Raw genomic sequence first — 287111 nt, 5'->3', positions numbered from 1 at the left:
TTCTGACCAGTCGAAGAATAAAAGTTCAATATTTGCTGTTTCTTTTGGTCTCCACCTCCTTTAGTTGCTCCATGCTTCACTACTATCCCCAGCTAGCAGTTATATCTGTCTGCTTTTAAATGCAGAGCAGATAGAGCACTTTTAAATCTGAACAGTGAATGTAAACCAATACAGTAAAGTTGTGCTGCTAATAACGAAACAAGGACCTAAAATTCACTATAAAGTTCTAGAAAATCTCAGGGCAAGCAAAAACAAATAAATAAATAAATACCATCACATTTGTTGAATATGAATTTGTGACTTTTCAAGGCCATTGTTTGTCGTTAACATTTCAGTTCATTGTTAACACTCGCATTTGCACAAGGATATTTGCACTTGTCATTTTATATTTTGTATTATATGTATCTTTGTATATTCTACTTCTTAAATTTGATATTGTTAGGTATTTGGGTGGATGGCAAAAGAAGAATATTTTCATTGGGAAGCATGTTTCTACACTGTGCACGCAACAATAAACTCTTTGAAACTTTGAATCTTAAGGCTTGAATCGAATGATGATTATTAATCTGACCAACCAACGTGTCAGCTGAGGTTGCCTCCAACACAAAAGAAGTCAAGAAAAGTTTACTAGAATTCATATTTAGCTTTCAGGTTTTAGCTTTTTAGCTTTTAATTTAACAGATTTCTCTTACACCTTGTTTTTTTTTTTCTTTTACATTTTGTTCGTTGCAGGTTTTTTTTATGCAGGTTATGTTGTCAGTAAAGGAAACTTGCAAAGTCAGAGACTGCTGTTTTTACTGTGCATATGACAACACAATCTTGAATCTTTGGACCAGTGTATTCTGGGTATATTAATTGTTTGACTGTAAACTGCAACTCGAGTCAAAAAGTCTCTTTAAAGTCTTTTTTAAGTTTATTGACGCTCACACATCTTGGGTTGTGTAAAGAGTCCCCGCCGGCTTACTTTGTCTGCCATCAGTGCCGCCATAGCACGGCCAGTCTCATGGTAGTCAATGTCCGTCTTGCTCGGCCCGACCAGAACAAAGACGAAGCGGACCGGGGCCTCCAAGGCTGAGTCAAACGGCGCCGCTTCCTTCAGACGCACGAACGCGACCGTGGGCCTCTCCAGAAAGTCCAAGACTCCTGGGTCACGGTGAAGCAGAACGATCAGAGTCTTCAAGAATCATCTCCACACAAACAATAAAACATGCACATACATATACTCAAACAGCTCACATTAAAAAAAGGGACTTACCTACTAAAACCATGGAGGCCTCAACACGGTCAGATTCATCTCTCTGATGGAGCAAAGAATTATAAATCAGAATTATGATTTGCACAAACTCTGAGCATTACAGCTGTCTGCAAGTACTTACTTAAGCATGATGTTTGCAAAAATATCTGAGTTCCAGTCCTTAAAAACTGAATAAGCTAATCAAAAACATAAAAAACAAACATAAAAAAAAATAACTTGCAGAAATTAAAAGGGACAAAAAAGAGTTTTAAAAAAAGTGATGCGTCAGAATAGCGACTGAAAAGAAGCTGACTTCTCTAAAGGCGCTCTGGTCTGAAGCCAGGAGCAGATGTCACCTTCACTGCCATGGTGTCGTCATTGTCATTGTTATCAGTGTTTAGGGGGAATGATTTCATCAGTGGGACAACTTACTCGTTCCTTGACTGAAAACTTCTGAAGGTCCGTCCTGTCGGTCAGGGCCTGGCTCTCTGGGTCAGATGATTGGCTGGACGCAGAAAAAAAATCAAACTAAAAACTGAACGCTGGCCAGTTGCAATCAGATTGCCCAGATGGGATTTTAATGCAAAGTCTGAACAGGCCTAATAAAACATCAGGCGTTCTGCACTTTGGGAGACGAGAGACAATTAAAAAAATTCCAGAAGTCCTGAAGTCGTATGCACGAAACATCAAAATCCATTCAACACTTTCTTTTAAAGCAATAGTTTGGTATTTTGGGAAATACTCTTGTTTTCTTTAAGCATTAGAAGAGAATCTCAGCTTATCACTGTTAGCATGGTAAATATAAAGCTACTAGCTAGTCATCTAATCTTATCCTATAAACTAGAAAGTCTGTCCAAAGGTGACAAAACTAAAGGACACTGGGTCTGCTGGTGACGTGTCTCTGTCACCTTAAGATAGTCAGTAGGTGTTTTATTCTGTTTCCAGTGTTTATGCTAATCTAAGCTAACCAATCACTGTGCTAGCTGTATATTTACACAATATCAGTCCCATCTTGACCATTGAAAGAGGAAAGGAAAGGAAAGGAAAGGAAAGGAAAGGAAAGGAAAGGAAAGGAAAGAAGGAAGGGAAGGGAGGAAGGAAGAGAAGGCAAAGAAAGGAAATGAAAGGAAAGGAAAGGAAAGAAGGAAGGGAAGGAAAGGAAAGGGAGAGAATGAAGAGAAGGAAGAGAAAGCAAGAAGGAAGGAAGGACAGAAAAAAGGAAGGAAGGAAAAGAAGGCAAGAAGGAAAGGAAAGAAAGAAGGAAGGAAGGAGGGAAAGAAAGGAAATGAAGCAAGAAAAAGGAAGGAAGAGAAGATAAATATACTGAATTGCAGTGACCAGTGTATATCTATGCATAATCAATATAGACATATGTACACTGGTCATCCAGAGTGACCTGTCCCAGAGGAAGGTAACTACATGTTAGACTGGTGGACCTGAGGTTTGTTGGTTAGAGAGGCTGTTAGATAATAACAGGCTTTCTCTCCACGCTGGCCACGTTTCTCTGAGCGAGACGCTGAGATCTTCTCCTCTCCATCAGAGATTTGGATAATAGCCTCGGTCTGAACGCATTAACGTGGGTCCACCAGAGCTTTGAGTCAGCAGTTACCTGTGGCTCTGGAGCAGAGACTTCAACACCTCTTCACGGTCTCCTGGACGGATCTCCTTCTTGTTCACCATCTCACTGACCATCTTCTCTGCCACGCCGGCCAGGGTCTGCTCCTCACAGTCGAAGATGGTCACGCCTTGTGGAAAGAAAAGTGGGTAAAGTGTTCAGAGTAACTTTCAGTATAAGTACCCTAAATACTTGAGTAACTATACTTCTCATCATTGAAAATCTTTAGAAAATAAAAAGCAAATTGTGTGAACCTGTGTTTATGGTGCGTCTGAGCTGGATGAGGCTCTTGAAGGTGAGGTAGGAGATGTGCGAGGACGCCCACACCCCGGCCTGAGGGTCGAAGCTCTCCTCGTAACCCGTCCATCGTCCCGTCTCCTGCCAGTAGGCCTGTTGCTTCTGGTCCTTCATCAGCTCCTTCAGCGCCACGGTCCTCTGAGGGCACAGGCAGAAACAGACACCGGCTCAGACGCTGGACGCCAGGCACCAACATGCTCGTGTGTTTGTGGGACAGCGACTGAAAGGCTGGACGGGGGCAGGTGGATGAATTAAGCTGCACCGCCCACAAGCCTGAGCGTGTGGTGTACACCGTGGTTTCACTGGCCACTTCCTAGTTGTCAGTGTACGTCATAGTATTTCTCTGAGATGAGTTTGAGGTGGCAGGTTTTTTTTTATGCTGGCTTCACATTGTTTTCAAACAGTGCTTAATGTGTAAAAGTTTTTCGGTTAAGTCCTTTTAGTACCTCCTTCTATCACTGCCTTACACTTGGAACAAGGTTCATTTTCTGTGAATTTTATTTCCAGTCATTTACACTGAAGTGGATTTGTTTGCATGGGACAAGTATGGAAAGATATTAATAGTTTCAGGGGGAGTCTGTAGTCTGTCAGTCGTCTGTCTGTAGTGTGCAGTCTGTCTGTATTCTGTCTGTAGTCTGTCTGTTGGTTGTCTGTCCATAGTCTCTGTAGTACATGGGTAGTACGTTGGTCTGACGTCTGTTGGTGGTCTGTTGGCCGTCTGTCTGCTGGTAGTCTGTTTGTAGTCTTTCTGTAGTCAATAGTCTGTCGTCTGTCGGTAGTCTATCAGTCCTCTGTCTGTCTGTCTGTCTGTAGTCTCTGTAGTCATCAGTCAGTAGTACATTGGTCTGACGTCTGTCAGTGGTCTGTTGGCCATCTGGTAATCGTCCGTCAGTAGACTGTCTGTAGCCTGTCTGGAGTCTGTAGTCAGTCTGTAGTCTGTAGTCTGTCAGTCTGTGGTATGGTCTGTAGTCTGTGGTCTATGGTCTATGGTCTGTAGTCTGTGGTCTATGGTCTATGGTCTGTAGTCTGTACTCTGTAGTCTGTCAGTCTGTGGTCTATGGTCTGTAGTCTGTAGTCTGTGGTCTATGGTCTATGGTCTATGGTCTGTAGTCTGTAGTCTGTGGTCTATGGTCTATGGTCTATGGTCTGTAGTCTGTAGTCTGTAGTCTGTCAGTCTGTGGTCTATGGTCTATGGTCTGTAGTCTGTAGTCTGTGGTCTATGGTCTATGGTCTATGGTCTACCGTCTGTAGTCTGTAGTCTGTGGTCTATGGTCTATGGTCTACCGTCTGTAGTCTGTAGTCTGTAGTCTATTGGTCTCATGTCCATCAGGTGGTCTGTCGCTAGTCTCTTAATAGTCTGTCAGTTGTCTGTCTGTAGTCTCTCTGTCAGTCATCTGTCAGTCATCTGTCAGTCGTCTATCGGTAGTATATAAGTCTTATGCCTGTCAGGTGGTCTGCTAGTCTGACGCTAGTCTGTCTGTCTGTAGTATTTTGGGTGTCAGTGGCCTTTGAGTTATGAAAATGTTAAAAATGAGCCAGACACTCAAATGTCAGCACATGAAACGGAACACTAAATAAAACCTTTTAGGACATTTTAAGCAGGTGTTTAAAAAAAAACAATGGATTAGTAAAAATGTTATTCAAAGTAATGTGTTTCTATACACGTACTGATGTTCTTGATGAGATCTGAGATACAATAAACAGTAAATAAAAAGTGACTTCTCTCTATGGAATGTGTGGATCACTGAAACATCCTGATCTTGTTTCCTTTTAATAATCTTGTCGGCTGCAGTGAAGTGGACACGGATCATGCTAATGGTGAGAGGGTGAAGTGCAGCTGAAACTTTGTGTCTACACGGTAAACACGGCGGCTGTCGTGCCTCAACAATCAGCTGGCCTCAGCGTCGCCCCTGGTTTCCGGTGCGGACAGGTCGGCTCGCCCTGGACGTGTTTGGACTGTCAATACGTGACGTGTGTCTGGAGTCGGGATGAGGTGTGTGTCCCTTACCTGACACTCTGCACTGGGGTTAGCGTTGGTGTTAATGTTCCAGGCAGCTGAAAAAACACACACAATGAAGCACAATTAAAAAAATATTGAGTTTTAATAAATGCGCTCGGATGAAAATAATCCTCATAATTTTCCTTGCTCAAAAATTTAAATTACAGTCAATTTTTTTCTAAAGCACATTTAAAATGTGCTGTACAGAGTAATAAAGACATGTAACGACATATAAAATGTATAAACACACAGTCAACACAAAATAAAACAAAGACAATGAAGAGGAAGAGGTGAAAAGAAATAAAAATACTACATTAAAACACAATAAAAAGAGCAGATCTCAAACTGAATAAATGTCAGAGAATAAAAACGAGTTTTAAGCAGGATTTTTAATTTTTCGGGACGGCCTTATGTGCAGAGATGAACCACTCTACAGTTTGGGGGCTGCAGCAGAAGACAGTGGTCAGCAGACCTGAGTGACCTTACAGGAGATCACAGAGATATGTCAGATCTTTCTGTGAATCTTTCTGTGAAGAGGTATGCAAAACCTCTAAAATCTTAGAAATCAATCCTGTAACGTACTGGGAGCCAGTGAAGGGAGTTAAAAGACGAGCTGCGGTGTTCCGCACCGCCTGCAAGCGTGACAGGGAGTCCTGGCTAACACCAGCTTTTAGAGGACGTTACACTAGTCCAGACGAGATGAAATAAAAACACGGATGACCCCTTAGAAATCTTTAAAAGACATTAAAGAATTTAGACAAAAGGCTCAGCTGGAAAACAAATGCTCTTAACCTCAGAATTGATCTGTTTCTACAATTTCAAATCACTGTCCATAATCCCACCCTGAGGATTTCACATATGAAATATGCTAGGTCCAAACATCATGAGTTCAGTTCTAATTTTATTGAAATATAATATAAGAAATTTCAGTCCAGGAGTGGTTTCTGGGAGATGGAGGCATTTCGTCTCATCGGCACGTACAGCCGTGCATCGTCTGCGTAAAAATAAAACTGGATGCAGCACTTCCTAAGAACGTGGCCTGCGGGGAGCACGTACAGGGAAAACATTAACTGGTGCATGACTTCAGTCCCTTTCAGCGGGTAAGGGATCTCCAGAGTGACCATTTGATCTCAGATCGGAACGGAGCGCTCAAGTTTTCTGTGACAACAAAATGATTTATTTCCAAAACACAGCTGAGGCAAAGGGGTGGAAGATTCAGATTAGTCTGACCAGACGCCGTCTGAAGTGTGTGTGTGTTTACATGTATATTACTCATGTTGTGGGGACATAAATGTGTGTACATATTCACTTTGTGGGGACTCTAGTCCTTTTGGGGACTTCAGCGCCCCATTCTGTAAGTCGTTAAATTTCAGCATGAAGATGCTGCTGTTATTGGTGGATAGGGGTTTAATTAGAATTAGGGTTAGACTGCAGGAAATGTAATGTTTCATATTTGACCATAAATGTGTGAACATATTCACTTTGTGGGGACTCTAGTCCCTTTGGAGACGAAACGCAGCTCCCCATTTTGTAAGTCGTTAAATTTCAGCATGAAGATGCTGCTGTTATTGGTGGATAGGGGTTTAATTAGAATTAGGGTTAGGCTGCAGGAATGTAATGTTTCATATTTGACCATAAATGTGTGCACATCTTCACTTTGTGGGGACTCTACTCCCTTTTGGGGACAAAATGCAGCTCCCCATTTTCTTAGTTGTTAAATTTTAGTGTGAAGATGTCATTCACGGTTCCGCTGACACTGGTAGATGGGGGTTAAGTCAGAATTAGGGTTAGGCTGCAGGAAATACATGCACATTCAATGCAGTGTTTTATATTTTACCATAAATATGTGCACACGTGAATCATTTAGTGCAAATTCCTACATTTTCATAATAAATACTGGGTGTGCATGACTGTGTGTGTTACTTATGCTGCTAATGTTGTTATATGTTTTTTTTTATTCATTCTTTTTTTATATCTTCATTCAATGATGGACTGATAGGAGAGCACTTTTAATTTTGTTGTACTTGTGACAATGACAATAAAGACCTATTCTATTCTATTCTATTCTAAATGACTGCACATATTTGCATGTGTCTGCAAATATGTCTCTGCAGGTTCCTGTGAATTGTCTCAAGTTGAATTAAAATAAAAAATATATATTTTAATTATTATTCCTCAAACACATATATGCATGCACAAAAATTATATATTAGATCATATTTTATGATTATAAAAAGGCAGAAATTTGTCATTGTGCACATGGTAAGATTTTTTTTTTTTCACAGTGGAGATGATTTAATCTGCTGGGAACTATATATAGATAACATATAGATATTAAACTAAATCTGTCATTTAAAAATAGAGAAATTTACAATGTTTTCTCTGTGAATTGTAGTGAAGAAGCTCATATTGAAGTATCTGCAGATAAAAATGATTTCAGGACAAGTTAACCTCATATTTTTCATCATGTTTGCAAAGGAGAATTTAATTTACTCCAGAACTGCACAATTAAAAAAGGTGCATTTTAATTTTTCTGCAAGCATTTTTTTTAATTCTTTCTTGAAAAAAAAAATAAAGTTTGGTTTATTAAAATTGGAGCAGCTCACTCACGTACACTTGCAGAATAAATTATAGTAAATCAAATGAGACCTGCTGCGTAGTCTTGACGATCGGTCTAATGGCCTGGCGTCATCCTCCACGTACTGCTGAAGCATCTTTTAGAGACACGTTAAACTTCTCTCCCACGTCACAAAAGCAGAAAATCTGTTTTCTCAAATGCATCCTGGGTATTATTTTCTTATGAACCAAAACAGACAGTCCTGCACCAGGCTCCCAGAAGACTGTCCCACTGCAGCACACGCTCCCACGACAATAACAGTAAGTGTGCAGTTTCCTAGAAGTGCTCTGTTCCCATATTATTCATGCCACAAAGTTACAGCTTTAATTCTATTATGGCACAAATACCATTCATACCTGTAGCAGAAAAGGTGACACTTACCTCCTGCAGGCACTCGCCAACACGACAGCAGTGACAAGTGACCCCAGAATGGCAGAAAGGCGTGACTTTATAAACACCACCTCTTTAAAGCTGCCTCTGCTTGTATGTGCGGGTGCACGGCGCCTGATAATGGGCGGGACTGACACGCACACTCTTAATTCTCTGCCGACATCCCGACAGAGCAACATGTTCTGGTCTCACCCAAAATATTGACAGTGAATACAGCGGCTCGGTATGCAAGAAAACCCTGTCGCACTGTGTCATTATGCAACCTGCATCTTATCACATTTGAGTGTTTAGAGCACAACAGCGGCTTGGATTACACGGAGTGCTCACCTTCAAACTCGCCGGGGTGGAGAGTGCAACTTTGTCCAGAGTTTTCTCCCTCTCCCGTTAAGATCTCGTATCGGTCCAGCGCCTCAAGTCGAGGCCTGAGATGTGACAAAAGAAACAAAAAGTCATCGTGTTTTACAATTTTTAAAACACACCTTTGGTATAGGATGGAAATTCTTGCAAGAGGAAGTGACTTACCCTCTGAAACAGATGTGAACGGAGGCTTCAGGATCATTTTTGTTCTAGAAATGGATGAAAACAAATGACTCTTGGTTTTTGTGTTCATTAAAGAACAATCTCAGCCTCAAACCTAGAACCAAGATATCATCATTTTGATTTAATCTTAACTCTTTTTTTATATTCAATGGTCGTCAGACATTGGGCCCCGTGTAAAAGCCCCCCCCCACACACACACACAGGAAGAGCTGGGGCCTGTTTTGTGTCTCTACCTTTAAAGGTCAGTACACCTTAAGGCTAGAAACATGTGTACCTCTTCCAGCTTCCCCTATACATCCAGGAGCCGGTTCTCTGCTTGAAAGAAAGATGCCGCTCCTCGTCCCGGGACAGAAGTTTGATGGTTTGGGGTCAAAGCAATGGTAGCAGCGTACGATGTGTTGGTCATCATATCATTATATGGGATGTGTCTAACCCTAACCCTAACCCCTCCTCCACGATGACCCTCCAGAGGACGAGCAGTTACAGAAAACGAATGAATGAATGAATGAATGAATGAATGAATGAATGAAATTTCCAGCAGTTTCCTTGAGCATACCTTAAGCAGGTACGTGGGACATACAGTATTTATATGTAAATAGCATGCATGCATTAAACGTTTCCGTCTGTTCTTTGATTTCTGTGCAGGCTGATGTTTCTGCAGATTGTTTTCATTTATAGAACCATTAAAAAATGATTTCATGTGAAATGTTTGTCTCTCTTTTCCCTCCAGCTCAGGATGCAGGAGTAAATGGAGCTTTTCTTGGAACATTTGAGTGTAGTTTTCATGCAAATTTATAAATAAAGAAATGTGAGTGGACCACCCTAGTTCTGCCCCAGGCAGACGACTACCCTCAGCATATCTCTGAGGCCCTGCAGAGAGCATCTGCTTTGATATTGTTTAATAAGAAAAATCCATAATTAAATAAAATGTATAAATCTAAACCAGTATTTTGTGATTATCAGTTTAGAATTCAAAGTAATAAATGTCAATTTTAAATCCTAATAAAACCCAAATAAAACATGCAACCACCTTCTGTTAGTCGTGGGAACCTGTCACCCTAACCCTAACCCTCGACCTAACCCCAGCCCTAGTCCTAGCCCTAGCCCTAACCCTAGCCCTAACCCTAACCCTAGCCCTGCCCTCTAACTGGTCTGTATCTCATGCATTTTATAACATCCAGATGATCAGAGATGTTTGCATCCCTTCAAACGTGGTCATATTTTACATTTATTATCATCTTCAGTAATAACATATTCAGCTTGAAGACCCATTTGCTACATGATGCACCGTGCACGTCTTGTGAGGTAGAACTTCTAGGGCCGGCCTTCACACTTTTTGGCAAATCGGACGTCAGAAAATGAAAAATGTCATGCTCAATATTTTATGCATGCCCTCATTTATTCTCATCTCTCATACTGGTTGAAGAACACCAAGGCTACTCTACAGGAAGTGTCAGAGTGGACTCTGATTTCTGAAGAGACTGAGGTCTTTCAACATCTAGACCAGACAATGTTGAGGATGTTCTATGAGTCTGTGGTGGCCGTTGCATGCTGGGGCATCAGATTGAGAGTGGGGGACGCTAACAGATTCAACTCTTTGAACACAGTGTCAGAGAGGAGGATTTTGTCTAGAGTAAAGACCATCATGGACAACTCATCCCACCCACTCCACAACAACACTGGCCAGTCTAAGGAGAACCTTCAGTTATAGACTCATCCAACTCAAATGCACCACAGAACACCACAGGAGGTCATTCCTGCCTGTGGCCAGCAAACTTTAGAACTCGTAACACTCTCAACACTTCAGACTCTGTCATAATTTATCTGTCACTGTTTTACCTCCGTTATATTGTGGATACTTGTGCAATATTTGGCTTTTATGCATCTTACATCTTATTTTTATATTACTTTTTCTTCTATTTGTATTTGACTCGGCCTCCTTGCAATGGTCTGGGAGCAAAAAAAACAATTTCCTTGAAGGATTAATAAAGTATTCTGATTCTGATTCCGATTCTCTGAGCTATCTATAACACCATCAATCAGAGATGATATAGGCTACCTGAGATGACAAATTGGGGGGGGGGGGGTGTACATGGGGACATTTGGAGAGACTTGGATGTGACCCACTTGCAAGCCTACATTAGGTAGATCATTTTGGCAGGAATGTATGAGTCAAAACACAAAGCTACAGCAAGGCTTTGGCCTCCTGACACTGGCCCAGGACATAATATATGACATTATTCTTGATAATAGAAATAGTTTTTCAAACCAAATGTTTTAGAGAACAAGAACATGCGCTTAACACGTATTCTGGAAGAGCTATTGAGGTAGTCAAAAATAAAATCAATAAACTTGGGGAACAATTTTAATTCTAATCATTTTCTGGAGGTCAACTGGCCGTCAGGGGACGAATGTAGAAATTTTTGATTTTCCCTGATCTGGATCTGAGGTTGGCCTTTAATCAGTTGGAACACCGGAGGAAATATCAACCGTCCCGTCTTCGTCCGGTGACATCCTCAACCCGGAGCGTGTTCATTTTTCACTCACAGTCCTGAGCCGCAGGTCAGAGGCCATCGTATCCTGAACTCTTCACTGTATCTCCTGTTAGTCAGCAGAAAAGGCAATTACCTGTAACACATAGCAGCAAGTCATTCATCCCTGAGAACAGTCAACAGATGACAACGTCTCCCTGTCCCATGCCTGTCCCCTGGTCTCAATGCGCCGGGATTATTACAGTAACCTTCAAACTGTACGACGCCTCTGTTTTTTTATCACGTATACAATGTATGTATATAATCCATGTACCCAGGCATGTGTCCTGATAATAAATGACATCTACAGATATCATATAAAAACTCTTTGGGACATTAGAGATTGTTCAGGAATCAGTTGAGAGTCACCTCTGATTACAACAATAACAAATAATTGGTCTTGTTTGAGATGTCGTGAAACTCTCTGTAAATATTTTCCCTGTGAATATTTCCACCATGTTTGAATAAATATGGATATGAAACGCTGGTTTCACTTTATAGCAGAAACAGTGGAGCAGAAAATACACATAGAGGCTGTAACAGTCTGATTTTTTAACATTTATCTACTCAGTGCTGTTATATACTGTAATTCATTACTGTCTGGCTCCAAATACTCTTTAAAAAGCCTCTGATTGATTCAAAATGCTTCGGCAAGAGCATTGACAGGAATTAACCAGAGATCATATTACTCCAGTTTTAGCTTCTCTTCATTGGCTCCCTTTAAAATCTAGAATAGAATTTAAAATCCTCCTCCTTCCATCCAAGGCCCTTAAAGGCCTAGCTCCATCATATCTGAAAGACCTCATTGTACCAGATCATCCCAACAGATCACTTCAGTCTGAAAGTGCAGGTCTACTTGTGGTTCCTAGAATTTCTAAAAGTAGAATGGGAGGTAGAGCCTTCAGCTATCAGGCTCCTCTCCTGTGGAACCAGCTCCCAGTTTGTGATTTGCACATGGTAGTTTTGGGTGTACTGCATTTTCATTTAATTTCAATATGGAATAATTTTATTATTCTTTCAAATATCGTGTATATGTAGATTTCTCTATCGTTATAGATAACGTGTGGTATCTGTCTAACAGTGTAGCACATACAGTAAATATCTGTAGATAAATGTTTGCATAGGGGAAATTTAACTTACCCCGGAAGAGGAGTATAATTAAGAAGCAAATATGCATGTGGAAACTGTACGTAAATTTATCCAGCTGGAGAACAACTCACCTTTCTGTAAAAGATAACTCCAGGTTATTGATGTTATTGCACATTATTAATCCTTCCTGTGTATATAATATATATTTACTTTTGTCTCTATTTCTTGTATTTGTATTTGGTCACATGCAAATTTTGTACATTTCTATTTGCTTATACTATTTTATTTTATTTTATTTTATATTACTAGATTTTTACTTATATTTTATTTTTAAATTTATTTTATTTTATTTTTTAATTGTTTTTATTTTCTAAATTGTTATTATTATTTTTTTAAACTATTTTCACCTATTTTTTATTTTTACTTGTGATTCTCAAGAGTGCAACTGAGCTGCTGTGACCAAGCAATGTCCCTTATGGATGATTAAAGTCTGTCTAAGTCTAAGACTAGGGAAGCGTAACCCACTAATAAATAAAATTAGTTTAAAAATAGAAATGAATAAATTCAGTCTTACCTGTCCAGAGGTTTTTGTCCACACTGCTGAGACACTTTGACACACAGCAGCGGTTGCCCCACCGTCCTGAGGGGCCTCTTATCAAACCCCAGGGTGACCCTGGTCAGTGTGTTCAGGTCTCATTTCAAAGGGACGGTCTCTCTGAGCCGACCTCAGAACGGTGTTTTTTCAAGAAAGAGGCCAAGACTCTGAGGTTACAGCTCCAGTCACTACCCCTCTCTTCGCTCGGACAGGAACAAGATAAAGGACGTCCAGGGGCCTGAGGATGCTATCAGACGTCCACATCTGGCTCGAACAAGGGGGCCTTAGCCTGCTGGAGATGACCCCCTCCCTGAAACCCCGCCACCACACCCACCCAGCCGGGGGCCCACAGGTAGACGGTCACAAAAAAACAAAGACGTGGCTGCTTTCATGGTATTTGTGCCATTTGAACTATTTTAACTATGAAAATGTCAGAACATGAGTAAAAGCTAAATCTCTATTTACAGTTTACTGCATGTTAGATAACGCATGGGTAAACTTGGTATCCAGCAGCATCATCACTCAGAGACAGGAGGAATTACAGTCCATGAGCGTCCACGGTGCTGGCTGCCCTTTACCAGTATATATAAAATATACAAATACATATATAAAACATAATATAGATATACAGTATACTTGAATATTCATTCATTCATTTATTCATTTTCTATACCCAGTTATTCCTGTTAAGGGTCGCAGGGGTCTGCTGGAGCCTGTCCCAGCTGTCATTGGGCGAGAGGGAGGGGTCCACCCTGGACAGGTCTCCAGTCCATCTCAGGGCTAACACAGAGAGACACTCACACCTACGGCCAATCTAGAATCACCAATTAACCTAACCAGGATGTCTTTGGACGGTGGGAGGAAGCTGGAGAACCTGGAGAGAACCCACGCAGACACAGGGAGAACATGCAAACTACACACAGAAAGGCCAGCCGGCTCATGGATTCGAAGCGGTGACCTAGTATACTTGAATATATATACATAAATGCAAAAATATGAATAAGAAGATATGTGGTAATATAAAATGTATAATATCGTGTCCAATAAATCAGCTTAAAGACAATATACACATGAAAGTATACAAGAAATATTAATACAGTATAAGATAGATATTTAAGATATGTAATTTATAAAATACATACTTTATTAAACATATAATACTATAGTCTATAAGAGTGTAGAAACGGTTTCAGAACAAAAAACACTACAAGTGTACATGAATGACAGATTTTACATGTTAAAGTTGAAATTTGAAAGGTTTGAAGCTATTTACAATAAAACTTGTGATTTGTTTAAGATAAAAAAAAAATACATATAATACACCTGACGACGTGAGACAAGCTTGTTTCTGTCTGTTTGACCGTTTATAAAATGTATTCTCCGTCAACTAAATGTGATCTAGAAACATTAGAGACGGGTCAACTTTGACTTTCAGCTTCGAGGTGACCGCCCTGTGAGCACATGAGTAGCCGCTCAAAATAAATAAATGAATCATAAAATAAATAGAGGTTTAATGTTGGACTCTGACTGGTTGTGGTCATACCTCGCTGTAACACTTTATTTATCAAGTGATTAATGGAGGAGATAATCTTTAGCTGCTGTCAAGTTCCCAAAACAGTGAAATACAGTGAACTACTGATTTTAAATGAATGTGTAAGTGATAATAACATAAAGCTTTGACACCATTTTCCTGACTGTACTAATGTGAAGTTCTTTTATCTGTAACTGAGAACATTTACAGTGTGGTATCTTTTAATTAAGTAAGGGACGTGAATATTCCACCATCTGTGGAAATACAGCAACGTGCTTCTTAATTATCAGTCGTGTTTCTACCACAGGAGAGAAAACTAATTACTGTCACAGATCGAAAGGTTTACTTTTATGCTTAATATAATATTGTAATGTTAACTCGATGCATTTTGCCAGTGAGTACAGTTCAAATAGAAATGGTTCACTTAAGATGTTCACACACGGAGGAGAAATGGAAGAGAACCAATAACCTAAAAGATATCACATTAGTCACAGTCAGTGGTCGTGGTCGAGGTGTATCACATGGTGGATCTACACACGCACAGATAATAAATCAAGGAAAACACATGAGCTGATTCATCCTTTCTCAGTGTTCCAACCCAAACAGAGACACAGCATCAAGGGTTAAAAGGAGTTTTACTTGGTTTGGATCAGGACATCACCGTATCACTTCATCCTGTGTAATCCTATCTTTGTTTTTGTTTTTTCTCCAGCTGCAGTATCCACACTCAAGTCATTTTGGTGCAATACTTGGATTTTGAGAACAATTCCTCCTCTTGGAGTTTGACTTCATTCATGATACTCATGAATGTCATTATGTACATCAGCCACAGCTGGTCAGGAAGGAGGCAGACAGGAAATGACCGCTCTCTGCTGTTCATGCCCTGAAGCCTGAACGCTGAGCTGCAGCAGCCGTGCAGGAAGGATCCCTAGTGGACAGGTGAGGTATGAGCGGCTGACAAAGGCATCACATTTAAAGGTTTTTATTGTCCTTCCAAGACATGAGGTACATGAGAGGACAGCAGGAAACAAGAGGATAAATAATAAATCTGACAAGACTGATAAACTAAATGAGCTTTTTCAAAACATGCAAGTGGCATGATATTGCACATAAGAAGAATCTGTTCCTGAAGCTGCACCCTTTGTCCTGAGGGGAGGGCAGGGGAGGGGGGAGGTGGACAGTCCATGGGCATCCACGTTTGCCCTTTACCTGCACCTTCTGCTGCTGTAGAGGTCCTCGTGTGCAGGAAAGCTGCAGCCGGTGAAACTCTGTGCAGACTTCACTACTCATTGTGAAGCCTTTATTATCTGCAGCCGAGAAGTTTCTAAACTAGACAGTAGCTGTGAGGATGCTCTCCACCCCACACTGAGGACACCAAGGACTATCTGAGGAGGCCAGCTGGCTTGATCGTCCTCAGATAATAGAGGGGTCAGTACATCCATGAAATGCTGCATCTATTCTAGGGATGAAATAGCGACCGACAGCTCTTCCTACAGTCATACATGCAACCAAACAGTAGAATGATTAATAGTTTTGATGTCACTGATTAATCTAGGATAAAGTTTGCTGCTCAGGGCAGATCATTCAACCAGCAGCTGTCTGTCCTCTGAGCAGGAGGGAGGACTTCAGCTCAGCAGGGGGCAGCGTTGTCTTAGTTTGAGTTTCTCTTTGACTCTTTGGGTTCATTTAATAGAGCAGGGGCGTCAAACATAACCTGCCCTCCCCAGAAGCTCTAATGTGGATTTGCAAAGACCTCAACTGCAATTTTTTTTAATAAAAGTAACTGCTATTCCTAATTATCTCTCTGTTTTAGTTGCAGACAGAAAACAACACCCACAACTGAACAGCAGATGGCAGCAAAGAGCTGAAATTGCACTTTTTCATAACGTTCTTCTCTGCACTACAACAAAGGGAAACATTTATAGTTGATGTTATTTATATGTTACAGTTTTTCTCAATTGCTAAAACACAGTTTCTGAAACCTTGCTCCATTTTCTCAAAACCTTAAACACAAAACCTCAGCTTCAAGCACGATTTACAAAACCTCTGACTCCTCTTGCAAAATCAAACTTTCGCCTCAAAACAGTTTTACCTGTGCTCAAAATCAAACACTGCTCTCAAATAATAAACAAATTGCTCAAAATTACATACACTATCAAGCAGTCAGTAAACAATACACCAAAAAATAGAAAACACATTGTTCAAAACATATAGTTCTCAGGGAGAAGTACATTTTTAATCTCAAAACAAATTTCATATGTTTCTGTCATTATACAAAAAGCTCAAAATTGATCAGAAATTACTGTTTTGCTCTTTGCATTTTTTTTTGTTCTTCCTCCTTCTTGTACCCTTATTTTTACAGTGCTGTACCCTGCATCTCAAAAACTTTATCTCTGTGATACTGTAATTCTTGTTCTTTGATGATATGAACCTGTAACCAGACGAAATCTATTGAGCAGTCAGTACTGAAAACAAATGGAAAGCACAATGTTCAGGGCCATACAATTTGTTTATTGTACCATATATACAGCCAACAACATGGTCTATGATTGTTGCTCGAATTTCATCGGATATTTCCACTCTTTGTCTTCCTCTTCCTCTTCGTCCTCCTCTTTCTCTTTCTTGCCCTCCTCCTCTTTCTCCTCGTCCTCCACCTCGCATATGCACTCGTCCTCGTCCTCTCACATAAATTCTTCTGTCCATTCTCACACTTTCTCATTCCCACCTTCAACAACCTGTTTGCTCTCTGAACTGGCTTATATCGGTTGTCACATCATTTGAAACAAGTGAAATCAGTTTTGACTGATTGTGTTCAATCAATGACATTTCTGCTCTCTTTATATGTAATTGTTGCCACTTGTGTTTACCAGTATGGATGACATGTGCATTAGAGTGCAGAATGTGTTTTAAGAATGAGAATGTGTTTAGAGTTTTGCTAAACCATGTGAAATGGTTTAAGGTATTGACAACAGACTGAACAGTTAGCTTAATGAGTTCAAGCAACTGAGAACTTTCTTCAGCAAATGGATTTTAGTGTTTTAGCAACTGAGAAAAACTGTAATATGCTGTTATATGTTACTGCTCCGGCCTCCTTCAGATCAAACTGGAGCTGCATGTGGCCCCTGGACTAAAATGAGTTTGACACCACCTGCAAAGAGAGAGTTTTTAGGTTTTAGTCTTTTAGTCATAAATAAAACAAGTTGAGCCTTTTAACCAACTTCTCCTGCAGAGCCTTCAAACCACATTAATGTCTGGACTAAAAACTCTGGTATTGTCCTGAAATGAGAAAAGTTGTATAGTTTATTTTATCTTCACGTTCAAGATATGAATTATATATTTCTTCACGTGTTTAGCTACAAACTCACTGGCTAGAGATGTGACAATAAAAGCCTCGGAGCCTAAAGAAGTCAAACTTTGATTCATATTTTTTCTGCGTGTGACTGAGTGTGTACGACAGGTCTGTGGACAGATGTTCTGCCGTTCTTCACAGATGATTCACATTTGTCGATCTCTGCCTGAGGGGCTTCGTTGCCCCACCCTCCACTTCAGAATAATCCATGGGTGCTCTAGTGGATTCATGTCAGGAGACCTACTTTGCCAGATCAAACTTTTTGTCAACGGAGCAAAACCTTCAGCTTAAGAAAAAAAAGAAATCTTGACTTACCAAGATTTAATAAAAAGTAAAAAGCAAATCTATCTAGCCTCAAAGAACCCAGAGATATAAACTAAAAACAAACATATTTTTCTTTAATTTATGATTCTTCATCTTGATTAGATTCCAGTTTTGCTGCAGGAGTAAGACGATCCCTCTCCTGCCAAGCTTCTTGATGCCGGTAGCTGCCTTTTCATTCTGTAAATGGACATGTTTCACTGTCAGCACATGGGACAGGCCCAAACTAAACTACTGCGCCCTATCTGATTGTAACTAAGTGATTTTGGTTTCACCCGACCCGAGATAGAGAATGTTTATTCTTGGGAGGAGGAACGCTGAATTATAAATATGAAGCCTGGATCATTTGTCTACTTTAATAACATCAAGACGATATCACTGAAATGTTCTTGCGTTCAAATGAATCGATCAGGCATAAGATTATGACCATCAGAGAATGGACATGGGCCTTCTGAGGGTGTCCTGTGGTGTCTGGCAACAGAATGCTGTTAGGGAAGGGCCTCTGTGGATCATCCCACAGCCCATCCAGCACGTCCATGTGGGCCCCACAAGGGTTTAATATGGGCTATGCGGGTACTGAGTGGGCATGGGCTTGAAATGGGCAAATTTTGCAGGTTCCATGTGGTTTCAGTTACATGGACCCCACATGTGGGCTGGCTGTATGAGCCCCATAAGGGATATAAATGGGCAGGGGCACAAACAGGACAATTCTTAAGGGCCCCATATTTTTTCAGAGACCCCACATGGGGAGCCCATGTCAAAACCAACTTGGAACCCAACTGGGACCCTTATCAGCAGCGCATATTTAACCCTTATGGGCCCCACATGGACATGCTGGCTGGGAGATACTTGATCAGTTTGGGATGTAGTGAATTTGGAGGCCAGGCCTACTTGTTGTTCCTAGAGTTAAAAAAAAAAAGTAGAATGGGAGGTAGAGCTTTCAGCTATCAGGCTCCTCTTCTGTGGAACCAGCTCCCAGTTTGGGTTCAGGAGGCAGACACACTCTCTACTTTTAAGGTCAGGACTAGACTTTCCTTTTAGATCAAGCTGATAGTTGGAGCTGGACTGAACCATCCCTTAGTTATGCTGCTATAGGCCTAGGCTGCTGGGGGACGATGCTCTGATCACATGTCCTCTACTCTCTTCTCTCTGGCACTGAGCTCCTATCCTCTGATTTCTCATCTATTACAGATTCTACATGTACACATGGACATGCTGGCTGGGAGATACTTGATCAGTTTGGGATCTAGTGAATGTGGAGGCCAGGTCAACACCTTGTGCTGTTCTTCACGTTTGTTTGAGTGTGTGCCTGTGTCAGGAGACCTCATTGTGTCTGGACTCAGCCCATAACCGTTGTCTCTCTGAGTACATCATCACTGTATTGACGGTCATCGGGCCCCGAGGCTTAAAACTGAACCATGCCTGCTCCGAGTCTGATCAATACAAAGGCCAGTCTGCACTCAGCAGAGACACAGATGAAGCCCCAACGCTGGTTCAGCGGGGGATGAGCAAACATGTTTTACATAAATCTAATCCCACGGACATTGTGCTACAAATAGAACCACAAAACCGTACCTGTAACACGCTTTACCTTTCCTCCTGTAACAAATCCTTCTACTGAAGCCATTCATTAGTTTTTAAATCATCAAACTTCTGGTGAAGGAAACGTTAAAGCATCCTGTAGATATAGAAAGAGAAAAACAAAGAGTCTACACGTATGTTTTTAGTTTTAAATGCAACTAAAATGGCAGTAAATTTGTCAAAACTCTAACATGCGTCACTAAGAGAACAGAAGACGAAGGGAGGACGTACAGTAAGAGAGAGAGAGAGGAGGGGATGGACAGATCAGATCGATACTGTGCAGATGAGGAAGTCCCACGGGAAGACGCTGGGTTTGTTTCCATCCGGCCTCTCCGAGGTTTACACAAGTTTAATCCTTTCATCCCAGCAGCGGGGCAGAAATGAAATTAAGAATATCTGCAGCAGCTCAACAGCTCCAGCCCTTTATTGCTCGCAATGACGAGCTTGTTTCAAACTTTAGATTCTGCGTAACCGAGATGGGCCGACGGCAAAACAAGAAAGGTTTCTCTCCAAACAAAACATGATATCGCTCTCATGCCAGTTATCGGTGCGAGTGCTCTCAGAGTAATTCAAGGGCTTCCTCGTCCCGTCATACGATGCCTCTGCAGCTATTACAGTACATTAGAAGGAGAGCTCAGAAGGATACACAGACCCAGGGATGTTTGTGCTCCAACTGCTGCTGATGTGGGAGTGACAGGTGGTGGTCGTCCCGGGTCGGTGTTGGTTATCAACACCAACACCACCATAGCAATGGGGTGGGGGTGCCTGGTCTGGTCTAGGTGGCAAAAACGCTGTAGGAACAACTCAAAAAAAACGTGAAGAACAGCACAAGGTGTTGACCTGGCCTCCAAATTCACTAGATCCCAAACTGATCAAGTATCTGTGGGATGATCCACAGAGGCCCCTCCCCTCAAAGGCCCCCCACTAACAACATTCTGTTACCAGACACCACAGGACACCCTCAGAAGGCCCATATCCATTCTCTGATGAGTCACCACAAGGGAGACCTGCACAATATTAGCAAGGTGGTCATAATGTTATGGTTGATCAGTGTATATAAGATGTATACATGTGGATAAGTTGATGTTGGAAAGACTACCAACACACACACAGTGACAGACAGGGACCATCTGTCACCAGTAAACAGAGTGAGGATGGGTGGTCCAGGATGCATTCACTGTCCCATCTCAAGTTCCGAGAAAAGGATTCTGTTCCAGGTGGCCGGTCCTGCAGAAAAACGGTGTGTGTGTGTGTTCTTGTTCAGCTACCTTTCTGAGGACCGGTATCAGTTTTACGTCAAAGTGAGGACATATTGGCCGGTCCTCACTTCTTTACGAGGCAGTTTCAGGGTTAAGACTTGGTTTCAAACATACAGCCCGTGGACCAATAACCGTCCCGCCAGAGGTCAAATCTGGCCCACGGGATGAAAGAAGACACGAACTAAGTCACTGCTATTCGTAATGTGTCCACTAGGGGTCACACTGTTTTAGTCTGAGACCCAGAACTAAACAGTAGATGGCAGCAATGAGCTGAAATTGGACGTTATATATTAATAAATTCAGATCGTTCATAAAATGTTTTCTAAATTAAATACAAACATGTTTGTAATGTTCTTTTTTGCACTGAAACAAAGGGAAACATCTGGAGTTGTCTTTATTTGTAAGTTATTGTGGTATTGTGTTACTGGTCCGGGCCCCTTGAGATCAAACTGAGGCTGGTTGTGGCCCCCTGAACTAAAATGAGTTTGACACCCCTGTTTTAGGGTAAAGGGTACAATTAGGTTATGGCTAGGGTTAGCAGCTAGGGAATGCATTATGTAAATGAATGTCCTTATAAGGATAGAAATAAAAACATGTGTGTGTGCACCATGCACATCTGTGTGTCCATACAGATGTGACAAAATTAAATTCAGTTTTGTTCTCTCATGAAGTTTCCAGTGAACAGAAACAGATGAATGCCCGAAACGCTTCCTCCAAAAATAACTGATCCTTAAAAAGTATTTGTAACGCTGCCGGGTGCAGGTGGGTGAGGCTGTTAGCATCGACTCCGGAGCAGCTGGTCAGAGCGTCAGCAGACAACAAAGAAAGGTTTCCAGATTGATGCTTTACTACCTGTTGATGTCAACGTCCACCATCAAATAGAGGCGCTGCCTTGTAACACAAAATTATCATAAACTGACCCTCTACTGTCTCTTCTTTTGTCTGTTTCCTTCACTGGACACGTCCTATAAAACTGTATTTTAATATCAATTCCAAAAAAGTTAAATTTCACTGACTAGACAAAAAAACTCTGTCTCTATTCTCTACTTAGAGTCTCCTACTGAATGGGGCATTATAATAATCTCCCACTAATCTGTCTAATCTGTGTTTGTGTTCAAGTGATTTCTTGCGTCTTCATCTCATTTCAATTAGCGGTTTTTGAGTTGAATAAGATGATTGTCTTTAACGAATCGCCGGGGGACACTGAAAATTAGATTTATCTATTTTTCCTCCACATTAGAGACAGTGGAATGGATTCTCTTTGTCAATCTCTCTCTCTCTCTCTCTCCCTCTCTCTTTGCGTTCATGCATTATTTATCCCCCCGTAGAAATCCGGCGTCCTCCCTCTCCTCCTCAGCTGCCCTTATATCCCCCGCTGCCCTCGGTCCTCACATGCTTTACAAAAAGATAAAATATAAACCACAGACCGATCGATACGATGAATGCTGCAGAGCTGCCATTTTTTAAATTTATTACTAACCTGGTTCAAGTCTTTAAAACACTTGTTAGAGTTGCATGCACCTGTAGTGTAACTATACGGTAACTGACAGGTTTCTGCTCCTTATGACGGTAACTTGATGAGCACATTAAGCTTTTCACCTCTTCATCCCGTGTATAGAGCATCTCTTAGTGTCATGTCCTACTGACGTCACTGACGACAGCTCTCCTCTGTCTCTTCTTATTCTTATTTATACACATCAGTCGTTTAGAAGAGATCGATCAATAAAGTTTTGAGGAGATGAACACGTTATCTATCAGGAATAAATCACATCGTCACAATCATTTCATGATTCAACGTCTGACTGTACATCTTATCTTGTATTTATTCATTTGCTTATATGTTCTATATATCCATCATCCATCTATCCATCTATCTGTGCATCTAGTTATCCATCCTTCTATCATCCATCCGTCTATCCATCCATCCATTCATCTATCCATCATCCATCCATCCATCTATCCATCCATCCATCCATCCATCTAGTCATCCATCCATCCATCCCTCCATGCCTCTATCTCTCCCCCTTTTTTTCACTTTTTTATTTCTGAGTTCTTTTGAGAGTTTAAACTGTTATTAATTGAATATTAATCAAGATTTGAATGAGTTCAATTATTTTCCAGTTGTGGAGTGTGAACAGATTTATTACGTCGTCAGGGATGATTTTATGTGATCACCAACTGGTCCAGTGCCTGGTTTAATATCCAGTGTTGTTACACTTGGAACATGGTTTGTTTTGCTCCAGGGATGTTCAGTCTGAGAAGCAGCGCAGATCATGACACAACAACACTATCAGCTTCTTCTCTTCAGCCCAACGTATCGAACAGCGTGACATGTTTAGTCATGAGCTGAACACAAACATGATTCGTGGTTTCTCTAAAGATCAGCCTCTCTGGTTAGCGTGAGGGTTTTGATCAGAACTGTGGGACGATCAGGAAAGACAAAAGTCGTTCAGGAAGTCAGCTTTCTGCAAACGTCAGTGGACCTGTACCTGTGTGCAGCTCAGGTTTCTGGGTTAAAGGTGCATTCAGGCGGCCGGGCCTCGGGGGGAAGCTGGTGTGGTTTGTTGATGTGGCTTCTGTCCTCAGACAGGTCAGTGCTTCAGGAAGCATTAGACTAAACCAGATGGAAGTCTCATATATCTTTTTTTTCTATATATCTAATTTTAGATCAAATCAGCTGGAAGCAAAGAGGATGTCATGGAATCAAGAGTTTTGGTTTCAGTGAGTGTTTAATTCATATTTGATCTATTTTTTTTAAAAACTGGTTTGTCCCACTGAGCAACAACATCCTAGACCATAATTTACGCAGTTAAAGAGAGAGGAAACTCGTGTGTGTGTGTGTGTGTGTGTGTGTTGTGGGCGTGGAGAAGCTCCTACCCTGAAGCCTTTGAGCTGAGCGCTGCTGCCACATGAGCCCAGTTGGAGCGGAGCGCACTCACTCGCAGCCACAATCCAGCGGGTCAATCTCAGCGGCTCTCGCACTGACTGGATTGTGTCTGCCCATAGTTTGAGTTCGTGTGTGTTGTGGTTTTTTTTTTTTTTTTTTTTTTTTTGCTCGGTGGACTGAGCCGACTACCTGCCGTGACACACACTCTCACACACACCTGACAGCGCGGAGGGCAGCTACCCGGACGGTTGTGTTTTTCTCCAAGAAAACACGCAACGATGAGAGCCGGGTTGGTTTTTTCACATCGAAGTTAGTGAGATCCGCATCCTCTTGACCCCCCAACCCCCCCACTCTGTGGAAGGATGCAAAGGAGATACAGGATGAACTCCGTTTTCGTTGCAGTGTTACTCGGATTGGTGAGTAGTCTCTTGCATAATCAGCTTGTTTGTTAAATGTCTTGTGCAAACTGCACGCAATTACACATCAACATGAGAGGAGATGCTGTTCAGTTAGTTCAGTAGGGAAGTTTTAGTCTTATTCTCTTACTTTTATTTTTTTTTCCAGTCTGCAAGTTTTGCAGATTCCCCCCCACATCCTGAGAGACTTCACGTCGCTTCACATTTAACAGATTTCATCCGGGCTAAAAGCAAAAACATCTTTTATAAATCTTTTAGGTCTAGAAAGTAAAGAGCCCGCGCCCGTCCACCTGTCCCGTCCTGAGTGCACTGCCTTGACAGCGCATGTATGGCAGAGCTGATGTATGCAGCAGCAGCAGCAGCAGCAGCCATTCAGCTTGATACTCTATAGCTCCAGTTGCTGGATCTGTAGTTCCACCCTTCTCAGTTACATGTGGCCCTGCAGACAGCGGGACAATAACAATGTGGCAGTGGGTTCTGTGGAGGAGTTTTTTTTTGGGTGAATCCACTGAGCACAAGTTTGTCCCGAGGAGCTGTGCAGTGGAGAGGACAGGTGTCCTTAAAGACGACTTAAGATCTTAAAACCGGTAAAAGAGTTTCAGCTTGGAGGTGACGAATTTGTTATTCGCTCCCCAAAAGTCTCTGATTCCTCGTCTGGGATGGACAGACAATAGATGTGTGCACAGAAAAGCCACGTGGTAGATGTTCAGTTTAAAAGATGTCAAACCTTGAAAAAGCACACGACTAACGTGGTACAGGCAAATGTCAGGGACGTTTAGATGATAGGACGTGAGCCACAGGACCTCCGTCACCACCGTGACGAAACTACAAGATGGAAAGTACGCACATCACAGATATATAGGAGAGGAAAATGAACGCAGAGGGAGGACGACTTGAAATCGTCATCAGAAATGTTAAAAGAGGCCGTGGGTTTGTGGAGCAGGCTGCATCATTGATACATGACAGCTGCTCCCACCGATGGCTATGCATCCTCTGCTGGCTCAGCACATGCAATATTGATAGAGACTGAACCACCCCCAACCTCACTCTTCCTCTCCTCCTCCTCCTCCTCCTCTTACCACCAACTCGCATCCCCTCTCTTCTCCTTCTCCTCCTCCTCCTCCATCCGTCTGTGCCCTCGTCTCGTTTCGTGATGATTCAGCGTCGTTTAAGAGGGTCATTCGTTTTGATGCCTGACGCCCCGCCGCAGTTCCGGATCCGTGGCTGGATTAAAATTAGGCCCAGCTTATTGGAAGGCTGGTTTAGTGGAACCCTTAATGGCTTAACAAGCGCTGACAGCCGAGGTCCAGGGGTTAAGTGCCTCTAACAGAGAATTGACCGGAGCATTAGTGAGATTGGTCGTAGCGTTCTTGTTGATGCTTCTGCTCGTTACACAATCATCGTGCTCCTCTCTTTAGCTTCAGGTGACTTGGCTGGCAGAAGAGTGCAACCCCTAAGACTCAACGAGCACAGGTCGAGCAACAACTTGCTAAACGCGGCTCGTCCTTCTCTTTTCATTACCACGAGTTTTTCGCTCAAACCAGATTCGCCTTAAAAACTGTCAGGCGTTTGCACATTTAGCCGACTGATGCAACTTCTCTTTTGGTCTTTGGAACATTTTCGGCGTTGCACCCACACCCGGAGCGAGAACAGGGTCAGAGAAATGACAAGCAGGAGCCGAGCGCTGGAACTTGGAGCCGTTTCAAAAGTGTCAGTCACTGGCGTCTTTCGAACAGGTTTGGTCGCATGTGAGGCTGTTAATGCAAATGCACGGACGGCGATGGGCGTGTGCAGCGTATCAGGGGGCACTTCGGGGTAGAGGAGGGGTTTGATGCATCCTTAAATAAAAAGAAAGAAATAAAGAAAGAAAGAAAGAAAAGGGTGTTTTTAGCTTTTAAAATCACTGCGCAGGTGAAAGCGTCACAGCTGCAGAGAAAGCTGAATATGAAAACTGCTTTGTGCATGATCAGTGTCAGTTTGACGAGACCAGAGATCCTTAAACAACAACAACAGAGAACAGTGGGCAAAAGCACATGTTAATACATTTAATGCATTTAAGAAAGCTGCAGAGATTCCTTTAGAAATGACTGAGTGAAACAGGTAAAGTCGACACACAAAGCCCCCGGGCTCTTAAACATGGACTGCACAGAAAATTAAATACCAAGGACTTGAAGGTGAATGAGCCATGACACTGTCAAGGGGGCAAGATAAAGCGCTCACACACACACACACACACACACACACACTAATACACACTCGCCCATGCTGACGCTGACTCAGAGGTGCCTGAGGGGACACTTGATGTTTTTGTAGAGCTCCTCTCTCTCCTGTCGGCAGCATTCCACACACACCTGACGCCTGACAGTTCAGTCGTCGGAGTCGTCCGGATCGGTCAACGTAGCCGCGTGGCTGACTCACATGCTGCTCATGTGATGAGATACGCTTTAAAAATCTCACTCCCGGCAGTTTTTTTTTTTTTTTTATGAGACCGTGTGATCAAAACAAGTAGAAGTAGAAGATATACACTGATCAGGCATAACATTATGACCACTAATGACTCCTAATGTTCTGTAGGACTCATCAGAGGATGGACATGGGCCTCCTGAGGGTGGAATCATCCCACAGATACTTGATCAGTTTGGGATCTAGTGAGTTTGGAGGCCAGGTCAACACCTTGTGCTGTTCTTCATGTTTTTTTGAGTTGTTCCTAAAGCATTTTTGCCACCTAGACCAGACCAGGCACCCCCACCCAATAGCAATGGGGTGGGGGTGCCTGGTAGCAATGGGGTGGGGGTGCCTGGTCTGGTCTAGGTGGGTGCTACATGTCTAAGTAACATCCACACCAATGAATGCCAGGTCCAGAAGTTTCCCAGCAGAACACTGAACTGTCTCAAGATGGTTTAAATGTTATTCACTTCTCCTGTCAGTGGTCATAATGTTGCGGCTGATCGGCCCAACAGACGAACATCCCAAAACGAGCCCCTCCTCTTTTATCTGGAGAGAATGAAAGACAGACCTGGGGTCAGAGGTCGTTCTCTGCTCCAACCTCGCTTTGGAGATCAAGGTGTAGTTATAAAAACAACGACCTGCTGCGAGAAGAACTAGATTTAGTTTGATTTAATGTTAAAGGGCCACTTCTGAGGTCTCACGTCAACACTGACTGACTGACTTACAGAAAGGTCCCGCCTCAGGCATGATTGCACAAGCTCGTACGCTGACATTCTCATGCATTATGCATAAACAGAGGCACGCACAAACATCTTCATCTGTCAACAGCCGAGCGCTCAACAGGTTACTGTTTGAAGAATGCACAGGAGACTGGCGCTACTCGGCCCGGGTGTGTGGTTTGGCTTTTATTGAAGCATCGCGGACCGGTGCCTCATAAATGCTCATTACAGCGTTCGCCTGACGGTTTCGACACCACGTGAGTCAAAGTTGTGGTTTAAAGAAACAGAGCCGCGCCTCGCTGCGACCTCATGCTACAGATCCCGTGTGTCTACAGGTCGTAAGCTCTGCAGCCAGAGATCGTTTTCACTGATTGTTTCATTTGAATTCCTCCAGAAGTCAGATAAGGAAAAAGAAAAAAAGAACTCGTGTTTCACAGAAAACAGAGAGCGAATCCAGAAAAAGGAGAAATCTGTGTAGCTGTCTCATTAATCATCTCACAGATATTGAGATTTATTCAGCCGGCTTCTTGCACGGCTCCCAAAGTGCTCTTAAACCTCTGGTGAAGTGGTTCCTAATAAATCTGAAAGGACGCAAGGAAACATAAAACACAAGAAAGAAAAAACTGATTTCTACTTCTACTTAGATTTCTGTTTGTTTTTAGTCATTTTTGAGAAATACTGGTTGTTTCCTCCACCTCTCAGCCTCTTTAATGTCACATAAACACACGATTTATTTGAACGCTGCTTCGACTGAGACACATGCATAAAGTCTGCTCTCTTTGACGTTAAGGAAAGTCAACTGGACTTGTAGAGTTTCCTGAAGACGTTTCATCCAAGTCTTCATCTCTAAAGGACTAGAGTCTACTAGCCTCTGATGACGTTACTAATAAAAACAGAATAGAAAGTAATGAAATCTACATTATTCACCTGCAGCAACAGTTCATGTGCTACATACTGTGAGCTGTATACTGTATAAAAACATGCAGCACCTCAGCACCATTAATAGCATTTAATAGTACTTTAATAGATGGGATAGTGTAGCAGCTAAAGGTCTAATAACTTTATCAAATAGTTGATGTGCAGCCTCCTTCTCTCTGTTACCACAGGACGTTTGGTGAACTTGTTAACTGACTGCTAGTGTTAGCATTAGCCTTTTCGGATGCATTGCAGTAGTACTTTAGTTGTATTTCAGGACTGACATGTCACGGTAGTATGGGCTTCATCTTTAACTAGTTTTCTGCAACGACCCACTTTGCTCCTCACCTGTCTTCTAGGAGGCGGCCATGTTGTTATCGTCATGTGATCAGCGACTAATCGACGCGATGCTCAAAGCGTCACTAGTGACTACTAATAAAGTCATTTTCTGAGTTTCTTTCTATCGACTGAATGTGAATGCTGCTGTGCTTGCAGGCCGGGGCCCTGGCCGATAAGGAGCCGTGTTTTTCCAACCAGTACACGACCAGCGGAGAATGCTGCAAGCAGTGTCAACCCGGCGAGGGCGTCGTCACACCCTGCGGAGCCGCGCAGACGGTCTGCGAGCAGTGCCTCGACAGTGAGTATCACTCAAAGAACGCCGCACGGACATGTGTTCTCTGTCCGCCACAAACCGCCGCTGTGCACATACGGTCGGAGGAGAATTTACGGCGATGTACATGAAACGAAGCATGTGTGCTAAGAGCATGAATGGACGTCCTGTGCTGTCCACACGTCTTAAAGCCCAGCCGTCATGTGGGGACGTATTCAGCGCCCCGTCTCTGATGACCACTGATAGTGATTTACTAGTTTCATCTGTCCAACAGATAAATGTTAAATCGCCACCCCTCTGACATTCTCCCTGTAAGTGATGTCCTCCTCAGACAGATCCTCCGCTGTGCTCGCCGTCGCTGGAGGAGACACATGGATCGTAAATCACTGCGACGCTTGCGCAAATTTTGATTTAGCGCCCCTACATCGCATTAATTCTGGTCACACTATGAACCTTCTGTAGTTTCTTTCTTTTTTTGGAAAGCCCTCTTGTGATAGCCTGACATTAACAACTTTGTTAAGTTGTCATACAGTTCACTCCCAGGGACAACATTAAATATGCGTGTTAGTAGATGCTTATTGGAGCAAAAGACGCAGTAGAGGTAGTTTGTTGATGCCGCTACCATCCAGGGTCTCATTGCAGTCCATGCAACAAATAAACGTTTGGTTCTGAACCGTCACAGGAGCACAAACAAGTAAATTTAAGCTCATTAATGCTGAAATACTGAGCCGATCCACTCAGAAGACATTGGTTTTTCTTTGATTGGACAACCTGACCCGTCGGTGGCATTAGAGTCGTGTACTGAAGCTAAACAGAGACGTCATCATCCAATTGTACGAGGGAAGTGCTGTCAAATAACTGTTCAATCAGCAGGATATCTGAATCGGTTTAATACAATTATCATTATTATAAAACTACTGCGTGACATGAGCCAGACGCTGAGAGACCTTTCTCCTTTTTTAAAAGTGAGCAGCTTTGAGTCTCCATGTGAAGCCGTTTCAGCTGCATGTGGTTTGCGAGTAAACTAGAAGCCAGACGTTCTCCGGCAACGCTGCCCCTCTCTCTTTGACCTTTACCATGTAGGGAAACAAGCTGAGCTGGCCTGAAAGACTTTACAAAGACAGTGGTTTCGGGAGGATGCACCAGAGGGACCGGCTCCAAAAAGAAAAAAGAAGCTGTAGTGGAAACATTCAGAGCATCAGATGAGCTGCTGCGGTGTGACTGTAATTAGGTGCAGATTTAGGCTGAGAACTAGAGTCTCCTCTCTTCATGTTGTTTTTTGTAAATCACACGAGGTCAAAGGTCAGGTTAACCCTATAGAGCTGCACTTGTCCTGTTTCATCTCCACTCATCTGCTCACTCACGCAGGGAAAACTCTGGGAACTGCGCAGTTCCCAGAGTTTTCCCTGCACGAATTCCTCGATCAGCTTGCGTCCAGGCCTGGAAGTAGCTGTAAACCTCCCCGGGTCAGTGAAGGATGGAAAACCATTAGCCAAGGAGCACCCCCCCACACACACACATGAGCAGAGAGCTCCTCAGACTTCAGGTCATGAGAGAAGTCACAAAGAATGTGGACACGGAGACGTTATTTATTTGCGTTTGTGGTGCTTCTTGGAACGATGGATGCTTTTATAAGTGGATCTTACTTCCATTTATAAAACCTCTGCACCACTTCTCATAAGTTACCACCTCTTTTATTAAAAACACTTCAAATGATGAGTGTGTTGAACTTTTGCTGCTTTCTGTTACACAACACAGAGGAGGCCGAGGGTCTTGTTTTACTCAGATATGAACAAACACACAGTGACTCCAGGTCAGACACAGAGAAAGCTGCTATTAGAGAAAGTGAAACAGTTTCTTGAAGCCGAGACGTTGCGCTTTACATCCAATATGGTGTCATAACGGCAACTTCTACCTGACAGATATTAAAACTTCCAGGTATTCTGGAAAATTAGGCAAAAGATCTGAGTCTTTTTATATTATAAGTTTTTATAATTTAAATAAGTTAAAATAAAACACATTACGAGGGGTAGGTGTTAAAAGGTTATTACACTATTTTATACAGTTCTTGTTTTTATGCAAAATAATCTGGATATCTGAGTTTTCCACCAACTGACCAGAGATTAGCTGTTAGCATTAACTTACGCTACCTACATATGAGAAAATAGGTCGTCCACCACCCCCAGCTTTAATTTTGCACGTAGAGTCAAAAAAATAAACATTATCAGAGTTTGTTGGTTAATATTTATTGATTATTAATTAATTAATTAATATGATTAATTAATTGTACAAGTATTATTTTATTTTTTATTTATTTTATTTTATTTTATTTTATTGGGATTCTAGGGAAGCGTATTGCATTCACTTGGCAAAACAAAAAATATTTATTAAATTTTGTTTTTATGAAATAAAAACAAAAGGGAGAACAGAATTTATTTTTTCTCAGAGCTTTATCTCGTAAAATATTTTTTATTTTTTATTATTTTTTATTTCTCTTAAAACTAAAAACATGCTTCCGTAGGACTCATATTTTTTTTATTTTTTATTTTATTATATACATGTTTAATATCTATCATTATCATCTAAATGTGTCTGCTCTCTGTCATATTCTCATTTTTATTCCTGACAGCACCGTCCTAATTCTCCTCCAACTTCCACTCAGCACATGTCTTTACTCTGTGTTGTTTCTGGCCTGCTGCCCACAGCTGATGGCCGCTCTGATGGCTGTGATTTCCACACAGAGTCCAAAGAGCGATGGGGGGGGGGGGGGGGGGGGGGGGCGTCCTGGCAGAGGTGCTAAAAACCTCGGCCAGCTTAAACACTCGGAGGAGTTTGGACGAATGAGCAGATAAGTGGAGATGAAACGGGACGAGTGCAGTCAGGGCCAACTTCTCAGCCAGCAGCTAATGGTCCAGGAACACACTCACGCACACACACACACACACACACACACAGGGGTGAGTAGGGTGTGGGGGGGGGGGGGGGGCTCATGCACCGCTGCAGAGTCAGGACTCCTTTTATGGATGCTGAAAACAAAGCGAGGGATTGAATGTTAGACCAGAGTCTAGAAGGTCCTGTTATGATGTGATATGTCGAGCCAGGAACAGACCGTCTGTGCCCTCCCCCACCCCCCCCTTTCCCTACAGCCCCTCCCTCCATTGCTGCAGGCCAGTGTTATTAATGTATTGACTTGCATTATTGATGCATGGCATTATGATAATGGCTCTGAGAGCACTCCTGGGGAGGGAGGGAGGGAGGGAGGGAAGGGGAGGGCGCTCTGAATTTTAGCTTCTGTTTGAGGAGATGGAGGGTGTTGCAGAACATAATGGTCTGAGTGGGAGGTGGGTGGTGGGGTAAACAGCACAACAGGCCCACACACAGAGAGAGAGAGGGAGGGGGGAAGGTATTGGGTCCAGTTCTGAAGATATAATTAAACAAAAATGCGAAGGACTGACATCCAACACAGCTTCATGTGTTCTCAGATAACCGCCTCTCTCTCCTCCTTCTGTCTCTCCTCATCTCTGTTTTTAATCTCTGCATCATCAGGGCGTTCGTCGTGGTTGGTGGGCCAGTGACGCACGCCCAAAACTCGATACGCTATGAGGGGGTGGGTGGGGTGGGGGGGGGTCTACGCCACCAGCCCCCACACACACAGGTTTATTTTAGTTCAGAGGTGAAATAGGAACTGGACAATGAAACTGCAGTTATCTGGAAGAATCTAGATGAACGACCATTTTAAGTCAAAGTCCTGAACGTCTGAAACGCGTACACCGATCAGCCACAACATTATGACAGGTGAATAACATTGCTTCTGGACCTGGCATTCATTGGTGTGGATGTTACTTAGACATGTAGGACCCACCTAGACCAGACCAGGCACCCCCACCCCATAGCAATGACACTCCTTGGTGGCAGCAGCAACAAAAACGCTTTAGGAACAACTTCATTCATTCATCTTCTGTAACCTCTTGTCCTCTGGAGGGTCGAGGTGGGGAGCCTGGAGCCTTTAGAATCACCAATGAACCTAATGAGCATGTCTTTGGACAGTGGGAAGAAGCTGGAGAACCTGGAGAGAACCCACGCAGACACAGGGAGAACATGCAAACCACCCCATGACTGTACCGCCCAGGAACAACTCAAAAAACATGAAGAACAGCACAAGGTGTTGACCTGGCCTCCAAATTCACTAGATCCCAAACTGATCAAGTGTCTGTGGGATGATCCACAGAGGCCCCTCCCCTCAAAGGCCCCCCCACTAACAATATTCTGTTACCAGACCCCCCAGGACACCCTCAGAAGGCCCATATCCATTCTCTGATGAGTCACCACAAGGGAGACCTGCACAATATTAGGCGTCAGCGTATATTTGCTGCTTTTGGACCGTTCGTTGAAACATCTGGATTATTTAACAGTCAGTTGGGAAACTTCATCAGCAGCTTAACGACTAAATAAAACAGTTTTTGCAGCGGTAGTTTGGTTCTGTTGAGGAATCTGTGTGGATCAGCCAACTTCACGCCCACCGCCGCTGTGTGCCGAGTGGTTTAGTCTCATTACATCCAACATTTGCCTTTTTCTTACTCAATCAGTTCATCGTTTGGTCTTTATTTTCTAAGAAAACCAGAATCACCATCACAAGTTCTAAATTTAACATTGTGGCAGCAGATTATTGATGTTATTGGGTCCAAAACTGAAAGACTCAACGTGTTTTTCTTCAAAAATGATTAAAGCTGTATGATAAAGATTTTGAGATTGCACTTTCCACCCCCCCACCTCCCATCTCTCTCTCTCTCTCTCTCTCTCTCTCACCCTCCCTCTCTCTCTCTCACGTACCCAAGCTGCTCTTACAAATGGGTCTGTTGCATAATTTAGTGTGTTTCCCAGTTCTCTATCCAGCCGAAATACAATTCCATAAAACATGCAATATTGATCGCGTCCTTTCAGGAGATATGTCTGTACTATAAATCTTGCAGGTATGCAAACCATTTGCAAAAAAAACAAAAAACAAAACACATGTGATGTCTTAAGGATGCTCATCGTCCGTAAGAATTTTGATTTTGCATCCGTACATAGGACCAGCCATGGATGGAACATGACCCCTAAATTGTGAACTTCAGAAATAACATGGCTGAAAATTCCCCTTCTTATGTTAACGTGTTTGAAGAGATGAAGAAATATTTATTCAGCGAAGACATTTTTCTAAACTCTAAAACTAAAGACTGGTCGTTAAAATAAATTCCAGTTGGAGTGAAATTGCTCATTCTTAGACCAGACTATACAAAACACACAATCAGTCCGCTCTGACTGCAAGTGTGTGTCTTCTGTTTAAAGAGAGAGGTCTCTGGGTAGATTCAATCAGCCGAGATGAGAGTCATGCATGCAAAATTAGTTCCAGGTTTATGCTAAAATAAGTATAATTTTTTTTTTTGGACAAATTACTTTAAGAATGCACATTTTGTCATAATTTTAAAAAAGAGGTTTTCAGCTTGGTCTTTATTTTCTAAGTTTTGCCTACACTGCAAACACCTTTAAAGGCATTCTCAAAAAACGGATATGTTTAGTGGACACGAAGGGAGGCAGGAGCAGGGTAAGCCAGGTATAAAAAAATAAATAAAGAAGCAAGACAAAACCTTGGAAAACACTAGGAAACATCAACAGGGTTTAATCGACAGTCAACTCAGTGAAGGACAAAGAGAACGGCAGGACTATATATACACACTGAGAGGTTGACGAGACACAGGTGAAACTAATGACGGCGGAGGAACCAAGGAGGAACCAATTAAACAATTAAACAGGACAGAAAACGCAGGAAGTAAAGCAAGAAACAAAAACACCAAGGAAGAAACTTTCAGAACAGAAACAGGAAACGGGAGCGTACGTCGGCAGAAACTGTGGTTATCTTTACGCCAAATAAAAAATGCTCAACGTCCTTTTTCTTTTTACTTTCAGGTGAAACTTTCTCCGAGAACTTCAGCCACACGGAGAAATGTCAGCCCTGCACGGAGTGCAAAGGTCTGCTCCGCATGGACACGCCCTGCACCGACGCCAATGACGCCATCTGTGTGTGCAAGTACGGCTACTACCAGAACAGCATCACGCAGCTCTGCGAACCCTGCACCAAGTGTCCCGAAGGCCAGGGCATGCTGTTCGCCTGCGAGGCGGACCACGACACGGTGTGCGAGGAGTGCATCGGGGACACGTACTCGGACCAGGAGAGCTCTCTGGAGCCCTGCATCCCCTGCACCACCTGTGACGAAGATGTGGTGCTGAACCCCTGCACCCCGTTCAGTGACACCGTTTGTGAAGGTAAGTCCAGAGTACGTCACGTTCACGGTGCAGCTGCCAAGTTAAGGCCCAGCTACGTGAGTGTGCGCTCAGCTGACATGTTCTCACACGTGTAGTCAGGTTGTTCGACTCATTTGAGGCCGTGTGCTTTATGTCGTGTGAACGCTTGCAGCAAAATGGAAATGCAAAGCTTATTTGCTTAAGAGTTAGACATGAAGATCAGCCCACTCTCAATGCTGATGGTAAACACGAATCTGTGGCTAGTTAGCTAGTTAGCTTAGCATATTAATCCTTTAAAACTGAATGTGGTGAAAGTGGATTACCGTAATTACGCCGTGGTTTGCGGTATTGGAAAAATTCCAAGTGTTTCCAAAAGCTGAGACAGCCAATATGATGCCATTACGGTTAATTCACTTGCTCCTCTACCACAAGGTTATTACACTTATAATATGCAGTAAATTGTAAAAAACTGTCAAATACTGAAGGGTCCAGGTAATCTCTAAAAAGCTCCTACTCACAGGATAGTCAAAATAAGCAAAAAAGTCCAGGTGGACATTTTGGAGATTAGGTGTTTCTCAAAATGTCACACTCTCACATGCACTGACCTCCGTTTTACACCTGAACATGGTGCAGACGGTAGCATGTTGTTAAAGGTTTCCGACCTTAAACATGCTCTCCCTGTGTCTGGGTCCGACTTTCTCCCACCGTCCAAACACATGCCCCCCTCCAGAGGACAAGCAGTTACAGAAAATGAAAACAGCAATGTCTGCTCGTCGCTTTCTAGCAGACAGTCCGTCGATGGTGGATGATCCAGATTCTGGTTGTCAGTGAAAGAAAAAGAACACAAATTAAAAGCTAGTTCATAAACGGAGCTAGCTCTTCTTGCCTAGCTTGCCATTCCAAGTGTTCCACAATCTGCTTCCATTAAATTAATTTGTGTTTAAATAGCATCAATAAGCATACAAATTGTCTCAAGATGCTTTCACAGAACCTCAGAACCTGGTCTGAGACCCTCAGAGCAAGCACTAAGGCGACAGTGGCAAGAATAAGAATCCCTATTAACAGGAAGAAACCTTAAGCAGAACCTTAAGCTCATATGTGGGGAAACATCTGGTTGAGGCCGAAAAAGAGAGACGAGAACATACATTCATTCATTTTCTGTAACCACTTGTCCTCTGGAGGCTCACGGGGGGCTGGATCCGAACCCAGCTGTCATTGGTCTGGAGGTGGGGTCCACCCTGGACAGGTCTCCAGTCTATCACAGGGCCAACACAGAGAGACACTCACACCTACGGCCAATTTAGAATCACCAATGAACCTAACCAGCATGTCTTTGGACGGTGGGAGGAAGCTGGAGAAGCTGGAGAGGACCCACACAGACACAGGGAGCGGTGTTTCCTTGCAGTAAACACTTGCATCATATGGTTGGTTGGCGCCCAACTCTACCGTCGCCACAACTCAATGCATTTCACACGCTTCCACAGTCTCCCTTGTCTCCACATCGCTTCTTGGTTTGAAAATCCATCAGAAAATGTTCCTTTCACTTGCTGGGCCATTTATTTTCCCACTGTCTAACTGCTGGCTGTCAGATGACCCTATCTAAACACGGGCCAAGTTTATCATGAACTTCCGCACAGAGTAAATTTGAGTGATGGGCTGCAATGCCAAGGGTCAAGATGATGCTGAATAGAATCGGCTCGAGTTCATTGTTCGGCACTGAGCGGACAGTGGACATCCACTCCATCAAACCATCTCCAGCTCCACACTCTAGACATTGTTGGCCCGTCGACCCAAATGCCAGACGGAAGCTTTGCCTCATTGTCTTCGTCGACTCATCCCATCCAGAGACACAAAGGCCACTTCTCTCTCTTTGTTGAGGGTTTACAAGGAGGTCACATCTCTGAACAGGGCTCCGAATTATATATATTTTTTTTATATCACTGCACTCGCTGCACTATCACACTTCAAATCAGGAATTCCTTATGACTGGAGTCACTGCTCATTCCAATGATCTGATGCCTCACAGATTAAATCAACGCTTTTGTGAGATGACAATGAAAGGAGTCTGTTGATCGGCCATGCAGCCCGCCGGGGCCGCGGTCTGAAGGATGTTGTTATCACAGGGGCGAACACAGAGCGGACTCTCAGGCTAAAGGGAGTCTTTTGTACCTCTCCCATGATCTTGTTTGGCCTGTGACGGCTTGTGGTTTACTCCGTGGCGCTGTTTCAAGAATCTAATGAGTAAAAGAGAAACTGATAGAGAGTACGCTTCGGACTTTCCTGAACTTTTCTTCCTGCATCTTGTTAAAATTAAATGATAATTTGTCCTGTATAGTTGCACAATTTAAAGCTTTTAAATCTTTTAGATATCAGTTGCAGATGACTGCCTACGCTGGGCAGACGCTAGGGGTTGTATGAGTTCAGATTTTTTTTTGTTAAGTCAACGCCAACTAGAAAGTGATGAAATCTATATCGTTGATCTGAATAAATATGCTGAGGACAGACAGCTCATGTGCTACAAACTGTGAGCTGCAGGTATGTATAGCCTGTATAGAAACATGCAGCACCTCAGCACCACTAGTAGCATTTAATAGCATTAATAGCAACTATTTGATAATAACTTCCTAGCCTCCTTCTCTCTATTACCACAGGACGTTTGGTGAAGTTGTTACCTGACTGCTGTCCAGGTGAGGACCCACTGGGCTCCTCACCTGTCTTCTAGAAGGCGTCCCAAGGCGTTATTAGACGAGTTGACATGATGCTTAAAGTGTCACGGCAGTCTACTAGTCTATACTAACCCTTTAATCGTACCATGTTGTTCAGTGCACGTCCCTGGAGGATACTCACACTGCCTGATCTTCCCACAAACCCCCACCACATACGAGCCTACCGTGACCTCCAACCTCTGGCCTTGCCGTGCCGGCCTTGCAGAAGAGTGGAAGTCATATCACACTTCGTCAGATAAACATCTTTCCTTTAAACCGTCAACTCCAATTCGGGTCTGGCCCGAATAAGTCTGGTCAGTATTAGTGCGCTTTACCATCAGAGTAAAAACATTACATTAGTCCCTCTGGAAGAGTTGGAGGAAATTAGATTTGCACCCCACATGTCGGATGAGCTCGTATCCACATAAGGAACTGCTAAGAGAAAATTCGAGTCGATAACCTACACTACCCTTCAGTTAAACGGCGTCTCAAGTTACGACTGGTCTTTTCATGGTCAGCGATCTTCCTCCCAGTCCCTCCACCTTCTTCCTGGCTGTGTTTAGCCTTCAGGGCCTGCGTCGCCCGACTCCCCAGCATTAATGGACGTGGGCGTCTGGCAAGCGCAACAGATTTGCGAGCCTTGATAACGCTTGTGCTTTTGGTAAAAAGATTACATTAGAAATAAAAGGCGCATAATCGGGTTAGAGTGAAGAATAACATATGACAATGAAGACCATACGCGGCGGGCTGTAAGTCATCATGCCTGGAATCGCAGCGAGCTCCCATTCATCATGAGGTAGACTTTGTTAGTTCTAATCTAAATGAGGTTTTACTATCAGAGCTCTGGCTCCTTATATCTCGATCTCGCATGAATCATCTCTCTGAACGCCACGCCTCCCTCTCAGAGCTGATTCAAGCTGCCTCAGAGCGTCATCATCAATGGAAGATGTGTTTCTTTGTTTTTACAGCAGCAGGGCTCTTGGAGTAGAGAACACTGCGTCCACTTCTGTTCATCAAATGACCTTTTCTGTCTCGGCTACAGTTTCCCGGGTTCTTGTTTTGGAAGCTGAGCAAACGCTGCACAATTTATTAGTCGCATCGACCCACATTATACATGTTGATGTTGACGGTGTGCAGTTTCAGTTTAATTTGCAAGTTAAATACATTCTATTTTACTACTTGTAAATTGTTTATTTTGCAACTAGTCAAACGTATGAGTTTAACAAGTGACAAGTTTAACCTGTAGTTTCTGCTAGAGGTTGTGCAGACTTTAAATCGACTGATCATGTGACAATAACAACATGGACGCCTCCTAGGAGACAAGTCATTGCAGCAAACTAGCAGTGGTTCATCAAGTATGTGGAAATACTTCACTAAAGATGAAGCCCATACTACCGTGACATGTCAGTCCTGAAATACAACTAAAGTACTATTGCAGTGCATCTGAAAAGGCTAACGCTAACGCTAGCAGAGGAACGGTCCAAATCCTCTGGACAGCAGTCAGTTAACAACTTCACCAAACGTCCTGTGGTCACAGAGAGAAGGAGGCTGCACATCAACTATTTGATAAAGTTATTAGACTTTTATCTGCAGAGAAATACCTGCTACACTATCCCAGTACTATTAAATGCTACTGATGGTGCTGAGGTGCTGCATGTTTTTATACAGGCTATACATATCTGCTGCTCACAGTATGTATTCAGATCAAGAATATAGATTTCATTACTTTCTACTGTCTTTATATTAGTGACGTCATCAGAGACTAGTTAAAGAAGTCTCCCCAATAATACGTTTGCAAAACAGTCCTCCTCTCCTCCACTAACATTTAACCAAACCTGACCACGTGCACACGCAGGACGTAAATAAAGTTCACCGGTGTCAAAGTCCAAAACTTTTTTCACACCCACCCTCCATGTTCTGTGATTCATTAATCCAGCCAGCGTGTGTTTGCCTCAACAAGTTTTCTTTATTCCACTTCCTAACGAAGGTAATGAGTTTGTTCTGCAGAGCACAGGGATGGTTCGGGTATTAGAAAGGCTTAGAAAGTGGCATGTAACGAGGCTGCCAGGATCGGTTACTGCCCGTCAAGTTTATTTTTAACATGCATTATCAATAGGAGTGGCCGCGCCGGCGAACAAACCGTGACAAGCCTCTTTTTATACCAGAGCTGCATGCTTCAGTTTGAACCTATCACCCGAAGCCTGGGGTTCTGGTTGTGCAGCAACAAAAGGCAACAGGTTGTGTTATTGTTGCTGCACACATGCAATTAAGTTATTCATGCGCATACATGCATGGAAAGGGAGATCAAAAGATTACTTGAACTTGCAAAACACACGCTGAGCCGCTGAGTCAAAGCTCAGGAGCACAGATACTGCCTCTGGAGTCAGCGAGATGAGTGATTGGACATTACTGTTCTGAGATGGAGGGATGAGGGTTAGGTGGAAAGCAAGAAATGGGTGAGGGGAGAGGGATCGGGGGTCAAGTGCATTTGGTTATTGAGTGGATAGGTGAGTAGGAGGAGGAGGAGGAGGAGGAGGAGGAGGAGGAGGCTGTTTCCTTCCTGAGTTTGGTTGACCTTAGCAATCGACAGGCTGCCCTCGAGAAATCAGAAAACACGATCGGCTAACCAGCACCATGCGCTGCACTCATGATCAAAGCAGGAGCGACCGATGAGGGAAAATGGGACGACGGGAGGCTTCTCCTGAAAAACCACAACTGTTTCTGGCACATTTAATCATCTGCAGCTAGCTCTGCGGTCGCCTCTGTAAAGTGGACGATGACGCCGCGTATTTTAAACCGGAATCTTTTAAGCGGATGTTCAAGTATTTGGCGGCTACCGTGGCAAAAAGGTTGATGCTTGATCCAGTAAAAGCCAGGGCACAGCTGCTAGCGTTGAACCAGCATTCAGGTTGTTTGGCTTTGAAAGTAAACCCTCCTAACTCTTGCTAAAGCTTGAGCCGCGTGCACATTGCTTCACTTTCATTTTGGAGACGTCCAGAGATTGACAGGCCCGCCGCGGCAAGCTATTGCTCCCGGGGCTATGACTGTCAAACGCTAACATCTAATGGGAGGGGCTTCATTGGACGGTCAGTTTCCAGCAGATATTTGACAGACAGATAAATGAGGAAAATGATAAAGGGCAAAAAGCCATCGACATTCCCGATTTGCTGTGTCCGAAGCGCTGCCACATCAGTAGCTGTGACGAATCCCAACCCCCGGTCTGACGAAACAATTCCCCGTCTTTGTCCTGCACAGTCACTCATTGTGCAGCTACAACCCGGTCCCCTCACATCTACTGACTTATATCGTAAGTCGGGCTGTTACGGCCGCGGCTGACCTTCTCTCCTCAACCCCCTTTTGCTCCCCGCTGCACACACTACGTAGCATTGTGACCACGAAGGGAGTTTTAAAGTCGACCGTGTCTCTTTCTCAACAAGAATCGACCGCTTGTTTGTTGGCGTTTGTCTCCGTCTCCTGGAGAATCCGCACCCCCCTTTCCCTCCTCGAAATTCCAGGGGAACATTTTTCGGAGGTGATTTGGCATGTGTGAGCGACTCCGGTGGCAAGGGTGACCACAACACTTGTGCTTCCACTCGTGCCGTCTATTCATTGCCAGAATCCGCTGCATGGGGAGTCGGGGCTTCGTCGTGAATCCTCGTGAGGATTTTTGCAGCATCTGTCGAGCAGAGCCGAGCCGAGCCTCTCTCACAGTGATGTTATCTGTTAATCTGCCACACAGTCGATGGCAGGGGCTGAATTGCTGCTTTGTGGCGTCGGCTCATTTGTCGCCTCGTCGCTGTCAAAGGAAAAGTCATCGTTGTAGTTTTCTACAATTTTATGTTCTGCAGAATTCTTAAATGGAGATTCCAGCAAATTAGGGTTTCATAGTAGACGACACACAGAGCTGCATGTTCATTTCATGCATTTTAATTCACATATCTACTTGTGTTTATTTGTTTTAATCAAAAGAAAAAAGAAGAAAGGTTTAGTGGCTAACTATTAACTTCCCAAGATAAGAAGTCCCGATTAAGGATTCATATAATGAGCCAGTGTTTATTCAGCGGTTACTTACTTTAAAGACAAACAGATGCAGAACAGAAAATATAAATGACAATAAGAACGGTGCGCAGTAAGGGGAATAAAGAGCTGCATAAAAGAAAAGAAAGCCTGCGAGAGGGAGCAGATGCTGAGAATGTGGCCCGGTCGATAAAAGCGATGGAGTTACTCCTCTGCACTCTCGGGTTTCTCTGGTTGACCTCTACGAGTGCTGATCACATTCTGCCGCAGAACAGGCGCAAGCGTGCACGCGAGCGAAGGCGTCGGTGCAAGTTCACGTGCACTCGCGCACAGATTTAGGGGTGTGTCCGGAGCACGTGTGCACGGTGAAACGAGACCGGGTCACGTAAGGTAGGAAACGACGCAGCGGCAGCAGCCTCCAGGAGAAAAATGAGAAATGTAAATCACAAACGCCAGAAGCAGATCAGCTAAACGGGCGACGGAAGGTTTTATTGTTTTCAGAGATCAAGTGGGACAAAGAGAAAGTGCGGAGGAGAAAGGCTCGACAAGAGGGCGTGGTTAAAACAAAGGCATTAGTAGAACAAGTTCTTTTCTAAAACCAAAATCTCAAAAGGAAACCACGACTCCTTAACCACATCCAGAAACACACCAATAAAACAACACCCTGTTCTTAAATGTTTTTATTCACGCTTGTTTCCTACTGATCTATCTGCTCTTTTAAGCTTCAGATGTGGAATATGTAATCTCTATATTGCAGTATATAAGGATGTGGTTCCTAATGCACAAACTGAACTGGTAAAGAGCTTTAAGGTTTTCAGCTCCTGTCTATAAACTACACTCACAAGTGGAAAATGTGTCAATGCTCGGCTCGGCTCTCAGGCCATAAAACAAGTGCTTGCAGGTCACAGAGTCATAAACAATCACTTCACAAACGATGAACATGATCACATATCACAACATATTCACGCAGAGCTCAGCGACTGTTCACTCTAAACCACCACTGGTGATGAGTCCTGAACGAATCGTTCAGTCGCTCGTGAGTCCTGATTCCTCGTCTCTAACTTGTTCGCTGTCCCTTCTACTACTGGCTAGCCAGCTGCAAAGACGAGACCGGGCAATATGTCACTATTGTGCAACACCTATTCTAACTGCATTTGCACAAATATATGAAATTAAACTGTGTATTTAGCCCTGGGAGAAAAGCAACAGCTCTGGTTTCTTGTTTCGTCTCAACTCCCACTTTCCGTCCCTGATGTGTGCGAACAAATCGCTCAGTTGTTGCAAAAAAGGCTTAAATTTGCACAACAACATTCTGTGCATTTTATTCTAATGTTGCACTGTTGAAACTTAACTGTAATTTTGCACAGTTTGCATTTATTTTGCATGGCTGGCTCGTTTTATTATGTGCGAGTTAGACAGAGTGAGATTAATGTTTCCCCTTTGAGAATTCTTGATCTTTTACTCTTGTTTTCACAATGAAATGATTGTTTTCCTGTTTTAAATCAGTGGTTTTAGAGGTTCACCGACCGCTGACAGGAGAAATAAATAACATTTAAACCATCTTGTGACGCTTCATTGTTCTGCTGGGAAACTTTTGGGCCTGGCATTCATTGGAGTGGACACAAAAACGCTTTAGTGTTGACCTGGCCTCCAAATTCACTAGATCCCAAACTGATCAAGTATCTGTGGGATGATCCACAGAGGCCCCTCCCCTCAAAGACCCCCCCACTAGCAACATTCTGTTGATCAGACACCACAGGACACCCTCAGAAGGCCCATGTCCATTCTCTTATGAGTCACCACAAGGAAGACCTACACATGGTGGTCACAATGTTATGCCTGATTGGGGTATGAATGAGTGGGTGGAGCTTGAGTGACTCATATAAACTCTAGTCAGTAGAAATAATTGAGTTTCCCGTCACTAGTCTCCACAGAATGACTTCAGCTTGACATTTAAATGCCTGATGAAGACGCTGCCTCTGACTGGATAGAGGCACCGATCAGGACCAATTACAGGTGAAGAGGCGTGAAGAGCCTCAGCCAGTCAACGATAAAGGGGCTGCACGTGGGTACCTGCATACAGAGACCCACCAACACAAAACACGAGAACGGCTGCAGGGCCCAAACAGATGTAGAGAACAGTATAAGAACTGTCCCTGGCTGCTGAAGGCGTTTCAGTTTCTCGGTGGTGCGGGGATCGGCAGCGCTTCCGCCTCCGCTCAGATATAACCGCATGCAACATAAAAGCAAAGCCCCTCCTTCCCTTTGTGCCTAAATCCAGAGTCAGCCTTTTTTAAGTATATGGTGTCGAAACAGCAGCAACACCTGTTTGAGAAAAGAGCCTGCAAGAGGCTGGAATGACAAGTTCAGCCCAGGTGTGGCTGCTGCAGACACACACACTGTATACACATGCAGTGGTGAGAGGGGCACGAGGCAACAAGTCCTTTCTATATAATTACTCACTCTGCATTAGTTTGAATTTCCCGTCTCAAGTTAATCATTACCAGACAAAGGCACGGGGGAAAATTCCAGTAATTTCACCAACAACCTGATACACTGCCCAACGACAAATAATAGAAATGTTTTCTTTTTACACGCGGGGGTTACTGTTGACTGAACCTGCTATTTTAAAAAGCTCAGCGTCTTTATGATTTTAATGACAGGCTTGTTGTAATGTGACCAGAGGAAAACATGTTGCCTCCAGGTTGTGTGTGTGTGTGTGTTCTGTTTGGGTGGTGGAATCAAGGAGGACTTGGGAAAATGATAAACTTATAATATGAATAAAAAGGTGGGGCAGGCTTTTTATTTTAGCAGCTACTTGTGGCTCTGGGCCGGTACTGTTGCCCCCCTTTGAGGGCTGACGAACCTTAAACTACAGCAGTGGTAATGTGCCACATAGTTTTAAATGACAGTAGAAACCTCATGTGACAAACACCTCTGCAGACTCTCTCGTTACATGCCATGTGCATGACTCTTAAAAGTGTTTAAGCGATGACAAATGGTAAATGGAAAATGCCATAAGGCCATAAAACAAGTGGTTGCATGGTCACAGAGTTAGAAACAAGAGCAACAAGATCACAGATCACAAAATATTCGCACAGAGCTCAGCCCTCGGCCACGAGGGTCGCAAGGAGGGGGTGGAGCCTGTCCCAGCTGCTCATTGGGGTGAGAGGCGGGGTCCAGCCTGGACAGGGTTTCTATGTGGAATCAATACAGAGATGAGTGAATTCAAGACCTTTATTGTTTTACTGCTCGTCTGCTTTAAGAATTTAGCAAATTCACATTACGTATAGAATAGTATATGCATTAGTATACAAGGTACATTCACTGTTCCTCAGAGCTGTACAATTCAGTGGTGCACTGTCAGTCTAGTCACTATGAGCTACGTTACCAGGGCTTATTATTAATATTATAACTATCATTATTATTAAATCTCTCCCATTTGCACGATCGCTTTGTACTTTGTCTCTCAAGTGCAGTATCAAATCACGTTCACCTTCATCAGTTCAACGTCTGGTTGATCAACTAACTAAACAAATACTGTCAGGTTGCAGCTTCTGACTGGACGATGAACCTATAAAGACAAACAGTTTACTGGTAGGGAACATCGTTCTATGGGGTGATGGATGGATCTTACTGAACAATATCTATTAAACCAAAGACTTGCAGCATTCATTCATTCATTCATTCATTTTCTGTAACTGCTTGTCCTCTGGAGGGTAGAGGAGGGGCCGGAGCCTATTCCAGCTGCCATTGGTCTAGAGGTGGGGTCCAGGGCTAACCCTAACCCTAACCCTAACTCACACCTACGGCCAATTTAGAATCACCAATGAACCTAACCAGCATGTCTTTGGACGGTGGGAGGAAGCTGGAGAACCTGGAGAGAACCCACGCAGACACAGGGAGAACATGCAAACTCCAGAAAGCAGATAATGATGATTAATCTAACCGTAACGGAACAGAATAACTTCCACCTGCATCTTATTATTTAGTTTGTTCTTTCTCAGTTTCACATTCTGCCATGTGTTTAAACTTACGTGTGTCTAAACCTCAAAAAGCAAAATCCACCGCATAATTGAATTATTGTGCACAGACGTTATGTTTAAGCACTTTTTTTTTTGCAATGAATATGTTGTTTGTGGCAGAAAATTGGATTATTAATACTTATCCTTTGTTTATTTATTTATTTATTGCTTCTAAAATTGCAGTAGAGCCTGTCCCATGGGTTCAGAATAAGTAGCTTGTTGCTGCATTGATCATGAGTCTGAGAGCCCTGGTCCAGTAACCGCCGAGCACTCTGTGCACTGGAAACAAGCTGAGCTCAGCAGGAGGAGGAGGAGGAGGAGGAGGAGGAGGAGGAGGTGGTCACTCCCCTCTGAAGCCAGACCGTCCTACATACAAGGCCGTGTTAGTGGTTCAGTAGAGGCACTCAGGGCTTTGTTTTAATTGCTGACCATCGGCGAAGGGAGGGAAAGAGAGCGCTGGGATGATGTGGAGTTAAGGGAACGATAGATTGATAACAAATAAAAACCATTAGAGGTTAGACTGCATGTGGGGCTCGAGAGGCGGTGAAAGTCAAGTCTCTTTATTTATAAAGCACATTTAAGAACAGCAGAAGTTGACCCAAAGTGCTTTCCAGTCAGGGCGGATAAAAACATCTGCCTCCATATGAGTAAAAACCCAATAACTCAGATGAACAGTAATGTACAGTATAATACAATAACAATGAAGCACCAAACCAAAATAAAAGTACAGTAAGAGAGTGGGTAAGATACAATAAGAGAACAATAAAAATCAAAATGGACCAGACAGAATTAGCCATGGAGCAACCTCAGACCGAACTAAAAGCAAGAGCAAAGAGGTAGCGCTTTAAATGAGATTTAAAACAGTCGATAGTGGAGCAGGACTTAATGTGGGATGGAAGACTATCCCAGGGCTTTAGAGTGGCGACTGAAAAAGCTTGGACACCTTTAGATTTAAGGCGAGAGTTAAGGACTGAGAGGAGTTGTTATGAGGACGACCTTAGCGTGTCGGAGATGTATTGTGGAGCTAAACCATTTAGGGCTTTAAAAACAAATGGTAAGATTTTAAAATCGACTCACAGGGAGCCGATGTACTTGGGCCAAAACAGGAGTGATGTTTCTTTGTGCCATTTAACAGTCTCACAGCTGTATTTTGCACTAGTTGCAGCCCAGAATGGGTGGAATGGGACGGTCCTGTATACAAGGAGTCGCAGTAGTCAAGCCGGGAGGTTGTAAGTGCATGGACAACTGTTTCCAGGTCCTTCCGAGATAAAAAGGGCTTCAATTTGGTGAAAGCAAGTTGTTGAAGAGACAGAGTAAAGTCCCGATAGGGCTGAGTGAAAGAGCCAGAGGTAAATTGGGGAGAGGGGCTTGAAGGACGAAGAGAAAGGATGGGGAGGGGGCATCTGTGTTGGACAAAGAAGATCTCTGTCAATGAATGGTGTCTGATTTCTTCTGTGTGTGTTGGAGGGTAAAAGATAAACTACGGCGGTGGTGGTGGATGTATGTAGCTTAAAGAGGACAGAAAGCAACTGGATATGTGTGTAGCCTGTTTGCATTTGTTTAAGATAAATATAATAGTTATAGTATCCACTAGTTCAGCTGTAAGACCTGGTGCTTTGTTCATTTTCTCCAGTGGATATTTAAAAAAAAAACAATATAAGCTACAGAGCTGAAAGCTGTTGTGATATGTACAGGACATCTGGGCCTTTTGATTGGTAGGGGTGTGACATGTGCATCAGTAGCCCTACATCACTGGACACATGAAGGTAAGTAACTGGACTTGTTAACATCTGAATACTGTGGATGCTTTGGACAAGGATGGTTGGCAGGGCAGGAAGAAGCTGAAGGACATCAGAGAGATAGATGTTCTGTCATTCTGCTTCTACATCTGCTTTTCTCTAATGTAAAGATAGAAAGTTAACAGCTGTGTGGTGTAGGTGGAGTCTCTCGTCACTCCAATCGACTTCATCTTCAAACTGCAGCACAACTGTGTTTCCAGAGATGCCAGCGTTGTTGAACGCTGCCTCTTTATCCAGGAACATTAATCCTGTGACTTTAGTGAGTCACTCTTCTATGAGGTCAACATCTGAGAAAGGTTTCCCACGTCAGGTGATTCAATTCAAGTAGACACAGGGACACGCAGTGGTTAACGTGGTATATGAAGTAATTAGAGGATAGGAGCTCGGTGCAAGAGAGAAGAGAGTAGAGGACATGTGCTCAGAGCATCGTCCCCCAGCTTACTAGGCCTACAGCAGCAAAACTAAGGGATGGTTCAGTCCAGCTCTAGCAATGAGTTGAGGACCTCAGAACTGACTTTGTTAGCATGGATCTATGAATAAATAGAGCTTCAGACTAGCTGCCACTAGCTGAACTTTCTGCTCTCGTTCTGCACCAGAGTAGGTCCGACCTTTGGTTCCACACTGACACACAAGAAATATTCATATCCTTCACTCACTTGCTGTCTTTGCATTTTTTTTATGGTTCTGCAGTTATAGTCACCTGTGGCTAAAGCTAAACAGTACAATACAATCAAGTGCAAATTCCATGTGTGGAAACGAAGTGACTGATCGTATTCAGAGCCATAAAAGACTTTCAGTCAAATTTATATTTGATGACTTTAAAGTTTATTTTTCTGTCTCTACTTGGCCGGCCTCAAGCAGTTAGGTCCCACCATATGAGCTTAAGGTTCTGCTCAAGGTTTCCTCCTCTTATAAGAGCTTAGTTCTTTCTATCGTCGCCTTCAGGTTTGCTCTGGAGGTTTCAGGTCTGGTTCTGCAAAGCGCCTTGAGACTATTTGTATGGTTATTGACACTAAATAAACTGAATTGAATTGCCAGTACATGCAAAGACCTGAAGGTTTAACCATGTGACTTACTGTCTTGGTTCTCAGGAAAATAAAGTATCTGTGCCAGCAAAGTAGCAGGAAGACGCTGCGCTCCAGACCAATTTATTTGCAGAGCGTCACGTGTCTGTTGAAGCTGGCACAGTGAATTAGAAAACCCTGCAGGACAACTTGTTTCCTTCAGAGTATCATGATACCAGCATCCTCCTTAAGGTAGTAAAAATAAATCAGTGGCCTAGCAGGTTAAGAATGATAGACGTAACACAATGAGGTGACTCAGTGAACTGGCATCGCTGTAAAGCACTTATCCTCAAAGTTCCTTCAGGTTAAAACCCCCACAGCAGCCCCGTGCATCCGTCTCAATCAGCTCTCATTAAAAAGAAAAAATGTCTTCACCTCATTAGTGAAAAATGGCCGCCGTGCACTCCGGCAGCCCTCCTGAGGTATTTGGATCCCGTGGAAGCCAGCGGGGTTATTTCCTGTCAGCGATGTGAGTAACTGTAAGTGAGTGACAGACGAGGATTGGTTTCCACATCCGCGGTGAGGAGCGCTCACGTCTGCTAATGGTCGCAGGGAATGTGGGCAGAATTGGATGGACAAACTCCCTCTTAGACTCATTAATGGCTCCCCGGGGGAGGGGGGAGGAGGGGGAGGAGGGTGACCAAGCAATGTGGGATGTAATGAGTGTGTACATGCATGGAAGAGATGTATAAGCTCTTATTTGTCGCCATAGTTCCCCTTGGAGACCATTTTCTAATCGTACACTGATCAGACATAACATTATGACATTAGGACAGTGGGGGCCTTTGGGTCCTATGGGTTGAGGGGAGGGGCCTCTGTGGATCACCCCACAGATACTTGGTCAGTTTGGGATCTAGTGAATTTGGAGGCCAGGTCAACACCTTGTGCTGTTCTTCAACAACTCATTCATACCCTAATCAGGCATAACATTATAACCACCTTCCTAATATTGTGCAGGTCTCCCTTGTGGTGACTCATCAGAGAATGGACATGGGCCTTCTGAGGGTGTCCTGTGGTGTCTGGTAACAGAATATTGTTAGTGGGGGGGGGGGGGGGGGGGGTCTTTGAGGGGAGGGGCCTCTGTGGATCATCCCACAGATACTTGATCAGTTTGGGATCTAGTGAATTTGGAGGCCAGGTCAACACCTTGTGCTGTTCTTCATGTTTTTTTGAGTTGTTCCTAAAGCGTTTTTGCCACCTAGACCAGACCAGGCACCCCCAGCCCATTGCTATGGGGGTGGGGGTGCCTGGTCTGGTCTAGGTGGGTGCTACATGTCTAAGTAACATCCACACCAATGAATGCCAGGTCCAGAAGGTTCCCAGCAGAACACTGAATTGTCACAAGATGGTTTAAATGTTATTCACTTTTCCCGTCAGTGGTCATAATGTTGTGGCTGATCGATGTATGTTGTTGCTTTATCTGTTGCTACTTCCTTTGATTTGGAGGAAATATTTGGAACATATTTTTTTGGATTTGGAAAAATATGTGAAGCTACGTCTTTAGATCCTGTTGCTAAAGTGAGTTCATAGTTAATAATCACCCAGAATGACTCTGTGCATATCTCCACTCATCAGTGTTTTTGTTTTGCTCGACAAAAACACAAAGAATTATCATCAAACTCTCACAGCTGACATCTGCTCTGTCTCTAACAATCAAGCAGCTGTTTTCAGCCTCCACATGAACCAAATACGGAGCTACACAGAGGGCGTATGTTGACTCTCAGAAGCAGCCAGAACGCCTCATGTCTGCTGGGTGTGGGGATCGTCTTTTATTTGCTTAAACGTCTGAAATAAATCCAAATGATCTGACCCCCCTCTAGGAGCAAACGCCTCTTATTGTTTTCGGGAAGCGTTTAACGAGCTCTCCCTCCCCCATGTGTCTCATTCCCCACAGTGACTCCCACGACTTTCACTTTCCTCTCCTCCACGACACCCTACGACGACCTGCTGCCGGACGACACCCCGCCAGAGGACCCGCCGGAGAGCACCCCCACCACCGACAACGGCGACTCCCAGGAGCGGCTGTACCAGGGCCTGAACGACAAGCTCATCCCCATCTACTGCTCCATCCTGGCAGCCGTCGTCGTCGGGCTCGTGGCCTTCATCATCTTTAAGAAGTAAGAACAGAAAGGAGGACGCAGTTTGTTTGTTTTTTTACTTTAAATTAAGTATTTAAACTGAAATGAAAGTTTTTTGATTTTAGTGCAAATCCATTAAGCCACTATTCTTCTTCTTATTCCTATATATTCAGCCAAAATGATTTTATTTAGCAAAGCTCCTAGAGATAAGACAAATTTTGGCTCGTGATACATTAAATCAGGGGTGTCAAACATAGGGACCGCGGGCCAAAGTTGGCCCACCAGATGGTCCAATTTGCAAAGTGCAAAAAGCACATTAAAATTTTTCAGTAAAAGCAGCTGTTATTCCTAACAGCAGACTATATAACTAGAATCCATTTTTATTTTTAAAAGAAGAAGATACTGAACCTGGTTTCAGGATATCATTTATGATTCTCTTGTGTTTTCGTCTTTCATGATGATAAACCAATCACAGCTTTGTCATTTCATAAAAATACATCTAATGGATTCACCTAGAAACATCTGTACATTCATAAAAAAGCTTCTAGTACAACTCCTGTGGCCTACAGCAAGCTGTACATTCCACTGAAAACGTATATTTTATGATAGAACGTCATTTCTTAATCTTACAATGTGTAATCCCTTTAAAAAACCACTAAAATAATCCGTTAAACCGACTCATTTCTTTGTGGCTGTGTTCAAACATCACTTTATGGCAGGGGTGTCAAACATACGGCCCGGGGGCCAAAACTGCCCAAAACCAATCTGGTGCGAAAGTGCAAATATTACACTGAAGACATTAACCACAATTTTTCACTAAAAGTAGCTGCTATTTCTAATTTGTCCAATTTCCCGCACTGTTTAAGTCAGAGTTGCAGAAATAACGCAACACAGATGGCAGCAATGAGATGAAATTGCACTTTTTCTTAAAGATTTTTAGGTTGTTTTTAAAATGTTTTGTAAAAGGATGGTTCATTAAATGTCGTTGGCGTTGTCGTTAGTTTTAGGTTATTAATCTATTATGTAGAGATCAAATAGGGCTGTATTTGGCCCCCTGAATTAAAATAAGTTTTACATCCCTGCATTAAAACAAAGCAATGTGAGTAATTTGTCCTGTGGCAGATTATCCCGTTGGATGAATCAGCAAATACACTTATGTTGCATATGGAAGAAGAAGCCGTAAATTAATACAGTAATTTATGTGATTGAAAAAAATATATTTTAGTTTTTTAATCATCTTGTAAAGCCTTAGACTTTATCTTCAGACCCCTAGACTTACAACCATTGTTTTAAATCACAAAACATGCATCAAACATAATTTCTTCCATTTCATATTTAATGAAGTCGTCTGTTGCTTTCTGGAGAACGGCACGCCGTTGTCCTGTGGGTCACAATATGGTCGACTATCCCTCCCTCCACAACCCCTGCTAAATGTTTAATGCACAATATGTTCCACTGTGAATGTGTCTGAAAAGGCAAAGGGTTTTTAAGTTTATATTTTCACTTTAACACGATGAAGACGAAGGCTTCAAGATAAATCTGAGCGCAGGAGGACAGACACCGCGGCTGGTTAAAGCTGCCTCTTCTGACCAGAGATGTTATCGTTTTGTATTTATTCCACTTCTGTTTGGTTCATGTAGTCTCCAGAGTAGGTGGTAAAATAAGATTATTTGTAGTTTTAGGTTTAGCTCTTATTTTCCTCAAGTCCTCCTCACCTCAGCCATTACATATGTCTATTATATCACTATATTTATCATCTAGTGCTCTTTTGAAGCTGTCATCAGGGCTCAGCATTGTGGGTTACTCAGCTGTTCTTGGCAGAGCATCCAAACCACAATTCTTTTCAAAGTTACACACCTACTTAGCGTTTCTAACAATGCGGAATAATCCCATGGGTGTTTTTTAATTGATGTGGGTGTGTTAGACTCTTAAAGCATTTGAGCACGTAGGTTTGTTTGTTCTCTTATTAATATTCAAATTATGGCTGCTCTGCGTGCACATGTCTTGGTGAGAACTGAACCTTTTTTTGTAGATTTAAATCCAAGGTTTCAAGAAGAAAATGGCCGCTACGAAAGATTTAGGTTTAGTTGTAAGATTTAGATTTAGTTGTAATTCAACGCTGCCTTTGCAAACTACAAATATTTGGTTATGCATTCACAAGCCACAGAGTAAAATTCTGGTAAAAGTGAAGTCAGTATTAGAAACACAGTAGAATGTACTGAAATCATCTCGTGCACTACATACTGTGCACTGCAGATACGTATAGCCTGTATAAAAACAGGCAGCACCTCAGCACCATCAGTAGCACCAATAGCCTTCTATATGTGTCCACAACGTAGCTTGACTGCCCCACAAGTCGAGTTTTCCCGTTTTTCACGATCCATTCTCACCCAGGTGGAATAGCTGTAAGCAGAACAAGCAAGGGGCCAACAACTGCACAGCCAACCAGAACCAGACGCCGTCCCCCGAGGGGGAGAAGCTCCACAGTGACAGCGGCATTTCCGTGGACAGCCAAAGTCTGCAGGAACAGCAGGGCCAAACCCAGGCGCAGACAGGTAACGCACAAAGCCCACAGCATACCTCCACACAGGCTCCTTACTGGGATACCAAGAAATACAACAGGCTTCATTTATCAAGCTTTTGTGCTTAAATTGGGTGTAAGCACAAAAGTCGTGTTTATCCAGTGCTAAATCCCGCTAGCGATGAATTTGTTTTAAATCATGAATAGACGTGATGGACAGAATGAATATCAGTGAATGTGCATAAACTAAACACTGCACCCCTGAGCTGTACCACCATGTTAGTCAAAAGAACATGATGGCACAGCATTCCTTCTCAGGAATGAGCCGCCTGCTGGATTGGTTGACTCCATGACGCCCCGACTGTGACCTTTTCAGACTTACTGTAGCAAATCAGCAAACAAGGATTCCAGCAGTGACAGTGCCTACAGTGTTTATTTGTTTATGCTGCACATCCTCCTGTTACTTGCCAGTCGTGTCCTGACAAACCAGTTTCAGAGAATGTAGGACCTTGTGTAAAGGAGATGAAACAAAGTAGATACCAATCTTTTCATATTCACTATCGGCGGATCTTAATAAATAAACTTCCTCTCTTGTAGCTTCCTAAAGTCTTTTCTTGTCTTCTCTTACAGCCGACTGGATTCATTCCAATAAATCTTTCTGTCAAAGTTAATGTAGTGTGGAGAGGGTAGCTGGTACCTTGTGTTCTCTACTCCAGAAATGTTCTGGTCATCCAACGCTGCCATAAACTCCCTAACCCTCTCTGGAAGATGTGTCTCCTTGACGCTGTCTCCAGGAAACTTTTCTCTTCTTTTAAACGGAGGAGTCATTTGATCAATTTTTCCTGTTGCGGTGCAAAACGTTTAAAGTTTCATTATCAACCAGGCTCTGGGTCATTTTTGGAGAAATTAACAGGCTACTTAAGCACATGTCAAAGTGATAAGTCCTACATGTAACGTCATACTCTTTAGTCCAGTTAAGGTCTGGTGGTGGCCAATCCGTGTGTGAAAATGATGTCTCATGCTCCCTGAACCACTCTTTCACAATCTGAGCCCCATGAATCCTGACATTGTCATCTTGGAATATGATCCATTGATGGAATAACCTGGTCATTCAGTATATTCAGGTAGTCAGCTGACCTCATTCTTTGGACACATAATGTTGCTGAACCTAGACCTGAGCAACTGCAGCAACCCCAGATCATAGCACTGCCCCCACAGGCTTGTACAGTAGACACTAGGCATGATGGGTGCATCACTTCATCTGCCTCTCTTCTTACCCTGATGCCCCCATCACTCTGGAACAGGGTAAATCTGGACTCATCAGACCACATGACCTCCTTCCATTGCTACAGAGTCCAATCTTTATGCTCCCTAGCAAACTGAAGCCTTGTTAGCCTCACTGATTAGTGGTTTTCTTAAGGCTACTCAGCTGTTCAGTCCCAATCCCTTGAGTTCCCTTCACATTGTACACGTGGAAATGTTCTTACTTTCACTATTAAACATAGCCCTGAGTTCTACTGTTGTTTTTCTTCCATTTGATTTCACCAAACCTTTAAGTGATCACCGATCACCATCAATCTGGATTATTTTCCGACCACATTTCTTCCTGGAAGACGATGGTTCTCCACTATCCTTCCAGTTTTTAATAATGCCTTGGACAGTTCTTAACCCAGTTTTAGTAGTTTCTTGAATCTCCTTAGATGTTTTCTCTGCTTGATGCATGCCAATGATTTGACCCTTCTCAAACAGACGACCACAGGATGTGTCTTTAGACATGGTTGTTGAAGAAATGAGAAGCTACTCATTGCATCAGTTGGGGTTAAATAACTCGTTGCCAGCTGAAAGATAATCACCCATGCAGTAATTATCCAATAGGAGGCTCCTACATATTTGCTTAGTTAAATCCAGATGGAGACTTTTTTTATTGGCCAGGCAGTGGATATTAGAGATAGATCACTGCTCACCCTATGACCTGGAGGTTTACTATTACCAAAGGCTTTTTAGGAAACGCCTGAATATAAGGCTGAATCATCTGCATAGAATGTGATATTTTCAATGTTTTGTATTTGTTTTTAACTCGATTTTTCCAGAATCTTAACCGTTAAGAATTTGTAGTCTGAGTTAGATTGAACCTATGACTTGCCAGATGTTAGATGAGGCAGTCAGCTTTGTAAGTAGTGCAGGTTGATTTGTTCCAGAACATTTAATTTCACTGCTGCTCTACAGTTTAAATTTAGTTAGTTTACGTTAAATAAGTTCTCGATGCCGATAACATGCCCAGTGAGTTGCATATTTCTGTTTCTCTTCTGCAGTTGTCACCATGGACGAAGAGCCTTGCCTGCTGCTTCCTCTCCACACCAGAGAGAAGGTGGAGAAGTTGCTGTTCCAGGGCGGCGAAGGGGACGACTGCGACCACATGCACGACAGCGACTGGTGCAACCTGGCGGGCCTCCTGGGATACGAGGAGGAGCGGATCGCGACCTTCCGGCAGGAGGAGCACCCCGTCCGGGCGCTGCTGTCCGACTGGGCGAGCAAAGACTGCGCCAGCATCGACACGCTGTGCACGGCCCTACGTAAGATAAACCGCGAGGACGTCGCCCAGAGTCTGGTGCTCAGCCCAACCAAGCCCACCGCCACGTCTGTAGTGTAGCTTAAAGCTCAGCTGCGTGCAAAACCGTAAACACCTGAACCTTAATCTTACAATATTCTTCCATGGATTCCCTTTACTTCACATAATTAATGCTAAAACCTGCTTGATGACACCAGTCGGAGTGACGATCCAGTCCTAATAAATCATTTAATCAATGGGTAAAGTCAGATCAATGTAAGGGAACCTCTTATTGTCACATTTCAGCCTACGTGAAGCGAAAATGTCTCAGTGTCTACTGTATAATCATTCCGTTGTGAGCCTGGATATCTGCCTTTCCTTTCCGCACGGTGGAGCAGCAGTGGGCTTTGACCTGTGGACACTTGGCGCCTGCATTCCTTCATTCTTAAACACGCATAGTCAGCGTGGGCCTTATAGCATTCGATAAGCCTGTGTTGTACCTTCGAAGTGTTCTCAAATCCACGTTACCAAAGAGGGGTAAAGGTTTTAGGGCCATACCTGTCAGGCGACATTATTTACACGCCACGTTGGAATTTTTTTTGTTTTGTTTTTTCATTTGAGTTGACAAATGGCTCGTGTCTGTTACTGCTACTGGATGAGTCCTGCATACCTCAGAGTATCTGGATTTTTGCAAACATGACAAGAGAGAAAAGTTGCATTTCAAGTGAAGCTGTTGTGTTTCAAGCCAAAGGTTATTTCTTATGTTTTGCATTAGATTTAAGACACAGAGCAGCAGCAGCACGTGGAACTTAACTTCTTCAACTTCAGCTTCTTCTCCCTGAGTGATTTCTGCAGACTCTTCCTTTTCCAACAAGTGCTATAAGAACTGCTGGCTGGACTTTGCCGCCTAGGTGGTCTTCGGCGGGCCATGCCACTGACCCAGAGCAACATGACTCCAGTCTCTGCAGTCTCAGGCCTATCTGCATAACAGACTCCTTCACGTTGACCCAGAAAAGGGAAGGAAGGTGGAAGTCAAAACTCAAGTTACCCGACAACAACCGTGTATACTGTATGTACATAGGCCGACAAGTGCACCCACCAAACGTAGACATACTTGACATACATGTACACATACAGTAGTGTAGCCATGCATGCATGTACTGTACTATACAAACACACACATGTGCAAACACGCCTTCAAAAGTATGCATTTACGTTTTTGCTCAGTGTGGAGGATGCAGGTAACGTTTGTAGCTCTGTCATGAGGGGACCGTATACTGTCATTATTATACAATATAAGATGTCTAATGTGTGTGTAGTAGGTGCCCGTGCAAAAACTAGTAACTCACGGCCAACCGGTGCACAATTTCCAAGGAAAGATAGAACATTTGATCAGGATGCAAAATAAAAATCATTTTCTCTTGCTTGAATTTCTCAGGGTATCACAGATGTCGGCGTTGCCACACAGATTTTACGCTTAGAAACCATCTGAACGATCTATACTCGTTCATAAATGACGCTGTGTTTAAATCCGAAGCAGTGATTCTTGCGGCTGACAATCTTTCAAACAGACAGAGACAAAAAAAAGAAAAGAAAGAAAAGAAATCGGTTGTCTTGTTTCCTCTTTGTTTTGGAACAATGATCTCTGGATGAAAAGAAAAAAAAAAGGATGTGGGATGAATTCAGACGAGGGGAAACGTTTTGAATCTGCATTGACATTAATGGGCCTGTTTAAGCGTTTAAGCATGCATTCCTCTCCTCATGACAGAATATGCTTTTTAACCCGTGTTATTATTATTATTATGCTGCCAGCCTAGCGACACTAGCACCCACATTCTTTTTTGTTTTGTTGAAGGAGCAAGTAGTTTACTATGTTAAACCTATATCACCGACTTCAGCTATCACTAACCCCTAGCATACCGAGCTTTACCCCGTAGTGTTACTTTAAATGAAGGTATTCCTAACTCTCTATAAGCATTGTTTTTATTTTAATACCCAAATAATAATTGTATTATTATATTTCTGTCCTAGATTTTAGCACTTAAACATGTCCTTACTTTGTGTTTGTGCTTTTTAATTTTTTTTGCATCACAAGTGCCTGGGAACTATTTCAGGTGTCTGACTGATGTTGTACATTTTAGTTTTTTTCTCATTTTTTTTTCTTAAAAAAACTTGTAAATAATTTGTCTTTTTTTTCCTAAAGTTTTATTTTAGTCCAAGCCTTGACGGCGCCACTGTACAGTATGTATGTAAACAGGATTTTGTTATGCTATCAGTGCTGCGCTAGAGTTTGTGAAAGGGAAAGAAGGGCAAAGGGAAGGGGGGATGCTGAGGGAGGCTGGGGGTTGGGGGGGTTGCCTCATCGTGGTACTGGGTGCAGTTCATCATCAGACGTATTTAAATTATCTTTAGGATTAATCAGAGTTGCAAAGGCTCAAATTGTTAAACTACTGGCCATTAAACTAAATGCAAGATTATAATCGGCTACGTGATGATTTGAATGAGTTGTGACACAAAACATATAGAGAAATATATTTAGACGCTTTCTCGCTAAGAAATAACAAATGAAGCTACAGACAAAACTCAAAACAGGGGAAACAGCTGCGGTGTTAATTTAGACATCGCCAGTCTCACTACTTCCTCTTCTTCATGCTAAGCTAACTAGCCTAATCACATTATTCTTTTGAACTGAATGTGACATTTGTTCACTTGAAGGACATTTGCAGCAGCTGATAGTTACACCAGTTAGTATTCTTACATACTCATACATAGTATATATATAGACATACTAGTCCATAGAACGTATGTGGCTCAGGTTTTGGGAAACAAGGTGAACTGTAGATCCATGTTCTCAGCTTGAAAGTGTGAAAACTTTGCACCAGCATGACGTTAAGTTGCTAATAAAGAAAATAATAGTGTTACTCTGGTTTATTAATAGGTCATTTTATTATTTTGTAGCTGCTGTAAGAAGGGCCTCACAGCTAGAAGGTTATAGGTTTGAATCATAGACTGTATATAGATATGGACAATACGTCTTCACTTCCTCTCATTGGCCAAAGTGACGCTATTCTCCTGCGGATACGGGCGGCGCCATCTTGCAAGTTTGGAACCACAGTACGGTCCGAGAGTGGAGCCATGTGATATCAATGCCCCGCCCACACTTCCTCCGTTTAATTAACACTACGCTCTACTCTACCTCCACTAGCCGCTGAGAGGTTGGCATGGCAACGGGTAATCACCATTATGTCACATCCTGCTTTAATAACTAACTAAAACGATCAACATTATACTACCAAATTACCAAAAATGACAGAAATCATCCCTGAAATTTGACATGTATTTTAGTGTTTTAGTTTGGCCCAAGCCCCGCCCACTAACATGGAGGGGGTGGAGCTTATGACCTATGCTGCAGCCAGACACCAGGGGGAGCTCTACTTGATTTGGCTTCACTTTAGAAGAGCAGTTCAGCCGTCCATCTTTATACAGTCTATGGTTCTATCTTCCTCCCACCGTCCATCCCTGTGATAGACTGGAGACCTGTCCAGGGTGTACCCCGCCTCTCACCTATTGACAGCTGGGATAGCCATGTAGACATGTTCAGTAAGATCCATCCATCACCCCATAGAACAATCTTCCCTGCCAGTAAACGGTTTGTCTTTATAGGTTCGTCGTCCAGTCAGAAGCTGCAACCTGACAGTATTTGTTTAGTTAGTTGATCAACCAGACGTTGAATTGGTGAAGGTGAACGTGATGTGAATATTGCACTTGAGAGACAAAGTACAAAGCGATAATGCAAATGGGGGGGTTAATAATAATAATAATAATAATATTAATAATAAGCCCTGGTAACGTAGCTCATAGTGACTAGACTGACAGTGCACCACTGAATTGTACAGCTCTGAGGAACAGTGAATGTACCTTGTATACTAATGCATATACTATTCTATACGTAATGTGAATTTGCTAAATTCTTAAAGCAGACGAGCAGTAAAACAATAAAGGTCTTGAATTCACTCAATTCTGTATTGATTCCACATAGAAACCTGGAGTGCTCAACAACATATGAATACATGTGAATAAAAAGTCAAACTGCAACGGTCCAAACGTGTCATGAAATGTTATTTGATCTCTATTAGTTTTAGTCATTTAATCAGATAAATATAAATTTTAATGATTTTATTCATGTGCATCATATTAAATGCTTTAATTTATATTTTTTTCATATTTCATATTTTTGTTTTATTTTTTATTTTTTAAGTTCAAAAAACAGCATTTCATATTATGTAGAGTTTTCATCATATATTAAATTATTTAGAATTTATTTGTTTATGCACACATTATTTGTTGGAGTTTTTTTTATTAATTATATTAGACTATTAGAGCTCCATAAGCACGCTCACAGTGGCTTTGAATCCTTGATATATTTTATTGTTTCACCCTCAGGACTGAGAAGGCCTGTGCATATGTTTCCCTTCCAGAGCCACTAAAGTCCTTCTGACATGTAACTCAAGCCAAACGAGACAGACTGGTGACTGCAGGCTTTGACAGTTTTTAGCACAGAGAGCGATAAAAATGAGAAGCAGGAAGGACCAGTTCCTCCTCAGCTGGCTGCATGACTCAAGGCGTTGAGTGTGGTCACTGTAGCACATGCTAACACGCTGCTATGATAACAGACACCTTCTCACCCGTCAACGCCATTCGACTTCTGGTGAGTGATACGACGATATTAATGGCGCGTGAAACGACTTGTGCTAGCACGCAGCTTCACACCGGTGTCATGTTTTTATGTCACTGAGGGCTCAGCCGGGTGGTAGCGGCATAGCTTATGGTCAGATTAATGCAATGAAACTGAAGATCTAAGATGGACATCTGGAGAGCAAACCAAGAATCAGAAACATGGCAAAATAAAGAGCTGCATACAGCCACAACATTATGACCACTGACAGGAGAAGTGAATAACATTTAAACCATCTTGTGACAGTTCAGTGTTCTGCTGGGAATCTTCTGGACCTGGCATTCATTGGTGTGGATGTTACCTAGACATGTAGCACCCACCTAGACCAGACCAGGCAACCTCACCCCATAGCAATGGGGCAACCTGGTCTGGTCTAGGTGGCAAAAACGCTTTAGGAACAACTCAAAAAAACATGAAGAACAGCATAAGGTGTTGACCTGGCCTCCAAATTCACTAGATCCCAAACTGATCAACCCACAGGACCCAGGGGCCCCCACTAATAGGTGGTTTAGGCTTCTGCCCAGACCCTACCGCCATAGTCCGACATGCACCTCCCCAGAAATGTAACCACGCATCGCAGTGACGCAGACCACAAGAGCTGTGATTGGTCTGCTTGGTAGTAGCGTGTTTCCGGCTGCTTCTCCATCTACACAATTTTCGAATTGATTGTTTTATATCAATAAAGATGGAACTCATTGAGAAACGGTTAACTGAGGAGTATCCAACAAGGTTCAAAAAAGGCAACTGGACTTGTAGAGTTTTTTGAGAGTTCTCAAAAAACTCTACAAGTCCAGTTGCCTTTTTTGAACCTTGTTGGATATACCATGACCTGGATGACTGAGAACCTTCACAGACTTAACTGAGCAGGTTCAGAGGTACAAACATTTGTACGACTCGACTTCGGCGAGATTTCAGCGAAAGTTTTAGTTGCCATTGGCACTGGCACTGACTAGTACAGAGCGACCTAGACTGACGAGTACACAGGTATAAATGGCTTGCACCGGCGTAGGCTACGTACGAAGGTTACGGCATCTATGTCCTGCAGTACCTTAAATGAGCCTTAACAACATCCTGTTGATCAGACACCACAGGACACCCTCAGAAGGCCCATGTCCATTCTTTGATGAGTCACCACAAGGGAGACCTACACATAATATTAAACCTGATCAGTGTATGTATATATGCATGTTTCTCTCAGATCAGAAATGGCACTGACAGACTCTCAGACAGCCTCGGTGCCCGGTATCAGTTTCTAAGCGAACCGTGGCTCAAATGGAAAACACATTGCCGGGGCTAACTGCCGTCTAACCTCCAGTGAGTCGTCAGCGAGGAATGCTCCATGTGTGAAGAGAACCATGTGTGCAGGAGTGACATGTGGTGGTGAAAGAGGATAAGTTAAATCTGCTGAGCTTTGGCTCCACGGTGAAGAGAGTGGAGAAGGGTTCCTCTTAAGGGAACTAGTTCATACCAAAAAACATGCAGGTGTTAAAAGCAAAAAATTACATGAAACACATTGGAATAAATTAAACAGACAACAATATTCTAGCAGATTCAGTTGAAGGAGAAGGGGACGTGGGACAGTGGGGATTTTAGTGTAATATCTCAGCTCCCTTGAGGTGCGGTCATCGTGGATAATTTACAACATGTTGTGGTCAGTTTTATGTGTGAGCCTCAGTGTGGTCTCAGAATGATGAGATTATTTACTCAACAAATCACTTCTGGGATAAAGAAGGAAACAGGATGATCCCTCAGGACGATAAAGAAACGTGAGGGTGTTAAACCTTAGCTGTGAAAAAAAAAACCCAAAAAACATGTTCTCAGGTTTAGAATTAAATTAAAAAAAAAATATATATCTATCAAATTAAAATAATAAACAAATAAAATAGCATAAAGATTAGAATATAAATAAAATAAAATATAAAATAGAAGGTAGTTAGCTTAGCAAATAAAATAAAATAAAATAAAATAAAATTAATACAGTATGGATAAAAATAATAAAAGATAAGGAAACAAAAATAATTAAAAAATATAAAACAAAACATAAAAATAAAATAAAATAAATGAGATTAAATGATTCTCATGTCTGTTTGGTAAGCTACAATCAGAAAGTAGTTAGCTTATTAAATTAAATTAAATTAAATTAAATTAAAAATAAATAAAGTAACATAAAACAAAAAAATGAATTTAAATAAAATAAAATACTCTTCTTGCTGAGCATTACACAAGGAGATTAAATCATCATTAAAGTCTGTTTTGGTGGGTATGAAGCTACCATCAGCAGCTAGTTAGCTTAGCATAGCACAGAGACTAGAAGAAGAGATCATCTGCTAGTCTTGCTCTGTCTGAAGGCAATATATTTTGCCCTACAGCATATCCGTCAACCTTACTACTTAAAAGGATTTTACAATACTTCTCAGTGCTGGTGGGACCCAAATCTAAACTAAAGAAAAGCAAGATAGTATAATTTTAAATGCCATTTAAAAACCTTTTCAAAATAATTTAATTCTTACAGCGAATACTGAAATCTAACTTCACTGAAATATGAAAAGAACATCAAAAGCATCACTACCTCCCCCATACGGCCTGGAAAATGTCTCTGAAACCAGTCACCAAGAGAACTGTCTAAAATATTTAACCCCTATCCTGTAACCTCCGGGCCTTTCTCTGCCTCATACCATACAAGTTAGCACAGCGTCCTTTGCAAAGGCCATCGCTGAGACAAGGTCAAAGGTCAGCATCTTCCTCATCTTTATGACCGAACGGAGAACATCTCTGCAGACGCTCACGATGATGAACGGCCGCCGACTGTAGCAACTGTGCCGATCCTTCCAGACGAGGTCACACGTGTTCTCTTTGGACACGGTGGACGGTAACAGGAGATCAAACACGCGGGGCGCGGCCTTTTCAAAGTAGCAAAGCGACGTTCCTGGGTGGGACAGCGGGGCAGGAGTGACTGATCCCGCCCCCCCCGGAGGTCGAAGGTCGGCGCCTGACGAGGTAATAGAGGTGGAGCATGGGCTTTTGTCTCTCTCAGACTCAAACAGGTGTGAAAACATTTCAATTTGTTTCCTGTTGTGTAAGAAGCACATGAAAGGAAGGAAGGTCAGGACTCTGAGTGACGCTTCATTAGACCGAGGTGTTTTAGGATCGAGCAAAGACAACCAATTATGTACATTCACACATACATACACCGATCACGCATAACATTATGACCACCTTCCTAATATTGTACAGGTCTCCCTTCTGATGTCTCATCAGAGAATGGACATGGGCCTTCTGAGGGTGTCCTGTGGTGTCTGGAAACAGGATGTTGTTAGTGGGGGGTCCTTTGAGGGGAGGGGCCTCTGTGGATCATCCCACTATACTTGATCAGTTCGGGATCTAGTGAATTTGGAGGCCAGGTCAACACCTTGTGATGTTTTTTTTTTTTGAGTTCCTGCTTCACTGCTTCAATTTTGCCAAAGACGAGTCATACAAATGTTTGTATCTCAAAACCTCCTCAGTTAACCTTTCCTCCATGTGTCTGTGAAGGTTCTCAGTCATCCAGGTCATGGTATATCCAACAAAGGTTAAAAGAGGCAACTGGACTTGTAGAGTTTTTTTGAGAAGACGTTTCACCACTCATCCGAGTAGCTTCTTCTGAAGAAGCTACTCGGATGAGTGGTGCCTTTTTTTAACCTTTATTGGACTTTCCTCCATGTGTTCCATCTTTATTGATCCAAAACAAACATTGTGGAGATGGAGAAGCGGTCGGAAATACTAAAGCGGAAACACGCTACTACCGAGCGGACCAATCACAGCTCTCGTGGTCTGCATCGCATAGTTACATTTCTAGGGAGGTGCACATCAGGCTACAGCATTAGGGTCTGCATAGAGTCTGGGCTAAACCGCCTGTAAGTAACATCCACACCAATGAATGCCAAGTTTCCCAGCAGAACATTGAATTGTCCCAAGATGGTCAATTTCATTCACTTCTCCTGTCAGTGGTCATAATATTGTGGCTGATCGGTGTGCAAGCCAAGGGTGGCAAACTCATTTTCGTTCAGGGGCCATGTCTGACCACTGTGCCGCCAGATCCCAACCATTTTACTGGTCACATTAATAAACCGTACGTTATCTGTACTCCATCCTCCAGCGTATCCTGCAGGATGCACTGATTCTCAGGGATCCCTCCTCTGCGTTCTTCTTCTGTGTTTACACTTGACTGCTCAGAGGGGAGCGTGTAACCCATCGCCTTTACGAGCCGTCCATCTATAAAAATGAAGTGCTGTGGTTTCCCCACTCTGTCCCATTATCCCGCTCTCCTTCCTCCTCTCCCACCTGCCCGCGGCCGGCTGGAACCGGGGAGTCGGGGGATCTGGCTGCGCGATTAAGTGGAGAGTGATGAAATTATATCTCTGTTCGGAGCAAATGGAGGCAGGACGAGGGGGATGGAGATGCAAAGTGGGAAGGAGGGAGAGTCCATTCTGTTTTCCACCGGGACCAAGGGAAATTCTATTAGGCCGATAATAGAGCCATTTTTCACCTCCTTCCATATCAGTCTATTATACAATTCCTCCTCCGGTCCGTCCCTCTCTCCTCTTTCCTCATTAAAGACAGTGCAGCATCATTTAGTGTCTCCTCTCTTGTTTCTCCCAGGAAAACCTTTCTCTTTTCTCTGAACTCTGGTCGTGTTTCACCTTATCTGTCTCCAGGATTATTATCTTAAACGGTCACGTAATCGTACACTAATGATTTTTATACAAATCAGATAGATCAGAGGTTTGTTTCCATAAAAGAAACACCTTTTAAACTGAAGGCTGATAAATCGTCTGCAGCTTTAAAGCGGTTGGAAATGTGCTTCTGCTTTAATCCCCCACAGTTATTCCATCTTTAGGCCGTAAACGAGGAAGTGACAAAAAGACCGAGCATTGACGCAGTCCACAGCGGCGTCTTTCAGAAGCTCGTAAACCGATCGGGCATTCCTTTCAGCGGCTTTGCGGTGAAACGGAAAAAGGGATTTATTTGAGAGATTTGGAGGAAATGCCATTAAAACATTACCAGGGTTTAACTGCTCATTTCTCGTCAAGCCACACTCTAAGTGTTTCTATTTGTGTCTCGCTTCTGTTCACCAGGTGCCGTTGGAAAGCCGCCATACGGGAAATCAGTGTGTCTGAGCTGTTCGGAAAGTTGAAATTAAATATAGGAATATATTTCCTCATTTGGTTAGTCACTGGAGAGACGGACGCAACATGAAAAATGTGCATTAATGATTGCACCAAGGCCTATAAATAATGACAGCTCCAGATGTTTCTCTTTGTTTTAGTGCAAATAAGAACATTGTGAAAATATTAACACTGACATTTTGAACATCTGATTTTTTTTTAAGAAAGAAAAGTGTAGTTTCTGCTCATTGCTGCCATCCACTGCTTAGTATTGGATCTAAGTGTCCTGTTATGTCCCCTACTTTGACTAAAACATCGCGTCCTAGTGGACAAATTAGGAATATCGGTTATTTAAATGAAAAATTGCAGTTAATGTTTGTATACAGCCGCAAAGAAATCCTGTCTGAGCAGACTAATTAGAAGTAGGTGCCAGTTTTATTGAAAAATTGATTGCAGTTAAGACTTGGACTTAGATTTTATTGATCCACAAGGAAAATTGCTTGGTCACAGTAGCTTAGTTGTACATAAATAAAATACTCTTGAAAACCACCAGTAAAAAGTTAAATAGATGAAGAATCTAGTAAAATAAGCAAAAAATGTACAAAATGAATGTCTTCACTTTGCAAATCCGTCCCGTGGTCCAGATTGGGCCCTCTGCTGGGCTGATTATGGCCCACGGGCCGTATGTTTGGCACTCTTCACTTTTTCACACCACACATAGTCCAGCATGATGCTTTTTTTAAGTTTATAGGGTCATTTTTTCTTTCTTTCCGTAGCCTCGTCTGGGTATTTCACAGTGAAACCCAACGATGGAGCCATGTAAGAATGCAGTGACTTGGTGTCTGTGGTTGTCTGATCCCAAGGATGTGAAACAGCTTCTCTTCTATCTTTAGGAAAGAAAACCTTGCATGATCTGAATTCCTTCTGCCTCCTAAAACCTAAAGGGAGAGCTACCGTGTTAGTCTAATAGACTATCACAAACACTGAACTGTACGCTAATGAATCCTAAGTGTTAAATACTGAGCTCTAAACGTGTCCCATGGCAGATTTTGCTGCTCATAAATAGAGTCAGGCCAGCTCTATTTTCAGCATCTGTGTTGAGCTACATTAGAGTGGTATCAGTCTCTCAACAGGAAAGCAAAACGATGCATTTCCTAAAACCTGACATGTGTTGTACCTCTTTGACTAAAACACGCTAACCCGCAGGACGATCTGCGCTTTGTGTTTTCTGCACACAACGCACAGGAAACTGGAACCGCGTCCCCAGATTCCGCTCCGTGAAATCCGATTTGTTTTCAGAGCAGCCAAGGACGATCGCTGATGTTCTGCGTCTCACATAATACGCAGGGCTTGAGTTTCAGTCCCAGCCACCCGTCTCTCTCTCTCTCTCTCTCTCTCTCTCTCTCTCTCTCAGCGGTGAATGCAGGTATAGAGTGATGGTCATGATGTCACATTGATATGGTCTCTAAATAAAGGACTGATGTAATGTTGCACGGTGGATGTAAGGGAAAGGACAAAATAAAAAAGATAATACAGCTCTCTGGTTTGACATGAACAGTTCCCACATTTATCTAGATGTTGAAGACAGAGAAAGAGCCTGTGGGGTTTCCATACTCTCCAGTGAAGATATTGATAACATGGTAGGGCAGTGATACAAAGCATCATGTAAATAAAGAAGACTATTGTCTCTGACAGGTCATGGTACATCCAAAAAACCTTAAAGAAAGGCAACTGGACTTGTAGAGTTTCTTGAAGACGTTTCATCCAAGTCTTCAGTTCTAAAGGACTGATGGTGGAGGAATATCTGTGGGTGTTACCCATCAGAAACTCACATGACTAGTGTTTGTTAATGACCATATTACCTGTCACTGTCCCTGTCCTCTTTCTCCAATGAATGGTTCTCTAATGACCCATTATCAGTCAGAGGCTCAAGGTGTGAATGAAACTTCTTGGTGGCAGATGTTCAGACTGTGTTGTAGATTGATGTCAGATTATATCTCAGTCCACCTCCCCCTGTTCAGAGAAGGATCTTCCTTTACTCCTCTTTCAAACCTTTTGTCTTCTCTGGCTAAAATGTGGACGTTGTCTTCAAAGGCGTGTCCTTTGTCCTTCAGGTATAGGTGGATTCAGCTGGACTGTTTCCTGTGTTAGGCCATGCGCCACTTGGACGAGTCGACAGTCCACTGGCCTTCCTTTAACGTTTTTCTGGATAAAATTCAATGAAAATTTTGTGGAGACTTGGATACGAAAATTAGAGGATAGGTGCTCGATGAGAAGAAAGTAGAGGACGGGTGCTCAGTGCGTCACCCCCCAGCAGACTAAGCCTATAGCAGCATAACTAAGGGATGGTATAAGCTAACTATAAGCTTTATCAAAAAGGAAAAGCCTTAAAAGCAGAGAGGGTGTCTGCCGCCCAAAACCAACCAATGGGAGAGGGGTCCGGTAGTTGAAGGCTCTATCTACCATTCTACTTTTAGAACCTCTAGGAACCACAAGTAAACCTGCACTTTGAGCTTAAAGTGATCTGTTGGGATGAAATAGTACAATGAGGTCTTTAAGATGTAATGGAGCTAGGTCTTTAAGGGCCTTGTATGTAAGGAGGAGGATTTACGATCGATTCTTTCGCTGCAGCATTTTGAATCAATTGGAGGCTTTTGTAAAAGACACTGTAACCAGCACAAATGATGTCAATCTACTGTAACTGCACCTAATGGATTTTAAATGCACCTCTACAAAGGACTATGCAACTTTTCTTTTCATGAAGAATCCCACTAATGTACATTCCTGGCTTCTTTCCACGCTATTGTTCAGGTATGTTCGTGGTCTGTGATGACAGACGGGCCCGTTCGGTCAACACTCAACAGTTTTAGTGCTGACCTGAGGCAGAATGCGTTGCAGCTTGTCGGTTTGAGATGTTTTCTTAACTGCACTGAGGATCTTGTCTCGAGAGTGAAAGGCCTCACTTTGAGTAATTTCTAAGAACGCCGAAAACCACCAACACCTCTGTGACATTGGATAATCTCCGTTAAGCTTATACACACAGACACTTGGTGTGTGATTGGTTGATTGAAGGATAACTGATCAATTCCGAAAAATACACACCAAAGTAATGTCTCTGAACATCCCACAGGAATAATCCTGAGGGATATGTGGGACGGCTGCTTTTCTCTCACTTTAATGCAGAGAGGCTCAGATTGCTGATGTGCTCCAGCTTTTCAGGTTATCCTGGTGGGCCCCGTCTGCAGCACCTGTGGAAGGACGGCTTGCCCCACAAAGACTTCAAACTCATTCTGAAACGTCCCTTCAGGAAAAATACAGCTGTCAAGAAAGTTCATGTCAGAATAAGGTTCAGTAAATAAAAACATCACTTGAACTTAACCGCAATCAAATATTTTAGCCCATTTATTTATAGTTTTTATCATTTTTTTTCGCTCTTCCACATTTAAATTCATAATTAAGGAACATTCATAATCAAAAGCAGTGTTTCAGGATGCAGGATCAAATAATTGTGAATCCTTGTATGAATGTTAATTTAGTGGTGATCTAATTGATGCATGTTCTGGTGTGAGGCTGAAGCAGCCACATGCCGGCTTTAATTAGTTTACACTAGGTTTGCACAGCACTGACGAGTCTCTGATGATATCCCAGTAGAAAGTAATGAAATCTATATTGTTGACCTGAATCCATCTGCTGAGAACAGACAGCTCATGTGCTACATATTGTGAGCTGCAGATATGTATAGCCTGTATAAAAACATGCAGCACCTCAGCACCATCAGTAGTATTTTATTGTACTCCACAGTGTGTTGTTAGATGGTATAGTGTAGCAGCTAAAGGTCTAATAACTTTATCAAATAGTTGATGTGCAGCCTCCTTCTCTCTGTGACCACAGGACGTTTGGTGAAGTTGTTAACTGACTGCTGTCCAGAGGATTTGGACCGTTCCTCAGCTAGCGTTAGTGTTAGCCTTTTCAGATCCATTGCAGTAGTACTTTAGTTGTATTTCAGGACTGACATGTCACGGTAGTATGGGCTTCATCTTTAGTGACGTATTTCCAAACACTTGATGAACCGCTACTAGTTTGCTGCAACGACCCACTGGACTCCTCACCTGTCTTCTAGGAGGCATCCATGTTGTGCAGAAAAATAAATAAGCCGCTCACTGTCAGTATGTCTGTCCATCACATATAAGTCCTTGACTAGGTGTTGAAAAATCTTCTTGATCTTTTTAAAATTGTTCTGATTTGTTAATTGTTTGGTGATAAAAACTTCAAGAGCCATTTGTTTACCCTCAGGACTTTCCTCCTTTTCAGTGTGGGCCGTGACCTTTGGGGCTGAGTTTTAACCATGAGGGTCATCGCGTCTATCTGGCACACAAAACAACAGATACGTTGGCATTCAGCCCTCCTCTCAATGATCTTCTCAGTCCCATTCTCCTCTTCCCAATTCCAGATTTCTACAGAGGCAGCGCCGAGTGTCAGGTTCAGCTACAGTATCGGCTGTCGGGGATTGGAGTCAGATCAAAGTAGGATAGTGAAAAGAGTGAGATCCACACCCCAACCCCAAACCGTACAAAGAAGCTAAGGAGCAAAACCCCTCTCCCGTGGGAGTTGTAACGGGAGCGGGCGATTACCCCTGTGTACCGCAGTCATTTGGGCCAACCCAAGGGAGCGACAGCGGAGGACACTGCACGGCTCGGGATGAGGCCCGGACCGCAGGTAGCTGATCCCAAACCCTGACAAAACCGTCAATATTCTTTTATTCCATGAGCGGCTGAGATTACAAATATGAATATCAATTACAGCAAAGCTATCTGGACTTCAGCATGCAGCCGCCGTGCCGCCTTGTCTTAAAGAGTTTTTCATTATTTGAACTTAACTGCAAAGATGACGCCAAAAAACATTCGTCAACGACTACTTTTTACGTGATTGGTGCACTAAAGTTAATATCTGATGATTAAAAACTGTGAGGAAATGTGAACGGGACGAGACTAGAATGTTATTTAATTTGATAATATGATTATCAGACATTCAAATACAAGATCTCTTCATATGGGCTGACTGTCGGAAGCAGATGATAGTCTACCAAAGCTAGCTAGCTAGCAGCTACAAGCCCTGTTTCTACTAATTAGGTGGAAGAATCATCACCTTGTTATTTCTGCAGGCTCCGTCTAAGCTAACTATGAAGTTAAATTAGTATCATCTAAGCACTTTAAATGTCGCAGTATTGCTCTACATGAAGTTATTGCCTTCTGACTTTTCACTGACACATGTTTAAACAGTGGACAGTAGAGTGGAGAATGGATTAGCATTTAGCATTTAGCTAAAACTGTCCATAAATGTAGCTCCTGGAATGAATCCTTCTTGTGTACAAGTCCAAATACAGTAAACCATTCAAGCTGCAAGCCTGAAGTTTAAGATTTGCAATGTTTTCAGTCTTGTCTAAAGGCGACATATAAACTAGCTGCAGTTTGACTAAGGCTGCGTTCAGACTGCAGACGGATCTGATTCAAATCTGATTCCTTCTCATATCCGATTTTTAGGGCTGACTGTTCACACTGCCTTTAGCAAGTGTCCAAATCGGATATGGTTCTGTTCAGACTGGGCCACATTCTTCACCGGGCTGATAGGTTGCTGTAGCAACGAGCGGAAGCGTCATTCAGCACGTGTATTTGTCAGACGTCATATAATTGCGACAGCGACAAGCAAAACAACAACAAACAACACGATGGATGTACGTCACGTCAGTGTAAAGATTTATAAGGCATGCAGTTTCTTCCTCTGTCCAAGGCGAATTGTTTTCAAAGTCCTCCTCCATTGTGATAGTTGTAATATCACTGTCCGTGGCCGTAACGTGGCTCCTCCACAACGGAAATAGGCACGCGGTCTGGCGCATTGGTTCTGGCCTGGCGTCGCGTAAGTGACGTCACGGACAGTCAAAACCCATCTGAGTGTTGGGAGCTGTTCAGACTGAGACGCATCTGTCCATATCCGATACGAACGCGATATGAAACTACCTCTGGATGTGGTTTGCAACCGTTTGGCAAAAATCGGATTTCATGTGATCTGTCACTGTTCAGACTTCAAAATCGAGATCCGATTCAAATCTGAATGGACTAAAAATCGGATTTTGGCTGGCAGTCTGAACGCAGCCCATATGTAATAATTAAAAGTTGATGTTTCGTCGACTAAAACTATGAAAGACAAAAAAAAATAAAGACTAATTATCATCTGAAGACTAAATCAAATCTTTTCTGTAAATATTAACACTGATTGCATCACATCTTTGTCTGCGTCAGCCTGGTGTTGTTCCTATCTGCTGCATCATGAAGAGCTAAAAACCCACACCCCACCCCAACCCCCACCAGAAACCGGGATCAAATTGAGTTAAGACCGATCCGCTGCCCAATTTATCTCAAATCCTCGCCGATGCAGATCTAATTTCAGCCTCTTAGTACCACAAACAGGAAGAAGAAGCCAGTCGATAAACAGCCCATGGTCACTGCTGGAGGGTGGTGGAGGAGCAGAGTGGGGCGGGGCTGGGCCGGGGGGGTGTGCAAATATGGTGACACAGTGGAAAAAGGAAAGCAGGAGGGTTGTCATTATCCTTCATCCACTCCATCACTCACTCCATCAGCCTCTGACCTTCTCATTCCTGGAGCAAACTCAATTAGAGTATCCAGGCAAATTAGCTAACAGCATTTCAAGTAAATTGAAAATACTCGGAAAATGAGACCAAGTAATGCAAAAACTGGGAAGGAGATTTTAACTTTTCTCACTTTTCATGTGTTGTTGTAATAAAAAGATAGCCATGGCACATTTAATGGAACACAATTTAGGAGATACGCTGTCATGAGAAGCTGCTTTCATGCTCCTAGGACGGTTTCTTTTGCATCTTGTTTCCACATTCCAATTCAAATTGACATCATATGTTCGGAAAGCAACTTTTTTTGTTTGTTTGTTTTTTTGCTTCAAACTTTCAATTAAGACACTGATTATATGTGGAGTACTGTTAAATGCTACTGATGGCGGTGAGGTACTGCCTGTTTTATACAGGCTATACATATCTGCAGCTAACAGCATGTAGCACATGAGCTGTCTGTTCTCAGCATATGTATTAAGGTCAAGAATATAGATTTCATTACTTTTTTATCAGTGACGTCATCAGAGACTAATCTGTGTCCACTTTCAAAACTTGTGCAACCCCCTACGAGCAACTGTAAACATTCAAGCCCTTGAGGCAAATGCTAGCTAGCGTAACCGCTGTTGACAGATATTAAAGCCGCCGCTTGCAACCAACTGGTTTCCTCATGCACACGAGTTACACCACACTGTTTTTGTTGTTCTTCTTTTGGTTTGATTGGCGCCACCTACCAGACTAGAGGGTGCTGTGGTTCGGTGGATTCGCAGCAAGTTGTTGCACCGCCCTTTTGTTTAATTTAGCTTCAAATCTGTTTGAGATCAGGAGGATTAATGTCATTCTTTAATGGATTTTAATATTATGTAGGATTTTAAAACTCCTGTAGTCTGAGCCCAGGTTTAAGTCAGCCACATTTCTGCATGAGAAGAGGTAGTTATCTCAGATCTGTTCAATTTAGTTTTCGTAAGAATTAAGCAAACCATTTTAATCATTGTTCTTCATGAGAGCCTGGCTAGTTGTTTCCCCATGATTTCAGTCTTTTCACTAGGATATCCCACTGGCACAAGCATCATTATTACAGTTTTTCTCAATTGCTAAAACACAGTTTCTGAAACCTTGCTCCATTTTCTCAAAACCTTAAACACAAAACCTCAGCTTCAAGCACGATTTACAAAACCTCTGACTCCTCTTGCAAAATCAAACTTTCGCCTCAAAACAGTTTTACGTGTGCCCAAAATCAAACTTTCGCCTCAAAACAGTTTTACCTGTGCTCAAAATCAAACACTGCTCTCAAATAATTAACAAATTGCTCAAAATTACATACACTATCAAGCAGTCAGTAAACAATACACCAAAAAATAGAAAACACATTGTTCAAAACATATAGTTCTCAGGGAGAAGTACATTTTTAATCTCAAAACAAATTTCATATGTTTCTGTCATTATACAAAAAGCTCAAAATTGATCAGAAATTACTGTTTTGCTCTTTGCATTTTTTTTGTTCTTCCTCCTTCTTGTACCCTTATTTTTACAGTGCTGTACCCTGCATCTCAAAAACTTTATCTCTGTGATACTGTAATTCTTGTTCTTTGATGATTTGAACCTGTAACCAGTCGAAATCTATTGAGCAGTCAGTACTGAAAACAAATGGAAAGCACAATGTTCAGGGCCATACAATTTGTTTATTGTACCATATACAGCCTACAATGCACTGTGCTACAGTATACAATGAAAGTGACAAAAATCAAAGGACTAAACATTTGATCAATGGGCTTCTTCTTGTCTTTGGGCTGGGTCAGGCCAGAGCACTTCATTGACATCACATGCAATATTTTCCCACCTTCAACAACCTGTTTGCTCTCTGAACTGGCTTATATTGGTTGTCACATCATTTGAAACAAGTGAAATCAATTTTGACTGATTGTGTTCAATCAATGACATTTCTGCTCTCTTTATATGTAATAGTTGCCACTTGTGTTTACCAGTATGGATGACATGTGCATTAGAGTGCAGAATGTGTTTTAAGAATGAGAATGTGTTTAGAGTTTTGCTAAACCATGTGAAATGGTTTAAGGTATTGACAACAGACTGAACAGTTAGCTTAATGAGTTCAAGCAACTGAGAACGTTCTTCAGCCAATGGATTTTAGTGTTTTAGCAACTGAGAAAAACTGTAACATGCAGATGCAGCACTGATCATTTCATTTCACTCCAGATGTGAAATTATTCCTTTAAAAGAAAAAACAAACCAGTGAAGACATAGACGTTGCATGAACCCTGAATCTTAAATGTTATCAGGGTGTAAGAACTGAAGTTGTACCGTGAAGCTGAAAATCAATAACAATTAATGATTTACTTCTGGTGGTGAGAATGTTGTATTTCTGAGTGGAAACGGAAACAAACAGAAATAGTTCAAATCTTTACCAATGCACAAATCTGAATGGGTCTGAGGACTAAAGGAAGCAATCACGGGTTGACGGCAAAACCAGATGGCAGGAGGAAGCCCTCTGGTAACCTCTGATCTAATATTTCAAATGGACGTCTGATGGAAACAGCATGTCGTAGACAACATAAGTCATAATTACAGCATTTTTATTACAATGGATTTTTTTATGGAATTGATTAATGGATAAGAATGACCACATTAAACAAACACAACTTCATGGATTTAAGTTTTTGCCGTATTTGAAATTAGAGAGGGAGACGATAAAGATTTAAAGAAACACACTGGGGACACTTTAATATAAATATTAACACACTCTTGTGGCGTGTAATTTTCAGGACAGTAAAAAGTGTCATAATAAATCCACAGTGAACTCAGCATGGAGGGAAGTCACAGTGCACACACGTCGCCTTACAGACTGTTGATTTTTCACACGTGGCTCGCCGAGTGAATTTCATGACTTCTAGGATTGCAGTTTCAGTCGTCCCATGACTGATGCCCGGCCTTCTCAGGAGTATAGAATTCACCAGGGAAATCTAATTACTCCCCACAGAAACAAGAAGGAGACGGAGATGGAGGTTTCATCAAAACAAAAGGCCCCGAGAACAACAAGACGACGTTTCCCACAAAATTTCTGTGCACGTAATATAAAAGCGCAGGTGGGCTAAATTAAACAAGTTGGTCACAGGGACTAAATGCATTAGCTCAGGGGTGTCAAACCTAAGGCCTGAGGTCCAAATTCGGCCTGCCTGAGGGTCCAGTTGGGTCCAATCGGTGTGAAAATAACTCAGAAGACATTAACTGTAATTTGTCAATAAAGGTAACTGCTATTTCTAATTTGTCCACTAGGGGGTCGCACTCAGCAGCAATGAGCTGATAAAAACTTAAAAGCTAGGAACAAAAGGGGGCTGAAGGAAAGGCAGGGTATCCAAAAAAAAACAAAAAAAAAAAACAAGACAAGAACAGGTGGAAGCACAAGTGTAGGATAAACAGTTGTAACATCATAGATGACTAGACAGAGAACAAAGAGAAAGGCAGGAATATATAAACTGCACGGCTAAATAAAGAGGTCACACACTGTTGGACCTCCTTTATCTTTGATTAGAGCGCACATTCTCTGTATCATTGTTTCTATAATCTTCTCCCATGTCACCAGATTAATTTCCATCCAGTGTTGCATTAATTGTTCACCAAGATCTTGTATTGATGATGGGAGAGTCTGACCACTGCACAAAGCCTTCTCCAGCAAATCCCAAAAATTCTCAATGGGGTTCAGGTCTGGACTCTGTGGTGGCCAATCCATGTGTGGAAATGACATCTCATGCTCCCTGAACCACTCTTTCACAATCTGAGCCCCATGAATCCTGGCATTGTCATCTTGGAATATGATCCATTGATGGAATAACCTGGTCATTCAGTATATTCAGGTAGTCAGCTGACCTCATTCTTTGGACACATAATGTTGCTGAACCTAGACCTGAGCAACTGCAGCAACCCCAGGTCATAGCACTGCCCCCACAGGCTTGTACAGTAGACACTAGGCATGATGGGTGCATCACTTCATCTGCCTCTCTTCTTACCCTGATGGTTCTCCACTATCCTTCCAGTTTTTAATAATGCCTTGGACAGTTCTTAACCCAGTTTTAGTAGTTTCTACAATCTCCTTAGATGTTTTCTCTGCTTGATCCATGCCAATGATTTGACCCTTCTCAAACAGACTAACATCTTCTCCACGACCACAGGATGTGTCTTTAGACATGGTTGCTTAAGAAACGAGAAGCTACTCATTGCATCAGTTGGGCTTAAATAACTTGTTGCCAGCTGAAAGATAATCATCCATGCAGTAATTATCCAATAGAAGGCTCCTACCTATTTGATTAGTTAAATCCAGGTGGAGACTTTTTTTTTTTTGGCCAGGCAGTGTATACGTTAACGAGACACAGGTGAAACTGATGAGGGCAGAGCACACAAGGAGAACCCAGAAACACCAAGGAAGAACAAAAACAAAAAATAAAAACAGGAAACACAAGGGTCACAGAGTCACAAATACTTAAAATTCTAAACCATGACACAAAGTGCAGGGGAAGGGTATAATTATGCTGTGACTTGCAGAGCATAAGTGGTCAGCAGCGGTGGGGACATGAGGAGGGGGTTATGGAGCAGGTCAAACGTCAGATGGGACCCTTGCTGACCCATCCGACACACCACACAGGGGACTTTATAAGACGGGGTCTGGTTCAGCCTGGTGGGCCCTCAGCAACTTGTAAAAGTCAACAAGCCATCACTTATATTTCCCTTCTTCCCTCATCCACCACAGTCTCCTCTCTCCATCTCCCTCATTACCTCATTCCTGGGAATACAACCCCAGTCAAAGCACCCCCTGCCCCCCTCTCTGTAAAAACAGCTCGGGTCCATGACGGGTTGATGGTCCAGAAGTAAAAGGCACTGTCTGTCGTTCCAAAGATATTTTAGTGTACTTTATTGTTTCTTGGAGCGACACAGCCGTCCTCTCGGTAGCTCTCTAGAACGAGGAGCAGCAGGATGCGGAAATGGAATTCGCACGACAGCAAATCAGAGATAAGGTTTGACTAGGCACATGTGGATGTTGTTAAGTTTGATGTGATGTGAGTGGAGTCAAATCTGTGAAGCTTCAGGAGCCACATTTACTTAATTCAATAAGACGAGAGAATAAAATGGAGTGAAAAGAAGATATCAGATTAAAGAAATACTGCTGCTACTGTTCCCATTGTTAGCCTTTACTGTGCCAGCCGAGCTAGCAGCACGGATACGCATGACCTCAATTTACCCCAAGATCTCCTCTTAAGAACTTTAACTCTATTGCCCAAACATGAGGATTATAATAGTAAAAGTTAATATCTTGCCTCATCATCCCACATGGATCTCAGGTGCATGCTCCCCTGAAAAACCAAGGATTACATTAGATCAGGGGTTTCCAAATTTTGTTTTTACTGAAGGCCTGGGCCACTCAGGTGAGCTATATAAGCTAATAATTGTAGGTAAAGGATGCTTGATATATGATAATGTTGTGCAAACAAGTAACTGGACTTATTAACACCTGAAGACTGTGGAATATACAGTTGAAACCAGATGTTTACATACACTGTGTTAAAAGACACATAAACATTTTTTCCTCACTGTCTAAAGTTAAATCAGACTAAACCTCTCCTGTTTTAGGTCAGTTAGGATTACTAAAATTATTTCTATTTGCTAAATGCCACAATAATGAGAGAGAGAATTTCTTAGAGAATTTTTTATAACTTTCTCTAAAGTCAGAAGTTTACATACACAAAGATTACTATGTCTTTAAACAATGAAGGAAAGCCCTGATGATGATGTCATGGCTTTGGAAGCTTCTGATAGGTTAACAGACAACATCTGAGTTAATTGGAGGCACACCTGTGGATGTATTTTAAGGCTACACCTCAAACACACTGCTTCCTTGTTTGACATCATGGGGAAATTAAAAGAAATCAGCCAAGATATCAGGAAGAGAGTTATGGAGCTCCACAAGTCTGGTTCATCCTTTGGTACAATTTCCAGATGCTTGAAGGTGCCATGTTCATCTGTTCAAACAATTATACACAGGTATAGACACCATGGGAATGTCCAGCCATCATACGGCTCAGGAAGGAGACGTGCGAATCAACCCCAGAACAAAAGCTAAAGACCTTGTCAAAATGATGGCTGAAGCTGGTAAGAGAGTGTCATTCTCCACAGTGAAACGAGTCCTGTAACGACATGGGCTGAAAGGCCACTCAGCGAGGGAGAAGCCATTACTCCAAAAGCAACATAAAAAAGCCAGATTACAGTTTGCAAATGCACACAGGGACAAAGACCTTAATTTTTGGAGACATGTCCTGTGATCTGATGAAACTAAAGTGGAACTGTTTGGCTATAATGACCATCGTTACATTTGGAGGAAAAAGGGGGAAGCTTGTAAGCCTGAGAACACCATCCCAACTGTGAAGTATGGGGGTGGTAGCATCATGTTGTGGGGCTGTTTTGCCGCAGGAGGAAATGCAGAGGAACATTTTGTGGAAATATTGAAGCAACATCTCAAGACATCAGCCAGGAAGTTAAAGCTTGGGTCCAAATGGGTCTTCCAAATGGACAATGACCCTAAGCATACTGCCAAAGTAGTAACAAAGTGGCTTAAGGACAACAAAATCAATGTTTTGGAGTGGCCATCACAAAGCCCTGATCTCAATCCCATAGCAAATTTGTGGGCAGATCTGAAAAGGTGTGTGCGAGCGAGGCGGCCTACAACCCTGACTCAGTTACACAAGTTCTGTCAGGAGGAATGGACCAGAATTCCAGCAGACTATTGCGAGAAGCTTGTGGAAGGATACCCAAAACGTTTGACCCAAGTCATACAGTTTAAAGGCAATGCTACCAAATACTAAGGAAATGTAAACTTCTGACTTTGAAGAAAGTTATAAAAAATTCGCTAAGAAATTCTCTCTCTCATTATTGTGGCATTTAGCAAATAGAAATAATTTTAGTAATCCTATATGACCTAAAACAGGAGAGGTTTAGTCTGATTTAACTTCAGACAGTGAGGAAAAAAGGTTTATGTGTCTTTTAACACAGTGTATGTAAACATCTGGTTTCAACTGTGTTTGTTGCCCTCAGTGTGAACAGTGATGCTTTGGACCGAAGGATGGTTGGAGGAGGAAGTTGAAGGACGTCAGAGATAAATGTTGACATCTGCCTTTCTCGTCAACTTCTAACGTTGTTTTGAAAGTTTTTTTTTTTTTTTTTCCCCAAGCCATGCAACTTTGACGAGACACTCTTTTTATGAAGTCACCATCTGAGGAAGGGTTCCATGTCAGGCAATGAGTTGAGGACCTAGAAACAGACTTTGTTAGCGTGGATAAAATCAGCTGTAGAGCTTCAGACAAGCTGCCATTGACTTTCTGCTCTCATTCTGAACCGGTGTAGGTCTGATGTTTGGTTTCACCATAATTTCACCAAAGATGAGTCATACAAATGTTTGTATCTCTGATCCTCCTATAACCTCCTAGAACTTTTGTTTTCCGTGTCTGAAATGTTCTGCACTCACCTGCTTTCATGCTTTTCTTTGGTTCTAGTTTGGTTTTGGTTTTCTTTGATTCATCTTGGTTTGTGGAAAAGCTGCAGCGCTCAAGACGCTAGCGCCACCAACTGTTAAGGCTAAACAATACAATACAGTGCAAGTTCCATGTGTGGGCCGTAGTCTGGACACCCCTGTACTAGATTTATTAGAGAGGATATCAGCCCCATTTTATCAACTCATTCATGTTCACACATTAGTTTTTAAAATCCTTGAAATGCCACCTCTCAGTCTCAGGATTAGCTCCCCAACAGCTGGAGGGTGAACAAATGGATGTGTTCTGGATTCATACGTTTGAACACTGATGATCTTCATTCTACTTTAGTGTTTAGCCAAAGGAGATGAAACATGATGAGTGTAGCCTCTACATAACTCACCTGAATATGTCAGACGCAGCCAGTGTCTTGAACACACGGCCCCTCTTTGAAGGTTTTGTTCGGCACCAGAACACCAGAGACAAATTACAAGTTGTGTGTGCTGGCGTGCTAAGTGTTGTTGTGTCTACTACAGGTGTCGTCCCGTAACGCTGAGGGGAACACTGACAGATGAAGATGGATTTCACCCCAAAAAGAGAAGACACCAGGGGGTGGAGAGAGGGGGGTGGTCTCCACATTAGGGACAACAAAGGAGGCTCAGAACAAAAGAGAGAAACATAACCTCCGTCATCTCATTCAGCTTCTTTCATGTCAAACAGGAACCATCTTGTAGTCATGCTTTGGATTTGATTTTACTTCAGTGTAATTTCTATTTGACTAAACACTATATTTACTATTTCATGCACAAATTCCTTCACTTGTTATTTTACATTTTCACTATTAATAATTATCACAAATAAAATATTGATTTCACTCAAAAGACCAGCTGAACATTACTGAGTAGTCCCAGATATCTTATACAGTATTTATCTTGTTTAGTTTTCATACATATACTGTTATACTCTCTTTACACTGATTTATTGAGCAGGATATTTAATATTACCACATATCTTCTTGTCCATATTTATTGCATAATATATATATATATATATATATAATATATATATAATATATAATATATATATAGTGATTGTAGAATTTTATATATCATTGTAGAATTTTATATATCATTGTACTTTTCATGTATTTTTGTATATTTATATTGCACTTTTTGTATATTTTTTATAAATGTTTCATATAATATATATAGTATGTATTTTTATTATATATATATTATATTTTTTAAGGTTTTTATATTTTTTGTATTTTTTGTGTATTTTATATATACCTTTATACATTCTACCTCATTATAATTTATTTTTTACCCAGGTTTCTGACTGTAATTCCTCCAGTCTCTGTGTAGTGATGGTACTATCTATCTATCTATCTATCTATCTATCTATCTATCTATCTGTAAAGCTGATCTATAAAACACAGTTATGCTTTTTAATCTCATGCTGCCCTCTGCTGTTACAAAAGTAAACTACCATGATTGAAGAAACCTAAAGGTGAGATATGTTAAAAATTATATACTTACAGTTTTTCTCAGTTGCTAAAACACTAAAATCCATTGGCTGAAGAAAGTTCCCAGTTGCTTGAACTCATTAAGCTAACTGTTCAGTCTGTTGTCCATACCTTAAACCATTTCACATGGTTGAGCAAAACTCTAAACACATTCTCATTCTTAAAACACATTCTGCACTCTAATGCACATGTCATCCATACTGGTAAACACAAGTGGCAACAATTACATATAAAGAGAGCAGAAATGTCATTGATTGAACACAATCAGTCAAAATTGATTTCACTTCTTTCAAATGATGTGACAACCAATATAAGCCAGTTCAGAGAGCAAACAGGTTGTTGAAGGTGGGAATGAGAAAGTGTGAGAATGGACAGAAGAATTTATGTGAGAGGACGAGGACGAGTGCGTATGCGAGGTGGGGGACGAGGAGAAAGAGGAGGAGGGCAAGAGAGAGAAAGAGGAGGACGAAGAGGAAGAGGAAGAGGAAGACAAAGAGTGGAAATATCTGATGAAATTCGAGCAACAATCATAGACCATGTTGTTGGCTGTATATATGGTACAATAAACAAATTGTATGGCCCTGAACATTGTGCTTTCCATTTGTTTTCAGTACTGCCTGCTCAATAGATTTCGACTGGTTACAGGTTCATATCATCAAAGAACAAGAATTACAGTATCACAGAGATGAAGTTTTTGAGATGCAGGGTACAGCACTGTAAAAATAAGGGTACAAGAAGGAGGAAGAACAAAAAAAATGCAAAGAGCAAAACAGTAATTTCTGATCAATTTTGAGCTTTTTGTATAATGACAGAAACATATGAAATTTGTTTTGAGATTAAAAATGAACTTCTCCCTGAGAACTATATGTTTTGAACAATGTGTTTTCTATTTTTTGGTGTATTGTTTACTGACTGCTTGATAGTGTATGTCATTTTGAGCAATTTGTTTATTATTTGAGAGCAGTTTTTGATTTTGAGCACAGGTAAAACTGTTTTGAGGCCAAAGTTTCATTTTGGGCACACGTAAAACTGTTTTGAGGCGAAAGTTTCATTTTGCAAGAGGAGTCAGAGGTTTTGTAAATCGTGCTTGGAGCTGAGGTTTTGTGTTTAAGGTTTTGAGAAAATGGAGCAAGGTTTCAGAAATTGTGTTTTAGCAATTGAGAAAAACTGTAAGTCTGCAAAACAAAAGTTCACCTGCTGGACACGAGGATCTGTTTCAACTCTTGAAGCTCAGTTAAGACTAAAGATCATTCCTTCTTTCAACTAAATAACTAGATTCAGATCAATTGTCATTTGAAGTTAAGAGAGTCAAGTTTGTGGTGAGGACACAGAGAGAGGCCAGAATCATGAAAGCAAAATTAGTTTAATACAAACTCAAAACCCAGAACTTAAAGGTGCTGCAGGGAAGACAAAAACTCAACTCCAAAACCAAAAAAACGTACAAAAAAACAAAAAAGTGTAACATCACAGAGAACTTGACAGAGGGCAAAAACAAAGGCAGGGTTTTATATATATATGTGGGCTGATGAAATAATGAGAGACAGGTGAGACTAATGAGGGGCGGAGCATGTAGACAAAAGGCACAAGGTAAAACAGGTGAGGCATGAACAAAAACAGGAAGTAAAACTTAAAACAAATTTTTAATTTACTGTGAGAATATCTGGCAGTTGCATTTCAATTAACATACTTGTATTATTATCATTACTTATATTTATGTGATTCGATCTAGTGTTTGATTGCAGTTATAATTTAATTTGTAGTTAGTGAAGGAATATTCAGACAAAGATGGTAACAGACAAGTTCACAGATTTATCTAACGTTTAGATCACCGACACCTTTGATTGTTGATTTATTTTAACCTTATTTTTGTATAACTGGACCACGTCTGGTCTCTAGATCAGAGTCTTAGCTGTCAGCAAACTGATGAGCAGAGTCACCATCGCTGTCAGACGGCAGGAAGCAGAGCTTGACATTCGGATTTCTGAAAGAACAAGAACCAAAGTTTACTGTGTCAGTCAGAGCTCCAGGTCAGGGGTCAAACATGTCAAAACCTTCCAGACGAGGGTCCAAGCTGGCCCCACAGGATGAATTTGCAAAGGAAGATGAGGAGAAGAAGAAAGAGGAAGGAGGAAGAGATACAAAAAGGATGAGGAAAAGTAGATGGGGAAGAAGGAGAAAGAGCAGGAGGAGAAGAAGGAGGAAAAACAAGAGGGGGAGGAGGAAGACCAGGAAGAGGGGGAGAATGAGGAAGAGGAGGAGATGAGAAGGAAAAGTAGAATCAGGAGAATAAGGAAGAGGAGAAGAAGGAGGATGTAGGAAGAGATAAAAAAGGATAAGGACACGTAGATGGGGAAGGAAGAGAAGAAGAAGGAGGAAGAAGAAGAAGAAGTGGGAGGAGGAAGAGCAGGAGGAGGGTGAGAATATGAGAAGGAAGAGAAGAAGAAGGAAGAAGATGAAAATGAGAAAGAAAGAAGAGGAGGAAGAGGAGGTGAGAAGGAAGAGTGGAAGGAAAAGAAGGAAGACGAGAAGAAGGAGGAACAGATAAAAAGGATGAGGAAAAGTAGATGGGAAAGGAGGAGAAAGAGCAGGAGGAGGGGGAGAATACGGAAGAGGAGGACGAGGAGAAGATGAAGGAGAAGGAGGAAGATGAAAATGATAGAAGAAAGAAGAAGAAGAGGGGAAAGGAGGAGGAAGAACAGGAGGAGAAGAAGAAGGAGGAAGAGGAGGAGGAGGGGGAGAATGAGGAAGAGAAGGAGATGAGAAGGCAGTGTGGAAGAAGGAGAAGAAGGAAGAGGAGAAGAAGAAAGAGATGGAGGAAAATTAAAATGAGAAAGAAAGAAAGAAAGAAGAAGGGGGAAGAGGAAGGAGAAGAAGAAGAGAGAAAGGAAAAAGGAAGAGAGGGCGAGGGGGATGATGAGGAGAAGTAGGAGGGAGAAGACAGGAAGGAGGAAGAGAGAAAAGAGGATGAAGATAAGTAGATGGAGAAGGAGGAGAAGAGGAAGGAGGAGGAGAAGGAAGAAGAAAGTGCAAAAATGACACAGAAGATATCAACTGCATCCTCTACTGCGTAAATTTGTCTCCCGTTCCTAAGTAGTCCTCCAAGAGTTGAGGACATAACACCAACATGAGAAACCAGAACTAAACACTAGATGGCAGCACTGAGCTGGACGTCCCTGCTCTGTGTCCTAAACTAGAATCTGTTGTAAAAACCAGAGACAGCTTTACCTCTCCCGGTCCTGCTGTGTGGACTCATGACCAGCGGTCCCAGTGAGAGGGCTGCAGTGTTTTCAGGCTTCACGTCCCTCTTGACTCGCCTATGGTAACCAGGGTAACAGTGCTGCAGGAAAAAGAAATCAACATTAAAGGATGTCTCTCACTACAACCACCGACTCAATCATATCTGAACGTACAGCCGCGCAGTCGTTGTTGCTCAGGAGACACAGGTGGACTCGACAGTGCAGGTAGATGGTTGTGAAGTTGGTGAAGGTGAATATCCTGAAGGAGAAGCGGGCCGCGGTGGAGACGCCATTCTGGATCAGCTCTACTGTCCCGTCTGCTGGGTTAGGACACCTGGAAGACAGAGACGTCCGGGTTACAACTAATGCCCAGAGAGAGCAGGCTGGGTCGTTTAGATGAGGTGGAAGGAGCTCTTTTACTCTGCAGTGATGAGATCCCAGCGGACAGGGTAGCCTGCGATGTTGACCGGTGTGGCCCAGCAGGAGTCCAGGACGGTGGAGATCTGTTGCGGATCGACGCCGTCCGTCCGTACCTCCACATACAACCTCTGGTCCACCTCCATTTCGATGTTACTGTTATTGCTACTTGCCAGAGAGAAGCGGAAGCCAGCGTCCTCGTAGGGGATCATTCTGATGTTATAGCGTCCCTGGCCGGAGGGAAGCTTCTTACTCACAACGCTGCAAGAAAACAACACGTACAGGAATCAGGTTTGTGGAGCTTTAATTTGCCAAAGATTGGACTCTGGAGCAATGGAAGAAGGTCATGAGGACTGATGGGTCCAGATTTACCCTGTTCCAGAGTGATGGGGGCATCAGGGTAAGAAGAGAGGCAGATGAAGTGATGCACCCATCATGCCTAGTGTCTACTGTACAAGCCTGTGGGGGCAGTGCTATGATCTGGGGTTGCTGCAGTTGCTCAGGTCTAGGTTCAGCAACATTATGTGTCCAAAGAATGAGGTCAGCTGACTACCTATTCCATCAATGGATCATATTCCAAGATGACAATGTCAGGATTCATGGGGCTCAGATTGTGAAAGAGTGGTTCAGGGAGCATGAGACATCATTTTCACACATGGATTGGCCACCACAGAGTCCAGACCTTGACCCCATTGAGAATCTTTGGGATGTGCTGGAGAAGGCTTTGTGCAGTGGTCAGACTCTCCCATCATCAATACAAGATCTTGGTGGGAAATGAATGCAACACTGGATGGAAATAAATCTGGTGACACTTAAGAAGATTACTGAAACAACGCCACAGAGAATGTGTGCTGGAATCGAAGATAAAGGAGGTCCAACGAAATATTAGAGTGTGTGACCTTTTTTTTTTTGGCCAGGTAGTGTTTTTGATGCATTCAAGTTTCTTCCAATGATTGTGTTAAACAGGACAAAATCAGCCCCTTTCACAGCGGGCTCCTGTAACCCCGCCCCTCTAGTAGTGTTGCCTTGGCAACCATTCAGCGTATTGGTAGATTATGGCACTCTTAAGCCACATCAGTCCATCTAATTGTACCGGAGTTGAACCCACAGCAACAGGAGACACTTGAAGAAGTTCGGCAATAAAGGTTTGAGCAAGACGTTTCTGAATATTGGGTGAACTTGACGCTACTCTAAGTGGCTAACTCTTCGGAAGAAACAAACCTGATGTTTACCATTGTACAATTTATTGACAGCTACGCTAGGTGTGTGTGGTACAGGAGAGGGGGCGGTCTAAAGCTGTGTAGGAACAGGGTTCAGGGGGGAGGTGTTATGTTCAGAACAAATGTTCTACATCATAAATGGTTTAAATTTGAAACGGCTTGCTGAATGACGCATTTTAACTCTCAGACCACTCGTAACAAAATGACTGCATGGATTTTTATCAGCTTTTCTGAGCTGGCAGACACATGTCACACACCTTACTAAATGTAGAAAAATCTCCAAAAGTAAGAATTGTATGCTGTGGTCCCTTTAAGGCTATACATCTAATTTTAAAATAAATATCAATCTCTGCTAGCACTGCATACTTTTAATATCGAGTACAATTTACAACATGTTATAAGAGCATAAGAACCTTCTGGGAAAGGTGCAAGTGAAATTACCGTAATGGCGCCATATTGGCTGTAAAGCGCACCACCTCAGCTTTCAGAAATCGCTCGAAGCTTTCTGATACCGTGACATAATTACGGTAATCAAAAGTGCACTCGTGCAAACGTCGCTGACACATTTGGTTTTAAAGGGTTAATAAAGTAGCCGTTATGATTCAGATAGCAACACAATCTGAATCATAATGAATGGATCAAAAATGATTGGAATCCAAATGTTCGACTTGAACTCTCTTTGGGAGAAACGTGTCCTCCGAAAACCTAAAAGTCTGATGAACCAACATCATCCCAGAAAGACAAACCGCTATGCAAGATCATTTATTCCTTCAGCTATTACGCTGTTAAATACTGAGGTAAGAAAGTCATTATTGACTGATCTGTTATTTTTACCGTATTTTACTCTCTATCTTACTTGAACCTAGGCCATATCGTACTACTCCCGCTATGTATTATTGTTGTGTGAATTGTTGTATGTCTAGATGGTGGAGTGTAGAAACTGAATTGCCCTTCAGGATCAATAAAGTTTTCTGTATTCTGTATTCTGTATAAATAAAAAACATGAAGACAGGATTATTCACCTTTCTATGGGACTGATGCCCACAGACATGGAAATGGCCTGAGTCAGAGGGTATTCACAAGAGAAATGCAGATTGACCGTCCTCCCACGGCTGATGAGGCTCCCGTGGGGATCTGCTTCACCCAGAATGGCGTTCTCATACATGAAATGGGTTCCATTGCTCTGAAAACAGAGAATGATAACAAGGTGCGTGTGTCAGAGGTGTCAAACTCATTTTAGTTTGGGGGGGCTACATACAGCCCTACAAACAACATAATAACATTATAACCTAATATAACCATTGTATGTCAATTATACCACAATCTATAATCCTATTCAGTCTGCATCGATACTGTGACAGCGTTTAGAGCGTACCCTGAGAGTCGTCCCACAGAGCTGGTCATCGTTGTCAAAGTGGAACACCAGGCGTCCGTCCTGGAGCGTGCCTTTGCAGGAGTCGTCCCGCAAATGGAGGGCGTCAATGTTGAAGCCAGCTTCAAACAGCTGGCAGCGGGACACGGACATGGTGCCTGAACTGCTCACACAAGAGATCGATGAGTCTGAAAGAGAGATAAACGTTTTGTACCCAAACAATGCCAGATACGCTGCAAATTAAGTACAGGATTTTAAGAAGAGCCGCCCTCACCGTAGCTCTCATTGTTGGGCCGATGATGGTTCTCATCACAGAAGCAGCCGTAGACATCATTCTTCTCACCACACCACTCGTACTCTGTGCAGTTGAGCTGTTCACAGGGATCTGAGTCAGCGTCAGCTGCAGAAAGAGATAGAAACAAATCAGAAAGATATTTCTTCTTAATCTCAGATCTTCACAGGTTCCAGCATAAACATACCACAATGCAGAGCAGAGCGCCACTCTGGGATGTCCAACCCCAGAACAGAGCAGGTTTTCTCGTAGGCAGCGACGGCAGAACACAGCATGCCGTTGGCTGGGGTGTACAGGCAGAGGTCATAGACGCAGGAGCTGAAGAAGGTCTGGGGGTCAGAGTGCAGGTGACAGGCACTGAATGGGCCGCTGGTGTTGGTGATGATGCTGCAGAGTTCGGAGTATTCTTCCACAAAGGTGCAGTCACTCAAACCACCACCACTCTCATCAGTAGAGCCACATCTAGGGAAAGATATTGTACGTTTGATACTGGGACTTTGTCACAAACCATTTCTATAAGTTGTTGTTAAAAAAACAAACAAAAAAAAAAAAAACGTGCTGGTTGCTCTTTTGCCAATAAAATGTAGAAGTACATGACGTGGATGCAAATATGTGCTATTTAACCCTTTAATACCTAAAACTCAAAATGTAGTTTTTCGCATATTTTAACTATTAAAAGGTCAGAACAGGTTGTCCTGTGTGTTAAGTGTTTTTGCCCATTTTTCCCAGAATAACTGGAACTCTAAATATTTACTGCATCTTGTAAGAGTGTAATAATCTTCTAAGAGAGGCGCAAGTGGAATTAGTTAAAGCGCAACATCTCAGCTTTCAGAAACCTTTGAAATTTCTCCAATAGCGCAAACCATAACATAATTATTTTAATCCAAAGCGCACTAGTGCAAACGTGTCACCAGTGGAAGCAAAGGTTTTCAAATGGCAGTGATGACAAGTTAATGTCTCTACCCAGCCGGCCTTAGGCAGATGGGTCCCTCCATATGAGCTTAAGTTCTGCTCAAGGTTTTTTCCTGTTAAAAGGGAGTTTTTCCTGCCATTGTCGCCTTCATGCTTGCTTTGAGGGTTTCACCGGATGTTGTAAAGCGTCATGAGACAATTTGTATTGTTATTGACGCTATGCAAATAAAACTGAACTGAAACTTGAGCTTGTGTTTAGGATATCCTAGCTCACCCCGGTCGGCTTGTGGATGCCTTCCAACTGTCTCCAAAGTCGTTGTCATCTTGTGCCAGCGTGCCATTGCGCAGGACTTTGTCATCCTGAGAGTCACCGTTGAAGTTCCCGCACATCCCGGTGACTCTGTTTCCACGGTTTTGGCCCACTCTGACCAGCAAGGTGCTCCGGCCGTCAAACTGGACTTTTATGTCGTTGGCGTCCACCACTATGTAGCTTCCCTGCATCGTCACCTGAGCTAATGTTCCTGCAGCGATGGGAAGAGACGCCTCCACATCATTGACCTGGAAGACAGACAGGAAGTGAGGAGTTGTTGTTGTTGTTGCCTGTGTCCATATCAGACAAATGTTGTCCATCTTGAAAGTAAAAGAAGAGTTTACCTTTACTCTTTTGTTGGGTCCAATCCTGACGTACACGCTCTCTGGTTGGTTTGAGAGGTAAATATCCACTGCTGACACAAAGGACACACGGTTGTTGCCACGGTGATTGTTGGTGGCGATTACCCTAAACTGGGTTTCATTGGTCCCGTGGCTCACACTCTCTGTGATGGTGTAGGAGCACGTTCCCTGGAAATGAGCCAGCGCTCCATCAAAGGTGACGTAGTGTGGGTCTCCCCAAACGGTGCAAGTGGACAAGGTGGACAAGGTGTCAAAACAGCCCAGCTGGCCATTTTTGATGGTGCACTCTTGTGCAGGAGTACAAGACGTAGCAGAGCAGCGCAGGTCGTTGGGAGCATGGCATTCGCAACGCTGGGAGCAGCCGTCGGTCCAGAAGGTCTCACCGTCCTGAAGCATGTCAGAAGAAGAAGACACTTTCAAAATAATAACACTGTGAAGGATTGTGGGCAATGAAGAGGAACCCATTATTTCCAAATGTTACATCTTTACCTTCTTCTTCGTCTTGTTACTTAAAGGAACAGTATGTAGGATTGTGGCCAAAACTGGCCAAAACTGGTACTGCAAACACTTTCAAAATACTGTAGAACGGTGTATCCCCTCAGCCTCCCCCCTGACTCGAGGTTGCCAGCTAAGCTGCAGGATCCAGCAGGAACGTAGGCTGCTACAAGGAGCTTCCAATGGCAAGTGACGAGTCCTACACAGTAAGTTTTTTTTTCTGTTAATAAAGTTTATGCTTCATGAGAGATGTTTTGCGAAGTAATTGTGTGTCGCAAAAATTTACTAATGGCAATTAGCCAAATATTTCGTAAAGATGTACTGTAATACCACATTTCAGTCGGAACATAGATTGTTTTCATACCCTGCTAGTGGTGCGATATAAAGCTTTTTATGAACGCATTTAGCACGGGCGACCATGGAAAATCCACTGTCTATATGTACGGAAGCACGGGGCTTTTAGCCTATACCAACAAACATGGTAGAATATAGCATCCAAAAGTCGAGGGTCAATTCCATCCCATTCCGGACTTTGTCACGACGTATTTCGGATTCATAACGAGGTCTTTTAGGTTTAGTAACGTTATACATGTTTTATCCGACACGTTCGTAGCTGCAGCTGTGGTAACTAGAGCAGAGGTGGCAACCCGGAAGACGAAACTCTACTGACTTCGTGATTGGTAGATAGGTGGAGGGTGGCACCTCAGGCCAAAACACAACATGACAACATCAACATCAGCTGAGGGCTGCAACTTTCACTTTTAAATGACAATATCCTGGCCGGACCACTGTTGTCAGTGATATAAGTATTTGAAATGAACATGATTTCTTCATGTCTAGTGACATATCAGGGCCATTTTATGATTAATTGAAATACATTTCTTACATACTGTTCCTTTAAATGTTACTTTGGGACCTTAATGATAGCAACATTAAATTTCATCCCTTTCCTTCAACCCCTTTAATATCTTCCCTTCGACACTTTTCATACTTTTTTTGACAATTTTCATCCCTTCCCTTCAACCCCTCTTATCCCTCCATCCATTTTCTTCTCATGCCCTGTGTGCCAGTTGAATCAGATTGCATCAGTTAAGGCATGGTCTTTGTTAGTGAACTGTGAATTAACTTGATTAGATCGTTTTAGACAAACAACGATGAAGTGATTTAAACATGTCTTACATTATAATAGAATCCATCGTATTGGCAGCCACAGCTTTCCACAGGGACACAACTAGATCCACTCCTGCGGAAGCCTTCGTCACAGAAACATCCCTCGGAGCAAACCTGCTCACAGGTGGCATCAGTGCTATGGGCACAGGTGTGGCCACAGTCAGTACCACACAGCTCATAATGGCTGTTGGCTGGACAGTCAAGTCCTTAATAAGTGAGGAAGACAATAACAGATTCATCATCAACAGTCATTTCAATAAATGTGAAGATGTGCAACCACAGCATTCATACACCAGTGTCATGCACTTGGAGCAACCTATGGTTCAGTGTCTTGCTCAAGGACACTACGGCATGTGGTCCACGTACCACTAAGCTACAGCCGCCCCGATCTAAAACACTGGTTTACTCACTGCATGTGGTGTTCTGTCTCCAAGGGTAGATTTGGACATTAGCAGACTGACAGGCGCTGATGTACGTTTCGATGGCCCTGCACAGAAGATCCTGGCCTTGATTTCCCGACACACAAACGTCAAACACGCAGTCATTGAAATATGGCGTTGGGTCCACCTGCTCGTGGCAGAAGCTGAACGGGCCGTCTGCTGCTCGAATCACCTGACACTGAGATCTAGCAGGACCCTCATCAGTGCACAGGGGGCAGGAGGAAACACAGCCATCGCTGCAGGTGTAGTTGCCGGGCACCTTCCAAGCTGATCCAAACTCGTGTGGCCCGGTGACTGTTGCTCCAGATGGAGTTCGGAATTCGTCATTGGGATTCCCATTAAAGTTCCCACATAGTCCACATGTTTGTCCTCTAATGAAGATAATGAAGACAAAATAAATAAATCAGTCAGACTAAAGACTATTATTATATTTTGTCCTGCACCTAAAACACGTTCTTTTGTTGCAAGCACAGTAGTAAAGTTGTCTGGTTCAACCAACGATCCACTTAAAAGGCATGTTAACATATTTAAATAATAAAACTAACAAACAGGTGTAACATTTTCTTTCTTTGCCCTGGTCCTAGGCAACACTTGAGCGCTGTGGTTGTGCAGAAAATGTAAGTCGTTAAACTTATTTTGAGCTCAGGTGATTGGCAGATACCTGTAATTTGAAGGTACAGAAATAGACACCGTACTCGATCCATCGTACATGACACTCAGGCCAAAATCAGCTCTGACAACTGTTTGAAATCCATTAGCATAGATAGACACAAGACTTCCATTCAAAAGAACTGGCAAGTTTCTTGTTACTCCATTTACCTATAGGATTGGAACAAAAACAAAATTGGAATCACAAAAAAGTTTCTTGACAGAATACTGAACCCTTGTGGCCGATATCAATAAAGGAATGTGAGAGTTTAATAGTTTTATAGTAGTACACAGTATTGTCTGATACCAAAGAGTAAAGAATGGTCTCTAGTGAACGATAGTTTGGCTTTTCAGGCTGTTTTCACAAAATTATACGAATCACAAATTATTTGGACGTGGTTCAGCTCACCTCCACCATACCACTCCTGTCTCTGGACATGTGCACTTGATAGCCCCACACATTCACAAAAACGTCAGCGGTGATGGAAACTGGAACCCCGAACCACGGCTCGTTTTTAGCTTCCACAGAAAACTCTCTGAGACCGCCGGTCACGTTACAAGCTGTCGCCAGGACATAGCGGCAGGTTCCCTGGAAGTCGTAGGCCATGCCATCAAAGGTGAAGTAGTGAGGGTCTCCAGAGGCAGAGCAGGTGCCATGAGGGCTGGGGTGGCAGCCAAACTCGCCCTCCACCACACGGCAGGACTCCTGAGGACCACAGGAGCTGGGGGTACAGTGGACTAGCCCAGTGGTGCCATTACAGGTACAGAAGCTCTGACACAGTTCGCTGTCCCAGAACTGTTCGCCACTTTGGCGGTAGCGTCCTTGGTGGGAGCATCCACAGGCTGTAGGTGGGACACACTGGTTGCCATTGAGGACAAAACCATCGTCACACTGGCACCCTTCCTGGCACTGAGTGTCACAGGGGAAGGGGAACGAGAGGCTGGGGCAGGCGGAAGGGCAAGAGCTTCCACAGAGTTCATAGTGGCTGTTTAGAGGGCAGCTTTGCACTAAAGAAAAACAGAATAGTTAATTGAATGAAGTTATTAAAACTTAAGTTCTGGAACAATACCACACCCCCATATCATTCTACTTCCCATGCTGACCTATAAAGGTGTGTCCTAACATCTCTCTCTCTCAACCCCCACTAACCCCATCCCTCTTTTTTCTTTTCTTGTACACATTCTTCTTCATACATCTACACATTTATCCCCCCTCATGTCTTCCCCTCAAACCTTTTCATCCCATCCCCTCAACACTTTTCCTCCCATCCCCTTCAACCACTTTTTAACCCATCCCCTTTACCAATTTCATAGAATCCCCTCAGCCCCTTTTCATCTTATCCCCTCGACCCTTTTCATCAAATCTCTCAATGCTTTTCATTCCATCCATCCTATCTCCTCAACCGTTTTCATCCCATCTCCTTGACCCGTTTCTTCTCATCCCCTTCGACAGTTCTCATCTCTCCAGCCATTTCTTTCACGTCCTGTCTACCAATAAACTTCTTTCCATCAATTAAGGCGTGGTCTTCTTTGCTTACCGCAACCAGTTGCATTCCTCCACTGTCCTAGGGAAACGCCGTTCTGTTGACACATTAGGACATAATCTCTTAGGACCTCACACAGAGTTGATGCCGGATCACTCGAACTGGTCAGGATCTCCACACAAGCGTCCACCTGCTCCAGTGGGTCCACCGTGGCCCAACACGGTTCAAACGGCCCGTGCGGTGAGCTGATAATGCCACAGTACTCACTGGAATTGTAATTAGCTGTAGGAGGATTAGGATTCATGTTTTCTACGCAGTCAGCAGCTAAGGAGCCGTCTCGCCAACTGTCCCCGAACTCCTGAGAGCTGTTGACCAGGACACCATTAGGTGTACGGAAGTCATCGTCTGGGAGACCGTCATAATCACCACAGAGTCCACCGAGTGAACCGTTGTAGATGCCAGGGGCGGTGACACGCACAAAGTGAGGCCAGACTGTCTGCACAGTTACACCAAAGGAAGTCTGAATGATGATGCTGTGGATGTTGCTGTGGTAGATGCGGATACTGTTGGAGCCAGAGCTGAAAGGAAGTCTGATCAGCTGACCATTGACCTAAAAGACATTCAAAACAACCTGTCAGCTTCTCCCTGTGACAAGAGTGTTCATTAAAATAACCAGAAAGAAAACAAGTATGAAAAGTTTCAAATGTTTAAAATGAGATCACAACATGCAAGAGGGAGACGAAGGGGAAAGAGGAAGGGGATGAGGAGCAGGACAAGGAGAGGGAAGAGTAGAAGAAGAAGGAAGAAAGGGAGGAAGATGGGGAGAAGAAGAAGAGGAAGTGGAAGAAGAGGCTGATGAGGAGAAGCAGATGGGGAATGCGGAAGATGGGAAAGAGGAAGAAGGAAGAAGAAGTAGGGGTAGGATGCGGGCCTCGATGAGAAAGAGGAGGAGAGAAAAGAGGATGAACAGAAGTAAATGGGGAAGGAAGAAAGTAGAAGAAGAGAAAGAGGACAAAGTGGAAGAAGAGAGGAAGGAGAAGGAGGAAGATGAAGAAGAAGAACAAAAAAGTGCAACAATTATTCAATAAAACTGTCTCCTATTCTTAATTTGTCCTCTAAGAGTTGTTGACATAACACAAACCTGAGAAACCAGAACTAAACACTAGATGGCAGCACTGAGCTGACATTACACTTATTTTTATTAAAAAATGTACCCAAACAAACACACATTTCGTTTTAAAAGGTTAATCACTGATGTATTTTTAGTTTAAACTTTCTCTGGTGTTTTCAACTGATTTATAAGAACAGCAGAGAACATTTCAGGTATTTACCTTCACGTTGCTGCTGTTTGACATCTCAATGGAGACTTGTGTTCCCTGCGCTTCAAACTTTACCATTCTGGCAAAACCCTGCTGACCCCTCGGCTCCTTTTCTGCTGTTACCACAAAGTGCGGGTGACTGGACAGTCCCATTACTCTGGAGAGGGTCAGTCGACACGCTCCTGGATACTGGTACGTGAGCCCATCAAACGTATGATAGGACCCCGGGCCTCGTATCCAGCACGTGGAGTAGCTGTTGGGTCTGCATCCTCTAACTCCCTCCTTCACACTGCATGATTCAAGTGGGCCACAGCCATGGGACTGACAAGACATGATGCCGTGACTGCAGCTACAGCGCCTCTCACAGTCGTCGCCGAGGATTACAGTTTCTCCAGAGCGGTAGTAGAGACCCTCAAAGCTGCAGCCGCACTCAGCATAAGGGACGCAGACCCCACCACTGAGGATGTAGCCTTGATCGCAGACGCAGCTTTCCTGATTGGGAAGAGGGCAGTTTTGGTTGGCAGTGGGGTTGACACATGTAGGTGGACATCCTGTGCCTGCAGACTCAAAGTGGCTGTTGGCAGGGCAGGGAATTTCTGCACGGAAAACGAAACAACACTTGACATTATGGAGATGTTACCCAAAGAAAACATTCTGAATGACTGAGAGACGTACCACAGAAGCCAGGCTCCCTCCAGCTCGGTAGCTGGATACCGTTCTGCTGACACTGACTTGCATACACATTCAGGGCTTGACACAGAATGGGCTGGTACCCTTCTCCTATACACAGATCAAACACACAATTCTCCATAAAGGTCTGTGGAGGAAGTTGTTGGTGGCAAGCAGCAAACGGCCCAGAACTGTTCTGGAGGATACCACAATGGGCGGCATCACTGTACAATGATGTTTGAAGCTGAGAACATACAGCACAGTCCTGGCCTGCACACTGGGCCTCACAGCCGGGTTCATCATCCAGTCCCCAGCTGTTGGCAAACACTACATCAGAGTCCACAAGCTCGCCGTCAGGGGTTCGGAAGTCATCTTGAGGGTAATCGTTGAAGTTTCCGCAAAGGCCACACGTTGCGTTCTGGTAAGTGTAGGGCACACTGATCTGGACATAGAAGTTTGAGTCGTAGGATACCAGTAAGCCGAAGTCGGTGCTGACAACCACAAAAAAGCCTGACTCATACACCTGGATGGTTCCGTTGCTGAGAGAGAACGGAGTTGCAGCAAAGTTTCCGTTAACCTGTAAAAGCATAAAAAAGATGATAAGAGTTAAAAATATGAACAAAACACAAAAACATGGAGGAAAGTGGAAACCTGTTTTTTAACACGAACCTTGGCCTCACCATGATGCCCTTTGACAAGCTCAATGGTTTCATTATACACGTACACTTTGACCAGTCGCGTCCAAGAGACATGAGTGCTGCCTCTGTGCTCATTCTTGCCCTCTATCCTGTAGTAGGGCATCCCCATGTTGCACTGCTCAGAGAGAACGTAGGTGCAGGTGCCCTGAAAGTTAAACGAAGTCCCATCGAAGGTGGAGTAGTGAGGATCGCCGCTTATGGTGCAGGCGCGCCTCTGCACCGTCTGGCAGGAGTACTGAAAGGAAGATGGCCGGCAGATCTGGGAGAAGGAGCAGGGCTGGCTGTGACACTGCAGACCGGTGGAAGTGCAGGTGCATTTCTGAGAACAGGTGCTGTCGCTCCAGAATGAGTCACCCAGCTGCACAGCTTGACCTTTAAAGAAAATGAAAACAAGGTGAGCTCTGTTACTGGTTAAACAAGATGACCTCCCGGGATTTTCTGCTGATATGTTGGTATCATCTTGTTGTATCACCGAGAAGGACAGGTATATCTTCAGAGTTTGCATTTTGTACCTTTACTCTGTCTGTTCTGGTCTCACCATTGAAAGTGCAGCCTCTAGATCCATTGTCAATCCGGAAAGCCCAGCGACCGGTAACATTGACGTTGCTGCCGAGGCTGAAAGCTGAGTTGTTGCCTGTCGCACTACTGGAGAATGATCCAGGGATGATGTAATAGTGAGGAGAACCGACTGTGTCATATCCAGCCTAGAAATAAAAATGAAATGGTTGTTTATTTTTGGATTTGTAGAGTGGAATCCAGTGCATTTTCAATTTTATACACTACTCACAATAAGTTAGGGATATTGTTGTTACATGAGTGCTTTTCCTATTTGGTCTGAATTTTAATGAAATAAGTAAAAGTTCCCTTTGATTTTACTAATAATGAATGAGTTTAATATTTATTACCCCAAAAATTTAGACAATAACAAGGATAGCCCCAAATAACAAAAATTGACAATGTCAGTAGCGGGTGTTTCCACCATTTGCCGCAATGACAGCTTGACAGCGACATCTCATGCTCCTCACTAGCCTCATGTTGTTGTTCTGAGGCAATGCGTTCCACTCTTCCACAAATGCTGCACGCAGTTCTGCCAGGTCACGTGGGGGTGGGGTACGATCATCCAGTCTCTGCTTTAGCTGGTCCCAGACGTGCTCTATGGGGTTCTGGTCAGGAGACATTGCTGGCCATACTATATGAGGCACTCCGACTTCCTGAAGTCGAGCTGTGACAATTCTGGCACGATGTGGTGGAGCATTATCATCCATGAACAGAAAGTTGGGGGTTGTGCTGGCGGAATTGGGGGATGATGATGGGTTCTATGATGTCTCTGAGGTAAGAATGTGCAGTGACTGAGCCATCTACAATAACCAAATCTGTTTTGCGCTGACTGGTGATGCCTGCCCAGACTGTTGCACCTCCTCCACCAAAGTGAACCCTGGGGACCATGTTGACCTCGGCGTACCGCTCACCTCGCCTTCTCCAGCAGCGCTGACGACCATCATTTCTGTGCAAGGTGACCTGACACTCATCAGTGAACAGGACGGTAGACCACTGCTGCATTGTCCAGGTCACATGATCTTGTGCCCACTGCAAACGTTCACGGCGATGTCTTGGTGTCAGTGGAATCACCTGCAACGGTCATCTGGCAATCAAGCCAAAGCGGTGGAGTCGGTTGCGAATGGTTTGTCTGGAAACCCTAGTACCCCTCACATCTCGTAAACAGGCCTGCAGCTGTGTGGCAGTTGCATGACGATGTCTGAGTGCATAGGTCCTCAGGTACTGGTCATCGTTGTGGTCTGTCACTCGTGGGGCTCCACTCCTGGGTCTGTCACAAACTCTGCCAGTAGTTCTGTGTCTTGATGCAAGTCTGCTGATGACACTTTGAGACACACCAAGTTCACGAGCAACATCTGACTGCCTGCCACCGACCCGAAGGCGCGCTATGGCCAGGTAGCGCTGCTCGTCCGTTAAGTGACGTCGTGTGTTCATGGCTGTTTGAATGATGAACTTGGAATGACTTACTGACAATACCAGCTTTATATACCCACAGAATGTTGAAATTGATGCCACATTGAAAAGGGTTGTCTTTTAGTATTTTTTGGTATTGGCCCCAATATGTAAGGCACACTGTACACAGTGAGACCATTACGTGGAAAACACAAAACGAGGTGTGTCTATCACCCCAATACAATTGCCTCCCTATCCCAAAAAGCTCTGAAGTGAAACAAACACCGTATGTATGACATCCACTGAGTCTCTCACAATATCCCTAACTTATTGTGAGTAGTGTGTATATATATATAACTTTAGATCAGGGGTGGACCAGTAACATAATAACCTATAAATAAAGACAACTTCAGATGTTTTTCTTTGTTTTAGTGCAAAGAAAAGAAAAACAAGTACAGGATAAAATTGTTTACATTTAATAAATTATTATTAACATTGCTGCATCTGCAGTTTCGAATTTTTGAACATTTTTCCAGAATAAATGACACTTATATAATAATATCTGGCAGTTATTTACAATTTACTGTATGGTTGTAAAGCGCAACATGTCAGCTTTCAGTGGAATTTTTCCTAATTTTGTCTGCTTTAAATAGTTCTAACCTGCACAGGATGAGATGTTGATGCAATAACCCCGTAGTTCATCAGCACAAATGAGTACTGACCACCAGAGATCAAGACTGCCTGGAATGTTGTTTGCTGAAAGAAGAAAAGAAAAATAACAGTTGTTGTTGTTTTTATAGTTAACATGATAATAAATAAATCTTTTATTATATAAAATGAGATTACTCACTGTTCCAGTGGTTGGATAGTAGGCCACCTCATACCATGTTGCTACAAAGACCCACGCTGCGCTAAAGTTCAGTCCTGGGAAGTACTCATTAATGTCAGCAGTAGCTTGTTGGAGAACGCTGCCGTTGGTGTACTGGTTGTAGTAGATATGACCGGTGACTCTGTTGTCTATATCTGTCCAGAAGGGAGCGATGATGTCTATGGATCCATATATTGGAAACCGCTGAGGTATGAAGCTGTGCCACGGGCTGTTAAAGGTCAGGTGTCCGTTGTGATTGACCTGGGAAAATAAAAATATTTTAATTTAAGCAAAAGAGAAAGAGTTGTAAGGTTTTAAGTACAAGAGAAATGTCAGCATATAATGTAATCATTCTATACAGTATTTTACAAAAGTGAGTACACCCCTCACATTTTTTTAAATATTTTATTATATCTTTTCATAAGACCACACTGAAGCTATGACACTTTGATCCAAAGTAAAGTAGTCCGTGTACAGCTCGTATAACAGTGTACATTTGCTGCGCCCTCAAAATAACTCAACACACAGCCTTTAATGTCTAAACTGCTGGCAGAAATTACTTATACGTACATAAATCTGGTTGTAGGACAGTCCGAAGTACACAAAAGGTCGTTGCAGGAAAATTGTAGGAGAGCTTCCATCCAGAGCTCGAGAGCTCTCTGTTCCCAGGATTGGGTAGAGGGGACCTGGAAAAGACGAAAGCTGCTTTTAACATTTCTAGATCACCACACCAAACTATTAACATGGAAGTGCAGGTGCATTTCTGAGAACAGGTGCTGTCGCTCCAGAATGAGTCACCCAGCTGCACAGCTTGACCTTTAAAGAAAATGAAAACAAGGTGAGCTCTGTTACTGGTTAAACAAGATGACCTCCTGGGTTGTTCTGCTGATATGTTGGAATAATCTTATTCTATCACTGAGAAGGACAGGTGTATCTCCAGAGTTTGCATTTTATACTTTTACTCTAGTGTCTGTTCTGGTCTCACCATTGAAAGTGCAGCCTCTAGATCCATTGTCAGTCTGGAAAGCCCAGCGACCGGGAACATTAACGTTGCTGCCAAGGCTGAAAGCTGAGTTGTTGCCTGTCGCATTACTGGAGAATGATCCAGGGATGATGTAATAGTGAGGAGAACCGATTGTGTCATATCCAGCCTAGAATTAAAAATGAAATGGTTGTTTATTTTTGGATTTGTAGAGTGGAATCCAGTGCATTTTGAATTATATATATATATATATATATATATATATAAAAACCTATAACTTTAGATGAGGGGTGGACCAGTAACATAATAACCTATAAATAAAGACAACTTCAGATGTTTTTCTTTGTTTTAGTGCAAAGAAAAGAAAAACAAGTACAGGATGAAATTGTTTACATTTAATAAATTATTATTAACATTGCTGCATCTGCAGTTCAGTTCTGGGTCTACGTACACTAGAGGTGTGCGATACCGCTAGATTTGGTATCGATCCGATACCAAGTAAATACATGGTGAGTATCGCCTATACCGATATCGATACTTTTGACAAATTAAGGTGGATGCACCATCAATCTAAATCTGAATGAATTTTCATGACATTTTAAGTGTTTTTGTGATTTGCCTTTTGGATTATTAATCAGTTAAAATCCAGTACAGAACTTGGGCAAAGTTTATAAGTAAATAGAAAATAGGCCGACTTTATTATCACAATAAAAGTTTTTGTTCAGAAACAACACAAAATGATTACTTAAAAATTTCCATCTGCTTATACAAGTTTGTTGTGTTACCACTATATCTGAAAGCCTTTTTACAAATAGTACAACTTCCTATCGATTCATTTTCGGCCCGAAAATATAACCAAACAGCCCTATTCTTTCTCTCGTTGTGTGTAATGCGTTGCTGCTGGCCGGGCCTGGCTGGTAGCGGTGGGCGGTGATCGGTCACCTGGCGCCGCGGAGTCACGTGACAACACACGCGAGGGGGAGGAGGAGCAAAATGAGCCTGCTCTGCTCAGACAGCAGCGGCATTTAGACAGAGTCAGGTCGCCTCTTTAATGAAACGAGATAAACTGAAACTTAAGTATCGATGTCATTACACTGGTATCGATCAATCTCGATACCAACGTTGGTATCGATATTATCGATATTTGGATCAATCCGCCCACCACTAACGTACACATCTCTGACTGAAACAGTGCAACCTAGTGGGAAAATTTGGAATAGCAGTTATGTTTTATTAAAAAGATTGCAGTTAAGCCATTAACATATAATCCTGAATATTTCTATTTTGCTTATTTTGACTATAAAAAGGTCAGAAAATATGAGAAAGAATTTTTGAACATTTTTCCAGAATAAATACTAATATAATAATATCTGGCAGTTATTTACAATTTACTGTATGGTTGTAAAGCGCAACATGTCAGCTTTCAGTGGAATTTTTCCTAATTTTGTCTGCTTTAAATAGTTCTAACCTGCACAGGATGAGATGTTGAGGCAATAACCCCGTAGTTCATCAGCACAAATGAGTACTGGCCACCAGAGATCAAGACTGCCTGGAATGTTGTTCGCTGAAAGAAGAAAAGAAAAATAACAGTTGTTGTTGTTTTTATAGTTTATATGATAATAGATAAATCTTTTATTATATAAAATGAGATTACTCACTGTTCCAGTGGTTGGATAGTAGGCCACCTCATACCATGTTGCTACAAAGACCCACGCTGCGTTAAAGTTCAGTCCTGGGAAGTACTCATTAATGTCGGCAGTAGCTTGTTGGAGAACGCTGCCGTTGGTGTACTGGTTGTAATAGACATGACCAGTGACTGTGTGGTCTAAATCTGTCCAGAAGGGAGCGATGATGTCCATGGATCCATTCATTGGAAACCGCTGAGGTGAGTAGCTGTCCAATGCGGTGTCAAAGGTCAGGTGTCCGTTGTGATTGACCTGGGAAAATAAAAATATTTTAATTTAAGCAAAAGAGAAAGAGTTGTAAGGTTTTAAGTACAAGAGAAATGTCAGCATATAATGTAATCATTCAATACATTATCTCACAAAAGTGAGTACAGCCCTCACATTTTTGTAAATATTTTATTATATCATTTCACGAGACCACACTGAAGACATGACACTTTGATCCAATGTAAAGTAGTCAGTGTACAGCTCGTATAACAGTGTACATTTGCTGTCCCCTCAAAATAACTCGACACACAGCCGTTAATGTCTAAACCGCCGGCAGAAATTATTTATACGTACATAAATCTGGTTGTAGCATTGTTCAAAGTACACAAAAGGTCGCTGCAGGATAATTCTAGGAGAGCTTCCGTCATCTGATCGAGAGCTCTCAGTTCCCAGGATTGGGTAAAGGGGGCCTGGAAAAGACAAAAGCTGCTTTTAACATTTCTAGATCACCACACCAAACTATTAACATGGAAGTGCAGGTGCATTTCTGAGAACAGGTGCTGTCGCTCCAGAATGAGTCACCCAGCTGCACAGCTTGACCTTTAAAGAAAATGAAAACAAGGTGAGCTCTGTTACTGGTTAAACAAGATGACCTCCTGTGTTGTTCTGCTGATATGTTGGTATTATCTTGTTGTATCAACGAGAAGGACAGGTGTATCTGCAGAGTTTGCATTTTGTACTTTTACTCTAGTGTCTGTTCTGGTCTCACCATTGAAAGTGCAGCCTCCAGATCCATGGTCAGTCTGGAAAGCCCAGCGACCGGGAACATTAACGTTGCTGCCAAGGCTGAAAGCTGAGTTGCTGCCTGTCGCATTACTGGAGAATGATCCAGGGATGATGTAATAGTGAGGAGAACCGATTGTGTCATATCCAGCCTAGAATTAAAAATGAAATGGTTGTTTATTTTTGGATTTGTAGTGGAATCTTGTGCATTTTGAATTACACACACATATATATATATATATATATATATATAACCTATAACTTTAGATCAGGGGTGGACCAGTAACATAATAACCTATAAATAAAGACAACTTCAGATGTTTTTCTTTATTTTAGTGCAAAGAAAAGAAAAACAAGTACAGGATAAAATTGTTTACATTTAATAAATTATTATTAACATTGCTGCATCTGCAGTTTTGTTCTGGGTGTACGTACACATCTGACTGAAACAGTGCAACCTAGTGGGAAAATTGGAAATAGCAGTTATGTTTTATTAAAAAGATTGCAGTTAAGCCATTAACATATAATCCTGAATATTTCTATTTTGCTTATTTTGACTATAAAAAGGTCAGAAAATATGAGAAAGAATTTTTTAATATTTTCCCAGAATAAATGGTACTTATATAATAATATCTGGCAGTTATTTACAATTTACTGTATGGTTGTAAAGCGCAACATGTCAGCTTTCAGTGGAATTTTTCCTAATTTTGTCTGCTTTAAATAGTTCTAACCTGCACAGAATGAGATGTTGAGGCAATAACCCCGTAGTTCATCAGCACAAATGAGTACTGACCACCAGAGATCAAGACTGCCTGGAATGTTGTTTGCTGAAAGAAGAAAAAAAAAAATAACAGTTGTTGTTGTTTTTATACTTTATATGATAATAAATAAATCTTTTATTATATACAATGAGATTACTCACTGTTCCAGTGGTTGGATAGTAGGCCACCTCATACCATGTTGCTACAAAGACCCACGCTGCGCTAAAGTTCAGTCCTGGGAAGTACTCATTAATGTCAGCAGTAGCTTGTTGGAGAACGCTGCCGCTGGTGTACTGGTTGTAGTAGATATGACCGGTGACTCTGTTGTCTAAATCTGTCCAGAAGGGAGCGATGATGTCTCTAGTTCCATTGACAGGAAACCGCTGAGGTGAGTAGCTGCTCCACGAGCTGTTAAAGGTCAGGTGTCCGTTGTGATTGACCTGGGAAAATAAAAATATTTTAATTTAAGCAAAAGAGAAAGAGTTGTAAGGTTTTCAGTACAAGAGAAATGTCAGCATATAATGTAATCATTCTATACATTATCTCACAAAAGTAATACACCCCTCACATTTTTGTAAATATTTTATTATATCTTTTCACGAGACCACACTGAAGATATGACACTTTGATCCAATGTAAAGTAGTCAGTGTACAGCTTGTATAACAGTGTAAATTTGCTGTCCCCTCAAAATAACTCAACACACAGCCATTAATGTCTAAACTGCTGGCAGAAATGATATTTACGTACATAAATCTGGTTGTAGGACCGTTCAAAGTACACAAAAGGTTGCTGCAGGATAATTCTAGGAGAGCTTCCATCCAGAGCTCGAGAGCTCTCAGTTCCCAGGATTGGATAGAGGGGGCCTGGAAAAGATGAAAGCTGCTTTTAACATTTCTAGATCACCACACCAAACTATTAACATCCATCATCCTCCACGCCTGGCGTGTCACAACAGGAACAAAACAAGAAAAGCACAGGTGAATACAAACTACTGAGAAACAATCAGGATTCCATAACTGAAAGTAAATACAGACGACATGCAGTGATGATGAAGTACAAAACCTTTCTAAACATAATATATAAGTATGTCACTGTATATCTTTAACTTCCTCTGCCACAAGGGTTTTTATCACAGGGATCTTGAAATGAAAAGAAGCATCATGTGAGTACTGGTATTGTTGTTGAAGAAGCTGTGACCTGTGGCTGATGTTGTTGGGGTAGTACCTGGAGCTGGTGTTGGAGCCGCTGTAGTAGGAGCTGCTGTAGTAACTGGTGCCACTGTCATGCCTTAATTTGACAGAGAAACACAGAATGGGGGGGGGGGGTAGCTGCATAAGAATAAGAAAACCTTTAATTGTCCCACAGTGGGGAAATTGCAGTTTGCAACAGCATACAGAAATGACAGAGATAGAACAGATAGTAGACATATTGCACAGACTGGTGTTAATACACCATAAGGTGTAACAATATTGCACATATTAGGAGTGCTCGCCATGGAGCCTAACAGCAGCAGGAAGGAAAGACCTCTGATCTTTCCTTCACACATCGAGGGTGAAGCAGTCTGCCACTGAAGCTGCTCCTCAGTCCTGGACCCATCGTCCAGCATGGAGGACAGTTCAGCCAGAACTCCCCCATCACCCACCTCCCCCACCGAGTCCAAGGGGCAGCCCAGGACAGAGCTGGACTTCCTGATGATCCAGCTTCTTCCTTTCCCTCTCTGCGATGCCACTGCTCCAGCAGACCACTCCACACAGGATGGCCAACGCCACCACAGAGCCTGCAGAGTGCGGCCAGTTCGAACGTCTTATATGGCAGCGATCTCACGTTGCCCATGGTAACGGAGGGGAGAACAGCGCTGAGAAGTGAAGCGTCTCTTCTTTTGTCGATGTTATTTTCCTGCTCGGCATCCACGGCGTGTCCCACGAAGCATCTCCGGGGGGGATCCCATGTCCGTCCCGAGGGAACACCACAGCGCCACGCAGGACGATCAGCCGCTCCCTCCTGTAACCAATGCGCACGCTGGCCGCTTCCTGCATAGTAACGCCGGCCGGTCTGGATGTTGTTAAAAATATTTGGCCATGGCGAGACTCCCAATAAAAAACAAAACTAAAAAAAAGTGCAATGCTGTCTGAAAAAGTATGTACAAAAGTAATCTCCACAAAAAGGGAAGCAAAAAGTGAATTAAAGTCGGAAAAAAGAGAGATCTAGTAAGAGCTGTTGCAAGCAGCTGCCAGCGTCAACCGGCGCCGCAAAAACAAACAAACAAACAAAAAAAATTCATGGTAAGCCAATCGGGCGTTGTTTACACGCAAACGCGCGCATAGCGGCGCATAGTAGGCTATCACACAAGCGATCAGAGATAGTCAGCAGCAATGGTGAGTTCGGAGCATTCAGAGGTAAAGTTGCCGTTTTCAAGGTGGAAGTATAGGCAGTGCACTACTTTAACCTCATTGAGGTAAAAGGCAAGAACGTACACTGAAGTGTTACGCTCAGGAAAAAATTGTAATTCTTAGACATAATTAAACATATTTTTTTTTTTTTTTAAAAAGTAGGCCTAACACAATAGTTACTTTCCCTGGTAACTAGTTACTTTTATAGTGGAGTAATTCAGTTACTAACGAGTTTTTTTTTTTTTTTTTTGGGGGGGGGGGGGGGGGGGAGTAACTAATAACGATAAATAATTACTTTTTAAAAGTAATGTGCCCAACACTGGCTACGAGGCAGCGTATTAACTTATCTATGTCGCCCACACTGAGGTTGAGACAGTGAATTCTTAGACCTGACACATATTGAGTGTGGTACGATCAGGGAAGTAGAAGAAACTGGAACTTTTTGAGAAAAATACTTTAAACAGATCTAAAATATCTAATCCAATCCACTTTATTTGTATAGCACATTTTTAAAACAACGAGGTTACCAAAGTGCTGCACAACAGATACACAACAGTAAAATAAAGAAAGTAAAAGTTAATACAATAAATCAAAACATATGAAAACAATAAGAAAACCATAAGATCTAAATAAAACACTGAAAAACACAAAATTACAGTAAAAAGACAGACAGAGGCCGCACAATTCTCATGCTATATTAAAAGCCAGGGAATAAAAATGAGTTTTTAGATGAGATTTAAAAGTATCCAGGGTGGGGGCCATTTTGACATGGGTGGGTAGCTCATTCCATAACTTAGGAGCTACCACTGAAAAAGCACGGTCCCCCCTGGCCTTTTGCCTACTTTTTGGCACAAGTCTCAATGCTCTCGGTGGGGTATAGACATGTATAAGGTCGGCGATATACTGAGGTGCCAAACCATTTAGTGACTTAAAAACAAATAATAAAATTTTTAAATTTATTCTAAAATGGACAGGGAGCCAGTGGAGGGATGCAAGAATGGGGGTAATGTGGTCATGCTTACGAGTTCCTGTTAAGAGACGAGCAGCCGCGTTTTGGACTAACTGCAGGCGAGCGAGAGAGGCCTGGTTAATGCCAGTGTAAAGTGCATTACAGTAGTCCAAATGGGTCGAGATAAAAGCATGAATCAAGCACTCAAAATCATTAAAAGATACAACAGATTTAATTTTAGATAAAAGCCTCAGATGATAGAAGCTGGTTTTAACTATTGAGTTTATCTGTTTATCAAGTTTAAAATCACTGTCCATTTTTACACCAAGGTTAGTGACTATGGGTTTTACATATGGCTGCAGGGAGCCCAGGTCTATAGAGGAGACACCACAGGCGCGACTGGGACCAAACACCATAACCTCAGTTTTTTCTTCATTTAAGTTTAAAAAGTTACAAGCCATCCATACCTTAACGTCTTTAAGGCATTCAAGTTTCTAAATGAAGAAAAGGTGAAGGTAATTAAGTGTAGTTTCATGTTGCTTTCCTTTTTATATGAACAAATAAGATAAAGAAACAAAGTAAGGCCTGCCACATCAATAAGTCCCACTAATGAACACCCATGCTGGGTTTTTAAGCATGTAAAGCATTAACCAGACCAGAGACCAAACCTTCTTTGAGTGGAATGTGACTGCCCAAAGAAAGGTACACTAAACTATCCAGACAGGAAGAATAAGCAGTTGAAGGGCAAAGCTTGTGTCTTTGTTGTTGAGTCAACTTTTAAATAATGCACATAATTGTGAGTCTGAACTTTGAGTTTGTTTAGAATCAAAACTAGGAAATATCACTGGATTAGAAATGTCTACAATAATCTGTTATCTAAAAGACTTTTAAACATCAGATGTGTGCCCATTTAATAATGTTAAAACCCAATAGAAACTAGAATAATCTGAAATTCGATAAAAGATGCTGAAATCAAAAGACGCAGATATTTCTCTCAGTTGTAAAGTTTACGTGATGAGGGAGTTTTTGATCGTGTGCTCCTCTTATCATCAACATTAAAGACTTTGCACGTGTAGGATTTAATAAAATCAGGATACTTACCAATAATTGCAGCAACTATCCAAAAGACAGAACAGAATATGAAGTTTTGAGCCATTTTCAGTAAATGGAAGCACAAAACTTCAGCAAAAAAGACAGACACTGAGAGCTATGAGTGGACGAGGCTTCAGCACTGAACAACCTTGGAGGATGAGAGTTCAGGTGTCTTGTACTGATGGTTTTAATGGTCAGCCACTCCTCTTATTAAGAGGAGTTCTAGGGGTAGCACATGCAACCACCTTTGGCCCCTGTTTCAGTCTCCAAAAGTAATGCAATGAATTTCTAGATTTTCTTCATCAGGATATGCAAATAATATTGCATTCAAAATGTATATTATATCACTTGTGCTGAACAAAAACTTTTATTTGATAATAAAGTATTTTCTATTTACTTATAAACTTTGCCCAAATTCTTTACTGGATTTTAACTGATTAAGAATCCAAAAGGAAAATCACAAAAACACTTAAACGTCATGAAAATTCATTCAGATTTAGATTGATTCAGATTGATGAGGCATCCACCTTAATTATTAAAAAGTATCGGTATTGGTATCGGTGATACTGGCCCTGTATTTAATACCAGATCTAGCGGTATCACGCACCTCGAGTCGGCAGCTCCCTGTTTGGCTGGATGACTGGCTGTCAATCAATCTAACTTGACCAATGGGTTTTCATGTCTGGGGGACTGAGGTGCGCTCCATTTCAGTACGCTGGTATACAGCCAGGGCGGGAAAATGGTTTAATATTAAACCACTTAGTGGGGGGTGGGGGGTGAAAAAGTTGGGTGGGGGGGTGAAAAAGTGGGGACCCCCATCCCCTACGGGTGTGATGCCCATGGATTTGTACAACTTAAAGATAAAGTGAATACACGCAATAACAAAAAAAACATTGTTATGAATAGGGGTCCGGCGGTGTCACGGTACGGGTGCCATGGTTCGGTGCACGAAGTCGTACAGCAAATATGTCTGAGTGAGCAGTCTATTAAATAAAAGAAAAAGTCAGTCTTCACTTCAATCCAGGTGGTGGTAATGAGCCTAAAAGCTGCCAACTAACGTCACTAGCCTACAGAAGAAGAAAAACAGAGATCCTCAGAGGAAGTTCTCCTACGGATCTAAATGTTGATGACAGATTGTCGTTATGTAATTGTGCTGTTTCTTTCATTCGTTGTTAATCATGTGCTGCATACTCACTTTCAGTGCAGTTAAAACCAGAATGACCAAATGGACAACCAAATGGACACCTGAAAGACAAAGAAAAATAACTTCATCATTCAGATAGATAGATAGATAGATAGATGAAATGAGCTGGGTCTGAATGTACAGTGTGATAGCAGTCTATCAGTAAGACGTTGTTACTGATTGACTGAGTGATGCTTTGTACCCTGTTTGAGGACAGAGGTGACAATAAATGGATTAAAGTCTTACACTGAATAACTAATCTGAAGAACTTTATAAGTTCTGAAGATCAAAAATAATAAAATATTAACACTGTGTTTAAAGACCACGTACTTTCCATTGTTTCTGAAATGAATGCCGGTACACGGTTCCTTTTGATGTAATCCTAATAAAATCATAAAATAAACTGCACTGCTCTTAAAGTACCACATCATAAGCTTTTCTCTGCACTACAAACTGTTTGATAGGATTTTTATTATATGCTGCCATAGAAAGAAAGAAAGATAAGACAGATAAGAAAGATAAATTGTCATGGCTGTCGGTTGGAATAGACTTACATAAACTTTATTGATCCGCAAGGGAAATTGCTTTGTCACAGTAGCTTAGTTGCACATTAAAAACAAAACAAAAACAATTATATTAATACACTCTTAAGAACCACAAGTTAAAGAAAGATTAAATAAAATAAAATGAAAACTGGGTCCTGGGTCCTTCCTGTGTGGAGTTTGCATGTTCTTCCTGTGTTTGTGTGGGTTCTCTCCAGGTACTCCAGCTTCCTCCCACCGTCCAAAGACATGCTGGTTAGAAAGGTGAGTTGTTGTACAGCTGTACTGAGAATGGTATGAAACAAATCCTGTAGCGTTCACTGTGGGAGCGGAGCTGGATCAGTCTGTTGGACAATGAGCTCCGCTGCCCCTCTATTGTCTGGTGTAGTGGATGTGACGGATTGTCCATGATGGAGAGCAGTTTATCCAGTGTCCTCCTGCCCCTCACTGAGACAAATATCTCCAGCTCACTGCCAATAACATGACCAGCCTTTTGGATCAATTTATCGATCCTACTTATGTCCTTTTTGCTGGTGCTGCTCCTTCAACAAACCACAGCAAAGTAGGAGGCGCTCGCAACAACAGACTGGTAAAAAATGTCCAGCAATTTGCTGCATACATTGAAAGACCTTAGCTTCCTCAGGAACTAGAGTCTACTCAGTTCCTTCTTGTCCACAGCATCACTGTTGTCCCTCCAGTCCAGTCTGCTGTTCATGTGGACTCCCAGGTACTATATTGGTCCACTACTTCCACCTCCAGGCCCAGGATGGTGATGGGCTCCGCTGGTGTCCTCTTCCTCCTGAAGTCAATGACTAGCTCCTTGGTCTTGTCCACAATCAGGAGTAGGTGGTTTGCCCGGGACCACTCTACAAAGTCTCCGATCAGTGTCCTGTACTCCACCTCCTGTCCATCTCTAATACACCCAACCACTGCAGAGTCATCAGATAACTTCTGCAGGTGGCAGGACCCAGAGCTGTACTAGAAATCTGAGGTGTAAAGAGTATACTGAGATTCAGTCACAGACGGGAATCCAGAGCTTGTGGTGATTATACCAGTTTATTGCCAAGACTGAGATAGCAGGTGGGAGCAGATTTGTGAGACGAAGGAGATGGGTTGATCCAGGTCGATGGGGATCCAGGGTAAGCTGAGGTTGGTATGCTGAGAGGGAGGCTTGTGAACTGGCAGAGCTGGGGGAGGCTTCCAGAGAGAGTACACGAAGGAGCAGGCAAGTTGGCGAGTTGATGAATCCAAGGAGCACTAAGGTAAGCAGAAGATCTGGCGACGAGTGGAGGACTGAACCAGGATTTTATGGACAAGGGGAGTAGATGGCTGATGAGGCTTCATTGCTTGCAGGTGTGCAGGTAAGTGGCTCCAGCTCCGCCCAGCTCCAGACCAACCTCCTGTGAGAAAAACAGAATGCCAGACACACCCAACAAATAACATACAGGGGAAGTGGGGGTTCGGTTGGAGAGCAAAGCACACTATGACGAACAGGTTTCAACTGAGAGACATGGAATGTTGGATGGATCCTAAGAGATTTGGGCAGTTCCAGGCAGACTCCAGTGGGACTGATAATCTTCAAAATCTTAAAGGGGCCAAGAAAACGAGGCGACAGCTTGCGGGAATCCATCTTCAGAAGAACATCCTTAGAAGACAACCAAATAGACTGACCTGCTTGGTACTGAGGAGCAGGAGTCCGATGGCGGTCAGCTGCTCACTTGGTCCAGGCAGAGGAATGACGAAGAGAAGAGCGGGCCTTCTCCCATACCCTCTGGCAGCGCAGAAGATGTTGCTGGATGGAAGGCACTGCCAGCTCTTTCTCCTGGCAGGGAAACAGAGGGTGCTGGTAACCCAGTGATGCTTTAAATGGCGGCATACCGGTAGCAGATGAGACCAGGGAGTTGTGGGCATATTCAATCCAGGGGAGGAAAGTGCTGCAGGAAGCAAGGTTAGCCGATACCATACAACGCAGGGACGTCTCCAGGTCCTGGTTTGCTCTCTCTCTCTGGCCATTTGACTGGGGGTGGAAACCAGAAGACAGGCTGGCCGTGGCCTCGATGCCCTGACAAAAGGCTCGCCAAACCTGTGACATAAACTGAGGTCCCCTGTCAGAAACCATGTCCACTGGGATGCCAGGTACACAAATGACATGATTAGTCACGATTAGCCGTTTCCTTGGCTGATGGCAGTTTGGAAATGGCAATGAAATGTGCTGCTTTAGAAAAACAGTCTACCACTGTAAGGATTGCAGAGTTACCCTCTAGCACCGACTGAACAGGCCAAAACGCAGGAGCGTGTTGCCTGGTCCATAGTGGGCCACCAGAAGCTGCATTTCAAAAGAGTTCGTGTTCTGTTTATACCAGGATGGCAGGAGAAGTTGCTACCATGAAACCATTCAAGCACTTGGGCTCGGGCTGACTCAGGGACAAACTGAAGGCCAGGGGGACCAGTTCCTGGGTTCCTGGGTTGAGTGCGAAGTGCCTCCTGGATACAGGACTCAATTTCCCAGGTGACTGGGGCAACTAAGCAGGAGAGAGGGAAAATAGTTTCTGGTTTATCTGGGACCTCCAGGCTGAACTGCTTTGGTTTGGTCTGGTCTCTGGTTTGACGTTGCGGGAACCAGGGCGATAGGGCGATCGCTCCATTGGCTCATGCTCAGGTCTGGAGAGATTGTAAAGGCGGCGTGAAGGGAGGGGGGCGCCAGGGAGCAGGTCTATCGAGCAATCATAGTGCCACCAAGGTCTGGGGTCTCAGGAGAGTGATTCACTCCTTTAGGAGGACAGTAGGCAGACTTTAAATAGTTCTCAAAGCAAAACGTGCTCCAACTCAAGACTTTACCACCAGACCAATCCATGTTGGGGTTGTGTAGCTTCAACCAAGGGAGCCCAAGAATGAGTGGTGTACTGGGTGAGGAAATAATGAGGAGGCGTATTGATTCTCTATGGTTTCCAGAACCAACAAGCACGAGGGGCTGGGTGCAGTGAGTTACTCTGGCCAGGAATCTCCCATCCACAGCTAGAGCAGTCCAAGTCTCCTTCAAAGGCTCAAGACTTATACCTGCTTGTTCTGCCACCTGTTGATCAAGGAAATTCTCCTCAGCCCCCAAGTCCACCAACGCCAACATGGGTAGAGAAAATGTGTTACAACAGAGAGAAGCAGGCAACTGAAAACGGTTTAACTCCTCTTTGGGGGACAAGGGGAGTAGATGGCTGACGAGGCTCCATTGCTTGCAGGTGTGCAGGTAGGTAGGTAGGTAGGTAGATAGATAGATAGATAGATAGATAGATAGATAGATAGATAGATAGATAGAAGCGCTTACTTGACACAGACAGAATTCTCTGCTTTTTGTCCACTGGGACAAGCTGCAGTCTATCAGTAAGACGTTGTTACTGATTGACTGAGTGATGCTTTGTACGCTGTTTGAGGACAGAGGTAACAATAACCGGATGAAAGTCTTACACTGAAGAACTTATTAAACTAATAAAACATTGTGTTTAAAGATCACGTACTTTCCATGGTTTCTGAAATGACTGCCAGTACACGGTTCATTTTGATGTAATCCTAATAAAATCATAAAATAAACTGCACTGCTCTTAAATTACCACATCATAAGCTTTTCTCTGCACTACAAAACTGTTTATTAGAATTTTTATTATATGCTGCCATAGATAAGACAGAAGAAAGAAAGATAAGAAAGATAAATTGTCACGGCTGTCTGTTGGAACCGACTTAGACTTAGATAAACTTTATTGATCCGCAAGGGAAATTGCTTGGTCACAGTAACTTAGTTGCACATTAAAATAAAAAAATAAAAAAATACACTCTTAAGAACCTTGAGTAAAAGAATGATTAAATAACATAAAATGAAAACTGGGTAAGGGGTCCTTTCTGTGTTTACATGTTCTCCCTGTGTCTGCGTGGGTTCTCTCCAGGTACTCCAGCTTCCTCCCACTGTCCAAAGACATGCTGGTTAGGTTCATTGGTGATTCTAAATTGGCCGTAGGTATGAATGTGAGTGTGAATGGTTGTCTGTCTCTCTGTGTTAGCCCTGTGATAGACTGGCGACATGTCCAGGGTGTACCCTGCATCTCGCCCGATGACAGCTGCGATAGGCTCCAGCAGACCCCGTGACCCTTCACAGGAATAAGCGGTTACAGAAGATGAATGAATGAACAAATGTACCAAAAACAGAGACGGAAAAATATATATTATATACACAGGAATGATAGTAAGGTGCAATAGTGTCCATTAAAATGAATAACAAGGAGTTATCTGTTACAGAAAGGTGAGTTATTGTACAGCTGGACAGAGAATGGTATGAAAGAAATCCTGTAACGTTCACTGTGGGAGCGGAGCTGGATCAGTCTGTTGGACAATGAGCTCCGCTGCCCCTCTATTGTCTGGTGTAGTGGATGTGACGGATTGTCCATGATGGAGAGCAGTTTGTCCAGTTTCCTCCTGTCCCTCACTGAGACAAACATCTCCAGCTCACTGCCAATAACATGACCAGCCTTTTGGATAAATTTGTCAATCCTACTTATGTCCTTTTTGCTGGTGCTGCTCCCTCAACAAACCACAGCAAAGTAGAAGGTGCTCGCAACAACAGACTGGTAAAAAATCTCCAGCAACTTGCTGCATACGTTGAAAGACCTTAGCTTCCTCAGGAACTAGAGTCTACTCAGGCCCTTCTGGTATACAGCATCGCTGTTGTCCCTCCAGTCCAGTCTATTGTTCATGTGGACTCCCAGGTACTTATAGTGGTCCACTACTTCCACCTCCAGACCCTGGATGGTGATGGGCTCCGTTGGTGTCCTCTTCCTCCTGAAGTCAATGACCAGCTCCTTGGTCTTGTCCACATTCAGGAGTAGGTGGTTTGCCTGGGACCACTCCACAAAGTCCGCGATCAGTGTCCTGTACTCCACCTCCTGTCCATCTCTAATACACCCAACCACTGTAGAGTCATCAGATAACTTCTGCAGGTGGCAGGACCCAGAGCTGTACTGGAAATCTGAGGTGTAAAGAGTACATTAAGATTCAGTCACAGACCAAGAATCAAGAGATTGTGGTGATTATACCAGTTTATTGCCAAGACTGAGATAGCAGGTGGGAGCAGATTTGTGAGACGATGGATCTCCTGTCAAGCTTAGTGAATATGGTTGCTCCATGGAGTGGAGTAAAAGCTGAGTCAATGAGGGGCAGAGGGTATTTATTCTTGACAGTGATATTATTAAACGGCCTGAAATCTATGCAGGGTCTTAATGTAGAGTCTTTCTTGGGTACAAAAAGGAATCCGGCTCCAAGTGGGGACGAAGAAGTTTGGATAATCCCTGCATCCAGGAATCCCGGATGTATGCGGGAGGGGGGCGCCAGGGAGCAGGCCTATCGAGCAATCATAGTGCCTATGTGGGGGCAGAGAGAGTGCTTTAGACTTACTAAATACCTGCTGTAGGTCATGCTAAACACCACAGATGTCTGGGGGCTCAGGAGAAGGATCCACTCCTGTAGGAGGATAGTAGGCAGGCTTTAAACAGTTCTCCAAGCAAAAGGTGCTCCAACTTAAGACTTTACCACCAGACCAATCCGTGTTGGGGTTGTGTAGCTTCAACCAGTGGAGCCCAAGAATGAGTGGTGTACTTATATATACCTTTACACATTCTACCTCACTATACTTTATTTTTTATCCAGGTTTCTGACTGTAATTCCTCCAGTGTCTGTGTAGTGATGGTACTATCTATCTATCTATCTATCTATCTACAAAGCTGATCTTCATTCATTCATTCATTCACCTTCTATACCCGCTTATTCCTGTTAAGGGTTGTGGGGGTCTGCTGGAGCCTATCCCAGCTGTCATCGGGCGAGATGCAGGGGTACACCCTGGACAGGTCGCCAGTCCATCGCAGGGCCAACATAGAGACAGACAACCATTCACAATCACACTCACATCTACGGCCAATTTAGAATCACCAATTAACCTAATGAGCATGTCTTTGGATGGTGGGAGGAAGCCGGAGTACACGGAGAGAACCCATGCAGACACAGGGAGAACAAGCAAACTCCACACAGAAAGGCCAGCTGGTCCATGGACAAAGCTGATCTATAAAACACAATTATACTTTTTAATCTCATGCTGCCCTCTGCTGTTACAAAATTAAACTACCATGATTGAAGAAACCTAAAGGTGAGATATGTTGGAAATTATATATTCAAGTCTGCAAAACAAATGTTCACCTGCTGCCTTAAAAACACGAGGATGTGTTTCTCATGAAGCTCAGTTAAGACTAATGATCATTCATTCTAGTCAAGTTTGTGTTGAGGACACAGAGAGAGGCCAGAACCATGAAAGCAAAATTTGTTTAATACAAACTCAAAACCCAGAACTTTAACATGCTGCAGGGAAGACAAAAACACAACTCCAAAACCAAAACCAAAACAAGAAAAGGTGTAACATCACAGACAACTTGACAGAGGGCAAAGGCAGGGTTTTATATATACACATGTGGGCTGATGAAATAATGAGAGACAGGTGAGACTAATGAGGGGCGGAGCATGTAGACAAAAGGCACAAGGTAAGACAAGTGAGGTGTGAACAAAAACAGGAAGTAAAACTTAAAACAAAATTTGAATTTACTGTGAGAATATCTGGCAGTTACATTTCAATAAACTAACAATACTTTTACTTTTACAAACATACTATTATTATCATTACTTATATTTATGTGATTCGATCTAGTGTTTGATTGCAGTTATAATTTCATTTGTAGTTAGTGAAGGAATATTCAGACAAAGATGGTAATAGACAAGTTCACAGATTTATCTAACGTTTAGATCACCGACACCTTTGATTGTTGATTTATTTTAACCTTATTTTTGTATAACTGGACCACGTCTGGTCTCTAGATCAGAGTCTTAGCTGTCAGCAAACTGATGAGCAGAGTCACCATCGGTGTCAGATGGCAGGAAGCAGAGCTTGACATTCGGATTTCTGAAAGAACAAGAACCAAAGTTTACTGTGTCAGTCAGAGCTCCAGGTGTCAGAAAGGCCACCCCTGTGCGCATGCGCCAGTTAGAACATTCCCGTTTCTTAGTTTACCTTAAAAGTTAGATGCAGCAGTGACTTGGTAGAAAAAACCTTTGTGTGCCTTGTGCGTAATTGCCCAAAATAAGTAAGTAACCCTGTACAAATACTAAGTGTTAAGTCTGTTTTTACTGTAGTATTTAAGTGATTGGTTTATAATTTACCATTTGCCTGTAAAACCGTTCGCATGTAGCTTATAGAGCTAACTTCAAAGGACTTTCTGCCGTTAAATTTCATTTCATGATTTAGATTTCTGCTGCTGTTTGGTGTGAATGTTACGTGATTTGTGTCTGAGGAAAGTTAGCAATCAGTTAGAATATTAGTTTACATCATTCCAGTCGATTCTGTTGCAGTATTTCATTTCATTTCAATTTAAACAGTCACGTCGCTGGATAATTAGACAGTGCGTTCCCCTTTCCAGTGACGCATATGACCACTAGGTGGCACCATTGTAGCATGATAGGGGTTGTATAGTAGAAGAACTTAGTTTGTTTTATTTCAGACCACACATACACACATAGAGATATTTGAGTTGAAATAGACATTTCATTGGAAACTTGCCCTTTGTGCTTTGCTGTGCTGTAATGTACCCTTGACTTCAAGTAAACATCGGTTTGCATAATTCCAGTTTCCTGTGTTCTGATCGACACACCGGTGAGACACCCATATTCATCCTTACATACAGTCCAGCTTTAACAACCTACGCCACACGATAGAACACCAGGTCAGGGGTCAAACATGTGGCCTGCGGGGCCAAAACTGGCCAGACGAGGGTCTAAGCTGGCCCCACAGGATGAATTTGAAAAGGAAGACAAGGAGAAGAAGAAGGAGGACGGAGGAAGAGGGGGAGGAGGAAGACCAGGAAGGGGGGAGAATGAGGAAGAGGAGGAGGACGAGATGAGAAGGAAAAGTGGAATCAGGAGAATAAGGAAGAGGAGAAGAAGAAAGAGGAAGGAGGAAGAGATAAAAAAGGATAAGGAAAAGTAGATAGAAGGAGGAGGAGGAGAAGAAGAAGGAGGAAGATGAAAATGAGAAAGAAAGAAGAGGAGGAGAAGGGGGAGAGAATAGGGAAGAGGAAGAGGAGGTGAGAAGGAAGAATGGAAGGAGGAGAAGAAGGAAGAGGAGAAGCAGGGCCGTCGCGAGAAGGCAAGCAAACCAAGCAATTGGTTAAGAATAAAATGCAACGACAAACTGTGTGAGCGCCCCTTTGATAGTTAATGCAGTAAAGTGCAATGACACTGTTATCGGGATCCCCCTCAAGGGGGCCCCTCTCAGTCGTCGCTGACAGCAGCCAGCCAGCCAGGTTCGTGATCTCTGCTGCCGGCAAAATATAAAACCTCGGGAGTCACAATGAAGCGGAATTATTCCGTCAGGAAGCCAAAAGAGGAAGAAGAAAAAGGAAGAGGAGGATAAGAAAAAACAAGATAGTGGTAAGTGATAAATTACACTGGATAAAATAGCTCTACTTGTCTTGTACAAATGGTGTAATTTCGCAGCAGGTACTGTAGGCTAGCAAAAAAATGGTTATGTTAGCTACCTGCCTGACGGCCAATGCTGCTTGTAACAAACTAGAACAGTCAGTGTAATCCTATGTGTGTGTGTGTGTGTGTGTGTGTACATACTATTTATGTTACAACCTGCACTCTTTATAGGTTGTTTGTGAACAAGATGGCAGTGTTTTATTCTCTCACTTTGTGAGAACTGACAAATGTTAATGTGAGTGTATGTATGTATGTATATATATATATATGTGTGTGTGTGTGTGTGTGTGTGTGTGTGTTTAAGTATGTTGGATTTAGTTATTGTGCACTTTTTTGTGGTGTTTTTTTGCAAATGTTCAAATGTTTTGCACAGAATATGCAACAGCAGTATTTTCACTATTTTATTTATATAAAGTGTGGGTGAACTTAAACTGTATGGCTATGCTGTGGTTCCTGTAGGCTTTGCGTGGGGGGGGGCCTCCATGACCATTTTGCTTGGGGCCCCTAAATTAATTGAAACGGCCCTGAGGAGAAGAAGAAGGAGAAGGAGGAAGAGATAAAAAAGGATGAGGAAAAGTAGATGGGGAAGGAGGAAAAAGCAGGAGAAGAAGAAGGAGGAAGAAGAAATGGGAGGAGGAAGAGCAGGAGGAGGGGCGCATGTGGAAGAGGAGGACATGGAGAAGATGAGAAGGAAGAATGGAAGGAGGAGAAGAAGGAAGAGAAGAAGATGAAGGAGAAGGAGGAAGATGAAAATGAGAAAGAAAGAAAGAAGAAGAAGGGGGAGGAGGAAGGAGAAGAAGAAGAGAAAAAGGAAAAAGAAAGAGAGGGCGAGGGGGAAGATGAGGAGAAGGAGGAGGGAGACGACAGGAAAGAGGAAGAGAGAAAAGAGGATGAAGATAAGTAGATGGAGAAGGAGGAGAAGAGGAAGGAGGAGGAGATAAAAACATGGAAGAAGAAGGGGAGGATGAAGAGGAGAAGGAGGAGAAGGAAGAAGAAAGTGCAAAAATGACACAGAAGATATCAACTGCATCTTCTTCTACTTCTTAAATTTGTCTCCTGTTCCTAAGTAGTCCTCCAAGAGTTGAAGACATAACACCAACATGAGAAACCAGAACTAAACACTAGATGGCAGCACTGAGCTGGACGTCCCTGCTCTGTGTCCTAAACTAGAATCTGTTGTAAAAACCAGAGACAGCTTTACCTCTCCCGGTCCTGCTGTGTGGACTCATGACCAGCGGTCCCAGTGAGATGGCTGCAGTATTTTCGGGCTTCACGTCCCTCTTGACTCGCCCATGGTAACCAGGGTAACAGTGCTGCAGGAAAAATAAATCAACATTAAAGGATGTCTCTCACTACAACCACCGACTCAATCATATCTGAACGTACAGCCGTGCAGTCGTTGTTGCTCAGGAGACACAGGTGGACTCGACAGTGCAGGTAGATGGTTGTGAAGTTGGTGAAGGTGAACATCCTGAAGGAGAAGCGGGCCGCGGTGGAGACGCCGTTCTGGATCAGCTCCACTGTCCCGTCTGCTGGGTTAGGACACCTGGAAGACAGAGACGCCCAGGTTACAACTTACGCCCAGAGAGAGCAGGCTGGGTCGTTTAGTCGAGGTGGAAGGAGCTCTTTTACTCTGCAGTGATGAGATCCCAGCGGACAGGGTAGTCTGTGTTGACCGGCGTGGCCCAGCAGGAGTCCAGGATGGTGGAGATCTGGTGCAGATCGATGCCGTCCGTCCGTACCTCCACGTACAACGTCTGGTCCACATCCATATTGATGTTGCTGTTATTGCTACTTGCCAGAGAGAAGCGGAAGCCAGCGTCCTCGTAGGGAATCGTTCTGATGTTATAGCGTCCCTGGCCGGAGGGAAGCTTCTTACTCACAACGCTGCAAGAAAACAACACGTACAGGAATCAGGTTTGTGGAGCGAATACAGTCTACATGACATCTGTTAGACAGACATGACTTGATGGAATCTCTGTTACATGTTCTGGATAAAAACTGTCAATGACAGGCCCTTATAACCCCACCCCTCAAGTAGTGTTGCCTTGACAACCATTCAGCGTATTGGTAGAGTACGGCGGTGTGGCGCTCTGAAGCCACATCAGTCCATCTATTTGTGATGGAGTTGAACCCAGAACAACAGATTTGTCTGAAAGTTTGTGGTACAGTTCATGGTCGGCATAAGTAGATTTTCTGGTAAATGTACGCAAAGTAACACCACATCACTGTCACCGCTTCACTGACGATATATCAAGATGAAATGTGGGTTCGCTTCACTAGCAACGTCGCTAATAGCACACAGGTCCTGGGGCGGTGTCACGCTCAGAACAAATGATCTACGTCACAAATGGCTCAAATATGAAATGTAATCACTTTTATCAAAAAGTGCACTTGACCAAGTGTGCTGTTGAGGATACATTTGGTATTAAGGTTCACAAAAATCAATGAAACATGCAGAGAAGACAGGATTATTCACCTTTCTATGGGGCTGATGCCCACAGACATGGAAATGGCCTGAGTCAGAGGGTATTCACAGGAGAAAAGCAGATTGATCTTCCTCCTGCGGCTGATGAGGCTCCCGTGAGGATCCACTTGACCCAGAATGGCGTTCTCATACATGAAATGGGTTCCATTGCTCTGAAAATAGAAAATGATAACAAGGTGCGTGTGTCAGGGGTGTCAGACTCATTTTAGTTTGGGGGGGCTACATACAGCCCTACAAACAACATAATAATATTATAACCTAATATAACCGTTGTATACCAATCATACCACAATCTATAATCCTATTCAGCCTGCTTTGATACTGTGACAGCGTTTAGAGCGTACCCTGAGAGTTGTCCCACAGATCTGGTCATCGTTGTCAAAGTGGAACACCAGGCGTCCGTCCTGGAGTGTCCCTTTGCAGGAGTCATCCCGCAAATGGAGGGCGTCGGTGTGGAAGCCAGCTTCAAACAGCTGGCAGCGGGACACAGACATGGTGCCTGAACTGCTCACACAAGAGATCGATGAGTCTGAAAGAGAGATAAACAGTTTGTACTCAAACAATGCCGGCTACGCTGCAAATTAAATACATGATTTTAAGAAGAGCCGCCCTCACCGTAGCTCTCATTGTTGGGCCGATGATGGTTCTCATCACAAAAGCAGCCGTAGACGCCATTCTTCTCACCACACCACTCGTACTCTGTGCAGTTGAGCTGTTCACAGGGATCTGAGTCAGCATCAGCTGCAGAAAGAGTTAGATAGAAACAAATCAGAAAGAAAGTTTTTTTTCTTTTTTTTTTTTCCTCTTAATCTCTGATGTTCAGGGGTTCCAACATACCACAGTGCAGAGCAGAGCGCCACGCTGGGATTAGCCCCGTAACAGAGCAGGTTCTCTCGTAGGCAGTGACGGCAGAACACAGCATGCCGTTGGCTGGGGTGTACAGGCAGAGGTCGTAGACGCAGGAGCTGAAGAAGGGCTGGGGGTCAGAGTGCAGGTGACAGGCACTGAATGGGCCGCTGGTGTTGGTGATGATGCTGCAGAGTTCTGAGTATTCTTCCACAAAGGTGCAGTCACTCAAACCACCACTTCTCTCATCGGTAGAGCCACATCTAGGGAAGATATTGTACGTTTGATACTGGGACTTTGTCACAACACATTTCTATAACTAATTGCTCTTTTGCCAATAAAATGTAGAAGTACATGATGTGGATTCAAATATGTGCTATTTAACCCTTAAATACCTGAAACTCAAACTGTATTTTTTTGCTTATTTTACCTATTAAAAAGTCAGAACTGGTTGTCCTGTGTGTTAAGAGTTTTTGCCCATTTTTCCCAGAATAACTGGAACTTTAAATATTTACTGCATCTTGTAAGAGTGTAATAATCTTCCAAGCGAAGCGCAAGTGGAATTAGTTAAAGTGCAACATCTCAGCTTTCAGAAACCTTTGAAATTTCTCCAATAGCGCAAACCATAATATAATTATTTTAATCCAAAGCACACTAGTGCAAACGTGTCACCAGCGGCAGCAAAGGTTTTCAAATGGCAGTGACGACAAGTTAATATCACTACCCGGCCAGCCTGAGGCAGATGGGTCCCTCCATATGAGCTTAAGTTCTGCTCAAGGTTTCTTCCTTTTAAAAGGGAGTTTTTCCTGCCACTGTCACCTTCATGCTTGCTCTGGGGGTTTCAGACCGGATGTTGTAAAGCGTCTTGAAACAATCTGTATTGTTATTGACTGTTATTGTTATTGCTATATAAATAAAACTGAATTGAAACTTGAGCTTCTGTTTAGGATATCCTTGCTCACCCTGGTTGGCTTGTGGATGCCTTCCAACTGTCTCCAAAGTCGTTGTCATCTTGTGCCAGCGTGCCATTGCGCAGGACTTTGTCATCCTGAGAGTCACCGTTGAAGTTCCCGCACATCCCGATGACTCTGTTTCCACGGTTTTGGTCAACTCTGACCAGCAAGGTGCTCCGGCCGTCAAACTGGACTTTTATGTCGTTGGCGTCCACCACTATGTAGCTTCCCTGCGTCGTCACCTGAGCTAATGTTCCTGCAGCGATGGGAAGAGATGCCTCCACGTGATTGACCTGAGAGGAAGACAGACAGGAAGTGAGGAGTTGTTGTTGTTGTTGCCTGTGTCCATATCAGACAAATGTTGTCCATCTTGAAAGTAAAAGAAGAGTTTACCTTTACTCGTTTGTTGGGTCCAATCCTGACGTACACACTCTCTGGTTGGTTTGAGAGGTAAATATCCACTGCTGACACAAAGGACACACGGTTGTTGCCGCGGTGATTGTTGGTGGCGATTACCCTAAACTGGGTTTCATTGGTCCCGTGGCTCACACTCTCTGTGATGGTGTAGGAGCACGTTCCCTGGAAATGAGCCAGCGCTCCATCAAATGTGACGTAGTGTGGGTCTCCCCACACAGTGCAAGTGGGCATGGCGTCAAAACAGCCCAGCTGGCCGTTTCTGATGGTGCACTCTTGTGCAGGAGTACAAGATGTAGCAGAGCAGCGCAGGTCGTTGGGAGCATGGCATTCACAATGCTGGGAGCAGCCGTCGGTCCAGAAGGTCTCACCGTCCTGAAGCATGTCAGAAAAAGAAGACACTTTCAAAATAATAACACTGTGAAGAATTGTGGATAATAAAGAGGAACCCGTTATTTCCAAAAGTTACATCTTTAGCTTCTTCTTCGTCTTGTTACTCAAATGTTCCTTTGGGACCTTAATGATAGTAACACCTGTGCCATAAGTTTCATCCCTTTCCTTCAACCCCTTTAATATCTTCCCTTCAACACTTTTCATTCCTTACCTTTGACCTTTCTCGTCCTTGCCCTTCGATACCTCTCATTTCTTCCCTTCGACACTTTTCATTCCTTTTTTTGACAATTTCCATCCCTTATCTTCAACCCCTCTAATCCCTCCATCCATTTTCTTCTCATGTCCTGTGTGCCAGTTGAATCAAATTGAATCTGTTAAGGCGTGGTCTTTGTTTGTGAACTGTGACTTAACTTCATCAGATCGTTTTAGACAAACACAGATGAAGTGATTTAAATGTGTCTTACATTATAGTAGAATCCGTCGTATTGGCAGCCACAGCTTTCCACAGGGACACAACTAGATCCACTCCTTTGGAAGCCTTCGTCACAGAAACATCCCTCGGAGCAAACCTGCTCACAGGTGGCATCAGTGCTATGGGCACAGGTGTGGCCACAGTCAGTACCACACAGCTCATAATGGCTGTTGGCTGGACAGTCAAGTCCTTAATAAGTGAGGAAGACAATAACAGATTCATCATCAACAGTCATTTCAATAAATGTGAAGATGTGCAACCACAGCATTCATACACCAGTGTCATGCACTTGGAGCAACCTATGGTTCAGTGTCTTGTTCAAGGACACTTCGGCATGTGGTCCACGTACCACTGAACCACAGCCGCCCCGATCTAAAACACTGGTTTACTCACTGCATGTGGTGTTCTGTCTCCAAGGGTAGATTCGGACATTAGCAGACTGACAGGCACTGATGTACGTTTCGATGGCCCTGCACAGAAGATCCTGGCCTTGATTTCCCGACACACAAACGTCAAACACACAGTCATTGAAATATGGCGTTGGGTCCACCTGCTCGTGGCAGAAGCTGAACGGGCCATCTGCTGCTCGAATCACCTGACACTGAGCTCTAGCAGGACCCTCATCAGTGCAACGGGGGCAGGAGGAACCACAGCCATCGCTGCAGGTGTAGTTGCCAGGCACCTTCCAAGCTGATCCAAACTCGTGTGGCCCAGTAACTGTTGCTCCAGATGGAGTTTGGAATTCATCATTGGGATTCCCATTAAAGTTCCCACACAGTCCACATGTTTGTCCTCTAATGAAGATAATGAAGAGAAAATAAATAAATCAGACTAAAGACTATTAGGCCAAGACCATGTATTACACCACCATCATTGACAGAGGCCAAAACAACCCGAGAGCCCTCTTCTCGACTATTAATAAGCTCACCCAGCCCGCCAAATCCTTCCTACTTACCCCATCCACTCAACTCTGTTGTGAATTCCTTGACTTCTTCCAAAGCAAAATTAGCTTGATCTACAAACAGCTCCAGACTACCCAGACCACCCTTGATGATGTCCCCCCCTCCCCCTGTGCAACACTCAACAGATCCTTTTCTACCTTTTCACTTCTTAATGAACAGGATGTCTTTGACCTTGTCAATAAGTCTAGACCCACCACCTGCCTTCTTGACCCTATGCCCACCTCATTGGTCAGGGCCGGCCTACCTGCCCTCTGCCCTCTCTTGACACAAATAATAAATTCCTCCCTCTCTCTGGGCTCTGTTCCTCTGCCTCTCAAAACAGCAGCCATCACTCCTGTTTTAAAAAAGCCTGGGGCAGCCGCAGAGGATTATAAGAACTATCGGCCCATCTCTAACCTCCCGTTTATTGCAAAGCTCCTGGAGCGCACAGTTGCCAGCCAGCTCCAACAGTACCTCACATGCCATGGCCTCTGGGAAAAGTTTCAGTCTGGCTTCAGGGCCATGCACAGTACTGAGACTGCCCTGGTTAAGGTTGTCAATGACCTGCTATTAGCTGCTGACTCAGGCCATGTCAGCATTCTCATTCTCCTTGACCTCACAGCTGCTTTTGATACTTTTTGCCACAACCTCCTACTCACTCGGTTAGAGACCTTGCTTGGTGTCACTGGTGTTCCATTGGCCTGGTTTAAGTCATACCTCACTGACAGAGAACAGTTTGTCTCAATTGGGAATTTCAGATCTCCAAATTCACCCCTCTCACATGGTGTCCCCCAGGGCTCTGTCCTTGGCCCCCTGCTGTTTTTAATCTACGTCCTTCCCCTAGGCCACATAATACAACATCATGGGCTCAATTTTCACTGTTACGCAGATGACACCCAGATTTACATTCACACCAAGCCCGCTCACATACTATCATCATCCAATCTGGTCAACTATCTAAATGCCATTAACAACTGGATGACTCAAAATTTCCTCAAACTCAACCAAGATAAGACTGAAGCTATTCTCATTTCCACCCCTAACATTCTAAAAAAACTTGAACATCTGCAGCTATCTATCCCCGGCTATTTCACAACAACCTCTGCTGAAGTTAGGAATCTGGGCGTAATCCTTGATCCTACTCTCTCATTTGAGTCACATATCAAAAGCATCACCAGGGTGTCTTTCTTCCACCTCAAAAGCATCTCCAAACTCCGGCCCTCCCTTAACGCATCTACATCAGAAACCCTCATACATGCCTTCATCACATCTAGGCTCGACTACTGCAATGCTCTACTGTGCGACATCCCGGCTAAAACCCTGAACAGGCTGCAGTATGTCCAAAACTCCGCTGCAAGGCTACTCACCCGCACCAGGTCCTGGGATCACATTACTCCCATCCTCCAGCACCTGCATTGGCTTCCTGTCCACTACCGCATTCAATACAAAATCCTTCTCTTAGTCTACAAATCCCTACACAATCTGGCCCCATCTTACCTATCAGATCTCCTTACCCCATACTTGCAATCCCGCACCCTCCGCTCTACAGACGCATGTCTTTTAACAGTCCCCACAACGCGTCTTCGCTCCATGGGTGACAGGGCCTTCAGTGTGGCAGGTCCTAAACTGTGGAATGACCTGCCGCTCGTGATGCGCCAAAATACATGTATGTCCACTTTTAAAACTCAATTAAAAACACATCATTTTAGCTTAGCTTACCTGTCAGCCCCCTGATCTCTACTTGCACCGCCTCTTTTATTTTATTTTATTTTATTTTCCCTGTTTTTATCTGTCCTCGCTTTGTGCTCAGTGTACTGTTGTGTGTGTCTGGGGGTGTTTTTGTGTCTGGGGGTGTTTTGTGTTTTGTGTTCCTTGCCTATACCTACTTTGTACAGTGTCCTTGGGTACCTTGAAAGGCGCTTCTCTAAATAAAATGTATTATTATTATTATTATTATTATTATATTTTGTCCTGCACCTAAAACACGTTCTTTTGTTGCAAGCACAATAGAAAAGTTGTCTGGTGCAACCAACGATCCACTTAAAAGGCATGTTAACATATTTAAATATTAAAACTAACAAACAGGTGTAACATTTTCTTTCTTTGCCCTAGTCCTAGGCAACACTTCAGCGCTGTGGTTGTGTAGAAAATGTAAGTCGTTAAACTTATTTTGAGCTCAGGTGATTGGCAGATACCTGTAATTTGAAGGTACAGAAATAGACACTGTACTCGATCCATCGTACATGACACTCAGGCCAAAATCAGCTCTGACAACTGTTTGAAATCCACTTGCATAGACAGACACAAGACTTCCATTCAAAAGAACAGGCAAGTTTCTTGTTACTCCATTTACCTATAGGATTGGAACAAAAAATAAAATTGGAACGACAAAAAAGTTTCTTGACAAAATACTGAACCCTGGTGGCCGATATCAATAAAGGAATGTGAGAGTTTAATCGTTTTATAGTAGTACACAGTATTGTCTGATACCAAAGAGTAAAGAATGGTCTCTAGTGAATGTTAGTTTGGCTTTTCAGGCTGTTTTCACAAAATTATACGAATCACAAATTATTTGGACATGGTTCAGCTCACCTCCACCATACCACTCCTGCCTCTGGACATGTGCACTTGATAGCCCCACACATTCACAAAAACGTCAGCGGTGATGGAAACTGGAAGCCCGAACCACGGCTCGTTCTTAGCTTCCACAGAAAACTCTCTGAGACCGCCGGTCACGTTACAAGCTGTCGCCAGGACATAGCGGCAGGTTCCCTGGAAGTTGTAGGCCATGCCATCAAAGGTGAAGTAGTGAGGATCTCCGGAGGCAGAGCAGGTGCCGTGAGGGCTGGGGTGGCAGCCAAACTCGCCCTCCACCACACGGCAGGACTCCTGAGGACCACAGGAGCTGGGGGTACAGTGGACTAGCCCAGTGGTGCCATTACAGGTACAGAAGCTCTGACACAGTTCGCTGTCCCAGAACTGTTCGCCACTTTGGCGGTAGCGTCCTTGGTGGGAGCATCCACAGGCTGTAGGTGGGACACACTGGTTGCCATTGAGGACAAAACCGTCATCACACTGGCACCCATCCTGGCACTGAGTGTCACAGGGGAAGGGGAACGAAAGGCTGGGGCAGGCGGAAGGGCAAGAGCTTCCACAGAGTTCATAGTGGCTGTTTAGAGGGCAGGTTTGCACTAAAGAAAAACAGAACAGTTAATTTAAAAGAGTTATTAAAACTTAAGTTTTGGAACAATACCATGCCCCCATATCATTCTATTTCCCACGCTGATCTATAAAGGTGTGTCCTAATCCTCTCTCTCTTTCTCTCTCAGTTCTCAACACCTACTAACCCATCCCTCTTTTTTCATTTCTTCTACACATTCTTCTTCATCCAGCTACACATTTATCCCCCCTCATGTCTTTCACTCAAACCTTTTCATCCGAACCACTCTACCTACCTTTTCCATCCCATCCTGTCAACCCTTTTCATCAAATCCCTCAATGCTTTTCATTCCATCCATCCTATCTCCTCAACCGTTTTCATCCCATCTCCTTGACCTGTTTCTTCTCATCCCCTTTGACAGTTCTCATCTCTCCATCCATTTCTTTCATGTCCTGTCTACCAATAAACTTCTTTCCATCAATTAAGGCGTGGTTTTCTTTGCTTACCGCATCCAGTTGCATTCCTCCACTGTCCTAGGGAAACGCTGTTCTGTTGACACATTAGGGCATAATCTCTTAGGACCTCACATAGAGTCGATGCTGGATCACTCGAACCGGTCAGGATCTCCACACAAGCGTCCACCTGCTCCAGTGGGTCCACCGTGGCCCAACACGGTTCAAATGGCCCATGCGGTGAGCTGATAATGCCACAGTACTCACTGGAATTGTAATTAGTTGTAGGAGGATCACGATTCATGTTTTCTACGCAGTCAGCAGCTAAGGAGCCGTCTCGCCAACTGTCCCCGAACTCCTGAGAGCTTTTGACCAGGATGCCATTAGGTGTACGGAAGTCATCGTCTGGGAGACCGTCATTATCACCACAGAGTCCACCAAGTGAACCGTTGTAGACGCCAGGGGCGGTGACACGCACAAAGTGAGGCCAGACTGTCTGCACAGTTACACCAAAGGAAGTCTTAATGATGATGCTGTGGATGTTGCTGTGGTAGATGCGGATACTGTTGGAGCCAGAGCTGAAAGGAAGTCTGATCAGCTGACCATTGACCTAAAAGACATTCAAAACAACTTGTCAACTTCTCCCAGTGACAAGAGTGGTCATTAAAATAACCAGAAACCAGAGTACGAAAGTTTGTCGTATCTTTAAAATGAGATCAACAACATGCAAGAGGGAGAAGAAGGGGAAAGAGGAAGGGGATGAGGAGCAGGACAAGAAGAGGTAAGAGTAGAAGAAGAAAGAAAAAGGGAGGAAGATGAAGAGAAAGTGGAAGAAGAGGCTGATGATAAAAAGCAGATGGGGAATGTGGAAGATGAAAAAGAGGAAGAAGGAAGAAGAATAAGGGGTAGGATGCAGGCCTGGATGAGAAAGAGGAGGAGAGAAAAGAGGATGAACAGAAGTAAATGGGGAAGGAAGAAAGTAGAAGAAGAGAAAGAGGACAAAGTGGAAGAAGAGAGGAAGGAGAAGGAGGAAGATGAAGAAGAAGAACAAAAAAGTGCAACAATTATTCAATAAAACTGTCTCCTATTCTTAGACACTAGATGGCAGCACTGAGCTGACATTACACTTATTTTTATTAAAAAATGAACCCAAACAAAGACACATTTCGTTTTAAAAGGTTAATCACTGACGTATTTTTAGTTTAAACTTTCTCTGGTGTTTTCAACTGATTTATAAGAACAGCAGAGAACATTTCAGGTATTTACCGTCACGTTGCTGCTGTTTGACATCTCAATGGAGACTTGTGTTCCCTGCGCCTCAAACTTTACCATTCTGGCAAAACCCTGCTGACCCCTCGGCTCCTTTTCTGCTGTTACCACAAAGTGCGGGTGACTGGACAGTCCCATTACTCTGGAGAGGGTCAATCGACACGCTCCTGGATACTGGTACGTGAGCCCATCAAACGTATGATAGGACCCCGGGCCTCGTATCCAGCACGTGGAGTAGCTGTTGGGTCTGCATCCTCTAACTCCCTCCTTTACACTGCATGATTCAAGTGGGCCACAGCCATGGGACTGACAAGACATGATGCCGTGACTGCAGCTACAGCGCCTCTCACAGTCGTCGCCGAGGATTACGGTTTCTCCAGAGCGGTAGTAAAGACCCTCAAAGCTGCAGCCGCACTCAGCATAAGGGACGCAGACCCCACCACTGAGGATGTAGCCTGGATCGCAGACGCAGCTTTCCTGATTGGGAAGAGGGCAGTTTTGGTTGGCAGTGGGGTTGACACATGTAGGTGGACATCCTGTGCCTGCAGACTCAAAGTGGCTGTTGGCAGGGCAGGGAATTTCTGCACGGAAAACGAAACAACACTTGACATTATGGAGATGTTACCCAAAGAAAACATTCTGGATGACTGAGAGACGTACCACAGAAGCCAGGCTCCCTCCAGCTCGGTAGCTGGATACCGTTCTGCTGACACTGACTTGCATACACATTCAGGGCTTGACACAGAATGGGCTGGTACCCTTCTCCTATACACAGATCAAACACACAATTCTCCACAAAGGTCTGTGGAGGAAGTTGTTGGTGGCAAGCAGCAAACGGCCCAGAACTGTTCTGGAGGATACCACAATGGGCGGCATCACTGTACAATGATGTTTGAAGCTGAGAACATACAGCACAGTCCTGGCCTGCACACTGGGCCTCACAGCCGGGTTCATCATCCAGTCCCCAGCTGTTGGCAAACACTACATCAGAGTCCACAAGCTCGCCGTCACGGGTTCGGAAGTCATCTTGAGGGTAATCGTTGAAGTTTCCGCAAAGGCCACACGTTGCGTTCTGGTAAGTGTAGGGCAAGCTGATCTGGACATAGAAGTCTGAGTCGTAGGATACCAGTAAGCCGAAGTCGGTGCTGACAACCACAAAAAAGCCTGACTCATACACCTGGATGGTTCCGTTGCTGAGAGAGAATGGAGTCGCAGCAAAGTTTCCGTTAACCTGTAAAAGCATAAAAAAGATGATAAGAGTTAAAAATATGAACAAAACACAAAAACATGGAGGAAAGTGGAAACCTGTTTTTTAACACGAACCTTGGCCTCACCATGATGCCCTTTGACAAGCTCAATGGTTTCATTATACACGTACACTTTGACCAGTCGCGTCCAAGAGACATGAGTGCTGCCTCTGTGCTCGTTCTTGCCCTCTATCCTGTAGTAGGGCATCCCCATGTTGCACTGCTCAGAGAGAACGTAGGTGCAGGTGCCCTGAAAGTTAAACGAAGTCCCATCGAAGGTGTAGTAGTGAGGATCGCCGCTTATGGTGCAGGCGCGCCTCTGCACCGTCTGGCAGGAGTACTGAAAGGAAGATGGCCGGCAGATCTGGGAGAAGGAGCAGGGCTGGCTGTGACACTGCAGACCGGTGGAAGTGCAGGTGCATTTCCGAGAACAGGTGCTGTCACTCCAGAATGAGTCACCCAGCTGAACAGCTTGACCTTTAAAGAAAATGAAAACAAGGTGAGCTCTGTTACTGGTTAAACAAGATGACCTCCTGTGTTGTTCTGCTGATATGCTGGTATTATCTTGTTGTATCAACGAGAAGGACAGGTGTATCTCCAGCGTTTGTATTTTGTACTTTTACTCTAGTGTCTGTTCTGGTCTCACCATTGAAAGTGCAGCTTCTAGATCCATGGTCAATCCGGAAAGCCCAGCGACCGGTAACATTAACGTTGCTGCCAAGGCTGAAAGCTGAGTTGTTGCCTGTCGCATTACTGGAGAATGATCCAGGGATGATGTAATAGTGAGGAGAACCGACTGTGTCATATCCAGCCTAGAATTAAAAATGAAATGGTTGTTTATTTTTGGATTTGTAGAGTGGAATCCAGTGCATTTTGAATCATCGACATCGGGATCTCATTTGGATTGGACAAGTGTGGCCAGATAGCACAGAGGCACTGATCATGGCAGTACAAGAACAGGCCCTTGGTACAAGAGCCATAGAGGCCAAGATCTACAAGAGCAGATCAGATCCAAGGTGCAGACTATGCAAAGATGCCCCTGAGATGGTCCGGTACATAGTAGCAGGGTGTAAGATGCTAGCCGGGTCAGCATACATGGAGAGACACAACCAAGTAGCCCAGTGTGGAATAGAAGTGCCCAAATCCCAATGGGCCGCACCACAGAAGGTGGCTGAGAACAACAGGGCCAAGGTGCTGTGGGACTTCAGCTTCCAGACTGACAAACAGGTCCAGGCTAACCAACCAGACATAGTGGTGGTAGACAAAGAGCAGAAGAAGGCGGTGGTGATAGATGTGATGATACCAGCAGACGCCAACATCAGAAAGAAGGAGCACGAAAAGGTAGGAAAGTACCAAGGGTTGAAAGAACAGCTGGAACAGATGTGGAAGATCAAGGCAAGCGTGGTCCCCGTAGTAGTAGGAGCACTCGGGGCAGTGACCCACAAACTGGGGGAGTGGCTCCAACAGATCCCTGGAACAACATCAGAAGCCTTAGTCCAGAAGAGCGCAGTCCTAGGAACAGCTAAGATACTGCGCAGAACCCTCAAACTCCCAGGCCTCTGGTAGAGGACCCGAGCTTGAGGATGACACAGATACCACCCTAAGAGGGTGAGAGGGATGTTTTATATATATTTATAAAACCTATAACTTTAGATCAGGGGTGCTTTAAATAGTTCTAACCTGCACAGAACCAGATGTTGAGGCAATAACCCCGTAGTTCATCAGCACAAATGAGTACTGGCCACCAGAGATCAAGACTGCCTGGAATGTTGTTCGCTGAAAGAAGAAAAGAAAAATAAGAGTTGTTGTTGTTTTTATAGTTTATATGATAATAGATCAATCTTTTATCATATAAAATGAGATTACTCACTGTTCCAGTGGTTGGATAGTAGGCCACCTCATACCATGTTGCTACAAAGACCCACGCTGCGCTAAAGTTCAGTCCTGGGAAGTACTCATTAATGTCGGCAGTAGCTTGTTGGAGAACGCTGCCGTTGGTGTACTGGTTGTAGTAGACATGACCAGTGACTGTGTTGTCTAAATCTGTCCAGAAGGGAGCGATGATGTCTCTGGATCCATGCATTGGAAACCACTGAGGTATGTACATGAACCACGGGGTGTTAAAGGTAAGGTGTCCGTTGTGATTGACCTGGGAAAATAAAAATATTTCAATTCATGCAAAAGAGAAAGAGTTGTACGGTTTTCAGTACAAGAGAAATGTCAGCATATAATGTAATCATTCTATACAGTATCTCACAAAAGTGAGAACTCCCCTCACATTTTTGTACATTTTATAATGTGACAATTATATATATCTGACAATACATGAATTACATCTGATGAATATTTAAATATCTTGAAAAAGTAGTTTCTGTTTACATGTTTTAAATGTTCTTGTGTTGGAAGAGATTTGCAGGGGATGAAAAATCCTGCACAATTTATAAAGGCCTTAAAAAATGTATATATGCATGTCATTGCGTGCCAGAAACAATTTTTACGTACATAAATCTGGTTGTAGGACTGTCCGAAGTACACAAAAGGTCGCTGCAGGATAATTCTCGGAGAGCTTCCATCGTCTGATCGAGAGCTTTCTGTTCCCAGGATTGGGTAGAGGGGGCCTGGAAAAGACCAAAGCTGCTTTTAACATTTCTAGATCACCACACCAAACTATTAACATCCATCATCCTCCACGCCTGGTATGTCACAACAGGAACAAAACAAGAAAAGCACAGGTGAATACAAACTACTGAGAAACAATCAGGATTCCGTAACTGAAAGTAAATACAGCCAACATGCAGTGATAATGAAGTACAAAACCTTTTTGACACCAGAGTGTTTGCTTTAAGTCCAAACATAATATATAAGCATGTCACTGTATCTTCAAGTGTAATCCCGAAGTATCTGGACTCAAAGAATGAAAAAGAGCTTTGCTCAGCTTACCTGAATCCTGGGGAGTCACTCCACCTATAAAAAAAAAAAAAACGCACACATTCAATTAGCATTAAAATTAGAAACAGCAAAGATCAGTGAATTTAAGTTTAAATTTATTTATTTGAATTTGTCTCAGATTCTTACTGATCATCCCCAGAAGAAGCACAGGCAGCAGGATTTGATTTGCCATTTTTCAAAGTTCAAAAGTCAAACCTGCAAACACATTAAGTAAATAAAAAATAAAATATAAAAAGTTAAATAAAATAAAATAAAATAAATAAAAAAATAGATAAAAATAAAAAGAGGTTTAAATGCATGTCGATCTAATGGCCATGAATGCTATATTCATTAGAGCTAGAAGAAACTGTTAGACGTTTGCAAATAATAAAAATTTAATTAAATTAAAATGTACCTTCTCGCATGGGCTTCTTCTCCTATTCAAACTACATCACAAGTCAAACAAGATGGCCACTCAAAGTCTTTATATAAACACAAAAGCTGGCACGGGTCCACAGAGCTGTTGTTTTCCCAGAACAGGATCATTCCATTGTGCTTTGGGAATAATAAGGATCACGTGGGTCACCGTGATCAGCAGTAATTAAGGAAATGTTTTAATTAGTGCCGAGTGCCTATGACACGAGGCCACTCCTCCCATAGCAAGCTATGGGAGGAGTGGCCTCGTGCCATAGGCACGAGGCCACTATTGATCTTCTGCGTGTTTCTTTGCAGTTTTATTTTTACTTATTATTCATTTTCCGCCCTTTTTCGCCGATTAATGCGGCCCGAACCGGCGAGAGGACCCCAACACATGATATATCAAAACGTGTGTTTTGATCCCGAATCCCGTGCTATTACTTTTATAAGGGATTCGTGAGTTTTTCGCGAATTTATTCGCGAAAAACCGCGATAAATTTCCCATTGAAATGAATGGAGAAGCCCGAAAAAATAAATAAATCAACAGACATTTTCAACAATGAACTGCTCTGGCATACTTTAACCGAGAGACTTCATTTGAACTTTAAAACGTAGGTACTCTTGCCTTCTCTTCAGAGATTCACTTCACTTATCGACAACTTTTACCGTTTTTAAACTATGAAGCCTCAGAGTTGTGTAGGTTTTTACTCAAATTTCAGGGTTTATAATGGGTGTGTATTGCGCGGAATGTTTGTGCTAGAGTGGATGACATCATCAGCTAGAGTGAGGAGGAGAGAAGAAAATTAGGCAAAAAACTGTACAGAAACTGCTCCCATGGCCACAAATTTCACACGACAGACATAATTTATACATAGAAACGTAGGAAAATTTGTCTTCTCACTCATATCCGTCTGCTAAAGCTGTAAGTCTTATAGTTTTGGCGTCAGACACAAAGATGCGCCAGCAACACCCATCCACAGCTCCATAGACTGCCATGTTAAAAAGGCAGGGAAATTTCTGGAGGAAAGCAGAAGTAACCTTTTTTGAATCGCTTTAAATAGGTCACATTTCTTCATTTTACCCACAAATTGCATATGTAGACGTTCAGGAAAGCCTCAAGATGCCCAAAGTTAAGTCGGTTCAATGATTGGAAATACGGTTTGGCCACAAGTCCTTCCTGTTCGAGGCGTTTTTTCAGCATTTTCTCTCTCTCTCCCCGTCTTCCAACTGACATTCTGACAGGAGCAGTTGACCCTGGTAGCCATGACAACCAGACCCCAACCAGCTTACACACGTTCACACACGCAGCTGCTGGAAAACATGATCTGCCAAAACATTAAAACCCCCTCAAACCATTACTGCAGTACTGTAGGGGGCCAGAACCTGACATTATGACCCCCCCACTCCAACCCCCCCCACCCCCCCTCCCACTATAGCATTACAGACACAGACTGCCAAAACATTATGACCACTTAAGCCATTACAGGACTATAGTTGGGCTGCAGAATCTGACACTATGACCCCCCTCCACTCCATTTAAGCATTACAGTAATAGACTGCCAAAACATTATGACCCCCTAAACCCATTACAGGACTATAGTAGGGAGCCAGAACCTGACACTATGACCCCCCCACTCCAACCCCCCCACCTCCCCTCCCACTATAGCATTACAGACACAGACTGACAAAACATTAGGGACTCTCAGACTGTTACAATGGGGAGACTAAACCGCGGAGTTAGCCTCGAGCTAACCGCGAGCTAGCCTCGAGCTAACGGCAAGCTAACCGGGATTTAACCGCGAGCTAACCGGGACTTAACCGCGAGCTAACCGGGATTTAACCGCAGACCCGCGGGAGTTTGCCGCGAGCTAACGTGGAGGCTAGTGGGGTTAGCCACTAAAACTGTGTCAAACTGAAAAATATATTATTCCACCACATAAAGTAGGAAACATTTATGGCTTGCAACAACATTAATGACAGTATATATATATAATTGGAGTAATTTAATATATGATGTTTTTAATGAAATAAATAATGAGCTGTTGGACACTCATAAGAGTTATATTAAGTATGTTACATAACATTATTTGACAGGTCTATTTGTCTGCATATAGTATTCCTCCAGCTGATCCAGACAGACTGCAGTGATGTCCAACGTGAGACAAAGAGCTGGACTCACAGGACAATTTGAAGGTCTTCACTTCATCGCTGATTCCTTGTTACAGCCTGGATGTGTTAAGTTTAATATTGATGTTTTTCTAACTGTAAGACTGTGCCGTAAACTGTTCAACTATTGCTCAGGTAGGAGTAATGAGTTTTATTGTTAAAATTATTATGATTAACGATCAATTATCACGATTTGCTCGTTCTTTGTCTGGGGATCCTAGTGAGGACACCCCTCTTAAAAGTGGGGGTGTGACGATCCGTCCCGCTCTCTTCCTTATTTGATGCTGGCTTTCAGGTGGAGCTGGGAGGGGTCTGCTGCCTGTACCTGCCCTTCAGTTTGTAGAAGGCGAAGCATAAAGGACGACCCTTATCAGTGTCTCTCTGTCTCTCAGCCAGACCTACTGCATCCTCCTCATCCTGTTTGGTTTGTTGTACCCTGCATGACATCAAACTCACACCCCTCCTGTCAGTAGGAACCAGGCCTTAAATGACTATTTGAGTTGTGCTTTTTGTTATAGCTGCTGCTCATGGTAGTAAAGACATGCTACTTAGTAAAGACATGCTAATTGCTAACATTAGTGGCTAATGCTTTACTACCAAGAGCGGCCAGCGTGCTAGCTGCTCATGGTCGTAAAGACATGCTAATTGCTAACATTAGCAGCTAATGCTTGACTGCATGTAAAGACATGCTAATTGCTAACAATTGTGGCTAATGGTAGAATTAGTGGCTCATGTGTGTAAATATACATGTTAAAAATTACTATTTGAGGTGTGCTTTTTCAATACACAACCCCGGCAACAGCCCACTCGGCACTTCAAAAATTTCCGCGGGAATTTTCTAGTTGTAAAATGATGTTGGTGGAAAACGAATATTTATTGTTGTTGATTTATTTATTCTCAGTAAAATAAAGTAAAATTTTGATATTATCAGTTTTCACAGCAGCCTAACCTCCTCCTGTCTAAAGAACAATTACAAAAGGTTGGTTTGCCTGATAAAAATAAATAAATAAATAAAAAGTTAATCCTCTCCCGCACCCTTAGAGGTTTAGCTGCACTTTTGGTTTCATCTTCTGCCTATATCTCAGATTTCTGGTTCAGCAGGTGATCTGTGCTCCTGTAACATGTTTTTCCTCATGGTGCAGATATTTCAACTCAAAAGAACATCTCCTCAGGTTGCTCCTTATTATTATGTGATTAATTCATTCATTCATCTTCTGTACCCGCTTATTCCTGTTAAGGATCGCGGGTCTGCTCGAGCCTATCCCAGCTGTCATCAAGCGAGAGGCAGGGGTACACCCTGGACAGGTCTCCAGTCTATCACAGGGCTAACACAGAGAGACACTCACACCTACGGCCAATTTAGAATCACCAGTGAACCTAACCAGCATGTCTTTAGACGGTGGGAGGAAGCTGGAGTACCTGGAGAGAACCCACGCAGACACAGGGAGAACATGCAAACTACACACAGAAAGGCCCAGCTGGCCCATGGATTCGAACCCGGGACCCCAGTGCTAACCACCAAGCCACTGTGCTGTCCCACATCATCATTATCAGAAAATCACATTTTTTGACCGTTTCACAAACTCTCATGAGTCTTCATTGACGTATCTCCCATTAAACATAAAATGAACCCTACACTAAGTTCAGGACTGCACCAATAACTTCAACTATGTAAAGTAGGCGTGGGTTGATTCTTTCACTGATGGTGGATTTATGACTCCTGTCCTCTAAGAGGAAGTACTTGTTATGTTATTGTTATGTTGCTTATGTGGATAGCGGAGTACACTGTAAAAGCTGTAAAAGTTGCATAGATGCATGTTACGCCCCTCTGCACCTCCACTGGCTGTGCAAGTGTCTTTGGCTTGTGCTTAATCACCTTAACCAGCCACACCTGAGAAGACTGAATAAAGGGCCTTGTTGAAGAGGCCTAGGAGGAATCACTTTTCAGCTGCAGACGCTCGTTGGCATCTTTGCGTACATCACAGACAATCACTACTACGTGTACTAGAACGCTACAATCTACTGTGACAGAATATTTATTTATGTAAAACTGAACATTAAAATGAGTGTACGTCAAGGGGGTCGAACTCGTTTTAGTTCAGGGGGCCACATCCAGACCAGTTTGATCTCAAGGGGGTGGGACCAGTAAGATAATAGAATAATAAGCTATACATAATGACAACTCTAGATGTTTCCCTTTGTTTTAGGGCAAAGAAGAACACTATGAAAATGATAAATATCCTTTTACAAAACATTTTATGAACAACCTGAAATTTCATAATGAAAATAAGTGAAATTTCACTGTTTAGTTCTGGGTCTCAGTGTTGTGTTACGACGCCTAGTAGATAAATTAGGAATAGCATTTATTTTTAATGAAAATTTGCAGTACAGTAGTGTAGTGGTTAGCTCTGATGCATCTCAGCCAGAAGGTTCTGGATTCTAATCCATAGTCCTTCTGTGTGGAGTTTGCATGTTCTCCCTGCGTCTGCGTGCATTCTCTCCAGGTTCTCCAGCTTCCTCCCACCGTCCAAAGACATGCTGGTTAGGTTAACTGGTGATTCTAAACTGGCCGTAGGTGTGAGTGTCTCTCTGTGTTAGCCCTGTGATAGACTGGAGACCTGTCCAGGGTGTACCCCACCTCTAGCCCAATGACAGCTGGGATAGGCTCCAGCCCCTCCGCGACCCTTCACAGGACAAGTGGTTACAGAAAATGAATGAATGAAAGAATGAATGAATGAATTTGCAGTCAACCATTTTAAGCATTCTTTGGATTACTGTAATCATGCCACAGTTTGAGCATTTTATTGAAGATGACATGTTGCCCTTTATAGCCAATATGGCGCCATTACGGTAATTTCACCTGCGCCTCTCCTGTAAGTTCTTTACACTCTTATAACATGCAGTAAAATGGAAATATATGCCAGATACTGAAAGCAAAAACCAAACCATTTACTCACAGGACATCTTCTGAGCTTGTTATTGTTAAAATAAGCAGAAACTGTCCAGGTGGACATTTAGAGGCTCAGGTGTTATGGGTTTTATTTCATTTTCTAGCACTTTACAAATTCATCACCGTGCTGTATGTTTGACATCCCCGGTGTACATTAGGGTTTGACTAGAATTTACATCGGGGGTCTCAAACATACGGCCCTAGGTCCAAAACCCGAACACCAGAGCATCCAGTCTGGCCCTACTGATACTGGTCCAGCCCACTTGGGATCAAACTGCATGTGGCCCCCTGAACTAAAATGAGTTTTTCCTTCTGCTATGTTTTCTCTGAGAGTGTCTGACTCCTTTGTACCATGAACATCTAACTCAAAATTATTTTCCTATGAGGTGACGGAACACGAACAAAAACTTGCTTCTCAGTGTTGATTTACTGACAGTGTTCCAGCCAAACCTGACCTGAACCTCAACACATCTTAAACATCTTTTTGTTTTTCTAATAACTCAGAAAAACTTCACTCTCAGAAAACCTTTTCGTGCACGAATTTTCGTGCTAGGGCACACGGTTCTTGAGATATAAGCCAAAACGCATTTGAGTTTTTGAGTTATACTGTTGCACGCCATAAAAATGAATTAGTCATTAACTTTGTAATCAATAACCTGTTCCCTATAGTCCGTATTGCACGAAACTTGGTGGGCTTGTAAGGAGTCATCCACAGATTATTATTGTCAAATTTCAAGTAGTTTACTGTGGTAGTTTGTGAGATATAAACATGTAGTCGTTGTAACGCCCAGCCCGAATTTCACGAAACTTGGCATAATTGTATGCAAGCATATTACAATGACGGTTGCTAAGTTTCATAAGGATTGGGTGAACACTTCAAAAGTTATAGGCCTTAAATTCATATTAAATGTTTCCGTGTCGCCTGTATTAGCTTTGGAGTTATACTGTGCCACACCGTAAAAATTAATTAGTCATTAACTTTGTAATCAATAATCCTGCTAAAGTTCTTTTCAGAACTTTTCATTATCTTTGTCCATAAATGATACATGCCAGGTTTGGTGAGAATTGGATGAACGGGGTTGGAGGACTTGATTTTGCTTTGAGGTGCGGAAATGAGCGTGGTCCATTAGAACCAGGGCTATGTAAGAAATCAGAGGGAGAAAGAATTTTGTTTCTAGGGCACATGGTTCTCAAGATGCAAACAACAATCTTATACATTTTTTTATATATATATTTTAGATCATTGTATTTTTTTTTACATAAATTTGTATATTGTATATATACTTTGTATATTTTTTATAAATATGTTATATTTTATATATTTTTTGTATATTTTATATATACCTTTATACATCCTACCTCACTATACTTTGTTTTTTACCCAGCTTTCTAACTGTAATTCCTCCAGTCTCTGTGTAGTGATGCTACATCTATCTAGCATCTATCTATCTATCTACAAAGCTGATCCATATAAAAGACAGTTAAAGTATTTAATCTCATGCTGCCCTCTGCTGTTACAAAAGAAAACTGCCACAATTGCAGAAACTTCACCAACAAGGCAGTTAGATCTGGTTCATTAAAAAATGTCTCCTGAGTTATATTTTTATATAGTTAGTTAGTTATATATGTTAGTTTAAGGGAGCTGCATGTGATCTGTAACTGTGGACGTCTTAATATAATAATGTTGTTTAAGATGTGTGTCTTTGTTCTCTTAAAGGTAAGATATGTTATATTTAGATGATTTTGATGATAAAACCGTGATACACTTCAAGTTGGTAAAACAAAAGTTTACCTGCTGCCTTAAAAACACGAGGATCTGTTTCAACTCATGAAGCTCAGTTAAGACTAAAGATCATTCCTTCTTTCAACTAAATAACTAGATTCAGATCAATTGTCATTTTAAGTTAATTGAGTCAGGTTTGTGGTGAGGACACAGAGAGAGGCCAGAACCATGAAAGCAAAATTAGTTTAATACAAACTCAAAACCCAGAAAGACAAAACAACTCAAACTCAAAAGGAAGCTCCAAAGTAGGACAAACAGGGGTAACATCACATATGACTTGACAGAGGGCAAAGACAAAGGCAGGGTTTTATATATATATGTGGGCTGATGAAATAATGAAAGACAGGTGAGACTAATGAGGGGCGGAGCATGTAGACAAAAGGCACAAGGTAAGACAGGTGAGGCGGGAACAAAAACAGGAAGTAAAACTTAAAACAGATTTTTAATTTACTGTGAGAATATCTGGCACTTTCATTTCAATAAACATACTTGTATTATTATCATTACTTATATTTATGTGATTCGATCTAGTGTTTGATTGCAGTTATAATTTAATTTGTAGTTAGTGAAGGAATATTCAGACAAAGATGGTAATAGACAAGTTCACAGATTTATCTAACGTTTAGATCACCGACACCTTTGATTATTGATTTATTTTAACCTTATTTTTGTATAACTGGACCACGTCTGATCTCTAGATCAGAGTCTTAGCTGTCAGCAAACTGATGAGCAGAGTCACCATCGCTGTCAGACGGCAGGAAGCAGAGCTTGACATTCGGATTTCTGAAAGAACAAGAACCAAAGTTTACTGTGTCAGTCAGAGCTCCAGGTCAGGGGTCAAACATGTCAAAACCAGCCAGATGAGGGTCCAAGCTGGCCCCACAGGATGAATTTGCAAAGGAAGACGGGGAGAAGAAGAAGGAGGAAGAGATAAAAAAGGATGAGGAAAAGTAGATGAGAAGGAGGAGAAGAAGAAGGAGGAAGAAGAAGTGGGAGAAGGAAGAGCAGGGGGTGGGGAAGAGGAGAAAGATGAGAAGAAGAAGGAGAAGGAGGAAGATGAAAATGAAAAAGAAAGAAGAAGATGATGGGTGAGGAAGAAGAAGAAGAGAAGAAAGCAGAGGAAGATGATGAAGATAGGCAGGTGTAGATGAGGAAGGAGGAAGAGGAGAAAAATGAGAAGGGAGAAAAGAAAAGGGAAGAGAGGGCGAAGGGGAAGATGAGGAGAAGGAGTAGACAGGAAGGAGGAAGAGAGAAAAGAGGATGAGGATAAGTAGATGGAGAAGGAGGAGAAGAGGAAGGAGGAGGAGGCTGACTTAGATGAGAAACATTGAAGAAGAAGGGGAGGATGAAGAGGAGGAGGAAGAGGAGAAGGAGGAAACCAGAACTAAACACTAGATGGCAGCACTGAGCTGGATGTTCCTGCTCTGTGTCCTAAACAAGAATCTGAGGGGACAGCTTTACCTCTCCCAGTCCTGCTGTTTGGACTCATGACCAGCGGTCCCAGTGAGAGGGCTGCAGCGTTTTCGGGCTTCACGTCCCTCTTGACTCGCCCATGGTAACCAGGGTAACAGTGCTGCAGGAAAAAGAAATCAACATTAAAGGATGTCTCTCACTACAACCACCGACTCAATCATATCTGAACGTACAGCCGTGCAGTCGTTGTTGCTCAGGAGACACAGGTGGACTTGACAGTGCAGGTAGATGGTTGTGAAGTTGGTGAAGGTGAACATCCTGAAGGAGAAGCGGGCCGCGGTGGAGACGCCGTTCTGGATCAGCTCCACTGTCCCGTCTGCTGGGTTAGGACACCTGGAAGACAGAGACGTCCGGGTTACAACTAACGCCCAGAGAGAGCAGGCTGGGTCGTTTAGTCGAGGTGGAAGGAGCTCTTTTACTCTGCAGTGATGAGATCCCAGCGGACAGGGTAGTCTGCGATGTTGACCGGTGTGGCCCAGCAGGAGTCCAGGACGGTGGAGATCTGGTGCGGATCGACGCCGTCCGTCCGTACCTCCACGTACAACGTCTGGTCCACCTCCATGTCGATGTTCCTGCTGCTTGCCAGAGAGAAGCGGAAGCCAGCGTCCTCGTAGGGGATCATTCTGATGTTATAGCGTCCCTGGCCGGAGGAAGCTTCTTACTCACAACGCTGCAAGAAAACAACACGTACAGGAATCAGGTTTGTGGAGCGAATACAGTCTACATGACATCTGTTAGACTTGATAGAATCTCTGTTACATGTTCTGGTGGCACACAGGGCTCAGGGGGCGGTGTCATGTTCAAAACAAAATGATCTATGTCACAAATGGCTCAAATTTGAAAAGTAATCACGGTTATCAAAAAGTGCACTTGTCCAAATGTGCCGTTTAGGAATACATTTTGGTTTTAAGGGGTAAATAAAGTGGTCATCATGATTCAGGAAGAAAAAGCTGATCCATACAAAAATCAATGAAACATGGCAGAGAAAACAGGATTATTCACCTTTCTATGGGGCTGATGCCCACAGACATGGAAATGGCCTGAGTCAGAGGGTATTCACAGCAGAAACGCAGATTGATCTTCCTCCCACGGCTGATGAGGCTCCCATGAGATCCACTTGACCAGAATGCCGTTCTCATACATGAAATGGGTTCCATTACTCTGAAAATAGAAAATTATAACAAGGTGCGTGTGTCAGACTTGTTTTAGTTCGGGGGGGGCTACATACAGCCCTATACAAACAACATAATAACATTATAACCTAATATAACCGTGTGTATGTCAATTATACCACAATCTATAATCTTATTCAGTCTGCATCGATACTGTGACAGCGTTTAGAGCGTACCCTGAGAGTCGTCCCACAGAGCTGGTCATCGTTGTCAAAGTGGAACACCAGGCGTCCGTCCTGGAGCGTCCCGCTGCAGGAGTCGTCCCGCAAATGGAGGGCGTCGGTGTGGAAGCCAGCTTCAAACAGCTGGCAGCGGGACACAGACATGGTGCCTGAACTGCTCACACAAGAGATCGATGAGTCTGAAAGAGAGATAAACGGTTTGTACTCAAACAATGTAACGCGCTGCAAATTAAATACAGGATTTTAAGAAGAGCCGCCCTCACCGTAGCTCTCATTGTTGCGTCGATGATGGTTCTCATCACAGAAGCAGCCGTAGACGCCATTCTTCTCACCACACCACTCGTACTCTGTGCAGTTGAGCTGTTCACAGGGATCTGAGTCAGCGTCAGCTACAGAAAGAGTTAGATAGAAACAAATCAGAAAGAAAGAGTTAGCTTATTTTTTTTTTTTTCCTCTTAATCTCGGATCTTCACGGGTTCCAGTGTAAACATACCACAGTGCAGAGCAGAGCGCCACTCTGGGATGTCTAGCCCCGTAACTGAGCAGGTTCTCTCGTAGGCAGCGACGGCAGAACACAGCATGCCGTTGGCTGGGGTGTACAGGCAGAGGTCGTAGACGCAGGAGCTGAAGAAGGGCTGGGGATGAGAGTGCAGGTGACAGGCACTGAATGGGCCGCTGGTGTTGGTGATGACGCTGCAGAGTTTTGAGTATTCTTCCACAAAGGTGCAGTCACTCAAACCACCACCACTCTCATCGGTAGAGCCACATCTAGGGAAAGATATTGTACGTTTGAGACTGGGACTTTGTCACAACACGTTTCTATAACTAATTGCTCTATTGCCCATAAAATGTCGAAGTACATGATGTGGATGGAAATATGTGCTAGTTAATCCTTTAATACCTAAAACTAAAAAAAAAGTTTTTCCCTGAGACTGTCACCTTCAGGCTTGCTCTGAGGGTTTCAGACCGGATGTTGTAAAGCGTCTTAAGACAATTTGTATTGTTATTGACGCTATATAAATAAAACTGAATTGAAAATTCAACTTGTGTTTAAGATATCCTAGCTCACCCCGGTTGGCTTGTGGATGCCTTCCAACTGTCTCCAAAGTCGTTGTCATCTTGTGCCAGCGTGCCATTGCGCAGGACTTTGTCATCCTGAGAGTCACCGTTGAAGTTCCCGCACATCCCGGTGACTCTGTTTCCACGGTTTTGGCCCACTCTGACCAGCAAGGTGCTCCGGCCGTCAAACTGGACTTTTAAGTCATTGGCGTCCACCACTATGTAGCTTCCCTGCGTCGTCACCTGAGCTAATGTTCCTGCAGCGATGGGAAGAGATGCCTCCACGTCATTGACCTGAGAGGAAGACAGACAGGAAGTGAGGAGTTGTTGTTGTTGTTGCCTGTGTCCATATCAGACAAATGTTGTCCATCTTGAAAGTAAAAGAAGAGTTTACCTTTACTCGTTTGTTGGGTCCAATCCTGACGTACACGCTCTCTGGTTGGTTTGAGAGGTAAATATCCACTGCTGACACAAAGGACACACGGTTGTTGCCACGGTGATTGTTGGTGGCGATTACCCTAAACTGGGTTTCATTGGTCCCGTGGCTCACACTCTCTGTGATGGTGTAGGAGCACGTTCCCTGGAAATGAGCCAGCGCTCCATCAAAGGTGACGTAGTGTGGGTCTCCCCACACGGTGCAAGTGGACAAGGCATCAAAACAGCCCAGCTGGCCATTTTTGATGGTGCACTCTTGTGCAGGAGTACAAGATGTAGCAGAGCAGCGCAGGTCGTTGGGAGCATGGCATTCACAACGCTGGGAGCAGCCGTCGGTCCAGAAGGTCTCACCGTCCTGAAGCATGTCAGAAGAAGAAGACACTCTCAAAATAATAACACTGTGAAGGATTGTGGGTAATGAAGAGGAACCTATTAATTCCATCTTTATCTTCTTTGTCTTGGTCCTTAGGGACCTTAATGATAGCAACACCTGTGACATTAGTTTCATCCCTTCCCTTCAACCCCTCTTCAACACTTTTCATCCCTTCCCTTTGACACTTTTCTTTCCTTCAACATTTTTCATCCGTTCCCTTCAACACTTTTCATCCCTTCCCATGGAAACTTTTCATCCCTTTCCTTTGACATTTTTCATCCCTTCCTTGAAACACTTTTCATCCCTTGCCTTTCACCTTTCTCGTCCTTTCCCTTCAATAACTCTCATTTCTTCCCTTCAACACCTTTCATTCCTTTTTTCGACAGTTTTCATCCCTTCTGTTACGTGTAGAGGTGTGTCTGTGTCTCTCTCTCTCTCTTCCTTGTCCCACAGGTGAGAAATTGGAGGATTGGCTGCCACCTGTGAGCTCCAGAGGAGCTGTGGATTGGCCCTCCCTCCAGCTCTCCAGCCAATCAGGACGGTGGACACCTTTTTTTAAAAAGGCCTCTCACTTGTGTTGTGCTCTGTCTGATACTGTCATTTTGTTTGTGGTGGGGAGGACAGGCTGAGGTAAGGCTGGGGTACCCTATACATTCGCTCACGTAGACTGCCATTTGTTAGTACACTAGGTTAAGGGATGTTGCCACCATTGTATTTTTTATTACTTTCGGATATTTCTTAGAGGACAGTCAGGCCTTTTGTTTTCCTTTTTCTTTTGTGTCAGGTTGAGTTAGGCCCTGCTTTTTTGTACTTTACTCCTTTTGTTTGGCGCAATCCCCACAGTCACCCTCCCCCCACACGTTTCCAAACTGCATGGATTGTTTGAGTTTTCATTTAATTAATTGTAAATAAAACTTTTTGGATTGCATTCCATACTCCCTGGGTTCTTTCCTTGTTGATTGCCAGAGTTACTGTTTCCATTAAAAAGGGAAACGTAACACCTTCCCTTCAACCCCTCTTATCCCTCCATCCATTTGTCCCCATCTCCTGTCGGCCAATTGAATCAAATTGCATCAGTTAAGGCATGGTCTTTGTTAGTGAACTGTAAATTAACTTGATCAGATCGTTTTAGACAAACAACAATGAAGTGATTTAAATGTCTCTTACATTATAGTAGAATCCATCGTATTGGCAGCCACAGCTTTCCACAGGGACACAACTAGATCCACTCCTGCGGAAGCCTTCGTCACAGAAACATCCCTCAGAGCAAACCTGCTCACAGGTGGCATCAGTGCTATGGGCACAGGTGTGGCCACAGTCACTACCACACAGCTCATAATGGCTGTTGGCTGGACAGTTAAGTCCTTCATAAGTGAGAAAGACAATAACAGATTCATCATCAAGTCATTTCAATAAATGTGAAGATGTGCAACCGCAACGCTTTACAGTCACATGACACAAGCGCTCAAACATTCATACACCAGTGTCATGCACTTGAAGCAACCTGTGGTTCAGTGTCTTGCTCAAGGACACTTCAGCATGTGGTCCACATACCACTGAGCTACAACCACCCCGATCTAAAACACTGGTTTACTCACTGCATGTGGTGTTCTGTCTCCAAGGGTAGATTTGGACATTAGCGGACTGACAGGCGCTGATGTACGTTTCGATGGCCCTGCACAGAAGATCCTGGCCTTGATTTCCCGACACACAAACGTCAAACACGCAGTCATTGAAATATGGCGTTGGGTCCACCTGCTCGTGGCAGAAGCTGAACGGGCCGTCTGCTGCTCGAATCACCTGACACTGAGCTCTAGCAGGACCCTCATCAGTGCAACGGGGGCAGGAGGAACCACAGCCATCGCTGCAGGTGTAGTTGCCGGGCACCTTCCAAGCTGATCCAAACTCGTGTGGCCCAGTGACTGTTGCTCCAGATGGAGTTCGGAATTCGTCATTGGGATTTCCATTAAAGTTTCCACATAGTCCACATGTTTGTCCTCTAATGAAGATAATGAAGAGAAAATAAATAAATCAGTCAGACTAAAGACTATTATTATATTTTGTCCTGCACATAAAACATGTTCTTTTGTTGCAAGCACAGTAGTAAAGTTGTCTGGTGCAACCAATGATCCAGTTAAAAGGCATGTTAACATATTTAAATATTAAAACTAACAAACAGGTGTAATGTTTTCTTTCTTTGCTCTGGTCCTAGGCAACACTTGAGCGCTGTGGTTGTGTAGAAAATGTAAGTCGTTAAACTTATTTTGAGCTCAGGTGATTGGCAGATACCTGTAATTTGAAGGTACAGAAATAGACACTGTACTCGATCCATCGTACATGACACTCAGGCCAAAATCAGCTCTGACAACTGTTTGAAATCCATTTGCATAGATAGACACAAGACTTCCATTCAAAAGAACTGGCAAGTTTCTTGTTACTCCATTTACCTATAGGATTGAAAAAAAAAAAATGGAACAACAAAAAAGTTTCTTGACGGAATACTGAACCCTGGTGGCCGATATCAATAAAGGAATGTGAGAGTTTAATAGTTTTATAGTAGTACACAATATTGTCTGATACCAAAGAGTAAAGAATGGTCTCTAGTGAACAATAATTTGGCTTTTCAGGCTGTTTTCACAAAATTATACGAATCACAAATTATTTGGACGTGGTTCAGCTCACCTCCACCATACCACTCCTGCCTCTGGACATGTGCACTTGATAGCCCCACACATTCACAAAAACGTCAGCGGTGATGGAAACTGGAAGCCCGAACCATGGCTCGTTCTTAGCTTCCACAGAAAACTGTCTGAGGCCGCCGGTCACGTTACAAGCTGTTGCCAGGACATAGCGGCAGGTTCCCTGGAAGTCGTAGGCCATGCCATCAAAGGTGAAGTAGTGAGGGTCTCCAGAGGCAGAGCAGGTGCCATGAGGGCTGGGGTGGCAGCCAAACCCGCCCTCCACCACACGGCAGGACTCCTGAGGACCACAGGAGTTGGGGGTACAGTGGACTAGCCCAGTGGTGCCATTACAGGTACAGAAGCTCTGACACAGTTCGCTGTCCCAGAACTGTTCACCACTTTGGCGGTAGCGTCCTTGGTGGGAGCATCCACAGGCTGTAGGTGGGACACACTGGTTGCCATTGAGGACAAAACCGTCGTCACACTGGCACCCATCCTGGCACTGAGTGTCACAGGGGAAGGGGAACGAGAGGCTGGGGCAGGCGGAAGGGCAAGAGCTTCCACAGAGTTCATAGTGGCTGTTTAGAGGGCAGGTTTGCGCTAAAGAAAAACAAAACAGTTTATTTAATGAAATTATTATAACTTAAGTTCTGGAGCAATACCACACCCCCATATCATTGTATTTCCCACGCTGACCTATAAAAATGTGTCCTATCCCTCTCTCTCTCTGTTTCCATTTTTCATTACAGCAACCAGGGGGACAAGGAGCTGAAGGTCCATGAGATGTGGCACCATCCTAAGTCTCACTCCCTGGGTTCGTCTGCCATCATCCATTTATACATTTCGATCATGTCTTCCCCTCAAACCTTTTCATCCCATCCCCTCGACCCATTTCATCCCATCCCCTCCAACCCCTTTTCATGCGATCCCCTCGACCTTTTTCATTCCATCCATCCTATCTCCTCAACCGTTTTCATCCCATCTCCTTGACCTGTTTCTTCTCATCCCCTTCGACAGTTCTCATCTCTCCATCCATTTCTTTCACATCCTGTCTATCAATAAACTTCTTTCCATCAATTAAGGCGTGGTCTTCTTGGCTTACCGCATCCAGTTGCATTCCTCCACTGTCCTATGGAAACGCCGTTCTGTTGACAGATTAGGGCATAATCTCTTAGGACCTCACACAGAGTCGATGCTGGATCACTCGAACCGGTCAGGATCTCCACACAGGCGTCCACCTGCTCCAGTGGGTCCACCGTGGCCCAACACGGTTCAAATGGCCCGTGCGGTGAGCTGATAATGCCGCAGTACTCACTGGAATTGTAATTAGTTGTAGGAGGATTACGATTCGTGTTTGCCACACAGTGTGCAGCTAAGGAGCCGTCTCGCCAACTGTCCCCAAACTCCTGAGAGCTGTTGACCAGGATGCCATTAGGTGTACGGAAGTCATCGTCTGGGAGACCGTCATTATCACCACAGAGTCCACCGAGTGAACCGCTGTAGACGCCAGGGGCGGTGACACGCACAAAGTGAGGCCAGACTGTCTGCACAGTTACACCAAAGGAAGTCTGAATGATGATGCTGTGGATGTTGCTGTGGTAGATGCGGATACTGTTGGAGCCAGAGCTGAAAGGAAGTCTGGTCAGCTGACCATTGACCTAAAAGACATTCAAAACAACCTGTCAGCTTCTCCCTGTGACAAGAGTGTTCATTAAAATAACCAGAAAGAAAACAAGTATGAAAAGTTTCACGTTTAAAATGAGATCACAACATGCACAAGGGAGAAGAAGAAGAGGCTGATGAGGAGAATCAGATGGGGAATGAGGAAGATGGAGATGAGGAAGAAGGAAAAAGAAGAAGTGGCAGGATGCAGGGGTGGAAGAGAAAGAGGAGGAAGATAAAGAAGAATCACAATGATATCAACTACAATTATTCAATAAAACTGTCTCCTATTCCTAATTTGTCCTCAAAGAGTTGTTGGCATAAGTCAAACCTGAGAAACCAGAACTAAACAATAGATGGCAGCACTGAGCTGACATTACACTTATTTTTATTAAAAAAAAATTTACCCAAACAAAGACACATTCAGTTTTAAAAGGTTAATCACTGACATATTTTTATTTTAAACTTTCTCAGGTGTCTTCAACTGACTTTTAAAAACAGCAGAAAACATTTCAGGTATTTACCTTCACGTTGCTGCTGTTTGACATCTCAATGGAGACTTGTGTTCCCTGCGCCTCAAACTTTACCATGCTGGCAAAACCCTGCTGACCCCTCGGCTCTTTTTCTGCTGTTACCACAAAGTGCGGGTGACTGGACAGTCCCATTACTCTAGAGAGGGTCAGTCGACACGCTCCAGGATACTGGTACGTGAGCCCATCAAACGTATGATAGGACCCCGGGCCTCGTATCCAGCACGTGGAGTAGCTGTTGGATCTGCATCCTCTTACTCCCTCCTCCACACTGCATGATTCAAGTGGGCCACAGCCATGAGATTGACAAGACATGAAGCCGTGACTGCAGCTACAGCGCCTCTCACAGTTGTCGCCGAGGATTACGGTTTCTCCAGAGCGGTAGTAAAGACCCTCAAAGCTGCAGCCGCACTCAGCATAAGGGACGCAGACCCCACCACTGAGGATGTAGCCTGGATCGCAGACGCAGCTTTCCTGATTGGGAAGAGGGCAGTTTTGGTTGGCAGTGGGGTTGACACATGTAGGTGGACATCCTGTGCCTGCAGACTCAAAGTGGCTGTTGGCAGGGCAGGGAATTTCTGCACGGAAAACAAAACAACACTTGACATTATGGAGATGTTACCCAAAGAAAACATTCTGGATGACTGAGAGACGTACCACAGAAGCCAGGCTCCCTCCAGCTCGGTAGCTGGATACCGTTCTGCTGACACTGACTTGCATACACATTCAGGGCTTGACACAGAATGGGCTGGTACCCTCCTCCTATACACAGATCAAACACACAATTCTCCACAAAGGTCTGTGGAGGAAGTTGTTGGTGACAAGCGGCAAACGGGCCAGAACTGCTCTGGAGGATACCACAATGGGCGGAATCGCTGTACAATGATCTTTGAAGCTGAGAACATGCAGCGCAGTCCTGGCCTGCACACTGGGCCTCACAGCCGGGTTCATCATCCAGTCCCCAGCTGTTGGCAAACACTACATCAGAGTCCACAAGCTCGCCGTCACGGGTTCGGAAGTCATCTTGAGGGTGATTGTTGAAGTTTCCACATAGGCCACACGTTGCGTTCTGGTAAGTGTAGGGCACACTGATCTGGACATAGAAGTTTGAGTCGTAGGATACCAGTAAGCCGAAGTCGGTGCTGACAACCACAGAAAAGCCTGACTCATAAACCTGGATGGTTCCGTTGCTAAGAGAGAATGGAGTCGCAGCAAAGTTTCCGTTAACCTGTAAAAGCATGAAAAAGATGATTAGAATTAAAAATATGAACAAAATACGAACACAGGGAAGAAAGTGGAAACCTGGTTTTTAACACGAACCTTGGCCTCACCACGACGCCCTTTGACAAGCTCAATGGTTTCATTATACACGTACACTTTGACCAGTCGCGTCCAAGACACATGAGTGCTGCCTCTGTGCTCGTTCTTGCCCTCTATCCTGTAGTAGGGCATCCCCATGTTGCACTGCTCAGAGAGAACGTAGGTGCAGGTGCCCTGAAAGTGAAACAGAGTCCCGTCGAAGGTGTAGTAGTGAGGATCACCGCTTATGGTGCAGGTGCGCCTCTGCACCGTCTGGCAGGAGTACTGAAAGGAAGTTGGCCGGCAGATCTGGGAGAAGGAGCAGGGCTGGCTGTGACACTGCAGACCGGTGGAAGTGCAGGTGCATTTCTGAGAACAGGTGCTGTCGCTCCAGAATGAGTCACCCAGCTGCACAGCTTGACCTTTAAAGAAAATGAAAACAAGGTGAGCTCTGTTACTGGTTAAACAAGATGACCTCCTCAGTTGTTCTGCTGATATGTTGGTATTATCTTGTTCTATCACCGAGAAGGACAGGTGTATCTCCAGAGTTTGCGTTTTGTACTTTTACTCTAGTGTCTGTTCTGGTCTCACCATTGAAAGTGCAGCCTCTAGATCCATGGTCAATCCGGAAAGCCCAGCGTCCGGGAACATTAACGTTGCTGCCAAGGCTGAAAGCTGAGTTGCTGCCTGTCGCATTACTGGAGAATGATCCAGGGATGATGTAATAGTGAGGAGAACCGACTGTGTCATATCCAGCCTAGAAATAAAATGTTTTTGTTTATTTTTGTTGTTTATTTTTGGATTTGTAGAGTGGAATCCAGTGCATTTTGAATTATAAATACATATATCTATATATATATATATATACACATAAATGTGTGTGTGTGTGTGTGTATATATATAAAAAACCTACAACTTTAGATGAGGGGTGGACCAGTAACATAATAACCTTTAAATTAAGATAACTTCAGATGTTTTTCTTTGTTTTAGTGCAAAGAAAAGAAAAACAAGTACAGGATGAAATTGTTTACATTTAATAAATTATTAGTAACATTGCTGCATCCGCAGTTTATTCAAGGTCTACGTCCGCATCACTGACTAAAACAGTGCAACCTAGTGGGAAAATTGGGAATAGCAGTTATTTTTATTAAAAAGATTGCAGTTAACCCTCTAACATCCTGAATATTCCTATTTTGCTTTTTTTGACTATAAAAAGGTCAGAAAATGTGAGCAAGAATGTTTGAACATTTTTCCAGAATACCTGGTACTCAGTTATTTACAATTTACTGCACGTTATAAGAGTGTAATAACCTTCATGGAGAGTTTAGCAAGTGAAATTACCGTAATGGTTGTAAAGCGCGACATCTCAACTTTCAGAAATGGGGAATTTTTCTTATTTTTTATTTTTTTTGCCGCAAACTCTGATTTAATTACAGTAATCGAAAATGTGCTTGTGCCAATGTGCCGCCAGCAACACATCAGGTTTCAAAGGGTTCATTTTTTGCACTTAACTAATTTGATTGTTTGACACCCCTGCTTTAAATAGTTCTAACCTGCACAGAATGAGATGTTGAGGCAATAACCCCATAGTTCATCAGCACAAATGAGTACTGGCCACCAGAGATCAAGACTGCCTGGAATGTTGTTTGCTGAAAGAAGAAAAGAAAAATAACAGTTGTTGTTGTTTTTATAGTTTATATGATAATAGATAAATCTTTTATTATATAAAATGAGATTACTCACTGTTCCAGTGGTTGGATAGTAGGCCACCTCATACCATGTGGCTACAAAGACCCACACTGCGTTAAAGTTCAGTCCTGGGAAGTACTCATTAATGTCCGCAGTAGCTTGTTGGAGAACGCTGCCGTTAGTGTACTGGTTGTAGTAGACATGACCGGTGACTGTGTTGTCTAAATCTGTCCAGAAGGGAGCGATGATGTCTCTGGATTCATATATTGGAAACCGCTGAGGTGAGTAGCTGCTCCATGCGGTGTCAAAGGTCAGGTGTCCGTTGTGATTGACCTGGGAAAATAAAAAATAGTTTAATTTAAGCAAAAGAGAAAGAGTTGTAAGGTTTTCAGTACAAGAGAAATGTCAGCATATAATGTAATTATTCTATACAGTATCTCACAAAAGTGAGAACACCCCTCACATTTTTGTAAATATTTTATTATATCTTTTCACGAGACCACACTGAAGACATGACACTTTGATCCAAAGTAACGTAGTTGGTGTACAGTTTGTATTATTTTTCAAAATTTTCTGTCCCCTCAAAATAACTCAACACACAGCCATTAATGTCTAAACCGCGGGCAGAAATTATTTATACGTACATAAGTCTGGTTGTAGGACTGTCCAAAGTACACAAAAGGTCGCTGCAGAAAAATTGTAGGAGAGCTTCCGTCATCTGATCGAGAGCTCTCTGTTCCCAGGATTGGGTAGAGGGGGCCTGGAAAAGACAAAAGCTTCTTTTAACATTTCGAGATCATCACACCAGACTATTAACATCCATCATCCTCCACGCCTGGTATGTCACAACAGGAATAAAACAAGAAAAGCACAGGTGAATACAAACTACTGAGAAACAATCAGGATTCCATAACTGAAAATAAATGCAGTCGACATGCAGTGATAATGAAGTATAAAACTTTTTTAACACCAGAGTCTTTGCTTTAAGTCTAAACATAATATATAAGCGTGTCACTGTATATCTTTAAGTTATTGTAAGACATTATTTAATGACAGTTGTGTAATTTGCAGATAATTGGTTAATATATTTTGTTTTATTTAGTGCTCATGCATTATGTACACGTATGTGGCTAAAGTTCAGAGAAGAAGAGCAACTTCCGTTTTTTTTTTGTTTTGGGGCGGGTTATGAGAAAGAGCTCATGTGTCTGTTTTTCCTTAAGAGTACACTCTATACCCACAACGCTTACATTATATATAAATTAGGGGTGGGACTCGATTAAAAAAAATGAATCTAACTAACGAGAGGCTTAATGAATTAATCTCAATTAATCACATTTTAACCTCATAACAATATTTGCCCCCAAAAAGCAACATTTTTTTTTAATTTAACTGGATTTTAGTGGACGACTGAATTAAATAATAGACACAGACATGAATATTGTAAAGTCAAACTCTGAAAAATGCATTTAACTGCATTTCAATTCAAAACAATAGAAAAAGAAAGAAAATATCCCTGGTCAAAACTGAACAAACCTAAAGTTAAAGCGCCATTTTTAGTACTTTAAGTACTTTTTCAAAAATGTATTGACTTAAAAAAAACAACAACAAAAAAAAAAAAACAGTTTGGTAACGTAGGGTTGAAGGGCTTCGGAGGTATGCAAACTTTTTTTTTCTTCTTTTTTTTTTTTTCACAATTTACACAAAACCCCACTTTTATCAAGGCTTCCATCAGATAGTTTCTAATGAAAGCACGTTGCTAGGACTGATGGAAGGCAAATTTTATTTAAAAAAAACTACCTGATGGAAGCCGTGATAAAAGTGGGTTTTAAGATTAAGATTAAGTGTCTCTCGGCCAAGTATACTTGTGTATACAAGGAATTTGGTCTCTGCATTTATCCCATCCGTGAATTAGTGAACACACAAAGTACACAGTGAGGTGAAGCACACACTAACCCAGAGCAGTGAACTGCCATGCTACAGCGGCGCTCGGGGAGCAGTGAGGGGTTAGGTGCCTTGCTCAAGGGCACTTCAGCCGCTTTCTACCAGTCGGGGGTTCGAACCGGCAACCCTCCGGTCACAAGCCCAAAGCGCTAACCAGTAGGCCACGGCTGCCCCCTTTTTGTGCAAATTGTATAAAAAACAAAAAGAGTTAGCATACCACCGAAGCACTTCATCCCTACGGTACCATCTAAATGCAAAGCATGTTGCAGTGAGCACAGAAACCATCGTAGCTGTTAGCGCTAGCAGTCCCAGTCTGAGTACGGACAAGACGCATTGGCAGCCCAAACTTTTTTTGTTTGTTTGTTTGCTTTTACCATTTAAAGTCAATACTGTACTTAACATACTTAAAATTAGTACTTCAAATTAGCCTAATTTCTATCAAAATTGTTAAAAGAATTTACGTTCAGTTTTATCATAAAGCAGAATGATTCTAAGGGTTTATAGGCTGTGCCCAGCCCTAAACTAGATAAAAAGATAAAGATAAAAAAGGAAGTAAGAAAGCAAGTCCATCTGTTCAGGATGGTTTTCATGTTTTTATTTTTTTAATCATGATACTCAGCTACAAGGCAGCGTATGAACTTATCTATGTCGCCCACACTGAGGTTGAGACAATGAATTCTTAGACCTGACACATATTGAGTGTGGTACGATCAGGGAAGTAGGAGAAACCTAGCCTAAAACCTGCCATTAAGAGCTTCAGTCAGCAAAGACGAGTCTCTTTTCCAAAAGCTGATTAGACTTCAATGAAACTGAGGTAATTAAAACTTACTGCCTTTATCAACACCAAGTAATACTAATAATCTTCCTACATCCCAAAGACACATTACTGCCCTACACGATGGTATTACATCGTATTAGTTATGTCATTTCACCATGCAGCACTGACCTCTTACTGGTAGTACCAAACTCTCACAACGATTGGTACCAGCGCTGTAGTAATCACCAGGCAGACACAAGCATATAAAGGCCTGATTGGCACGAGCCTCACAAGTGCTTCCTGAGCCACAAGGGTTATTATTACAAGGATCTTGAAATGAAAAGAAGTAGTACCTGGAGTTGGTGTTGAAGCCGCTGTAGTACCAGGAGCTGCTGTTGGAGCCGCTGTAGTACCTGGAGCCACTGTAGTATCAGGAGTTGCTGTAGTAACTGGAGCCACTGGAGCTGCTGTAGTACCTGGAGCTGCTGTAGTATCAGGAGTTGCTGTAGTAACTGGAGCCACTGGAGCTGCTGTAGTACCTGGAGCTGCTGTAGTACCAGGAGCTGCTGTTGGAGCAGCTGTAGTACCAGGAGCCACTGTAGTACCAGGAACCACTGTAGTATCAGGAGCTGCTGTTGGAGCCGCCGTAGTACCAGGAGCCACTGTAGTACCTGGTGCTGCTGTAGTAACTGGAGCTGCTGTAGTACCTGGTGCCGCTGTAGTACCTGGAGCCACTGTAGTAACTGGAGCCGCTGTAGTACCAGGAGCTGTTGTCATGTAAGGAGTCACTGTTGTTGTATTTAGTGTTGTTGTACTGTTTTGTGCCACAGCTGTATGTGCAGCTAAGAGAAGATAAAACTTCATTTGCCAGAGAAACACAAAATTGCAATACATGTTTATAAAGAGAAAGAAACATTACTAGCACTTCATCCCTACGGTACCATCTCAATGCAAAGCATGTTGCAGTGAGCTCAGAAACCATCATAGCTGTTAGCGCTAGCAGTCAGCACAAACTGTTTTTTTTTGTTGTTGTTGTTTTCTTTTCTTTTCTTTTTTTACCATTTAAAGTCAATGCTGTTCTGAAAAAGTACTTAAAGTACTTTAAACAGCACTTTAAGTTTAGGTCTATTCAGTTTTGGCCAGGGATATTTTCTTTCTTTTTCTACTGTTTTGAATTGAAATGCAATTAAATGCATTTTTTCAGCCATTAAAAGTTTGAGTTTGAGTTTAGAACATGTGAGAATATGTGTCTATTATTTATTTCAGTCATCCACTAAAATCCATTTAAATAAAAATATTGTTGTGCGATTAAAATGTCCTGAAGTTTTGGAATTCAACGAATTAAAAGTTTCATTTAGCTTACCTGGAACCTGGGGAGTCACTCCACCTATAAAAGACAAATGCACACATTTAATTAGCATTAAAATGAGAGACAGCGAAGATCAGTGAATTTAAATTTTTTTAATTTATTTATTTGAATTTGTCAAATTCTTACTGATCATCCCCAGAAGAAGCACAGGCAGCAAGATTTGATTTGCCATTTTTTAAAGTTCAAAAGTCAAACCTGAAAACATAAGAAAATAAATAAAAATAGATAAAAAATAAATTAAAATAAAAAGAGGTTTAAATGCATGTCGATCTATATAATAATGGCCATGAATGCTATATTCATTAGAGCTAGAAGAAAATGTTAGACGTTTGCAAATAATAAAAATTAAATTAAATTAAACTGTACCTTCTGTCATGGGCTTCTTCTCTTCTTTTAACCACATCACAAATGGAACAGGACGGCCACTCGAAGCCTTTATATAAGCACAAAAGCTGGCACGGGTCCACAGAGCTGTTGTTTTACCAGGTCAGGCTCATTCCATTGTGCTTTGGGAATAATAAGGATCAAGTGAGTCAATGTGATCAGCATTAATTAAGGAAATGTTTTAATTGTAAAATGATGTTGGTGGAAAACGAATATTTATTGTTGTTCATTTATTTATTCTCAGTAAAATAAAGTCATTTTTTTCTTTTTATCAGTTTTCACAGCAGCCTCCTGTCTAAAGAACAATTACAAAAGGTTGGTTTACCTGATAAAAAATATAAAACAAAATTCTAATCCTCTCACGCAACCTCAGCTGCATACTTTTGGTTTCATCTTCTGCCTATGTCTCAGATTTCTAGTTCAGCAGGTCCGTGCTCCTGTAACAGGTTTTTCCTCATGGTGCAGATATTTTAACTCAAAAGAACGTCTCCTCCCGTTGTTACTTATTACTATATGATTAATTAAATCTTAAATAATGCAGCTTTAGTGGAGGAAGTTTTCAGGGTTTGGTCAGTTCCTCCTCAACACTCATCACTGCTGCGTTCCTCAACTCTCATCTGAAACCCCAGAGCTGGAGTAGCTGGAGAGAACCCACGCAGACACAGGGAGAACATGCAAAGGAACCGGTCGACCTGGATTAAAACCCAGACCCTTCTGGCTGTGAGCCATCAGTGCTAACCACCACACCACTGTGCCACCCCACATCATCATTATTTATCAGAAAATCATATTTTGTGACTCTCATGAGTCTTCATTGATGTACCTCCCATTAAACATAAAATGAACCCTACACTAAGTTCAGGACTGCACCAATAACTTCAACTATGTAAAGTAGGCATGGGTTGATTCTTTCACTGATAGTGGATTTATGACTGACAATATTAAATAATGTCCTCTAAGAGGAAACACTTGATATGTGGATAAAAACAACACCTGACTAACTCACTCGACAAGTTTAGGAATATGACAATGACTTTGATACTAATGTTTGCGTGAGCAATTTATTTTCCAATACAGCTGGGGCGGAGTACACTGTAAAAACTGTAAAAGTTGCACATTTGCATCTTTGCGTACATCACAGACAATCACTACTTCTACTAGAACACTACAATCTACTGTGACAGAGTATTTATTTATGTAAAACTGAACATTAAAATGAGTGTACGTCAAGGGGGTCAAACTCATTTTAGTTGGGGGGGCACATGCAGCCCAGTTTGATCTCAAGGGGGTGGGACCGGTAAGATTATAGAATAATAAACTATACATAATGACAACTCCAGATGTTTCCCTTTGTTTTAGGGCAAAGTGAAAAATATTCTTTTACAACAACTTGAATTTCTTAATGAACATAAGTGAAATTTCACTGTTTAGTTCTGGGTCTCAGGTGACATTTAGCGGCTCAGGTGTTATGGGTTCTATTTCATTTTCTGGCACTTTACAAATTCATCCCCAGGCTGTATGTTTGACATTCTCGGTGTACGGTTGGGTTTGAGTAGAACCTACATCGGGGGTCTCAAACATACGGCCCTAGGACCAAAACCCAAACACCAAAGGGTCCAGTCTGACTCTATGATACTGTTCCAGGATACTTGGGATCAAACTGCATGTGGACCCTGAACTAAAATGAGTTTGACAGCCCTGATCGACATTATTTTTCATCACCTATGTTTTCTCTGAAAGTGTCTGACTCCACCCTCGTACCGAGAACATGTAACTCAAAACTATTTTCCTATGAAGTGACGGAACACGATCATCAACTTGCTTCTAAGTGTTGATTTACTGACAGTGTTCCAGCCAAACCTGATCTGAACCTCATCACATCATAAACACAAAAGGAAAAACTTCAGCGTAATTGTCTTTTTTTGTTTTTCTAATAACTCAGAAAAACTTCATGCATTGAACACGACTGTCTGCTGGAAGAAGAGCATTGTTAAAAAACAAAACATTTCTCTCATGCAACACTCCAACCATGAGCAAGGTGTGGTTGATGCTGCAGATTTATTTTTTTTGCCATTCATTCATTTATTCATTCATTTTCTGTAACTCCTTGTCCTCTGGAGGGTCATGGCAGGGGGGACTGGACTCTATCCCAGCTGTCATTGGGCTAGAGGTGGGGTCCACCCTGGACAGGTCTCCAGTCTATCACAGGGCTAACACAGAGAGACACTCACACCTATGGCCAATTTAGAATCACCAATGAACCTAACCACAATGTCTTTGGACGGTGGGAGGAAGCTGGAGTACCTGGAGAGAACCCACGCAGACACAGGGAGAACATGCAAAGGAACCAGTCGGCCCATGGATTAAAACCCAGAACCTTCTGGCTGTGAGGCATCAGTGCTAACCACCACACCACTGTGCCACCCCACATCGTCATTATCAGAAAATCATATTTTGTGACTCTCATGAGTCTTCATTGACGTATCTCCCATTAAACATAAAATGAACCCTACACTAAGTTCAGGACTGCACCAATAACTTCAACTATGTAAAGTAGGCGTGGGTTGATTCTTTCACTGATGGTGGATTCATGACTCACAATATTAAATAATGTCCTCTAAGAGGATGCACTTGATATGTGGATAAAAACAACACCTGATTAACTCACTCGACAAGTTTAGGAATATGACAGTGACCTTGACACAAATGTTTGCGTGAGCAATTTATTTTCCAATACTGCTGGGGCGGAGTACACTGTAAAAACTGTAAAAGTTGCACATTTGCATCTTTGCGTACATCACGGACAATCACTACTTCTACTAGAACGCTGCAATCTACTGTGACAGAGTATTTATTTATGTAAAACTGAACATTAAAATTAGTGTGTACGTCAAGGGGGTCAAACTCATTTTAGTTGGGGGGGCACATACAGCCCAGTTTGATCTCAAGGGGGTGGGACCAGTAAGATAATAGAATAATAAGCTATACATAATGACAACTCCAGATGTTTCCCTTTGTTTTTGGGCAAAGTGAAAAATATTCTTTTACAACAACTTGAATTTCTTAATGAACATAAGTGAAATTTCACTGTTTAGTTCTGGGTCTCAGGTGACATTTAGCGGCTCAGGTGTTATGGATTCTATTTCATTTTCTGGCACTTTACAAATTCATCCCCAGGCTGTATGTTTGACATTCTCGGTGTACGGTTGGGTTTGAGTAGAACCTACATCGGGGGTCTCAAACATACGGCCCTAGGACCAAAACCCAAACACCAAAGGGTCCAGTCTGACTCTATGATACTGTTCCAGGATACTTGGGATCAAACTGCATGTGGACCCTGAACTAAAATGAGTTTGACAGCCCTGATCGACATTATTTTTCTTCAGCTATGTTTTCTCTGAAAGTGTCTGACTCCACCCACGTACCGAGAACATGTAACTCAAAACTATTTTCCTATGAAGTGACGGAACACGATCATCAACTTGCTTCTAAGTGTTGATTTACTGACAGTGTTCCAGCCAAACCTGATCTGAACCTCATCACATCATAAACACAAAAGGAAAAACTTCAGCGTAATTGTCTTTTTTTGTTTTTCTAATAACTCAGAAAAACTTCATGCATTGAACACGACTGTCTGCCGGAAAAACAAAACATTTCTCTCATGCAACAGTCCAACCATGAGCAAGGTGTGGTTGATGCTGCAGATTTATTTTTTTTGCCATTCATTCATTCATTCATTTTCTGTAACTGCTTGTCCTCTGGAGGGTCATTGAGGGGGGACTGGAGCCTATACCAGCTGTCATTGGACCAGAGGTGGGGTACACCCTGGACAGGTCTCCAGTCTATCACTGGGCTAACACAGAGAGACACTCACACCTACGGCCAGTTCAGAATCACCAATGAACCTAACCAGCATGTCTTTGGATGGTGGGAGGAAGCTGGAGTACCTGGAGAGAACCAACGCAGACACAGGGAGAACATGCCAAGGAACCAGTCGGCCCATGGATTAGAACCCAGAACCTTCTGGCTGTGAGGCATCAGTGCTAACCACCACACCACTGTGCCACCCCACATCGTCATTATCAGAAAATCATATTTTGTGACTCTCATGAGTCTTCATTGACGTATCTCCCATTAAACATAAAATGAACCCTACGCTAAGTTCAGGACTGCACCCATAACTTCAACTATGTAAAGTAGGCGTGGGTTGATTCTTTCACTGATGGTGGATTTATGACTGACAATATTAAATAATGTCCTCTAAGAGGATGCACTTGATATGTGGATAAAAACAACACCTGATTAACTCACTCGACAAGTTTAGGAATTTGACAATGACTTTGACACAAATGTTTGCGTGAGCAATTTATTTGTACAGCTGGGGCGGAGTACACTGTAAAAACTGTAACACATACAGCCCAGTTTGATGTCAAGGGGGCGGGACCAGTAACAAAACAGAATAATAAGCTATAAATAATGACAACTCCAGATGTTTCCCTTTGTTCTAGGGCAAAGAAGAACATTATGAAAATGAACAACTTGAATTTCTTAATGAAAATAAGTGAAATTTCACTGTTTAGTTCTGGGTCTCAGGTGACATTTAGCGGCTCAGGTGTTATGGATTCTATTTCATTTTCTTGCACTTTACAAATTCATCCCCGGGCTGTATGTTTGACGTCCCCGTTGTACATTTGGGTTTGAGTAGAACCTACATCGGGGGTGTCAAACATAAGGCCCTCGGTCCAAAACCCAAACACCAGAGGGTCCAATCTGGCTCTACTGATACTGGACCAGCCCACTTGGGATCAAACTGCATGTGGCCCCCTGAACTAAAATGCCCTGATCGACATTATTTTTCTTCTGCTATGTTTTCTCTGAGAGTGTCTATAGACCGTATTGCACGAAACTTGGTGGGCTTGTAAGGAGTCATCCACAGATTATTATTGTCATATTTCAAGCAGTTTACTGTGGTAGTTTGTGAGTTATAAACATGTAGTCCTTGTAGCAGTTCCCCACAGCGCAAATTTCACAAAACTTGGCATAATTGTACGCAAACATATTATAATGACGGTTGCATAGTTTCATAAGGATTGGGTGAATACTTCAAGTTATAGGCCTTTAAGTCATATGAAATGTTTCCATGTCACCTGTAGCGCCCCCCGTAGACGTAATGTCACGCAACTTGATGGGCGTCTACACAATATGTTACAGATTGTGTATGCCAAATTTCATGAAGTTAGCTATTGCAGTTTTTAAGATATTGAAATATTGCTTGTGTAGCGCCCCCTAAAGACCAAGAGTCACAAAAGTTGGGGTGCTTGTACAGAATCATTATTATTATCAATGACCTGAAGTTTGATTAAGTTTGGGTATATACTTCACAAAATATTAGCTTTGGAGTTAAACTGAGCCATGCCGTAAAAATTAAGTAGCCATTAACTTTGTAATCAATAACCTGCTAAAGTTCTTTTCAGAATTTTTCATTATCTTTGTCCATAAATGATACATGACAAGTTTGGTGAGATTTGGATGAACGGGCTCGGTGGAGTTGGTTTTGCTTTGAGGTGCAATTTTTTCAAAATGGCAGACAAAAATGGCAGGCGGAAATGGGCGTGGCCCAGTCCATTAGCAACAGGGCTATGTAAGGAATCAGAGGAAGAAAGGGTTTTGTCTCGAGGGCACATGGTTCTCGAGATATGAGGCAAAACGTAAATTGGCTTCTTATAACGCCACCTACCTGTAGGCATGTGTATTGACACCTTGACAAAGTGAAATGCCAGGACTTGTACCAAGTTACCAACTTTGATGCCTTTCACCCTTGCAGTTTGTCCTGGGCAGACACTGCTAAGCAGAACATTAAGGCGATAAATAAGAATAAAAATCGGAAGATCAATAGGGATCCTGCAACGTCGTTGCATGGACTAGATCAGGGCTTTCCAAATTTTGTTTTTAATGAAGGGCTGGGCCACTCAGGTGAGATAAATGTAGGTAAATGATGCTTGATATATCATAATGCTATGCAAACAAAATCTTATAATGTCTTTTATATATATTTTAGATCACTGTTTTTTTTAACATATTTTTGTATGTTGTATATATAATTTGTATATTTCTATAAATATTTTGTATAATATTGTATGATTCTTGTATATTTTTTATAAATCAATTTTTTGTATATTTTATATATACCTTTATACATTCTACCTCACTATAGTATTTTTTTTACCTAGGTTTCTGACTGTAATCCCTTAAGTCTCTGCAGTGATATCTATCTATCTATCTATCTACAAAGCTGATCCGTATAAAAGACAGTTATCGTATTTAATCTCATGCTGCCCTCTGCTGTTACAAAAAAAAAAAAACTACCACGATTGCAGAAAGTTCACCAACGAGGCTGGTCGATCTGGTTCAATAAAAAATGTCTTATGAGTTATATTTTTTTTGTTAGTTTAAGGGAGCTGGATGTGATCTGTAACTCTGGATGTCTTAATATAATAATGTTGTTTAAGATGTGTGTCTTTGTTCTCTTAAAGGTAAGATATGTTATATTTAGATGATTTTGATGATAAAACTGTGATACACTTCATGTCGGTAAAACAAAAGTTTTGCTGCCTTAAAAACATGAGGATCTGTTTCAACTCATGAAGCTCAGTTATGACGAAAGATCATTCCTTCTTTCAACTAAATAACTAGATTCAGATCAACTGTCATTTTAAGTTAATTGAGTCAAGTATGTGGTGAGGACACAGAGAGAGGCCAGAACCATGAAAGCAAAATTAGTTTAATACAAACTCAAAACCCAGAACTTAAAGGTGCTGCAGGGAAGACAAAAACTCAACTCAAACTCAAAAGGAAGCTCCAATGTAGGACAAACAGGGGTAACATCACATATGACTTGATATGCGGGCTGATGAAATAATGAAAGACAGGTGAGACTAATGAGGGGCGGACCATGTAGACAAAAGGCACAAGGTAAGACAGGTGAGGCGTGAACAAAAACAGGAAGTAAAACTTAAAACAAAATTTGAATTAACTGTGAGAATATCTGGCACTTTCATTTCAATTAACATACTTGTATTATTATCATTACTTATATTTATGTGATTCGATCTAGTGTTTGATTGCAGTTATAATTTAATTTGTAGTTAGTGAATGAATATTCAGACAAAGATGGTAATAGACAAGTTCACAGATTTATCTAACGTTTAGATCACCGACACCTTTGATTGTTGATTTATTTTAACCTTATTTTTGTATAACTGGACCAGATCTGGTCTCTAGATCAGAGTCTTAGCTGTCAGCAAACTGATGAGCAGAGTCACCATCGCTGTCAGACGGCAGGAAGCAGAGCTTGACATTCGGATTTCTGAAAGAACAAGCACCAAAGTTTACTGTGTCAGTCAGAGCTCCAGGTCAGGGGTCAAACTTGTCAAAACCGGCCAGACGAGGGTCCAAGATTGCCCCACAGGATGAATTTGCAAAGGAAGAAGAGGAGAAGAAGAAGGAGGAAGGAGCGAGGAGGAAGAGGAAAAAAAGGATGAGGAAAAGTAGATGGGGAAGGAGGAGAAAGAGCAGGAGGAGAAGAAGGAGGAGGAAGAAGAAGAGGGGGAGAATGAGGGAGAGGAGGAGGAGGAGATGAGAAGGAAAAGTGGAAGGAGGAGAATAAGGAAAACGAGAAGAAGAAGGAGAAGGATGAAGAGATAAAAAAGGAGGAGGAAAAGTAGATGAGAAGGAGGAGAAGAAGAAGGAGGAAGAAGAAGTGGGAGAAGGAAAAGCAGGGGGTGGGGAAGAGGAGAAAGATGAGAAGAAGAAGGAGAAGGAGGAAGATGAAAATGAAAAAGAAAGAGGAAGAAGAGGGAGAGGAGGAAGAGGAGGAGGAGAAGAAGATGAAGGGTGAGGAAGAAGAAGAAGAGAAGAAAGCAGCGGAAGATGATGAAGATAGGCAGGTGCAGATGAGGAAGGAAGAGGAGAAAAATGAGAAGGCAGAAATGAAAAAGGAAGAGAGGGCGAAGGGGAAGATGAGGAGAAGGAGTAGACAGGAAGGAGGAAGAGAGAAAAGAGTATGAGGATAAGTAGATGGAGAAGGAGGAGAAGAGGAAGGAGGAGGAGGTTGACTTAGACGAGAAATATTGAAGAAGAAGGGGAGGATGAAGAGGAGGAGGAGGAGGAGGAGAAGGAAGAAACCAGAACTACACACTGGATGGCAGCACTGAGCTGGATGTTCCTGCTCTGTGTCCTAAAGAATCTGAGGGGACAGCTTTACCTCTCCCGGTCCTGCTGTTTGGCCTAATAACCAGCGGTCCCAGTGAAATGGTTGCAGTGTTTTCGGGCTTCACGTCCCTCCTGACTCGCCCATGGTAACCAGGGTAACAGTACTGCAGGAAAAAGAAATCGATATTAAAGGATGTCTCTCACTACAACCACCGACTCAATCATATCTGAACGTACAGCCGTGCAGTCGTTGTTGCTCAGGACACACAGGTGGACTTGACAGTGCAGGTAGATGGTTGTGAAGTTGGTGAAGGTGAACATCCTGAAGGAGAAGCGGGCCGCGGTGGAGACGCCATTCTGGATCAGCTCCACTGTCCCGTCTGCTGGGTTAGGACACCTGGAAGACAGAGATGTCCGGGTTACAACTGACGCCCAGAGAGAGCAGGCTGGGTCGTTTAGTCGAGGTGGAAGGAGCTCTTTTACTCTGCAGTGATGAGATCCCAGCGGACAGGGTAGCCTGCGATGTTGACCGGTGTGGCCCAGCAGAAGTCCAGGATGGTGGAGATCTGGTGCAGATCGACGCCGTCCGTCCGTACCTCCACGTACAACGTCTGGTCCACATCCATGTCAATGTTCCTGCTGCTTGCCAGAGAGAAGCGGAAGCCAGCGTCCTCGTAGGGGATCATTCTGATGTTATAGCGTCCCTGGCCGGAGGGAAGCTTCTTACTCACAACGCTACAAGAAAACAACACGTACAGGAATCAGGTTTGTGGAGCGAATACAGTCTACATGACATCTGTTAGACTTGATAGAATCTCTGTTACATGTTCTGGTGGCACACAGGGCTCAGGGGGCGGTGTCATGTTCAAAACAAATGATCTATGTCACAAATGGCTCAAATTTGAAAAGTAATCACGGTTACCAAAAAGTGCACTTGTCCAAATGTGGCGTTTAGGATACATTTGGTTTTAAGGGGTAAATAAAGTGGTCATCATGATTCAGGAAGAAAAGCTGATCCATACAAAAATCAATGAAACATGCAGAGAAAACAGGATTATTCACCTTTCTATGGGGCTGATGCCCACAGACATGGAAATGGCCTGAGTCAGAGGGTATTCACAGCAGAAACGCAGATTGATCTTCCTCCCACGGCTGATGAGGCTCCCGTGAGGATCCACTTGACCCAGAATGGCGTTCTCATACATGAAATGGGTTCCATTGCTCTGAAAATAGAAAATGATAACAAGGTGCGTGTGTCAGGGGTGTCAGACTCATTTTAGTTTGGGGGGGGGGCTATATACAGCCCTATACAAACAACATAATAACATTATAACCTAATATAACCATTGTATGTCAATTATACCACAATCTATAATCCTATTCAGTCTGCATCGATACTGTGACAGCGTTAAGGGCGTACCCTGAGAGTCGTCCCACAGAGCTGGTCATTGTTGTCAAAGTGGAACACCAGGCGTCCGTCCTGGAGTGTCCCTTTGCAGGAGTCGTCCCGCAAATGGAGGGCGTCGGTGTGGAAGCCAGCTTCAAACAGCTGGCAGCGGGACACAGACATGGTGCCTGAACTGCTCACACAAGAGATCGATGAGTCTGAAAGAGATATAAATGGTTTGTACTCAAACAATGCCGGCCACGCTGCAAATGAAATACATGATTTTAAGAAGAGCCGCCCTCACCGTAGCTCTCATTGTTGCGTCGATGATGGTTCTCATCACAAAAGCAGCTGTGGACGCCATTCTTCTCACCACACCACTCGTACTCTGTGCAGTTGAGCTGTTCACAGGGATCTGAGTCAGCATCAGCTGCAGAAAGAGTTAGAAACAAATCAAAAAGAAAGGGTCACCTTATTTATTTTTTATTTTTTTCCTCTTAATCTCGGATCTTCGCTGGTTCCAGAGTAAACATACCACAATGCAGAGCAGAGCGCCACTCTGGGATGTCTAGCACTGTAACAGAGCAGGTTTTCTCGTAGGCAGCGACGGCAGAACACAGCATGCCGTTGGCTGGGGTGTACAGGCAGAGGTCGTAGACGCAGGAGATGAAATAGGGCTGGGGGTCAGAGTGCAGGTGACAGGCACTGAATGGGCCGCTGGTGTTGGTGATGACGCTGCAGTGTTCTGAGTATTCTTCCACAAAGGTGCAGTCACTCAAACCACCACTTCTCTCATCGGTAGAGCCACATCTAGGGAAGATATTGTACGTTTGATAGTGGGACTTTGTCACAACACGTTTCTATAACTAATTGCCCTATTGCCCATAAAATGTCGAAGTACGTGATGTGGATGGAAATATGTGCTAGTTAACCCTTTAATACCTAAAACTCCCCAAAAAAAGTGAGTTTTTCCTGAGACTGTCACCTTCAGGCTTGCTTTGAGGGTTTCAGACCGGATGTTGTAAAGCGTCTTGAGACAATTTGTATTGTTGTTTTTTTTTGCGGCGCCGGTTGAAGCTGGCAGCTGCTTGCAACAGCTCTTACTCTATCTCTCTTTTTTCCGAATTTAATTCACTTTTTGCTTCCCTTTTTGTGGAGATTACTTTTGTATATACTTTTTTCAGACAGCATTGCACTTTTTTAGTTTTGTTTTTTATTGGGAGTCTCGCCATGGCCAAATATTTTTAACAACATCCAGATCGTTAGGCCTACTATGCAGGAAGCCGGCGGCGTAACTATGCGAGAAGCGGCCAGCGTGCACATTGGTTACAGGAGGGAGCAGCTGATCGCCCTGCGTGGCGCTGTGGTTTTCCCTCGGGACGGACATGGGATCCCTCCGGAGATGCTTTGTGGGACTCGCCGTGGATCCCGAGCAGGAAAACTACATCGAGAAGAGAAGAGACGCTTCACTTTTCAGCGCTGTTTTCTCCGTAACCATGGGCAACGTGAGATCGCTGCCATATAAAACGTTCGAACGGGCCGCACTCTGCAGGCTCTGTGGTGGCGTCGGCCATCCTGTGTGGAATGGTCTGGGGCAGTGGCATCGCGGAGAGGGAAAGGAAGAAGCTGGAAAGATCATCAGGAAGTCCAGCTCTGTCCTGGGCTGCCCCTTGGACTCGGTGGGGGAGGTGGGTGATGGGGGAGTTCTGGCTGAACTGTCCTCCATGCTGGATGATGAGTCCGGCCCCCCTCCATGGTGACCTGAAGGGACTGAGGAGCAGCTTCAGTGGCAGACTGCTTCACCCTCGATGTGTGAAGGAAAGATATAGAAGGTCTTCCCTTCCTGCTGCTGTTAGGCTCCATGGCAAGCACTCCTAATATGTGCAATATGTCTATTATCTGTTCTATCTCTGTCATTTCTGTATGCTGTTGCAAACTGAAATTTCCCCATTGTGGGACTATTAAAGGTTTTCTTATTCTTATTATTCTTATTATTATATAAATAAAACTGAATTGAAACTTGAGCTTGTGTTTAGGATATCCTAGCTCACCCCGGTCGGCTTGTGGATGCCTTCCAACTGTCTCCAAAGTCGTTGTCATCTTGTGCCAGCGTGCCATTGTGCAGGACTTTGTCATCCTGAGAGTCACCGTTGAAGTTCCCGCACATCCCGGTGACTCTGTTTCCACGGTTTTGGCCCACTCTGACCAGCAAGGTGCTCCGGCCGTCAAACTGGACTTTTAAGTCGTTGGCGTCGACCACTATGTAGCTTCCCTGCGTCATCACCTGAGCTAATGTTCCTGCAGCGATGGGAAGAGATGCCTCCACGTCATTGACCTGAGAGGAAGACAGACAGGAAGTGAGGAGTTGTTGTTGTTGTTGCCTGTGTCCATATCAGACAAATGTTGTCCATCTTGAAAGTAAAAGAAGAGTTTACCTTTACTCGTTCGTTGGGTCCAATCCTGACGTACACGCTCTCTGGTTGGTTTGAGAGGTAAATATCCACTGCTGACACAAAGGACACACGGTTGTTGCCGCGGTGATTGTTGGTGGCGATTACCCTAAACTGGGTTTCATTGGTCCCGTGGCTCACACTCTCTGTGATGGTGTATGAGCACGTTTCCTGGAAATGAGCCAGCGCTCCATCAAAGGTGACGTAGTGTGGGTCTCCCCACACAGTGCAAGTGGACAAGGCATCAAAACAGCCCAGCTGGCCGTTTCTGATGGTGCACTCTTGTGCAGGAGTACAAGATGTAGCAGAGCAGCGCAGGTCGTTGGGAGCATGGCATTCACAACGCTGGGAGCAGCCGTCGGTCCAGAAGGTCTCACCGTCCTGAAGCATGTCAGAAGAAGAAGACACTCTCAAAATAATAACACTGTGAAGGATTGTGGGTAATGAAGAGGAACCTATTAATTCCATCTTTATCTTCTTTGTCTTGGTCCTTAGGGACCTTAATGATAGCAACACCTGTGACATAAGTTTCATCCCTTTCCTTCAACCCCTCTTCAACACTTTTCATCCCTTCCCTTTGACACTTTTCTTTCCTTCAACAGTTTTCATCCCTTCTCTTGGAAATTTTCATCCCTTCCCTTCAACACTTTTCATCCGTTCCCTTCAACACTTTTCATCCCTTCCCTTGGAAACTTTTTATCCCTTCCTTTCAACACTTTTCATCCCTTCCCATGGAAACTTTTCATCCCTTTCCTTTGACATTTTTCATCCCTTCCTTTAAACACTTTTCATCCCTTGCCTTTCACCTTTCTCGTCCTTTCCCTTCAATAACTCTCATTTCTTCCCTTCAACACCTTTCATTCCTTTTTTCGACAGTTTTCATCCCTTCCCTTCAACCCCTCTTATCCCTCCATCCATTTGTCCTCATCTCCTGTCGGCCAATTGAATCAAATTGCATCAGTTAAGGCATGGTCTTTGTTAGTGAACTGTAAATTAACTTGATCAGATCGTTTTAGACAAACAACAATGAAGTGATTTAAATGTCTCTTACAGTATAGTAGAATCCATCGTATTGGCAGCCACAGCTTTCCACAGGGACACAACTAGATCCACTCCTGCGGAAGCCTTCGTCACAGAAACATCCCTCAGAGCAAACCTGCTCACAGGTGGCATCAGTGCTATGGGCACAGGTGTGGCCTCAGTCAGTACCACACAGCTCATAATGGCTGTTGGCTGGACAGTCAAGTCCTGCATAAGTGAGAAAGACAATAACAGGTGTAATTTCAAAAAATGTGAAGACCACAACGCTTTACAGTCACATGACAAATCTACCCATTCATTCACACGAGCGCTCAAACATTCATATACCAGTGTCATGCACTTGGAGCAACCTATGGTTCAGTGTCTTGCTCAAGGACACTTCGGCATGTGGTCCACGTACCACTGAGCCACAGCCGCCCCGATCTAAAACACTGGTTTACTCACTGCATGTGGTGTTCTGTCTCCAAGGGTAGATTCGGACATTAGTAGACTGACAGGCGCTGATGTACGTTTCGATGGCCCTGCACAGAAGATCCTGTCCTCGATTTCCCGACACACAAATGTCAAACACGCAGTCATTGAAATATGGCGTTGGGTCCACCTGCTCGTGGCAGAAGCTGAACGGGCCGTCTGCTGCTCGAATCACCTGACACTGAGCTCTGGCAGGACCCTCATCAGTGCAAAGGGGGCAGGAGGAACCACAGCCATTGCTGCAGGTGTAGTTGCCAGGCACCTTCCAAGCTGTTCCAAACTCGTGTGGCCCAGTGACTGTTGCTCCAGATGGAGTTCGGAATTCGTCATTGGGATTTCCATTAAAGTTCCCACATAGTCCACATGTTTGTCCTCTAATGAAGATAATGAAGACAAAATAAATAAATCAGTCAGACTAAAGACTATTATTATATTTTGTCCTGCACCTATAACACATTTGTTTGTCGCAAGCACAGTAGAAAAGTTGTCTGGTTCAACCAACGATCCACTTAAAAGGCATGTTAACATATTTAAATATTAAAACTAACAAACAGGTGTAACATTTTCTTTCTTTGCCCTGGTCCTAGGCAACACTTGAGTGCTGTGGTTGTGTAGAAAATGTAAGTCGTTAAACTTATTTTGAGCTCAGGTGATTGGCAGATACCTGTAATTTGAAGGTACAGAAATAGACACCGTACTCGATCCATCGTACATGACACTCAGGCCAAAATCAGCTCTGACAACTGTTTGAAATCCATTAGCATAGATAGACACAAGACTTCCATTCAAAAGAACTGGCAAGTTTCTTGTTACTCCATTTACCTATAGGATTGGGAAAAAAAACCAAAATTGGAACGACAAAAAAGTTTCTTGACTGAATACTGAACCCTGGTGGCCGATATCAATAAAGGAATGTGAGAGTTTGACAGTTTTATAGTAGTACACAGTAATGTCTGATACCAAAGAGTAAAGAATGGTCTCTAGTGAACAATAATTTGGCTTTTCAGGCTGTTTCCAGAAAATTATACGAATCACAAATTATTTGGACATGGTTCAGCTCACCTCCACCATACCACTCCTGTCTCTGGACATGTGCACTTGATAGCCCCACACATTCACAAAAACGTCAGCGGTGATGGAAACTGGAAGCCCGAACCATGGCTCATTCTTTGCTTCCACAGAAAACTCTCTGAGACCGCCGGTCACGTTACAAGCTGTCGCCAGGACATAGCGGCAGGTTCCCTGGAAGTCGTAGGCCAAGCCATCGAAGGTAAAGTAGTGAGGGTCTCCGGAGGCAGAGCAGGTGCCATGAGGGCTGGGGTGGCAGCCAAACTCACCCTCTACCACAAGGCAGGACTCCTGAGGACCACAGGAGCTGGGGGTACAGTGGACTAGCCCAGTGGTGCCATTACAGGTACAGAAGCTCTGACACAGTTCGCTGTCCCAGAACTGTTCGCCACTTTGGTGGTAGCGTCCTTGGTGGGAGCATCCACAGGCTGTAGGTGGGACACACTGGTTGCCATTGAGGACAAAACCATCGTCACACTGGCACCCATCCTGGCACTGAGTGTCACAGGGGAAGGGGAACGAGAGGCTGGGGCAGGCAGAAGGGCAAGTGCTTCCACAGAGTTCATAGTGGCTGTTTAGAGGGAAGCTTTGCGCTAAAGAAAAACAAAACAGTTTATTTAATGAAGTTATTAAAACTTAAGTTCTGGAACATTACAGCACTCCCATCATTCTATTTCTCCTACCTATAATGGTCTGTCCTAACCCTCTCTCTCTGTTTTTTCCAGTTCTCAACACCCACTAACCCCATCCCTCTCTTTTCCCTTTTTCTTCTGCTTCCATTTTTCATTACAGCAACCAGGGGGACAAGGAGCTGAAGGTCCCTGAGATGTGGCACCATCCTAAGTCTCACTCCCTGGTTTCCTTTACTATCATCCATCTACACCTTTCACCCCCTCATGTCTTCCCCTGAAACCTTTTCATCTCATCTCCTCAAACCCCTTTTCATCCTATCACCTCGACCCTTTGCATCCCATCTCCTCTGCCCTTTTTATCCATCTCCTCTACCCAACCTTTTCATCCCATCCCATCAACCCTTTCATCTCATCACCTCGACCCTTCTCATCCCATTCCTCTCATCCCCTCGACCTTTCTCACCCCGTTCATCCCAGTCTATCGCAGGGCTAACACAGAGAGACACTCACACCTATGGCCAATTTAGACAAGCATGTCTTTGGATGGTGTGAGGCATCAGTGCTAACCACCTCGCCACTGTGCCACCCCCAATAAACTTCTTTCCATCAATTAAGGCGTGGTCTTCTTTGCTTACCACATCCAGTTGCGTTCCTCCACTGTCCTAGGGAAACGCCGTTCTGTTGACACATTAGGGCATAATCTCTTAGGACCTCACATAGAGTCGATGCTGGATCACTCGAACTGGTCAGGATCTCCACACAAGCGTCCACCTGCTCCAGTGGGTCCACCGTGGCCCAACACGGTTCAAATGGCCCGTGCGGTGAGCTGATAATGCCGCAGTACTCACTGGAATTGTAATTAGTTGTAGGAGGATTACGATTCGTGTTTTCTACACAGTGTGCAGCTAAGGAGCCGTCTCGCCGACTGTCCCCAAACTCCTGAGAGCTGTTGACCAGGACACTATTAGGTGTACGGAAGTCATCATCTGGGAGACCGTCATTATCACCACAGAGTCCACCAAGTGAACCGTTGAAGACGCCAGGGGCGGTGACACGCACAAAGTGAGGCCAGACTGTCTGCACAGTTACACCAAAGGAAGTCTTAATGATGATGCTGTGGATGTTGCTGTGGTAGATGCGGATACTGTTGGAGCCAGAGCTGAAAGGAAGTCTGGTCAGCTGACCATTGACCTAAAAGACATTCAAAACAACCTGTCAACTTCTTCCTGTGACAAGAGTGGTCATTAAAATAACCAGAGCGAAAACAAGTAAGTTTCAAATGTTGACTCTGTTGACTCTGAGAGCCCTGCACAAGATTTCCAATGTGCCTGGACTGTTGGTTTATGCCCAAATGGCCAAGTAAAGAACCTTGAACCTTAAAATGTTTAAAATGAGATCATAACATGCAAGAGGGAGAAGAAGGGGAAAGAGGAAGGGGATGAGGAGCAGGACAAGAAGAGGGAAGAGTATAAGAAGAAGGAAGAAAGGGAGGAAGATGAGGAGAAGAAGAAGAGGAAGAGGAAGAAGAGGCTGATGAGGAGAAACAGATGGGGAATGCAAAAGATGGAAAAGAGGGGAAAAAAGAATAAGAAGGGGTAGGATGTAGGCCTGGATGAAAAAGAGGAGGAGAGAAAAGAGGATGAAAAGAAGTCAATAGGGAAGGAGGAGAAGAAAGTAGAAGAAGAGAAAGAGGACAAAGTGGAAGAAGAGGAGAAGGAGGAGAAGGAGGAAGATGAAGAACAAGAACAAAAAAGTGCAACAATTATTCAATAAAACTGTCTCATATTCTTAATTTGTCCTCTAAGAGTTGTTGACATAACACAAACCTGAGAAACCAGAAGTAAACACTAGATGGCAGCACTGAGCTGACATTACACTTATTTTTATTAAAAAATGTACCCAAACAAAGACACATTTCGTTTTAAAAGGTTAATCACTATTTTTAGTTCAAACTTTCCCTGGTGTCTTCAACTGATTTTTAAGAACAGCAGAGAACATTTCAGGTATTTACCTTCACATTGCTGCTGCTTGATATCTCAATGGAGACTTGTGTTCCCTGCGCCTCAAACTTCACCATTCTGGCAAAACCCTGCTGACCTCTCGGCTCTTTTTCTGCTGTTACCACAAAGTGTGGGTGACTGGACGGTTCCATTACTCTGGAGAGGGTCAGTCGACATGCTCCTGGATACTGGTACGTGAGCCCATCAAACGTATGATAGGACCCCGGGCCTCGTATCCAGCACGTGGAGTAGCTGTTGGGTCTGCATCCTCTTACTCCCTCCTCCACACTGCATGATTCAAGTGGGCCACAGCCATGGGACTGACAAGACATGATGCCGTGACTGCAGCTACAGCGCCTCTCACAGTCATCTCCGAGGATTACGGTTTCTCCAGACCGGTAGTAGAGACCCTCGAAGCTGCAGCCGCACTCAGCATAAGGGACGCAGACCCCACCACTGAGGATATAGCCTGGATCGCAGACGCAGCTTTCCTGATTGGGAAGAGGGCAGTTTTGGTTGGCAGTGGGGTTGACACATGTAGGTGGACATCCTGTGCCTGCAGACTCAAAGTGGCTGTTGGCAGGGCAGGGAATTTCTGCACGGAAAACAAAACAACACTTGACATTATGGAGATGTTACCTAAAGAAAACATTCTGAATGACTGAGAGGCGTACCACAGAAGCCAGGCTCCCTCCAGCTCGGTAGCTGGATACCGTTCTGCTGACACTGACTTGCATACACATTCAGGGCTTGACACAGAATGGGCTTGTACCCTTCTCCTATACACAGATCAAACACACAATTCTCCACAAAGGTCTGCGTTGGAAGTTGTTGGTGACAAGCGGCAAATGGCCCAGAACTGTTCTGGAGGATACCACAATGGGCAGCATCGCTGTACAATGATGTTTGAAGCTGAGAACATTCAGCGCAGTCCCGGCCTACACACTGGGCCTCACAGCCGGGTTCATCATCCAGTCCCCAGCTTTTGGCAAACACCACATCGGAGTCCACAAGCTCGCCGTCACGGGTTCGGAAGTCATCTTGAGGGTAATTGTTGAAGTTTCCGCAAAGGCCGCATGTTGCGTTCTGGTAAGTGTAGGGCACACTGATCTGGACATAGAAGTTTGAGTCGTAGGATACCAGTAAGCCGAAGTCGGTGCTGATAACCACAGAAAAGCCTGACTCATACACCTGGATGGTTCCGTTTCCAAGAGAGAACGGAGTCGCAGCAAAGATTCCGTTAACCTATAAAAGCATAAAAAAGATGATTACAATTAAAAATATGAACAAAACACAAACACAGGGAGGAAAGTGGGAACCTGGTTTTTAACACGAACCTTGGCCTCACCATGATGCCCTTTGACAAGCTCAATGGTTTCATTATACACGTTCACTTTGACCAGTTGCGTCCAAGCGACGCGAGTGCTGCCTCTGTGCTCGTTCTTGCCCTCTATCCTGTAGTAGGGCATCCCCATGTTGCACTGCTCAGAGAGAACATAGGTGCAGGTGCCCTGAAAGTGAAACAAAGTCCCATCGAAGGTGTAGTAGTGAGGATCGCCGCTTATGGTGCAGGTGCCCCTCTGCACCGTCTGGCAGGAGTACTGAAAGGAAGTTGGCCGGCAGATCTGAGAGAAGGAGCAGGGCTGGCTGTAACACTGCAGACCGGTGAAAGTGCAGGTGCATTTCTGAGAACAGGTGCTGTCTCTCCAGAATGAGTCACCCAGCTGCACAGCTTGACCTTTAAAGAAAACGAAAACAAATCTCTGTTACTGGTTAAACAAGATGACCTCTTGGGTTGTTCTGCTGATATGTTGGTATCATCTTGTTCTATCACTGAAAAGGTCAGGTGTATCTCCACAGTTTGCATTTTGTACTTTTACTCTGGTGTCTGTTCTGGTCTCACCATTGAAAGTGCAGCCTCTAGATCCATGGTCAATCCGGAAAGCCCAGCGACCAGGAACATTAACGTTGCTGCCAAGGCTGAAAGCTGAGTTGCTGCCTGTCGCATTACTGGAGAATGATCCGGGGATGATGTAATGGTGAGGAGAACCAACAGTGTCAAATCCAGCCTAGAAATAAACATGAAATGGTTGTATATTTTTGGATTTGTAGAGTCAGGTGCTAGGGAACCAGGGCAACCTGATGAGAAATGGGCTACTGGAACAAGACATAGATGGATAAGAGCGGAAAACACGGAACTGTTGGAATGCTACTATATGAGCAACCCCAGAGAGAAGGGATACATGCAGAGAATATGGGACCAATGGTTACTTCGAAACCCACAATCAAGGCTAACAACGAAACATCGAAAACTCCTATCACAACTAGAGATGGACTCCTTCAGAGGCAGTGGAGGAAAGCTACAGATGAAGAGAAGGAAGGTATTGATTGTTTACAGGCAGATGTTAGGAAGCGGTTGGCAGCATTAAGAAGGGCGGAGAACATTAGGAAAAATAGGAAAAGGAAAGAGCGGGCTAGATTAGCATTTTATAAGGACCCATTTAGGTTTGTGAAGTCGCTATTTAGCAAGGAAAAGAATGGTAGCCTTACGGTACCAAAAGAGAAGCTTGAGGAGTACTTGGAGGAGGTGCACAAAGATACGGACAGGTTTAGAAAGTTGGCACTACCCTCTGATATTCCACCTATTGGTGAAATAGTTAGCCAGTGTGATGACAGCCCACTAAAGTGGAAAGAGGTTCAAGATGTGGTAAGACGTGCAAGAGCCTCTTCAGCCCTGGGACCTAATGGGGTCCCCGACCGGCTGTATAAGAGTGCACCAGATGTGCTGAGGTTCCTGTGGAAATTGATGAAGGTAGTATGGAAGAAACAGGTTATTCCCAAGGCATGGCGCAGGGCAGGGGGGATTTTTATTCCCAAAGAGAGGTACTCATTGGAAATAAGCCAGTTTAGACCAATTAGTCTATTTAATGTTGAGGGGAAAATTTTCTTCAGTGTTGTGGCACAGAGGTTGTCCAGTTACTTGGTGAAAAACAGACTAGTTGATACGTCGGTGCAAAAGGCTGGGATCCCCGGCTTCTCTGGATGCTTAGAGCACACCAGTATGATTTGGTACCAAATTCAGTTAGCAAAGCAAGAGAAGAGAGACCTGCATGTTGTATTCTTAGACCTAGCTAATGCTTTTGGGTCAGTGCCACATAGTTTGTTATGGGAAGCATTTGACTTCTTTAGAGTTCCAGGTAGTATAAAAAACTTAGTCAAAGCCTACTTTTTAGACATTCAACTCTGCTTTACCACAGCAGAGTACACCACAGCGTGGCAGCAGCTGAAGGTAGGCATCATGGCAGGTTGTACAATCTCTCCACTAGCCTTTGCAATGGCAACGGAGGTCACTATTAGGTCTTCCAAATGGGTGGTAGGTGCAGAAAGGCTGCAGGGAGGGCTTTGCCTCCCCCCAATTAGGGCCTACATGGACGACATGACGACTACAACGTCAACCGCTCCTTGTACCAGAAGATTGCTGGATAAGCTAAACAGCAACCTGCAGTGGGCTAGGATGAAAGTGAAGCCTATTAAATCTAGGAGTATTTCAATTGTTAAAGGAAAGATAGTAGATAAGAAGTTTGTTATAAATGATGAGGTAGTTCCCACAGTGCTGGAGAAGCCAGTGAAGAGCTTAGGAAGATGGTATGATGCAAGTCTTAGTGATAAGGCGCAGTTTGAAGGGTTGAGGCAGGAAATGATTCAAGGCGTTTCAAGCATAGATCGGTCAGGGCTACCAGGGAAGTTAAAATTGTGGTGCTGGCAATTTGGTTTACTGCCCCAGCTAATGTGGCCGCTGACGGTGTATGAGGTTGCCCTCTCAAAGGTAGAAAAGTTGGAAAGAATGATTAATTCATTTATCAGAAAGTGGCTCGGTGTCCCACGCTGCTTAAGTGACACAGCCTTGTATGGGAAAGGCATATCGGAGCTCCCAGTTACCAGCCTAACAGAGGAGTTTAAGTGCGCTAAAGTTAGACTGGAAATGACATAGGGATATCATAGGCCATGTACAGCAAGGGCGTGGAGGCCTAGGGCTGTGTGCAGGGAAACCTCTGTGGAGCAAGGCATCAGCAGTAGAAAGGAGAAAGATGGTAGTGGAAGAGGTACAGAAACAAGAGGAAGCAGTTAGATGCACCAAGTCAGTGTCGCAGGCTAAGCAGGGTCAATGGGTGAACTGGGAGAGTGTGGAGAAAAGGAAGGTGAAGTGGAGAGAGCTTTGGAGCATGGAGGCTAGCAGGATTAGATTTATGATAGGGGCTACTTATGATGTGCTGCCAACTCCCCAGAACCTAAACCAGTCGGTAGGTGAGGATACTACCTGTCCACTGTGCACTTGTGTCTGCACGCTTAGCCATATTCTGCCAGGTTGTAAGGTTAGTCTTTCCCAAGGACATTACACCTGGCGTCACAATCGGGTACTGAAATGTTTAGCAGCTGCAATTGAGGAAAAACGGGTGAATGTAAATTCCACGGCTGTTAACAGAAAGAATAGATGCATTAAATTTGTACGGGAGGGAGAAAAGGCGAGATTAGCAGGCATCAGGCATAACACGGGACAGCTAAGAGTAGGAGGAGCCTGGGAGATGAGAGCGGATTTAAATGGACAACTGGTTATCCCAGCTGAGATAGCTAGCACCCGACTACGGCCAGATCTGCTGTTGTGGTCTGAGCCAGAGAAAGTAGTCTATTTCATAGAGCTGACTGTCCCGTGGGAAGATAGAGTTGAGGAGGCTAACAAGCGCAAGAGAGCTAAGTATGCAGAGTTAGCAGCAGACGCAGAGCAGAATGGCTACAAGGCTTACACTATATTACCAAAAGTATTCGCTCACCTGCCTTTACTCATTCTATGAACTGAAGTGCCATCCCATTCCTAACTCATAGAATTCAATATGATGTCGGTCCACCTTTTGCAGCTATTACAGCTTCAACTCTTCTGGGAAGACTGTCCACAAGGTTGAGGAGAGTGTTTATAGGAATTTTTGACCATTCTTCCAAAAGCACATTGGTGAGGTCACACACTGATGTTGGTCGAGAAGGCCTGGCTCTCAGTCTCCGCTCTAATTCATCCCAAAGGTGTTCTATCGGGTTCAGGTCAGGACTCTGTGCAGGCCAGTCAAGTTCATCCACACCAGACTCTGTCATCCACGTCTTTATGGACCTTGCTTTGTGCACTGGTGCACAGTCATGTTGGAAGAGGAAGGGGCCCGCTCCAAACTGTTCCCACAAGGTTGGGAGCATGGAATTGTCCAAAATGTTTTGGTATCCTGAAGCATTCAATGTTCCTTTCACTGGAACTAAGGGGCCAAGCCCAGCTCCTGAAAAACAACCCCATACCATAATTCCTCCTCCACCAAATTTCACAGTTGGCACAATGCAATCTGAAATGTACCGTTCTCCTGGCAACCTCCAAACCCAGACTCGTCCATCAGATTGCCAGATGGAAAAGCGTGATTCATCACTCCAGAGAACGCGTCTCCACTGCTCTAGAGGCCAGTGGCGGCGTGCTTTACACCATTGCATCCGACGCCTTGCATTGCACTTGGTGATGTGTGGCTTGGCTGCAGCTGCTCGGCCATGGAAACCCATTCCATGAAGCTCTCTGCGTACTGTACTTGGGCTAATCTGAAGGTCACATGAAGTTTGTAGCTCTGTAGCAATTGACTGTGCAGAAAGTCGGCGACCTCTTTGCACTATGCGCTTCAGCATCCGCTGACCCCTCTCCGTCACTTTACGTGGCCTACCACTTCGTGGCTGAGTTGCTGTTTTTCCCAAACGCTTCCATTTTGTTATAATAGAGCTGACAGTTGACTGTGGAATATTTAGGAGCGAGGAAATTTCACGACTGGATTTGTTGCACAAGTGGCATCCTATGACAGTTCCACGCTGGAATTCACTGAGCTCCTGAGAGCGGCCCATTCTTTCACAAATGTCTTGTTTCACAGTCTGCATGCCTGAGTGCTTGAATTTATACACCTGGGGCCAGGCCAAGTGATTAGAACACCTGATTCTGATCATTTGAATGGGTGAGCGAATACTTTTGGTAATATAGTGTATGTCCGCCCGGTAGAAGTGGGCTGCCGTGGATTTGTGGCAAAGTCGGTGATTGCTCTGCTGAGTGAGCTGGGCATACGAGAAAGAAGCCAGAGGACTGCGGTTAGCAATATGTCCCGGGCAGCAGAGAGAGCGAGCGACTGGTTATGGGTACGTAGGAAGCATGCTAGCTGGGGAACTAGCTAAAGGTAAGGATGGCCGCATGTAGGCCATGGTCGATTTGTTTGTTTGTTACGTGATTAGTTTGTTTGCTACGTGTTTCGGCCCGCATCAACGGGGCGAATCATGGTAGATTTGTTTGTTTGTTACGTGTTTCAGCCCGCATTAACGGGGCGAATCATGGTAGATTTGTTTGTTTGTTACGTGTTTCAGCCCGCATCAACGGGGCGAATCATGGTAGATTTGTTTGTTTGGCTCGTGGTTATTAGTTGCTATATTAGTTGTTGATAGACATCGAATGGTGAGGAAAACAGGGTTGTGCAGTGGCAGTGTAGAGGGGGGTGACTCCAGGACGCTGGAATTCACTGTTAAGCCTTCTCGAGGTGTCGTGGGCCTAACTTAACGAAACATCAGTGAAAGGAGGTGCCCACTTGAAAACCCCAATGACACACTGCATACTGCTGTTGTTTAGGCCAGGTTCCTGTTGTCTTCATGTTACTTGGTAGCTATGGTTAGCTGCTGAGCGGGCCATACAAGCCAGCAGCGTTTAGTTAGTTTATGTTTTACAATGTTTGAAGTATCCTCTGCTGCTCAATGGGCTTACAAGCCAGCAGCTTTTACTTAGTTTATGTAGATTATAGGTTAATTGTCATATCACATGACCGTAGGATTGGTAGGGTTTCTTAGTTGAACAGGGCCTCTAAATGTGTTTTGCCTGGGATTTTGGCACAAGGGATTGTAACATCTTATCCTGTGTATTACTGAATTGATGAGATACAACAATGATGCTATGGCAAGGTGGCACCAGGACGACAGGTTAGCGGGGGGATGCCACCATTACCCCCACAATCAGAGATTGGGTACCAAGCCACAACAGATACCAACCTCAGTACAAGAGCTGCTGACCTGAGAATGAAGATCATGGCACAATTAGAAGCCTGGAACCCCCGTTGAATACCGAAGCTGACTTGTAAAGTACCTTCAGAAGATGTGCTAATGGATGTGAATGCTGCACTAACAACAATCCCTACGGGAATCATCACTGAGACCAATATGATGATACACAGTACAGCAACAGTAATCCTAGAAATGCTTGGGTAACAGAACTACAGAAAGGCAACACGGTGAAGGGGCACCTAGGAAGTACACCAAGCTCTCCATACTTGAAGCACTCGAAACTGCCAAACAGAGACTAACAGCACTGGCTACCCGGTTGAAGAGATACACCAAGGAGGCAGAGGCCAGGAGAATAAACAAGCTGTTCTCCACTGAACCAGCCAAGGTGTACTCTCAGTGGCAGGGAGGAAATAACAATCGGTCAGACCCACCAAGAGCTGAGGTGGAAGAATACTGGAAAGGTATATGGGAAAAAGAGGCATCACACAACGCAGAAGCCCAATGGCTAGTGGACCTAAGAGCAGACCACAGCAACCTCCCAGAACAAGAACCAGTAACCATCTCAATGGCAAGAAATCAGAATCAGAATCAGAATACTTTATTAATCCTTCAAGGAAATTGTTTTGTTGCTGTTGCTCCCATAAAGTGACAGTAAAAGAGTGTCAAAGATGAAGAGCTGGACAGCACCAGGCCCCGATATGATCCATGCCTACTGGCTGAAGAAGCTAACAGCACTCCATGAACGCATAGCAGCACAGATGAACCAGCTGCTAAGGGATGGGTCCCACCCAGAGTGGCTAACCCAGGGCAGGACGGTCCTAATCCTGAAGGACCCCCAAAAGGAACCTCTCCCATCCAACTACCGGCCAATAACCTGTCTCTCCACAACATGGAAGGCCCTATCAGGCATCATTGCGGCTAAGATGAGTAAGCACGTAGCTCAATACATGAGCGGGGCTCAGAAGGGAATTGGTAGCAACACCAGAGGAGCCAAGCACCAGCTACTGGTTGATAGAGCAGTCGCCCGAAACTGTAAGAGCAGACAGACCAACCTGTGCACCGCCTGGATCGACTACAAGAAAGCTTCTGACTCAATGCCACACACATGGATACTGGAATGTCTGGAACTGTATAAGATCAACAGGAACTTAAGGGCCTTCATCCAGAACTCAATGGGAATGTGGAAGACAACCCTAGAGGCCAACTCAAAGCCAATTGCCCAAGTCAACATCAAATGCGGCATATACCAAGGAGATGCACCACTGCTGTTCTGTATAGGCCTGAACCCCCTCAGTCAGATCATCACAAAGAGTGGTTACGGGTACCAATTCCGAAGTGGAGCAACAATTAGCCACCTGCTCTACATGGATGACATCAAGCTGTACGCCAGGAATGAGCGAGAAATTGACTAAGCGGAAAAAAGGGAGGCCGAGGACTAGTGAGCATCAAGGCCACTATCCAGGATGAAACATCAAAAATCCAAGAGTACATCAGAAAAATGGCCACAAAGGATGAACTGCTAAGTGAATGTCTCAGGCAACAGAAACCCGATAAGAGTGCAGAGGAAGAGGAGCAGATCACCTGGAGGGACAAGCCCCTACACGGCATGTACCACCGCCAAATTGAAGAAGTGGCTGATATCGAGAAGACCTACCAATGGCTGGAAAAGGCTGGACTCAGAGACAGCACAGAGGCACTGATCATGGCAGCACAAGAACAGGCCCTAGGTACAAGAGCCATAGAGGCCAAGATCTACAAGAGTAGATCAGATCCAAGGTGCAGACTATGCAAAGATGCGCCTGAAACAGTCCAGCACATAATAGCAGTGTGTAAGATGCAAGCCGGGTCAGCGTACATGGAGAGACACAACCAAGTGGCTGGAATAGTGTACAGGAACATCTGTACCCAGTATGGAATAGAAGTGCCCAAATCCCAATGGGCCGCACCACAGAAGGTGGCTGAGAACAACAGGGCCAAGGTGCTGTGGGACTTCAGCTTCCAGACTGACAAACAGGTCCTGGCTAACCAACCGGACATGGTGGTGGTAGACAAAGAGCAGAAGAAGGCGGTGGTGACAGATGTGGCGATACCAGCAGACGCCAACATCAGAAAGTAGGAACACGAAAAGGTTGAAAAGTACCAAGGGTTGAAAGAACAGCTGGAACAGATGTGGAAGGTCAAAGCGAGCGTGGTCCCCGTGGTAGTAGGAGCACTCGGGGCAGTGATACTGCGCAGAACCCTCAAACTCCCAGGCCTCTGGTAGAGGACCCGAGTTTGAGGATGACACAGATACCACCCGAGGAGGGTGATAGGGACGTTTTTTGTTTTTTTTTCATATATATATATATATGTATATAAAACCTATAACTCTAGATCAGGGGTGGACCAGTAACATAATAACCTATAAATAAAGACGACTTCAGATGTGTTTCTTTGTTTTAGTGCAAAGAAAAGCAAGTACATGATGAAACTGTTTACATTTAATAAATTATTATTGACATTGCTGCATCTGCAATTTAGTTCTGGGTCTTCGTCCGCATCTCTGACTGAAACAGTGCAACCTAGTGGGAAATTGGGAACAGCAGTTATTTTTTATTAAAAAGACTGCAGTTAATCCTTTAACATATAATCCTGAATATTTATTTTTTGCTAAAGGTCAGAAAATGTCCTATGAGTAAGAATTTTTTAACATTTTCCCAGAATACCTGATACTTTGAATATCTGGCAGTTATTTACAATTTATTGCACGTTATAAGAGTGTAATAACCTTCATGGAGAGTTTAGCAAGTGAAATTACCATAATGGTTGTAAGGTGCAGCTCAGCCTTCAGAAACCGAGAATTTTTCAGATTTTTTTCTTTTTTTTTTTTTTTGCGCAAACTCTGATGTAATTACAGTAATCCAAAATGCGCTTGTTCCATCGTGATGCCAGCAACACATCAGGTTTCAAAGGGTTAATTTTTTGCACTTTACTAAACTGATTGTCCCCACAGGCCGTACGCTTGACACCCCTGCTTTAAATAGTTCCAACCTGCACAGAACGAGATGTTGAGGCAATAACCCCGTACTTCATCAGCACAAATGAGTACTGGCCACCAGAGATCAAGACTGCCTGGAATGTTGTTCGCTGAAAGAAGAAAAGAAAAATAACAGTTGTTGTTGTTTTTATAGTTTATATAATAATAGATCAATCTTTTATTATGTAAAATGAGATTACTCACTGTTCCAGTGGTTGGAAAGTAGGCCACCTCATACCATGTTGCTACAAAGACCCACGCTGCGTTAAAGTTCAGTCCTGGGAAGTACTCATTAATGTCGGCAGTAGCTTGTTGGAGAACGCTGCCGTTGGTGTACTGGTTGTAGTAGATATGACCGGTGACTCTGTGGTCTATATCTACCCAGAAGGGAGCGATGATGTCTCTGGATTCATTCATTGGAAACCGCTGAGGTATGTAGCTGCTCCATGGGTTGTCAAAGCTCAGGTGTCCGTTGTGATTGACCTGGGAAAATAAAAATAGTTTAATTTAAGCAAAAGAGAAAGAGGTGTAAGGTTTTCAGTACAAGAGAAATGTCAGCATAAAATGTAATCATTCTATACAGTACCTCACAAAAGTGAGTACACCCCTCACATTTTTGTAAATATTTTATTATATCTTTTCACGAGACCACACTGAAGATATGACACTTTGATCCAATGTAGTCAGTGTACAGCTCGTATAACAGTGTAAATTTTCTGTCCCCTCAAAATAACTCAACACACAGCCATTAATGTCTAAACCGCCGGCAGAAATTACTTTTACGTACATAAATCTGGTTGTAGGACTGTCCGAAGTACACAAAAGGTCGTTGCAGGGTAATTGTAGGAGAACTTCCATCATCTGATGAAGAGCTCTCTGTTCCCAGGATTGGGTAGAGGGGACCTGGAAAAGATAAAAGCTGCTTTTAACATTTCTAGATCACCACACCAAACTATTAACATCCATCATCCTCCACGCCTGGTGTGTCACAACAGGAACAAAACAAGAAAAGCACAGGTGAATACAAACTACTGAGAAACAATCAGGATTCCATAACTGAAAGTAAAAGCAGCCGACATGCAGTGATAATGAAGTATTAAACCTTTTTGACACCAGAGTCTTTGCTTTAAGTCTAAACATAATATATAAGCATGTCACTGTATATCTTTAAGTGTTAAGGGGTGGGACTCAATTAAAAAATATATAATCTAATTAATTAGAGGCTTTGTAATTAATTAATCTCAATTAAATCGAATCAAATTTTATTTATATGGCACTTTTCATACATAAAAGCAATACAAAGTGCCTAAAATGTTTTTCTAAAAAAAAAATGTAGATAAAGCATACAATGAAAATAGTATAGAACAGAGATTAAATATGATAAAAAGTCTGATTAAAAGGAAAAAAAGAACTCAATGAAATCAATTAAAAGCCTGATTGAAAAGGTTGGTCTTGAGTCTCTTTTTAAAAACATCAACAGTCTCTGTGGCCCTGAGGTTCTCCGACAGGCTGTTCCACAATTGGGGGCCATAATAACTAAAAGCCGCCTCCCTGTGTGTTTTCGATCTAACTTTTGGTATGGTTAAAAGGCCAGTGCCGGAAGACCTCAGGGTTGATATGGTTGCGCTGCGGGAAATTAATCACATTTTAATCGCATAACAATATTTGCCCCCAACACTTTTTAATTGAAATGGATTTTCAACTGTATCACATAATAGACACAAACATGAATATTGTAAACTCAAACTCTTTTAATTTCTGAAAAAATGCATTTAATTGCATTTCAATTCAAAACAGTAGAAAAAGAAAGAAAATATCCCTGGTCAAAACTGAACAGACCTAAAGTTAAAATGCTATTTTTAGTAGTTTAAGTACTTTTTCAAAACAATATTGGCTTAAAAATAATAGTAAAAAAATAAATAAACAGTTTGGGCTGCCGACACGTCTTGCCCATACTGGGACCGGGACTGTTAGCACTAACAGCTCCGGCGCTTTGCATTTAGATGGCACCATAGGGTTGAAGTACTTCGGGGGTTTGTACTTTTTTTTTTTTTACAATTTGCACAAAACCCCGCTTTTGTCAAGGCTTCCATCAGATAGTTTTGAATGAAAGCATGTTACTAAGACTGATGGAAGGCAAATTTTATTTAAAAAAAAAAAAAAAAAAAACTATCTGACGGAAGCCTTGATAAAAGTGGAGTTTTGTGCAAATTGCTCAAAAAAGAAAAAGAGTTTGCATACCACCGAAGCACTTCAACCCTACAGTACCATCTAAATGCAAAGCATGTTGCAGTGAGCACAGAAACCATTGTAGCTGTTTGTTTTTTTTTGTTTGTTTTTTTTTTTTTTACCATTTAAAGTCAATAGTGTTCTGAAAAGTACTTAAAGTACTTAAAATTAGTACTCCAAATTAGCTTCATTTCTATCAAAATTGTTAAATGAATGATGCTAATTTACGTTCAGTTTTATGATAATGTAGAATTATTCTAAGGGTTTATAGACTGTGCACAGCCCTTACCTAAAGATAAAAAAGGAAGTAAGAAAGCAAGTCCATCTGTTCAGGGTGGTTTTCATGTGTTTTTATTTTTTTAATCATGATACTCAGCTACGAGGCAGCGTATGAACTTATCTATGTCGCCCACACTGAGGTGAGACAGTGAATTCTTAGACCTGACACATATTGAGTGTGGTACGATCAGGGAAGTAGAAGAAACTGGAACTCTTTGAGAAAAATACTTTATACTGAAGATTGTTTTGTGTTGCTTTCCTTTTTATATGCGCAAATAAGATGAAGAGTACTTAAAGTACTTAAAATGGCACTTTAACTTTAGGTCTGTTCAGTTTTGACCAGAGATATTTTCTTTCTTTTTCTGCTGTTTTGAATTGAAATGCAATTAAATAAATTTTTTTCAGACATTAAAAGAGTTTGAGTTTAGATTTTGTTGGAGTTTTGAGTTCATGTCTGTGTCTATTATTTGAGTCAGTCGTCCAATAAAATCCATTTAAATTTAAAAATGTTGCTTTTTGGGGCAAATATTGTTATGAGATTAAAATGTGATTAATTGAGATTAATTAATTAATTACAAAGCCTCTAATTAGTTAGATTATTTTTTTTTAGTCAAGTCCCACCCCTAGAAAAAAACATATTAGGTCAAATTAGCTTAGCATTTAGACTGGAAACAGGAAAATGTGTAGCTAGCCTAAAACCTGCCATTAAGAGCTTCAGTCAGCAAAGAAGAGTTTCTTTTCCAAAAGCTGACTAGACTTAAATGAAACTGAGGTAATTAAAACTAACTGCCTTTATCAACACCTAGTAACGGTGATATTACATCATCTTAGTTATGTCATTTCCCCATGCAGAAGCGACCTCTTAGTGGTAGTACCAAACAAATGCTTACCCCTCTCACAACGATTGGTACCAGCGCTGTAGTAATCACCAGGCAGACACAAGCATATAAAGGTCTGATTGGCACGAGCCTCACAAGTGCTTCCTGAGCTGCAAGGGTTATTATTACAGGGATCTTGAAATGAAAAGAAGCATCATGTGAGTACTGGTATTGTTGTTGAAGAAGCTGTGACCTGTGGCTGATGTTGTTGGGGTAGTACCTGGAGCTGGTGTTGGAGCCGTTGTAGTACCTGGAGCTACCGTAGTACCTGGAGCCACTGTTGTACCAGGAGCTGCTGTAGTAACTGGAGCTGCTGAATTATCTAGAGCTGTTGTCATATCACGAGTCACTGTTGTTGTTGTTGTTGGAGCCTCTGTTGTTGTACTTTCTTGTGCTACAGCTGTATGTACAGCTAAAAGAAGATAAAACTTCATTTGCCAGAGAGACACAAAATTGCAATACATGTTTGTTAAATGCCAGAACCATTGCTAGAGTTCAGTTGTTTTCATTGTTGTAGCTAAAGGGGCTGAGGGTGTGTGGTTAAAGCAGCACAATATACTGTAGTAATAAGTGATAAGCTGTAGTGAAAGAGTTAAACCTCAGATGACTTTACTACGCCAACAATCCCGACTCTAGTTTATTTACATTCAGTTTTATTATAAAGTAGAATGATTATAAGGGTTTATAGGCTGTACCCAGCCCTTACCTAAAGATGAAAAAGGAAGTAAGAAAGCAAGTCCATCTGTTGTAAATATTTTTCTCTGACAATAGATTAATAATAATAGTAGTAGGTTACAATAACAAATGCTTTTATTTTGAAATAGAAATGTGTTGTGTTGTCTTCCAACGGTGTAGCGTTTAGACTTTAAGTTGCTACAAAAGAATCTTATGGTTGCTAGGTTACGATTCATTTATGTCGCCGCTGTTGTTTTCTTCCTTGTTTTCATACATTAATTATTGTAGCAGCTTGAAATTTAAAGATTGACCAATGGTTCTTTTATATTTTTATTTTTTTTAACATGACACTTAGCTACGAGGCAGCATATGAACTTATCTATGTCGCCCACACTGAGGTTGAGACAGTGAATTCTTAGACCTGACACATATTGAGTGTGGTACGATAAGGGAAGTAGAAGAAACTGGAACTTTTTGAGAAAAATACTTTAAACTGATCTAAAATATCTAAATGAAGAAAAGGTGGAGGTAATTAAGCGTAGTTTCATGTTGTTTTCCTTTTTATATGAACAAATAAGATGAAGAAACAAAGAAAGGTCTTCCACATCAATAAGTCCCACTAATGAACTCCCAGAACTAAAACCAGTTCCCTGCGTCTGTCTAATAAAGGTCGTATAAATCTCATGTTGGGTTTTTAAGTATGTAAAGCATTAATCAGACTAGAGATCAAACCTTCCTTGAGTGGAATGTGACTTCCCAAAGAAAGGTAGGATATCAACGGGGTCAGAGGTAAGGTCAGACTTTCAACATCAAACTCAAACAGTCAAACACTTTTCTTTGTTCGTTAGTGCACTAAAACTATCCAGACAGGAAGAAGAAACAGTTGAAAGGCAAAGCTTGTGTCTTTGTTGTCAACTCAACTTTTAAATAATGCACATAATTGTGAGTCTAAAATTTGAGTTTGTTTAGAATCAAAACTAGGAATTATCCCTGGATTAGAAATGACAATGACAACAATCTTTCTATCTGTTATCTAAAAGCCTTTTAAACGTCAGCTGTGTGCTCATTTAATAACGTTAAAACCCAATGCGAACAGGAATAATCTGAAATTCAATAAAAGATGCGGAAATCAAAAGACGAGGATATTTCTCTCAGTTGTAGAGTTTATGTGATGAGGGAGTTTTTGATCGTCTGCTCCTCTTATCATCAACATTAAAGACTTTGCATGTATAGGATTTAATAAAATCAGGATACTTACCAATAATTGCAACAACTATCCAAAGGACAGAACAGAATTTGAAGTTTTGTGCCATTTTCAGTAAATAGAAGCACAAAACTTCAACAAAAGAAAGGCAGATGCTGAGAGCTACGAGTGGACGAGGCTTCAGCACTGAACAACCTTGGAGGATGAGAGTTCAGGTGTCTTGTACTGATGGTTTTAATCATTAGCCACTCCTCTTAGCATGGGCGTTACACCTGTGGGGGAATTTTCAACAAGGTAATTTCACCTAGGGAAGCAACATGAAACTACACAATGTGGCACTTTTTCCTAAGTTATTGGCTGGGAACAGGGAAGTGAAGATCAAATTTTCTTGGCAGTCATTTTATGATTTTATGGTAGTTCCACCTGAGACGCCTTTTTCAAACTTCATCTCAGGTCCAGTTCAGTCACAAATGTGTCCCCACTCAATCACCTCACACAGGAATCCCCATCCACTGAGGAGAATGTAATCAATAGCAAAAAGTCTGAAGACATTTCATTACAAAGTGACATTACATTTATTGTTTGGGAGAGTGATTTTTCATATTTGAGTTTGTATTGACTGAGGAGACCCGTAAGGGAACATTTAGACTTCACTGTGGGTGAACCAGTGGTGAGTCACTTCAGCGTTTGAGAATCAGCGAAAGGAGTCCACCAGTGGAAACAGCTCTCTTAGTTCTGTACAGACATGGCTCTCCTGGGCCACTGCAGGTGATGTCCTCCAGGGACTTGCCTATAGCTTGATGTCAGCTGACCATTTTGCTGCCAAACCTGAAGAGACGGTTTCTCAGAATGGCTGTTGCTGGGGTCATCCATGATCGCTCCCACATTGGCAGAACGCTATTGCCAAGATTGGCTGAAGTGCACCACCAACTTCACCTCAACTTCCCTGATACAGTTTCTGGTGCAAGAAAGGAGGTTCCACTATATAAACATGAACGCTGGTAGTGCATGTGCAGGAGGTTAATTTACCTCCTCAGCATGGTGGACAAGGTCAGAAATTGTTCCTTTGTCGTCGATTTAATCTCCTGGGATTGTCTGAGCCTTGATTGGGTCCTAGGTTGGCCGGTGTGGCATCTCATCTGACCTGCCTAGGGAAGACACCACAGGGGTTGCACGAGTTCAGATATTTTAAAGTCAGCTGTTATGTGATGGGAAGTCAAGTGGACACCTACTTGTCTACTAGTCTGGTGACATAAAAACACAGTAGAAAGTAATGACGCCTATATCTATATTGACCTGAATACATGTGCTGAGAACAGACAGCTCATGTGCAGATATGTATAGCCTGTATAAAAACAGGCAGCACCTCAGCAGCATCAGTAGCATTTAATAGTACTCCACAGCATGTTGTTAGATGGGATAGTGTAGCAGCTAAAGGTCTAATAACTTTATCAAATAGTTGATGCGCAGCCTCCTTCTCTATGAGTCGTCAGTGATTAGTCGTCATGATGCTTAAAGCATCACGGTACAGCAGTAAAGTCAATAAAATTACTAGTCTGAACAACCCCTAGCCTGTACAACTGTTGTACAGTTGAAAATAGATTGGTCAAGTGTAATGAATAGCTGAATGTTTGAGTGTGGACGAATGAATAAGTGAGAGAAACTCACCTGACAGACACTATTGTCAGGAGGATGAGAGCTATGAGCAGCAGTCCACCGAGCACAGAACCGACAATCACCAGAATGAGCAGTCATTCTAACAGAACACAAACGAAGATAACATCACTGAAAAAGCTAGTAAACAATGTTCCAAGAATTGAGTCCTCGAGCATCTTTAAAGCAAAGTTACACTGATTTTCTTAGACAGATCCTCAGAGGAAGTTCTCATGCAGATCTAAATGATGATGACAGATTGTCGTTGTGTAATTGTGCTGTTTCTTTCATTCATTGTTAATCATGTGCTGTATACTCACTTTCAATGCAGTTAAAACCAGAATGACCAAATGGACACCTGGAAGACAAAGAAACTAACTTTATCATTCAGATAGATACACCACTGCATCCGATGCTTTGCTTTGCACTTGGTGATGTATGGCTTGGATGCAGCTGCTCGGCCATGTAAACCCCTTCCATGAAGCTCTCTGCTGTTCTTGAGCTAATCTAAAGGCCACATGAAGTTTAGAGGTCTGTAGCAATTGAGTCTGCAGAAAGTTGGCAACCTCTGCGCACTATGAGCCTCAGCATCCGCTGAGGCATTTTATGTGGCCTGACACTTTGTGGTTGAGTTGCTGTCGTTCCCAATCACTCCCACTTTGTTATAATACTACTGACAGTTGACTGTGGATTATTTAGCAGTGAGGAAATTTCACAATTGGACTTGTTGCACAGGTGGCATCCTGTCACAGTACCACGCTGGAATTCACTGAGCTCCTGAGAGCGACCCATTCTTTCAAATGTTTGCAGAAGCAGTCTCCATGCCTAGGTGATGGATTTTATACACCTGTAGACATGGACATATAGTGGCAATATAGTGTAGATAGATAGATAGATAGATAGATAGATAGATAGATAGATAGATAGATAGATACTTGAGTTAACCCACTGACAACGACTGCGTTTGGAATTTTGTATGAAATCCATACTGGTCATTGCTTCAATATTGGTGCACATATCAAATGGCTCCTGGCTGGCTCGCCACTTCTGTAACCAATTTTGGTGATATACAACTCGCTCAAACATCTTGAACAAAATAGGCACAAAAATTTCCGAACAACTAATCAAGACAAACGACAGATCAAATTGGGCTTAAAGACCACATGTTTGGGGATAATCTATATCTTACTGCAATATGCTAAACTCACAGTGCATCTCTGAAATGCTGGTTTGTTAATTAATTTCCATGTGATATAATAAAATCACAATTTATTCTAATCTAAAGATAAGTGGATAAATTAATGTCAGGCGGAGTTGCTGATAGAGTAAAGAACATCTCTGCCTGAGAACAAATCAGTCTTTAGTATTTGAATTTTATTCTCATACTATTACAAGTTGTGTGTGCTGGCGTGCTAAGTGTTTTTGTGTCTACTAGAGGTGTCGTCCCGTAACGCTGAGGGGAACACTGACAGACGAAGTTGGATTTCACCCCAAAAAGAGAAGGCACCAGGGGGTGGGGTGGGGTGGATATTAACTATCGGACCTGTCGGGCTCCACATTAGGGACAACAAAGGAGGCTCAGAACAAAAGAGAGAAACATAACTTCCAACATTGCATTCAACTTCTTTTATGTCAAACAGGAACCATCTTGTATTCATGTTTGGATTTGATTTTACTCCAATGCAATTTCTATTTGACTAAAAATTACATTTACTATTTCAGGCACAAATTCCTTCACTTGTAATTTTACATCTTCACTATGTCTGTGAAGGTTCTCAGTCATCCAGGTCATGGTATATCCAAAAAAGGTTCAAAAAAGACAACTGGACTGGATTATTAATAGTGAAGATGTATCCAAAAAAGGTTCAAAAAAGGCAGATTTGTAGAGTTTTTTTGAGAAAAGGTTTCACCACTCATCCAAGTAGCTTCTTCAGTTCTAGGGGACTGGTGGGAAGTCTGAGGGAAGAGGACGGGGACAAAAAGAGTCCCCCCCCCCCCCCCCCCCCCCCACAAGGGGGACGCTTGTAAGCCTGAGAACACCATCCCAACTGTGAAGTATGGGGTGGTAGCATCATGTTGTGGGGCTTTTTTGCCGCAGGAGGAACTGGTGCACTTCATAAAATAAACGGCATCACGAGGAGAGGAACATTATGTGGAAATATTGAAGCAATATCTCAAGACATCAGCCAGGAAGTTAAAGCTTTGGCGCAAATGGGTCTTCCAAATGGACAATGACCCTAAGCATACTGCCAAAGTAGTTACAAAGTGGCTTAAGGGCAACAAAATCAATGTTTTGGAGTGGTCACCACAAAGCCCCAATCTCAATCCCATAGAAAATTTGTGGGCAGATCTGAAAAGGTGTGTGCGAGCGAGGTGGCCTACAACCCTGACTCAGTTACACAAGTTCTGTCAGGAGGAATGGACCAGAATTCCAGCAGACTATTGCGAGAAGCTTGTGGAAGGATACCCAAAACGTTTGACCCACGTCATACAGTTTAAAGGCAATTCTACCAAATACTAAGGAAATGGTCACACACTGTAATATTTCGCCTTCAGCTTTGATTATAGCACACATTCTCTGTGGTATTGTTTGGAGCCCCATGAATCCCGGCATTGTCATCTTGGAATATGCCCAAAAAAAATCCATTGATGGAATAACCTGGTCATTCAGTATATTCAGGTAGTCAGCTGACCTCATTCTTTGGGCACATAATGTTGCTGAACCTAGACCTGAGCAACTGCAGCAACCCCAGATCATAGCACTACCCCCACAGGCTTGTACAGTAGACATTAGGCATGGTGGGTGCATGACCTTATCTGCCTCTCTTCTTACCCTGATGCCCCCATCACTCTGGAACAGGGTAAATCTGGACTCATCAGACCACATGACCTTCTTCTATTGCTCCAGAGTCCAATCTTTATGGTGGCTGGCAAATTGAAGCCTTTTTTCCGGTTAGCCTCACTGATTAGTGGTTTTCTAAAGGCTACACAGCTGTTCATTCCCAATCCCTTGAGTTCCCTTCACATTGTACGTGTGGAAATGTTCTTACTTTCACTATTAAACATAGCCCTGAGTTCTAATGTTGTTTTCCTTCCATTTGATTTTACCAACCCTTTAAGTGATCGCCGATCACGATCAATCAGGATTTTTTTCCTACCACATTTCTTCCTGGAAGATGATGGTTCCCCACTATCCTTCCAGTATTTAATAATGCGTTGGACAGTTCTTAACCCAATTTTAGTAGTTTCTACAATCTCATTAAATGTTTGCTCTGCTTGATGCATGCCAATGATTTGACCCTTCTCAAACAGACTAACATCTTTTCCAAGACCAAGGGATGTGTCTTTCAACATGGTTGTTTAAGAAATGAGAAGCTACTCATTGCATCAGTTGGGGTTAAATAACTTGTTGCCAGCTGAAACATAATCACCCATGCAGTAATTATCCAATAAAAGGCTCCTACCTGTTTACAAAACTGATCTATAAAACAGTTATAGTATTTAATCTCATGCTGCCTTCTGCTGTTACAAAAGTAAATCTCCACGATTGCAGAAACTTGTTCTTTTAAAGGTGAGATATGTTAGAAATTCTATATTCAAGTCGGCAAAACAAAAGTTCACCTGCCGCCGTAAAAACACGAGGATCTGTTTCAACTCATGAAGCTCAGTTAAGACTAAAGATCATTCCTTCTTTCAACTAAATAACTAGATTCAGATCAATTGTCATTTTAAGTTAATTGAGTCAAGTTTGTGGTGAAAACACAGAGAGAGGCCAGAACCATGAAAGCAAAATTAGTTTAATACAAACTCAAAACCCAGAAAGACAAAACAACTCAAACTCAAAAGGAAGCTCCAATGTAGGACAAACAGGGGTAACATCACATATGACTTGACAGAAGACAAAAACAAAGGCAGGGTTTTATATATATATGTGGGCTGATGAAATAATGAGAGAAAGGTGAGACTAATGAGGGGTGGAGCATGCAGATAAAAGGCACAAGGTAAGACAAGTGAGGCGGGAACAAAAACAGGAAGTAAAACTTAAAACAAAATTTTAATTGACTGTGAGAATATCTGGCAGTTGCATTTCAATTAATATACTTGTATTATTATCATGACTTATAGTTATGTGATTCGATCTCTTGTTTGATTGCAATTATAATTTAATTTGTAGTTAGTGAAGGAATATTCAGACAAAGATGGTAATAGACAAGTTCACAGATTTATCTAACGTTTAGATCATCGACACCTTTGATTATTGATTTATTTTAACCTTATTTTATAACTGGACCACGTCTGGTCTCTAGATCAGAGTCTTAGCTGTCAGCAAACTGATGAGCAGAGTCACCATCGCTGTCAGACGGCAGGAAGCAGAGCTTGGCATTTGGATTTCTGAAAGAACAAGAACCAAAGTTTACTGTGTCAGTCAGAGCTCCAGGTCAGGGGTCAAACATGTCAAAACCTTCCAGACGAGGGTCCAAGATGGCCCCACAGGATGAATTTGCAAAGGAAGACGGGGAGAAGAAGAAGGAGGAAGGAGGAAGAGAGAAAAGAGGATGAGGATAAGTAGATTGAGAAGTAGGAGAAGAGGAAGGAGGAGGAGGCTGACTTAGATGAGAAACATTGCAGAAGAAGGGGAGGATGAAGAGGAGGAGGGGGAGAAGGAAGAAACCAGAACTAAACACTAGATGGCAGCACTGAGCTGGATGTTCCTGCTCTGTGTCCTAAACAAGAATCTGAGGGGACAGCTTTACCTCTCCCAGTCCTGCCGTGTGGACTCATGACCAGCGGTCCCAGTGAGATGGCTGCAGCGTTTTCAGGCTTCACGTCCCTCCTGACACGCCCATGGTAACCAGGGTAACAGTGCTGCAGGAAAAAGAAATCAACATTAAAGGATGTCTCTCACTACAACCACCGACTCAATAATATCTGAACGTACAGCCGTGCAGTCGTTGTTGCTCAAGAGACACAGGTGGACTTGACAGTGCAGGTAGATGGTTGTGAAGTTGGTGAAGGTGAACATCCTGAAGGAGAAGCGGGCTGCGGTGGAGACGCCGTTCTGGATCAGCTCCACTGTCCCATCTGCTGGGTTAGGACACCTGGAAGACAGAGACGTCCGGGTTACAACTAACGCCCAGAGAGAGCAGCTGGGTCGTTTAGACGAGGTGGAAGGAGCTCTTTTACTCTGCAGTGATGAGATCCCAGCGCACAGGGTAGTCTGCGATGTTGACCGGCGTGGCCCAGCAGGAGTCCAGGATGGTGGAGATCTGGTGCGGATCGACGCCATCCGTCCGTACCTCCACATACAACGTCTGGTCCACATCCATGTCGATGTTCCTGCTGCTTGCCAGAGAGAAGCGGAAGCCAGCGTCCTCGTAGGGGATCATTCTGATGTTATAGCGTCCCTGGCCGGAGGGAAGCTTCTTCCTCACAATGCTGCAAGAAAACAACACGTACAGGAATCAGGTTTGTGGAGCGAATACAGTCTACATGACATCTGTTAGACTTGATAGAATCTCTGTTACATGTTCTGGTGGCACACAGGGCTCAGGGGGCGGTGTCATATTCAGAACAAATGATCTATGTCACAAATGGCTCAAATTTGAAAAGTAATCACGGTTATCAAAAAGTGCACTTGTCCAAATGTGGCGTTTAGGATACATTTGGTTTTAAGGGGTAAATAAAGTGGTCATCATGATTCAGGAAGAAAAGCTGATCCATACAAAAATCAATGAAACATGCAGAGAAGACAGGCTTAGTCACCTTTCTATGGGGCTGATGCCCACAGACATGGAAATGGCCTGAGTCAGAGGGTATTCACAGCAGAAACGCAGATTGATCTTCCTCCCACGGCTGATGAGGCTCCCGTGAGGATCCACTTGACCCAGAATGGCGTTCTCATACATGAAATGGGTTCCATTGCTCTGAAAATAGAAAATGATAACAAAGTGCGTGTGTCAGGGGTGTCAGACACATTTTAGTTTGGGGGGGCAACATACAGCCCTATACAAACAACATGATAATATTATAACCTAATATAACCGTTGTATGCCAGTTATACCACAATCTATAATCCTGTTCAGTCTGCATCGATACTGTGACAGCGTTTAGAGCGTACCCTGAGAGTCGTCCCACAGAGCTGGTCATCGTTGTCAAAGTGGAATACCAGGCGTCCGTCCTGGAGCGTCCCACTGCAGGAGTCGTCTCGCAAATGGAGGGCGTCGGTGTGGAAGCCAGCTTCAAACAGCTGGCAGCGGGACACAGACATGGTGCCTGAACTGCTCACACAAGAGATCGATGAGTCTGAAAGAGAGATAAATGGTTTGTACTCAAACAATGCCGGCTACGCTGCAAATTAAATACAGGATTTTAAGAAGAGCCACCCTCACCGTAGCTCTCATTGTTGCGTCGATGATGGTTCTCATCACAGAAGCAGCCGTAGACGCCATTCTTCTCACCACACCACTCGTACTCTGTGCAGTTCAGCTGTTCACAGGGATCTGAGTCAGCATCAGCTGCAGAATGAGTTAGATAGAAACAAATCAGAAAGAAAGAGTTAAAGAAAGTTTTTTTTTATTTTTCTTCTTAATCTCGGATCTTCACGGGTTCCAGCGTAAACATACCACAATGCAGAGCAGAGCGCCACTCTGGGATGTCTAGCCCCGTAACTGAGCAGGTTCTCTCGTAGGCAGCGACGGCAGAACACAGCATGCCGTTTGCTGGGGTGTACAGGCAGAGGTCGTAGACGCAGGAGCTGAAGAAGGGCTGGGGATCAGAGTGCAGGTGACAGGCACTGAATGGGCCACTGGTGTTGGTGATGACGCTGCAGAGTTCTGAGTATTCTTCCACAAAGGTGCAGTCACTCAAACCACCACTTCTCTCATCGGTAGAGCCACATCTAGGGAAAGATATTGTACGTTTGATACTGGGACTTTGTCACAACACGTTTCTATAACTAATTGCTCTATTGCCCATAAAATGTCGAAGTACATGATGTGGATGGAAATATGTGCTAGTTAATCCTTTAATACCTAAAACTAAAAAAAAAGTTTTTCCCTGAGACTGTCACCTTCAGGCTTGCTCTGAGGGTTTCAGACCGGATGTTGTAAAGCGTCTTGAGACAATTTGTACTCTTATTGACGCTATATAAATAAAACTGAATTGAAACTTGAGCTTGTGTTTAGGATATCCTAGCTCACCCCGGTCGGCTTGTGGATGCCTTCCAACTGTCTCCAAAGTCGTTGTCATCTTGTGCCAGCGTGCCATTGCGCAGGACTTTGTCATCCTGAGAGTCACCGTTGAAGTTCCCGCACATCCCGGTGACTCTGTTTCCACGGTTTTGGCCCACTCTGACCAGCAAGGTGCTCCGGCCGTCAAACTGGACTTTTAAGTCATTGGCGTCCACCACTATGTAGCTTCCCTGCCTCATCACCTGAGCTAATGTTCCTGTAGCGATGGGAAGAGACGCCTCCACGTCATTGACCTGGGAGGAAGACAGACAGGAAGTGAGGAGTTGTTGTTGTTGTTGCGTGTGTCCATATCAGACAAATGTTGTCCATCTTGAAAGTAAAAGAAGAGTTTACCTTTACTCGTTTGTTGGGTCCAATCCTGACGTACACACTCTCTGGTTGGTTTGAGAGGTAAATATCCACTGCTGACACAAAGGACACACGGTTGTTGCCGCGGTGATTGTTGGTGGCGATTACCCTAAACTGGGTTTCATTGGTCCCGTGGCTCACACTCTCTGTGATGGTGTAGGAGCACGTTCCCTGGAAATGAGCCAGCGCTCCATCAAAGGTGACGTAGTGTGGGTCTCCCCACACGGTGCAAGTGGACAAGGTGTCAAAACAGCCCAGCTGGCCATTTCTGATGGTGCACTCTTGTGCAGGAGTACAAGACGTAGCAGAGCAGCGCAGGTCGTTGGGAGCATGGCATTCACAACGCTGGGAGCAGCCATCGGTCCAGAAGGTCTCACCGTCCTGAAGCATGTCAGAAGAAGAAGACACTTTCAAAATAAAAACACTGTGAAGGAATGTGGGCAATGAAGAGGAACCCGTTAATTCCATCTTTAGCTTCTTTGTCTTGGTCCTTTGGAACCTTAATGATAGCAAACACCTGTGACATAAGTTTCATCCCTTTCCTTCGACCACTTTAATATCTTCCCTTCAACACTTTCCATCCCTTCCCTTTGACACTTTTCTGTCCTTCAACAGTTTTCATCCCTTCCCTTGGAAACTTTTGTCCCTTCCTTTCAACAATTTTCATCCCTTCCCTTCAACACTTTTCATCCCTTTCCTTTGACATTTTTCATCCCTTCCCTTCAACCCCTCTAATCCCTCCATCCATTTTCTCCTCACCTCCTGTCGGCCAATTGAATCAAATTGCATCAGTTAAGGTGTGGTCTTTGTTAGTGAACTGTGAATCAACTTGATCAGATTGTTTTAGACAAACACAGATGAAGTGATTTAAACGTGTCTTACATTATAGTAGAAACCATCGTATTGGCAGCCACAGCTTTCCACAGGGACACAACTAGATCCACTCCTTCGGAAGCCTTCGTCACAGAAACATCCCTCGGAGCAAACCTGCTCACAGGTGGCATCAGTGCTATGGGCACAGGTGTGGCCACAGTCAGTACCACACAGCTCATAATGGCTGTTGGCTGGACAGTCAAGTCCTTAATAAGTGAGGAAGACAATAACAGGTGTCATTTCAAAAAACCGCAACGCTTTACAGACACATCTACCCATTCGCTCACACAAGCGCTCAAACATTCATACACCAGTGTCATGCACTTGGAGCAACCTGTGGTTCAGTGTCTTGCTCAAGGACACTTCGGCATGTGGTCCACATACCACTGAGCTACAACCGCCCCTGGTTTACTCACTGCATGTGGTGTTCTGTCTCCAAGGGTAGATTTGGACATTAGCTGACTGACAGGCGCTGATGTACGTTTCGATGGCCCTGCACAGAAGATCCTGGCCTTGATTTCCCAACACACAAACGTCAAACACGCAGTCATTGAAATATGGCGTTGGGTCCACCTGCTCGTGGCAGAAGCTGAACGGGCCGTCTGCTGCTCGAATCACCTGACACTGAGCTCGAGCAGGACCCTCATCAGTGCAAAGGGGGCAGGAGGAACCACAGCCATCGCTGCAGGTGTAGTTGCCAGGCACCTTCCAAGCTGATCCAAACTCGTGTGGCCCGGTGACTGTTGCTCCAGTTGGAGTTCGGAATTCGTCATTGGGATTACCATTAAAGTTCCCACATAGTCCACATGTTTGTCCTCTAATGAAGATAATGAAGAGAAATTAAATAAATCAGTCAGACTAAAGACGATTATTATATTTTGTCCTGCACATAAAACATGTTCTTTTGTTGCAAGCACAATAGAAAAGTTGTCTGGTTCAACCAATGATCCACTTAAAAGGCATGTTAACATATTTAAATATTAAAACTACCAAACAGGTGTAACATTTTCTTTCTTTGCCCTGGTCCTAGGCAACACTTGAGCGCTGTGGTTGTGTAGAAAATGTAAGTCGTTAAACTTATTTTGAGCTCAGGTGATTGGCAGATACCTGTAATTTGAAGGTACAGAAATAGACACTGTACTCGATCCATCGTACATGACACTCAGGCCAAAATCAGCTCTGACAACTGTTTGAAATCCATTAGCATAGATAGACACAAGACTTCCATTCAAAAGAACTGGCAAGTTTCTTGTTACTCCATTTACCTATAGGATTGAAAAAAAAAATGGAACAACAAAAAAGTTTCTTGACAGACTACTGAACCTTGTGGCCGATATCAATAAAGGAATGTGAGAGTTTAACAGTTTTATAGTAGTACACAATATTGTCTGATACCAAAGAGTAAAGAATGGTCTCTAGTGAACGATAGTTTGGCTTTTCAGGCTGTTTTCACAAAATTATACGAATCACAAATTATTTGGACATGGTTCAGCTCACCTCCACCATACCACTCCTGCCTCTGGACATGTGCACTTGATAGCCCCACACATTCACAAAAACGTCAGCGGTGATGGAAACTGGAAACCCGAACCACGGCTCGTTCTTAGCTTCCACAGAAAACTCTCTGAGCCCGCCGGTCACGTTACAAGCTGTCGCCAGGACATAGCGGCAGGTTCCCTGGAAGTCGTAGGCCATGCCATCAAAGGTGAAGTAGTGAGGGTCTCCAGAGGCAGAGCAGGTGCCGTGAGGGCTGGGGTGGCAACCAAACTCGGCCTCCACCACACGGCAGGACTCCTGAGGACCACAGGAGCTGGGGGTACAGTGGACTAGCCCAGTGGTGCCATTACAGGTACAGAAGCTCTGACACAGTTCGCTGTCCCAGAACTGTTCGCCACTTTGGCGGTAGCGTCCTTGGTGGGAGCATCCACAGGCTGTAGGCGGGACACACTGGTTGCCATTGAGGACAAAACCATCGTCACACTGGCACCCTTCCTGGCACTGAGTGTCACAGGGGAAGGGGAACGAGAGGCTGGGGCAGGCGGAAGGGCAAGAGCTTCCACAGAGTTCATAGTGGCTGTTTAGAGGGCAGCTTTGCGCTAAAGAAAAACAAAACAGTTTATTTAATGAAGTTATTATAACTTAAGTTCTGGAACAAAACCACGTCCCCATATCATTCTATTTCCCACGCTGACCTATAAAGGTGTGTCCAAACCTTGTCTCTCTCTGTTTTTTCCAGTTCTCAACACCCACTAACCCCATCCCTCTCTTTTCTTTTCTTCTGCTTCCATTTTTCATTACAGCAACCAGGGGGACAAGGAGCTGAAGGTCCCTGAGTTGTGGCACCATCCTGAGTCTCACTCCCTGGGTTCCTCTACCATCATCCATTTACACATTTCGCCCGATCATGTCTTCCCCTCAAATCTTTGCATACCGTTCCCTCAACCCATTTCATCCCATCCCCTCCAACCCCTTTTCATCCCATCCCCTCAATACTTTTCATCCCAGTCCCTCTGCCACTTTTCCTCTCATCCCCTCGACCCTTTTCATTCCATCCATCCTATCTCCTCAACCGTTTTCATCCCATCTCCTTGACCTGTTTCTTCTCATCCCCTTCGACAGTTCTCATCTCTCCATTCATTTCTTTCACATCCTGTCTACCAATAAACTTCTTTCCATCAATTAAGGCGTGGTCTTCTTTGCTTACCGCATCCAGTTGCATTCCTCCACTGTCCTAGGGAAACGCCGTTCTGTTGACACATTAGGGCATAATCTCTTAGGACCTCACACAGAGTTGATGCCGGATCACTCGAACCGGTCAGGATCTCCACACAAGCGTCCACCTGCTCCAGTGGGTCCACCGTGGCCCAACACGGTTCAAACGGCCCTAGTGGTGAGCTGATAATGCCGCAGTACTCACTGGAATTGTAATTAGTTGTTGGATTACGATTCGTGTTTTCTACACAGTGTGCAGCTAAGGAGCCGTCTCGCCAACTGTCCCCAAACTCCTGAGAGCTGTTGACCAGGATGCCATTAGGTGTACGGAAGTCATCGTCTGGGAGACCGTCATTATCACCACAGAGTCCACCGAGTGAACCGTTGTAGACGCCAGGGGCGGTGACACGCACAAAGTGAGGCCAGACTGTCTGCACAGTTACACCAAAGGAAGTCTGAATGATGATGCTGTGGATGTTGCTGTGGTAGATGCGGATACTGTTGGAGCCAGAGCTGAAAGGAAGTCTGGTCAGCTGACCATTGACCTAAAAGACATTCAAAACAACCTGTCAACTTCTCCCTGTGACAAGAGTGTTCATTAAAATAAATAGAAAGAAAACAAGTACGAAAAATTTCAAATGTTGACTCTGTTGACTCTGAGAGCCCTGCACAAGATTTCCAATGTGCCTGGACTGTTGGTTTATGCACAAATGGCCAAGTAAAGAACCTTGAACCTTAAAATGTTTAAAATGAGATCATAACATGCAAGAGGGAGAAGAAGGGGAAAGAGGAAGGGGATGAGGAGCAGGACAAGAAGAGGGAAGAGTAGAAGAAGAAGGAAGAAGATAGGAAGATGAAGAGGAAGAGGAAGAAGAGGCTGATGAGGAGAAGCAGATGGGGAATGTGGAAGATGAAAAAGAGGAAGAAGGAAGAAGAAGAAGGGGTAGGATGCAGGCCTAGATGAGAAAGAGGAGGAGAGAAAAGAGGATGAAAAGAAGTAAATAGGGAAGGAGAAGAAAGTAGAAGGAGAGAAAGAGGACAAAGTGGAAGAAGAGAGGAAGGAGAAGGAGGAAGATGAAGAAGAAGAACAAAAGAGTGCAAAAATTATTCAATAAAACTGTCTCATATTCTTAATTTGTCCTCTAAGAGTTGTTGACATAACACAAACCTGAGAAACCAGAACTAAACACTAGATGGCAGCACTGAGCTGACATTACACTTATTTTTATTAAAAAATGTACCCAAACAAAGACACATTTCGTTTTAAAAGGTTAATCACTATTTTTAGTTTCATCTTTCCCTGGTGTCATGAACTGATTTTTAAAAACATTTCAGGTATTTACCTTCACGTTGCTGCTGCTTGACATCTCAATGGAGACTTGCGTTCCCTGCGCCTCAAACTTTACCATTCTGGCAAAACCCTGCTGACCTCTCGGCTCTTTTTCTGCTGTTACCACAAAGTGCGGGTGACTGGACAGTCCCATTACTCTGGAGAGGGTCAGTCGACACGCTCCTGGATACTGGTACGTGAGCCCATCAAACGTATGATAGGACCCCGGGCCTCGTATCCAGCACGTGGAGTAGCTGTTGGGTCTGCATCCTCTAACTCCCTCCTCCACACTGCATGATTCAAGTGGGCCACAGCCATGGGATTGACAAGACATGATGCCGTGACTGCAGCTACAGCGCCTCTCACAGTCGTCGCCGAGGATTACGGTTTCTCCAGAGCGGTAGTAGAGACCCTCAAAGCTGCAGCCGCACTCAGCATAAGGGACGCAGACCCCACCACTGAGGATGTAGCCTGGATCGCAGACGCAGCTTTCCTGATTGGGAAGAGGGCAGTTTTGGTTGGCAGTGGGGTTGACACATGTAGGTGGACATCCTGTGCCTGCAGACTCAAAGTGGCTGTTGGCAGGGCAGGGAATTTCTGCATGGAAAACGAAACAACACTTGACATTATGGAGATGTTACCTAAAGAAAACATTCTGAATGACTGAGAGACGTACCACAGAAGCCAGGCTCCCTCCAGCTCGGTAGCTGGATACCCTTCTGCTGACACTGACTTGCATACACATTCAGGGCTTGACACAGAATGGGCTGGTACCCTTCTCCTATACACAGATCAAACACACAATTCTCCATAAAGGTCTGTGGAGGAAGTTGTTGGTGGCAAGCAGCAAACGGCCCAGAACTGCTCTGGAGGATACCACAATGGGCGGCATCACTGTACAATGATGTTTGAAGCTGAGAACATGCAGCGCAGTCCTGGCCTGCACACTGGACCTCACAGCCGGGTTCATCATCCAGTCCCTGCCAGCTGTTGGCAAACACCACATCAGAGTCCACGAGCTCGCCGTCACGGGTTCGGAAGTCATCTTGAGGGTGATTGTTGAAGTTTCCGCATAGGCCGCAAGTTGCGTTCTGGTAAGTGTAGGGCACACTGATCTGGACATAGTGGTTTGAGTCGTAGGATACCAGTAAGCCAAAGTTGGTGCTGACAACCACAGAAAAGCCTGACTCGTAGACCTGGATGGTTCCGTTGCTAAGAGAGAACGGAGTCGCAGCAAAGTTTCCATTAACCTGTGAAAGCATAAAAATGATCAGAATTAAAAATATGAACAAAACACAAACACAGGGAGGAAAGTGGAAACCTGGTTTTTAACACGAACCTTTGCCTCACCATGACGCCCTTTGACAAGCTCAATGGTTTCATTATACACGTACACTTTGACCAGTCGCGTCCAAGCGACATGAGTGCTGCCTCTGTGCTCGTTCTTGCCCTCTATCCTGTAGTAGGGCATCCCCATGTTGCACTGCTCAGAGAGAACATAGGTGCAGGTGCCCTGAAAGTGAAACAAAGTTCCGTCGAAGGTGTAGTAGTGAGGATCGCCGCTTATGGTGCAGGTGCGCCTCTGCACCGTCTGGCAGGAGTACTGAAAGGAAGATGGCCGGCAGATCTGGGAGAAGGAGCAGGGCTGGCTGTGACACTGCAGACCGGTGGAAGTGCAGGTGCATTTCTGAGAACAGGTGCTGTCGCTCCAGAATGAGTCACCCAGCTGCACAGCTTGACCTTTAAAGAAAATGAAAACAAGGCAAGCTCTGTTACTGGTTAAACAAGATGACCTCCTGGGTTGTTCTGCTGATATGTTGGTATCATCTTGTTCTATCACAGAGAAGGACAGGTGTATCTCCAGCGTTTGTATTTTGTACTTTTACTCTAGTGTCTGTTATGGTCTCACCATTGAAAGTGCAGCCTCTAGATCCATGGTCAATCCGGAAAGCCCAGCGACCGGTAATGTTAACGTTGCTGCCGAGGCTGAAAGCTGAGTTGTTGCCTGTTGCATTACTGGAGAATGATCCGGGGATCGTGTAATGATGAGGAGAACCGGCTGTGTCATATCCAGCCTAGAAATAAAAATGAAATGTTTGTTTACTTTTGGATTTGTAGTGGAATCCAGTGCATTTTGAATATATATATATATATATATATACATCATTTTTTGCACTTTACTAAATTGATTGTACCCACAGGCCGTACGTTTGACACCCCTGCTTTAAATAGTTCTAACCTGCACAGGAAAAGATGATGAGGCAATAACCCCGTAGTTCATCAGCACAAATGAGTACTGGCCACCAGAGATCAAGACTGCCTGGAATGTTGTTCGCTGAACGAAGAAAAGAAAAATAACAGTTGTTGTTTTTATAGTTTATATGATAATAGATAAATCTTTTATCATATAAAATGAGATTACTCACTGTTCCAGTGTTTGGATAGTAGGGCACCTCATACCATGTTGCTACAAAGACCCACGCTGCGTTAAAGTTCAGTCCTGGGAAGTACTCATTAATGTCGGCAGTAGCTTGTTGGAGAACGCTGCCGTTGGTGTACTGGTTGTAGTAGATATGACCGGTGAGTCTGTTATCTATATCTGTCCAGAAAGGAGCAATGATGTCTCTGGTTCCATACATTGGAAACCGCTGAGGTATGTACATGAACCACGGGTTGTTAAAGGTCAGGTCTCCGTTGTGATTGACCTGGGAAAATAAAAATAGTTTAATTTAAGCAAAAGAGAAAGAGGTGTAAGGTTTTCAGTACAAGAGAAATGTCAGCATATAATGTAATCATTCTATACAGTATCTCACAAAAGTGAGAACACCCCTCACATTTTTGTAAATATTTTATTATATCATTTCACGAGACAGCACTGAAGATATGACACTTTGATCCAATGTAAAGTAGTCCGTGTACAGCTCGTATAACAGTGTAAATTTGCTGTCCCCTCAAAATAACTCAACACACAGCCATTAATGTGTAAACCACGTGCAGGAATTATTTATACGTACATAAATCTGGTTGTAGGACAGTCCAAAGTACACAAAAGGTCGTTTCAGGATAATTCTAGGAGAGCTTCCATCCAGAGCTCGAGAGCTCTCTGTTCCCAGGATTGGATAGAGGGGGCCTGGAAAAGACGAAAGCTGCTTTTAACATTTCTAGATCACCACACCAGACTATTAACATCCATCATCCTCCACGCCTGGTGTGTCACAACAGGAACAAAACAAGAAAAGCACAGGTGAATACAAACTACTGAGAAACAATCAGGATTCCATAACTGAAAATAAATGCAGCCGACATGCAGTGATAATGAAGTACAAAACCTTTTTAACACCAGAGTCTTTGCTTTAAGTCTAAACATAATATATAAGCATGTTACTGTATATCTTTAAGTGTTATATATAAATTAGGGGTGGGACTCGATTAAAAAAAAAAAATCTAATTAATTAGAGGATTTGTAATTAATTAACCTCTATTAATCACATTTTAATCGCATAGCAATATTTGCCTTGACATGTCTCGTCCATACTCGGACCGGGACTGCTCACGCTAACAGCTCTCGCGGTTTGCATTTAGATGAAACCGTAGGGTGGTATGCAAACTTTTTCTTTTCTGTTTTTTTTTCTGTTTTGCACAATTTGCACAAAACCTCGCTTTTATCGAGGCTTCCATCAGGTAGTTTTTTTTTAAACAGAATTTTCCTTCCATCAGTCCTAGCAACATGCTTTCATCCGATTCCTCCATTGTGGTAGCCGTTAGCTAAGCTAAAGTCCCACCCCTAATATAAATACTAGGGATGGGACTTCAATGCGTTAATTACGATTAATTAATTACAAAAAATTAACACATTACAAGTTAACGCATTTAATCGCAGTTTACATTCCAAACAACGCAGAACCTTTGTCAGTGCACGATTTCCTGGTACACTGATTACACTGATGCACAGTCAGAGCTCAGCTAATGGCAACCAAAATGGAGGAATTGGATGAAAGCACGTTGCTAGGACTGATGGAAGGCAAATTTTATTTAAAAAAAACTACCTGATGGAAGCCTTGATAAAAGTGGGTTTTGTGCAAATTGTGCAAAAAAAAAAAGAGTTAGCATACCACCGAAGCACTTCAACCCTACGGTACCATCTAAATGCAAAGCATGTTGCAGTGAGCACAGAAACCACCAGAGCTGTTAGCGCTAGCAGTCCCAGTCCGAGTACGGACAAGATGTGTTGGCGGCCCAAACTTTTTTTTTTTTACCATTTAAAGTAATACTGTTCTGAAAAAGTACTTAAAGTACTAAAAATTTGCCTAATTTCTATCAAAACTGTTAAAAGAATGATGCTAATTTACATTCAGTTTTATGATAAAGCAGAATAATTCTATGGGTTTATAGGCTGTGCACAGCCCTTACCTAAACATAAAAAAGGAAGTAAGAAAGCAAGTCCATCTGTTCAGGGTGGTTTTCATGTGTTTTTAGTTTTTTAATCATGATACTTGGCTACGAGGCAGCGTATGAACTGAGGTTGAGACAGTGAATTCTTAGACCTGACACATATTGAGTGTGGTACGATCAGGGAAGTAGAAGAAAGTGGAACTTTTTGAGAAAAATACTTTATACTGAAGATTGTTTTGTGTTTCTTTCCTTTTTGTATGCGCAAATAAGATGAAGAGTACTTAAAGTACTTAAAATGGCACTTTAACTTTAGGTCAGTTTTGGCCAGAGATATTTTCTTTCTTCTACTACTGTTTTGAATTTAAATGCAATTAAATGCATTTTTTTTGCATTAAAATAGTTTGAGTTTACAATATTCATGTCTGTGTCTATTATTTGATTCAGTCGTCCACTAAAATCCATTTAAATTTAAAAATGTTGCTTTTTGGGGCAAATATTGCTATGAGATTAAAATGTGATTAATTGAGATGAATTAATTACAAAGCCTCTAATTAATTAGATAATTTTTTAATCAAGTCCCGCGTGATTAAAAATCATATTTGGTCAAATTAGCTTAGCATTTAGACTGGAATCAAGAAAATGTGTAGCTAGCCTAAAACCTGCCATTAAGAGCTTCAGTCAGCAAAGAAGAGTTTCTTTTCCAAAAGCTGACTAGACTTAAATGAAACTAAGGTAATTAAAACTAACTGCCTTTATCAACACTAAGTAATACTAATAATCTTCCTACATCCAAAAGACACATTACTGCCCTACACGATGGTATTACATCGTCTTAGTTTTGTTATTTCCTCATGCAGCACTGACCTCATAGTGGTAGTACCAAACAAATACTTACCGCTCTCACAACGATTGGTACCAGCGCTGTAGTAATCACCAGGCAGACACAAGCATATAAAGGTCTGATTGGCATGAGCCTCACATGTGCTTCCTGGGCCACAAGGGTTATTATTACAGGGATCTTGAAATGAAAAGAAGCATCATGTGAGTACTGGTATTGTTGTTGAAGAAGATGTGACCTGTGGCTGATGTTGTTGGGGTAGTACCTGGAGCTGGTGTTGGAACCGCTGTATTACCAGGAGCTACTGTAGTACCAGGAGCTGCTGTTGGAGCCGATGTAGTACCAGGAGCCGCTGTAGTAAACCAATGGTTTATGTTTTTATTTTTTTTAACATGACACTTAGCTACGAGGCAGCGTATGAACTTATCTATGTCGCCCACACTGAGGTTGAGACAGTGAATTCTTAGACCTGACACATATTGAGTGTGGTACGATCAGGGAAGTAGAAGAAACTGGAACTTTTTGAGAAAAATACTTTAAACTGATCTAAAATATCTGAATGAAGAAAAGGTGAAGGTAATTAAGTGTTGTTTCATGTTGCTTTCCTTTTTATATGAACAAATAAGATGAAGAAACAAAGTAATGTCTTCCACATCAATAAGTCCCACTAATGAACACCCAGAACTAAAACCAGTTCCTGCATCTGTCTAATAAAGGTCGTATAAATCTCATGCTGGGTTTTTAAGCATGTAAAGCATTAACCAGACCAGAGACCAATGTTTTAATGTTTCAATATAAACTGGAATAATCTGAAATTCGATAAAAGATGCTGAAATAAAAAGACGAGGATATTTCTCTCAGTTGTAGAGTTTACGTGATGAAGGAGTTTTTGATCGTCTCCTCCTCATCAACATTAAAGACTTTGCATGTGTTGGATTTCATAAAATCAGGATACTTAACAATAATTGCAGCAACTATCCAAAGGACAGAACAGAATATGAAGTTTTGAGCCATTTTCAATAAATGGAAGCATAAAACTTCAGCAAAAGAAAGACAGATGCTGAGAGCTACGAGTGGACGAGGCTTCAGCACTGAACAACCTTGGAGGATGAGAGTTCAAGTGTCTTGGACTGATGGTTTTAATTATTAGTCACTTCTCTTAGCATGGGCGCCACACCCGTGGGTGATCTTTCAGCAAGATGATTTCACACAACAATAACAATATTTGCCCCAAAAAGCAACATTTTTTTATTTAAATGGATCTTAGTGAACGACTGAATCAAATAATAGACACAGACATGAATATTGTAAACGAAAGCTCTTTTAAGCTCCGGAAAATGCATTTAATTGCATTTCAATTGAAAACTGTAGAAAAAAGAAAGAAACTTGATGATCTCAAGCGATCATAAAGGGGTCCATGCCGTGGCGAAGTCGTCCCTGAGCGGGACACAGAGGCATAAGTCACCAGTAGCGCCCCCTATAGACCATACTGCACAAAACTTGGTGGGCTTGTAAGGAGTCATCCACAGATTATTATTGTCAAATGTCGAGCAGGTGACTGTGGTGGTTTCTGAGATATAAACATGTCATCAAAATATTAGCTTTGGAGTTATACTGTTGCACGCCATAAAAATTAATTAGCCATTAACTTTGTAATCAATAACCCTGAAATGGACATGGGCCCCTTTATGATCACTCGCGATCATCTCGTCTTATTATTATTCTGTTTAGCCAAGCTAAAAGTGTCTGCCCAGGACAAACTACAAGGGCGTAAGGCATCAAACCTGGTAACTTGGTAGAAGTCCTAGTATGTCACTTTGCCAGGGTGTCAATACACATGCCTTCAGCTAGGTGGTGTTATAATAATCCAATTTACGTTTTGGCTCATATCTCAAGAACCGTGTGCCCTAGAAATAAAAAAAATTCTTTCTCCCTCTGATTCCTTACATAGCCCTGGTTCTAATGGACTATTCCACGCCCATAAATGGCTATTTAATTTTTACGGCGTGGCACAGTATAACTCCAAAGATAAAATTTTGATGAAGTATATACCCAGACTTAATCAAATTTCAGATCATTGATAATAATATGATTCTGTACAAGCACCCCAACTTTTGTGACCCTTGGGCTCTAGGGGGCGCTACACAAGCAGTCTTTCAGTATCTCAAAAGCTGTAAGGCCTATAACTTTTGAAATATTTACCTAATCCTTTTGAAACTTAGCAGCCGTCATTGTAATATGTTTGCGTACAATCGTGGCAAGTCTCATGAAATTCGAGCAGTAGGGGGTTCTACAACCATTACATGTTTATATCTCACAAACCACCACAGTAAACTGCTTGAAATGTGACTATAACAATCTGTGGATGACTCCTTACAAGCCCACCAAGTGCCATGTGATGCAATATGGTCTGTAGCGGACGCTACTGGTGACGTGCAAATATTTGAGTCCTATCTCCTACTCATTTGGCAAACCCAGCTTTCCCCTAGTTCACTTGTCAGCCAAAGGATTCCTCCACAAACACTATGCCTCCTTTCAGGCCGTGTCCAACCCACTGATGCCTCTGCGTCCAGCTCAGGGACAAATTCACCACGGCATGGACCCCTTTATGATCGCTTGCGATCATCTAGTTCTTTTTCGTCCTTTTTACCAAAATGGATTAATCAGATGAAAGAACGTTGCTAGGACTGATGGAAGGCAAATTTTATTTAGAAAAACTACCTGATGGAAGCCTTGATGAAAGCGGGGTTTTGTGCAAATTGTACAAAAAAATAAATAAATAAATAAAAATTTAAAGAGCTTGCATACCACCAAAGCACTTCAACCCTACAGTACCATCTTAATGCAAAGCATGTTGCAGTGAGCACAGAAACTGCCGGAGCTGTTAGCGCTAGCAGTCCCAGTCCGAGTACAGACAAGACACATCGGCAGCCCAAACAAACCTTTATTTACCATTTAAAGTCAATCCTGTTCTGCAAAAGTACTTGAAGTACTTAAAATTGCACTTTACCTTTAGGTCTGCTCAGTTTTGACCAGGGATATTTTCTATCTTTTTCTACTGTTTTGAATTGAAATTAAATTAAATGCATTTTTTCAGACATTAAAAGAGTTTGAGTTTACAATATTCATGTCTGTGTCGATTATTTGATTCAGTCGTCTACTAAAATCCATTTGAATTAAAAAATGTTGCTTTTTGGGGCAAATATTGTTATGAGATTAAAATGTGATTCATCAAGATTAATTGATTACAAAGCCTCTAATTAATTAGATCTTTTTTTTTTAATCGAGTCCCACCCCTGATAAATACAAGACATCAGTTTGTAGTCCAGTGGAGGGAGGTGTAAAAGTTTTTGGATTCAGCAAATTAAAAAAGAGTTTCATTCAGCTTACCTGAAAACTGGGGAGTCACTCCACCTATAAAAAACAAACACACACATTCAGTTAGCATTAAAATTAGAGACAGCGAAGATCAGTGAATTTAAATTTAAATTTATTTATTTGAATTTGTCAAATTCTTACTGATCATCCCCAGAAGAAGCACAGGCAGCAAGATTTGATTTGCCATTTTTTAAAGTTCAAAAGTCAAACCTGCAAACATAAGAAAATAAATAAAAATAGATACAAATAAATTAAAATAAAAAGAGGTTTAAATGCATGTCGATCTATATAATAATCGCCACGAATACTGTATTTGCTAGAGCTAGAAGAAAATGTTAGACGTTTGCAAATAATAAAAATTAAATTAAATTAAAATGTACCTTCTGTCATGGGCTTCTTCTCTTCTTTTAACCACATCACAAGTGGAACAGGATGGCCACTCGAAGCCTTTATATAAACGGAAAAGCTGGCACGGGTCCACAGAGCTGTTTGACCAGGTCAGGCTCATTCCAATGTGCTTAAAGAATGATAAGGATCACGTGAGAAACCGTGATCAACAATAATTAAGGACATTTTTTAATTTTAAAATGATGTTGGTGGAAAACGAATATTTATTGTTGTTGATTTATTTATTCTCAGTAAAATAAAGTCATTTTTTTCTTTTTATCAGTTTTCACAGCAGCCTCCTGTCTAAAGAACAATTACAAAAGGTTGGTTTACCTGATAAAAAATATAAAAAAAATAAAAAGATAATCCTCTCACGCAACCTTAGCTGCATACTTTTGGTTTCATCTTCTGCCTATGTCTCAGATTTCTGGTTCACCAGGTGATCCGTGCTCCTGTAACAGGTTTTTCCTCATGGTGCAGATATTTTAACTCAAAAGAACGTCTCGTCCCGTTCCTTCTTATTATTATATGATTAATTAAATCTTAAATAATGCAGCTTTAGTGGAGGAAGTTTTCAGGGTTTGGTCGGTTCCTCCTCAACACTCATCACTGCTGCGTTCCTCAGCTCTCATCTGAAACCCTTTCATGCTTTTAAATATGTAGAGCACGAAGAAATATACTTTACACTATTATACTTTCAAAGTTGTGCAGTGTCACAACATCATCATTCATTCATTCTCTGTAACTGCTTGTCTTCTGGAGAGTCATGGGGGGGGGGGGGGGGGGGGTTCTATCACAGGGCTAACACAGAGACACTCACACCTACGGCCAATTTAGAATCACCAATGAACCTAACCAGCATGTCTTTGGACAGTGGGAGGAAGCTGGAGAACCTGGAGAGAACCCACACAGACACAGGGAGAACATGCAGACTACACACAGAAAGGAAGCAGTCGGCCTGGATTAGAACCCAGAACCTTCTGGCTGTGAGACATCAGTGCTAACCACCACACCACTGTGAGGCCCCACATCGTTGTTAATTATCAGAAAATCACATGAGTCTTTGTTGAATGAACCCTACACTAAGTTCAGGACTGCACCAATAACTTCAACTATGTAAAGTAGGCATGGGTTGATTCTTTCACTGATGGTGGATTTATGACTGACAAATTAAATAATGTCCTCTAAGAGGAAGCAGTTGTTATGTGGTTATGCGGATAAAAACAACACCTGATTTAACTCACTTGACAAGTTGGGGAATTTTGGCAATGAGTTTGACACTAATCTTCGAGTGAGCAATTTATTTTCCAATACATCTGCGGCAAAGTAAAAACTGTAAAAACTGTAAAAGTTGCACAGTTGCATCGGGGGGGGGGGGGGGGGGGGGGGGGGCACATACAGCCCACTTTGATCTCTAGGGGGTGGGACCAGTAAGATAATAGAATAATAAGCTATACATAATGACAACTCCAACTCCTTTTTTTTAGGGCAAAGTGAAAAATATCCTTTTACAACAACTTGAATGTCTTAATGAAAATAAGTGAAATTTCACTGTTTAGTTCTGGGTCTCAGGTGACATTTAGAGGCTCAGGTGTTATGGATTCTATTTCATTTTCTGGCACTTTACAAATTCATCCCCGGGCTGAATGTTTGACGTCCCCGGGTATGTTTGGGTCTGAGTAGCACCTACATCGGGTGTCTCAACACAAACGACACAAACACGCTCTAGGTCCAAATCCTGAACCAGCCCATTTGGAATCCAACTGCATGTGGACCTCTGAACCAAAATGAGTTTGACAGCCCTGACTTTATTTTTCTTCAGCTATGTTTTCTCTGAAAGTGTCTCCACCCTCGTACCACGAACATGTAACTCAAAACTATTTTCCTATGAAGTGACAGAACATGAACATAAACATCAACTTGCTTCAAAGTGTTGATTTACTGACAGCTTTCCAGCCAAACCTGATCAGAACCTCAACACATCCTAAACACAAAAGGAAAAACTTCATTGTAATTGTTTTTTGTTTTTCTGACGACTCAGATTAACTTCATGCATTGAACACGGCTGTCTGCTGGAATGAGAGCATTGCTAAAAAACAAAACATTTCTCTCATGCAACAGTCCAACCATGAGGAAGGTGTGGCTGATGCTGCAGATTTCTTGTTTGTTTTTGTTTTTTGTGCATCAGCGGCTGTGAATAAATCGAACATCACTGATTTTGCTTAAGAGTTAAATGATTCTGAGAATGTTTTCAGCGTCTTGTTTCACTTCCTCAGATAAGGTTCTTAATCAGTATCTGTGATATCTGGAAAAACCTACTTCCTGCACTTTAGACGTAGTTTCTCAGGTCGTGTTTTTAAAGTCAGTAGACAGATCTGTCGAACTCTGATCAGCTTCATTCCTGCAGACCCGTGTTTGTTTGTGCACAGTAGCTGGGATACAAGAACCAGATGTTGGCTGCACATAACCCTGAATCTTAATCTCTTAATCTTAAATGCGTGTGAAGGATTAAGAGGGTTCTGTTTGCAGAAACTGAATCTAGTATTCATTGATTTGATTGTAGTCTTTAATTACCTGTCACTGTAGATTGCTGTGTTGCTCCTGCCCATCCAGGGGGCAGGTCCTCTAGCTAATGCCCAAGTCGATACCCTGAATGCTTCAAAGGGCGTCTCGGGTTTCTTTGGCTTGGACATTTTCAGATTCATTCACATTCTCATGTTGCGCACAAAGTTGAGTTTTGAAGAATTGAAGAATCAAATCGTACTGGATTCAGTGTTGTTGGTATTTTACTGAAACACAGAACCTAAACTATTTAAAACTCACTTTAAAATATGAATTAGTTTATTAAAGTTTATTAAACTGGCACACCTGGACAGAAGTCCATATGTTTTATATTTTTTAATTAATTAACAGTGATATGTGACACAAGTACAGAAAATGAAAAAAAGGAGAGAAATATTCATAAAGAACAAATTTAGTTCTTAGGATGTAGTAAAATATGCCAACGTATGAACAGGTTGAGCAGGTCTTTGTAATTTGCTTCACTGATTAGTAAATTAAAATGTTTGACATGACTTGATAAAATGTATTTTTTATCTTTTGCATTTGAGAAGTTTGCTGCAGCAGAGAGGTTAATCTTCAGACGAAGTTTTCTTGGTGCTCAGTGGTGCACAGCTCTCAGACAAAAAGTGCAGCTCCATTCGAGAGAAGTGACATTTGAGAATATTTTTATTCACTTCCTTACCGTAAATCAGGCCAGAGACATTTAATCCAGGAACAACACGACATGTGACCTGAGCTCTGTGGAGGCCAGGAGAGTTTACAGGTGAGACCTTAATCTATGAAGCAAAATATCTCATTAAATGACATTTATGGATTTTTTTTTTAATCTCTCAATTTGATGAAAATTTTGTTTATATGCTGAATAATTTGAATTAACCCTTGTTGTTCCGTTCTCTCATTGTCTACGCATGGTTTGCTCTGATTGTTGTGTCTCAGTTGCAGTAGCAGCTGTTGTTGTTGTGCACAGGTCACGACATTCTGGTTTGGAAGTAGAAGAAAAATGTGTGTGAGCTTTTTTTTTGTAGAAATTCCGGTTATCAACACGTCTAATCCGTGCCAGTTACGGGTTGCATATTCCTGATGGTTCAGTATGATGTGTGCACTTTAAAGATTCCCACACAGACACTACAAAGAGTCTTTGCGTCGATGTGGAAGTCTTCCTGTTGGCATACTTCCATCGTTGTTTATCACGCACACACCGAGAAACGATTGCTGCAATAGCAGATTTCATGATAAAAGATAAAAAAAATAAGCTTTAATTAGGTTGCACAGTTTTAGTCTGAGACGCGGAACTAAACAGCAGACGTCAGCAATGTGCTGGAATTGCACTTTATTTTGCTTAAGAAATGTCTGGTTTAATTTTCACAATAGAACAAATGGAACTAATTTGGAGTTGTCGTTATTCATAGGCAACTTCAGATTTTTTAAAGTCGACTCTTATTCGATACTGTTATACAGTAGTAGCACAGAACTGCTCGCTGCCAGAGAAAAGAAATTAGAGGATGCTTGCTTTGGCTTCACTTTAGAGGAGCTGTTCCACCATCCGTATTTATACTGTCTATGGTTGGTTCAGTCCAGCTCTAACTATAAACTTAATCAAAAAGGAAAATCTTAGTCCCAACCTTAAAAGCAGAGAGGGTGTCTGCTCCCAGAACCAAAACTGTGAGCTGGTTCTACAGCAGAGGGTCCTGATAGCTGAAGGTTCTACCTCCCATTCTACTTTCTGAAATTCTAGGAAGCACAAGTAGGCCTGCACTTTGAGATCCAAGTGATCTGTTGGAATGAAAGTCAAGTGGACATCGACTAGTCTCTGATGACGTCACTAGTAAAAACACAGTAGAATGTAATGAAATCTAAATCCTTGACTTGTCACAAATAGCAGCCAGGGAGGGAGGACCCAAATGCAGAGGGTGGCAAGAACCAGGAAGTAAACAACTTGAGGCGCTGCAGGGAAGGCAGAGTACCTACAAAAACACAACTCAAGATGAAAACTTGAAGCATGAGTGAAGGACAAACAGGGAGTGTCACCACAGACGACTTTACAGAGAACAAGGTTCAGGTTGAGGACACACAGGTGAAACTAATGAGGGCGGAGCAGTAGTAGTTGTATTTCAGGACTGACATGTCACGGTAGTATGGGCTTCATCATTAGTGAAGTTTTTCCACACACTTGATGAACCCACGATGACCCACTGGACTCTTCACCTGTCTTCTAGGAGGCGTCCATGTTGTTATTGTCACGTGATCTTTAATAACCAAATAACAACAACTCCAGATGTTTCCCTTTGTTTTAGTGCAAATAAGAACTTCTTCTCATCCTAGATAGTATTCATTAGGAGTTTTGGTCCCATGTTCAGGAAAGAAATTCCTCATATGTGCTAACATACACCGATCAGCCATAACATTATGACCGCTGGCAGGAGAAGTAAATAACATTTAAACCATCTTGTGACAGTTCAATGTTCTGCTGGGAAACTTCTGGACCTGGCATTCATTGGTGTGGATGTTACTTAGACATGTAGCACCCACCTAGACCAGACCAGGCACCCCCACCCCATAGCAATGACACTCCTTGATGGCAGCAGCCATCCCCAGCAGGATGCAGCCTGACACAGACACACACACAAAAACACTTTGGCTGAACAACTAAAAAAAACCAAAAACATGAAGAACAGCACAAGGTGTTGACCTAGCCTCCAAATTCACTAGATCCCAAACTGATCAAGTATCTGTGGGATGATCCACAGAGGCCCCTCCCATGTGTTTTTTGTTTTTAATTCAGCTTTTTATGACACGTTGAGGGAGCCTATTTTCCCTCGTGGCCACTAGATGTCAGTGTTATCAACATGATCACGGATCAGTTTAAACCATCAACTCATTTGATTCAAGTGTTAATTGAACCGTTTCACTGCCTTGGCAGAAGGATGCGAGGAGATTTCAGTCACAGGATATTCGTTAGCGCTGCAACGCCTTAAAGAAAAGGACGTTTGTGTGTTTTATGTGTGTGTCTGTGTGTGTGTGTGTGTGTGTGTGTGTGTGTGATGAGCCGAGAGTGAGAGAGTGAGAAAGAGGGAAGACACCGGAAAACTGGGGTGTTAAAACATGTTGAGGTCTGTGAAAGGCTTCCAGTCTGAGAGGAAGCAGCAGCAGCAGCAGCAGCAGCAGCAGAGACAGCTTCCTGCTGCCTTAACTGACTCGTCCCGGAGTTTGATTTGGGGTTTAAGGATGTTAAACATGGATTTACAAAAGTGGCCTGAATGAAAATTCAGATGATGCACCATGGGGACGTTAACCAGTCACTGTTTTGTTTGGATGCTGCTGAAAGGAACCTTGTGTCTGGTGAGTTAAAATAAAATAAAAATATGAGGGACATTTATTTACTCATCTGACTTCATGAGGCTTTTGCAGCTGTAGTTATTGCACTTTAATTGCATGTATTTTGCATGTTATTGCTTTACAATAAGTACTTTAATCTAAATGCATTTATTTATTTATTTAAGCCTTGTGCTAGTTCAGGGATTCAGCTTTTAAAGTGACTGAATCTGTTTTTTCTGTTTAGTTGGTTCTCGGGCAGCAGCTGCAGACCGACTTCATCTCCAGCAGAGACCCAGAGGTTTCTCCTCCTCCTCAGAAGAAGTGGCTGCTCCAGACCAAGAGTCTGATTCAGAACACCAAACTGCCCCCGAATCCCTTCGTCCCTCTTTCCAAGCCGGGGGTTTGGACAATCCCCGGTGGAAACCCCGACCCGTCCCTGAAGATAAAGCTCCAGCCCGTTATGAAGGCTCACGGGGCGTCTGAGTCGTCCAGGACGTTCATCTGGGGCGACTTCTACTCCAACGTCAAGACAGTCAAGCTCAACCTGCTCATAATGGGGAAGGTCGTGGATCACGGGAACGGCTCGCTCGGCGTCTACTTCCGCCACAACTCCACGGGGGTGGGCAACGTGTCCGTCAGCCTGGTCCCGCCGACCAGAGAGGTGGAGTTCGACCTGGAGCGCCAGAGCGTGGTCACGCCCAAGGACTCCAAGACGTTCAACTGCAGGGTGGACCACGAGAAGACGGAGCGCAGCAAGAAGGTGATGCTGTGCAACTACGACCCATCCAAGACCTGCGCCCTGGAGCAAACCCAGAGCCACGTCACCTGGATGTGCTCCAAACCTTTCCGGGTCATCTGCATTTACGTGTCCTTCTACAGCACGGACTACAGGCTGGTCCAGAAAGTCTGTCCGGACTACAGCCCCCAGAGTCTGGGCTTCAAACCCATGGGCTAGAACAGGGGCGTCAAACTGATTTTAGTTCAGGGGTAACAGACAGAACAATTTGAGCACATTGCTGCCATCTGCTGTTAAGTTCTGGGTCTCAGTGGGACACTCCGACTGGGCTAATTTGGGCCCCCACACCGTATGTTTGACACCTCTCTCGTAGAGTAATATGACTGAATATAGCCACAAAAAATCCAGCCCGAGCAGCTATGAGTCGGTTTAACGGATAATTTTTAAAGGTTTTTAAAGGAATTACAAATTTTAAGTTATTTTAAGTTTTAGAAATTACATTATACCGTAATGTACGTTTTCTAGTTGCTGTAGGCTGCTAGAGTTGTATTAGCTTTTTATGAATGTACAGATGTTTATTGATGAATCCATCAGTTGTCTTTTTATGAAATGACAAAGTTGTGATTGGTTCATCATCAAGAAAGACGAAAACACACACTTTTTGTTGTGCACAGACTGAAACTAGAGTCAGAGACATGAATGTGTGTGTGTCCTAATGCTGCAGATACGGCTCCATATGTATTCACCTTGTACATGTATCATCACTGCTCTCTCATGTATATTCTCTAACCCTCTGTATTACAATAAAATATAAACACGGTTAAAATCTGATCTGATGCTTTGATGATTTCAGGCTGAGACTGAGCAGCCATGCAGGTCCAGTAAACAGGTTATTAATTACGGTCCAATGCAGAGAACATTTAATAAATAGATTAATTAATAAAGGAACAACAGTTCTGTTAGTGCAGTGCTGCAGGAGATCACAGGCCTGTCAGAGATCTCTTCTTATAAACCTAAATATAGAAGGAACACGTTAACTTGTGACTAAAGTTTAAGCTTCATGAATAACACGCTGTTTTTTCTTTTTGTTCCACTTTGTAAAAGGGTTTGTATCAGTGACAAATAACCTTTTTATCTGCAGAGCAAAAGGTTGTGAACATACAGTGACCCCGACTCACTCAATGATATCCCACCGGGCCACAATGGACCCCCTGGTGGTACGGTTTGACACCTAACCCCATCCCCAACTGTTGAAATGGGCGGAGTCAGTTTTTAACCAGATGAGTTTTATAAAATTAACTTAATTAATTAAAATTGCCTCGTTAACAAAACAAGTGACAGTTTTACCAGTTTAGGAAAATGGAATTTACAAAGAAGCAGCTCTTCTTCTTCAACCACCACCGCTACAGGAAACTGTGGAGCCAAAGCAGCTAGAGCTCCCCCTGGTGTCTGGCTGCAGTATAGGTCATAAGCTCCACCCACTCCATGTTAGTGGGCGGGACTTGGACCAAACTAAAACACTAAAATACACGTCAAATAAATGTTTTTTCACAGATGGTTTCTGTCATTTTAGGTCGTTAATATAATGTTGATGAATGTTCAAGTGTCAATTGTTTGGATACGTTTAATTTCAGTTATTTGACGACTTCAGCGACTACCAGTTGCCATGCCAACCGCGCTGCTAAAGCAGACCCATGGGACCTTAAACAAAGTTTTAAAATAAGTCCAGTGTATAATCCAGCATCTCCTTGTAACAAGTGGAGGTAGATAATTAAATGAAAACGTTAGTGAGTCTGGAGGAAGTGTGGGCGGGGCATCAATATCACGGCTCCACCTGGCTCCGCCCTCAGACCGTACTGATCAGACTCTGGATCCAAACTCACAAGATGGCGCCGCCCGTATCCCCGGGAAAATAGAGTCAGTTTGACCAATGAGAGGAAGAGGAGACGTGGTGTCCATGTTTATATACAGTCTATGCACCAAACACATAAACTCAAAGCTGTAATAGAATCTAAACATAACGTACAGAAATGCTCATTATATGAGCAATTATAATACTCTGATTTACACTTCAGTTTAAATATATTGCATCCAACTCCTACAAATAAAGACCCAGACGAGGTTTTCATTGCATTCAATACAAAATAGTTGTGGTTTATTCTTTCGGGAACAAAAAAATGGCAACAACTAAGTGTCACTTCTCAGAATCGACGATATCTACAGGAAAGAAACGACAACGGTTCCTTCTATCAATCACCACCACTTCCCACCAGGTTAAAAGGGCTTTTCGCCCTCGGCGTGCATTATTTTCAGTTTTCTCTCATTTTATTATTTTTTTTTTTCACATTTTATCTATTCTGAACATTAAAACGTGTTCATTTCAAATTTAAATTCATTTCCCTTCAGTCTTTATGCCTGCAAAGAAAAAAACAAACAAATCGGTTCAACTCTTCTTCTTCTTCTTTTTTGAAAACACGAGTGTCTGAATAAATTCCTATGAAAAAAATAGAAATGACAATTCTGTCTGAGGAAGAGGAAAAAATAAAATAAAATAAAACGAAAATCCGTCATAAAATAACGTGTCTGATTGAATCTTAACCTGTAACCGTTTCTCTTGAACGCCGCGGGCTTCGTTTTCTCTCCAGGGCGACGAAGACAGATCCAAACACAAAATATTAACGTCCCCCCCAAGAACGACATCCAGTTGTGCGCTGCTGTTTTTCTCTGTATCCTCTTCACACTGTGTTTTTTTTCTTTTTAATTTCCATCCAGCTATTTATTTAGAAAATGAAAACGGACGCCGGTGAAGCTTGAAGATGTCGGAGTACATGTCTGTTGCTGATAGATCTTCTTAAAGGGTTCTGGTTCTTGGTGGTCCAGCTGCTTGCTTCAACGTGTGCTTGCCTACAGTATTTCTACTTTACTGCTGGTAAGGGGTTGACGGGGGGTCGGGTGCGGGGCGGGGGGGCAAAGGGGGGGTTGACCTGTGACTTTAGTGCAATGTCTTCCCAACTCTCTTTGGGAGAATTATTCAGATGATCCCATTTTGTGTGTGTGTGTGTAACTAGCCCTTGGTTGTCTTTCTTGGGGTGGGGGCTTCTAGTTTTTTTAAACCAACAGGCCCAATTCATCTGCGTTAGTCCCTCGCAGGCCTGGGTGTCCTTTATTTTGCAGGGGGGGGGGGGGCTTCATGTGCCGCCATAAGAAGCCTTACGATAAAGATGGGACACTTAAAAGTCCTTTCAGGATTTATTCCCCCTCCCGACGGTTGGCGTTTGTTGGGTCCATGCGTCCAGTTCTTCAACCCCAACGGATTCCAAAGTGGGACCTTTTAGCGGGACGTGGAAGGATTTAGGTTTCTCGCGCTGAAAAGAGCACAACGTCGGTCCCTCACGAAGCCGGAGCCGAGGAGAGAGGGGACAGAGGGTTGTGGGGTTTTTTTTTTGTTTTTTTTATGTAAACAACAAACGTCACAAATCCACGTCACAAGTCCCTCTCCTCCCTCTCCTCCCTCTCCTCCGTCTCCTCCTTTTACCTCCTCCTTCCCTCCATCTTTAGAAGAGACTAAATACAGCAGGTTCTGGACGGGGCAGGAAGGCCGTGGAGGGGGGCGGGGTTCAGGGGGAAGGCTGTAGGTAGTGTAGTAGGTAACAGCGAGGAGGAGGAGGAAGGAGGAAGGAGGAGGGGGGGTAAAGGTTGTGTTTTAATGCGTGTGTGTTTGTGTATAGACGCCACGCTGTGAGGCTGTTAGGACTGTTTGAGGCGCTTGCGGGGGGGTCCCAGGAAGGGGCACTGGGCCGAAGCCAGGGAGCGGTACGCCTCGGCCACCAGGTGAGGGTGAGACCCTACCATGGACTTCCAGCCGGCCGTCTCCATCACCTCTGCAGCGTGGCTGGAGGACGAGAAGGAAGGGAGACAGGAAACATCGATTAGAGCAACAGATGAAGCTCAGGAACATTTGATCTGACAGCTCAGGTGACGCCTGTGAACAGGTAGCGGGGCCGATCCAGGTATTTTTTAAAATGATCTGATCGGTATCAGGCTTCAGTTTAGTTTGATGTTCTGTAGTTATTTATTTTAGGCCTGAAATAAACCAAAACCACATCTACGTGAAGTAAAAACGTCTTGTTCCTCTTCTGTTTTAGTGAAAAATTAAAGAGGTAGAAGAAGAAGAGAAACTAACATCATGTGACTAAACATTGAAACTGTACTTTTGTTAACCTTTATAACTTGTACCTCATTAGAGATAGTTGATTACAGCACACATTCTCTGTATCATTGTTTCCATAATCTTCTCCAATGTCCCCAGATTTATTTCCATCCAGTCTTTCATTCATTCTTCACCAAGATCTTGTATTGATGATGGAGAGTCTGACCACTGCACAAAGCCTTCTCCAGCACATCCCAAAGATTCTCAATGGGGTTCAGGTCTGGACTCTGTGGTGGCCAATCCATGTGTGGACATGATGTCTCATGCTCCCTGAACCACTCTTTCACAATCTGAGCCCCATGAATCCTGACATTGTCATCTTGGAATATGATCCATTGATGGAATAACCTGGTCATTCAGTATATTCAGGTAGTCAGCTGACCTCATTCTTTGGACACATAATGTTGCTGAACCTAGACCTGAGCAACTGCAGCAACCCCAGATCATAGCACTGCCCCCACAGGCTTGTACAGTAGACACTAGGCATGATGGGTGCATCACTTCATCTGCCTCTCTTCTTACCCTGATGCTTCTCCACTATCCTTCCAGTTTTTAATAATGCCTTGGACAGTTCTTAACCCAGTTTTAGTAGTTTCTACAATCTCCTTAGATGTTTTCTCTGCTTGATGCATGCCAATGATTTGACCCTTCTCAAACAGACGACCACAGGATGTGTCTTTAGACATGGTTGTTGAAGAAATGAGAAGCTACTCATTGCATCAGTTGGGCTTAAATAACTTGTTGCCAGCTGAAAGATAATCACCCATGCAGTAATTATCCAACAGGAGGCTCCTACATATTTAATTCTCTTTGAATTATTTTTGTCTTGAGTTTATTTAAAAGGATTTTGTGTCTTTGTGTGTCTACGTTGAAGCTGAACATCGGGGCAGACACATGTTCAGAGCCGTTATCACACATTCATCTGAGTCTCAACAGAGGAGGTGAAAACAGACTCCAGTGAGGAGTCAGGTTGCCCTGATCGCTCTGACAGGGTTTAATAACAAAAGACGGACCGCTCCATAACGGCGCATGTGAAATTAAATTATTAAATGAGACAGAGATGTGCAGTAACCCTGGTACCAAGTCCTGATGTCTGGATAAAAGACGGAAAGCGTGAAACAACTTGACACAGCTGCAGCGGAGACACAATGTACGGTGGACGTGGAGGATCTGTGAGTCTGTGAGCAGGTGCTGAAAACCCAATTATACGTGACGACGAGCTCTGCTCTGTGTGAACTCACTAGTTGATGAAGTCGACAGCCTGCGTCTTGAGCTGGTCGGCGCTGTGCAGGTCAGCGAGGATGAGGATCTCAGCGGCGTTTTCCACCGACAGACTGGTGCACAGCGCGTCCTCGCACATGACTTTCAGTCTCTCCAGAGCATACTGCAAGAGAAGAGGAACGGGGAGATTATTGTGTTTTAGTTTTTCTTCTTCGTGAGGATTATTTTATGATTTATTTTATGATTATTTGCTGTGACACATGTGATTAGGGAGCTCCTGATCGGTATCGGGGCCAATCCAAGCAGTTTTAAAAATGATCAGATCAATAAGACCTGATCTTTAGAGGTCGGTTTGACTTAAACCAAAACCACATCCCTGTAGCATTAAAATGTCTTCTTCCTCTTCTGTAGAAGAAGAAGAACCAAATTTATGTGACTAAACATGTCTGCTGTGTGAAAGAACTTTAATCTGGAAAATGAAGTTAGAGAGAAAATAGTAAAGAGTTGAATGTGGATGTTTTAAGACGGTTGGCTACAGTCAAAGTTGCCAAAAGAAGAAGAAGAAGAGGAAGAAGGAGAAGAAGAAGAAGAAGAAGAAGAAAGAAAAAACAAAGAAAAGGAAAGAAGAAAAAGAATGGAGAAAGAAGAAAGAAGAAGAAGAAGGACAAGAAGAAGAAAGAAGAAAGAAGATGAAGTAGAAGAAGAAGGAGAAAGAAGAAAAACAAAGAAGAAGAAAGATGAAGACAGAAGAACCAAAGTCCTGTGACTGACATGTCAGGTGGAAGAACTTAATTATATTAATTAGTAACTAGTGTAATGTGGCTGTTTGGTGATGTGTCAGTAGATCATCATTTAATACGACCAACTATATTAAACATCTAAACACAAACAAAGGAATACGAGTCCACAACAACAACAACAGCAAACACTGAACGCTGCCTTTAACACTGAATATTAACAGACCTTTATTCCTCTCACACAGATGGATACGATCAGTTTCTTAGGTTAAACTACAAAACAACTCAAAGCTCGACCTCAGGGAGGAACCGGGCTTCAAAGTTAAGTCTCCCATGTGGTGACACGGAGGAGTGAGACCAGTGTGAAATCATCCAACTGTTTCCTAAAATCCTGACGGCTCACGGGGACAGGGTTTGGTGGACGCTGAGCACTCGTACCGTCTCAGGATCCAAACCGACCAGTTCAATGTCCTTTAACGGCAGGGACCAGCTGGAGGCTCACAGTGTTTCACAGTCAGCTCAAAGCTTTCATCTGAGGACTAAGTCATATATGGCTGCCAAAATTAACACTGAGCTGTGTGTAAGTGAGCAACATGTTTTATAACGATTTCTGGGTCCATGACATGATGAACATTGGCCCAAAAAACTGAAAGGATGCAAATATGAATCGGCCTCAATTTGAGGAAGTGAGCTGAAGTACGAGCCACTGTGTATTTGTCATTCAAATACTAATGATCATTGCTATGGGGTGGGGGTGCCTGGTCTGGTCTAGGTGGGTTTAGTTGTTCCTAAAGTGTCAGGCTGCATCCTGCTGGGGATGGCTGCTGCCAGGCACCCCCACCCCATTGCTATGTGGTGGGGGTGCCTGGCAGCAGCCATCCCCAGCAGGATGGCAGTGTCTGGTCTAGGTGGGTGCTACATGTCTAAGTAACATCCACACCAATGAATGCCAGGTCCAAAAGTTTCCCAGCAGAACACTGAACTGTCACAAGATGGTTTAAATGTTACTGACTTCTCCCGTCAGTGGTCATAATGTTGTGGCTGATCAGCTGTGCCGTTACTGTTACTTTACCTTATCAGCTGCTGCGAGCAAGTCGTCGGCCATCTTGTCCAGGTTGGGAGCCTTGTCTGTGTAAATGAAGCACATCATCTCTTTGAAAACCTCCGGCTCCACGTCGTTGATCTCCACGCGGTTCTGACAGACGAAAGAAAAAGACAGAGGCTGAATTATTTCAACTGGGACATGAGCTTCATAAAATTACCACTTCATGATTATACACGAGGTGAGGTGGCTAAAAAAATTTTTTTTTAAATAAATGACAGTACTGTATTATTTTTGGGAATATATGAATATATATTTTACTATTTATGTTGGAGGGAGGAGGCGGTGGAGTTTCTTCTTGCATGCACTTCCTTTATATCATGTGTAAAGAACTAATCTACACAGCTGAGGTGAGAATAGCAGAGGAACGTACTGTACAGAGCAACTGTGGTAAAGATAAGAAAATACAGACAAAGCTACGTAGATATACAAACAAAATACTGTTAATAATACTTGCAAATATCAGCATGCACCAAGTATTTGTACTTCAAGTAAACTTACAGCAAAATTAAGACATAAATCAACAGTTTATCTCTTAATTTGTTTTCTTTGCACAATATTCTGTCCCATCCACAGTAAATATTGGTTTAAAAAACTCTCCTGCACTTTCATTTCTTACAGTCACATGTACAGAAATGAAAAAAAGCCATTCTCTGCTTCTGCAGCCTTGTCAGTGAAGGATGAATCCTGACCCCCAACTACTGCAGGACAATTGCATTTCAGGTGCACTATCATTCAGTTTCGCCAAACAGCTTTGTGCTGCGGCCGTCTGACAGCACGCAATCCTTCACTCACTTTAACCCCGCACCGCTGCAGTGGAAAATCCGAGCAGTCGAGCTGCATTTCAAGGAACAAAACTAATTTATTTCTGACAATAAAAACAGCTCCGGGACCTCGGGGCTCACCTTTTTGCTCTCCTCCATCTCGTGCTCAAACATGGCGCTGAATACTGGGGAACGTGCTGAGGAGCAGGAAGAGGAAACGGGTTACTGCACGAGTAAATGTGGGATCACGAAGAACAATTAGAGAGCCAAACTGAAATATATGTACAGCGCTGACTCAAAACATCAGCAGAAAGTAGACAGAGAACTCAGTCCAACAAATGAAAGAGAAATATTATACTTTTGTTTTTGTTTATTCAGTAAAATGAGCCAATATTACATATCAGAGAGGAGCTCCTCTAGGATTAAATCAGAGTCCATGTGTTCAGAAGTGTTTCCATCAATGTAATAAGACTCAGGTGTGGTTCAGTTCCTGGTTTAGTTTAAATAAATCAGGGATTTGTCTCAGTCTGATCTTCACAACACATGTTTGTGGACAAAGTAGCTTTCTGAGGAGCTCAGAGAAAGAGTTGTTGTTGCTCATCAGGCTGGAAAAGGTTCCAGAACCATCTCTAAAGAGTTTGGAACCCACAAATAATCCACAGTCAGACAGATTGAAGACGACTGTTCCCCTCCACAGGAGTGGTCCACCAACAAAGATCACTCCATAATAGTCTGAGAGGTCCCAAAGGAACCCAGGGGAACTTCTAAGCAGCTAAAGGCCTCTCTCTCATTGGCTAATGCTAATGTTGATGAATCCACTCAACAACCATGGTGTGATGGACAAAGACACTGCTCTCCAAGAAGAACATTTCTAAACATCATGTGGACAAGACAGAAGACTATTGGGACAATGTTTAGTGGACAGATGAGACCAAAGTAGAATAGTTTGGTTTAAATGAGATGAAACAACACTGCATCATTCCAGCGTCAGAACCTCATCCCTCCATCAAACATGGGGGTGCTAATGTCCTGGTTTGGGCCTGTTCTGCTGCATCTGGACCAGGACGGCTTGTCCTTATTGATGGACCAATGAATTCTGAATTCTACCAGTGAACTCTAAAAGAAAATGTCAGGACATCTGTCCATGAGCTGAATGTGAAGAGAAACTGGGTCATGCAGCAAGACAACGAGAACCAAGAACACAAGTGGTTCTACAGAAGAACGGTTAAAGAAGAACAAGATGAATGTTTAGGAACGGCCAAGTCAAAGTCCTGACCTTAATCCAATAGAAATGTTGTGGAAGGACCTGAAGCAAGCAGTTGATGTGAGGAAACCCACCAACATCTCAGAACTGAAGTGGTTCTGTTCTGTTCTGTCGTTTTTATGCAGAGTGCTTCAAATACTTGTACGTATATGTGTATATTTTATTCATGGCGTGCAGCAGTGCACAAAGACAAGCATCTTCAAACTGGACGAACAAGAGACAGTACAAAGGTGTGTGTCTGAGTGATGTCTGTACCTGCCAGGATGGCTTTGTGGGCTTGAAACTCCTGACCAGCCACACACAGCGAACAGTCCGTGAAGCGGGAGTTCTCCCACAGCCCCCCCAGCTCATCTGCTAGCCGGCAGTCAGGCACCTTCACCATGTTCATGGTGTTCTGACCAGATATGTTGACCGAGTCTTGCACCACACTCACCTAGGGGAGAGAACACCATGAAACGCAATGACATGCAACACACTGAAACTGTGAGGAGATAAATAAACATTCAGCGTCGTACCTCACAGAACAGCGTGAGCTTGTCGTCAGGTAGAAGACCGTTGGCCTCATCTAGGAGGAAGTCTCTCCGGATGAACTTTTTAAAACCCCAGTCTTTCCCCTGGACAAAGCGATACGCCCTCTGGCTTTCTGTAGACGCACACAAGTCACAAATAGATGAACCCAAAATAAAAAAACAAAGCTTGTAAACCACTGACTGACTCCGTTTCAGATAACATCTCGCGCTCACCCATGGCTTTAGTCTCCTCTCCTTTGGCGTTGAGGATGGAGAACTTGAACTTGGCGCGCACCTCAGCCTTCGGACAGCTGACCAGCAGCAGGTAGAGGGACAGGTAATCTTTGCTCTCCTCGTCCAGGCCCTTTGGATTCACTCGCAAACACCTGATGATGATGATGATGGAGAACATGACAATGAAAATCTCTGAAGAATGGAGGTGAAGGCAACCATGTGCCGGCTTCGCTAGACGCACATTTTTGTGGCAGGGCAGGGCTTGTTACGCTCCAGACTACAAGCGGGAGCAGATAATGAATGATATTTATTCTGATTGTGGTTAGACATCACAGTTGTTTTAATTAGCTCTCCATTTAATTTAAGGAAGTAGCTTAAGTAGCCTCAGGCAAAGGCTGCGCCCTAACAACAACAACAAACACTGAGCGTTTAATAGAAGAGAAAAGTTTCCTGGAGACAGCGTCAAGGAGAAACATCTTAATCCAGAGAGGGTTAGGGAGTTTATGGCAGCGTTGGACGACCAGAACATTTGTGAAGTAGAGAATATTAACTTTGACAGAAAGATTTATTGGACTGAATCCAGTCCACTCTAGGAGAAGACAAGTAAAGACTTTAGGAAGCAACAGGAGACCAACTCTTGGACGTTTAACACCGGATCAGGGCTTGGATTGTGAAAAAAAACTAAATTCGTTGTGATGAAACAACACCACACTCTTGCAAACCCACCATTTGAGTTTGTCGTTGGCCCCAGAAGAGAAGGTGGAGCTCTTGATGACCTCGCCCATCTCCTCTCGACAGAAGCTGAAGTTGTTGATGGTCCACATGTAAGAGAACTTCACCACTTTGATCTGAAAAAGGGGCCGAAAACTATAAATCAGCGAAGCTCAGACTGATTTATTAAGAGATAAAGACGATAAAGTCGACGGTATTTATAATTAGTTTCGTTACCTGTGTGTAGCACCAGCTCTCGGCCACGGGCCCGCTGGACATTTCCGCAGGGGGAGGGGGACTCGGGACTCTTGACATTGCCAGCGTGACAGAGGGTGTAGGGGGGCAATAGGGTGAGGAGGAGGAGGAGGAGGAACCTGTCACTTCCACGTGTCAATGCTCAGTCCTGACGTCCATCTGCATCAGTACACACCAGATGGAAGCGGTCTGCCCCCCCCTGCAAACACACAACGTCACAGAGATTAAACGGTCTGACAGGAAATAAAAACCAGCCTCCTTGAAAACCTTGTCTCGTCTTCTAACGCGCAGGTAACGCGGCCGCAAACAAAAACATTTTTTAAAGACAAAGCGCTGCTCATTGTTATTCAGGACACAGTTGCTTTCATTAATCTGGGTTAGATTCAATATCATTTAATTCATCTAGCCACACAATCAGCTACTGAGGTGGTTACTTGTGTGGCGGTGGTTAGATGAATTGTCCCCCGTCCCACTCGGGGACAGAAGGAGATCAATGCTCTCAGATCAATAACTGCTGCAGCTGCAATTAATTCTTAAAAATGAACTGTAAATAAACAAGCGGCCTCCCAGGACAGCTGGACACATCCAAGTTCCCAAATTACCTTCAAGTCGGTGGAAGGGGGACATAGCAATGCAGATTAGAGACCTTTTGTCTCATTCTCTAAGATGTGGAGCTTCTTTGGGAGGTACCATGGTCAACGGAAAGCAAAGACTTGAGGACAATGTCCATTAGGGATGTCTGCAATAAATTAAAAACCACGTCTTTGCAGCATCAAAACGTCTTCTTCCTCTTCGTCGTATAACAAGACGACAACTTCTTCTTCTTCTACAGTTTTAGTGGTGACTATCTAGCGTCAAAGCTGCCAAAAATCAAAGAAGAAGAACCAAGATCCCGTGACTAAATACGTCTGCTGTGTGGAGGAACTTTACTCTGGAAAACAACGTCAGGTGGTAGAAAGAGATCATCATTCAGTATATATACCAACTTGATTTAACCGAGTCCACTCAGGCTAAAAGGCTGTCGCCTCTAGGAGAAGACAAGGACAGACTTCAGGAAGGCTACAGGAGACCGGATCGTATCAGGGGCGACGTATTCATAAACGTTTAAGCCGTACAGCAAAAAAGAAACTACGCTGCTTTAGATGTTGACGGAAATTCAAGGTTACTAAATGACGGCAATCTAGCGGGACTGTAAACTATCCAATGGGCAACTTAGGATTTATTATTAGATGTGGCCTTTGAAATACATAATCATGTTTTATGTTTCACAGACGCCGGGGCGTTGGGACGGATTTTGGACTGGACGGTGTTTAAAATGAGTAATCGTAATTACAAATGTGAAATATGCACAACATTAAAGGACTGTCAGTATTATATATTCTATATACAGGGTGATGTTACTGTCACTAAATCTCATTAAAACGCCAAAACACATAATGTTAGTGCTGCTAAAGACCAACTCCTCCGTGATTCAGCTGTTTTCTACAATTTAGATTCAGATTCAGAGAACTTTATTATTTATTTAAGCCAACAGGGCGATTTATTTACAGTTTTTCCACATGTACTCCACACACAGTCAATCAATCAAATAAAGAAGCCAAGGAAACAATAAATGCATGGGCACATAATAACTACTAGAAACCAGGGCTGTCAAAATGAACGCAGATTAATCCAACATCACGATTAATCTGATTAAAGATTTTAACAAAATTAACCCAGAATGACGCCGACCGTCTCTGGCAACTCATTTCAGGCAGTTTGTCCAAGCAGAGTTACGGTCACTCATACACTAAACGGGCCGTTGATCCAGTAAAGATAAAGACAACGTGCTGTTTAGCGTCTTCCATCTTTATCGGTGTTAATTTTGACAGCCCGACTAGAAACACATGAAGTGAGGCACACTTGTTGCACATTTAAACATATGTCTGTGAAGGTTCTCAGTCATCCAGGTCGTGGTTTATCCAACAAAGGTTAAAAAAAAAGGCAACTGGACTTGTAGAGTTTTAGAGAAGACGTTTCATCCGAGTAGCTTCTTCAGTTCTAGGGGGACTGGTGGGAAGTTTGAGGTTTAAATAGGAACTCCTCCTGAAAGATTCGTAATAACAAGTTTGTGGAGACACTTGGAGTCGCATAACAAGCAAGTTCTTCAGGAGGAGTTCCTGTTTAAACCTCAGACTTCCTAGCCTGGTCGTTGCCATCCTACGTTTCCGCCCAAAATTTGATTTCGGTCTGGCACGGAGTCTGGCCCAATTGCACTTCCGCGGTTCACGTGTAACCGAGCCAATCAGCGAACAGTTGAGTGATGACGCGGAACTCGCATGCCGAGTTGCTTGTAGTCCAGCCAGCGAAGCTTGTAGTTCAACAGCATAGCAACAATGGCGACGGAGGAAGAGACGCTAGAAGCCATCCGTGAAGTTGTCTCAACTCTCGAGAGCATCACGGAATTAAAACCAGAACAAGAGGCTTGTCTTGTCAATTTTATAAATGGCAAGGACGTCGTAGCTCTCCTTCCAACTGGCTTTGGGAAAAGTTTGATTTATTTAACTGGAAGCGGAAGTGGTAAGCGTAAGAGCCTGAACTCCGGCGCACAATATACGTCATTACCAAACGTTGCTGATTGGTTAAGGGAACTCCAATGATTTTAAACCTCAAAATAAGCATCCGCCCATTACAGAGAGAGATTCCTATTACATTGGGCCAGACTAACGTGCCAGACCGAAATCAAATTTTCGGAAACGGAAACGTAGGATGGTGACGACCAGGCTACAAACTTCCCACCAGTCCCCTAGAACTGAAGAAGCTACTCAGATGAAACGTCTTCTCTAAAACTCTACAAGTCCAGTTGCCTTTTTTTGAACCTTTGTTGGATATTTCAACATAAACTGTTCCACTGCCGTAGACGCCGTATTCACCAAATCTACATGTGTGATGTGTTTTTAAAGATTCACAACTTCAGGTTTACTGAGGGACAGACGCTTTTTTCTTTTCTTTTAAAAACATAATAACTGTGATTAACGTACAGTAATGATGTGACTCCATCTTACTGGCAACCATGAGCAGAATGAGGCGTTTGGAAAACATGAGTAAGGAACTTAAAATGACTGTGACTAGATTGCGATCACTGAGGATGTTACCTCACGCAAACAGCACATTTACTTCACTGTATTTCTATTCGCAGCGTGGGTTGCTTCATCTTGAACACCTCGCGTCAGAGGACAAATGATCTACCGTCCTCACTGCCAGACTCACAAACTCGGCGGCTTCTCTTCCAGCTCTCGGTTAATCTGTGCCCGTGTTTTCCACAATTTAGAAATTTCTTTTTCTACTTCACCAGTCCTTGGACCCTCCATCCATCTCCTCCTTCCTTCGTCTCTCTCTTTCTCTCTCTCGCTCTCTTCCACAGAGCTCTTAATGTCTTTCTGTCTTCATCCATAAATTCGATTTGGGTCAAAACTCAAGTTTAACCAACTGTGACGGCTGAGAGCTCAGCTTTGACCCTGAAGCTGCTCAGAGGCTTTTTAAATTAAGTCTAAACAGATTGAAAACTGGATTCATGACTCAGTTTGAGGCTGAATTTAACAGATTTTAATTGATCTGAGCCGACGCCAGATACTTTACCAAATGAGACCTCAATAAAATAATAACAACACATACTTTTACTGATTCAACAACGCTAAACAACCAGTCTCAAAAAACCCAACTGATCTGCAGCGACTGGTAAGATGGAGAGAGAAGGAGATGGAAAAAAAAAAAGGAGGTACAGGGAAAGAAAATGAAAAGTAAAGTGATAGAGAAGCCAAATGGAAAACCAGGTATAGGGAATGAAAGATGGAGCACCGTCTGTGGAACCATTCGCCGAGATAAATTGCCTCCAAAAGAGGTTAGATAGAGACAAAAGGATCAGACCGAGGTATGAGAGAGAAATCAAACACAGATCTGTGGACAGCTGACTGAGACGAAGACGCCGGCTGCACCTGCAGTTCCACGAGGTCCTGGTTTCGTTTTCATCACGCTGCGATGAAACGATCTTAAAATAATAGTTTAGGAAGAGGAAGAAAGACTTTATGAATCTCCAGGGGAGGAGATCGTGTTTGTTTAAAATCGGTTGAATATTAAAAGACTGGTGCTGGATCAGGGGGTAAATAAAACTTGATCGGGACGTCCCTCGTTAAGAGAGAAAGAGCTGTTTGTTGTGGTCGCCGTGTTGCTTCCGTCAGGAGTTTCCAGAGCGATTCACAGGAATATTCAGCATTGATTACTATTGTCTCACTCTGCAAACACAGACGCATTTAGCTACCGCTGCTTAGTTCAGACCGCTGAACTGTAATTTTTCATTGTCAGTGCGAAAAACGCCGCGAGAGACAACCTGGAATTAACACAAAGCGTCTTCCGCTTCCACCACGTGGAGCGTTGGACACGTGAAGACGAAGCCCGAGCTGGACGACAGTCGCACACCTTCAGATTAAATTGGTGTCAATGTGGCGGTGAAGGTGGAAAACACAACGGCTGAGGAGGGAAAGAAGAACGAGGGAAAACGCTGGAACGCATTTGTCATGCTGTCATCGCAATATTGAGCGGTGATCCTGCACGTGGCGAGCGTTCCTCTCACTGTGCTGCTGCCCCACGATAAAAGGTGGAGGCGGCTTCGACCGGGCTCAAACCAGGCGCTCTTTTAAAATGATCAAACATGAGCAAACACGGACTCATATGTGAGAGACGCTCTGAGCAAAGACGCTTCCACGAATAGAACATAAAATACCAGCAGGTCACAGGCGAGATACGAGGAGAAGTCTCGTTGTCGGCTGAACTTTCACCCGACGGTCAATACCTGCATCACAAGACACATTATCTACGTTCAACAATCTGAGCAAAAGCCAAGTTCTTCTTCGACGATCGGAGCTACAATCATTTAACCCATTCAGACCGGATCACGCATCTATGCGTAGTTACCATTAAGGCCGGCAAACGCGTCCGTGTCATTTTGAGCGTTGTCGTCTTTTTCGAGGCACATGCCCAATTGACCTTTGGCTAAGCCCCGCCCTAGAATGTAGATTGACCAATCACAGCCAAGAGAGCTCCCACAGGGGTCCGACACTTTTTCCACAGCGCTCCATTGACTTTAACGCAGGCGTCTCATATTTTCGGTCTCGGCAGGCTATACTGTCGGTATATATCCAGCATCCAGGGTATGGATAAGCCCAATGATGTGCGCGCAAAACCCTGTGGAGCTAACCAAAACATCACCGTTACAGCTTAAGTTGCATAGTTGTTGATACGCTAGCACACGCTGAAGAAATACAACGCATACGTGTGTAACGTTAGTCCGTTTGCTTCGTAATAACGATTATAGAAGTGAATAGAGACGTACCCAGCTTTGCATGAACAGTGTTGCTCCTTGATATTGATACCAGAGCCTTATAGATAACCAGAAAACCACAGGCCAGAAGAGAATGTCGGACGTAGCAACAGTAACTAAGGGGGGCGGGGCTTAGCCAAAGGTCAATTATATGCACTGTGATTGGCTGAAATATTCTTGGGGTGAGTGACAGAGATGCTTAGGGATTTTTTTTTTAAACTCATGTGACTAATAAAACGCTTTGTGATTGGTCGAAATAAGCCTGACACGTGGAGTATGTTTTGGTCGAAAATTTTAAACACCGTGCTAGCGATCCGTCACGGCTGACTCAAGTGAAGGAAGTGATATATACGAAGTAACTGAAAAAAATAGATCTTTACTGATTTTCAAAATTTTAAAAATGTTTGGTGTTTATTGATTTTTTAAAAAAATGCATTTGAAGATTATGCCCTAGCAAGTCAGTCAAGTTGAAAGCCAAAGAAGTAAGCTGTCAAATGCTTTTTATCTCACTAGTGCAGTGCCCGTTGGAAGTATGTATTCCTATAGTGGGAGCCTACAGGTGCTGTGTATGAGGAGTAGTGGAAATATTAGAGCGGAGAAAACCTATTTTACCGATATATTTTACATTTCTTATCCAAACAACGTCAAATTTAGCAATGCACATCTTCGTGCCCGTAGCGAGACACCTGCCCAGTTTCAAACCAATCGGGCCAACGGTTCGCGAGATATGCGTGCCACAGACACACACACACACACACACACACACACACACACACACACACACAGACGCTTCTTGATTTATAGATAGATGTTTGGCGTTTATTGATTTTTTAAAAAAATGCATTTGAAGATTATGCCCTAGCAAGTCAGTCAAGTTGAAAGCCAAAGAAGTAAGCTGTCAAATGCTTTTTATCTCATGTTTTTATCTGCTACAGAGCCTGAGAAATTAAGGTTTTAGTGTTGACATATTCTGAAAAACCTCAGGTTTTGAGAGGGGGTTTACAGAAGAGTATTTAGGCCTGAATGGGTTAAAAGATATTAAAAGCATACAGAGACGAACTCTAGGGTAGAGGTAAAGACTTTCACCATAACTCCCTGAAAACACTGATATGTGTGAGCAGTTACTTCAGGCTGTAGCTTAATATCAGTGTATGTTATAGTTTATCAGCAGATTTGATTGAGGGCAAAGAAGGAACATTTTGTTTTGTAGGTCAAAACTAAAATAAGAAAGAAAAAACACGCCTGAAATTACACAAACAACAAAAGGTTTGAATGTGTTTCTGTGGAAATATGATGCACACGGTGGCAGTTATGACCACGATGCTTTTTCCTGACATTTCACTCCCTCCATCAAAAAATAAAAAAATCAATCTCTGCTCTAAATTAAAGACTGAAGGTACCGAGGCATTTCAGACGCCAACTGGCAGCCTCTTGTCAAAGCGTCCGTGAACACAGCGTCTGTCTCCAAAGCTTCGGTCTTGGAGGACAGCAGCAGCGAGACACGGACAAACCTTAAAAAACTATAATTGGTACAGGGGGCCCCGGGATCGATTGCAGAGCGATTTCATATTCTGCCCTCGGCCCGCGGTGCTCCTCCTTTTTCTAAAAACTCAATCTCGTAGAGGTATGAACTATTGATTTTTGCTACAGCGATCAGGCTTGCCTAGCTCTCAACCCCGACTCTGTGCAGACCCACAATTACACCGAAGGGGATTTGACAGGGCGGAAGAAAAAAAAGGATTAGCACCAAGCTTCACCTCCTGTCTGTACTTCCCAGCTAAAAACCCCTCCTCACTTCCCCGGGCACTGGAGGTTAAAGGGAGGAGGGATCTCAATGCATGTCTAATGTCTCTGGTCACCTGCTTCGTACTGTGTTGACCTCCAAGAGTAAATACTCAGGATACACTGCAAGTACTTCAGTCAGTACAGCCTAATAATAATAATAATAAGTTATTCTACATCATATCTAGCACATATAATGTTCTAAACGCATCATACACCTGATTAAAGCCATAAAAAACAAAGTATGCTGCTCTGAAAACCCTCCACATAAACTCAAAAGCCTTATTTCTGTACACATCAGTATAAATGTAATCGTTCCTAACTAACCACCTCTGGTCAGCTGACGTCCCGGTCAGATATAAAGCTTGAGCCAAGTCTGATCTTTTATAGTTATTTACTGTAGGTCTGCCAAAAAACCAAAACCACGTCCCACTAGCGTCAAAACGTCTTCGTCCTCTGTTGTCCCCCTGTTATCTTTTTAACGGAGGCTGACGAGCGTGAAAGCTGCCAAAAAAACTAATTAGCAGACTCACACGTGATCGAGGAGAGTAAGAAAGATACGGACGGCCTTTATGAATCACCGGGGAAGGTAATTTTGTTTATTTAAAATCTAACTGGGACGTGAGTCGGCCAGTACTGAATATTAAAAGGTTTCACATCAGGGGGGCAAATAAACATGATCGGGACATTTCCAGCTCTAGTTTTTATGACTTAGTGATCCCCAGCCTACTCGGAGCGAAACAACGGTTTTGACTACGTTTCCTGACACAAGAAACCGATTCCATGCAGAGTTGAGTTGTAAAGATTTAATCTAGAGTTTGACACCTTTGAAAATTTCACTTCTGTTTTCCATCAGTGTGAAAATGGCACCAGCAAAAGCTCAAAGGCTCCAAGGCAGGGGATTTCTGAGTGTGGGCCATCACTGTAGAGGTGAACTCAGCTAAACCCAGTTATGTACAGAAGGAAAGGACAAACTCAGGAGAAAAGCCTTAAATGAAAGGCCAGGTCAAGACTGCTGCGTGGCAGGTTCTTTGACTTCAGCGAAAACGGTCGACGGGTCAAACAAACCGACTGCAGCTACTGCGGGACAGTCCTGCACTGCAAGTAAAACGGGTTCTCAGCATCATCCGGATGAAAAGAAAGAAAAATCATTAAAAAAAAAAAAAGGCACGCCTCTCCTTTAACGTTGAATTTAATTAATGATCATTTCTGAGGTTTTATGAGATAGATAGACAGATAGATGTATTATATTATCCTGTGGGAAATAAGGTTCCCATCAGCATCATTACACAGAGACAGGAATAAGGTGAAAGTCGGCAAAAAGGATAAAAAATAAAGATAAGGAGAAGATATACAACATACTAGAAAAATATATATACACAGATATATATATAAATGCAATAAATATGAATCTAAAGAAACGTGGTAGTATAAAATTGTGTATAATATGAGTTTAAAGACAATATTTATGAAACTATACCAGCTACGACAGAGCTAGACTACCTCATGTTCACTGTCTGTAATTTTTTTATGCAGAAACAAACTCTTTTACATAATAAGGAGCGGTGTTAAAGTGTGAAACCAGTGGGTTTGGTGTGTTTCCACAGGAGTCAGTCTGAACTTTGACTCATCACCTCAACCCAAACAAACCACCTCCTACAGCTGCTCAGTCAGGCTGGTTAAACATTAGTTGGGAAAACGAACCACAACAAAACCAGCCCTTTAAAAGGATAACATTAATACATGAAATTATCCTTTACATTTTATTACATTAAAGGGTGAGAACACAAAAACATAATAAAGGCCCCAACATATATATATACACCCCTTTATCTTAACATGTGTTTTATATATAGAATAATTTAATATATAAAGTTTAAACGTAACTATAAATATGATATTGCTTTAAAGTGAATCTATTTAACTTTAGGAGATGATGTTGTCTGAACTGAACTCTAAACACTTTCCAGTTAGTTAAATGTAGGCGGTGACAGTAGCAGGTAGTTAACCTGCTAACAATACAGATACAGACAGAGCTGCCTCACTTTTACAACTGCTGCTTTATTTTACGTGTGAAGGACAATAAAAATAAATAAATAAATAAATTTAAAATAGAAATAAACAGCGCTGACAGCGTCTGATATCGTTTTAAGTACATAAATCCTGCCGGTAATCCGGTCCATCTAACGACAGCACGGGAGCTAACTCGGTGGAGCTAGCAGGCTAGCAGGCTAGCTGGTTAGCCTTCATTCCCATAGCATAGCAGCTAACCGAAGCCAAACAACAAAAAACGGTCGAAGAAATTGTCGAAGAAACAGCGGCTAAATTTGCCACGTAGCCGCCGTAACCGTATGATTTTATAGATTTTTTTTGGTTTCTGTTTTTATTTATCGACAGACTTACCTTTACGCTGGGTTAAATTACAAACGGTAGTTGCCCGGAGTCTTCTGTTGTTGTTAGCCGTTTGTGGAGCTAGCAATCCTGGATGGGCTCGTCCCGCTCACAGCGCCACCTGTGGTCTCGGAGGAACTACACAGCCCCCGGCTAATATATAATATAGTATGATATAATATAATATGATATAATATAATATAATATAATATAATATAATAATATATAATATAATATAATATAATATAATATAATATAATAATATATAATATACCATAATATAACATAATATAATATGATATAATATGATGTAATATAATATAATATAATATAATATAATATAGTATAATATAATATGATATAATATAATATAATATAATATAATATAATATAGTATAATATAGTATGATATAATATAATATAATATAATATAATAATATATAATATAATATAATATAATATAATATATAATATACCATAATATAACATAATATAATATGATATAATATGATGTAATATAATATAATATAATATAATATAATAATATATAATATACCGTAATATACCTAGGTGTATCGAGGTGTTAGTTTTAGATTAGCTCACCTATTTTGCCACCAAGGTGAATTAACTGAACTGAATTTATGAGTTCACCTTCAAGTGTGTCTATAATAAATCTTTAGCCTCTGATATTAAATGTCTTTGGTGTCATCTCAATGTGCAGAAAGTTTGCCACGTTAGTTTTCTGTCCATACAGTTGACGTCTTCTGTCCTTGTTGACCCAGTTGAAGCACTCAGCCTGGCAGGCCTTTAACAATACTGAAATAAAACCACCACATTCACACGGGCCTTTTAAATATCCAAATTATAAGGGGTGGTGTCAAACATGCAGCCTAAACCATCCCGCCAGAGGGTCCAGTCTGGCTCTGCAGGATGAATTTGCAAAGAAAAAAAGGAGAAGAAGAAGGAGGAAAGGGAAGAGGAGACAGACAAGATGAAGAAGGAAAAGATACAAGATGATGAGGAGAAGCAGATGGGGAATGAGGAGGAAGATTAATATGAGAAAGGAAGTAGAAGAAGGAGGGAGGAAGGATAGAATGAGGAAGAAGAGAAGAAAGCAGTAAACAATAAACCTGTCTCCTATTCCTAATTTGTCCACTAAGCGTTGAGGACACAACACAAACCAGAGAAACCTGAACTAAACACTAGATGGCAGCACTGAGCTGAAGTTACACTTATACAGGTTGTTGATAAAATGTTTTGAAAGATAAAATAAAGTAATTCTTTATTTAAGCCACAGCGGTTACTTGTTCTTCTTTGCACTAAAATAAAGGTAAACATCTGGAGTTCTTGTTATTTACAGGTTATTATGTTGTTATGTTACTGGTCTGGCCCTCGCTGGCTACCAATCAACCACAGATAACAAAAAACAGACAAGTTTGTTTCATTTATTTTGTTTTAGTTTTGCAAAGTCTTGTTTTATACAGACAGAAAATAAAGTAGAGCAAAAAATAGACATGGAAAGAACGAAGAAATGCTGTTTAAAAAGGCAGAGCTTGTATTACATGTAAAACTTTACAAACGTCACATATAGAACATTAACTCCTGGTGCAAAAAAGGAAAAACTAATATTTATACATTTACAGAAACCTTGCACCTTTATTAACGACTCTGTGAGAAAGATGCAATCAAGGGAGGAAAAACTGCAGGAAAGACGAACGTGCAGCCGCTTCTAAAAGATTCACCTCCGCATTTTAGGAATCACCACGTTTCCGCTGGTGGCGATGGGGATGAGGAGCTTCCGCTGCTCCATGCGAAGATACTTCTCAATGAGCACTTCCACCGGCACCTTGTCATTCACGTGGCCCTGCCTGCAAAACAAATAAATAAACAAATAAAAATCAATCAGTTAATCAGTTAAAATGTCAAGACGTTCATGTATGTGTGCTATGAAAGATGAGTGGGATTGTTTAAGAAGGACAGCGTTCTTCTTGAACAATCACAAGAAGCTCAATCCTGCCACCTGGAGGAGGCTGCAGGGCAGTATTTAATTCTTAAAACTAAAAGAACCCCAGCTTTGTTTGGGATTAGAGTCTAAAATCAGTTCTTTGTTACAAACTGGCCCTCACTGATATTTGGAAATGATCAGAACACCTTCCTAATATTGTGCAGACTCATCAGAGAATGGACATGGGCCTTCTGAGGGTGTCCTGCTGTTAGTGGGGGGCCTTTGAGGGGAGGGGACTCTGTGGATCATCCCACAGATACTTGATCAGTTTGGGATCTAGTGAATTTGGAGGCCAGGTCAACACCTTGTGCTGTTCTTCATGTTTTTTTGAGTTGTTCCTAAAGCGTTTTTGCCACCTATAGCAATGGGGTGGGGGTGCCTGGTTGGGGTGGGGGTGCCTGGTTTTGGTGGCTGATCGGTGTAAACACTTATTCAGTTTGCTATAATAACTCCATGCTGAATACTTCTAAAAAGTAGCCTATTAAATCCATTTCCCATCTAACTGAAATCATTGGATGCGTTTTTGCCACCTAGACCAGACCAGGCACCCCCACCCCAATGGTGGGGGTGCCTGGTCTGGTCTAGATGGCAAAAACGCTTTAGGAACAACTCAAAAAAACATGAAGAACAGCACAAGGTGTTGACCTGGCCTCCAAATTCACTAGATCCCAAACTGATCCACCTAGACCAGACCAGGCACCCCCACCCCATGGTGTGGGTGTGCCTGGTCTGGTCTAGGTGGCTGATCGGTGTAAACCCTTATTCAGTTTGCTATAACAACTCCATGCTGAATACTTCTAACAAGCAGCCTATTAAGTCCATTTCCCATCTAACTGAAATCATTAGATGCAGAATTTAAAAGTCTTTAAAACACAAACCTTCTCAACAGAAGTTCAACATCCTCCACTTCTATGGATTTCCTCTTCGCGTGTGCGGCGTACGTCTCCAAGTCGTCCACCATCCGGTCGAAGAATACCTCCACTCTGTTAATGACGACGAGACGTTACACGTGATCGGAGCCGAAACAGGAATTAAAGCTAAATCTACTCACACGTAGTCCAGGAGGGGGTAAACGTCTGCAGACACTTTTGTTTTGGCGAAGTGCTTGAAGACGCTCATGAGGTAGCTCTTAGGAAGAACACTTTCCTTCTTCCTGGCCGACCCGGCCCTCCTCTGCCTCGCCCGCTTGGGTTTAGCTGCAGGTGAAGCTTCAGCCTCATCACTGGTAGAGCAACAGAGAAACAGAGAGTTTGGTATAATTTAAATAAATAAAATAAAACAGACGTCTCCGTGTCATAGGAACTTACCTGGCTTGAATATTCTTATAAAGAGAAGATGAAGCTGACGGACCAGGGAGAAAAAAGTTCCTCTTCTCTCTGACAAACGGCGGCGTCTTGCAGGGGGACTCTGAAGACGTTTGGAAAGAAACGAAAATGTGTTTCATTCTCATTTAAACTTTTTAGATAAAAGAAACACACATTTGAGACTGACCATCATTCTCCTCATCGTCCTCCTCCCACTCCTCTTCCTCTTCCTGAGGAGCAGCGTCTTCGGCTGAGATCAGCTCTGGACGATAGGAGTTCTCTTTATCGGCGTCCGTCTCCTCGTTCTCTGCAGCGGTAGCGTCGGCCCGAGGGCGGTTTAATGTTTCAGTCATGTCAGGATTCTCAGCGTCAGTCGGACGACTACTTTCACGGCTTCTCATCTCCAGAGGACTGTGCCCCGCAGACTTGGCAGCAGACCGTCCTAGAAACAACAAAAACAATATTTATTATCAACCCGACAACGTGTGGAGAAGATGCTGGACAATCAGAGTCACATTAGATAGATTTACCTGAATCCTCTCTTTCCTCTGTAAAAGTCTTGATGAGCGAACCCTCAGAGCGTCGAGCCCTTCGACTGATGTGTTCACTGACATCTTCCAGCTGCCCGGAAGCCTGCAGCTCTTCTTCCTCTTCCTCCCTTTTCCCATCACGGTCGTCTTCATTCTGAGACTCTACCACCTCCTCTACCACCTCCTCCTCCTCCTCAGTCTGAGACATCGCTTCAACATCGGCTTGAGACCGGGAATCAACACCTTCCTCATCGATTTCCCCTTCAGTTTGGGAGTCAGGTGCGGCCTCCTCCTCCTCCTCCTCCTCCTCCTCTTCCTCAGATGCTGCCTCGACGTCTGCTTGGGGCTGGGAATCGGCTTCTTCCATCTGAGTTTCAGCTGCATCTTCCTCATCGTGTTTTTCTTCAGTTTTGGAGCCTTCTTCAGCCTGAGACGCTGCTTCAACATCTTCCTCTCGTTGGGAATCAAAACCCCCCTCCCCCTCCTCCTCCTCCTCCTCGGTTTGAGCTTTCTCTGTGTTCGCTCCTTCTTCAGACTCGGCTCCTACCTCCACTTCCTCAGATGTTGCTGCAGAGTCTTCAGGTCGACCCTGATCCGTTCTCTCTTCATCTCGCTGCAGCAGAGGTTCAGAAACATCTCCTTCCTCAGTTATAGATTTGAGGACTGTTTTGTCATTTCTCAGCTCTTCTTCCATCATGTCCCTCTGAAGCTGAGACGTCCCCACGGGGAGTTTGTCCTGCGTCGAGGCTATGGACGAGGTCGCTGCGTCGCCCCGGTCGTAGAGGGCCGTGTTACAGTTGACGATGTCGGTCGTGATGTTGGGTTCACTGAGATTGCTGAGACTCAACGTGAAGCCTTCGTTGATGTCCATCTCTCCAACCTCCTCCTCCAGGACACCGCCTGAGGGACAGGAGACGACAAAATAAATAAATAAATAAAACTCAGGACAGTAGAGGCAGATAATTAATATTTAAAAAGTAAAAAGACGCTATTTTCTCCTTCAAAAAATGTCTCAAATGTAAACTTAACGGGTCAATCTTTATTTAACAAGAGCTGGTCTATGTTTTGTGTCATTATTTTAGTTTAAAATCAGGGGTGTCAAACATACGGCCCAGGGGCCACAACTGTCCCGCAGGTTGGATTTGCAAAGTAGAAGAAGAAGGAGGAACAAAGAGGAAGGGGGTGAGAAGCAGGACAAGAAGAAGGAGGAGGAGATGAAAGAGGAAAACAGAAAAGAGGAAGAGGAGAAGTAGATGGGGGAGGAGGAAGAGGAGTAGGAGGAAAGGGAGGTGGTGAAGGCAGAGTAGAAGAAGGACGAAGGATGAGGCAGAGGAGGAAGAGAAGATGAAGGAGTAGGGGGAAGGAGTGAGAGAAGGAGGACGATGAGGAAGAAGAAAGTGCAGAAATTACACAGACGACATGAACTGCAGCTGTTTAATAAAAGTGTCTCCTATTCCTAATTTGTCCTCTAACAGTTGTGGACATAACAAAAACCTGAGAAACCAGAACTAAACACTAGATGGCAGCACTGAGCTGATTTATTTAGATTGTTCATAACATGTTTTGTAAAAGTATAGTTCGTTAAATATTAAATATAAACACTTTCATCAGGTACTTATTCTTCTTTTCACTAAAACAAAGTCAAACATCTGGAGTTGTCGTTAGTTTTAGGTTATTGTGTTGTTACGTTACTGGTCCGGGCCCCATGAGATCGAACTGAGCTGAACGCCAGTGATGTTTAAAAACGGTTTGCAAAAAGCGTTTCCAGTTACCTTCCATCTGACGTTTAACTACAGCGGCTCCAAACTCCTCCACTGTGATGGTTCGACGGCTGAACACTCGTCTCTGCAGACCCCTCTTCTCAGTCTGAACATCCACAAAGGGAGTTTTGAGACTCAGGGACGTGGAACTGAAAAACAGATTAGAGAAGCATTTAAACCCTGCACCCCCAAAAACATCATTTATTTTAATGTTTTAATGTTCTTCTTCAGTAACCTTGTTAAAGAAAGTGATGACTGGTTGTGTGTCAGCTCTTCAGTTTCCTCGACAGCGTCTGTAAATATAAATTAATATATATGTTAATCTACGATAAGTCATTTACAGGATCATACAGAAACGTGTCAACCTCACCGTCTCCATCTTTAAGTCGTTTCTCAAACGCAGTCACGTCGAGGAGCCGGCGCGGTCTCTTCCTGGTCAGTCTCTTGGCGGTGCTTGCTGCGGTGCCAATAGTTAAATCAGGCAGATCCAGCCCAGACAGCTCAACGCTGGAAGTCAAGACATGACACACAACTGTTGATTCCTCACTGCTAACGTTTGAAAATACTGTCGGATAGGGCTTCATAAATGTCATGGAGCATCCCGTTACACACACACTGCTCACCTGGGACGCGTCCTGCCGAGGGTGGTGTTGGCTGAAGGCGGCTGTATCTCTTCGGACGCCCCTTTATCATGAACCACGGGGGTCTTCACAGGCTCTGAGAGACACAGAGATCGAATAAGTTATTAACTCTGAGTACATCAGCAGGATATAAAAGCATTCCCTGATTTCTAATATTGTGTAGGTCTCCCTTGTGGTGACTCATCAGAGAATGGACATGGGCCTTCTGAGGGTGCCCTGTTGTTAGTGGGGGGGTCTTTGAGGGGAGGGGCCTCTGTGGATCATCCCACAGATACTTGATCAGTTTGGGATCTAGTGAATTTGGAGGCCAGGTCAACACCTTGTGCTGTTCTTCATGTTTTTTTGAGTTGTTCCTAAAGTGTTTTTGCCACCTAGACCAGACCAGGCACCCCCACCCCATTTCGGGGGTGGGGGTGCCTGGTCTGGTCTAGGTGGGTGCTACATGTCTAAGTAACAGAAGGTTCCCAGCAGAACATTGAACTGTCACAAGATGGTTTTAACATTATTTACGTCTCCTGGCAGTGGTCATAATGTTGTGCCTGATCAGTGTGGCATGCAATTTGCCACTCTTCCATTCTTGGGGCTACTTAAATCTCTCGTTGAGGTGCTTGCACACACACCTGTCTGCAGGATATTCATGAGTATGTGTCTTGGAGTGTCTCCATCATTGAAGAGCATGGAGGCTGTTGAAGGCCTGTTCGCCTTCCTGACCACGACGGAGGAAGTCCTCCTCTTGGTGGCAGGCAGGGACTTCCTGATTATACTCTACAAAGAAATATAAATGAGTTAGAAGAGACTGACTGGTTTGATCATAAACAACAAACACTGAGCTCGTCTTCTTCCTCACCTCGTGCATTTTACTCCTCATGCTTCGCCTCAGGATTTCCGTCGGGGTCTGGGCTCCAGAATTTTTAGTGCTCAGCCTGGAGCTCCTCCGGCTCCCGCTGGGGCTCTGTCGCTGGGTGACACTACAAAACATAAACAGCTCTTCAATAAAGCTCGTTCAGACGCTAGCTAACAGGTTAGCTTGTACATTACCTGTGACTAGAACCACTAATAAAGTCATTAACGAGTCAGTTCACATGACAAACAGTACCTGCGGGTGACAGGAGTCGCGGGAGGCTCGGTGCTGAGAATATGTTTGAGCAGGACCCGAGCGGACAAGTCCTCCGTTGGATCCATGTCGCTAATCAGCTGGTTAGCTAAAAACGCTAAACTCAGCTAGCTAACCGTCCGCGAGCAGTCAAAACAGTAACGTCAACGGGCTTTAGCTTGTTTAAAATAAGACGAATCTTCCCAGTTGGGTCCGAGAAACGGAGCCGAACTGAGCACGGTGTCGTTAAATGTTCATTTAATTTATATAAACATTGCTAACGCGCCGCTAAATGTCAATTCTAGTCAAACCGTGACAGTAAAATCGACGGGTTCTGTTTCATGGTTTTCATACGGTCCCGCGTTATTTTCAAGTGAAATCTCGCGAGAGTATGTCTTCTTCTTCGATGTAAATTAAAGTGGTGATTTAGCCTTCACCCACAGCGCTACCGCCATCTGCTGGAGGCTCTAAGGCAAAAAAAAAAAAAAAACAGCACATTGTTTTGTGAAAATATTAAAAGCCATAAGAATTTAAAATATATTTGCTTAACATTATGGGTCATAATTAAATTTACCCGACAAAATAATAATATAAAAAAAGGAAATAAAAGATTTAGCCTTTTTGTTTAAATAATAGTGTTTAATCTGGGTTTTGTCCAGATTAGGTTTTTGGTTAATGAACAGTTTCTATTAAAATTTCATGATGTGGATGAGTTCAGATTTTTACCAGCGGAGCCAAGTCCTTCTCCTCCTTCCAGTTACTCATTCACTCAGTTTAATAGCTCAATCTTATTTTTATCAGTCCTTCATTAAACACAGAAACATGTGTCTAAACACGGTGCTGGCATTTCAATGTGACCTTCATACGTTTGTATAATCATTACTGAAGTAGCATTCAGTTAATACTACAGTACAGATGCAGAGCTTCTATGGGAGGTGGAGTATTAAGTTTATACACTGATAAGGCATAACATTATGACCACCTTCCTAATGCCAGGTCCAGAAGTTTCCCAGCAGAACACAAGATGTTGTCACAAGATGGTTTAAATGTTATTTGCTTATGCTGTCTGTGGTCATAATGTTGTGGCTGATCGGTGTATAGACCAGATTCATACATTAACTGCTCTCTAATTAATTTTTTCCTATTTTTTTTACCCTAAATAAAACAGCTGTGACGTCTTTTAAAGTCAAACTGTGGGAATAAAACACGAAGACGAAACATCTGGATTAAAATATTTTATATAATTTACAACACAGACATAATGCATCCCCAGAGTTTTAAAACAGGTGGTTGTCTGTTTTATTTATAGTCGCTTTTAGGTGAACGATCCCTTCCCCCCTTTTCATTCACACTGGAAACGTACGAGTCAACCTTCATCCAGTGCCGTGGGCTTACATACGGATTTATTTGGCAAAAACAAAACAAGAACAAAAGTGCATCGACTCCTCCTCTCGTTGATCTTAGGTTTAGAAATCTGGTCCGTCCTTCTTCAGCTTGGAGTAATCCATGTTAACTGTGAAAAGCTGGAGGGACAAAAACACACAATCAGCAATCAGACAGAGGAGACCTGGACTTTGAGGCAAGATAACAGGACGGTTACTGCACAGCCTGTCCTCTACACCTTAAAGACAGGACAACCAGAGCAGAGGCCTCGTACCTTGTACTGCTGAGTGGGCTCCATCTTGTTCCAGGGCTCTGGGTTGTTCTTACGGTCCCATCTGGAGGCGACAAGAAGAAAAGCTCATTTATATAAACATCAAACGCGGCCGACACGTCTCTGAAGACACGGGTACTCACGAGACGTCTGGGTTTTTCAGAGCCAGGCGGCCCAGGTACAACATGCTCATGGTCGCCCCGCCACCGATGAAGATGAAGAGGGGGATCAGCTGTTGGGACAAAGGACGAGACAAGTCTCAACACAAAACGAAATAACTTGTGTTCACATATCTTTATTCTCATGTACAATATACAGCACAGTCATGTTTACTGTTTATCTCCTGTCTGCTTCTGACTGGTCTGATTTAGTCTTTGTTTTATCTGATCTGATCTATAGTCTTTGTCTTTGTCTTTGTCTTTGTCTTATCTCATCTCATCTCATCTCATCCTGTCTTATCTTGTCTTGTCTTATTTAGTCTAGGTCTTTGTCTTTATCTTATCTTATGTTATCTGGTCTGGTCTGGTCTTATCTTATTGTAGTAGTCTTTGTCTTTGTCTTTGTCTTTGTCTCATCTCATCTCATCTCATCTCATCTCATCTCGTCTTATTTAGTCTTATCTTATCTTGTCCGGTAGGTCTGGTCTTATCTTATCTTGTCTAGTCTCATTTCATCTCATCTCATCTTATCCTGTCTTGTCTTGTCATATTTAGTCTTGTCTTGTCTTGTGTCTTGTGTCTTGTGTCTTTGTCTCATCTCATCTCATCTCATCTCATCTCGTCTCGTCTCGTCTTTGTCTTATCTCATCTCATCTCATCTTGTTCTTGTCTTACCTGGTCTTTGTCTTATCTCATCTCATGTCATCTTATCTTATTTAGTCTTGTCTTTGTCTTATCTTGTCCTGCCTTGTCTTGTCTTACCTCATCTCATGTTATCTTATCTTGTCTTGTCTGATCTTGTCTTTGAGTATCTTATCTCATCTAATCTCATATTATCCTGTCTAGGTCTTTGTCTTACTTTTGTCTGATCTGATCTTAATCATGTCTAAAGACATGATCCTGTTCATGTCTCTGACCTTTGACCTTGTTCACCAGCTGTAACTAATTCAACTCTTGGTTTCATTTGAACAGATTTGTGGTAAAAAATAAAATAAAGTGAAACGTTGATATTTAAATTACAGGTAAACTTGATAATCCTCAGATTTAACATAACGTAACATAAACTGTTCAAAACCACAAAGTGAACTCTGATCTGTCAAAGACAAGACGATCTGTTCATTCGTTTTACACTTTCTCTTCCACTAATAAGATGGAGGAGCAGCGTGTCTACGGCAAAGATTAAAGGATCCATCTGACACTTTAAAAGTTAAAACCCGTTGCTGTGCTCAGTTTAGAGCACATAAATAAGACACCACTGTCTTAAAGCATTAATGAATCATGTTTGTCTCTAAAATGTCAGGTTAGAGTGAAGATGAATATCAGACGCACATGAAACAAGAAACGACACAAAAACAATCAGAAGATGATGTTTGATGAGAAAAAAAAGGAATGGAAACACTCAGACAGTCACTGGATCATTTCAGAGTTTAGTTGTTGATAATGTTGATGTTTAAATGAGACAAATGAAATAAAATAACCTTCAGGTGTGACAGGATCAGTCTGTCAGCTACAACAGTGAGGGTTCATGTTTCAGTCAGAATGAAACCAGCAGAGTGAGTCAGTGATCACTGAGGGAACTGAAACGCTTCCATCCACTGGTCTATTAATATGAGAGCTGCCGTAAAGCAGACTGCTTCACCTCGTCGTCCTTGGATAAACAGACTCCAACGTTGCTGTGGCCTCGAGTCAGAGGCAGCAGTATGGAATCCATACAGCCACATACGTGCTGCAGCGACCTCCACGCATGGCCGTGCGCCCAGGACTCTAATCTTAGAGGGAGTCACGGGTGGGTTTTTCTCCCCCTGTGTCCCACCAGCGCGTTATAACGGATCAGAGCAGGTGACTCTTGAGGTTTAATGCTCTCAATGCGCAAAAATAAATAAATAAATAAATAAATGAACCAAAACACAAGCACGTATCTGTCAGATCGCTGCTGTGATATGGATGTTGACCCAGTGATTTAAAGACGTGACATTGTCCGAATCTGTGCCGAGGAATTTGACTTTCTCTGCAGACGGACACGTTTAAAAAGGAGCCAATCACAGGCGTTCATTGAGGAAGGGTGTGGACAAATAAATAAATAAATAATTTAAATATTTAAAGCACTAACATATGATAAAACGTCAGATTATTGTTGTAATTTTAATTAAGAGAGATTAAAATAGAGATTTTAAGGAAACGGACGCGCGCCTTTACGCACGCCGCGTCCTCGCAGCTCTTCAGGGGAGACACGTTTCAATGTCACCGGGTCGTTTTCACGTTATATCGTTAATGATAATAATAATAATAATCATCAGAATAAAAACGGTGGAGACTTACAGCCGGGTGGGACTTGAGCTGCTTGGCGACGACGCCCAGCATGGACATGGCTGCTGCGGATGAACAAAGAGTCCGTTAACGCGGATGTCTGCTGCGGGTGAGACGCGCGCCTCTGCTGCGGGTGAGTGAACAGTGAGACGGTGCACCAGCTCCTCCACCGCTGGCAGCCAATCCCACAATGCAACGGCAACAGCTGTGCGTCCGGTGCAACCACTCAGCGTGTCAAACGGTTGACTGCTGAAGAAACTTCCTCTCTGAGCGACTTGGTGTGAAACTGACTTTAAATGATGTGATGGTAGGAAGACACGAGGAGACGGATCAGATCAGATCAGATCAGATCAGATCAGATCAGACCAGATCAGATCAGATCAGATCAGATCATGTTTCCAGATGGTTTGAAGTCACATCTTCAGGATTTATTCATTAAGATTTTTAGTTTTGGAGAAAAACAACCTTCATCTTCAGCTCTGATTCTAGTTGATCTATAAAACTCAAGGACTTCATTTTAGTTTTTTGCCTTTTTAACTTTTAATTGAACACATTTCTCTTGCACCTTGTTTCTTTTTTTATATCTTCCTCCTTGCAGTTTTTATATTTCTTTTATTTATTTAGTAAATAAGTCAGTGAGGGAGACTTTCATTGTTGGGTCTTAAACTGCTGCTGTTACAGGATGTGAGAAACACTGAGACCTAGAACTGAACAGTAGATGGCAGCAATGAGCTGAAAAGACACTTCTGGGTTCTAATCCGTGTGTGTGTGTGTGTGTGTGTGTGTGTGTAGTCTGCATGTTCTCCCTGTGTCTGCGTGGGTTCTCTCCAGGTTCTCCAGCTTCCTCCCACCGTCCAAAGACATGCTGGTTAGGTTCATTGGTGATTCTAAATTGGCCGTAGGTGTGAGTGTCTCTCTGTGTTAGCCCTGTGATAGACTGGAGACCTGTCCAGGGTGGGACCCCCCCTCTAGACCAATGACAGCTGGGATAGGCTCCAGCAGACCCCACATGACCCTTCACAGGACAAGAGTTTACAGAAGATGAACGAATGAAAGCTGTAATCAGTTTCTGCACAAGACTAAAAGACGTAAATGTCCCTAAACGTTTCGCTCTCAGTGGGTGTTAGCAACCTTTAGCAGCAGTTAGCTGTAATGCTAACTGCTGCTAAAGGGTTCTAACTATGTGTCATACATGTTGGGTTAATGTAGGTGTGAATGGCCCTCTGGAGGACAAGCGATAACAGCAGATGAATGAATGAATGAATGAATCTTTTTCATTCTGTTAAAGAAACACTAAAAAAATATCCCAGCTAGAGGACAACTTAGAGGTGTCTCTCTGTGTTCGCCCTGTGATAGACTGGAGACCTGTCCAGGGTGTACCCCACCTCCAGACCAGTCACAGCTGGGATAGGCTCCTACCCCCCCCCCCCCCCACCCTGTGACCCTCCAGAGGACAAGAGGTTACAGAAGATGAATGAATGAATTTGAGGTTCATTTGTTTGGTCATAGTGTATTTGTTCCTTCTTTGCTCCCTGAACTAAAATAAGTTTGACCCCCGCGTCCTAAACAATGTTGGGCATGTTACTAGTTACTTCTCCCAAAAAGTAACCAAGTTAGTAACTGAATTACTCCACTATAAAAGTAACTAGTTACCAGGGAAAGTCACTATTGCGTTAGTCGCCGTCAGTAATTAACATCACTGGACCTAAAGGATCGATCTGAACCTAAAGAAGCTAAATTATAAAGTTAAAAACTGTTTCAAAGCACATGAACAAGACGCTGATGTTAAATTCTTACACCACTGGAAGAAAGTTCAGTTCATCAGGTGTCAACGCTCCTCAGTTCATGCTGGTTAGATTATTAAAAATGAATCATTGTTGTCTCTAAAAGATCAGATGTACATATAATAACAATAACATACCATAAGACCACTGAAGGGACCGAGAAGGAGTTAAAATACTAAGAGAACTAACCAAACTTAAAAAGATGATTTGTAGAAAAGAAATGCACAATAAATAATTAATGTAAACCTTAAATAAGTTTCTAATCAGACGGCAGAGAATGAGAACAGTTTTATATCTGAGGATCTAAACGTTTAAGAAATAACAACAAAGACAGAAAACATTTTAACATCATCGTATATTTATGTGGATAGAAACAAAAGAACCTGAGATAACGCCACATCCCCCCCGTTCCCCCCCCCCCATCCACGGTGACTTAAACATTTACACTTAAAGATTATTTAGGGAGAAAGAAAAACAACATTTTTTTTCTAATTAGTCAACCTTCCATCCACACACACAAACAAACGGTCAGAGCCGACGGAGCCAGGACTAAACGCTCTCCTCAGAAGTGCATAAAACAGAAATCCACCCGGCACAGCGGTCCTCATCACCGACGGAACAAAACTCCAACCAGTAACTGGGTTCTTTAGCTTATGTTGCAGGTAACAAAATGTAGAAAATACAAAACGACTACTCTCAAAATGTACAACAAAGTGAATATAAAAATAAGAATTGCGACTCAAACGTAGCAGTTCAATCTGTGCAAACGTGTCTAAACTATCCGATCATCAACTTGTCAGCTTGGCAGAACGAAACACGAAAACATGAAGGATGACGAATCTACACCACTAAAACTGGTTAGGTAGTCAACTAGGCCTCCGAACTGGGAAACACACACACACACACAGACACACACACACACACACACACACACAGACAGACACACACACACACGTCTAGAGCGTCCAGGAATAATCAGGTTACGACGACAAACAAACGGAAATAAGAAGAAATCTGTACAAACGGTTAAAGCAGGAACGCAGGAGCTGAAGGCGCCAGGTAACGACGCCGCCCGACGGCTTTAAAATAAAAATAAAGAAGATTCCCTTCAGTGTAATGAACGTGTGTTTTCTTATTTCTCTTTAAATCAGGTAAATTATTAAAAAAAAGAAAAGTACCCGACTGATTTGTCGTGCTTTTTTTTTTTTTTTTTACTCAAGCGACGGGTGCAAGGTTTGAGTTCGGGTGAATAAATATCTTTGAATACTTAAAAACAAAACTTACCCTTTTTAGTTTCGACGCAAACTCTTTAACTTTGTGGTTACTCAAAAAAAAATAATAATAAAAATAATAATAAACGGCTGCTTTGAAGTATTCTGAGCTGTAAGTGAACCTAAAAACCCAATAACGGAGCAGTCCTGACGGGGAACTGCCGTGTCCTACGCTCATTTTTGGCCATAAACGCATCTTTGGAAAATAAATTCATAGAAGCAGAAGTTCTTTTTGTGTTTAGGAATCCAAAACAAGTATAAACCCACAATATTATTATTATTATTATTATTATTACTGATTCATATATTTTTTAACGTGTGTAGAAAAGGAGTGAACATTCGTCCTAGACCTCTAAAACGTCCCGTTACCCTCCGCGATCAGAACGCCAGACCCTCCCCGGTGGTTTCTCCCACGGCGGCTGCGGGGTCTTGAGGAGAGGCCCGAGGTCCGGAGCCGGTGCCCTGGCCCGAGCAGCAGCCGGAGGCCGGAGAGACGGCGAGGCTGCGGAACAACAGGTCCATGGAGGGGAGCAGGGGCTTGAGGAGGCTGACGGGGCAAAAGGCAGAGGTCCCGTGCGGGGTGAAGTTGACCTTGTTGGGGTCGGGGCAGGAGGAGATGAGCTGGGCCGGTTTGGGTTGGTGCAGGGAGCTGGAGAACGGAAGAGAAGATCGGATTAAAAAAAAGGTTGTGGAAATGACTTGATCGGGACGTCCCAGGCGTTTAAAACAATAACAACGTACCTGATCTCCTCCCAGACTCGGACCTTTTCGCAGCCCTCTGGAGGTTCTCTCTGGAAGCAGCAGCTTTTGTTGGGTCCCGGGGAGGAGGAGATGAGGAGCGGGACGGAGACGTCGGCCTCATTCTGGGAGGAGAACGGAGACGGGACGCACGTCTCTGCACCGTCTGTCCCACCTGAAAACAGGAGAGGAGAAAGAAACGCTCCGTAACAAGGTAACGTGGAGCCGACGCGACTTTACAGAAGAAAATACACAATAAATAAAATAAAGAAAAACAGAATCAAGTGGAATACGCTGAGGTCATCTTCTACACTTCCTGGCATGACGAGTCAAAAAACGACTGCACTGTAGATATAACACACACTAATACATACGATCAGCTGACATCCGGTGTGTTTACACCACTGACACAGAGAGAGGGTGGTGTAAACATACCGCGATCAGCCACAACATTATGACCACTGACAGGAGAAGTGAATAACATTTAAACCATCTTGTGACAGTTCAGTGTTCTGCTGGGAAACTTCTGGACCTGGCATTCATTGGTGTGGATGTTACTTAGACATGTAGCACCCACCTAGACCAGACCAGGCACCCCCCCACCCCATAGGAATGACCCCCCCCACTAACAACATTGCGTTCCCAGACACCACAGGACACCCTCAGAAGGCCCATGTCCATTCTCTGATGAGTCACAAGGCAGACCTACACAATATTAGGAAGGAAGGTGGTCATAATGTTATGGCAGATGCTGCAGCTGTTAACTAAATAAATAATAAATTAATCTAAAGAAGTTTTTAACATGAGAACATGACTCCAACAGCAGTAGAGACCCAGTAGAGACAAACGTTGGTGTTTATTTGCATTCAGAGAAACTGAGATTAGCTCTGGAGACGCGTGTTAACCCCAGGTGAGAACACACGAACATGAAGCTGACCACTTGTGATCTGAACGAGGCCAAAGACTCATTCAACAGTTGTTTTAAACCCCGTGACCTGGGACCCAGATGGACCGACCTTGGTGCTGCTCCACGGGAGCGTCCTCCGCACAGTTGGGCTGGGAGGCGCCGATGTAGTTCGGGGAGGAGCAGGGGGAGGAGGAGGTGGAAGACGAGGACAGGGGCGTGGTGGCCGCCGCGTCGCTCTGGGACCCGCTGCTGCGGCTCTGCAGGGGGACCGGAGCTCGGTGGCCGTCTGGGACGTCCAGGAGCTGCTGAGACGGGACAGGGACGCCGTGGTTAAAGAAAAAAAACTAGACTCAACGGCGTGGTAGAGGATTAGAGATGATCAAGGTCGTGTTTGAGGGCAGGTGAGGTCGTTACCCGTTGCTGTGGATGCGGCGGCTGACTGATGAACATGCCCTCCAGCTCCTGGTTGAGGCCCTCCACGCTGCAGCGCAGGCGGGGCACGAGCGTAGACAGGGGAGCGAGGGGGATGGGGATCGGCTGAGTCTGAGGACGCAAACAAGTCCGGCTGAATTAAGGCTGCTCTACTCTGGAGGCCTCAGCAGATCTGATCCTTCCCTTCCTTTATGCAAGTACACAGAACTAAAAGTGTATCAACACATTCTTTAGAAACATGAATCTACCACTTAACACTCTGAACCTGAGAACCCTCTAACCACTACAGCCCAGTGGACTGTGGCAGCAGCTGTGCAGTAAAAGCAGAACTACACGTTTCATTCTGAAAAGCAGAAGCAAATTCGAAGCAGCGTCCTCCTTCCTGTTGCTTCAGTCTTTTAATTTCATGCACTTCCTGCTGCTGCACCACCACCACCGTTACTCAACGACAAGAAAATCAGTGTCGGTGCCGGCGGCGGCGGCGGCGTCACGTTGCGCCCCGAGCTCTTCAGAGGTGTTTTGCGTGTGCAGGTACCTGAGTAGCTCCAAGGCTACAGCTCCCCGGAGGACATCCACGCTGGCTCTCTCTGTCACGTCCTCCCGGGGACGCGGGTTTGCCGCACTGCTGCAGTTGTTGTTTTAGTTTGGCGATCTGCAAATGAGGACAGGTTGATGTCACTTAACAAACAGAGGAAGTCCTTCACAACACACACACACAACACACATATAATAAGTCATCATCCAAGGAGTTGTGGAGCTGTGGTGGAGGACGGATCTGATGAGTGAGGATTCGGAGAAAGAAAAGAGGGGGAAGTTTGATCACTGGAGATGAGATCATTGTTTCCCTGTTGCTCAATGATGTCAAAATTAAAGTCAGGCCACTTTTTAAGAGCGTATCAGCTTTGATTTAATAAAAACACGTTAACCCTTTAACCCCTAAACCTCAACATGTCTACCCTTTGACTATAAAAGGGTCAGAACACGTCCTGTGAGTAAGACAGCTATTTATAATTTGTGATAACCTCCAAGCAAATAAAAAATAAGAACCTCTCTCAGATGCTCGTCGCTGCCCCACGACGCCGAGCGCTTGTGGCTGCAGCTCCCCCTCCTGCTCTGGGAATAATCCGTCCACGAGTCTGGCGTCTGTGGAGAAGGAAGGAAGGAAGAAGAAGGCGACCATGAGAAAATATCAAACTTATATTCAAGCTTGGCTCCGCTGCGCTTAAAAAGTTCAGGTTAGACTTTTAAAAACACTCGTTTCACACTTGCCGCAGGTTGGCCTTTTATTTTTTTCCCCCCCTTTCATGCTCAAAGGCTGATTATGCAGCCGCATGTCACCATCCACACCCACAGAGTCTCTCTTTTCACACTTGTTCATGAGCAGAAGAGCAGGAGAAAAACAAAAGAGAGAGAGAGACGGGGGGGGGGGAGGATGTGGGCAACCAGAGAGCAGTGGCGAGTGCCTGCACACCGAGCAGAGAGGATGGGTGCAGTCGAAACGGCCTCGTCAGCTGACTGAAGTGACTGTTCTCAGGGCTGTGGTTCTCACTCTGTAATAGCTGTGCAATTAGTACCCCTCCCTCCCTCCCTCCCTCCCTCCCTCCCCTCCCCTCCCTCCCTCCCTCCACGTCCCACAGACTTCACACTCTGCAAGAAAACTGCAAACTAATCCTGACACGGCCCAATAATGGTTTAAAGAATATATCGTAAATAAAAAAAAGGAGAAACTTGTGATGAATGATAAAATCAGCTCTGACCTGAGTGGATTTGTCCTCGCGGGACAAACCGCTTTGACCCTCCGGTTCTTTCGGCCAGTGCCCCTGCAGGTACGGGCCGACGATGGCGTCCAGAGACATCGTCCGCCTCATGCCCGAGCTCAGCTGGAGCGACTTCGCCTTCCCAGCTGTCAGCGTCAGAAACAACAGCATTTTAATATTTACATTTTGGTGAAAAAGAAAACCTGCAGGTACGTCGCTGCACATAAACATCCACTCAGCGTTTCTTAAAGTTCACTTCACATCACCTCTCGAGTCGATGCGACAAAAATAATCGTGACACATTAGGTCACTTCCTTAAGGAATAAAAAAGTAAAACTCAAAAAGCAGCTGCAGTTCCTTTAAACCGCTCGTTTCAAGCGTTTAAACACGTGTAAATATTCACACGGCGGCTCAGCGTTAGTTTAAAACACCAGAGAGACGTTGATTCTACTGTTTTATTTAGTTTTATGACCTGAGGAGCTGATCTCTACTTTAGAACAAGCTCTAAAGTCTTTCTCAGAAAAAGGGAAAAGAAAGAAACCAGTCATTACTGAGGAAGTGCAAGTTAAATTCAACTTGCTTGCCAGTTTATTAGGTACACCAGTGACCATGACTACGTCCTAACAAACAGACCTGAACTCGGTCTTTACCTCCACGAAGGTTCTGGTTTTCAGTTTAAAAACGAAACAGAGACGTCGATTCATTGGTTTTAGTTTTGGAGGCTGTTGTCACGACGCAAAGAAGAGTTAATTATCTATCTACACTCACTGGCCAGTTTATTAGGTACACCAGTGAGCTTTAATACGTTCTGATATAAAACAGCCCTGCTCTAAATCTTTATGATTCAGTTTTGTTAAAGTCTCACTCACTTGGAGCAAATAAAAGCACCGGCCAATAAAATCTACACTCACACGCCAGTTTATTAGGTACGCTAGTGAATGCACTTTAATACAAGCATCATGAAGTTCCTGGTATTCAGCATTAGCTGCTAATAACTGAGAGAGATGTTAATTTAACTGCGTTTTATTTTATTTATTTATATTTTTAATTCTATCGTCATGACTTGAGGAGGTGATATGTTATTGTAGAACAAGCTGTAACGGTTATTTCTCACCGAGAGCAAAGAAAAGTCTGTTTTTAATCGTTTTCGTCATTAGAAGTAAGAAAATACAAATTAAAATTAAATTTAAACTCCAGTGAACATGTTATTCAGCTTTAGTTTAATTTAATTTGTAGTAACTTCAACTTAAATCCTCTAAAAACGACCACACAGCTGAGTTACCGCCTTAATTAAGAGTTTAGACTTAGTGCAGTAGATTAAATTAATTAAAGTGGATTTATTTAGACTAATAAAAAGAAAAAGCAGGTAAATACTAAAATAGATAACAGATCAAACAGCTGCAGCCACTTCCTTTTTAAACCCCTGATGTGTGATTCACTGAACAGATGTTCTTCTACCAGATGTTTCTAGACTCAGGCTTTAACATTTATTATTATTATTATTATTATTATTATAGTGATAAAGGTTGTTGATGGAGAGTGTGACAGGCTCATGGTTACCTGGCTTCCCCTCTCTCCGGCCGGGTCGAGGCTTGCTGGCCAGCTGATAGGGGACCGTGGCCTTGAGGGGCTGGGGGCCCAGACCGGGACCCCTCATACCCTGGTGCCCAGCAGCTCCACTTCGCCCGGACATGTTTAATGAGCCCGGGACCACTTTAGCTGGTGGAGTAGGGTGAAGAGGAGGAGGAGGAGGAGGAGGAGGAGGAGGAGGGATGGGGGGGTGGGGGTAGGAGGGGGGGTGCTAACTTCACCAACTCTTCCTCTTCTGGTTGATGATGACTACTCAAAACCGTTACAGCAAATAAATAAAATAGAATAAACCAGCCTCTAGTCAAACAGGTTTAATCTAACACGTGAACTTAAACACGATCCTCGACAGATGAGTCGTTAATAAAACCGTTAAAGTCTCGTTTTAGCCGTTTCTTCTTCTCTCTTCTCTCTCTTGTTGTTTCTCGTTAGCAGCCTAGCAAGAAAAACTTTCTTTGTGAGGAGATGTTTCTCTCGAACCAGGAAGCGGCTCCGGCGTCAAAAAAAACACAAAGTCAGCTCCGAACCTCCTCTACAACTCAAACTTTTATCCGTGTGTCGTTACAGTTTCTCGCTCCGGAGTTTGTTTTTGTTTTTTGGCCCCTGTACAAAAAAAATAAACCAGAAAGAAGAAGCTGCGTCCTCCTCCGCGTCCCGAGGCTGAAACTCCAAACACTTCAACCTCCACCACGCTGGTGTGGATTTAATTATGCAGGGGAGCAGAGGAGGGGGAGGGGCCACACGCTCGTGCTCACTCTGTGATTGGCCGCTTGAGCCTCACGCTTCGATGCTATTGGACGATCCGTCGTCAATCTGACACGCTCCATCTGCTGGCACCGCCCACTCGTTTTGTGTCTCCTCTCAACTGATGTTTTCACGTTAAATTTGTTTTTTAAAAACCGAATTTAAGTTTGGAAATTTACAAATTTACACTGAAAATGTACTTTTTATTAATTAATTTATTTTTAACAATACTTAAATACTCTAAATACGTAAGTATTCACTTCTTCCTGGTATTTAAAGGGCCAGTGTGCTCCAGCTCTCTAGCTTCAGCAGCCAGTGTTCAGACCTTCAACTTAATTTATAAAAGTAATCATTATTTATATTATAAAATTAGATTAGATTAGAACTTTATTATCATTGCATATAGTGCACAATGAAATACTAAAATAAAAAGTGCAAAAATTAACCCAATAAGTAAGTATTTTAGATGCAGTACTAAAATATAGATAGGTATATGCATAAATGCACACATACATGCACCTATATATGTACATATATACATATAGTGAGTGTTATTAAACATATATATGACAGAGAGGTAGAAGACATCTTTTCTGTCTGCAGCCATGAGGCTATTTAACGATCAGTAGCTTTATTTTTCCAGGTGGCAAATGATTTTATCCCTAATGTTGTATATATGTGTTTATTTATTTATGTCTACTTATGTATGATATGTTGTATGGACTGCTTGCTGTTTTTACCGTGGTGACGATATGAAGCACTGCTGCTGTTTCCTTTTAAAGGATTAGTAAAGTATCTTGAATCTTGAATACTACACACTACGGAAGGTACTATGTGGTATTTTAATACTAACAATATGAGAGTAAATATTCCAAGTTACAAATAAAAGTAGAAAAGAATCTGCAGCAAATTATGAAATGTGAAAGTACCTAGTTACTTGTGATTCATGTTCACAAATAGAGTCTACTCTATTATTAAAGTTTAATTATAGATGCATTATCATCTACTTTATTGATGAGGATGATTTAAACTACCTTTTTTTTACTTCTTGGAGGCTCAACTCTTTTTATTAATGATAATATTAATATTGAAGGCCGTAAAATCAATCCTAGCCTCTGAGTTAACTATAAAATCTGAATTATAGTTATTCTGACCAAATCACCTGTAGAGTTTCTTAAACACATAGCTTCTTAAGTTCTAAAGGACTAGTTCAGCTGCGTTTCTTCAGCATTTTTTTGGATAAACCATGACCTGGATGACTGAGAACCCTCACAGACGTGCATGCACTTTAATTTTCTTGCAGTTTAAAATGCACGATGCACATTTACGCTGCATTTTTATCTCTCATTGTTGCAGTCCTTCTCATGTGAGCATCAAGTGTTGTTGCATGCTCTGTCACCTCATAACAATAATGCAACGTGACAAAACAGTAATGCAGACTTTGTAGATGGAGATAGATGAATGGATGAATGTGCAGATAAAATGAATGGAAAAGCTTAAAAAAATACGATCGCTCCTTTAAAAACACGTCATCAACTTCTCTTATTCATTAATTTGAAATTATTTCCTCACACCATCATGAGGCCCAGCTGGGTGTGTGTGTGTGTGTGTGTGTGTGTGTGTGTGTGTGTGTGTGCACCGTCTGGGCGGGCTGTGAAGTGGTTTTGGGTGGTGTGTGTGTGTGTGTGTGTGTGTGTGTGTGTGTGTGCATTTGTTAGAGAGTGTGTATTGTGAGAGATAAATGTCTTGACTCAGTGTAAAAGGGAGTGCCGGTGGTGGGACAGGAGAAGAGGGCAGAGATAACGCGCTGTCATTTCTTGCACAAACCGACCCCGGACCAGAGCCGAGGCCTCGCCGCTGTCCCCGCGCTAACCCCCGAAATATGTGTTTCTTACACGGGACCTTAGCCCAGCGTGCTCAGATAACACACTGGTGTTTGGCTCACAAGAATGGGAGTGAAAGTGCTTTATCACCACGGGACGATTCGCCGCTGAAGCATGCGCTCGGCAACGTGCTCATCTATCTAGTGCGACTGCACCCAACAATTGGTGTCACTTTTCACAAAACAGTCAGAAGATAAAGCAAGATAACTAAACCCAACTTAGCACGACCCAACCCCCCGCCCCCCCGCCACCGGCATCCATTCATTTACAGCCAGGGAGTTAATTGGACAGTATGTCGATCAGGAATGTATCTCCCACATAAAGCATTTCTAACATTTACCAAAGGAGCTTCAGCTGCTGTTTGCTCTCCTCTGTGCGTTTGTCTGTGTTAATGAATAAATGAGCCTGACCTTTGACCTCACGCGAGCCATTTCAACCGCATCTGAAGAAGAGGCGAGGTCATGCTTCACAAGGTTAAGATACAAAGGGAGGGAGGGGGGAACAAAGAGTGACCGAGGCACGAGGGGAGAGAGCGTGGCCGGGGGGGTGCACCTAGTCCTACAGTAGATGAAAAAAGGCAGAGAAGTTAGAGAATCGTTTGGAGACAAAGAAGCTATAGACGAGCAACGCAGCCAAGTTTGATCTTTTCCAGTTATTGATTTAAGTTCTGCATTAAACCAAAACGGAACACCTGTAGCGTCAGAAAGAAGAAGAGAAACTAAAATCACGTGACGAATCATGTCTGCCAAACTTTACTGAAGAAAGATGATGCAGTGTGGATGTGTGGTGAGGTGGTAGTAGTTGATCATCTAAACAGAATCCATGGAGTCCACTCAGTCAAAGGCTGCACCCAAACAACAACAACAAACACTGAACGTTTAAAAGAAGAGAAAAGTTTCCTGGAGACAGCGTCAAGGAGAAACATCTTCCAGAGAGGGTTAGGGAGTTTATGGCAGCGTTGGATGACCAGAACATTTCTGGAGTAGAGAACACAAGGTACCAGCTACCCTCTCCACACTACATTAACTTTGACAGAAAGATTTATTGGACTGAATCCAGTCCACTCTAGGAGAAGACAAGGAAGACAAGGACAGACTTTAGGAAGACACAGGAGACCAACTCTAGGAGAAGACAAGGAAGACAAGGACAGACTTTAGGAAGACACAGGAGACCAACTCTAGGAGAAGACAAGGAAGACAAGGACAGACTTTAGGAAGCTACAGGAGACTAACTCTAGGAGAAGACAAGGAAGACAAGGACAGACTTTAGGAAGACACAAGAGACCAACTCTAGGAGAAGACAAGGAAGACAAGGACAGACTTTAGGAAGCTACAGGAGACCAACTCTAGGAGAAGACAAGGAAGACAAGGAAGGACAAACTTGATCGGGACATCCCTACCAGCAACAGCAACGGTGATTAACCACGGGACAGACCAGCAACACTGAGCGACCAAATGCAAACCAGCGTGACTTACAAACAGGCATTTCTTACGTAGTTCGTGATGTTAACGTTGTCTGACATTGTTTTGACGTCACGGTAATCTGCACAACTTAATGAAAATTCATTCTCATTCTACTCCAGCTTCCTCCCACCGTCTAAAGACATGCTCATTAGGCCGTAGGTGTGAGTGTCTCTCTGTGTTAGCCCTGTGATAGGCTGGAGACCTGTCCAGGGTGGACCCCACCTCTAGACCAATGACAGCTGGGATAGGCTCTAGTCCCCCCAGTGACCCTTAACAGGACAAGCGGTTACAGAAGATGAATGAATGAAAGCTGTAATCAGTTTCTGCACAAGACTAAAGGACGTAAATGTCCCTAAACGTTTTGTTCTCAGTGGGTGTTAGCAACCTCTAGCAGCAGTTAGCATCACAGCTAACTGCTGCTAGAGGGTTCTAACTATGTGTCATACATGTTGGGTTAATGTAAGTGTGAATGGCCCTCCAGAGGACAAGCAGTTACAGCAAATAAATGAATGAATGAATGAATCTTTCCCATTCTGTTGAAGAAACACTAACAAATATCCCAGCTGGAGGACAATTTAGAGGCACTGAGTGTCTATAAAGATGGATGAACCCTCAGGACATTTCTAAAGAGCTGATTTGAAGCTCAACGTGGGTGGCACCGGGTTGACCAGAGTCTGACTCCTCCTGACCGGTTAAAAAAAAGATGGATTGAGGGTGAAGCCGAGGTGGGACACCCACCTGTCACCGACCCGGGATGCAGAAGTCCACCCGGTTGCACTTGCAGCCTCAGCATTAAAGATTAAAGATTCACCACGCACCAGCATGTCATGTTTAAAAAAGAAAAAGGCAGTTTTATTGCGTTTTTTTTTGTTTTTTTTAAATAACACAATGTTTCCTAACTCTCAACAACACTGCATTAGAATTGCAACGTACACACAGAGAACTGATAGAAGTAAGTATTTCATGAAATTAATATAAAAGACACGCTTACTGCACATTCACTATTCCTCTTCCCGCTCAGACTGTTCATCAAGCTCCGGTTTGTAGAAAAAGGGACAATGGTAAACATTCATTCTGCATAGTCACGATTATTATGATGTTCTTGTTGTATAAGTCCACACTGTAGTGACTCCTCAAACCTCTGGATCCTGACAGCTCTTAACTCATATCACATTCTCCTAAACTCTGTATCTAACCTACTGTATGATTGAACAAGGCCTAACATCGTAAAGTTGCTTCTGTTAAACCGTCTGGCCTCGCTGTCTGCTTATAATAGTGTAATATAACATAAAACAAGTGTTGTCTAAATGGTTATAACAGCTCGTCTCGCCTCCTCAGGCAGAATGAGACACGGGGACACGGACGAGTGGACGACGGAGACACAGGTACAGAACAAACCCCTACAGTGAGTTTTGGATGATACAGCTCGGACACATAACTGCACAAAAAAAAGCGTCATGACCATAGACTGTAAATAAAGATGGACGGTGGAGCAGCTCCTCTAAAGTGAAGCCAAAGCAACTAGAGCTCCCCCTGGTGGCTGGCTGCAGTATAGGTCATAAGCTCCACCTCCTCCATGTTAGTAGGCGGGACTTGCGCCAAACTAAAACACTGAAATACACATCAAATAATTTTTTTCAAGGATGGTTTCTGTCATTTTAGGTCGTTAATATAATGTCGATGAATGTTTTTGCAATTTTTATATGCGTTTTATTTGGGATGTGACAAAATGGCGACCACCAGTTGCCATGCCAACCGCTATTGGCAAAGAGTAATAAAAAACAATTTTTAAAAACAAGTCCAGTGTATAATCCAACATCTCCTTGGAACAGGTGGAGGTAGAGCAGAGCGTAGTATTAATTAAACTAAAACATGAATGAGTCTGGAGGAAGTGTGGGCGGGGCTCCACTTGGCTCCGCCCTCAGACCGTACTGGTCGGACTCTGGCTCCAAACTCACAAGATGGCGCCGCCCGTATCCCTGGGAAAATAGAGTCAGTTTGACCAATGAGAGGAAGAGGAGACGTGGTGTCCATATTTATATACAGTCTATGGTCGTGACGTGAAAACTGTTTGATTTAATCACGTGGAGACAATGAAACGACGGTGAAGAAGAAGAAGACCACGAGGCAGTACTGCAGCTATTCCTGCTTCTTTGTCGGACAGACCCAGAGAGGGAGGGGGGGTCCCGCTCTTTCACAAAAGTTGAGTAAAGGGCCACAATAGAAGCACATTTTTTTAGTTTTTTCTTGTAGAATTGTCTCTGAGGGAGGGAGGGGGGGTGGTCTGTGGGTCTGTGAAGTGGTCGGCAGTGTTTCTTTGGCGCCCCCTAGCTGGGTGAGAGGGCAGGACTGGTCTCTGAGCTGATGTTGACCAGGCACTCGCTGGACTTGAGGCTAGCCAGAGACTTGCAGCTGGGGAGGGAGGCCAAGGACCCGCACAGGCCCATCATGGAGGGGGTGTAGTCCTTACCTGGAGCCGTGGGACAGATGTTAAAAGGAAGGGTCAGTTATGAAGTGTTCATTCATTTATTTATTAGCCAGAAAACCGTCCCAACAGAGGGTCCAGTTTGGCCCTGAGTGATGAATGGAGGGAGAGGTAGATGGAGAAGGAGGAAGAGGGGGAGGAAGATGAAAATGAGAAAGACAGAAGAGACGGAGTACGAGGAGGGAGGAGAATGAGGAAGAGGAGGAGAAGAAAATGTGGAATGAGGAGAAGGAGGAGGAAGGTGTAAAGAGGAAGGAGAAGTAGGAGTGGGGGAGGGGTGAGGAAGAGGAGGAGGAGGAGAAGATGGCAACGGATGAGATGGAGGAGGGAGAGGACAAGAAGAAGAAAGGAGTGGATGAGGAGATGGTGAAGTAGATAGGGAAGGAGGAGAAGAAGAAGAAGAAGGAGGGGAGAAGAAGAAGAGGGATGAGGAAGAGAATGAGGAGTATGAGGAGGAGAAGAAAATGTGGAATGAGGAGTGGAAGGAGGAGGAGGAGATGGAGGAGGGAGAGGAGGAGTAGGAAGACAAAAAGAAGAAGAAAGCGGAGGATGAGGTGATGGTGAAGTGGATGGAGAAGGAGGAGAAGAAGGAGGGGGGAGATGAAAATGAGGAAGAGGGAAGAAGAAGAAGAGGGAGGAGGAAGAGAAGGAATACCAGGAGGGAGGTGAATGAGGAAGAGGAGGGGAAGAAAATGTGGAATGAGGAGGGGAAGAAGAAGGAGGAGGAGTAGGAGTAGAGGGAGAATGAGGAAAAGGAGGAGGAGGAGAAGATGGCAAAGGATGAGATGGAGGAGGAGGAGAGGAGGAGGAAGAGGACAAGTAGAAGAAAGCAGAGGATGAGGAGACGGTGAAGTAGATGGGGAAGGAAGAGAAGGAGAAGAAGGAGGCAGATGAAAATGAGGAGGAAGAGGAGGAGATGAAAAAGGAGAAGGCGAAGGAAGAAGACGAAAATGAGAAAGAAGGAAGAAGAAGCAGAGGGATAAAGAAGAGAAGGAGTACGAGGAGGTAGAATGAGGAAGAGGAGGAGAAGAAAATGTGGAATGAGGAGAAGGAGGAGAAATTCAAAAGGAGAAGTATGAAGACAAAAATGAGGAGGAGGAAGAAGAAGGAGGAGTAGGAGTATAGGGAGAATGAGGAAGAGTATCCTGTTTCTAATTTGTCCACTAAGAGTTGAAAACAAACCTGATAAACTAGAACCAAACACTAGATGGCAGCACTGAGCTGAAGTTAAACTTACTGCTCAATGAAAGGATAGTTTATTAAATGTAAAGAGTTGTCTTTATTACAGGTTATTCTGTTATGTTACTGGTCCGGGCCCCTTGAGATCAAACTGGGCTGAATGTGTCCCCCCTGAACTAAAAGCAGCCCCCCCAGTATAAAGTGTCACCTGTGCACCAGGCTCCTCCGTTCTGTTTCCCCTCAGTCCTCTGGGAGTCTGAATCCAGGCTGATCTCCACCGACAGCAGCTCTGTGCTGGGGAAGCTCCTCCTGCAGATGAGAGATAATATTACATATCAGTGAGGTGAACCTCTATAGGATTACAAGCTTTCAAAAAGGCCAAATTAGCTGCAAGCTGCTGTAGACGACTGATCAGCAGTTACTGGAAACAAGGCTTCACTTATATATTGGCTCATTTTCTGGGATAAACAAATGCAAATGTATAATATTTCTATTTCATCCATTTGACTGGGTTCTCTTTTTCTACTTTCAGGTCATTTTAATACAGAAATGTAAAATTCTGAGGTTTGCAAATCCTTTTTTTAAGCGACACTGTACACTTGTAGATGTAATATAGGTTTTATTGTAGTAGACTTAACAAAAGCTAGAAACTGAATGTAAGCTGAGTTAGTCGGTCAGACCTGCGGAACAACTTCACGTCCTCTTGGCCGTTGTACGGCTCGAGCGCCGACCACTGGTTGGCGAGGGGGGTCAGGAGGTTTTTGGCCAGGTGGTTGGAGTCAAACGGGATCAAACTGGTCCTGACACAGGTAAGGAGAAGAGGTGAGACTCATCAGTGCTCATTAGGGATTGCTGCTACAGAAACAGGATGTGACATCATGATGATTGACAGTTGCCATTGACGACCGCCCCCTGAAGCATGAGAGTAAGAGAGAATCTATATCGTTGACCTGAATCCATCTGCTGAGAACAGACAGCTCTCTATGTGCTACATACTGTGTGCTACAGATATGTATAGTCTGTATAAAAACAGGCAGCACCTCAGCACCATCAGTAGCATTTAATAGTACTCCGCAGTGTGTTGTTAGATGGGATAGTGTAGCAGCTAAAGGTCTAATAACTTTATCAAATAGTTGATGTTCAGCCTCCTTCTCTCTGTTACCACAGGACGTTTGGTGAAGTTGTTAACTGACTGCTGTCCAGAGGGTTTGGACCGTTCCTCTGCTAGCGTTAGCATTAGCCTTTTTAGGTGCATTGCAGTTGTACTGATGTCTTCTAGGAGGCGTCCACGTTGTTGTGGTCACGTGATCGGAGGCTAGTCTAAACAACCACCAGTGATCATCAGTTAGAAACCCAGACACCACCGACCGTCCAGTCTGTTCCACTCACAGTTGCTCCTGAAGCTCCAGGACTATGGACTCCAGGTCCTTCTTCTCCTGTTGGCTCTGGCTCTGAAGCTCCTCCAGCCGGGCCTTTAGACTCTTGTTCTCGGCCTCCGTGTTCTTCAGCTGGGACTCACGCAAACGCACCAGCTCCTCCAGGTAACCCTGACAACGCATGTCCACAGTGAGACACATCCAACCTTCAGACGCTTTGGATCGATTGAAATCTGTCTATTCTTAGTTCATTCTGTAAAGACGAGTGGAGCTACTCGTCAGATAAAATCTTGGGCTCACCTTCTGAGCGTTGACGATCTTGAACCTCTGCTCCATCTTGCGGCACTTTGTGCTCCAGCTCTCCTCGTCGGTGACCAGAGGGACGTAAGGGTGGTCGGGGACGCTGTCGTCACTCGTGCTGCTGTCGACGCTCCGTCGATCGTCCTCATCGTCGCTCATGTAATCGTAGCTGCAACAAACAGATGTCAGTGTCCTGTTGGTTTATTTGAGAGTGCACCATTATGACCACCTTCCTAATATTGTGCAGCTCTCCCTTGTGGTGACTCAGGGTGACCTTCTGAGGGTGTCCTGTGGTGTCTGGCGACTAAATGTTGTTAGTGGGGGGCCTTTGAGGGGAGGGGCCTCTGTGGATCATCCCACAGATACTTGATCAGTTTGGGATCTAGTGAATTTGGAGGCCAGGTCAACATGTTTTTTTTAGTTGTTCCTAAAGGGTTTTTTGTGTGTGTGTGTGTCTGTGTCAGGCTGCATCCCGCTGGGGATGGCTGCTGCCAGGCACCCCCACCCCATGGTGGGGGTGCAGGATGGCAGTGTCTGGTCTAGGCGGGTGCTACATGTCTAAGTAACATCCACACCAATGAATGCCAGGTCCAGAAGTTTCCCAGCAGAACATTGAACTGTCACAAGATGTTATTCACTTCTCCGGTCATAATGTTGTGGCTGATGGAGGATTATTTTACCTTTGTGTGAATTTCAAGTATGGAGTGTAGTCAATCACTGCAGATGATTTCCCATCCAGAGCTTCTCCTTTCAGACAGAAACTAACAAACAGAAACCACACAGAGATAAGACGACAATAACGACCTTCACCATCTGATCTGATCTGATCCGTCTGGTCAGGACTGTTCACCTGAAGTCTATGGCTCCGAGTCCTATGAGCATCCCCGTTAGCACCGTGGCTTCCTCTCTCAACACGATAGCTCCCTCTCCGTAGAACCTCCTGAATCACAAAGACACAAACACTCAGCTCGTTGCATTTCCAGTCAGGATGGGGTGGTGGTGATGTAGAAGGCGACGTGGTTTAGACCTGGTTGTCCTGCTGTCCCTCAGCGCCGTGGCGATGTATTCAGACAGTCTCTTCTCCATCAGGGCTACTCTCATCCAGGCTCGGCCCTGAACAGGGAAGACATGGCATGATTATAACGAGACCCTGTCCACTGAGGAGACACTCACTGTAATCAGTTAATTACATGTAGGTCTTACCTTGGCTCGTGACGTGCTGATGTTCTCCATGCTCTCGATGCTGCTGATGCAGCTGTTGGGAACTTTAGCACAGGCCAGACGGATGTAGTCCCAGTAACTCCTCTGACCATCGAACCAGCTGCCAGAGCCTAACGAGATATTATATTATATTATATTATATTATATTATATTATATTATATCTAAAGTGCAAATAGCAAAAAAGTGTAAAATTAACCCAATAATGTGAATATTGTATTAAGTAAGTAAGTATATTATAATAATAGTATATACTGTAAACTGTAATAGTAAAAAAATGTGATACTTATATAAAAATTGGTAAATGCAGTAGGGACAGTCAGTAAATGTACACATTTGCACATAAATACATTCATACATACATACATATATACGTATCCACAATAATGTACACATATATACATAGGTAGATAGATCTATATATATATATCTATAGATATCTATATCTATAGCTATAGATATGTAGATCTAGATATCTATATCTATAGATATAGATATCTAGATCTACATATCTATAGATCTAGATCTAGATCTAGCTAAAGCCATAGATATATATATATCTATATCCATAGATAAGATAGATGTAGATATAGATGTGTATAGCTTTATAGATATAGATATACATCTAGATATAGCTATAGATAAAGATATCTATAGCTATATCTGTATATAGCTATCTTTACCTATAGCTAGATCTAGATCTAGATCTGTATCTATATTTTTCTGTCTATATATTCATACATACATATATACACATATACAAACACACACATTCACACACACATATATAACACGTGTGCGTGTGTGTATATATTTCTGTGGATGTATATCGTCTCGTCTCGTCTCGTCTTCTCCCGCTTATCCGGGTCCGGGTCGCGGGGGCAGCAGCTTCAGCAGGGAAGCCCAGACAGCCATCTCCCCGGCCACTTCAGCCAGCTCCTCCGGAGGAACCCCCAGGCGTTCCCAGGCCAGACTAGAGATATAATCCCTCCATCGTGTCCTGGGTCGGCCCCGAGGTCTCCTACCGGTGGGACATGCCCGAAACACCTCTCCCGGGAGGCGTCCGGGAGGCTTCCTTACCAGATGCCCTAGCCACCTCAACTGACTCCTCTCGAAGTGGAGGAGCAGCGGCTCTACTCTGAGCTCCTCCCGTATGTCCGAGCTCCTTACCCTATCTCTAAGGCTGAGCCCGGCCACCCTACGAAGGAAACTCATTTCGGCCGCTTGTATTCGCGATGTTGTTCTTTCGGTCATTACCCAAAGTTCATGACCATAGGTGAGGATTGGAATGTAGATTGACCAGTAAATTGAGAGCTTCGCCTTTCGGCTTAGCTCTCTCTTCACCACGACAGACCGGTTAAGCATCCGCATCACTGCAGATGCCGCTCCGATCCGCCTGTCGATCTCCCTCTCCCTCTTACCCTCACTCGTGAACAAGACCCCAAGATACTTGAACTCCTCCACTTGAGGCAGGACCTCCTCCCCGACCCGGAGTGGGCAATCCACCCTTTTCCGACTGAGGACCATGGCCTCAGACTTGGAGGTGCTGATCCTCATCCCAGCCGCTTCACACTCGGCTGCGAACCGCCCCAGCAAGAGCTGGAGGTCGTGGTTCGATGAAGAAATTCTGTCCATAAAAATTATGAATAGAACCGGTGACAAAGGGCAGCCCTGGCGGAGTCCAACCCTCACTGGGAACAGGTCCGACTTACTACCGGCTACACGGACCAAACTCGAACTCCTTTGGTACAGGGACTGAATGGCCCTTAGTAAGGGACCATCCACCCCATACTCCCGGAGCACCCCCCAAAGGATGCTTCTGGGGACACGGTCGTAAGCCTTCTCCAGATCCACAAAACACATGTGGACTGGTTGGGCAAACTCCCATCTCCCCTCCAGCACCCTAGTGAGGGTAAAGAGCTGGTCCATGGTTCCACGTCCGGGACGAAAACCGCATTGTTCCTCCTCGATCTGAGGTTCAACCATCGACCGAACCCTCTTTTCCAGCACCCTGGCATAGACCTTGCCGGGGAGGCTGAGGAGTGTGATCCCCCTATAGTTGGAACACACCCTCTGGTCCCCTTTTTTAAAGATGGGGACCACCACCCCGGTCTGCCACTCCAGAGGTACTGCCCCCGATGTCCACGCAATGTTGCAGAGACGTGTCAGCCAGGACAGCCCTACAACATCCAGAGCCTTGAGATACCCAGGGCGGATCTCATCTGCTCCCGGAGCTCCGCCGCCGCGGAGTTGTTTCACTACCTCGACGACTTCTGCCCAATGGCGGAGCGGAACATGGCCCATTCGGACTCAATGTCCCCCACCACCCCCGGGACGCGGTTGAAGCTCTGCCGGAGGTGGGAGTTGAAGACCATCTTGACAGGTTCTTCCACCAGGCGTTCCCAGCAGACCCTAACTACTCGTTTGGGCCTACCAGGTCTGTGTGGCGTCTTCCCCTGCCATCTGATCCAACTCACCACCAGGTGGTGATCAGGTGACAGCTCTGCTCCTCTCTTTACCCGAGTGTCCAGAACATACGGTCGCAGGTCAGATGATACGACTATAAAGTCAATCATCGACCTACGACCTAGGCCGTCATGGTGCCAAGAGCACCGATGAACAACCTTATGTTCGAACATAGTGTTAGTTATGGACAGACTGCGACTCGCACAGAAGTCCAATAACTGAACACCGCTCGGTTTCAGATCAGGCAGGCCGTTCCTCCCAATCACGCCCCTCCAGGTCACGCTGTCGTTGCCCACATGAGCGTTGAAGTCTCCCAGCAGGACAATGGAGTCCCCAGTCGGGGCGCCATCCAGCGTCCGTCCTAGGGCCTCCAAAAAGGGCGGGTACTCTGAACTGCTGTTCGGCGCATATGCGCAGACAACAGTCAGGACCCGTCCCCCGACCCGAAGGCGGAGGGAAGCAACCCTTTCGTCCACCCGGGAGAACCCCAACGTACAGGCGGATAGTCCAGGGGCAAGCAAAAAGCCCACCCCGGCCTTCCGCCTCTCACCTGGAGCAACTCCAGCAAAGAAGAGAGTCCAACCCCTCTCAAGGACTTGGGTTCCAGACCCAACGCTATGTGTCGAGGTGAGGCCGACTATATCTAGTCGATAGCGCTCAACCGCATTTATAATATGAATGAATGATATATATATATATATATATATATATATATACATTACAGTGAATGCTGTTAAATATATACAGTATACAAGATATTTTACAATATACTGAGGCTGTACTAGGATGTATCTACGGTACTGACTGGTACTTTATATTTTATGCAGTGACGTTTCTTAATCTTGATAAATTCGTCCCGTCACTACCTTTGAATCTGTGGCTGAGGATGTGTTCCAGGATGGCTGAGAAATTGATGAACTCCTCAGACGAGTCGTCGATGGGCTCGGCTGTGTATTTCTCCAACAGGGTCTTAACTGAGAACCTGAGAGCGGAAAAGAAAACGTTTAAAGGTGGAAAAAAAAGTCACCGAGGCATCTGATTAGTCAGAGGGAAGATTAATGGATCACCGCCTCCTCTGCTTCACTTTACCGTAGACAGAACACGTCACAGACCAAACTAAACGAAGCATCTTCACACGAGAACGTTTTCAGTTTGTTCATGTGTACGTTCCCTCCTGAGAGTGTTTTGTGGGTGTAATGCTTCTTCCATTTCCTAGATTCAGTCCATTTACTCACTGGAGCTTTCAGGAACCTCAGACAATTCAATTACTACTTTATGACTCTGGTCTGATGTAATAGATTCTGGGTAGAGAGGATGCCTTCCTGTTACGCAATGCTGCCTGAGAATATTCACATCCCCACTCTATAGCAACAAATAGGCACAGTATGAAGAAGAGACTGTTTGCAGAGAAGTTATTCCATTAGATGGTTAAATATTTAACATTAACAGCATTTCAATCTGTGTTAGCCGTGATTCAGTTTATTTCAAGCGTCCTCATCCTTCCATAGAAATGACCACTGCTAAGTATTTTCCTGCAGAATAAATAATTCAGAGAGTCTATTTCACTGCTGGAGCACCTGCCAAACTCTGTCTGCTCAGGGACAATGAGATAATGCTGTGAGGTGAGGGCTGCAGCTCATTCACTGCCTCACGTTACCAACACTGACACTGACTCTGTCTGTAGCATGAGGTGATTTAGTTTGTTCTTTGATTCTGCGTTGACAGGAGAAGTAAATAAGATTTAAACCATCTTGTGACAGTTCAATGTTCTGCTGGGAAACTTCTGGACCTGGCATTCATTGGTGTGGATGTTACTTAGACATGTAGCACCCACCTAGACCAGACACTGCCATCCTGCTGGGGATGGCTGCTGCCAGGCACCCCAGCGGCCTGACACTTTAGGAACAACTAAAAAAACACCACAGGACACCCTCAGAATGTCCATGTCCATTCTCTGATGAGTCAAACCTACACAATATTAGGTCATAATGTTTTGCAACTTCCATTTCTTGTACATATAACCTTGACATGATGGACAGATGGACATCTTTGGGTGATGTTCTCACCAGGTTTCAGTTGTAGCCACCTCTGCACAGCGTGTCCGTCCATTTCTAAATCACATGTGTCCATCTTTTTAGGACAATGAATGTCTTAACACGCGAAGCAGCAAGGCGAGTGATTTCACTCCCCCATTGTTCCTGGGGAAACAATGTCTCATTCAGCTGCTCTGACTGGACAATAATCAGCTGACTGTCCTCAAAATGAGCTCAATCCCCCGGTGTTTTCACTGAACAGGCGGCAGCGCTGTGACGTGACCTACATACACCTGTCAGCGGCTCAAGCAGAGCTGCTCTGTTGTTCTACCTGGATGTGTGAGAGACAGACTGGTCTCTGATCATGTGACAGCATGGACGCCTCCTAGAAGACAGGTGAGGAGTCCAGTGGGTCATCAAGTGTGTGGAAATACTTCACTAAAGATGAAGCCCATACTACCGTGACATGTCAGTCCTGGAATACAACTAAAGTACTACTGTAAAAAAAGACATGCTAAGGCTAATGCTAGCAGAGGAACGGTCCAAATCCTCTGGACAGCAGTCAGTTAACAACTTCACCAAACATCCTGTGGTAACAGAGAGAAGGAGGCTGCACATCAGCTATTTGATAAAGTTATTAGACCTTTAGCTGCTACACTATCCCATCTAACAACACGCTGTGGAGGACTATTGAATGCTACTGATGGTGCTGAGGTGCTGCATGTTTTTATACAGGCTATACATATCTGCAGCTCACAGTATGTAGCACATGAGCTCAAAAATATAGATTTCATTACTTTCTACTGGGTTTTTATTAGTGATGTCATCAGGGACTATGCTTCAGGTGTTGGTTGTCAAGGTAACGCTCAATCATTATGATGTCACATCCCGTATTTTATGTTGTCAAATATCTAATTTGAACATGAGTGTTATATTTACAACCTAAAATGACAGAAACCATAAAATGATTTGATGTGTACTTTAGTTTGACCCTAGCCTCATCTGCTAACATGGAGGTGGGCGGGGCTTATATGACCTGTACTGCAGCCTCTAGCCACCAGGGGGAGCTACTTCCTCATGAATTGGAGTTGTCATGACGTCCACTTCTTATACAGCACTTTTAAATTTGAAACTCTCAGCTGTAACCGTGGGTGTTTACCTTTTAAGAAACGGTGACAGAAACACAGAATGAAGGACGCCCCTCACCCCGGGCCAAAAACCTGTTTGACCTCCTGCCTTCTGGGAGGTGATGCATGTCCGCAAAAAAACTTGATCCGCCCAACTATTAAACAGTTTCTCCCTTAAAACCATCCAGTCACTCAATAAAAGATAAAACCCGCCTGGGTATTTTAAAATTCTCTGCAACATGTTTAATATTTATGATGGTCCTACTCTGTCTGTGAATGGGATTGGTTGTTAGTGCACGTAGTGGACGTTTGTTCAATGCTGTGATGGGGATCTTGCAGTTTCACTGTATCATGCATGCAATGACAATAGAGGCTTTTCTAATTGGTTAATTCAGGAAGAGAAAGAGCATAAATCAGCTGAATCCTCTGTTATCTGATCACAGTCTTCAGTAGCTTCAGTAGCTTTCAGACTTTGTTTCCGTGCATCATTTATTTTCTATACGTGTTTAAGCTCAATCCACAGAGTCAGGGACTCAATGCACAGGCCTCACACTGCCTCCCTGCCCTGCCCCCTCCCACCCCTCTCACCCCCGGGTCCCTGGGGTGCCAGCTAGTCCTTGCCCCAGGAAGGTTGTCGTCATAGCAACCACGCCATCAGCGCCACCAGGAAATAAACTGCAGCTGACACAAAGATGACACCGCAAACCCACAAGCACACACACACACACACACACACACAAAGCAAATAAAAACAGTCTGATAAAATATATATGAATTAAAACCAGGCACGCAAAGGCTCAGTGTTAACACAGACCCGCTGTCAGTGCAGAGTTCATACAAATATATAAAACACTGATGATAAACAGCTGAAGGATCCGTTTGTTGTTGTTGAAGCAGTCAGGAGACACTGACCTGCACACGGTGATGAGGTTCTGTCTCTCCACGGCCACGTTCCGAGCCGAGGCTCTTCTCGACACCTCTCCCGTGGCCATCGCTGCAGCCTGCGCACAGCCGGGCTCCATCCGGGGAGGAGGCAGGCCCCCGAATTACCAAAGGACCCCTCCCTTGTCCCGTCGGCGAAACCGGCGCTCCTCATCCACTGGTGCGCGGCCTCATCAGGACCGCGGACAGACAGAGACAGAGACAGACAGAGAGACAGTCAGCTGTTCGTGTGACAGGCTGCAGGCTGCATGAATCAGGGTTCAGCCTGGTGCATGAGATGCTGCGTGGATCTGTTTTTATTATCACTCATGTACTCAGAGAGGTGGATAGCATCTCTCTCTCTCTCTCTCTCTCTCTCTCTCTCTCTCGCTCCCCCCGCCTCCTTCTTGTGACCTCACCGTGACGTCACTGGAAACGTGACGAGTCACCTTTAAGGACGCATTGACTTTCACTCTTTTGGTGCTTCAGTTCAAGATGCCATGCAAGGCAGCAGTGTTGCATTAAGGTGGATGTCTCGTTAAAATGCATCAATGTTAAAGATAAAAATATTTAATTTTAGACATTTAACACGTCCTGCAACCTCTCGGTCTTTTGAGAACATTAATTGGGGAAAAAACTCATATCTGGTCAACAGTAAAGTCAAAGAAGAGCCTTTAAAACCAGAAGCAGTGGTCTTTCTGAGTCCTGTGTGCTTTCTAACACTGACACAGAAACAATTGAAGATTTATTTTATGATTCTATTCATGTTAAATTCTTCTTGACTGATGCTGAACACGCATTTATCATCCAATCACAATCTTGTTGTTTTAAATTCCCCAATCTTTGTAAAGTAATTAGAATACTGAAGTTTTTAAGATATCATAACTGATGGATGACATTTACCAAAGCCCCACCTCTTCACATTAGGTATCACTGAAAAGCCCTAAATGTCCTCTGTAGATGGCATAAGTGTTACGGCCTGTCCAGCTAGAGGTCGGACCCAAAAGCAAGAGGCTAAAGATCTACGTGTTAACTCAGCAGGGAAGTAAATCCAAGAGCAAATAAACAAAAATGCAAACAGAAAACCACAAAACAGCTGCAAGGGCAGGAAACTGGCTCTCTCAACGAGGCACTTAATAAAGAGAAGAAACACAGGAGATGAGTTCTGCGTTTGGAGAAAACCACAAAAGCACGAGGGGAAACTGAAGTGCTGGCACAAACCGAAACATGCAGAACTATCTGGCACTGGAGGGACGCCACGGCCGGCCTTTTAAAGAGAGCGGATTGCAGCTCAGTCAGGTGCTCCTGCCAGTTTCCTGCCCAGGTGAGTCTAATGAGAGTGACAGAGGGAGAGAGAGAACAAGAGACAAGGCACCGGATGCAGAGGAAACCCAGGACCATGACAAAAAGGAGTTAATTCAGTAGTAGGCAGTGAGTGGGACATATTCAGGGTTACAAATGTTCTCCTCAGAGGATGAATATGAACTACTGGTAGTCAGGAGGTTAATACACTTTGTGTGGTTAAGATTATTGTACTGTTTTGCCCCATGGGGGTTAATAGAGTCTTAATTTAGGAGTTTAGGTGTCCAGGTTCCAATCTGACTGGCAGGATGAATTTCCAAAGAGCAAAAATATCATAGAAGACTTTTTTTCCACTCAGTTGCATTGTTTCAGTCAGAGTTGTGGACATAACGTGACACTGAGGTCCAGAACTAAACAGTAGATGGCAGCAGTGCACTTAATGTTGGTAAAAGGTTTTGTAAAAAGATAATTCATTAAATGGAAAAATCCGCATAATGTGCTTTTGCAGTAATTAGTCATTTACAGGCTGATGTGTCACTGATCCGGCTGCAGCAACAACTAAAACGAGTCTGTATGTACAGTCCTACAGAGGAGGAACGGAGTCAGTAGAGCTCAAAGATTTCTAGGAAACATTAAAGAAAGAGCTGGACCTGTAGAGATTCAACTTGTTCTTCATCTCTTGTTCAACAGCAGCTTCTGAAACAAGGTTTACAGTAAAATGAAGGTGATATCATCTCCAGTGGCGTCATGCTTTATCATTTCCTCCTCCTGTAATTTCCTATCAGCATCCTCTTCACTCTCCTCTGCTCCCTCTTCTCTCCTCCTCCCTTCCCGTTGATGCTAAAGTAAAATGAATTTGACACCTCTGCTCAAGCTTCTCCCCCGTCTTATTCACCCTGTACACCTCAACCTTTAACTACAACACAGAGACATGTCATATGTACAAGTTCTTAGATGATTCTGCAATATGTGGGATGGACAGGAGGAGCAGGAGGACAAGAATCTGGTGAACAGCTTGGTTTCATGGTGCAGACAGAACCACCTTCAGATCAATGCAGCTAAAACCAAAGAGATGGTAGTGGATTTCTGGAGGTCCAGGCTCCACCTGCAGTACCTATAAGGTGTAAGTACCTGGGTCTACATCTGGATCACAAACTGGACTGGTGGGCTAACATAGACTCAGTCTACAACAAAGATCAGAGCCGTCTCTATGTCCTCAGGAGGCTAAGGTGGTTTAATATCTGCAGGAAGCTGCTGGACATGTTCTACCAGACTATCGTTGCCAGTGTCCTCTTCTACGCTGTGGTGTCCTGGGGAGACAGCACTAAGAAGAAGGACACCTCATGGCTGGACAAGCTGATCCAGAAGGAGGACTCTGTGGTAGGGACAGAGCTGGAGTCCCTGAACAAACTCTGGTCCATCACGAACAATGTCCACCACCCTCTACAGGACACTATAGTCAGACAGAGAAGCTGGTTCAGTGACAGGCTGCTGTCTCTGTCCTGCTCCATGGACAGGTTGAGGAGGACGTTTGTCCCTCAGGACATAAGACTCTACAACGTCTCCCTGTGAGGAACCAACTGGACTGTGGTCTTAAATATCTTTCATATCTGTTTCTATGTGATGAAGATACTGGACTAATCTAATCTAATCTAATCTAATCTGATCGAAGTGGCAGCCCATTCATGTTCTGAACATTAAAATAAATAAAAACAATTCTCTTTGGTTTGCTTCAGTTTATTTTTAATCTCAGTAACATTTCTTAAATAATCACCTTTACACTGTACACACACAGTATCAACAATGAATAGTCTTAAAATATTTACAGGTTTATCTTGTGGACACTCGGGGTCTCGTGCTGCAGGTTCGTCGCCCGCGCTCGAGGTCTGCAAACAGCTCCGGGGGCCTCTGGCTCCGAGCCCGGGGGCCCCCGAGGGGAGCATGTGAAATTCTGTACGGTGTTGTGAGGGCGCTCAGGTCAGAGGTCACACGAAGCAAGGAGTCGGGTTTGACCTGCGCGGGGCTAAAGGTTTGTGTGTCGGCCCTCGGGGTCCTGTCAGACTGAGGAGTAGGGCCGCGGAGACGACGTGGACAACAGCAAAGGTGCAGATGTGTCTAGACGAACCGTCTGGACACAATTATGGTGACTGGATTGTTAACGTCTCTGTCATCTACTATCATGTAGTGTAGTTTGAACTAAGGCTCAGACAGAGTCCTGGAAAATCAAACACAGTTCAGACAAGAAGAGGACAGCTCAGATTTTTTCAGCCAAAGAAGATAAGAAAAGACTTTAGGAATCTACTCTAGGACGTTAAGATCGGATCTTAATCGGGACGTCTCAACTATTTACACCAGACACCTTCACAGATTATTTATCTTAGTTTTGTGTTTTTACATTTCCTTCACATCATCTGAACGCATTTAAAAAACAAAACCATCCACGTACGCTGACAGACATTCATCAGATCCACAAGATATCTACAAATACACCAATCAGCCATAACATTATGACCTTCCTAATTTTGTGTAGGTCTCAACTTGTGGTGACTCATCAGAGAATGGACATGGGGGGGGGGGGGGCTTGTGGTGAGGGGCCTCTGTGGATCATCCCGCAGATACTTGATCAGTTTGGGATCTAGTGAATTTGGAGGCCAGGTCAACACCTTGTGATGTTCTTGATGGGGTTTTTTCAGTTGTTCCATCCTGCTGCCATCAAGGAGTGTCATTGCTATGGGGTGGGGGGGCCTGGTCTGGTCTAGGTGGGTGCTACATGTCTAAGTAACATCCACACCAATGAATGCCAGGTCCAGAAGTTTCCCAGCAGAACATTGAACTGTCACAAGATGGTTTAAATGTTATTCACTTCTCCTGTCAGTGGTCATAATGTTGTGGCTGATCGGTATTATCTCTGACATTTTTAAACCCGTCACAGTCTGATTGGACCATCATTTGTTCATATCAGTTGGTCACAGCATGGTCTCCAGTTCCTTCAGAGATGAGGAGTTTCCTGGATCTCCTCCCCCGTGACTCCTGCTCTCATCGTGTCCTCCCCCGGCTCTGGCATGTCGGGCGAAAACCCCCGAGTCAGCCCTGCCTGGCTTCCACAGAGTCAGTTCCTGTCGGGGGGTCGAGGTTTCAGGAGAGCAGGAGCCATGAAGGTTTGAGATCTGAGGATGTGGGGAGGAGTGCCGTGGCAGCCTGAACCCTGACCCCCCTCCACCTCCACCTCCACCACCACCACCAGCACCTCCTCCTCCTGAGCCCTGTGCTCCCCCGGTGAAAGAAATAGCTCTGGGATTAACTGCCGATAAACTGATGCTGTGGGTGGTGGTGGTGTGTGACATCATGCCGCCGTAGTAACAGCTGCCTCCGCCGCCGCCTCCGCCTCCACCGCTGCTGGTCATCCTGGCTTTCTGTTTGAGGTCCAGCGCCAGGCTACGCCTTAACCACGCCTTCTTCACCTCAGCCTGCACCTGGCAGCAAGATAGTTCGGATTAAACCTTTGAATTTACAAAGACAATGTTTAAATTATTTTTTTTTTACCTCTCCGTTGCAGAAGCAGTAGATAAATGCCACAAAAAAACCCTGGAAACATGAAGCCAACATGTGGTTAATATAAATTTTATAATATAATCCGTGTTTATTGTAAATTCAGAATTCTTTCCGTAAACGAGACCTGGGACGAGTTGAAGAACATCTCGTAATGCATCTGCACCTGCCACAGCAGCCCCGTGACCTCGGTGTAAGGGAGAGCCATGAACACCATGTAGTGGACGCCGAACAACGGCATCAGCACCAGCGTGGACTTGAGCAGCTTCCTGCAGAGTGTGACGTGTTAATGAACGGTAGCTTAGGGTCGGTTAGAGGAGGGGGTGGGTGGGGTGGAGGGGGGTCGGTACCTGTACTGCTGCCGGGGGTCCAGTTTACCGGTGTTGGTTTCCCACAGTTTAGACGCCAGCACACGGATGATGTTAATGAAGAGAAGGAAATTCACCTGCAGGAGGAAAAGGAGAAAGACAATTATCATTAATATTATTAACAATAAAGAGTTAAATATTTATATTTATTTAAATTTAAAATGTTTTTTTTTTCTTACAACAATGGCTGCCAGAATGGGAACTTGATAGATCCACTTCAGGTTCCCAGCGCTGATGTCCCAACATCTGGAGACGACACACGGACATTTCTTGCAACTTGCATGATCTGAATCAGCCACAACATTAAGACCACTGACAGGAAGGGCCTGTGGAGCTCTATACTACATCTGATGTCGTGGTCTCATCAACCTGCCCAGTCTTCATGGCCTCCTGCAGTTATCTACTCCTACCTGAATGAACAATTCTCCAACCTGCATATGATTCCTCTTCCTCTTCCTCCCACCGTCCAAAGACATGCTGGTTAGGTTCATTGGTGATTCTAAATTGGCCATAGGTGTGGGTGTCTCTCTGTGTTAGCCCTGTGATAAACTGGAGACCTGCCCAGGGTGGATCCCACCTCTAGACCAATGACAGCTGGGATAGGATCCAGCCCCCCACTACCCTCCAGAGGACTAGACGTTACAGAAAATGAATGAATGAAAGTTTCTGCACATATAGACCTGTAAGACTCTATATCATAGATACTGTGTTCAAATATGTTGTTCAGCTATGTTTTAGTTCTGCTATCAACTAAAATAGAAAATAGTCGATCATTTGTTGCAGACCTACATAGGAGAAATAGTCTTTCACACCTCTGTAAGGTTTTATTATCATAAAGTGGATGTGAGAATAAACACGACTTACATCTTAAAACCAAAAACATTTGTGAGTAGAAACATAAATCGTTGACTCACTGTGTGTCGGCCAGCGAAGCTCGTGCACTGACCCAGATGGACACAAACACTGCAGGAACACCTGGAACAAAGAAACCTGTTTAGTCCCCGTTTGAGGGCAGGTACCCCAGCAGTACCGAGGGGGGGTGGGGCGCTCTGGGGGCCGCTTACCCCAGCCGATGATGGTGAGGGCCCACAAGTAGTTTTTGTCGGAGAGGAAGGCCATGAAGATGAGGCTGTGCAGGTACAAGCCCTCCACCAGGATCCAGTAGTGATTGGTGGCCAGGAAGTACAGGAAGAGAGTGACGGCGACTTTACAACCAGCCTGACGACACAACGTGACGTTAAAGGAAAGATTCAACAAATAAAACTCAAATTAAAACAAAGTGAAGCCATGTTTCCAGTATCTGCTGTGACCTCCGTGTAACTAAATGTTTCTGGTAACAGCTGATCAGTGGTCTACAGCAGCTTGGAGGAGTTTTAGCCCATTCCTCAGAACAGAACCACTTCAGTTCTGAGATGTTGGTGGGTTTCCTCACATCAACTGCTTGCTTCAGGTCCTTCCACAACATTTCTATTGGATTAAGGTCAGGACTTTGACTTGGCAGTTCCTAAACATTCATCTTGTTCTTCTTTAACCGTTCTTCTGTAGAACCACTTGTGTTCTTGGTTCTCGTTGTCTTGCTGCATGACCCAGTTTCTCTTCACATTCAGCTCATGGACAGATGTCCTGACATTTTCTTTTAGAGTTCACTGGTAGAATTCACAATTCATTGGTCCATCAATGATGACAAGCCGTCCTGGTCCAGATGCAGCAGAACAGGCCCAAACCAGGACATTAGCACCCCCATGTTTGATGGAGGGATGAGGTTCTGATGCTGGAATGATGCAGTGTTGTTTCATCTCATTTAAACCAAACTATTCTACTTTGGTCTCATCTGTCCACTAAACATTGCCCAATAGTCTTCTGTCTTGTCCACATGATGTTTAGAAATGTTCTTCTTGGAGAGCAGTGTCTTTGTCCATCACACCATGGTTGTTCAGTGGATTCATCAACATTAACATCAGCCAATGAGAGAGAGGCCTTTAGCTGCTTAGAAGTTCCCCTGGGTTCCTCTGGGACCTCTCAGACTATTATGGAGTGATCTTTGTTGGTGGACCACTCCTGTGGAGGGGAACAGTCGTCTTCAATCTGTCTGACTGTGGATTATTTGTGGGTTCCAAACTCTTTAGAGATGGTTCTGGAACCTTTTCCTGCCTCTCTCTTGGTTTTTAACCAAATCAGCCAATTTATTTCACCTCGTTTCTAGTCTTTATGCTAAGCTAAGCTAACATGATACTGCCTGAAGCATCATATTCACAAGTATTAATCTCAAACTCATGCTATGAGTGGCAAACTACAAAAGACAAGTACATTTACGGCACTGAATGCTCAAAAAGATCCATTTTACCATGTGAGGCTTCTCTGTTGTGAGCTCCTGCTCAGCTTTCTCCTCATCAGATATGGAGTAGAGCACGGCGTCTTTCACAAAAATGCTCACAGCTCGACATATGAAGGAGGCGAAGAGGTGAATGTGGATGTAGTTTCGTGTGCAGTGGAGACGCCTGAAACGTGACAGAGCGATTAAATACATCAGAGTGGAGTTTGTTCAGACACTTTCATAGGAATCTGAGTTTTTCTTACTTGAAATAGCAGAGGATGGAGACGGCCACCAACAGGGATGCTAGAGAAATGGAGTAGCCAACAGTGTACATGAGATGCAGTCGTTCAAACACCTTCTGAAACAAAGCAAAACCACGCTTATATGTGCGTAAGGGTGCAGATAGAAAGAGAATTCAAGGGTAAAACAGCTTCAATACTGTGCAACGTGCAACTTGTGCAGCTTCTGAGAAAACCTTTTTGAATATTTTCTGTGACCTTTTTTGTTTTTCCTTGTGTTTCCTTTGTAATTTCACCCGTTTCTGGTTTTTACCCTGCAGCACTTTTTGTTCTTTCAAGTTCTTTTGTTTCTGCTCCTGCCTCCCCCCTGTATGTTCTGTTTGGGTCCTACCTCCTCACCATAACATCTCTTCTGAGCCACAAATGCACACGTACACACCTCCTCCTGGACTCTGTGGTTGGAGGTCAGGTATCTGGTGCACTCGGTGTAGTTTGCCCATGTGCGGTTGATGCTGGGCACCAGCTCCCAGCTCCCCGACGCGTCACACTGGCGGTAGGCTCGACCTGGCGTGGTGGATATATTCTTAGATTTTTATTTTTTATAAGGTTGCTGCACCATCTCTGCTCTTTGGCGTCTCTGCCGCTCATCTCACCTCTGTGGTTGAAGTCGTAGATGTACTCAGGACACAAGACTGATACCAGCTGACCCGCTCTGCTCCGAGGCCAACAGATGATCCCATCCCACTCTGGGACACAGTCGTCCTCTTTAAAAAAAAAACAAGTAGTTATTAAGTGAAAAGGTTTAAGGAATGATCCTAATATTGTGCAGG

The 287111-nt window shown here is 43.3% G+C and overlaps 13 protein-coding genes and 1 pseudogene across 16 annotated transcripts in view; 2 read left to right on the top strand and 12 right to left on the bottom strand.

Moving 5' to 3' along the window:
• Positions 1 to 3367, bottom strand: part of slc4a1b (solute carrier family 4 member 1b (Diego blood group)) — a 7624-nt gene extending 4257 nt beyond the window's left edge. Inside the window, exons 1-5 of the mRNA XM_084567341.1 lie at positions 3104 to 3367; positions 2844 to 2979; positions 1667 to 1739; positions 1256 to 1298; positions 965 to 1143 (exon numbers count right to left, since the gene is read on the bottom strand). Coding sequence (XP_084423467.1) covers positions 965 to 1143; positions 1256 to 1298; positions 1667 to 1739; positions 2844 to 2979; positions 3104 to 3260 — 588 coding nt within the window. The 5' untranslated portion in view covers positions 3261 to 3367. The remainder of the gene's footprint in view (positions 1 to 964; positions 1144 to 1255; positions 1299 to 1666; positions 1740 to 2843; positions 2980 to 3103) is intronic.
• Positions 3368 to 24092: 20725 nt separating this feature from the next.
• Positions 24093 to 58314, top strand: ngfrb (nerve growth factor receptor b). Its single transcript, XM_084567345.1, has 6 exons — positions 24093 to 24251; positions 28829 to 28970; positions 34890 to 35246; positions 50730 to 50952; positions 53308 to 53468; positions 55747 to 58314. The coding sequence occupies exons 1-6, from the start codon at positions 24198 to 24200 to the stop codon at positions 56082 to 56084; spliced, it is 1275 nt and encodes a 424-aa protein (XP_084423471.1). The 5' UTR covers positions 24093 to 24197; the 3' UTR covers positions 56085 to 58314.
• A 24519-nt stretch (positions 58315 to 82833) lies between these two features.
• Positions 82834 to 134298, bottom strand: LOC311504322 (alpha-tectorin-like; the record flags this gene model as incomplete). Its single annotated transcript, XM_084567340.1, has 24 exons — positions 82834 to 83533; positions 119744 to 119855; positions 119929 to 120088; positions 120175 to 120429; positions 121022 to 121182; positions 121375 to 121559; positions 121646 to 121771; positions 121868 to 122139; positions 122839 to 123122; positions 123223 to 123618; positions 124101 to 124297; positions 124502 to 124902; positions 127245 to 127402; positions 127642 to 128240; positions 128716 to 129271; positions 129928 to 130511; positions 130591 to 131161; positions 131254 to 131654; positions 131824 to 131989; positions 132858 to 132953; positions 133048 to 133326; positions 133680 to 133795; positions 134118 to 134141; positions 134253 to 134298. 24 exons carry the CDS (start codon positions 134296 to 134298, stop codon positions 83445 to 83447), a joined length of 6234 nt encoding a protein of 2077 aa, XP_084423466.1. The 3' UTR covers positions 82834 to 83444.
• LOC311504232 (alpha-tectorin-like) lies at positions 84252 to 113110 on the bottom strand (the record flags this gene model as incomplete). Its single annotated transcript, XM_084567245.1, has 29 exons — positions 84252 to 84889; positions 84963 to 85122; positions 85209 to 85466; positions 87448 to 87608; positions 87801 to 87985; positions 88072 to 88197; positions 88277 to 88551; positions 89276 to 89559; positions 89656 to 90060; positions 91348 to 91544; positions 91749 to 92149; positions 92440 to 92597; positions 92836 to 93434; positions 93965 to 94520; positions 95242 to 95825; positions 95905 to 96475; positions 96568 to 96968; positions 100397 to 100562; positions 101862 to 101957; positions 102052 to 102330; positions 102640 to 102755; positions 103055 to 103220; positions 103800 to 103895; positions 103991 to 104269; positions 104578 to 104693; positions 111658 to 111667; positions 111755 to 112048; positions 112347 to 112508; positions 112976 to 113110. 29 exons carry the CDS (start codon positions 113108 to 113110, stop codon positions 84743 to 84745), a joined length of 7383 nt encoding a protein of 2460 aa, XP_084423371.1. The 3' UTR covers positions 84252 to 84742.
• Positions 134299 to 142115: 7817 nt separating the features above from the next.
• LOC311504321 (alpha-tectorin-like) lies at positions 142116 to 158215 on the bottom strand (the record flags this gene model as incomplete). The annotated part of the gene is given in 26 exon segments (XM_084567339.1): positions 142116 to 142204; positions 142883 to 142994; positions 143068 to 143227; positions 143314 to 143542; positions 143545 to 143564; positions 143897 to 144016; positions 144018 to 144055; positions 144243 to 144427; positions 144512 to 144637; positions 144742 to 145016; positions 145318 to 145601; positions 145702 to 146097; positions 147283 to 147479; positions 147714 to 148114; positions 148405 to 148562; positions 148798 to 149396; positions 149899 to 150454; positions 150983 to 151566; positions 151646 to 152216; positions 152309 to 152709; positions 152879 to 153044; positions 153841 to 153936; positions 154031 to 154309; positions 154621 to 154736; positions 158038 to 158061; positions 158170 to 158215. Coding segments are annotated over 26 exon segments (6228 nt in total).
• A 6977-nt stretch (positions 158216 to 165192) lies between these two features.
• Positions 165193 to 191658, bottom strand: LOC311504319 (alpha-tectorin-like; annotated as a pseudogene). The gene is made up of 25 exons (XR_014699891.1): positions 191130 to 191658; positions 189417 to 189608; positions 189209 to 189331; positions 186598 to 186713; positions 186015 to 186293; positions 185825 to 185920; positions 177591 to 177756; positions 177025 to 177425; positions 176362 to 176932; positions 175699 to 176282; positions 174323 to 174878; positions 173050 to 173648; positions 172652 to 172809; positions 171961 to 172361; positions 171527 to 171723; positions 170461 to 170856; positions 170077 to 170360; positions 168561 to 168835; positions 168330 to 168455; positions 168059 to 168243; positions 167701 to 167861; positions 167122 to 167373; positions 166876 to 167035; positions 166691 to 166802; positions 165193 to 165793 (listed from the first exon to the last, which is right to left on the bottom strand). The product of XR_014699891.1 is annotated as an alpha-tectorin-like (transcript).
• A 4849-nt stretch (positions 191659 to 196507) lies between these two features.
• Positions 196508 to 214264, bottom strand: LOC311504320 (alpha-tectorin-like). Its single transcript, XM_084567338.1, has 27 exons — positions 214230 to 214264; positions 213991 to 214059; positions 213862 to 213885; positions 210737 to 210823; positions 210529 to 210651; positions 208256 to 208371; positions 207668 to 207946; positions 207481 to 207576; positions 207151 to 207316; positions 206581 to 206981; positions 205918 to 206491; positions 205255 to 205838; positions 203904 to 204456; positions 202697 to 203295; positions 202307 to 202464; positions 201616 to 202016; positions 201209 to 201405; positions 200312 to 200707; positions 199928 to 200211; positions 199352 to 199626; positions 199118 to 199243; positions 198847 to 199031; positions 198492 to 198652; positions 197913 to 198164; positions 197668 to 197827; positions 197483 to 197594; positions 196508 to 197120 (listed from the first exon to the last, which is right to left on the bottom strand). Exons 2-27 carry the CDS (start codon positions 214034 to 214036, stop codon positions 197032 to 197034), a joined length of 6444 nt encoding a protein of 2147 aa, XP_084423464.1. The 5' UTR covers positions 214037 to 214059; positions 214230 to 214264; the 3' UTR covers positions 196508 to 197031.
• Positions 214265 to 220077: 5813 nt separating this feature from the next.
• LOC311503905 (neurexophilin-1-like) lies at positions 220078 to 221140 on the top strand (the record flags this gene model as incomplete). The annotated part of the gene is made up of 2 exons (XM_084566816.1): positions 220078 to 220137; positions 220358 to 221140. 2 exons carry the CDS (start codon positions 220078 to 220080, stop codon positions 221066 to 221068), a joined length of 771 nt encoding a protein of 256 aa, XP_084422942.1. The 3' UTR covers positions 221069 to 221140.
• A 1697-nt stretch (positions 221141 to 222837) lies between these two features.
• Positions 222838 to 241485, bottom strand: LOC311504019 (speckle-type POZ protein). The gene is made up of 10 exons (XM_084566963.1): positions 241398 to 241485; positions 231839 to 232055; positions 231617 to 231738; positions 230891 to 231042; positions 230663 to 230790; positions 230403 to 230580; positions 229025 to 229080; positions 228090 to 228212; positions 226301 to 226443; positions 222838 to 224741 (listed from the first exon to the last, which is right to left on the bottom strand). Exons 2-10 carry the CDS (start codon positions 231914 to 231916, stop codon positions 224597 to 224599), a joined length of 1125 nt encoding a protein of 374 aa, XP_084423089.1. The 5' UTR covers positions 231917 to 232055; positions 241398 to 241485; the 3' UTR covers positions 222838 to 224596.
• Positions 241486 to 242822: 1337 nt separating this feature from the next.
• cenpt (centromere protein T) lies at positions 242823 to 249152 on the bottom strand. Its single transcript, XM_084566937.1, has 13 exons — positions 248722 to 249152; positions 248473 to 248593; positions 248246 to 248390; positions 247608 to 247701; positions 247355 to 247491; positions 247220 to 247277; positions 246997 to 247133; positions 245225 to 246124; positions 244882 to 245136; positions 244698 to 244797; positions 244442 to 244612; positions 244269 to 244373; positions 242823 to 243253 (listed from the first exon to the last, which is right to left on the bottom strand). The coding sequence occupies exons 1-13, from the start codon at positions 248805 to 248807 to the stop codon at positions 243124 to 243126; spliced, it is 2439 nt and encodes an 812-aa protein (XP_084423063.1). The 5' UTR covers positions 248808 to 249152; the 3' UTR covers positions 242823 to 243123.
• Positions 249153 to 249940: 788 nt separating this feature from the next.
• On the bottom strand, positions 249941 to 253011 carry ndufa4b (NDUFA4 mitochondrial complex associated b). Its single transcript, XM_084566815.1, has 4 exons — positions 252850 to 253011; positions 250516 to 250604; positions 250376 to 250436; positions 249941 to 250241 (listed from the first exon to the last, which is right to left on the bottom strand). Exons 1-4 carry the CDS (start codon positions 252895 to 252897, stop codon positions 250185 to 250187), a joined length of 255 nt encoding a protein of 84 aa, XP_084422941.1. The 5' UTR covers positions 252898 to 253011; the 3' UTR covers positions 249941 to 250184.
• A 2040-nt stretch (positions 253012 to 255051) lies between these two features.
• On the bottom strand, positions 255052 to 262015 carry LOC311504187 (protein FAM117A-like). Of its 3 annotated transcripts, XR_014699619.1 has the most exons (9): positions 261287 to 262015; positions 259727 to 259872; positions 259017 to 259112; positions 258505 to 258621; positions 257952 to 258080; positions 257647 to 257842; positions 256634 to 256805; positions 255906 to 256541; positions 255052 to 255700 (listed from the first exon to the last, which is right to left on the bottom strand). XR_014699619.1 is itself a non-coding variant. In XM_084567192.1 (8 exons), the coding sequence occupies exons 1-8, from the start codon at positions 261417 to 261419 to the stop codon at positions 256271 to 256273; spliced, it is 1260 nt and encodes a 419-aa protein (XP_084423318.1). In that variant the 5' UTR covers positions 261420 to 262015; the 3' UTR covers positions 255052 to 256270. The 3 variants fall into 3 exon arrangements, 2 of the variants coding, with proteins under 2 accessions (XP_084423318.1, XP_084423319.1); XM_084567192.1 differs by having other exon boundaries at positions 255052 to 256541; XM_084567193.1 differs by having other exon boundaries at positions 255052 to 256541; positions 257647 to 257839.
• A 5715-nt stretch (positions 262016 to 267730) lies between these two features.
• Positions 267731 to 278610, bottom strand: rundc3ab (RUN domain containing 3Ab; the record flags this gene model as incomplete). The annotated part of the gene is made up of 11 exons (XM_084566814.1): positions 267731 to 267873; positions 269276 to 269376; positions 269748 to 269867; positions 270457 to 270614; positions 270744 to 270912; positions 271424 to 271504; positions 271594 to 271683; positions 271771 to 271856; positions 271947 to 272074; positions 275295 to 275410; positions 278501 to 278610. 11 exons carry the CDS (start codon positions 278608 to 278610, stop codon positions 267731 to 267733), a joined length of 1302 nt encoding a protein of 433 aa, XP_084422940.1.
• Positions 278611 to 282777: 4167 nt separating this feature from the next.
• Positions 282778 to 287111, bottom strand: part of pth3r (parathyroid hormone 3 receptor) — a gene marked incomplete at both ends in the record, with an annotated part of 6491 nt that continues 2157 nt past the window's right edge. Inside the window, 11 exons of the mRNA XM_084567274.1 lie at positions 282778 to 283284; positions 283355 to 283396; positions 283488 to 283629; positions 283711 to 283805; positions 283908 to 283974; positions 284643 to 284703; positions 284793 to 284946; positions 286073 to 286226; positions 286306 to 286400; positions 286721 to 286845; positions 286935 to 287045. Coding sequence (XP_084423400.1) covers positions 282778 to 283284; positions 283355 to 283396; positions 283488 to 283629; positions 283711 to 283805; positions 283908 to 283974; positions 284643 to 284703; positions 284793 to 284946; positions 286073 to 286226; positions 286306 to 286400; positions 286721 to 286845; positions 286935 to 287045 — 1553 coding nt within the window. The remainder of the gene's footprint in view (positions 283285 to 283354; positions 283397 to 283487; positions 283630 to 283710; positions 283806 to 283907; positions 283975 to 284642; positions 284704 to 284792; positions 284947 to 286072; positions 286227 to 286305; positions 286401 to 286720; positions 286846 to 286934; positions 287046 to 287111) is intronic.

The sequence above is a fragment of the Chelon labrosus genome, assembly GCF_963514085.1.
Source record: "Chelon labrosus genome assembly, chromosome: 19".
NCBI classification, from domain to species: Eukaryota; Metazoa; Chordata; class Actinopteri; order Mugiliformes; family Mugilidae; genus Chelon; species Chelon labrosus.
Note: the sequence above shows the minus strand (reverse complement) of the source record. Positions and strands in the feature narration are given on the sequence as shown.

What these genes read in the sequence shown, in the direction of transcription:
- LOC311504019 (XM_084566963.1), bottom strand. Translation starts at nt 231,916, where the DNA reads ATGTCAAGAGTCCCGAGTCCCCCTCCCCCTGCGGAAATGTCCAGCGGG. An exon ending in GCCAACGACAAACTCAAATG is followed by an intron (nt 231,043 to 231,616) that starts GTGGGTTTGCAA and finishes CATCATCATCAG; the next exon opens with GTGTTTGCGAGTGAATCCAA. An exon ending in CCACAAAGCCATCCTGGCAG is followed by an intron (nt 229,081 to 230,402) that starts GTACAGACATCA and finishes CCTGCTCCTCAG; the next exon opens with CACGTTCCCCAGTATTCAGC.
- cenpt (XM_084566937.1), bottom strand. Translation starts at nt 248,807, where the DNA reads ATGGATCCAACGGAGGACTTGTCCGCTCGGGTCCTGCTCAAACATATT. An exon ending in GCGACTCCTGTCACCCGCAG is followed by an intron (nt 248,594 to 248,721) that starts GTACTGTTTGTC and finishes TATGTTTTGTAG; the next exon opens with TGTCACCCAGCGACAGAGCC. An exon ending in CATGAATATCCTGCAGACAG is followed by an intron (nt 247,702 to 248,245) that starts GTGTGTGTGCAA and finishes TGTGTCTCTCAG; the next exon opens with AGCCTGTGAAGACCCCCGTG.
- ngfrb (XM_084567345.1), top strand. Translation starts at nt 24,198, where the DNA reads ATGCAAAGGAGATACAGGATGAACTCCGTTTTCGTTGCAGTGTTACTC. An exon ending in CAGTGACACCGTTTGTGAAG is followed by an intron (nt 35,247 to 50,729) that starts GTAAGTCCAGAG and finishes CATTCCCCACAG; the next exon opens with TGACTCCCACGACTTTCACT. An exon ending in GCCTTCATCATCTTTAAGAA is followed by an intron (nt 50,953 to 53,307) that starts GTAAGAACAGAA and finishes ATTCTCACCCAG; the next exon opens with GTGGAATAGCTGTAAGCAGA.
- LOC311504320 (XM_084567338.1), bottom strand. Translation starts at nt 214,036, where the DNA reads ATGGCAAATCAAATCTTGCTGCCTGTGCTTCTTCTGGGGATGATCA. An exon ending in CATCATCTTTTCCTGTGCAG is followed by an intron (nt 207,317 to 207,480) that starts GTTAGAACTATT and finishes TTTTATTTCTAG; the next exon opens with GCTGGATATGACACAGCCGG. An exon ending in TAGAGGCTGCACTTTCAATG is followed by an intron (nt 206,982 to 207,150) that starts GTGAGACCATAA and finishes TTTTCTTTAAAG; the next exon opens with GTCAAGCTGTGCAGCTGGGT.
- ndufa4b (XM_084566815.1), bottom strand. Translation starts at nt 252,897, where the DNA reads ATGTCCATGCTGGGCGTCGTCGCCAAGCAGCTCAAGTCCCACCCGGCT. An exon ending in AGCTCAAGTCCCACCCGGCT is followed by an intron (nt 250,605 to 252,849) that starts GTAAGTCTCCAC and finishes TTGTCCCAACAG; the next exon opens with CTGATCCCCCTCTTCATCTT. An exon ending in CTGAAAAACCCAGACGTCTC is followed by an intron (nt 250,437 to 250,515) that starts GTGAGTACCCGT and finishes TGTCGCCTCCAG; the next exon opens with ATGGGACCGTAAGAACAACC.
- LOC311504187 (XM_084567192.1), bottom strand. Translation starts at nt 261,419, where the DNA reads ATGTCCGGGCGAAGTGGAGCTGCTGGGCACCAGGGTATGAGGGGTCCC. An exon ending in CCGGAGAGAGGGGAAGCCAG is followed by an intron (nt 259,873 to 261,286) that starts GTAACCATGAGC and finishes TGACGCTGACAG; the next exon opens with CTGGGAAGGCGAAGTCGCTC. An exon ending in GCGAGGACAAATCCACTCAG is followed by an intron (nt 259,113 to 259,726) that starts GTCAGAGCTGAT and finishes CCTTCTCCACAG; the next exon opens with ACGCCAGACTCGTGGACGGA.